General features: G+C 37.3%; 3 protein-coding genes, 1 long non-coding RNA gene, 1 other non-coding gene and 1 pseudogene across 7 annotated transcripts; 2 read left to right on the top strand and 4 right to left on the bottom strand.

Moving 5' to 3' along the window:
* Positions 1-55,311: 55,311 nt before the first annotated feature.
* Positions 55,312-55,410, bottom strand: LOC132297760 (small nucleolar RNA R71; annotated as a pseudogene).
* A 62,706-nt stretch (positions 55,411-118,116) lies between these two features.
* Positions 118,117-233,454, bottom strand: LOC132295356 (ATP-dependent DNA helicase homolog RECG, chloroplastic). Of its 3 annotated transcripts, none has more exons than XM_059793585.1 (19): positions 233,082-233,443; positions 226,463-226,556; positions 213,665-213,730; positions 213,506-213,588; positions 213,283-213,409; positions 206,071-206,634; positions 205,861-205,973; positions 201,464-201,695; positions 183,045-183,208; positions 175,500-175,581; positions 166,545-166,634; positions 162,432-162,665; positions 149,612-149,683; positions 149,199-149,351; positions 148,972-149,115; positions 139,152-139,310; positions 138,459-138,542; positions 130,851-131,423; positions 118,117-118,637 (listed from the first exon to the last, which is right to left on the bottom strand). In XM_059793585.1, the coding sequence occupies exons 2-19, from the start codon at positions 226,499-226,501 to the stop codon at positions 118,545-118,547; spliced, it is 3,072 nt and encodes a 1,023-aa protein (XP_059649568.1). In that variant the 5' UTR covers positions 226,502-226,556; positions 233,082-233,443; the 3' UTR covers positions 118,117-118,544. The 3 variants fall into 3 exon arrangements, with proteins under 3 accessions (XP_059649568.1, XP_059649569.1, XP_059649570.1); XM_059793586.1 differs by lacking the exon at positions 233,082-233,443 and adding an exon at positions 231,133-231,151; XM_059793587.1 differs by lacking the exon at positions 118,117-118,637 and adding an exon at positions 128,638-129,002 and having other exon boundaries at positions 233,082-233,454.
* Positions 233,455-240,805: 7,351 nt separating this feature from the next.
* Positions 240,806-243,843, top strand: LOC132287807 (uncharacterized). The gene is made up of 3 exons (XR_009473182.1): positions 240,806-241,098; positions 241,180-241,418; positions 243,626-243,843. It is a non-coding gene; the product is annotated as an uncharacterized LOC132287807 (long non-coding RNA).
* Positions 243,844-271,759: 27,916 nt separating this feature from the next.
* On the top strand, positions 271,760-272,230 carry LOC132296451 (uncharacterized). Its single transcript, XM_059794654.1, has one exon. It carries the CDS (start codon positions 271,760-271,762, stop codon positions 272,228-272,230), a length of 471 nt encoding a protein of 156 aa, XP_059650637.1.
* Positions 272,231-276,500: 4,270 nt separating this feature from the next.
* On the bottom strand, positions 276,501-276,573 carry TRNAK-UUU (transfer RNA lysine (anticodon UUU)). Its single transcript has one exon. It is a non-coding gene; the product is annotated as a tRNA-Lys (tRNA).
* Positions 276,574-282,514: 5,941 nt separating this feature from the next.
* On the bottom strand, positions 282,515-285,061 carry LOC132296450 (uncharacterized). The gene is made up of 2 exons (XM_059794653.1): positions 284,111-285,061; positions 282,515-283,966 (listed from the first exon to the last, which is right to left on the bottom strand). Exons 1-2 carry the CDS (start codon positions 285,059-285,061, stop codon positions 282,515-282,517), a joined length of 2,403 nt encoding a protein of 800 aa, XP_059650636.1.
* Positions 285,062-288,358: the final 3,297 nt, after the last annotated feature.

Raw genomic sequence — 288,358 nt, 5'->3', positions numbered from 1 at the left:
CTTTTTCTTCTTTTTCTTCTTTGAAGTTCTAGAGAGAGAGTGGATCTAGAGATGGGTCTTGAGATGTGCCTCCACTTCCCTCTTTTCTTCTAACCCTAATCTCTAACTTTACCAGAGAGAGAAATATAAATTACAATGAAATAAATATAATGATAAAAAGCTTCTTTACAAAATGGGTCACTTCCCTTTATAGAAGATCCTTTTCTTAGTCACTAAGTCAGGAATATAGCTCCAAAAATATTGAATCCCGTACTATGTGGTAGGTAGGAGTTTTGGGCGCGCGTGGGAATAAGACAGCTCGCTGCCAGCAAAAGCTCGATCGATCAGAGAAAAGTTTGATCGATCCAACTTCGATCGATCTCAGAAAAAGCGATCGATCTCAGAAAAAGTTGGATCGATCCAACTTGGCAGTTTTTCAGCATTAGCCTCATTTTGCTCCAAATCAGCTTCCTTTTGCTCCGGATCCTCACTAAGACTTAGTTTGATTCCAAAAAGGCCTTAAAAAACCATTTTTAGCCCATTTTAACATTATTGACCTGAAATAGACAAAAACACAAATAAGTACTAAAACGAGAAAATAAGATAGATAAAGGTCCTAGAACACTCAAGCTTAAGGGGTTTAAAAGCTCACTTTTCAGTGCTCGTCACACCCCCAAACTTAAATATTGCTTGTCCCTAACAATAAACTACAAATTAAAGAAATGAAATGAACAACTAAACAACTACAAACTAGAAAGCAATAAATGGATAACACCACTTTTGTAGGGAACACGATTGCATTTAGCACATGCAACAAGCCTCTTAAACCCCTAGGTTACCCCTAGTGGACGAGTGAAGTCTCGTGAGGGTTTCCAGAAATGATACCCACAAATATTAAGCTCATTATCACAAAAGAGGCACCAATATTGTAAACAAGCATTGGAGAAAACTGCCTTAAGTATTCAATTTTTCAAACATTTCTAAGCAATCTCCCAAAATCTCAACATCAAGCAAATAAGTATGGTCCTCCACACATCAAGAAAATGATCATGCAAATTAAAACAACTCTAGAATCCTTTTGAGTGGACCGGCATCAAATATGTTGCTATCTAAGCCAACTAAAGAATTAATCACATCATTACCCTCAAATTAGCATACAAATCTAGTACCGATCATCAAGATAAAAAGTGGACCTTTTATTAAAGCTTCATTCATCTAGGTGTGCTTATTCTTTTCACTTGATTTTTTTTTTTTTTTTTTTTTTTGATCAAAGATGGAAGCATGGTACAATGTGTTGATCATTAAGCTTTCTAGCGATTCATGAGGTCGAGCGTTAGGTCAATGACTCCCAAACCAGACGGCTTTAGGGCATTAGGCGTTCAAACACCCCTACGGATTTACAAGCTCAAATCAACTAGGCTATAAATCAAGACAACCTCCATCTAATCATTTTCCACTTCTCACCATTTGGGAGAAGTCCTCACTTTTTTTATTTGCTTTTGCAACTTTTTCTCTTTTTTTTTTTTTTGGTATTCAATTATTAACCAAGAGTTTGGGCCCTCCACCTTTCAGCGCGAGAAATTCAGTGCTTGATGAGGCTAGAATCCCGGCTACTTAGTGAAAAGGGGTTGTTATCTACCTTTATCAAGAATGAAAGTTTTCAATGCACTACTAGCCCAATTGGGATATAACCAATTCAATAATCAACAAAGCATGAACCCCACAAATGAATGCTAGTGTGCTCCTGTGCTGGTGTAGAATCCTAGAATGAATCTCAAAACAATCACAAAATCAAGACGATGTAGACCACAACTGCAAGCAAGATATCAATCTTTCGAAAAATTTACCCCTAAATGGCATCCACAAGGCATACAAGGAGTACTGGACTCTCAAGTCAAGTAATTTTTAAATTTTAAGCAATATAGTCCTTAAAAGATCAAAATCATTGCAAACATCGATCTCAAATCTCAATCATGCAATTAAAGCTCAACTTTAAGTAGAATGCAACAAGACACCTTACCTCCAAACTTAAACTGCACATTGTCCTCAATGTGCAATGAGAATAATGGAAAAGTTGGAAAGAGTATACCGTGGTGATGTAGACATGAAGCCCGATAGCGATCCAATTCGAAAGACGTCTCCCCCAAACTTGGAATCAACAATCTACTTGAATAACCACACTAGCAAACTCATATCAAATATCAAATGGGATAAGAATAATCAAATCATGCAATCTAAGGCAATATAGCACAAGATGAAAGAGAGATATGAGATCAAACCCTAACTAAAGCATGAAAGTATGCATAACTACACATAAGGGCACAATGGTGAAACAAATTTTGTATTTTTCTTTTTATGAAAACAAGTATATACAAAATGCAAGAAAAACAAAGAATAAAATGCATGAACAAAATATAAAAAGAAAAATAAAGAAGGTAAAATGTAATGAAAGAATATGTACAATGCAAGAAATGAAAAACAATATGTACAATGCAAGTATATACAAAATTTTCTTACTTCTTGTTTTTCAGTTTTTTTTATATATTTTTTTTATGACATAACAAATATGTACACACACACAAAAATAAAACAATAAACATACAAGAAATGAAAATGCAAGGAAATAAGGGATGCAAAAATTTGTTTATTCATTTATTTAAGAAAGTATGTATAATGAAACAAAATACAAGAAAAATAAAGAAATATAAATGAAAATGAACATATATGAAACAAGAGATAAATGAAACAATGTTCATTTGGGTGCTAAGTTTAATGTCTCTAGTAAGACGGAATGCTACAAAAAACCGTTTTTTTTTTTTTTTTTTTTTTTTTTTTTTTTTTTTTTTCCGAAATGAAAAATTAAAGTTAAATAAAATATTTTTGGATTTTTTTTGGAAATAAGATAAAAGGAAATAAAATAAAATAAAATAACAGAAAAATATTTTTGGGATTTTTTTTAAAAAAAGTTTGAAATAAAAATAAATCTTGAAAGTAAAAATAAAAATAAAATAAAATAAAAATATTTTTGGAGTTTTCGAAAATAAAATGAAATAAACAAAAATATTTTTGTATTTTTAATAAATTTTAAAACTTTTTTTTTTTTTTTTATAAGAGAAAAGAGAGTAAATAAAATAAAAGAATTAACAAAACTTAAAGAAGATGAAAAATAAAATAAAATAAAAATAGAAAGAAGAAAAAGTTAAAAATTTAAATGAGCAAAGCTGTGATCGATCTTGATGTAGATCAATCACACCATGATCGATCTATGCTCGTAAGATGGGATAGAGAGTATGAAATTTGCAGTGCTTTAAAAAATTTTCTAAGTATGGAATCTCGATCGATCCAATAATGAAGTTGGATCGATCGAAGAACTTTAGATCGATCTAGGAATGTTTTCGATCGATCTAACAAAGAGCTGAAATATACAGGTTGATGCTGGCTCAAAATTTTTCTAAGTGTTGAAACTATAGATTGATCGAACTTGATGTTTGGATCGATCGAAGGTCTTCTGATCGATCTAACTGAGAATTGAGATCTGAAGATTTTCTTGGATTGATGAGACAGAAAGTGATTTGGATGCAAGTTTGATGCAGGTTTGAAGTTCGTTCAATCGAAATTTCATTTGAGATCGATCGAACTTATACAAAATGCTCAATTTTTAACATGAAAGTGCAGAAAACCCTATGCTAAGCCCCAATGATGATAACAAAAATAGAGATTGAAAAATGGATAGAAGAATGTACACAAAAATTTAAAAAAGATAAAAATAAATAATAAAAAGATATAGGAGAATAATAGAGTTGATAACTCTACGAATACTAGTATTTAACGTCTCTAGCAGGACGTTGGGCTAACTCACTGATCAAAAGAATCAAAAACCGGATATGAAACATCCTTATTGATCCTCTTTTCACTTTTCTCATTTAATGTCCCACTTATGACAATGAAATCATCCTCCAAAAGAATGACTTGAAAAGAAATAAAAGAGATGATATTGTTCTTTTCATCCACGGTCTTGAAAACAAAATTAATCATGGTTAGCCTTGCCTCAATTTTGTGCTCTTAAAGTGTATTCAAAGAATCACTTCCTTTGTGAATTGGCAAGTCAATGTCTTTCAAAGACTCATTTGAAATATCAAGGAACTCCTTCTCTTCATCTTTTTTCTCTCCCTCAAAAATTACCATCTCCTCACCCTCCAAGTTAGCTAAGGAGTCCATTAAAGAGTTCACTTCATTTTTAGAGTTTTCAAGGTCAAAACCACAATTTTTATACATTTCGAAAAGACAAATCTCAAGAAGGTCATTAGAGATAATAGAAAGAAGGCCCTCTTCAACAAGTTCCTCCTCCTCCTCTCCTACCTCTATAGTGGTCAACATCTCCTCACTATCTAGAATAGCAATGTCCGAGATAAAATCATAGTTAAAATAAGGAAAGTCCTCATTAATCATGTTATGCTCTATTGGATTAGCCACTAACTCACTTGCCACTTCCTCCTCTATACAAGATAGAGTGCTAAGCATTAGCTCACTTGTTTCATCCTCTTCTTCACTGTCATCATCCTCATCTATATACATTGAAGTTCTTGCCATTTTTTCATTTGCCTCTTCCTCCTCCTCTTGACGAGAAAGAGTACCTGTAATTTGCTCAACTTGAGCTTCAAGCTTGGCTAACATTTGAAAATGACAATTAATAAGTGAAGTATGTGAAATATGCACATCAAGAAAAGCTAATACTTTTTCTTCAAATCCGGGTGAGTACCTAGAAGGTGGTGGATTTGGTTCATCATAAAATGGTGGGGGAGAGCAATAGTCATAAGAAGGATTAAATGAGTGATCAAGTCCATAATAAGATGATGCATGTTAAAATGAATTGGACTCAACCTCATAAGGATCAAAATATGGTGGAGGGACGTAAGGTGAGGGGAAGTAATTTTCCCATAAACTTGGATCAAATAATGGCTCCATCCACAATTAAAATCCGAATGTAAGAAAAAATTTTGACCTCCACAAGGGCCGATGCTTGGACAAAGATAAAACAATTTAATTAGACTTAACAAGGGCTATCACAAACATGCAAAGAAGTGCAACAATTAAACTAAAAGATTTCCAAGAATTGCTCACAACGGTCCTTAAGCAACTTCAAATTTTAATATTAGCTTTAAGCTCCAATTATTGCTTCAATTTCCAAAGTTTGCCTTCCTTGTAGTCAAGTACCTAATTGACAAATAATAATGAGAACAAAAGAAAAGAATATACAATGGAAAATAAAATAAAAATAGAAGCAATCAAATGAACACTATTGTCTAGTTTAATTCAAACAAAACCGTTAATCCTCGGCAACAGCGCCAAAATTTGATGATGGCCGCTTGTGAACGCCAAAATAATGTAGTGAATGTGTGGTTCAAGAAAAGCCTTTTACATCAAATTTAAATTTGTAAAAGCCACTACCACCACTACTACTAACGTAGCAAGAGTGAGTAGGGATCGTCCCAAGGGATTATACGTGTTGGAATTTAACTTCAACTCTAGCGTATCAAAAGATTGCAAAAGAGAGAGATTGGTTGATTAAACTAAGATTCAAGGAAATTAAAATGCAACTAAAATAAAACTAAGTTGAGATAGGGATTTAAGAGATATGAAGAAAGGTCTTAAGGTGTTGGAATCACCACTAAGCTCATGTAATTAACCACTTGCTTTCCATTAATGGGGAATACATTGTCGTGAACAAAATGCGACTACCAAGTGTAATATTAAGCATGGATCATCAAATTCATGCATGAATTGTCTACCTAACCAACAAATAAACTAAGTGTAGAACAACCCATCAAATCTAAGCATAACCCATCAAACTAGTCACAATTGTAGCACACATCTGTCTAGAGAATCATGGAATTTGCAATAATAAGTCATGGAATATCAAATCAAGTATAGATTATCTACCTACCTACAAGTATGAATTAAATTGTAGAACAACCCATCAAGCATAAGAATAATCCATCAAATTAATTGACAAACCCATCTAATAAAACCCATGTCTAGCGATCACCAAATCCTTAATTAATCACACATAGACATGCAGCCAATATAGAGAATCTAGTGTAGAGATTAATTCCCAAATAATCACATATAAGACAACATGGAATCAAATAGAGAATCAATAGAAAGAATTAATCCATATGAATCATGTAAGAAATAATTCCTAATTTAATCACACATAGACATGTTAATAAACTAGAGAATTAATAGGAAGAATTAAACCATAGAAATCATAGAAATATACCAAGATTCATTAAATTCAAAAGGCTATAACACAAATATCACAACAATATATATAAATCCCCAAAAATAGAAATACAAGTGTTTAGATTACACAAGACTTAGGGCTCATCCAAGCCCTAAGTGTAGATCTAGCCAATCATGGAAGAGGCAGATGTGGTCATGCAACCCTCAAGGGTAAGCTCCAAACATGACTCCATCTTCTTCTTCTTCTTCTTTGAAGTTTTAGAGAGAAAGAGAGAGTGGATATAGAGATGGGTCTTGGGATGTGCCTCCACTTCCCTCTTTTCTTTTAACCCTAATCTCTAACTTTACTAGAGAGAGAAATATAAATTACAATGAAAAAAATAAAATGATAAAAAGCTTCCTTACAAAATGGGTCACTTCCCTTTATATAGAAGGTCCTTTTCTTAGTCACTAAGTCAGGAATATAGCTCTTAAAATATCTAATCCTGTACTATGTGGTAGGTGGGAGTTTTGGGCGCGCGCAAGAATAAGATAGCTCACTGGCAGCAAAGCTCGATCGATCACACTTTTTCTTCGATCGATCAGAGAAAAGTTTGATCGATCCAACTTCGATCGATCTCAGAAAAAGCGATCGATCTCAGAAAAAGTTGGATCGATCCAATTTGGCAGTTTTTCAGCATTTGCCTCCTTTTGCTCCAAATCAGTTTCCTTTTGTTCTGGATCTTCCCTAAGACTTAGTTTGACTCCAAAAAGGCCTTAAGAAACCATTTTTAGCCCATTTTAACATTATTGACCTGAAATAGACAAAAACATAAATAAGTACTAAAACGGGAAAATAAGATAGATAAAGGTCCTAGAACACTCAAGCTTAAGGGGTTTAAAAGTGTACTTTTCAACGCTCATCAAGTATTGATTCACATTGTAAGGATATAATGAAGGACGGTAACCTTGAGAATTCTAATTTTGATTTTGGAGATGTAGGAGAACATACTTTTCTTGGTAATCTTGAGTTTGAGGAGGGTTTGCATCGTCTCCTTGATTTCTCCAAGCAAAGTTTGGATGATTTTTCCACCCCGAATTGTAAGTATTAGAGTAAGGGTTGTTCCCTTGATGAATGAAAGCTGCATTTGCTTGTTTTTGAGATTCACTTGGTATGATTTGTCTAATAGGACAATTTGAAGTATGGTGAGTGTAACTAGAACAACTCATGCACATTTCATTAGAAGGATGAGGATAAGATTGAATTGCTGAACCTTGATTCAAAAGGAATATATCAAACCTTTGAGTAAGATTTTTGACCTCGGTAGCAATTTCCATGGAAGTGTCTATTTGACATAGAGCTTTCTTTGCTAGGCGACCACCCTTAAAAGATGAACACCTATGCATTGAGTTTTCACTCATTTTTTCAAAGAAATGCCAAATTTCATCTTTATTTCTTTCTATGTAGCTTCCGCCACAAGAAGCATCAACAATGCCCTTATTAGCATTGGATAAACTTGAAAAGAAACATTGAACTAATTGCCACTTAGGAATGTCATGATGTGGACACTTCCGTAGCAAGTCATTCAAACGTTCCCATGCTTCATGAAAGGGTTTGACGAATGGAAGTTCTCATTGAATCAGTTTGACTCACGGGGTAATACTTCTTTAGGAACTCTTATTGCATTTATACCAAAGAGGTGATTGTATTTGGCCCCAAGTTGTTAAACCAATATTTAGTTTTATCCCGAAGAGTGAAAGGGAAAAGCTTCATTTTAAGGACTTCTTCCGGAACATCTGTTATTTTCACGGTGGAACAAACTTCTAAGAACTCATCTAAATGTTTATAAGGCTCTTCATTGCTCAATTCATAGAAAAGGGGGCACACGTTAATGGTGGAAGCTTTAATCTTATAATGATGAGTATAGAAATTTGGCAAATGAATGCAAATGGGTGCATTATATTGATTTGGAGTGTAACGATCCCTAAGGACCATTGTAGGATTGAGAGGATTGAGAGGAAGATATGGCATTTGACCTTGATGATCGTATGCTGTTTGACCTTGTTGAGGGTATGCCATTTAAACATATTGTTGTTGTTGCTCACCAATTGGGGGAACAATATTTGGCCTTGGTATCCCTAGATTAGTTTGTTGCATAACAGGATTGATTGGTCGTGGCATTCCCAAGGGTGGATGCACACCTTGAGGATCCACAATATGAACTTGTGGTGGGTGGTGCACACCATTATGATCCACATGATCAAGATCTTCAATGGGATCTACAATTGGATCTATTGGGTCTTCCATTAAAGGTGATGAAAGATCAAAAGTTGGAAGATTAGGATGACTATTCCTAGTCCTACCTCTTAAACGCCGAAGAGAAACTTTGAGATTTTGATACACAGGAGCAAGATAACGATTAAGTGATCTACGACTATGCATGCACTAGAATAAGTCAACACACCAACACTACAATTTTTCAACCTCCACATATGATGGTCCCAAACTTCTCAATAATATCAATGCACTTAAAACAAATAAATGCCTCCACACGAGCCGATGCCTTCTACAAGAAGGTATACTTGAACTTAAAAATAAAATAATTCAAATTAAGCCTCCAATTGGGCTGTCCAAAACATGTAAGATGATAAACAATTAAAGTACTAAAATTAAAGAGAACTTACAGATGGTCCTTAAGCAATTTCAAATTTTTTTTTTTTAATTGCTTCTAAGTCCAGCGTTTGCTCCACTTTGTTTTAAGTACCTAATTGACAAATCAAATGAGAAAATAAAAATTAAAATAACTTAAAAGTAAACAAACAACAAAGAACTAATGTCTAATTCAATTATTTTAAAAACCGTTTGATCCCCGGCAACGGAGCCAAAACTATGATGCGACCTCGTGTGTGTACAAAATAATGCACAATACTTTAGGTTTAGAAATAATGTTAAGTGGGCACTGTAATGACCTGGTTATTTCCTTCCTTTCCTTTTTCCTTAGAATTTTACGGATGAATTTTTTTCGTTGAAATACCTTTTCTAAGTTCGGTTTCTCGTCGCTTAGTGTCGTCTCGAGTGCTCGAAAATGATTTCTAAGACTATTTCCTTTGGATTGACAATTTCGTTTGAGGACCGAGTCATTTCCACAATTTTCGTTTTTCAACACTATTCACTTTTTTGTCCTTATTCTTATTTCGTCCTTTTCCCTATTTCGACTTTTCAGCGTTTGTCACTTTGTTGGCAAAACCTCACTTCTTGTGCTCGAAATTGGTTTTTGACTTCACGTATCTTTATTGTGAGTGGTTTCCACAAAATACGTATCTTTACTTTTGCAGGAAAGTACTCTAGTTCCTCCCGGTGTCCATAGGGGCATGGATGCATAATTCTTAGAAATTAATTTCTTTTCTTGGGATGTTTTTCGTAAATATCTTTTGAAGATATTTTATTTCAGGGGTATCTAAGAAAATATCTTTTGGAAGATATTTTCATTCTGGGGCAGTTTTGTAGTTAACCCTTTTTGTGGGGGCCATTGTGCAATTAATGAAAGTTGTTGCAAATTATCTTGTTTCAAGCCTGGATCCTCATACGGGATTCATTTTCACTTTTCATTGAGTCATAAACTCTTAGAAGTCCCTTCTGGTCGATGTTTTCCAGTTTCAGGGTTTTGGCCCCAATTTGCGCCAAACTTGTTTGGGGCAAAACATTCTGCTCGGGACTCAGTTTTTGACGCTGTTTCTTCTGTTATTCTTATTTTCTCATTCTGAATCTTTTTCGTTCACAGAGTTTTATCATTTAAGCGTGTCTGCTCAAATTTTACTTTTCAGGACCCGGCAAGGCCCGTTCAGGGCACTTTTTGAGATTTCTATAAAAGGGGGATGAGATATTTTATTTTTTCATCTTCCCCACTCTCTCACATGACCTGAAGCTTCCATGGCAGCCCAAGGGAGGCTGACACCTTCTTTCTCCTCATTTGAACTTCATTTCTTTGTCAGAACATAGTAGGGCCTTTGCGTTTTGTGTTCGTGTTGACTACGCGCTTCTTTCACCCTTATTAGAACCCGTTTTTGGTCAAATTTTGAGTTCGGGTTTGAAGTCAAGTTGTGATTTTGATGGGGCTTCTTATGGGTTCATATAGATCATGTTGTCCCCGACAAAACCCTTCGGTATTTTCGGATTCGGAGCAATTTTTTTTCGGTGGGCTTTTGAGATTTTCATCTCAAATTGAGGTAGGGGATGTCTTAGGTTTATATTACTGTTGTATTGATTGTTTTATAAGCATATACAACTTGTGAGCATGCCTTATTCAGGTTTTTAGAATTTAATTTATTTATTTTCTTTGTTTAGGATTTAATTCTAATAATGATATATAGTTTAGAACTAAGTTGTGGCATGCTAGTAAATTAGGCATTGGTGAGTTGTGTAACATATATTAAATTTGGAGTATTTGAGTAAGAATTGAAAAACTTATTTAATATTTATTTTTTGTGAAAGATAAATTCACATATTTGTATCAAGCATGAAACCAACTTGTAATGTGATATTAAAGTAGGCCTTGGTGAGTTCTTTAACATATATAAAATTGAGGACATTTGGATATGTTTGAAAATCTAGAGAAAAATTAATTAATGAGCTTAATTAATTTTATTTTAAGTGTGTTGGTCACTTAAATTGATATTGGAGGTAATAGGTTGATAATCCCTTGAAATGTAGTTTATTTAATTACCTTGTGAGCATGTTACTAATTTGATGTAGAATTAGTACTTGAGACCTCTTGAAATGGTAATTGGACTTAGCATGATATAGAATATCATTGACTTGCATAGCTTGTTTAGATATATCTTGTGTAGGTGTATAGCTACTTAGAATATTATAATTGTTTACCTTGGAAGCTAGTTATTAAATTGGGACTTATTTAGTACTTGTGGCTTAGTGTGGTAATGTGGTTCAATTGTTGTAAAATATTCTTGTTTTGGTGTATAAATTGTATATTGGAGGCTTGACATGTCATATGTTATCTAGACTTGAATTATAGGACGTGGTTTGTGTGGATTCAACCTTATTTGTGCATGGAAGATGGTTTTATGCATTAGTGGATTTGGTATAAGTTTGGTCTACCTTATTGATTTTTATATAAGTTTTGGACTTATTGATTTTGGAAAGCTTGTAAGGATATATCTCACATGATGGCTAGGGTTTGGCTCTAGTGCGGAGACAAGAGTCATCTAATTCATAAGTGCGCACTAGGTAGTACCTTGTGGGTCGAAATTGCCCAGAATAACTTATGCATGTGCGCACTAGGTAGTGCCTTGTGGGTCGTAATTACCCGAAAACACTTGCTTGGTCTAGTGATCACATGTCCTAGTCTTTCTACTGATTTCGCATTCAATTTCAAGTTGTTAATCATTGATTACTTGTAACTTAAGAATTGGTGCTTGCCTATGTATTTTGATCTCATTTAGTATACTTGAAACTGTATACTTGAACTTGTATCCTTGTTGGTGTATCTAAACTCTATCTAGTGTATTTATGCTTAGTATGCTTGTCTTGTGTGTGTGGATTTTATTTTTGTATACTTGTGCCATGTATACTTGTCTTGTGCGTATGTGTTTAGCTTAGTATACTTGTGTTTGTATACTTGATTTATGAGAACTCTATACATATATCTTATACTTGTGTATGTATGCTAGATATTGCTTATCCCGTTTAACATCATTTAGTATACTTGTGAGCATGTGTACTTGAATGTCGTGTATTATGTTTTAATACAGTTTAGTGTACTTGAGCATGTATACTTGTATGCTGTAGTTCATTTCAATTGCATGAGTAGCTTAGGATGATCCCTGAGTCTCACTTTGACATAGAAGTTAGGTGGCATGAGCCCCTCTAACATGTTTCACCTTAAGGTGAGAGAATTGTAAAATGCTACGTCGATGCATGTTCATCTCCTACGAGTAGCTTTATGTTACTCACCCACGTAGTGGGGACATTTTTCAGGTACCGGGATCAAGATTCGAGATTCACATCATGCTTGGATGATTTGTAGACTTGAAGTTCTCATTTCTTGTAAATGTTGGCTTAAAATGCCATTTATAACTTTATATGTCAAAATATGTAAATTTGATTCTATTTTTGTAATGTGTACATAAGTACACTCTTTACAATATATTTGACATGTATGAGATGAGGCCGGAAGCCAATGACATGTATCTTGCTTTCTATGCACTTTCGTTTTCAAGGGTTAATATGAAAATGTTGAAAAATGCTTAGACATTGTGTCATAACTTTTGCATCAGGTGTGGGAAATTCATTTTTAATCTTTCGTAAGGTCTCATTAATCATGTTTGAAGTGTGGCCAAGGGCCAAACGGTAATTTGAAATCATTTGTTAATTTTGGTTTCCATATTTTCAATTTCCAGTTCATTTTCGCCTTTTTGGCCGTTGGGGGGTCGGATTTTGACTCAGCCATTTCTGGGAGCCACGGACCATTCCTGCGAGCTCAAAATCACCATTTACGTCTGCGCACATGATCGTTTCCTGGAAAAACCCTTTCCTTTGTGATTTGAACTTCCTATGGAACCATTTTTTAATTTTGCTGCATAATCTGTTCTAGGGGCATTATAGACTTTTCACATCATTTTAATTTTCTTCTTTCAACATGGCCACTTAGAAAACGTGATTTTAAGGTGGCTTTTTTCTTCGTGTTTTTCCAGAAAACATCGTCTTGGTACCGGAAATCCCTCGTGAAGTTTTAGCTTCCAATTTCATTTTAGCAACTTTTTAGCTCTTTTGACCAGATTTCTTGGGAGGAAATTTTAGACATTTTGTAGTGAGTTTTTTTTTTTTTAATTCTCACATGTGTCACGTAGAAAACTCAATTTTGAGGGGGGTTTCTTCTTTGTGTTTTTGCAAAAAAAATCATTTAGGCCTCCAAATTCAACCTCTGTTCTGGAATTTTCTGAAAAAAAACCACACAGCAGCTTTATGGGCTGCTGCCAGCCATGGTGCACCCAGCGCACGTGCGTCGTGCATGGCCGCGTGCATGGGCGTGCGCATGGGGCTGTCATGGCCCCTCGTCGGGCTGCCACGACGTCAATTCTTTTTTTCGGCTTTTCTCCTTCGTCCGGACTTCGATTCAAGTGAATTTTTTTTTGAACTTCATTAATTTTTCATCGTCTATCCAATGGTGTGCTCGGTTACATCCGGATATTTCTGGATAATTACCAGTTTGCCCATAAAATTTTACATGTCCATTTTTCATCGTCATGCCATTTCTCCTTCGTCCAGACTCCGAATCATGCGATTCTTGAGTCCATCATGATTAGTTTTTCATTGTCCTTCCAATGGTGTGCTAGGTGACACCCGAATCTACAGTTTTTAAAAATAACTATTTTACCCCTGGGGACTTATTTGTCATATTTTTTATCTTTGCTTCCGCATAAGTTCTTGTTGAGTTCCACGACCTCATGGAAGGTCACTTTAAGTTCTTAGAATCTTATTTTCTGTTTTCGCTTCCGCATATCGGATCCTTTATCGGGTCAATCTTCGAGTCATCACAGGACACGCTGGCCTAAAAACCAGGGTCGTCACAAGTGGTATCAGAGCTCCTAGGTTCGAAAACCTTAGGACGACGGGTTTTGGGTGCATATCATGCATGTGTTGCCATGCTCTATATGTTTAGTTGTTTCTTGATAACTTGTTTACGTGCTTATGTGGACGTATGTTTAGAAGTTTACCTTAACTATCACAGCATGATGCATATGCTTGTTTACTTACATTGTATATACTTGTAGATCTCAGCATGTTGTATGTGCTTGTCTGCCTTAGCATACGGTATATGTTTGTCGACTTCTATACATTGTATATGCTTGTTTGTTTTAGCATATTGACTTACGCTTGTCTGCTTAGCATGTTGGTTATGCTTGTCTACTTTAGCGTATTGCATGCACTTGTTATTCTTAGTATGATAGTATGATGCATACATTGACATGCCTTATATGACCTTACTACTTATGTGAGTATGTAGTCTATTGCTATGTTACATGTCAACTGCTTACTTTTATGTCTTGTTTAGGCATTGTGGGTTGTTCCAGCTTGGTTGGTTGAGATTGATGCTAGGGTATCATCTCTTAGGGTTTCGTGGTGACCTTGATATGATGACATCATTGGGGTCTTGTTTCTAAAGCCACGGGACGACGATTCAGATTGACTCAAGTCCTTCCTTGGGGATTGGGAGATTCATTTTCGTGAGCCTCAATGGCGAGGTCCTCCTGTTTCTTCTTCTTAAAGTGATGGTTGGAGATTTGATAGGTGCGTTGACCTAGGATTCTTCTTGTCTTGCCTTGGATAGCTCTTACGAGCTAAGATTGGGGTGTGAGTGGTTACGCGTAATTAATTGCATTGGTGCAATTAATTATTCTCCCTTGTCCTTGGAGACTTGAGATTTTGTATGGATAGGATCCTGTAGAGTTCTCATCGAGCTCATTGGCATCTCGAGTTGAGTTCTCTCGTTGGTGTCTCATAATGGTTAGTATTGGGACTAGCCATTACACCGTTGTTTGTTTTGTGTGGCATTAGGATTCCACCTTGTGTTTAGGCCAGTCTTGGGAAAGACTTGTAGACTCTTTGTTTCGGGAACCTTAGTGTTCATTCTAGGAGATGATTCATTTCCTCACAGAGAGAGATCAGACTCATCCGGATTTTTGGGATTCATTTTCCGTGAGTTTGTCCTTTTGAGATGCATTTCATCCCTTCTTGCTTTTGATTTTGTGGGATTGTTATTTGCATAGTCATTCTTACATGTTTATATGCCTTGTCGTTTTGAGCATGCCTTAGAAACATGTTAGGGGATGTGACTATTTAATGGCTATGTGCTGGTATAGATGGTGTGTTTTCCATTTACTATATCTGTTTGTCATGCTAGCGTCATAGGTGATGTGTAGTATGTCTCTAATGCTTGACCCCTATGTGATATGTAGCATATTTGATTACCCTTGTACACTATGTGTTTAGTTGTATGGTGCGATATTGTTTCTGTGAAATTATTCATAGAATTTCATTTACGTTTAGTATACTTGTACCTAGCATACTTGCGCATTGTTTATTTTATTTCACTTTGATTTAGTATACTTGAGCCTGTATACTTGTTCACCATAGATTTAGTACTGTTTAGTATACTTGTGAATGTATACTTATGTATATATACGTGTATGTTGCATGACTAATTGCTTTATTAGTTCATTTCCTTTATCATTCCGCACTTTGCTTGGGTTTGTGTGACCTTGGTTGTCGAGATTGTGTGTGTGAGCTTGATCCGATGTCTTGATTCCTAGGTGTAGCCTTGTAGTAGGTCAGCATTAGGATGACGTAGAGGATTTTGGGTGCATTGTCTGGTTGGAAGTCGTTGTGGCTAGGGCGTTGATGATGTTGTTTGATTTGTAAAATCCGATCCATTGGCTTGAGGGCACAGACTTGTCAGGCTTTGGATTCGTGACTAGTGTTGTTGACAGCGGTGTTTTGAGACTTCGGGTTGTTAGTTTTTCCAGTATTGGGGATTTAAGGCCTTAAGCGTAGCGGTGCCTATGACATTGTTGTCAGGGTTTTGGATTGGCCAGAATAGTCCGGCCAGACATTTTGGACCATATCGCAACTCTCACAGAGTGCCTGGTTTCCGTGGTGCTTTTGGTAATGATTGTTTGACATTGATGTCATTTGTATCGATAGGTTTTACGGGTGAGCTTGTTGGGGGTAGGTGACGAATTAGGGCTTTATACTGTCATGCTACCGTACAAGTTGTGTGTGGGCGAGTACTAGTTGCCGTCGATGCTACCTTGCATTACCTAGCTAGTAATATGAGTGTGGGCGGGCACTTAATACTGTGGATGCTACCACACCTTGGGTATGTTGTGGGCGGGTTCTAGTCGGTATTTGTGCTGCCATGTTGCTTCTGATTGTGTTCCTTGTTTCGATGTGTAGTTTCCTTGATCTCCTTTGGGTGGTTGACATTGGGTTAGTATGTCAATTCGCTGGAGAGGTGTCTCACTATTCCCGGTTTCATATCTCTTCATTAATCTCGAGACCTTTGGAGTTGTCCTTAGGTACTTTATGATCTATTCCTTGGTGTGACCTTGTGTACGGTCCTTCTTCGGTTCTTCTGGGAATGTTCCTAATTTCGGGGACGAAATCTCTTTAAGGAAGGTAGGTTGTAATGACCCGATCATTTCCTTCCTTTCCTTTTTCCTTAGAATTTTACGGATGAATTTTTTTCTTTGAAATTCCTTTTCTAAGTTCGGTTCTCGTCGTTTAGTGTCATCTCGAGTGCTCGAAAATGGTTTCTGAGACTCTTTCCTTTGGATTGACAACTTCCTTTGAGGACCGAGTCAGTTCCACAATTTTCGTTTTTCGACACTATTCACTTTTTTGTCCTTATTCCTATTTTGTCCTTTTCCCTATTTCGTCTTTTTTCCATTTGTCACTTTGTTGGCAAAACCACATTTTTTGTGCTCGGAGTTGGTTTTTGACTTTACGTATCTTTATCGTGAGTGGTTTCCATGAAATACGTATCTTTACTTTTGTAGGAAAGTATTCTGGTTGCTCCCGGTGTCCATTGGGGCATGGATGCATAATTCTAAGAAAATATCTTTTGGAAGCTATTTTCAATCTCGGGCAGTTTTGCAGTTAACCCTTTTTGTGGGGGCCATTGTGCAATTAATGAAAGTTATTGCAAATTACCTTGTTTTGAGCCTAGATCCTCGTACAGGATTCATTTTCACTTTTCATCGAGTCGTAAACTCTTAGAAGTCCCTTCTGGTTGATGTTTTCCAGTTTCAGGGTTTTTGGCCCTAGTTTGCGCCAAACTTGTTTGAGGCATAACTTTATGCTCGGGACTCAGTTTTTGATACCGTTTCTTCTGTTATTCTTATTTTCTCATGTTGAATCTTTTTCATTCATAGAGTTTCATCATTTGAGCGCGTCTGCTCAAATTTCACTTTTTCGGACTCGGCGGGGCCCGTTTGGGGCACTTTTTGAGATTTCTATAAAAGGGGGATGAGATATTTTATTTTTTCATCTTCCCCACTCTCTTGCACGACTTGAAGCTACCATGGTAGCCCAAAGGAGGTTGCCACCTTCTCTCTCCTCATTTGAACTTCATTTCTTTGTCAGAACATACTAGGGTCTTTGCGTTTTGTGTTCGTGTTGACTATGTGCTTCTTTCACCCTTATTAGAACCCATTTTTGGCCAAATTTTGAGTTCGGGTTTGAAGTCAAGTTGTGATTTTGATGGGGCTTCTTGTGGGTTCATGTAGATCGTGTTGTCCCCGACAAAACCCTTCGGTATCGTCGGATTCGGAGCACTTTTTTTTCGGTGGGCTTTTGAGATTTTCATCTCAAATTGAGGTAAGGGATGCCTTAGGTTTATATTATTATTGTATTGATTGTTTTATAAGCATATATAACTTGTGAGCATGCCTTGTTCAAGTTTTTTGAATTTAATTTATTTATTTTCCTTGTTTAGGATTTAATTCTAATGATGATATATAGTTTAGAATTAAATTGTGGCATGCTAGTAAATTAGGCCTTGGTGAGTTGTGTAACATATATTAAATTTGGAGCATTTGAGTAAGAATTGCAAAACTTATTTAATATTTATCTTTTGTGAAAGATTAATTCACATAGTTGTATCAAGCATGAAACTAACTTGTAATGTGATATTAAAGTAGGCCTTGGTGAGTTCTTTAACATATATTAAATTGAGGACATTTGGATATGTTTGAAAATCTAGAGAAATATTAATTAATGAGCTTAATTAATTTTATTTTAGGTATGTTGGTCACTTAAATTGATATTGGAGGTAATAGGTTGATAATCCCTTGAAATGTAGTCTATTTAATCACCTTATGAGCATGTTACTAATTTGATGTAGAATTAGTACTTGAGACCTCTTGAAATGGTAATTGGACTTAGCACGATATAGAATATCATTGACTTGCATAGCTTGTTTAGATATATCTTGTGTAGGTGTATAACTTGTTAGAATATTACAATTGTTTACCTTGGAACTTGTTACTAAATTGGGACTTATTTAGTACTTGTGGCTTAGTGTGGTAATGTGGTTCAATTGTTATTCTTGTTTTGGTGTATAAATTGCATATTGGAGGCTTGACATGTCATATGCTATCTAGACTTGAATTATAGGATATGGTTTGTGTGGATTCAACCTTATTTGTGCATGGAAGATGGTTTTATGCATTAGTGGATTTGGTATAAGTTTGGTCTAACTTATTAATTTTTGTATAAGTTTTGGACTTATTGATTTTGGAAAGCTTGTAAAGACATCTCTCACGTGATGGCTAGGGTTTGGCTCTAGTGCAGAGACAAGAGTCTTCTAAGTCATAAGTGCGCACTAGGTAGTACCTTGTGGGTTGTAATTGCCCAGAATAACTTATGCATGTGCGCACTAGGTAGTGCCTTGTGGGTCGTAATTACCCGGAAACACTTGCTTGGTCTAGTGACCACATGTCCTAGTCTTTCTACTTTGATTTCGCATTCAATTTCAAGTTATTAATCATGGATTACTTGTAACTTCAGAATTGGTGCTTGCCTTTGTATTTTGATCTCATTTAGTATACTTAAAACTATATACTTGAACTTGTATCCTTGTTGTTGTATCTAAACTCTATCTAGTGTATTTACGCTTAGTATGCTTGTCTTGTGTTTGCGGATTTCATTTTTGTATATTTATGCCATGAATACTTGTCTTGTGCATATGTGTTTAGCTTAGTATACTTGTGTTTGTATACTTGATTTATGAGTACTCTATACATCTATCTTATACTTGACTTAGGATGATCCCTGAGTCTCACTTTTACATAGACGTTAGGTGGCATGAGCCCCTCTAATATGTTTCACCTTAAGGTGATAAAATTGTAAAATGCTAGGTCGATGCATGTTTATCTCCTACGAGTAGCTTTATGTTACTCACCCACGTAGTGGGGACATTTTTCAGGTACCTGGATCAAGATTCGGGATTCACATCATGCTTGGATGATTTGTAGACTTGAAGTTCTCATTTCTTGTAAATGTTGGCTTGAAATGCCATTTATAGCTTTATATGTCAAAATATGTAAATTTGATTCTATTTTTGTAATGTGTACATAAGTACACTCTTTACAATGTATTTGACATGTATAAGATGAGGCCGGAAGCCAATGACATGTATCTTGCTTTCTATGCACTTTCGTTTTCAAGGCTTAATATGAAAATGTTGAAAAATGCTTAGACATTGTGTCATAACTTTTGCATCGGGTGTGGAAATTTCATTTTTATTCTTTTGTAGGGTCTCATTAATCATGTTTGAAGAGTGGCGATGGGCCAAACGATAATTTGAAATCATTTGTCAATTTTGGTTTCCATATTTTCAATTTCAAGTTCATTTTCGCCTTTTTGGCCGTTGGGGGGTTGGATTTTGACTCGGCCATTTCTAGGAGTCACGGACCATTCTCGCGTGCTCAAAATCACCATTTACGTCTGTGCGCTTGATCGTTTCCGAGAAAATCCCTTTTCTTTGTGATTTGAGCTTCCTATGGAACCATTTTTCAATTTTGTTGCATAATCTATTCTTGGGGTATTATAGACTTTTTACATCAGTTTTATTTTTTTCTTTCATTATGGTCGCTTAGAAAACGTGATTTTAAGGGGAGTTTCTTCTTCGTGTTTTTCCAGAAAACATCGTCTTGGTACCGAAAATCCCTCGTGAAGTTTCAGCTTCCTGTTTCATTTAGCAGCTTTTTAGCTCTTTTGTCCAGATTTCTTGGGAGGGCATTTTAGCCATTTTTCAGTGAGTTTTTTTTTTTAATTCTCTCATAAGTCACGTAGAAAACTCAATTTTGAGGGGGGTTTCTTCTTTGTGTTTTTGCAAAAAAATTCATCTAGGCCTCCAAATTCAGCCTCTGTTCTGGAATTTTCTTAAAAAAATCCACACAGCAGCTTTATGGGCTGCTGCCAGCCATGGTGCACCCAGCACGCACGCGGCGTGCATGGGCGCCCGCATGGGCATGCACATGGGGTTGTCATGGCCCCTCGTCGGGCCGCCGCGACGTCAATTCTTCTTTTGGGTTTTTCTCCTTCGTTCGGACTCCGATTCAGGTGAATTTTTTTTTGAACTTGATTAATTTTTCGTCGTCTATCCAACAGTGTGCTCGGTTACACCTGGATATTTCTAGATAATTACCAGTTTGCCCTTAAAGCTTTAAGTGTCCGTTTTTCATCTTCATGCCATTTCTCCTTCGTCCGGACTCCGAATCATGCGATTCTTGCATCTTGATTAGTTTTTCGTTGTCCTTCCAGTGGTGTACTCGATGGCACCCGAATCTACAGTTTTTAGAAATGATTTTACCCCTGGGGGCTTATTTGTCATATTTTCGATCTTTTGCTTCCGCATCAGTTCTTGTTGAGTTCCACGACCTCATGGAAGGTCACTTTGATTTCTTAGAATCTTATTTTCTATTTTCGCTTCCGCATATCGGATCCGTTATCGAGTCAATCTTCGGTTCATCACAGGACACGTTGGCTTAAAAACCAGGGTCGTCACAGGCATCATACTTTATAATTTATAAACCACTAAACACTTATACTATGGAGTATGAAGCGAGCAGAGATCGTCCCAAGAGATTTAAACAATTATAGGTTTTTAGAATTGAATTCTACTTTAGTGCTTATGTGATTGCTGAAAAGGGTTTTTTTTTATGATTAGAATTAATTTAACTTAAGCGACTGCAATAAAGTAATGGAGTTTAAAAGATTGGAAAAAGACTTAGGGTGAAGGATTCACTACTAAGCACATTTCCTAACTCATTAACTTTCAACTAACTGGGAAAATAATAATATGTAATCTAAATATGTCTTACAACTGGAATGAAAAGTGTAAACCATCAATTTCAAGTATGAATCAACTACTTAATGACAATTAAACTAAGTGTAGTGCAATTCACCAATTCAAAGTACGATTTATCAATTCAACTTGCAATTTCAACACACATTCATCTAGAGGATAATGCAATTGTGACAATAAGGATAGATTTCATACACAAGCATGGATTGTCTACTTAACTAGGAATGAAAGTGCAATTAAACTAATTAAGCCTGAAATTAACTAAATTCAACAAGAATTTAACCTAATTAAATTAATTGTGTAGTACAATCCATCTAGTAGAAGCAAATTCCATCAAATCAAAACACAATTACATCTAATTAACACAATGCATAGCCATCACAAGATTCAATTCACAAATAAATCAAGTGCAGAGATAAATTATCAATCAAAAACATATAAGACACTATGAGATTGACATAGATAATCAAATGAAAGAATTAATATGTATTTCAAGGCTATACAAAAATTGCACAAATAAATCCCCTAAAAGTGAAAGAGAGAGAGAGAAAGAGATTAGGTTACATGCTTAGGGTTTATCCAACCTTAAGTAGAAGAATCAACCACTCATGATTGATGAATTTGAAAACGAAACAATCTCTATCATCTGCTTCATCATCTCTGATTTTTTTCTTCCAAACCCTAGCCCGTTCTTCTGTTTCTCCTCTTTCGCGTGTTTTCCAGAGAGAGTGTAATATATTACAAAAATAAAACTTAATAAAAAATAATAAAAAAACTAACCATTAAAATAATGAAAAACTAACTCTAAAAATAATGGACTTGTTTCCCTTAAGTAACAAACCCTATTAAAGCCCATGGGTTGCAGAAATAAGCCCAAAAACTAAAATATCATAGCCCTTAAAATAAGACAATCCCGTAACTTGGTCTGCTGTGAGAAGCTTGGTGTCTAGATGCAGCTTTTGGCATCCGGACACAAGGTGCTGGAGGCTCGCGTCCGGCATTTTTTCTAATTTTTTTTGAAATGTTCTGGAACTTTTTGCTTGTCTCCAAAAATGCGGTAATGGACCAATTTAAACCTTTTTGAACTTTATTGCCCTGAAATACACATAAACATAAATTAGGACTAATACATAAAAATAAGATTAGTGCAAAGACAAAAATACCCTAGCTTAGGTGCTGAAATGTGTAACATTTAAGCACTTATCAGTGCTGGTTGCATCCATCACCTATTTGGGCTATTTCTTCTTGAAACCACTCGATGTTTAGGCCCAATATGACTTATGTTTCAAAAACCCTTAAAACCTTATTTTTATTCCTTTTTCACAATTAGACCTGCAAAAACATAAAAACATAAAAATGAAGTCAATCTATATACACAAATCAAATAATAAGCTTAACTAATGCAATTAAGGGCACTTAAATGTGCAATATTTGACGCTTATCATCTCTCCAAAATTTAATCAATAAAAGGGAGAGGAAAATGATTATTTCGTTTCTTGGAATTTAGTTTGCGGTAGTCTATGCACACTCGCCAACCTATAGTAGTGCGTTGCGTTGAGGAAGTATGTTACCTTTAGAATTTTCCACCACTATAATCCCAGATTTCTTTGGAACTACTTAAATCAGGCTTACCCATTGACTGCCTAAAATTGGGTAAATAATGTCTGCATCAAATAGTTTGACCACTTCTTTTTTCACCGCCTCTTTCATGTTCAGATTTAACTGCCTCTATGCTTCTCGCGAAAGTTTGGAGACTTCTTCCAAGAAAATCTGATGTATACACACCGAGGGATCAATCCCTTTGAGATTAACCACACTCCAGGCAATAGCTTCTCGATGAGTGGCCAGTACCACTAACAATTTCTCCTCTTGTTTATGGGATAGCTCTGCTGAAATAATTACCAGAAGGGGGTTCACTTGACAATGGCAGGATGGGCTCAACAGGGATCTTCTATGGTGGAATGTTGTGCACACTGGCTACATCAAGCATGGCGTTCACCTCTTCAATGCTCTTCTCAACATCAAATGACTCTATATCAAAGTAAGATAGACACGCTTCTAGTGGACCTTTTTGTTAAGGCAAATGGAGCCACCTCTTCAACATATTCGTCTCTAGCATCGATAAGAAAGCAATCATTATCGTTTGAAGGGCATTGACTAGCATTGAAAATATTTAAGTGGACCTTCATATTACCAAAAGATAAATCCATGACGTCAGTCCTACAATTGATGCATGCATTTGCTGTCGCAAGGAAAAGATGACCAAGGATCACTGGAATGTTCCTCCTCGGGTTCGAAACCGGCTCAATATCTAGCACAATAAAATTCACCATGAAGTAGAATTTATTTACTTTGATGATCACATCTTTGATAATCCCACAAGGCTGCTCTATTGACCTATCTGCCAATTAGAGGACAATAGAGGTAGATTTTAGCTCTCCCATGCTAAGTTGCAAGTATCTTCCACCTTATTTTCAGCTCTCTGCCCACTTCTCATAGTAACAATTGCTTACACTTATTCATGATGAACCTCTTACCCAATAATGTCATCAATTCACCGCACTTCTCTTGGATTAGCTATTGGCTGACTAGGAAACTTGTTATCCTCTCTTCTATTTAAAGCTTGAGCTAGTTGACCAATTGGAGTTTCTAACTTGGTAAGGGATTGAGAATGAGATTGCACAAGTTGAATAGTTAGCTCTAATTGCTTTACTAGCATTGCCTCAAACATTGGTTGGAATTGTTGAGGTTAACTGTAGGTATGCATAGGGGTGAATCCTGGAGGATTTAAAGTCTGAACTTGAGATTGAAAGTTGCCTTGCATCTGAGGTACTTGAGGTAGAGGAACAGAGGTTCCCATGGCTGGACTTTTCAATGAGATGTTAGGATGTTTTCTCTAGGCTGGATTGTAAGTGTTTGAAAAAAAAAAATGCCTCCGAGCCTTACATAGGCGGCATTAACTTGCTCTTGTGGGATTTCTACAAACTAAGCTGCACTCGGACAAATAGACACATGGTGATTCGAACTGGAATAGAAAGATCATACCTCAAAGTCTTGAGCATTAGTTATAAGAAGAGTAGAATTGGACTGCAAAACCATCAATTATTTAACTTTCTTGGTCAATGCCTCCACTTGGCTCACTAGCCCTTGATTCACTCCGGCTTCATTCATGCCTGCTGTTCTTTTTAAGATGGTAGGTGGTCTTACTATAGGAGTTAAAACATGTTATGTAGAATTATCGGATATATTTCCACCATACGAAGCATCCACCATCTACCTTTGTGCCTCATTGAGCCCCTTATGAAAGAAGTTGACCAGCTGCCATTTTGGCATGTCGTGATGAGGACACTTCCAGTAGAGATCTCTGATTCTATCGTAAGCCTTATGAAAAGGTTTCTCAGGTCCTTGAGCAAAATAGGTAATGGCTGATGAGCACAAAATATTGCATATTCGAGCCCCTAAATGTGCGTGTATTAAGACCTTAAGTAGTATTTCTATCCAATTTTAGACTGATTTATGTTTACTTTGCTTTTATAGGTACTTTCCTAAAGAAATGGACAAAATTGGGATTTTATGACGAAAAGACTGATATCGAAGCATACAAAGTCGTTGCCGATCATCTGAAGTAAGCTTGGAGTCAAAATGGTGATTTTGGAGAAGTTCAAGTGCCAAAGCTTGAGCACAAGTTCCACAGCTCAAGCATAAAGTCAACTGAAGCAAGAAAAGCAACAAAAGGCTCGAGCAAAGATCTTTTTACTCAAGCAGAGACTCAAGGTGCTTGAGCCTTTGCAAAAGGGCTCGAGTATAAATTGCATCGGAATATGAAAAGACGCTTCAGAAGTTCCATGTTGCCAAACCTCGAGCAAAGACCAAAAAGCTCGAGCATAATCCAAAAAGCTCGAGCAGAAGTCCTAAGGATCGAGCACCCAAGCAAAGTGATCGAGCATTATGAAGATGTTATCCCAAAATATTCTAAGTGTTGATGAAAAAGATGCTTAGGAAAAGATTTGAAGAAAATTGGCTAAGTATAGAATTCCTGCTAGAGCACAATCCAAAAGGCTCGAGCACATGTCAAAAAGCTCAAGCAGAAGCTTCTCTGCTCAAGTCTTCGCTGTTAAGTCAGACTTTAAAGTTGCGGATTTATTCTAATTAAGTCATATTTCATCCTAGACGGGCCCAGATGACCCTAAAAGACCTAAAACCCATTTAATCCTTATTAGAAGTCAGTTACTTCTATAAAAGGATGCATAAGGCCACAGAAAAGCTCTCTCATTTTCTTACAAGTTATTCTAGATCTAGTGGCAAATTTTAGGGTTTTTGGAAGTTGTTCTGAACCATTGATGGTGAAGATCCTCAGAAGAGAAGTGTAGTCTATGATGATGAAGACTACAACAACACAGATGATATCTTGCATCGTCATGAGTAGCTAAATCCTCTCTTAGGGCATTAATGTAAATCGAATCCGATTACTATGGTTTGATTATTCTATATGTTGGGAATTTAACTCTTTATGTATTTTGATAGGATGATTATGAGCAATTTGCTTAGATTAATTGGGTTTTACTGAAGTAAATAGTTTTTGAATGATTAATACCTTGTTTTAGATTTAATTGTTCAGTAATTATATTTAACCTATTCTTAGTGTATGAGATTGGCGGCTAAGGGCTTCTCGAACAATAAGAATAAAGATCATGTAATGGTGTTCAAATGTTTTTCGTGAATGAATGTTTTTATAATCTTTGCCTAAGGAAAATGAGTTATACTACAACATTAGTTAGAAGTAAGTAGGTAGATAATTCGTGCCAACAGAAGATAGGTTATTATTAATTGAAATTCATGAAACATCTCTCTTTAAATCTGAATTAAATAATTGTTATTAAGTTTAATTCCATATGATACATAATTGTTGAAATCTCAAGGTTTTGATCATAGCATGAGGTTCGTGGTGAAGTCAATCCCTAAGATATTCTCTCTCTAATCTCATTCCTTTATCTAGTTTAGTTTTATTTATGCTAGTGACACATAACATAAACAAACAATCTTTCTTTCTAAATTAAACTAGTATTAATTGAACACTTGATATTCCATCATAGTCCCTGTAGTTCGACACCCTCTAAGTAGCCCTATCTTGTAAATGATTTTTTCTATTGTGAGTGTTATTTTTGTAAGACAACAATTTTTGGCGTCATTACCGGGGACTAGGTAACAGTTTTATTGAGTTTACAATTAGTTCTATTTTGATTTATAGTCTTCGGACTTTCTAATATCTCATCTTATTCTTTTTTTCTTTTCAAGTACAGGAATCTAACAACGAGGATGAAGACGCCTTAGGAATAGAAGCTTCGATTTTAGGACCTTCTGTGAGTTCTTATTTTTTTTTTTTTTGGATTTTTTTTTTTTTTTTTTTTTTGTTACTGTTTTTGCCATTGGACATAGTGCACGTTAGGTCGCTGTCAAAACCAACACTTGAATACGACCCTGAATTAGAGAAAACTCTTAGGCGAATTAGAAAACCTAATCAGAATTCTTACTTGTTAGGAGAATCCTCTAGGACAGACATGGCTACTGATGGTGTTAATGCACTAAGAGCACGTGTGCCACCTGCACTGGCTCCTACACCAATAAGGGATCATTACATTCCCACATCATCTATATCCCTTTCAGGCTTCCATTTTCTGGACTCTAATGCAACCCATTTTGAGATCAAGCCTGCTATGATCTAAATGCTTCCTTTATTTTATGGGTTTGTAATAGAGGATCCTTATAAGCACTTAGATGTGCTTCTAGAATTGTGTTCGACTAACAAGTTGACCACTCTTTCAGATGACAAATTAAGGATACTACTTTTCCAATTCTTTCTCAAGGATAAAGCAAGAACCTAATTGGACGCCCTACCTACTAATTCCATAAACACATAGGACCAGATGCAACAAGAGTTCTTAAAAAGTACTGTGGGTAAAACCACACAAATAAGAAGAGAGATCATGGCGTTCTCCCAAATCCCTAGTGAACAACTCCATGATTCATTGGAAATCTATAATGATCTTCTGAGAAAGTGTTCACACCATGATATTGCTAAATGGCACTTGGTGCAGATCTTTTATAAGAGATTATCTAATCCATATAGGAATATGGTTGATGCTTCTAGTAATGGAGCTTTCCTTTATAAGAGTGCAGATGACGCCTGGGAACTTTTTGAGGCCCTAAGTGAAAATTCTATGAAATATGTTTCTTCCTCTAGGTCTAGGTCTATTCCTGGTATCCACAAGGTAAAAAATCTTTATAAAGACAAGAAATCTAGTGAGTTAGCCACTCAAATAGAAGCATTAAACCGAAGGTTCGACCAAGTCTTATCATCTGGCTATGTTCCTATCGCTTCTCAATATGCTTTTTTATCAAAGGAAGTGTGTTTGATCTGTGTTAATCCATCGCATTTTACTAATACTTGCCCTATGATGAGACAATTATCTGAGATCCCTCAGGAGCAAGAAAATGCTGCATTCTCTAGACTAGCGTATAATCCATATTCTGCTACTTATAATCCTGGCTGGAAAGATCATCCCAATCTATCATGGCAGAATCAGAGCCAAGGTACCACTGTTCCACAATCTCAGGGACAATACCTGTGACGGCCCTAGTTTTTCAAGTAAATCCGTCTTGTGATGAACCGTATATTGACCTAACAACAGATCCAAATGCGGAAGTGAAAACATAAACAAGGTCTCTACGGATATATAACATCCCTAGGACGCTAAGGTGACCTTCAATGAAGCCACATAACTCAAAGAGAATTAACGCAGAAGAAAAAGATTAGAAAAAGACCAAATAAGCCCCCAAGGGCAAAATAGACTTTTTACATTGAAGCGACATCTCTAGAAATGTACATCATTCCCAAGACACATTCGTGACTTCCCATAAAGTCACGGAACTCAAAAGAATACAAAGCAGAAGCAACTTGAAAGGAAAACCGGACAAGTTTAGCCCCCAAGTGCAAAATGGTAATTTCTGAAAAGATCCAAGTGCAACCGAGCACAGCATTGGATAGACGACGAAAAATTAGTCAATTTAGACTCAAAAATTGCCTAAAATGTAGTCCGGATGAAGAAGAAACAATAAATTGAAAATCTAAGGTTGGCACGGCAAGGGGGCATCAAGGCAGCCCCCAAGCATATGAAACGTGTGCGTGCGACAAGGCAACGCCGCGTGCATGCGCGAGGGAACAACGCCACGTGCGCACTAGGCGTATACATGGCAGATAAGGCTGCTGTGTGAAATTTTCTGCAATTCCCAGAACTGAGAGCCGATTCGGAAGCTTAAATGAATTTTTTTACAAAAACACAAAGAAGAAACCTCCCTTAAAATCATGTTTTCTACCCGACTATGTCAAAAGAAAATTTTAAAATGTGTTGTGAAATGCCCAGTATGCCCCTAGATCAGTTTAGGTAAAAAACAATGAAAATCAACTTTGCACCAAGTGTTCAATTGACCCTAAATGGATTTCTGGGCTAAAATGTTTACGCACACAAACGTAATTAGTGATTTTAAGTATGCATGAATGACCCGTGAGCCCCATATAGGCTCGATGCAAAATTTGACCTATCCGAACCTCAAAATTACCTAAAATGGACTTTTAAAAGAAAATTTAAAACTTAAAATTATAAAATGGTTTCAAAAGACCATTTGGCCCATGGCCACACTTCATACAAAAATCAAGAGACCCTATGAAGGTGCTAAAGCACACTTCCCATCGCCCATGCAAATGTAGTGAAGTAGAAGCATGTCATTTTTCTATTTTTCAATAAAATAGCATGAAAGTAAAAGTACATAGAATTCAAAATAAAAGTCCTTGGCCTATGGCCTCATCACATAGATGTTAAATACATCCAAAATGGCGCACTTAAGTGCTCATTACATATTTAGAACCCAATATACAAGTTTTGACATTTTAAATAAAAAATAACATTTCATACTAACATTTGCATGAATTATAAACTTCAAGTCTACAAATATCCAAGGGATATTATGCATCCCAAAACCACGTCTTCTCGCTTGAAACAGGTTGCATTCAGCGAAGGGTGAGTAACCTGTATTACTCGTAGGGAATGAGCATGCACAGACCTAACGTTTTACATAATTATCACATTAATGTGAAACAATTCATAACGTTCATGCCAGCTAACGTCTATGTCAAAAGTGAGACTTAGGGATCATCCTAAGCTACTTTAAAGCATTTCTAGCATAAACCATATCATGCATGCAATTTAAACAACATAAGAGCATGCGGTACAATGCAACAAGATATAAAATATACAAGTATACATACAAAAGTACACAATTAATATTGAAATGCACGTAAAACAAGTATACGAGACATAGGTATACTAGGTTATCTACATTACTAAATCATCAATATACAAGTGTACACACCAAGTATGCTAACAATATTGAAAAGGAAACGCGACATACATTTAAGTATACATTCCTAAGTATACTAAGCAATATAAGCGTATATGGAGTACAAGTATACAACCTCAAGTATACTAAGCAAAAATGAAATATCACGCACTAAACCATAAGCTAAAAGTAATCAACGATTAACAACTTGGAATTGAATACAAAATCAACAAATGGCAGAAAGACAAAGGACATACGGCCTCAATGACCAAGCAAGTGATCTCTGGTTACTAGCCTGCAAGGTACTACCTCGTGCGCACTAAACCCGGAATAAAACCATGATGTTGGTGTTTTTAGGTTACTAGCCCTCAAGGTACCACCCAGTGTGCACTATATGATATAGAGGGAACTCTCATCCCTTGTGCTAGAGCCATGCCCTAGCCGTAACATATTACAATGTCCATACAAGCTTTCCTAAAAACATCAAGTTGTGCAACAAGCATATCACATATACACAATACACATCATTAATTACCATGCACAACAAAGTCATGGAATTTACACAAGAGATGCTCTAGGCATTCAAGCTACAATGGCATATTAAATGTCATATAAGTAAAATGGGTATACTAACAAGTTAAATCATAACTTCAATTCATGGAATATTATCATGTAATCATACAACAAGTTCCAAATTATAAATTAAGAAAGAATACAACATCAATGCCTAATTACCTCAATGGAAGCATATAAATGGAATTTAATTAAATTAAATAATTAAATTCTTAAGATCACAAAGCAACTCCAAATATTCTAAAAATAATATAAGTCAAAGGTCATTGCAAGGCCTAGTTTAATATCAAGTTACAAGCTAATTCTACCTTAATTACAATTAGGTAAATTAAACTTCATACAAGAAAATAATTAAATAAAGTTTTCAAAACTCATTCATATATTCTCAATTTCATATATATTAATGAACATATTAAAGACTAATTTAATATCACATTACAAGTTTATTTCAAGCTAGTTACAACCATGTGAATTTAATTATAAACAAAGAAAAAAATTAAATAAAAGTCCCAAAACTTATTCAAATATTCTAAATTTAATGTACGCAACAGAACATGTCAAACTCATCAACAATATCAAATTAAAAATCCAATTAAGTGAATAGAACACTTAACATAAAATTAATTAAACTAATTAATTAATTTTCTCTAGATTTTAAAACAACTCCAAATATTCTCAAATTCACATATGTTAAAGAACATACTAATGCCTAACTTAATATCACATTACAGGTTGTTTCCATGCTAGATAAAACCATTTTAATTAAATTTTTATACAAGAAAATAATTAAATAAAAGTTTCAATACTTATTCAAATGCTCCCAATTTAATATATGTTAATGAACATATCAAGACCTAATTTAATAGCATGCCATAATTTAATTTCAAGTTATATACAATCATGTGAATTAAATCTTATACATAGAAAATAATTAAATTAAATTCTAGAATTAATACAAAGGCATGCATACAAGTTGTATAAGCAAGAAATACATTCAATACAACAAATATATTAACCTAAGACATCCCCTACCTCAATTTGAGTTGAAAATCTCAAAAGCCACCTAAAGGAAACCGCTCCAAATCCGACGATATTTCGGGGTTATGTCGGGGACAATGAGGGAAGCAACTATCACCCTTGAGGTACCAATAAAATCCAAACCCGAACTCAAAACCTAAACTCAAAAATGGTTGGAACCGGCTTCTAATAGAGGGAAAAAGACCGCCTCGCTAAGGCTTACGATAAACCCTAAGGCATCACGGCAAAATACCTAAGGGCAGAAGGTTAATTTAGGAAAAGAAGGGTGGGACCCATGGAAGAGTTGAAGAATCAGATTTGCAGCAGTGTAGAAGAAGAGGAAAATGAAATGATTTAATTTTCCAAACCCCCTATTTATAGAAAATCACAAAAAGTGTCCGGACGGGTCCCGCCGAGTCTGGAAAAGTAAAATTTGCGCAGACGCACTCAAATGGTAAAACACCATAAACAAAAAAGAACCGAAATGAAAAAAATGAACAACAGAAGAAACGACATCGAAAACAGAGTCCTATGCAGAGAGATGCCTCGAACAAGTTTGGCAGTAACCGGGGCTGAAAACCTTAAAACTGGGGAAAACGACCGAAAGGAAATTCTAAGAGTACACGACTTGAGAAAATGTGAAAATGAATCCCGTACGAGAATCCAGTCTCAAAATGAGGCATTTTGCAATAACTTTCGTTAATTACACAATGGCCCCTCTAAGAAAGGATAACTGCAAAACTACCCAGAATGAAAATATCTTCCAAAAAATATTTTCTTAAAAACTCCTAAAATAAATTATTTTCAAAAGATATTTATGAAAAATACCCCAGGAAATATAAATGTTTCTGAAGAATCCTTTCATCCACACCCCCTACGGGAAAAAAGAATAACCGGCGAGCTTTTCTCCAAAAGTAAAGCTATGCGTTTCGCGGAAATCAACTAGAATGAAAACTAGTGAAGTCAAAAATCAACTCCGAGCACGAAAAGTGAGGTTGTGCCAAAAAGTGACAAACGGAAAAAAAGACGAAAAGTAAATAGTATCCAAAAAATAAAAATGTGGAAATGACGCGGTCCTTTAAGGAAGTTGTCAATCCAAAGGAAGGAGTCTTAGGAACCATTCCCGAGCACTTGAGATGACACCGAGTGACGAGAAACTGAGCTTGGAAATGAAAAATCAATGGAAAAAAATATCCGTAAAATTTGAGAAAAAGAAAAGGAAGGAAAATGATCTAGTCTTTACAACCTACCATCCTTAAGGAAATTTCATCCTTGAAATTAGAACATCACCGGAAGAACCGAACAAGGACCGAACACAAGGTCACACCGTGGAAAGGATCATAAAGCACTAAAAGACAACTCCAAATGGCTTAAGATCAACTGAAGGAATGCGAAACCACGAACCGAAAAATGACTCCTCAGACGGATCGGCATGTCAACTCAATGTCAACCACCGAGGGAATCCCAAGATAATGAACGTCGAATCACAAAAAAAGACATGAGCGACATGGCAGTACGAATAGCGGCCAGAACCCGCCCACTACGTACTCAAATGTGTGGTAGCAATGACAGTGCCTAGTGCTCGCCCACACTTACTCGTCAGTAAGGTAGCATCAACAACAACTAGTACTTGCCCACAACACACAACTTTATACGGTAGCATGACAATATAAGGCACTAGTTCATAACCTGCCCCTAACCAGGTCAACTCGGAAAAACCTATCGATACAAATGACATCAATGTCAAAAAAGATCATTACCAAAAACACTATGGGAACCAGGCATTTTGTGAGAGTTGGGGTAGCTAATCCCAAAACTCTGACAACAATGTCAAAGGCACCGTTACGCTTAAGGCCTTAAATCCTCAGTGCAAGTAGAGCAAGCAGTTCCTACATTGCAAAACACCCTTATCAACAACCTCCAGTCACGAATCCAAAGCCTAATAAGTCTATGCCCTTAAGCCAATGGATTGGACTCCATAAAACCGAAAGACATCGTCCCGATGCAGACTTATCCTAAGGTCACAAACGGAACAAAATGTTTGGTCAAAATCCTTATCATGGACATCTAAGTCTTCAAACAGAAGTCTACCATGTCGCTCACTCATGACAATCCTGGCAACCAAGGTCACAAAGCCTTAACATAAATGCAGGAAAGATAAAACAGCATAAGCCAAATACTCACATAGTACATACTCGTAAAAAATAAATTGCATAAATTAAATAACACGTTAGTACTAAGCACACAGTACACATAAGATAAATCAAGCAAGCCACCTATCATATAGGGGTCAAATAAACGACAACACGCAATACACTACTAATGGTACTAACATGCTAAATAGATACTGTAAATGAAAACATATCATCTATATCCTCATACAACTACCACATAGTCATATATCCTAAACTTGTTTCTGATGGATGCCCGAAAAATAATGAGGCTCATAAACATATAAAGGTGATTCTACAAATGGCAATATCGTAAAATCAAAAGAAAAGAATTGAATGCCTCTCAAAAGACACCTCATAAAAAACGTATCGAAAAACCTGGATGAGTCAAATCTCTCATTACGAGGAAATGAATTATCTCCCAAATGACCACTAAGGTCCCCGAGACATAGGGTCAGCAAGGCTTTCCCAAGACCACCTCATACCCTGATGGAATCCCAACACCAGACGAAACAAGCAATAACGAAATGGATAGCCCCAATGCTAACCGTTACGAGACATTAACAAGAAGTACACCCCTCGAGGTGCCAGAGAGTTCTATGGGAACTCCAAAGGATTTTATCGGAACCCTAACACAACGCTGCAAGTCTCCAAAGATAAGGGAGAGTAATTAATTGCTCCAATGCAATTAATTACACGAAACTGCTCACATCCCAACAGTAGCTCGTAAGAGCTGTTCGAGCAACACAAGAAGGATCCTAGGTCAACACACTTATCCAAATCCTGAAACTATCGCCCTAAGAAGGTAAGACACGAGAACCTTTCTATTGAGGCTCACAAAGACAAACATCCCAAATCCCCAAGGAAGGACTCGAGTTAACTCTAACTCATCATCCCATGACGCCAGAAACAAGACCCCAATGATGTCATCACATCAAGGACACCACGAAACCCCAAAAGATGAAACCAACACCCCGGACACTCCTTTACCACGTCAAGAAGCCACGAAGGAAAAGGAAATGAAACGGTGCCTCCTTGGCCCACGTCTCACTCCACTAGATAAGGATTGCGATTATACGCTCACATGAGCCTTACTTGCATCAACCATCAGACTAAGGTCTTGAAATGCCCAAACTGACAAAAAGGACAAGAAGGTCCCAGTCATGGGTTCCTACAGAATAAGTTTCTCCTACCCAATGAAGAACTCCATAAAACAAGAATGCATCCAAAGGATGCGACAGACCTCGAAAGACAATGCCCTGACATCAATTTTAACCAACCAAGCTGGGACAATATGCAATGTCAAAATAAGACATAAAAATAAACAGCCAGTATACGACATAACAATGGTCTACATACTTGCACAAGTAGTAAAAATCAGATAAGGCATGTCTGTGTATGTAAGAGAAGAACATAAATCATGATGATATGCCGCATATAATCATGCTAAGATGAACAAATACATATAATACGCTAAAGTAAACAAGCATAGACAACATGCTAAGCAGACAAGCATATACAATGTACTAAAGCTGATAAACATATATAGTATGCTACGGTAGACAAGCACATACAATATGCTAAGGCAATTAAAGTAAGCTTCTAAACAAGTTGCCACATAAGAAAACAGACATGTTATTAAATCAAAATATGTTATTAAGAACCATCTGTCATATCAAAATAAGTAACAAAAACATGATATGCACCCAAAAATCATCGCCCAAGGTATTCAAACCTAGGAGCTCTGATACCACCAGTGACGGCTCTGGTTTTTCAAGCCAATGCGTCCTGTAATAAACCGTAGATTGACCTAATAACATATCGAATGCAGAAGTGAAAACATAAACACGATCTCTAGGGATATGCAACATCCATAGGATGACAAAGTGACCTTTCATGAGGCCACAGAACTCAAAGAGAACTAACGCGGAAGAAAAAGATCAGAAAAAGACCAAAGAAGCCCCTAAGGGCAAAATAGTCTTTTTACATGGAAGCGACATCTCTGGAAATGTACATCATTCCTAAGACATATCTGTGACAGAACTCAAAAGAATGCATAGCGGAAGCAACTTAAAAAAAAAATTGGATAAGTTTAGCCCCCAAGGGAAAAATGGTAATTTCTAAAAAGATCCAAGTGCAACCGAGCACATAATTACATAGACGACAGAAAATTAGTCAAGTTAGACTCAAAAATTGCCTAAAACGGAGTACGGATGAAGAAGAAACAATAAATTAAAAATTTAAGGTTGGCGCGGCAAGGGGGCATCAAGGCAGCCCCCATGCGCATGCCATGCGCGCGCAAGAGGGTAGCGCAAGACGGGCAAAAAGGACATGCACACTAGGGAACAGTGCCCTATACACGCATGGAGAGCATACGCGTGTGCGGGCAATTGAGCAACTTCCCGCACGCGCGCTAGGCGCATGCATGGCTGACAAAGCTGTTGTGTGAAATTTTCTGCAATTCCCAAAACTGAGAGTTGATTCGGAGGCTTAAACGAATTTTTTTGCAAAAACACAAAGAAGAGACCCCTCTTAAAATCAAGTTTTCTACCCGATCATCTCAAAAGAAAATTTTAAAACATGCTGTGAAATGCCCAGTGTGCCCCTAGATCAATTTAGGTCAAAAACAATGAAAATATAACTTTGCACCAAGTGTTTATTTGACCCTAAATGGATTTTTGGGCTAAAACGATTATGTACACAATGTAATTAGTGTTTTTAAATGTGCGGGAATGACCCATGGGCCCCATGTAGGCCCGATGCAAAATACGACCTATTCAAACCTCAAAAGTACCTAAAATAGACTTTTAAAAGAAAATTTGAAACTTAAAATTATAAAATGGTTTGAAAAGACCATTTGGCCTTCGACCACACTTCATACATAAATCAAGAGACCCTATGAAGGTGCTAAAACACACTTCCCACCGCCCATGCAAATGTAGTGAAGTAAAAGCTTGCCATTTTTCTATTTTTCAATAAAATAGCATGAAAGTAAAAGTACATAGAATTCAAAATAAAAGTCCTTTGCCCATGGCTTCATCACATACATATCAAATATATCCCAAATGGCGCACTTAAGTGCTCATCACATATTTAGAATCAAATATACAAGTTTTGACATTTTAAATCAAAAATAACATTTCAAGCTAACATTTGCATGAATTAAATACTTCAAGTCTACAAAGCATCCAAGGGATATTGTGCATCTCAAAACCACTCTTGCCTAAAATAGGTCGCATTCTGCGAGGGGTGAGTAACCTGTATTACTCGTAGGAAATGAGCATGCATAGCCCTAACGTTTTACAATATTATCACATTAATGTGAAATAATTCATAAGGTTCATGCCACTTAACGTCTAAGTCAAAAGTGAGACTCAGGGATCATCCTAAGCTACTTTAAAGCATTTATTACATAAACCACATCATGCATGCAATTTAAACAACATAAGAGCATGCGGTACAAAAGTACACAACTAATATTGAAATGCACGTAAAACAAGTATACCAGACATAGGTATACTAGATTATCTACCTTACTAAATCATCGATATACAAGTGTACACACCAAGTATGCTAACAATATTGAAAAGGAAACGTGACATACATTCAAGTATACATTCCTAAGTATACTAAGTAATATAAACGTATATGGAGTACAAGTATACAGTCTCAAGTATACTAAGCAAAAATGAAATATCACACACTAAACCACAAGCTAAAAGTAATCAATGATTAACAACTTGGAATAGAATGCGAAATCAACAAATGGCGTAAAGATAAAGGGCATACGGTCTCAATGACAAAGCAAGTGATCTCAGGTTACTAGCCCGCAAGGTACTACCAAGTGTGCACTAAACCCAGAATAAAACTGTGATGTTGGTGTTTTTAGATTACTAGCCCTCAGGGTACCAACCAGTGCGCGCTATATGATATAGAGGGAACTCTTATCCCCCGTGCTAGAGCCATGCCCTAGCCGTAACATATTACAATGTCTATACAAGCTTTCTTAAAATTATCAAGTTGTGCAACAAGTATATCACATATACACAATGCACATCATCAATTACCATGCACAACCAAGTCATGGAATTCACATAAGAGATGCTCTAGGCATTCAAGCTACAATCACATATTAAATGTCATATAAGTAAAATGGGTATACTAAGAAGTTAAATCATAACTTTGATGGTCGATTGATGATCTCAATAATAATCAACCCTTTGCAATAACACAAATCATTATAAAATAGGGCTATTGGACAGGTAAATTAAACCACTGGAATTGCTAGTTTATGGCAACCAAGATTGTAAAATCACTTTTAGTTTGATGAAAGAGGTGTAAGGTTTTTGCTTGTTTTATCACTTGGTACTTGGAATTAAAGATTGCATAAAACAATAAATGCAAGGAATTTAAAGAGGAAAGAAACTTAAGTACAGAGGACAAGGAAAGTGAATCCACTATCAACCCTATACACATGCTAGATTATGATTAACTTGGGGAAACAACATCTATAAGTGGTCATGATATGTAGCAACTCATGGTTGCTAAATTATCTTCAAGAAATTTATTAAATTAAAAGGCAAGAATAACCTATCAAAGTTTCACATGCTTGAACTACCTAAACTAGGGTGTAGCCTTAGACATGCTCACTAAGCTAGAGATTATCAAGCCCTTAATGAAATAATAAAAGCATATGAAGTCAAGAGTCAAGATTAATCCATGAAAGGGAGGCCCTAAGCTATGGACTAACAAGTTTCTCAAAAATATGCCATTAAAACCATTTCACAATCACATTTCCATTGTCACTATGAAAATGCAAGCCATACAACCATGAGAACATATAATCTAAGACAAGATAATAGATTCAATATGATCATTTATAGAAATTAATATCCGTTACAACATGTAAAGTGCTCTAGATTATGAAATAACCACACATATACATCATTTCCTAAATTTAACCCAAAACTAAGGCATGCTTACAAGGAAGGGCTTCATCACCTCCCTAGAAAATGAGTTAGTTACCCATGGATGCAAATGATGAAGAAGAGGAGATGGCCACACCTTCCATTTTCGCACCTAGAGGCTAAGAACAACACAAACCCTTTAGCACTTAATATTTCACTCCCTGGAACCCCTTACAATGTGAGATATATTATTACCACCATACAAGCCTTACATATATCCAAGATAGCCTCCCAACCACTCTAAATTTGTGGCTCACCATCCCTAGAAGATTGCAGAACCACACATTGGGTGAAAGGGGACAACTTGAGCAAATTCATGGAGTGGTTGAGAAGCTTTCTGCAGATTAGTGGGTGCCCACGAGTTATCGTAGAGGCATTCGAGGCTTGGCTAGAAGCATTAGGCGGGGGCCGGCAAGGATTAGTGGGCACCCACAGTTCTGGAAACATTCTGCCTCATTTGGCGGGAGCCTACAAGGCTACAGCTTTGATTCTTCACTTTGCTTATTGAAATGATCTCTGCTCGGCCTAATGGCGCGATCATCGTCTTTAGCACTTTTTACAGGGATAACCATGACTTCAATGGGTCATAGGCTTGGCCAAAATGAAGATCCCCGGTAACAATATGCTTTGATTCTTCTAAAACTCATCAAAGCGTCTCTTTTAACTCTCTTTGGGGAACCAACCTGAAACAAAAGCATGCAAATGAAGCTAATATATACAACATGATCAACTAATGGACTTAACTAATGCAAATAAGGGCGCTTGAATATGCAATATTCAGCACTTATCACACCCCCAAACTTACATTTTGCTAGTCCCACGGCAAAACCAAAATGAAACTCTTGACAAATTGACAACATTTGAAATGCTATCAACATGCATCAACTATGGTGCAAGAAAATACGCACAGCTCAATTGCAACTTAGAACAGACAGAACATTGGAAATGGAATCATTCTGCAGACTACCTTGAGTATATGAAGCCTTGATATATAAAATGGCTAAACATAATTCAATTCTCATGTATCAACATCATAGTCAATATAAATACTTCAATTGTCATCTCTTTAATAGAAATAAACTCTAACTCCAATGAAAGTGAACCGGATTCCCAATATGTGGCTTTTACCTTCTTTTACCAATTTCAAAACATAAGTCTTCAAATCATTGAATTTTCCTTTTAAATGAGGTCTTTGAGGCATGAATTTATTCCAAATACAACTTCTCCTTCTTCTTTTTTTCTTTTTCTTTCTATGATACATATTATAGTCGTGCAATGCCGAAGTCCCTTAAGCTTTCTAACCGACCCATGTAGCAAGCATTTTCAGCCAGCAACTCTTAAACCGGATGGCTTTAGGGTGCTAAGTGTAAGGACACTCCAAGGGCTTAATAACTCGAGTCGGCAAGGCTACGAACTCTAATGAACCATATTTATTTATTTTTGTTTTGTAAATAACCGTGCAATGCCTAAGTCCCTTAAGCTTTCTAACTAACCCATGTAGCAAGTGTTAGGTCAGCAACTCCCAAACCGGATGGCTTTAGGGTGCTAAGTGTAAGGACACTTCAATGGCTTAATAACTCGAGTTAGCAAGGCTACAAACTTAAACTAGTCATTATCCTTATTAAATTTTTTTTTTAATTTTTTATTTTTTTATAAAGATTAACGCCAAAGATATCCATTTATTAGGATCATCAATTCAAATCAACTGAGTCATGGTCAAGGTAAATCTAGTTGCATGCCTCACAACTGAGTTTCCGATGTGCATCTATGAAGTGTGAAGCATAGAAGAGTATGAAATCTGACGAAAATCTAATTGAAGCATTTATACAAACCAGTTTGAATCAACATGATCATTTCAGATTTTTCTTTATTTTCAAAACTATCATTTGCCTTTATACACAAAGTATTAAACACATGCTTCAATCTCCAACAAGTTCCAAGATTACTCTATCCTTACTTCCAACAAAATGATTTTATTAATTTACATGAACAATTTAGTGCATGCAATCAAAAATGTAATACTAAAAATGCAATAATGTACCCCCAAACTTGAATGCCACATTGTCCTCAATGTGAGATTAAAATAATGATTAAGGAAAAATAAAGAGGGTAAAAAGAACAATATTACCAAGTGGAGGAAAAATCAGTGGCGGTGTAAAAATATGCCACATTGTGAATTCCAAAGGCACCACCTAAACTTGATTCTAAAAACCTGTCAACGACATATCTATGCACAACAAGCATCATATAAATCTAGACAGAGAGAAAAATAAACAACTATAATTTATTTAATCTAAAAACGAAGTGTTCATGCATGATAGCAAAAATAATTGCAGTTAAGAGTTCAAAATAGGAACTGAAAAGCATGCCAAAAGCGGCCAAAAATAAATCCAAGTAGTACGACTGAAAAGCAAAATAGATACTAAAAGCATAAAATCACTCCATCATCAGAGTGGAGGATGAGCCACCAGCACCGCCTGATAGGAGGTGAATCAAGGATTGCAGCATGGCCTACAACACTTTCTGTCCCTCTTGAGTCTCCTTACGGAAGTCTGTAAGGGTGCCATCCATGGTCTCAACGCGCAGCTGAATGGCATCAAGACGGGTGCTGAAAGAGTCGAACTCGGCGCTGGACACAGCATGTGGTAGTGGCACAACAGGTCCGGGAGCAGCCAGTGCATGAGCAACAGGGACAGCGGGACCTCCCCAATCAAACACACCACCTATGCTTGCTTGACGGGAAGTCTTGAGCTGGATAGTGCTCGACTTCTATGCACCATTGTCAAAAAGAAAAACCTCCTTGTTCTTCTCTTTTCCTCATGGGACCTTGAATTGTATATTCTTGAGGAGCCTGGTGCCCAAGTATGGAAAAGGAAGTGCCCAAGTAAGGGCATTATCCAATTGCGTCACAACAAGATCATGGTAGACCTTAAGAAGCTGGTCCCAAATGAGCTGTGGAATAGAAAACCAATATTCCTTCTCAGCGGCATAAAGGGTTTGCAGAAAAACCCCTTTACGCAAAGAATGCTTGGGAACGGGAAGGACTTTTTTGGCAATGACGGAGTCCATAAACTAGAGCCGGTACGGAAGGTATGATTTATTTGTGCTTGTTGTTAAGCTGCTGGTATAATGGTTGTGGCAAATTTCCTCGACAATGTCTGAAAATGTCAAATTAACTAGAGGATCAATGTATAAAGGCAGGCCCGCGCCATCTATAGGAGATTCCAATGGACATACCAAAGCCGTGGCAAGGTCCTGAATGTTGAATTCAAAAGCTGCGCTGTCAATGGTGGTCTTAATGACCTCCGACTCTGCACATGTATAAAACATGTTGGAATAGAACTGGCGGATGATGTGCAGATAGAAAGAGCTAGCGTGTGGCTTGAATAGAGATTTTAGGCCACGGTCCATCAATTCTTTAACTGCCCACACCATTTCTGGATTGTCTTCGAAGCTTTCTTTGATGACAAATTTGACCTCGGTTTCAATGGGCTAATCAACCCAATTTGGCGTGGGAGGCTAATTGGATGGTCTTTCGGATGAGTGAGCACGCTTGGAGGAGGTTTTGGGCATCATTTGGAAGAAGAAGTTGGTTCAGACAATTTATCGAACACCTGGTGTGCAAGCTAAAATGGAAGAGAGCCAAAGGTGGATTAGAAATTAAAAAAAAAAAACCCAAAAAATTGACCTAGAATTGACAATATATAACTCCCAAATAATCACCAATCCTCCAAATATATAATCCCGTCCTCCATTGATCCGAAAATTTAGAGAAAGAAAGAAAGAAGAAAACTTACCAACAATGGAGGGCACCAAAAGAAATTCTTCTTACTTGGTGCAACAATGGAGATGATGAGGATTATGGATGAGGGATGATGGAGGTGGTTGAGGGAGAGAAATGAGTGAGGAAGGATGAGAGGAGAATAAGAAGGGTTTGGGATAAAGAGGGTGAGAGTCAGCCGAATGATGAGAGGGAGGGAGTTTAAAAGAATCTGAAATGGGCCTTGGGTTCATTGGATTTTATAAAACCCGAAGGCTGGCGGGTGCCCGCAGTGTAGGGCGGGTGCCTGCGAAGTGTCAAGAGTGCTTTCGCACGGCGCGGATGAAGGCACACGGCGGGAGCTCGCGAGACACGGCAGGCTTTGCAGAATTCTAAACTCTCTGCCTGTTTTGGCAGGTGCCCGCAAGCCTCCTGGGCAGAAACCTCCCTCTTGAAGTGATTTTTAGCCAATCGGAGGCCGGGCTGGGATCGAAAAATTCCCCAATTAGAAAATTAAGCTCCTACGGACCTGAGACACCTTGTATAACCCTCCAAACGGGATTCGGAGCTCATTTGCAAAAGCGATATTTTTTATGCCCGAATTTCCCATGATTTTTGGATTTTTTGAGAATATTACCGGAATGACCTTGAAAAATTCTGAAAATGGTACCGAGACCTTAAAACGACTTAGAAAGCCGAATGTGACTTTTGAAATGCAATTCGAGACAATTGTGTAAGAGGTCACATTTTTGCTATACTTAGCTAATTTTCAAAAAATTCTTGGCCAAGGTAACTTGAAGGAGGAAAGCTTGGAAATTAGAAGAATTGATTCCCATGAGTGCTAAATTTAATGTCGATAGCTAGACGAACAATGATGCTGCATCAGTCCTCGTAAATTAGGTCCGTTAATAGGACTTTCTCTACTTTTTGGATAGGGACTATGCCATCAACATAAGGCTTAAGCTGTTGGCCATTAACCTTAAAGAGAGATCCATCGGTAGGATCATGAAGTTCGATTACACCATGAGGAAAGACGGATGAGATAACATATGGACCATCCCACCGTGAACGGATTTTATCGGGAAAGAGTCACAAGCAAGAATTAAAAAGCCAAACTGTCTATCCAGGGGCAAAAGACTTGTTGGCAATGGAGTTGTCATGAAATGCTTTAGTCTTTGCCTTATAGATTTTAGCGCTTTCATACGCTTCATTTCGAATTTCCTCAAGCTCATTGAGTTGTAATTTGGGATCAGAGTCGGCTTGTTTAAGATCGAAGTTGAACCGTTTTATAGCCCAATAAGCACGGTACTCTAACTCGACTGGGAGATGACAAGCTTTGCCAAAGACAAATCGATATGGTGGCATGCTAATGGGCGTCTTATACATTGTCCGGTAAGCCTAGAGTGTATCATTTAGTCTTAATGACTAATCTTTGTAGTCCGGACAAACTATCTTTTCTAGAATATGCCTGATCTCACGATTAGATACTTCTACTTGACCACTTGTTTAAGGGTGGTAAGGTGTGGCAACCTTATGAATAACCGAGTATTTGAGGAGGACGGATTTAAGATAGCGATTTCAAAAATGAGATCCTCCGTCACTGATGAGGGCTCTTGGCATACCAAACCGACTAAAGATGTTCGATTGAATGAACTTGACCATGACTTTATGATCATTAGTTTTGGTAGCCTTTGCCTTAACCCATTTAGATATGTAATCCACCGCTACGAGAATATACTCATAGCCATAAGAGGATGAAAATGGTCTCATGAAGTCAATGCCCCATACATCGAAAATTTATATGATTAAGATGGGGGTAAGGAGCATCATGTCTCTTCTGGACATGGATCTGAGCTTTTAGCAACGCTCACATGACTTACAGAAATTGTAAGCATCCTAAAACAAAGATGGCCAATAAAATCCGTTTTGAAGGACTTTGTCAATAGTTTTCTTGGCACTGAAGTGTCCTCCACATGCAAGAGTGTGGCAGAAATTTAGAACACTTAAGAATTCGGTTTCGGGAATACATCGCTGGATGATTTGGTCCGGGTAATACTTGAATAATTCTGGATCTTCCCAAAAGAAATGTTTGACTTGGGAGAAAAACTGGTATTTCTCTTGTTTGGATCATTTGGATGGAATTTTTCCTACCGCAAGGTAGTTAACATTATTCGCAAACCAAGGAAGATTTGAATGAGAAATCTAAAATAGTTGTTCATCCAGAAAGGAGTCACGAACTGCAGCAAATTTAGAGGATTTCTCAATGAGTAAATGAGAGAGATGGTCAGAGACAACATTGTCCGTCCCTTTTTTGTCCCGGATTTCAATGTCAAACTCTTGGAGTAAGAGTATCCATCGAATTAGGCAGGGTTTAGTCTCTTTTTTAGTGAGCAAATGCCTAAGAGCGGCATGGTCCAAAAAGATAATGACCTTGGATCCAAGAAGGTAAGAATGGAATTTATCCAAGGTATACACCATAGCTAGCAACTCTTTTTCAGTGGTGGTGTAATTCAATTGAGCATTAGATAGAGTTTTGCTAGCATAATAAATAGCATGTGGTAACTTATCCACACGCTAGCCCAAAACCACACCTAATGCATAATTGGATGCATCGCACATAATCTCAAATGGAAGAGACTAGTTAGGAGGTTTTATAATTGAGGCTGAAGAGAGAAGAGTACGGAGCTTCTTAAAAGCTTCCAAATAGGCTTCATTAAAATTGAAGGGAATATCCTTGGCAAGAAGATTACACAAGGGCCAGGATATTTTACTAAAATCTTTGATGAAGCGGTGATAAAAGCCGGCATGACCAAGAAAGGAATGGATTTGTCGGACAGATTTTGGAGGAGGAAGATTAGAGATCAATTTAACTTTGGCCTTGTCAACCTTAATTCCACTTTTAGAAATGAAATGTCCCAAAACAATGCCTTCTTAGACCATAAAATGACTCTTTTCCTAACTTAGAATCAGATTTGTCTCCTTGCATCTTTGAAGCACAAGGGATAGATTTTGGAGACATGAGTTAAAGGAAGATCCAAAGATGGAAAAATCATCCATGAATACTTCCAAAAACTTTTCAACCATATCGAAAAATATGGACATTATGCACATTTGGAAAGTTACCAGTGCATTGCATATCCCAAAAGGCATGCATCTATGGGCAAATGTTCCAAAGGGACATGTGAATGTGGTCTTCTCTTGATCTTAAGGATCAATTGCCACTTGGTTATAGCCAGAATAACCATCAAGGAAACAGTAGTAGCTTTGGCTGGCAAACCTCTCTAGGATTTGATCGATGAATGGGAGTAGGAAATGATCCTTCTTAGTGGTAGAGTTGAGTTTCCGGTAGTCAATGCACACATGCCAACCGGTGGTGGTGCATTGTGGCATGAGCTCACCCGCTGAATTTTTAATAACGGTGAGGCCGGATTTCTTAGGAACAACTTGAGTGGGGCTCACCCACTTGCTATCATAGATGGGGTAGATGATTCTCGCATCTAGTAGCTTGATCACTTTTGTTATGACCACTTCCTTCATGTTTGGATTCAACCGGCACTGCACCTCTCTAGAAGGTTTAGCTCCATCCTCCATATGAATGCGATGCATACAAATAGAAGGGTTGATTCCTTTCAAATCAGCCACTACCTAGCCAATAGCTTCTTTGTGCTCTTGTAGCACCGCTAAAAAGCTATTTTCTTAGTCCTTTAAAAGGTCCGATGCAATGATGACTGGAAGAGTTTTGTTTACACCAAGAAACACATACTTGAGGTGGACCGGGAATGGCTTTAACTTAAGTTGTGGTGGAGATTTCAAGGAAAGGACTGGAGGAGTAGTTAAAAGTTGAGGAAGTAGTTCTCTTGGCACCTTCCAAGGAGGAAAGTCCATGATAGCACCAATATCGAGCAAAGAATTCACTTCTTGGATGGATTGATTGATATCAAAGTTTGCGAAATCAAAGTGAGATATGCAAGTTTCAAGAGGATCCTTGCTTAAAATGAAGGGGAGAGATTCTTTAACCACTTCATCGACCACATTAATGAGAAAACAATCATCCTCTTCGGAAGGATGTTGAGTTGCATGGAAAATATGGAGTTTGACTTGCATATTTCCAAAGGCAATATCCATCACCCTAGTTCGGTAATTTATCGAAGCATTAGCCGTAGCTAAGAAAGGCCTACCAAGGATCACGGGAATATGTTTCTTTGGATCATGGACCGGTTCTGTGACAAAAACCACAAAGTCTACTGGGAAGTAAAATTTATCCACTGTGATGATGACATCTTCAAGAATGCCCCGTGGGTGCTTGACCGATCTATCGACAAGCTGCAAAACCACAGAGGTTGGCTTAAGATCTCCCAACCTAAGTTTTAAGTAAACTGAATACAGAATCAAGTTCAAGCTCGCTCCTAAGTCAAGGAGGGCCCTTTCTATCTTGTTGTCACCAATGACACACGAGATTGTTGGGGCACCTGGATCCTTATACTTTGGAGGAGTGCTATGCTGAATGATCATACTCATATTTTCAGTTAGTCTTACCTTCTTTGGTAAATGATTCTTGGAAGTGCATTTTTAAGTACACAAATCTTTGAGAAATTTTGCATAGGGAGGGATTTGCTTGATAGCATCCAAGAGCAGAAAGTTGATCTTTACTTGCCTAAAGACTTCCTACATGTCCTGAATTTTACAACTTTTGTTCCCAAAATGTGTCGACTCTTGGAGATATTAAGGAAACGGAGCCTTAGGCTCATAAGAAGTCTCCACATTTGGGGTGACAAGCTTGGAATTTCCAGTGCTAGACTTTGGATTTTCGGGAATTAAATTTGGATTAGATGAGCTACAATTTTGATTTTTGGAGGGAAGGATTGTTTCATCTTTTCCTCCATCAACCTTGTTGTCCACAATTCGACCATTCCGAAGGTTGGTGATTGCTTGAACTTGTTCATAAGTACGCCCACTCGGAGAAGGGCTTCGTCAATCACATACATCCCTCTAGGATTCTCAAATAGTTAAGCGGGAAGTTTTCCCTTATCTCTTTAAAGGAGTTGGTTCATTGAAGTAGCTATTTGTCCCACTTGATTCTCAAGTTTAGCTTTTGACTGAGTATGTGAATGAACCATTTGGAGAGTGGGCTGCAATGATGTCACAGTTGCTTGTTAGATTCTAACATTTGCTTGTTAAGGGATTCCATCATTTATTTATTTACAGCAAGAATTTCATCAGTTGGAAACATGGGAGATGGAGTAAAGACATTTGGATTGTAGGGTGGATGGTAACTCGAAGAGGCCTGAAATTGCCTATTTGGAAATTGAGAAGGAGGCTGATTTTGATGCCCTTGATTTTGAAATATCGAATTTTATGGGGCGGGTTGCCTCTACGAAAAATTTGGATGATCTCTCCATCCCGGGTTGTAGGTATTGGAGTAAGGGTTATTTTCGGGCCTGAAAAACATAGCATTTGCTTGCTCTTGATTACTACTAGGAAATTGCTCCGGTGTGGGGCAATCTTCCGAGAGATGGAATGGGCTTGTTTATGATGCACACACCGCACTTGCCGAATTTTGAGACAAGGAATGAGAGAGATGTGGTGCCATTAATTGATAGAATTTGTGAGCTACGGCATCCACTTAAGAAGATTCTTCCCTCAGTGTCTTTGGTTGACAGAGATTGGTGTTCTTTGCATTGGTTGAGGTTGGAGCCCTACGAGAATTATGTTGCAATGAGTTTTCACTCAAATTCTCAAGTAAGGTCCAAGCCTCATCCGCATTCTTAGACATGAACATCCCTCTATATGATGAGTTAACCATGAGTCTATATGGGTCAGTTAAACCAGCATAGAAAGCTTGCACCAATTGCCATTTTGGAATTGGATGGTGCGGACATTTCCTAAGGAGGTCTTGTAGTCTTTCCCAAGTCTTATAGAGTTGTTCCCCATTGATTTTTGCAAAGCTAAGAATAGAACGCCTCATTTGGTTGGTCTTACTCACAAGATAGTATTTTTTAAAAAAATTCTTGTTGCAATTGAGTCCATGTAGTAACAGAATTTGCAGTAAGGGAGTTCAACCAATATTTTGCCCTATCTTTTAAGGCGAATGGGAAGAGATGTAAATGGAGAGCATTTTTAGGGAAGCCCCTAAGCTTGATGGTAAAACAGATTTCAAGGAACTCATCAAGATGCTTCTAGGGGTCTTCATTTTCAAAGCCATGAAAGGATGGAAGCATTGAATTATGCTAGATTTGATCTCATATTGGGCTGCCTCGATGTTTGGCATTATTATGCAAGAAAGAAAGGTATAAGTTGTAGGGATGAAATGGTCCCTAAGAGTCATAGGTATAACATTTGGAATTTCAGCCCTATTATTATTAATTCCCTTATTCCCAACATTTTCTTCATTTTCGGCCATTGTATTAAATTCAAGTTCAATTCCTCTTATGTTTGCAGATTCCCTAAGGTTTCTTCTAAGAGTCCTTTCAAGCGAATTTATGTCAATGTGAGATTCAAGAGTTGGTAAGATAATGATCTTCGGCCAAACATCAAAAACACACTTCACAACAAGCACAACACTTCTTCACCACAACCTCCACATACGATGTTCCCTTTCTCCTTAATTATCAACAAGACAGAAAATAAATGGCCACGACAAGGACCGATGCTTTGTAAAATGATAAAACAGAAATAGCCTCGACAAGGGCTCCACAATCAAATATCTCTAATTTAACCACAAGCAAGATACTCACAATTTTGAAACTAGAACTTCGAAAAACTTACCTGAAGTCCTCTAGACTTATGATATTTTCAGTTTCACCTCGGCAATCTTTGAGTTCCTTGAATCTTACAAGAAAACTTAGAATACAATGTCACGAAAACCAGCAAGAAAATATTCATAAGACACAATATTCACAATCAAACCAAAGTTAATCTTTGAACCTTGGTTACAAAACCGTTTGCAATCCCCGACAACGGCACTAAAAATTGATGGTCGATCAACGATCTCAATAATAATCAACCCTTAGCAATAGCACAAATCATTGTAAAATAGGGCTATTGGACGAGTATGTCAAACCACTGGGATTGCTAGTTTATGGCAACCAAGATTATAAATCACTTTTAGTTTGATAAAAGAGGTGTAAGGTTTTTGTTTGGTTTGTCACTTGGTACTTGGAATTAAAGATTGCATAAAATAATAAATGCAAGGAATTTAAAGAGGAAAGAAACTTAGGTAGAGAGGACTAGGAAAGTGAATCCACTACCAACCCTATCCACATGCTAGATTATGATTAACTTGGGGAAACAACATCTATAAGTGGTCATGATATGTAGCAACTCATGGTTGCTACATTATCTTCAAGAAATTCATTAAATCAAAAGGCAAGAATAACCTATCAAAGTTTCACATGCTTGAACTACTTAAACTAAGGTGTAGCTTTAGACATGCTCACTAAGCTAGAGATTATCAAGCCCTCAATGAAATAATAAAAGCACATGAAGTCAAGAGCCAAGATTAATCCATCAAAGGGAGGCCATAAGCCATGGACTAACAAGTTTCTCAAAAAACATGCCATTAAAACCATTTCACAATCTCATTTCCATTGTCACTATGAAAATGCAAGCCATACAACCATGAGAACATATAATCTAAGACAAGATAATAGATTTAAATGATCATTTATAGAAATTAATATCCATTACAACATGTAAAGTGCTCTAGATTATGAAATAACTACATATATACATCATTTCCCAAATTTAACCCAAAACTAAGGCATGCTTACAAGGAAAGGCTTCATTACCTCCCTAAAAAGGGAGTTAGCTACCCATGGATGCAAAGGTAGAAGGAGAGGAGATGGCCACACCTTTCATTTTCGCACCTAGAGGCCAAAAACAACACAAACCCTTTAGCACTCAATATTTCTCTCCCTAGAACCCCTTACCATGTGAGATATATATTACCACCATACAAGCCTTACATATATCCAAGATAGCCTCCCAACCATTCTAATTTCGTGGCTCACCATCCCTAGAAGATTGCGAAACCACATATTGGGTCAGAGGGGACAACTTGAGCAAATTCATGGAGTGGGTGAGCAGCTTTTTGCAGATTGGCGGGTGCCCGCAGCGCAGGGAACCCGCGGGTTGTCATAGAGGCATTCGAGGCTTGGCTGAAAGCATTTGGCAGGGACTTGCAAGGATTAGAGGGCGCTCGTGGTACTGGAAACATTCTACCTCATTTGGGGGGTGCCCGCAAGGCTACAACTTTAATTCATCACTTTCCTTCTTGAAATGATCTCTGCTCGGCCTGATGGCGCGATCATCATCCTTAGCTCCTTTTGCAGGGATAACCATGTGTTCAATGGGTCATAGGCTTGGCCAAAATGAAGGTCCCTAGCAACAGCATGCTTTAATTCTTCTAGAACTCATCAAAGCGTCTCTTTTAACTCTCTTTGGGGAACCAACCTGAAAATAAACACAAGCATGCAAATAAAGCTAATATATACAATATGATCAACTAATGGACTTAACTAATGCAAATAAGGGCGCTTGAATATGCAATATTCGGCGCTTAACAAACTTCAACTCATGAAATTATATCATGTAATCATACAAAAAGTTCCAAATTATAAATTAAGCAAGAAGACAACATCAATGCCTAATTACCTCAATGGAGGCATATTAATGGAATTTAATTAAATTCTCAAGATCACAAAGCAATTCCAAATATTTTAAAAATAATATAATTCAAAGGTCATTGCAAGGCCTAATTTAATATCAAGTTACAAGCTAATTGTACCTTAATTACAATTAGGTAAATTAAACTTCATACAAGAAAATAATTAAATAAATTTTTCAAAACTCATTCAAATATTCTCAATTTCATATATGTTAATGAACTTATTAAGGACTAATTTAATATCACATTACAAGTTCATTCCATACTAGTTACAACAATGTGAATTAAATTCTATTCAAAGAAAATAATTAAATAAAAATTTCAAAACTTATTCAAATTATTCTCAATTTAATGTATGTGATAGAACATGTCAAGCTCATCAAAAATATCAAGTTAAAAATCCAATTAAGTGAATAAAACACTTAAAATAAAATTAATTAATTAATTTTATCTAGATTTTAAAACAACTCCGAATATTCTCAAATTCACATATGTTAAAGAACATACCAATGCCTAATTTAATATCACATTACAAGTTGTTTCCATGCTAAATACAAACATTTTAATTAAATTTTCATACAAGAAAATAATTAATTTAAAGTTTCAATACTAATTCAAATACTCCTAATTTAATAGCATACCATAATTTAATTTCAAGTTATATACAACCATGTGAATTAAATCTTATACATAGATAATAATTAAATTAAATTCTAGAATTAATACAAAGGCATGCATACAAGTTATATTAGCATGAAATACATTCAATATAACAAATATATAAATCTAAGACATCCCCTACCTTAATTTGAGATGGAAATCTCAAAAGCCTACTAAAGGAAACCGCTCTGAATCCAATGATACTTCGGGGTTATGTCAGGGACAACTAGTGAAGCAACTATCACCCTTGAGATACCACCAAAATCCAAACCTGAACTCAAAATCAGAACTCAAAAATGGTCGGAACCGGCTTCTAATAGAGGGGAAATGACTACCTCACCAAGGCCTACGATAAACCCTAAGGTATCACGGCAAAATACCTGAGGGAAGAAATTTAATTTGGGAAAAGAAGGGTGCCAGCCATGGAAGAGCTGAAGAATCAGATTTGCAGTAGTGTAGAAGAAGAGGAAAATGAAATGATTTAAATTTCCAAAACCCCCTATTTATAGAAAATCCCAAAAAGCGCCCCGAGCGGGTCTTGCCAGGTCCGGAAAAATGGAATTTGTGTAGACGCGCTCAAATGGTAAAACACCGTGAACAAAAAAGAACTGAAATGAAAAAAAAAAAAAAAAAAAAAAATTGAACAACGGAAGAAATGGTGTCAAAAATCGAGTTCCGTGTAAAGAGATATGCCCTGAACAAGTTCAGCGACAATCGGGGCCGAAAACCCTAAAACTAGGGAAAATGACCGGAAGGAAATTCTAAGAGTACATGACTCAATGAAATGTGAAAATGAATCCCGTACGTGGATCCAGACTCAAAATGAAGCATTTTGCAATAACTTTAGTTAATTGCACAATGGCCCCTCTAAGAAAGGATAACTACAAAACTACCCAGATTGAAAATATTTTCTAAAAGATATTTTCTTAAAAACCCCCAAAATAAAATATCTTCAAAAGATATTTGTGAAAAATACCCCATAAAATATAAATATTTCTGAAGAATCCTTTCATCTACACCCCTACGGGAAAATGGAACAACCGACGAGCTTTTCTCCAAAAGTAAAGTTACGCATTTCGAGGAAATCAACTAGACTGAAAACTCGTGAAGTCAAAAATTAACTCTGAGCACGAAAAGTGAGGTTGTGCCAAAAAGTGACAAACGAGAAAAAAGACAAAAAGTAAATAGTGTCCAAAAAATGAAAATATGGAAATGACGCAGTCCTTTGATCCAACAATTCTCAGATCGATCAAAAAGATTCCATCTTATCCTATTGTACCACCCTACCTACCACTTTTGTCTCATTCCCCAAAATATCTCAAATCTGTCATTGTCAATAAAGGCGCCGCCATGGGAGGATCGATCCAGCCAAGTTTGATAGATCTCAGCCATGTTCGATCGATCACAGCACAGGTTCGATCGATTGAACCCTCTTAAACCCAAAAAAAATATATCTTCAGTTCATTAAAAGTTGTCTCATTGGGTAATCATTGGAGGAGCCCTTGTGTACGAGCCTAGACCATTGGGTATGACATTTGAGCAACCTATATAAGGAATATGAGCCACTTTTATATATAGATAGTTTTTGATATACTTTGGAGAGTAGAGAGATACAATTCTTGAAGAGGAAGAAAAGAGAAGAGGAGGCTAGAGACATTCTTGAGAGGTTTTCTATCTTCCCCAAGAAGAAGAGCACTTCTACCACGGAGATAGCCCTTGAGGGTTAGAGGACACCATTTATGAGTGGCTAGACATCCTCTTGGGGCTAGAGTTAGCCCTAAGTAAGCTTTCTTTACCTTAATTTATGTATTTTTTAGGGGATTTATGTTGTAATACATGTTTTGACATATTTATATACATAGATCTTCTTTATTTAATGGTTTGTGTGGTTTAATTCTTCCAATTGATCATTTCATTCTATCCATATGTCTATGTATGTTAGGATAGATGTTCATGTGTTTATCTCTATCTCTTATGTTATTGATGCATGTCTATGTGTGTTAATGCTATAGATCTAGAGATTGTTAAGACATAATGCTTAATAAAATGCTCTTGTGGTTTATTTGATGGTTCATACTCATTTCTTGATGGATTGTGCCTCTCCCTTAGTCTAATTAGTTTAATTTCCATGTCATTAGCTTAGATGTAGTGTAGCTACCTTAGTTGTTAAATGGGAGGACAATCCATGTGTGTTGTTTGATCTTCCATACTTATGAATGCAAGTATTATATTTCTCTAATTATGTGATGTGTTTGGATTGTGAGCTTAAAGAATGATTAATGACTTAGTTTGATGTATTATGCTATTCATTGTGTTGTTTAGACAATATATACTTAATTGGTCATCCATGCTTGTAAAAACAACCACACACACTCAATATTGTTCCAACATATGTTTTCCTCCTCATTAATTGTGAATTGAGTGTAGAGAAAGGTGATGCTTAGTGGTGATCTCTAAGTCCCAAGATCTCTCTCTCTTGTTTTCTCTATCCTTTAATTACTTGTTTTATATTAAGCTTGTTTAATCTTAATTATAGTTTAATCAACCAAACAACCTACCTTTGATCACTCGACCTACTAACCCTAAGTATTGTTTCCATTACTAGTAGCACTCCAATCCCTTGGGACGATCCCTACTCACCCTTGCTATATTTTTAGTTAATGGTAGTAGTGGCATTTATAAATGTAAAACTTGGCTACATTGCACATTCACTATCTTTTACACATCTTTAAGCGTTGGTGCAGTGATACACCAAGTTTTTGGCGCCGTTGCCGGGGATCTAATTGGCAACACCAAGTTTTTGGCGCCGTGGCCGGGGATTTAATTGGCAACGCTGTATTTTGGAAACAATTAGGGATTAGTACTTTTTTGATCGTGTCTTTACTTTATTTTTATTTTTGGTTACTTATTATGTTTGTTCTTATTTGGCTAGGTGAAATTGAGCAAGGAGGTTAAGCAAAGGAGAATTCAAAGCAAGGAGCTAAGCTAAGCACAAAAAGGACTAAAAATCTAAAAATGCAAAGCATAGCAAAGTTTGGAAGTTGAAAATGAATTGAAGTTGCTTAAGGACCCTCTGTGAGATCTTTCTAAGTCAAGCCCTAGTTAAATCGTCATCCTGCGTAGAGGCTTGTTTTTCATTTCTTAGATAAATCGTGAGCCCGCGTGGAGGCAATTTACTTTTCTTTGCATGTTTTTTAAGTATGGGAGCATGGGATCATTGTATGTGGAGATTTGTTGATTGAATTGTTGCGGGGGCGAAGTGATTGTTACTTGCTTGTTATTTGCTTTCTTAGTATATGTATGGTCGTAGGTCATTGAATCATACTCTTATCCCTCCTAATTTACTTCTTGAATCGGTTGTTCGTAATCCTAGGAGAATGGGTAGTTCTCATCACTCCATTTCACCAACAGAGGATTTGAATGACGACTATGTGGAGGACCTTGGTCATATAGACCAACAAGGCAACCTTCACCCTAATGTGAATCATGAAAATGTTCAAGTACCATTAGGTATGCCTAGACCATTCATTCACCCACAACAACAAGGCCAAGTTCCATTGGGAATGCCTCGGCCAATATTTGCTCCACAACCCCCCATAGTTCAAGCTAATCAAGGTGTTCGTTTAGCACCACCAATTGTGAATCCTCTCATTGCATTAAGAGACCATTATGTGCCTAATGAATATAATGCACCCACTTCCATTCAATTGCCTCCATTTAGAGTACATCACTATGAAATTAAATCGCAAACTATTCAAATGCTTCCAAACTATCATGGACTTCCTAGTGAAGAACCTTATAAGCATTTGGATGAGTTTCTTGAAGTATGTTCCACCGTGAAATACACGGACATGCCGGGGGAAGTTTTAAGACTTAAAATTTTTCCTTTCACCCTTAAAGACAAGGCAAAATATTGGTTCAACAATCTTAGGCCTTTTTCGATAACTTCTTGGGCGGAAATGCAACAAGAGTTCTTAAAAAAGTACTATCTGGTTTCTAAGACCAATGCCATGAGAACTTCAATTAGAGAATTTTCTCAAGGGGATAGGGAAATGTTTCATGAGGCATGGGAAAGATTTAATGATTTGCTTAGAAAGTGCCCTCATCATGACATACCTAAGTGGCAACTAGTCCAATATTTCTTTGAAAGTTTACCGGATAATCAAAAGGGTATGGTTGATGCTTCCATGGGTGGTTCTTATCTTGATAAGCATGAAAATAATGTGTGGCAATTGTATGAAAGTATGAGTGAAAATTCCATGCATAGGTCCTTATCTTCTAAAAATGGTAGAAACCTAGGTGGAAGGAAGAATGTCGGCTTGTATCAAGTTGACAACTCCAATGACATAGCCACTGAGATGAAATCCTTGTCTTAAAGGTTTGATCAATATTTGATCAACCAAAATGTAGCAAATCAAGTATCTTCCTCCCCTACTCATATTCATCATCGCATCGTGCATCTAATGAATCTTGCATGACTTGTTCAAGTGTCTTACATTCTACTTCCAATTATCCCCATGGACATGTGCAAAGTGAGCCCCATGAGCAAGTCAATGCTACATTCATCAATCAAGAGAATAATCCCTATGGCACTCATTACAATTCAAGTTGGAGGAACCATCCAAAATTTTCTTGGAAAAGCCAAGGGGAAGGCTCAAACCCTCCCCAAGGTGGTTTTCAAGGGAAGTATGTTTTGCCACCAATGCAAGGCCAAGGTTCCTAAGGTTTTAAATCATCATCATTTCAATCACATTACAATCAATTTTCTAATTCTCATTTTCCTAATCAACCATCATATTCCCAAGGAAACTCTAGAAGTCCCGCCTTTGAAGAGAAAGTTTTGACCACTCTATGCACTCTAGAGGCGAACACTCAATTGCTTCATTCTCATTCTCAATCCATTGCTAAGCTAGAAACCCAAGTAAGGCAAATAGCTAGTACCCTAAATGCTAGAGAGAAGGGGAAGATGCCTTTGAATGCCCCACCAAAGCAATAATGTGTTGTGGAGACTCATTCCTTATCGGAAGGGCACACAATTAAGTATGTCAATGCGGTGACAACCTTAAGAAGTGGGAAGATTGTGGACAACAAAGTAGGTGTGTCCAATGAAGAGAGTGAACCGGTGAAACCAAAAGTTAATACCCATCCGTTTCTTATCATATTCCTCCTTCATTGCATATGCATGATCATTCAAATGAGAAAGTGTTAGAAAGTGATCTAAATAGTGAGTCCAAAATTGATTTGAAAGATGAATTGAACAAAGCTTTGAAAAAGGATTTTAAAAATTCTTGTGTTGATGATGTTTCAAAGAAGAGTTTTGAAAAAGTTTTTGAGCCAAGAGCTCCATTTCTGGATGCATTGAAAGGATCCATTTATCTTGATAAACAAAAGACCAAGACCAATGAAATTATTGAAATGTTTAGGCAAGTGAAGATTAATCTTCCACTTTTGGATGCAATTAAGAAAATTCCGGCTTATGCCAAGTTCTTAAAAGATCTTTGCACCCAAAAAAGGAAGAACAAGAGCCAAGCACCTAGGAAAGTAGTCTTGACCAAGCAAGTGAGCTCAATCTTGCAACATAACACCCTTCCAAAGTTTAAGGACCCCAGTTCGCCTACTACTTCTTGCATCATTGGTGACCATGTCTTTAATTGGGCTCTTATAGACTTAGAAGAAAGTGTTAATCTTCTTCCATACTCGGTATATGTTAAATTAGGCTTAGGAGACTTGAAACCGACGTCGGTGGTTTTACAACTTGCTGACCGATCCATCAAAAAGCCTAGGGGTATCATTGAGGACTTCTTGATTAAAATTGATAAATTCTTCTTCCCGGTCAATTTCGTTGTCATTGACACGGAACCGGTTACAAATCCCAATAGCCAAATTCCCATTATGCTTGGCCGTCCTTTCTTGGCAACCTCAAATGCCAACATCAATTGTAGGACGGGGGTAATGAAAATTTCATTTAGGCATATGAAAGTGAAGTTGAATATCTTCAATCCGACCCCAAATTCATTTGACAAGTATAAAGAAGTAAATGTTGTAGAAAAATGTCTAAACAATGAATGTGAAAGAATAGAGTCTTTGCTTGAAACCAAAACTTTAAAAAGTTCATCTTCAACCTTGAATTCAAAAAATGATGTTTCAAAATCTTGCTTTGAAAGGGTATGGAAGCCCAAAGATCACATTGATAAAGGACCAACAAATTCATTTGAACCTAATCCAACAAGTTATTTAGGGAACCATTTGTTAGATGGAATTCAAAGTACTTATCACCCCGACAAGGAGGGGATGCATTACAAGATGTTTGATCTGGGCTAAAAGAGCCCAACGTCTTGCTAAAGACGTTAAAGACTAGTAAATGCTTCGTAGGATTTACAACCCTATTCCTCCCTCATTTTTGTTTTATCTTTCATTTCTTGCGTCATCTAGATATATTTTGGAATTCATACATATGGCTAGGAATTTTGATTGAGTATGCATGCACTTTCGTTCTGAAAATAAGCATTTTGTCCCTGTTCGATCGATCTCAAATGAGGTTTGATCGATCGAACACCTATCCCTGCATCCAATCATTGCTCTATTCCATCGATCTAAAATTTCCTGCATAAATCAGCCCTCTATGTATCATTCGAGAATTCCTTTGGATCGATCTAAAAGTACCTAAATCAATCCAACTTTTTCCTAGATTGATCTTTACTCCACACTTACAAAATTTTTGACATCCGTAAAAAAAGGCCTCTCTGTGCATCGTTCGAACTTCTCTGCAAGTTTTCACCTGTTCGATCGATAGAACCATCTTCTCGATTGATCTCAGATTGATCAATCTCTACCCTTTGTTGACCTTGACTTTGACTTTGACTGCAAGTTTATTTTTATTTTTATTTTTATTTTTATTTTTGTTTTTAGTGTTTATTTTATTTTCAAAAACTCCAAAAATATTTTCATTCTATTTTTCACTTTATTTTCAATTATTTATTTTATTTTCCTTTTAAAATTTTCAAAAATCCCAAAAAAAAATTTCTTTTATTTTATTTCCGAAAATTCAAAAATAATAGTTTTAATTGTAATTTGAATTTTTAATTTCCAAAAATTTAAAATATTTCAAAAAAAAAAAAAATTCTCGAGGTGAGATCGATCTTGACATTTTTCAGATCGATCTATGTTCGATCGATTGAAAATTTTCCCTGATCGATCGAATTGGTCGAGAAATGTTTTTAAAAACAAAACCCTAGGGTCATTAGATCGATTCAAAGATCGATCTAAAGACCATCTCATCCCTCGACGCTGCAAACCACATCTCTCCCATCTCCAGCGAGCCCTCCTGCGACCATCCCGAGCCTCGAATCTCTCTCCTTCATCTCAGATCTCATCTATCTCCTTCGCACCACTTCTCTCTCTCGAATTTGGTAAGTTTCACATTGTATTTCTTAATTTCGATCTTCAATCTTATGTTTCAGATGCTTGCCATGTTAGATGTAGGGTTGCTATGTCTGAATCTTGCTATATTTGAAGTGTCCATGATTGTGTATATTCGTGTATAAATGTGTATATAGTTTTATATATATATATTTCATTTTTAAATCGATTTTTAAGTGTTACAGGCCAAACAAGTGACCCATATTGTGTTGTTAATGTGTGAGAGGGCCCCACAAGTTTGCTTGGGTGCCCCCGTGCCTTCCACGTCATAGATCTGTGACTTTTCGAATTGCCCTTAGCAGTTCGATCGATCAAAGTTTTCTCAGATCGATCAAACTTATCTCAGATTGATCTCACAGAGATCGATCTCATATTTTTATGATCGATCGAACTTCACAGATTTGCATCCCACACTTCACACTCTCTTTTGTGATTCCATGCTATCTCATACATGCCCAATGCCTGTGTTTTCCACATTGGATGCATTCCATACTTATATTGTTTAGCATGCTTCACTTACTGTCACTGTTTATTTAGCCCCATCATCACTTGCGTAGATTCATGATTTTGTGTTATCTATCTTATTTGACATACATATTTCTATATATTGTGCTTCAATTCTTAATGTCAATACTAACTTACATTGTAAGTGTTTTTCTTTCTGTTTTGCAGGCCATGGCTAAGGTCAAGACTGTTGCCCGTGGACATTATCATCGCCAAGTCAGACCCAGATTAGAGGGGCCAGGTGAGCCCTCTTATGTTCAGGAGCAACCCGAGCATCAGGCAAGACCATCTCAGGTCCCGGATCCTGAGCAGGCTGAGCAGCTGAAGGATTATACAGAGGCCAATCTAGCTCAGTCCTCATTAGACAGCAGACTGCAATCTTCTGCTTTTGCATCTTCATTATCTCATTATGAGGCTGAGCATAGACCATCACCTTATTTATCTCCGCCTCATGCACAGCCAGACCAGGCCTTACACAAACCTCTACCGAGATCCTCACGCCATATAGTGGCGCATAAGTCAGTTTTTGACATTTCTTTCTTCTTCCGGTATATCCTGACCCGGGCAGCCTACGAGGACATTGATCGCAGGGGCATTTTAGCCATTCTAGCCCCAGTCACTTACCCAGTTTACCCGAGGCTTGTTCGGATGTTCTTCCAGAACCTCCGACCTGCCCCGAGTAATCTGGCAGAGCTGTGCACTACAGTGGATGGTCATCCTATCCGCATTACAGTGGAGATTCTGGCTCGATCCTGCCGATGCCCGTATGCCTGCCTTCCTGAGCTTAAGCTCGATTATCCCATTTTGGAGAGGAGGCCTTCTTATACAATTATAGCCGAGGCACTTATAGGCCATTACAGTGAGGGTGACACATTTGCTACTCACACCTATCTGCCCTATGACCTGTGGTTCTTCGATTTGGTCTTGTACCGAAATGTGTTCATGGCTGGCCACAAGATCCAGAGGCGCGGCGATTATTTGACAGCCCTGTATGCCTTCTACACAGGGTGTTGGGTTTCTATTCCAGCCCTCTACTAGACTATGATGCTGAAGCTCTATGCCAACTACATCAGCAAGGCCAAGCCCAAACGGGCTAAGTATCTTCCATTTGGCTATCTTATCACTAAGATCCTCCAGGATCACCGCTATCCATTTTGTCCCGATAAGCGCTCAGAGACAGAAGCTTGCCATTTTGGCAAGAAGGAATGTAAAAAGAGCTACAATGCTCTTATTAAGAGTCTTCTAGAGGACGCAGTGATAGCAGAGGAGACAGAGGAGGAGGAGATGGCAATAGCAGTAACAGCCGCACTAGCAGCGGACGATCCAGCAGTCGATCTGGCTGCAGTCCATATGGATACAAACTTGGAGTAGTATCCTGCAGATGGTCTATAGCATCACTATCCAGCAAGGTCGCCAGTTCATTCTCCGGAGCACGCTCAGGATGTACCACAGTTTCCTGATCCAGTCATACCTGAGGCTCCAGTACAGACACCTGGCTTTGGAGAGCGTCTCTAGGCTTTGGAGGATGTCTTAGTCTCTATCTGCACAGATACTATCTCCATCCGAGCTGACATTTCTTCCCTGCGTACTGATGTCATGATTGCGCTGCGATACATATCCCGAGATATCCGCGGAGTGCGCCCTGCCCGTCCTACCTACTCAGCATGATCTTCATATCTCTCTATTACCTGCTTTACATATCTGTGATATTTGCTATTTTTGCTACTGTTATGATATTTTTACGGCCAGTCTGTTGGCCCAGACATTCTGATGTACATTATTTTTATCTTTTGCTATACATGCTATATTTTGCTATGTTCTAGATGTCATACCTTGTATTAATATATCTATATTTGATTGACTCCATCAGGTGTATCCCAGTAACTTCAGTGAGAAAGAGTACTGCCCAAATTTTCAGGACCACCCTTTTTCCTCTCTCTCTTTACTTCAATTTCTTACCCCATATACACTTGAATGTCCACTGTGCACTATTATTATTCCCCTTTGTTATCTAATGAGCTTTTATCCAGTGCCATCTTTTCAGGACCATAGTTAATCCCAAGTTTGGGGGGGTTATACCACCCACTTTGGATACTTGTGTCCCTGTCATTCTTTGTTATAGCTACACTGGTATACTCTTTCCTTTGTTATATTTGCACATTGAGGACATTGTGCTATTTAAGTTTGGGGGTAATGGTGTAAATTGCAGTATTTGCTTTCAATTTAAAATTTTAAGCATGACTTGTGTATTTGAGGGATTATCTATGATTGGTCCATAACTAGTAATGACTTTGATCTTTTGAGGACTATATTACCTAAAATTTAAAAATTGATTGACTTGAGAGTCCAATACTCCTTGTATGCCTTGTGGATGTCATTTAGGAGTAATTTTTTTCGAAAGATTGATATCATGCTTGCACTTATAGTCCACATCATCCTGATTTTGTGATTATTTTCAGATTCATTCTAGAATTCTACACTAGCACAGGCGCACACTAGCATTCATTTGTGGGGTACATGCTTTATTGATTATTGAATTGGTTATATCCCAATTGGGCTAGTAGTGCATTGAAAGCTTTCATTTTGATAAAAGTAGATAACAAATCCTTTTCATTGAGTAACCGGTATTCTAGCCTCATCAAGCACTGAATTTCTCGCGCTGAAAGGGGAGGGCCCAAACTCTAGGTTAATAATTAAACTTGAAAAAAAAAAAAAAAAAAAAAGTTACAAAAGCAATAAAAAAAAGTGAAGACTTCTCCCAAAAGGTGAGAAGTAGGAAATGAATAGATGGAGGTTGTTTTGATTTGTAGCCTAGTTGATTTAAGCTTGTAAGTCCATAGGGGTGTTCGAACGCCTAATGCCCTAAAGCCATCCGGTTTGGGAGTCATTGACCTAACGCTTGACCTCATGGATCGCTAGAAAGCTTAATTGATCAACACATTGCACCATACTTCCATCTTTGATCCTTAGGATTAGTAAAAAATAAATAAATAAAATTCGAGTGAAAAGAATAAGCGCACCTAGAATAATAAAGCTTTAATAAAAGGTCCACTCTTTGTCTTGATGATCGGTACTAGATTTGTGTGCTAGTTTGAGGGTAAGGATGTGATCATTTCTTTAGTTGGCTAAGATAGCAACATATTTGATGCCGGTCCACTCAAAAAGGATTCTAGTGTTATTTTGATTTGCATGATCATTTTCTTAATGTGTGGAGGACCATACTTGCTTGCTTGATTTTAAATTTTTGGGAAATTGCTTAGAAAGGGTTGAAAAATTACATACTTGAGGTAGTTTTCTCCCAATGCTTGTTTGCGATATTAGTGCCTCTTTAGTGAGAATGAGCTTAATGTTTGTGGGTATCATTTTTGGAAACCCTCACGAGACTTCACTCGTCCACTAGAGGTAACCTAGGAGTTTAAAAGGCTTGTTGCATACACTAAATATAATCGTATTCCCTACGAAAGTGGCATTATCCATTTATTGCTTTCTAGATTCATAGTTGTATAGTTGTTCATTTCATTCCTTTACTTTGTAGTTCATTGCAAGGGACTAGCAATATTTAAGTTTGGGGGTGTGATGAGCGCTGAAAAGTGTGCATTTAAACCCCTTAAGTTTAGGTATTCTAGGATCTTTATCTATCTTACTTTCCCGTTTTAGAATAATTTCATGTTATTGCTCTTTTTAGGTGTTTTTCCCCAAAATAAGCTAATTCAGCCAAATAAGAGCTTAAAAGAAGCTAACTCAAGCTGGATGGAAGAAAAAAGCAAAGTGGAAGCAGATTGAAGCAAAGTGTGGAAATTCAGCAGGTTCGATCGATCTCAAGAATACTTCGATCGATCGAAAGTTCATCGATCTAGACTCTCTCCAAGATGGATCCAAGCTCTTTTGTCCTTATCCAAAGATCCCACAAAGTTCGATCGATCCAACAATTCTCAGATCGATCGAAAAGATTCCATCTTATCCTGTTGTACCACCCTACCTACCACTTTTGTTTCATTCCCCAAAATATCTCAGATCTATCCTTATCCAAAAAGGCGTCGCCATGAGAGGATCGATCCAGCCAAAGTTTGATAGATCTCAGCCATGTTCGATCGATCACAGCACAGGTTCGATCGATCGAACCCTCTGAAATTCGAAAAAAATATATCTCTAGCTCATTAAAAGTTGTCTCATTGTGCAATCATTGGAGAAGCCCTTGTGTACGAGCCTAGACCATTGGGTGTGACATTTGAGCTACCTATATAAGGAATATGAGCCACTTTTACATATAGATAGTTTTTGATAGTCTTGGATAGTTTTTTATATACTTTGGAGAGTAGAGAGATACAATTATTAGCGAGGAAGAAAAGAGAAGAGGAGGCTAGAGACATTCGTGAGAGGTTTTCCATCTTCCCCAAGAAGAATAGCACTTCTACCACGGAGATAGCCCTTGAGGGTTGGAGGACACCATTCATGAGTGGCTAGACATCCTCTTGGGGCTAGAGTTAGCCCTAAGCATGCTTTCTTTACCTTGATTTATGTATTTTTGAGGGGATTTGTGTTGTAATACATGTTTTGACATATTTATATATATAGATCTTGTTTATTCAATGGTTTGTGTGGTTTAATTCTTCCAATTGATTATTTTATTCTATCCATATGTCTATGTATGCTATGATAGATGTTCATGTGTTTATCTCTATTTCTTGTGTTGTTGATGCATGTCTATATGTGTTAATGCTATAGATCTAGAGATTATCAAGACATAGTGCTTAATAAAATGCTCTTGTGGTTTATTTGGTGGTTCATACTCATTTCTTGATGGATTGTGCCTCTCCCTTAGTCTAATTAGTTTAATTTCCATGTCATTAGCTTAGATGTAGTATAGCTACCTTAGTTGTTAAATAGGAGGACAATCCATGCTTATTGTTTCATGTTCTATACTTATGAATGCAAGTAGTATATTTCTCTAATTATGTTATATGTTTGGATTGTGAGCTTAAAGAAGGATTAATGACTTAGTTTGATGTATTGTGCTACTCATTGTGTTGTTTAGACAATATATACTTAATTAGTCATCCATGCTTGTAAAAACAACCACACACACTCACTATTGTTGCAACATATGTTTTCCCCCTCATTAATTGTGAATTGACTGTAGAGAAAGGTGATGCTTAGTGGTGATCTTTGAGTCCCAAGATCTCTCTCTTGTTTTCTCTATCATTTAATTACTTGTTTTATATTGAGCTTGTTTAATCTTAATTATAGTTCCATCAACCAAACAACCTACGTTTGATCACTCGACCTACTAACCCTAAGCATTGTTTCCATTACTAGTAGCCCTCCAATCCCTTGGGATGATCCCTACTCACCCTTGCTACATTTTTAGTTAATGGTAGTAGTGGCATTTATAAATGTAAAACTTGGCTACATTGCACATTCACTATCTTTTGCACATCTTTAAGCGTTAGTACGGCAACACACCATGTCACAATTGTTGATAGGAGAGTCGATGATGAGGCTACAGAGGACGAGATGGATGTCTCTGATAGCCAGGCCCCACAGAAGAGGAGGCCAGTTCCTGCAGCCCAGCCTGAGAGTTCTTCTCAGGCTGAGATTAGAGCTTTACAGACTAGGGTGGCCGAGCTGCAAGACGACCAGACAATATTGAGACAGATGCTGACTGCGCAGTAGAGCATTCTGGAAGAGCTTTTACGCCGCACCCCGTCTGCCCCTTCTACCTCTACTGATCCGCCTCCACCACATATAGATTAACTTTTTAGGGCTTTCTGTATTTTCTGATTTCAAGTAGGCATTTTTGTTGACTAGGGCAGTTTTTTGATGTATTTCTTTCTTTATGATGTTTATCTGCCTTACGTCTGTTATTTTGAAAAGCATTGTACTCATCTTGCTGATATATATATACATGTTTTCTGCCTATTATTTCCTTGAGTTGATATTTGAGTTACTTGTAATATTTCTCTCTTATTACTATATATGCCTGATACTCTGATATGTTTGAGTTGGTTGATTTTGCCAGATGCTATAGATTAAGTTTGGGGGTGGTGTTTAGCTTCTGCATTTTAGTGTTGTCCATCTTTGCTGGTCTGCATTTCTGGTAATATCTTTCTCATCTCTCTTTTGTTCTCACATATTGCGGACAATGTGCCAAATAAGTTTGGGGGTAAGGTAATTTGAGATTGACAATTTGAATTTGAAAAAAAAAAAATATGATACCAAGGATATGATATTTGTTGTTACTAACGTAAGTTTGAGTCTGTTGATTGTTATATATTCCGGTTACAGTGTGATGTTGGTTGGATATGGGCTGTATGCTAAAATATTGTGAAAAGGGAGTCTTGAAAATTTTGAAATTGGTTGATGGTTTATGGTCCACTCTGTTAGGATGATCCTTGCTTAATGAAATTAATCTCTGGAATACTACACTTTGCACATACTGACACTTGTATGAATTCTGTGGGGTAAAAACTAGAAATCTTGTTTTGTTTTGAGTTAAACTAAGATGAGCAGATGAATTTGATGATTTTGATAACCAAGGCATAAAAAACTAAAAAAGAAAAAAGAAAATAAGTTGAAAAAAATATAAAAGATTGGTATATATGCAATAAAAGAAAAAATTCTTCACCATTGTGAAAAAAATAAAATAAAATAAAATAAAAAGAGAAAAGAAGTAGAAAAGGGTCAAGTTCAAGTTCTGTACTTAGATTGCTTGAGTGATTAAGTCATTTGGTGTGTATTCTGAAACCTAATGACCTAAGATCATCTGGTCTGGGAGTCATTGGCTGAAAGTTCATTACAATGGTGATTTAGAAAGCTTAACAGACCTGAACATTGGCACAATATCCTTTTTGAAGAAAATACATACCTTAAAGGAAAAAAAAAAAAAGAAACAACAACAACAACAATAAATGCCTTAGGAGTTGGAATTTGAAGAATTTGCCTGTAAATTGAGGAATAGCTAGGAATGAATGCAAGTATGGATAGTAAGCCACATGTTGAATTGTAGGATCACTTTCAAAAAGTGTTTTGGTGATTAAGGTTATTGAATAAATGATTAGACTGATATATGGGGACCATGGCTGTTAAATTGAAATTAGAAGTTGAAAGTCTTCCTTATTACATGATTGGTTGTACTTACTATATTTGACTGATTAATGAGTTGCAGGAATAATATAATTTGAAAACAGGTTTGAATAAGCTTACTGTGCACTTAAGGCACTGATCTGAGAAGTTTGTGGGTATCCTCACTAGAAACCCTCACGAGACTACAACTCGTCCACTAGAGGTAACCTAGGGGTTTAAAGGCTTATTGCATAAGCTAAATGCAACCGTGATTCCCACGAAAGCGACTTTTTAGTTCTGTATTGCTAAGGAACTAGCAATATATAAGTTTGAGGGCGTGATGAGTGCTGAATATTATATATTTGAGCCCCTAAATATACATATGTTAAGGCCTAAAGTAATACTTCTATCTATATTTAGACTGATTTATGTTCAATGTGTGTTTGTAGGTACTTTCCTAGAGAAATGGTTAAAACCGAGACTTTATGATGATATCAAAACTTATAGAATCTTTGCCCGTCATCCAGAGCAAGCCGAGAGCTTAAATGGTGAAGTTTGGAAGAATTCAGAGTCCAAAACTTGAGCCTAAGTCATGAGGCTCGAGCCTTACAAGTCAAAGAAGACAAAAATCAACAAGGCATTCAATGCTCGAGCCTTGTACCTTCAGGCTCGAGCCTAACAAAGGGTGCTCGGGCCTAACCATAGGGTGCTTGAGCCGTGACCTTTAAGCTTGAGCACAAGGTGTCAGAATTTGAAGAATTGATTTTCAAGCTCCCAGACCTCGTGCCACAACCCAAAGAACGAACACTATCCATTGAAGCTCGAGCCTTGAGAACCTAATGCTCGAGCCTGGTACCTAGTGCTCGAGCAATGGTAAAAGATTTAAATCTTAAGAATATTCTAAGTGTTGAAGAAAAAGACGCTTCTGAAAATAATTGAATAAATTTGGCTAAGTGTCAAAGTAAAGATTGAACACCAATTCTTAAAGCTCGAGCATCTATCTAGAAAAGCTCGAGCCTTGTTCCTTAAGCTTGAGCCTGAACCTTAAAGCTCGAGCCTTTGTTCTTAAAGCTCGAGCCGTCCATGACATGTCAAATTCAAGTTACGGGATTGCTTCCTTTCAAGCCATATCTCATTCCAGATGCGCCAGAAGACCTAAAAGCCCACCAGATCCTTATTTTCTTCAATAAAAGAAGGCTTAAGCATTGATAAAAGAGGTCCAAAATTCCAAGTCCTTTTGCAATGTTATTTAGAAGGCTAATACTGTGGTGGCTTTTAGGGTTTCCATAACCTTAGAAAGTGAAGATCCTGAGAAGAGAAGTGCCGTCCGTGACGATGGAGGCAACTCCAACACAGATGATATTCGACATCGTCTGAGTATCTAATTCTTCTCTTAGGGCACTGATGTAACCCAATCTAATATTATGGTTTGATTGTTTTAACTCTGAGATATATTTTAATATATTATGTTTCCTTGATTATATGACTATGAGCAATTGAGACAACTCAATTGGTTTTCATGCTTAAATAGATTGCAAACTCTTATTACCTTGTCTTAGATATAATTGTTTGTTTTCTATTCTCAACCTATCTTATTGGACGGTATTTGGTAGAGCCCTGCCGGACATGAGAATAGAAGTGATAAGCGCCGAATATTGCATATTCAAGCGCCCTTATTTGCATTAGTTAAGTCCATTAGTTGATCATAATGTATAGTTTAGCTTTATTTATTTATTTTCTTCTACTTTTAGGTTGGTTCCCTCGAATAGGGTTTAAGGAACGGTTTTGACAAACTCTTGAAGAATCAAAGTATTTCGTTGCTGGGGACCGTCTTTTGGGCCAACCATCTTGAGTCATCATATGTGTGAAGTTTACAGAATAGTGCTCAGATTGAAGATCGCATCAACAGACCAATCTAAAGCAGTTCAAGAAGGAGCTGAATTTATGGAAGGCAAATAGCCACGGGCGCCCGCCAAAGCCCCGCAGGCGCCCGGCAAAAGGGCCAGTAGCTTCTTGTCATCCGTAGGGCCCCGTAGTGTCTCGCGGGTGCCCGCTGCAAGCTCCGCGGGCGCCCGCCGCACACCCCAGTATGCTACCTCGGATTCTAAGGACCCGCGCAGCACCCCGCGGGCCCCCGCCGATCTGCAGAAAGCAGATCACTTGCTCCTGATTTCAAGCTGCATTTTGTCCCCTAAGAAATTTCTATGGTCCTAATGGCTTCTAGGGTAGTTGGAGCTCGAAATTGAGTGGTTAAAGGGAGGATTTTGCCTAGATAAGAGGTTGGAAGCTTGTAGTTTTGGGGGATCACACATTTGTGCTAAGTTAGAGAGAGAAATAGTGAGTTTTGAGGGTTTGGTGTGTTCTTAAAGCCTTAGGTGCGAGAATGGAGTTGGAGGCTTCTTCTTCTTCTTCATTCCTTGTATCCATGGGTAACTAACTCCCAATCTAGGGAGGTGATGAAGCTCTATTTTGTAAGCATTGCTTAGTTTTGATTTAATTTTGGGGTATAATGTATATATATGATTTTTCCATGAGCTAGAGTACCTTACATGATGTAATGAACTTCACTGTCTATAAATGATCATTTTGAGTTAAATATCTTGTCTTAGATTGTTTTCTCTCATGATTATATTGCTACATTTTCATAGTGACAATGGAGATGAGTTCATGGAAGTGTTTTTATTGGCATGATATTTAAGAAGTTTGATAATCTATTGCTCAGGGCCTTCCTTTGATAGATTATTCTTGATTTCTATTTCATGTGCTTTTATTATGAGACTAAGGGCTTGATAATCTTTGGCTTAGTGAGCATGTATAAGGTTGCATCCTAGTTTAGGTAATCAAGACATGTAATGCTTTGATAGGTTATTCTTGCCTATTGATTTCATAAATTTCTTGAAGGTAATGTATCAAGTTTGTGTTGTTGCATTCCATGGTCATATATATATGTTATTTCCCCAAGTAAATCATGTCCTAGCATGCTTATTGATAGGTAGTGGATTCACTTCCCTAGTCCCTTCTTTATTGTCTTTATCTCTTTACTTCCTAGCACATTATTATTTTATGCATTTTTCAGTTCCTAATTTTAGTGACAACCCAAACAAAACTCTATACCCCTTCATTATTCTAAAAGTGATTTTAGACACCTTGGTTGCTATAAACTAGCAATCCCAGTGGTTCGACTTACCCAACCAATAGCCCTATTTTACAATGATTTTTGCTATTGCAAAGGGTTGATTTATTATGGATCGAGTCTCAAACCGATCAATTTTTGGCGCCGTTGCCGGGGATTGCAAACGGTTTTGTAACCGAGGTTTTAGGATTAACTTTGGTTTGATTGTGAATATTGTGTTGTTGTGAATATTTTCTTGTTAGTTTTGATAATCTGAGTTTTAAGTATTCCTGTGAGATTCTAGGGACTCAAGGCTTGCTAAGGGAAAGCTAGCAAATTTGTAAGTCTAGACGACTTCAGGTAAGTTTTCGAAGCTCTCGTTTCAAAATTGTGAATATCTTGCATGTGGTTAAAATTTAGAGATAGTTAGGTTGTGTAGCCCTTGTTGAGGCTATTTATTGTTTCTGTGTATTGTAAGCATCGGTCCTTGTCGTGGCCATTTATTTTCTATATTGATAATTGTGGAGAACGGGAACATTGTATGTGGAGTTTGTGGTGATGAATTATTGTGTTGATTGTGTTATATGTTATTGATGTTTGGCCATAGATCACTTTCCTTACTGACACTTGACTCGCCAGTTGACATAAATTCACTTGAAAAGACTCTTAGAAGAAACCTTAAGGAATCTGCTAGCATAAGAGGAATTGAACTTAAATTTAAAACAATGGCCGGTAATGAAGAAAATTTGGGGAATGAGGGAATTAATAATGATAGGGTCAACATTCCGAATGTGGTTCCCATGACTCTTCGGGACCACTTCATCCCTACCATTTATGCTTCTCCCTCTTGCATAGTGATGCCAAACATTGAGGGCGCTCAATATGAAATCAAATCTAGCACAATCCAAATGCTTCCATCCTTCCACGGCTTTGATAACGAGAATCCCTATAAGCATCTTGATGAGTTCCTTGAAATTTGTTCTACCATCAAAATCAGGGGTTTCCCTGAGAATGAACTCCACCTGCGTCTTTTTCCATTTTCCTTAAAAGATAGGGCAAAGTATTGGTTGAACTCCATTGTTTCAAATTCCATCACTTCATGGGCTCAACTGCAGCAAGAATTTCTTAAGAAATATTATCCGGTAAGTAAAACCAATCAAATGAGGTGCTCCATTCTTAGCTTCTCTCAAATAGACGGGGAACAACTCCATGAGACTTGGGAAAGTTTACAAGATCTCCTCAGAGAGTGTCCGCACCATTTAATTCCAAAATAGCAATTGGTGCAAGCTTTTTATGATGGTTTAACCGAACCACATAGACTTATGGTTAACTCTTCATATAGAGGGATGCTCATGTCTAAGAATGCGGATGAGGCTTGGACCTTACTCAAGAATTTGAGTGAAAATTTGTTACAAAATAATTCTCGAAGGGTTCCAACTTCAACCAATGCAAAGAACACCAATCCTTGCCAACCAAAAACAATAAGGGAAAAATCTTCTCAAGTGGATGCCATAGCCCACAAATTCTATCAATTGATGGCACCACATCTCTCCCCCTCTTTGTCTCAAAATTCGGCAAGTGCAGTATGTGCATCATGTACTAGCCCATTTCATCTCTCGGAAGATTGCCTCACACCGGAGCAATTTCCTAGCCCCAATCAAGAACAAGCAAATGCCATGTTCTCAAGGCCCAAAAACAATCCATATTCCAATACTTACAATTCGGGGTGAAGAGATCATCCGAATTTCTCGTGGAGGCAACAAGCCCCACAAAATTCACAATTTTAAAATCAAGGGCATCAAAATCAGCCATCTTCTCAATTTCAAAATAGGCAATTTCAGGCCTCTTCAAGCTACCATCCACCTTATAATCCAAATGTCTCTACTCAACCCCCTGTGTTTCCAACTAATGAGATTCTGGCTGCAAATAAGCAAATGATGGAATCCTTAAATAAGCAGATGATAGATTCCAATAAGCAACTCTTGACATCTTTGTAGCCCACTCTCCAAATGGTTCATTCTCATACTCAGTCTATAGCTAAACTTGAAAGTCAAGTGGGGCAAATAGCTACCTCTATGAACCAACTTCTTCAAAAGGACAAAGGTAAACTTCCCACTCAACAATTTGAGAATCCTAAAGGGATACATGTGATTGATGAAGCCTCTCCTCCTAGTGAGCCTAGTCATGAACGTGTCTAAGCAATCACCACTCTTAGGAGGGGGCAAGTTGTGGACAATAAGGTTGATGGAAGCAAGGATGACAAGATTTCCCCTTCCAAAAATCCAAATCCTAGCTCATCCAATCCAAATCTCACTCTTGAAAATCCCAAGTTTGTCACCCCAAATGTGGAGACATCTTATAAGCCCAAGGCTCCGTTTCCTCAACGTCTCCAAAAGTCGACACATTTTGGGAACAAAAATTGCAAAATTTAAGACATGTGGGAATTTTCAAGCAAGTAAAGATCAACTTGCCTCTCTTGGATGCTATTAAGCAAATCCTTCCCTATGCAAAATTTCTAAAGGATTTGTGCACTCAAAAGCGCACTTCCAAAAATCATTTGCCAAAGAAGGTAAGATTAACTAAGAATGTGAGTGCAATCATTCAACATAGTGCTCCTCTAAAGTATAAGGATCCGGGTGCCCTAACTATCTCGTGTGTCATTGGCGACAACAAGATAGAGAGGGCCCTCCTTGACTTAGGAGCTAGCGTAAATTTAATTCCATCTTCAGTTTACTTACAGCTTGGGTTGGGAGATTTAAAGCCAACCACCATGGTCTTGCAGCTTGTCAACAGATCAGTCAAGCACCCACGAGGCATTCTTGAAGATGTCATAATCAAAGTGGATAAATTCTACTTCTCGGTAGACTTTGTGGTTCTTAACACAGAACCGGTCCATGACCCAAAGAAGTATATTCCAGTGATCCTCAATCGGCCTTTCTTAGCTACGGCTAATGCTTCAATTAATTGTCAAACCGAGGTGATGGATATCACCTTTAAAAATATACAAGTCAAACTTTACATTTTCCATGCAACGCAACATCCTTCTGAAGAGGATGATTGTTTCCTCATCGATGTGGTAGATGAAGTGGTCGAAGAATCTCTCCCCTTCATTCTAAGCAAAGATCCTTTGGAAACTTGCATGTCTCACTTTGACTTCTTAAACTTTGATATTGACCAATCCATCCAAGAACTAAACTCTTTGCTTGACATTGGTGCTATCATGGACTTTCCTCCTTAGAAGGTGCCAAAAGAACCACTTCCTCAGCTTTCCACTATTCCTCCGGTCCCTTCCTTGAAATCTCTGCCACAACTTGAGCTAAAGTCGCTCCCGGCCCACCTCAAGTATATGTTTATTGGTGCAAGTCAAACTCTTCTGGTCATCATTGCTTCGAACCTTTTAACAGATCAAGAAAATAGCCTTTTAGCGGTGCTACAAGAGCATAAAGAAGCTACTGGCTGGGCAGTGGCTGATTTGAAAGGAATCAACCCTTCTATTTGTATGCACCGCATTCATTTGGAGGACGACGCTAAACCTTCTAGAGAGGTGCAGTGCCAGTTGAATCCTAATATGAAGGAAGTGGTCATGAAAGAAGTGACCAAATTGCTAGATGTGGGAATCATCTACCCCATCTCTAATAACAAGTGGGTAAGCCCCACTCAAGTTGTTCCCAAGAAATTCGGCCTCACCATTGTTGAAAATTCAGCGGGAGAGCTCGTGCCACAATGCACCACCACCGGGTGGCGTGTGTGCATCGACTACCGGAAACTAAATTCTACCACTAAAAAGGATCATTTCCCACTTCCATTCATTAATCAAATCCTAGAGCGGTTAGCTGGCCAAAGCTACTATTGTTTCCTTGATGGTTATTCCGGCTATAACCAAGTGGCAATTGATCCTCAAGATCAAGAAAAGACCACATTCACATGTCCCTTTGGAACATTTGCCTATAGACGCATGCCCTTTGGGCTATGCAACGCACCGGCAACTTTCCAAAGATGCATGATGTCCATATTTTCCGATATGGTTGAAAAGTTCTTGGAAGTGTTCATGAACAATTTTTCCGTCTTTGGATCCTCCTTTGACTCGTGTCTCCACAATCTATCCTTTGTGCTTCAAAGATGCAAGGAGACAAATCCGATTCTAAAGTCATTTCATGGTCCAAGAGGGTATTGCCTTGGGACATGTCATTTCAAAAAAGGGAATCGAGGTTGACAAAGCCAAAGTGGAGTTAATCTCTAACCTTCCTCCTCCGAATTTTGTCTGTCAAATCCGCTCCTTCCTTGGACACACCGGTTTCTATCGTCACTTCATTAAAGATTTTAGCAAAATCTCTCGGCCTTTGTGTAATCTTCTTGCCAAGGATGTTTCCTTTAATTTTGATGAAGCCTGTTTGGAAGCTTTCAAGAAGCTCCATACTCTTCTCATTTGCCCTAATCATGAAACCGCCTAATTGGTCTTTTCCATTTGAGATCACGTGTGATGCATCCGATTATGCATTAGATGCGGTTTTGGGCCAGTGTGTGGACAAGCTTCTGCATGCTATCTATTATGCTAGCAAGACTCTCTCTAATGCTCAGTTAAATTACACCACCACTGAAAAAGAATTGCTAGCTGTAGTGTACGCTTTGGATAAATTCCGTTCTTATCTTCTTGGATCCAAGGTCATTGTCTTTTCAGACCATGCTGCTCTAAGGCATCTGCTCTCCAAAAAAGAGACCAAACCCCATCTCATCTGATGGATACTCTTACTCCAAGAGTTTGATATTGAGATTTGGGATAAAAAGGGAACAAACAATGTTGTCGTAGACCACCTCTCTCACTCACTCATTGAGAAATCCTCTGAATATGCCGCAGTTCGTGATTCCTTTCCGGATGAACAACTGTTTCAGATTTCTCATTCAAATCTTCCATGGTTCACGGATATTGTCAACTATCTTGCGGTAGGAAAAATTCCCTCCCATTGGTCAAAACACGAAAGAGACCGTTTCTTCTCCCAAGTCAAACATTTCTTTTAGGAAGATCTGGAGTTATTCAAGTATTGCCCGGATCAAATTATCCGGCGATCCATTACCTAAACTAAATTCATAAGTGTCCTAAATTTTTGCCACACCCTTGCTTGTGGGGGTTACTTCAGTGCCAAGAAGACCGCTGACAAGGTCCTTCAAAGTGGATTCTATTGGCCTTCCTTGTTTTGAGATGCTTACAACTTCTGCAAGTCATGTGAACATTACCTAAAGCTCGGCTCCATATCTAGAAGAGACATGATGCCCCTCACTCCCATCTTGATCATATAAATTTTTGATGTGTGGAGAAATGACTTCATGGGACCATTTCCATCTTCTTATGGCTATGAGTATATCCTTGTAGCGGTGGATTATGTGTCTAAGTGGATTGAGGTCGAGGCTACCAAAACCAATTATCATAAAGTTTTGGTCAAATTCATTCAATCAAATATTTTCAGTCATTTTGGTACACCCTGGGCACTCATCAGTGACGGCGGATCACACTTCCGAAATCGTTATCTCAAATCCGTCCTTTCTAAGTACTTCGTCATTCACAAGGTTGTCACACCTTACCACCCTCAAACGAGTGGTCAAGTGGAAGTATCTAATCAGGAGATTAAGCATATCCTGGAAAAAATGGTCCGACCGAACCGCAAAGATTGGTTATTAAACCTAAACGATGTACTTTGGGCCTACCGGACAACTTACAAGACACCCATTGGCGTGTCGCCATATCGACTTGTCTTTGGCAAAGTTTGTCATCTCCCAGTCAAATTAGAGCACCGTGCTTATTGGGCCATAAAAAGGCTCAACTTTGATCTCAAACAAGCCAGCTCTACTCGCAAATTGCAACTCAATGGGCTTGAGGAAATTCGAAATGATGCTTATGAAAGCGCCAAAATCTATAAGGCAAATACTAAAGCTTTTCATGACAAGCACATTGTCAACAAGTCTTTTGCCCCTGGACAGAAAGTTTGGCATTTCAATTCTAGATTGAGACTCTTTCCCGGTAAACTCCATTCACGGTGGGATGGTCTATATGTCATCACATCCGTCTTTCCTCAAGGTGCAATAGAACTCTAAGATCCTACAGATGGATCTCTCTCTAAGGTTAATGGCCAACAGCTTAAGCCTTATGTTGATGGCATAGTCCCTATCTACAAAGTAGAGAAAGTCCTATTGACGGACCCAATTTACAAGGACTAATGCGCTATGCAAATCTTGGTTCGTCTAGTTATCAACGTTAAATTTAGCACTCTTGGGAAGCAATTCTTCCAATTTCCAAGATTCCCTCCTTCAAGTTGCCTTGGCTAAGAATTTTTTGGGAATTCACTAAGTTTAACCAAAATGTGCACTTTTCCGGAATTGTCTCATCTTGCATTCTGTGGTCATATTCGGTTTTCTTCGTCATTTAAAGGTCGCTGTACCCCTTCTGGAATTCTTCAAAGTCCTTCAGGCACTTGTCTCGTCTAATCCAAATTTTAAATCACATTCGGATTTCTTGGCTATTGCTTATGTAATTGAGCGCCGACTCCGCTCCCAACGGTTTTGTATGATTATTCAGGTTTTCAAGAGTGTTCCCTTCATGAATGTGACGCCTTTGATCCTTGCCCGGCCGTGGAGGATGGGATTGTTATTGTGGAGAATGTAGACTTGTTTGGGCTTGTGTAGTGTTGATGATAGGTTCAATTTTTGGGATTTTTTTTACATCTCTAACATCATTTTGCATCTCTACCCCAATTCTGTGCACACCAGGTGTTTGTAAAAAGTCCTGAACCAGTACTCTTCACTCCAATGGCACCTAAAGTTGTTTCAAAACGTGCTCGCTCATCCGAGGGACCTTCCAATGTGTCTCCCACGCCAAATTGGGCTGATTGGCCAATCGAAACTGAAGCCAAATTCACCATCAAAAATGGTTTCAAAAACAATCCAGAGACAGCATGGGCAGTTCATGAATTGAGGGAGCGTGGCCTCATATCTCTTTTTAAGCCACGTGCTAGTGCCTACTATCCGCGTGTAGTCCGCCAGTTTTACTCAAACTTGTTCCATTCTTGTGCGGAGTCAGACATCATCAAGACCACTATTGATGGCGAGGCTTTCAAATTTAACCTCGATGATCTTGCTGCGGCTTTAGCTTACCCACTGGCATCGCCAGTGGATGATGCGGGCCTGCCCCTATATGTGGAAGCTCCAGCTCAGCTATCATTGTCGGACATCATGGGGGAGATTTGCCACAATCAATGCACCGGCATTCGAACCACAACCACTAATAAATCATTCTTGCCGTGCCGACTGTGGTTTCTGGACTCGGTCCTGGCCAAAAACGTCCTTCCTATGCCAGGCCATTCCGAGCGTAAGGGGATTTTTTTGCAAGCCCTCTATGCCGCTGAAAAGGAGCAGTAGTTTTTTATCCCGTAGCTTGTCTAGGACCAAATCCTCAAGATTTACAATGAATTAATTTTGGTCAGGTAGCAGTGCTATCACCTGGGCATTTCCATTTCCATATCTTGTCACTCGGCTGCTTAAAAATGCAGGGTTCAGGCCCCTACGTCATGAGGAGAAAAAGAAGGATGTGTTTGATTTCAACCTTGGGGTCCGGAAGTCGAGCACGGTGCAGCTCAAGACATCCCGTCAGGCCCTAATTGGGAATGAGTTGGATTGGGGTGCACCGACTTGTGATACCCCTCAATTCTAGAGCCACGGGTGATCAATTCCGAGCACAGATCCGAGGGATACCAAACAATTAATATGTAAACAAACAGGAATAAAAACTGAATTAAGAATAAATTAATAATACGCTGAAAGAAATCTAAAATAAAAATCCTCAAACTTTAAATAATAAATTAATATCATTTAAATCCTTCAAATCCGTACAACTCGGGAATCCATCTAGTGGACCCCTAATAATTCCAACTGATAAAACGTTTACAAAATTAAAATCCAAAACTAAAGTAAGAAAGAAAATCCTATATAGTCGGAAGAGTGAGAGTCTGTATCCGCATCAACACGATCAAGCTCTAAGCCTGGTACTGATGAACACTTGAAAAATAAGAGTGGGTCAGGCCCACATGCAAGTTCCAATCTACTATAATCCGTACATAAACCCGATACGCAGATACATCCTAGATAGCTCAACAATAGTTGAAGTAGTCCATATAGATATAAGTACACACTATAGGACGTTCACCAGCCCACATAATCCGTCTCAACCCGAGTAGAACAACCAGGGAAACATCATTAGGCCTAGTTATCCATCCTAGGCGATATACGTACCCAAACCGTGATCAGGAGACTCAAGCTCAAATCACGGCATCATAAGTATATATTTAAATCCTTCCTAATACAGAAAAGTAAAGCAACCATCCGTTATGTCGTTCAACTGTTTTAGTTGACAGGACATGCATCCATGTAGGAGTTAACTGTTTTAGTTAATACATTCCGTATGTATGAAGGGGTAGGACTTAGCTTTTTGATCTAATACATCCCTGATATGTCACCGTCTCATACCGGTACATATAATACAAATGCTCCAATAAATGATGAACACACATTTGGACATCAAATCCATCCAGAAATAAATATAATAGAAATTTGATATATGTAAGGTTATATTACACATCCAGTATAATCATAAGTCCTCCTTTTAAATTGTTAAAGTAATAACGAACAATTTAAACCATCCGTATCCATATAATTAACAAATCAGAAATTATAATCGTTTATCAATTAAAATCCAACCAATAATATAATGAAAATCAGAATATATAACTTGAACACATTATACCAAATCCCCAAACTTCTTTCATCCTCTTCCATTTAATCTGCTCAAACATATTTAGCAATTTAAGCTTTCACCATCCTTAACACCATGCAATCTATTATGTAAATTTCATGATGTCCCTCTGATCCTCCATTATAAATCCAGAGCTTTGTATAATGAATACTCAGAAGTATTAGCTACGCATAATAAACGAAATCCCAAAAGCATTTAGTTTGCTAACATAATAACTAGCAGTTACCACTTCCATACTCCTTAACGGCATTCACTTTGGTATCAATGTTTCATGATATCTATGACTGTAGCAAAAGATAACATCCCTGGGATTTCCAAATGTTATATATTTCATTTATACAACATCACAAAAATAACTTTTATTTTAGTCCGTTTAATTTACTAGTACAACACTAGAAATTAACCCTTCCACCCTCCTTGACTGCATGCTTAATTAATATTTAAAAGTCATGACACCCACTCCCATAGCCTAAACCAATAATTCTAGGTCTTTAATAAATTAAATACATCATTTTAAAACCTCTCCATTAAATTTGCTTAAACATCACGACAAGCAATTTAATTTCTTCCAAGCCATAAACCGCATGTGAATTTAATATTAAATCCCATGTTGATCAAGTTCCTAACATGAATTAATCATTCTTGGGTATAATTAATCATTCTTGGGTATAATCCTACTTAATTACAACATTTAAATCCATCCAACCAAGTTTGAACAAACACTGGAGCCCTGAAATCTCAAAAAGGCCAAAGAAATACGCTTACAGAGTATTTGCAAAAGAGGAGCCGGCTCCAATTTTAGGTTGAGCCGGCTCCACCCACATTGGAGCCACCTCAACACTTTGTGGAGCCAGCTCCACTTCAATGGAGCCGCCTCCATTGAAGGGTGGAGCCGCCTCCACTTCCCCTGCCTCCGTTTTTCCTTCTCTGCTTCCTCTGTGTTGCCTTCTTTGCGTCCGGCAAAGTCTTAGTCCACTATCCCACCTTTGTTAAAGATTTTTAAGGTTCAATTTAAGTCCTAACAAGCCTAGAAATGTCTCCAATTCTAGTATGAATTACTTATCAAAAGCTTAAACCATGATCGCAACAGTTTATGTTTTCTCTGTTTGTCTTCTTCGCTTCCGGCGAAGTTCCATATTTCTGTCCCAATTGTTTTTAAACTTCTTACGGTCCAATTGAACTCCAATTAATCCTACAAACTCTTCCCATCCCAATATGAATTAACTTACAAAAATTTTAAAAACATACTTAACACGGTGCATGCAAGAAACCAATTCCAGTTATTAATTGTAAAACAAATTACAGTCCATTAAAAACATCAATCAACCATCAATTTTAAAAGTTGAATTTAATTCCTGGAGACTATAAAGGATGCATAGAACACAAGTTTATAGGAAGGAGATAGAATGAAACTTGCCTTAAGATTTTGAGTTGAAATCTTTACCGCCGTCTATGGAGTTTCCGACAAACGGACGACTACCGGTAACCTTCCTACTGCTCCAGTTCTATTCCACCATCATCCTCTTCCTTCCTCTGTGGCACACCTTCAGTCTATAGCTGAAAGCTCTCTATTTTTCCCCTCAAATCTCTCTATCTCTCTCTTCCCTAGTTTTCCTCTGTTTTTCTTCTCAAGATACTATGTCGTGAATAGGGTTTGTAACCTAGCAGACCATACTGTCTTATATATATATAGGTTCCTTCTAAACCCTAATCCTAATCCCAGCCCATTAATATGTCGGCTACCCTATTATACATAAATTAAACCATAAACTTGCATACAACGCACATAAATTATATAAGCTACCAAAAATTACACATCAATTTAAGTCACGAATAATCAAATAATAAAGAAAACAATTACAATTAATTTAAACAAAACCATTACCAATTAAGTAAATAAAACCATTAAATACATAGCCAGATAAACATATTTAAATGCACACAAATCAAATAATCAATTAATCAATTAAAATGCATATAAAATAAATAAATAAATTCTAGTTATATCCTTTTGAGAATTAGGGGTATTACATTCTTCCCCCCTAACAAAAGGAATTCCGTCCTCGGAATTCACGAAATTCAGAATTCTTTTATTTTAAATTCCTTTCCATTCTGTTATGGACTTTGCCTCTGTTTATGGGCTCCACTGAATTCCCAATCCTTTAAGAAATTTATGGTTCCATTAGTTAAGAAAACACCGCAAACTACACATAGGTTGTTTTGCACAACAAATTATCCTTACCCAATATCTATACCAGGATACCAATCCATAATCCTCCAAGTGCCATAGAATATACGCACAAAATTTTTAGGCATACAGCGCCTAACAAATCGGTAACGCTAAACTATAGGCTACTGCCTAAACTGAGAAACAAAACCCGTGAAAAGCCAATTTAATATTTAAAACTGACCTTCCTCCAAACAGCACATTGCTTCCTACAAAGAAGACATTCCAACCAACCATTTCCTGATAAAACTCTACTGCACGAGTTCAACTATTTACAAAATCCGACTACCGCCTCCAAATCGCGCGCAGTCCTTTATAAAAGAGAGTATTTCTCTCCAATGTATCCTTTAAATAAAGTCAAGGTCTTATTACATAACCTTGTTTCCATTTCAGACCAACAAGTGAGAGAACTGCACTACGTAGTATCCAAAACCCCAAACATGGTCACACTAACCTCCTTGTGCCAATACTAGCACAGATAATAACCAAAAAGCGAAGTAACACTTTCAATTTCCCATTCACACTTAAGAGAAATATCTGAAACATATTTTGATCAAAGTTCCCGTCTAGAAATGCGAGGCATAGTCGTTGCTCCAACATCTTCAGAAAATTCCTATGACATAGCACCTGTTATCTACTATAATGAGTAACCACATGCTATGACTCCGTTATCAGTATAATGTAGAACTGATAAGAAACTTCCAAGTAAATAGTACTAGAAGTAATATCCACCAGCAAACTTGCTCTATCCACCACACTTAATCCATAGAGAATTAAAATTCCAGCCAATGTTGGTAATTTCGACCAACCATCCACTCCTTCCTAGTCCTACTCCCATTTTGACATAGGAAGTGGCTAAAACCTCCAATGACATCCAAGTATCAATCTTCCATCTTGCTAACCAGGGTCAACTCCAACACTCCAAGTTGACCTTTCCAATTTCCTTAGTAATAGCAAGTGTTATGTTCACACATGTTAAAACTCAACTAATTTTGCACTAATCACCGAAGGTTCAATTACCAAATCGGTTGATAAGATTATCATCCTCCCAATAACTTCCACCAGATGAAACTTAATGCAAAGTGTGAATCACCACATCCATCCATCTAAGCCGTCTCGTGAGCCGTGCTATTTGTATGAACTGATATCTTACCATCAGTCAACCTATATCCCAACTAGAATCCCAACCCTTGCGTAGAATCAGTAATCTCTCATCTAGGTCCGTGGAAACTACTCTGTCAGTCCCGCTCTAGCATGAGAATTTCCCCAAGGATCTAATGATTTCTGACGGTCCCTTTAGATTACCTACTAGATATCAGACAGTGAGACAAATCACTATGTCCCTCTTCCTACCTGCCGTCCCAACATCTGCTTCCTTTTGCGAAGCATCATGTTTCTGCCAAGCCCCATGAGGAACTAAGAGTTGTGAACCTTAATCCTTACACCTTCCTTCCAATTTGTCTAACTTCAAACGCATATAGACTCTTTTCATTCTCCAATTAGTCAACAGTTTCCGAGTAATAACTATTTGTTGCGAACTGTGACCTAAACAAAAAAAAAAAAATTCTACATTATTTATGCCAATGAAGAAACTTTACTTCATCCTCAATGTGTAACTCCGGTAACTCCTTCTAACAACACGCCCTCATGAACCAAATTCTTGATTAAGGATAAACCGATGAGTAGTTAATCCGTCTACTATCCTCAGTCAGTGGCATTCCAATAAATACCTGAACCATTACAAGATCCTCCTGTTGCCTTAGGAATACCTTTTAAAATTCCCGAGAAGCTATTCAGCAAAGTTAGTTCCTCCGATAAATCATCGTGGCTTTACAGTTTATCAAATGAATTTATATCATTTGACTCGAACTGCTGGTCTACTTACCCCATCCTAAAAACATACCATAACCACGCATGTCTAGGTTCATTAGATTGGCTTAAGGTAGGTATCCTTACCAAATCCTATGACCACAAGCTCAAAATCCTAGCGTAACTAACGCTATTCCTCCAAAATGGTAGTTGGCTGATCACACACTTGTGTCCCCAACTAAACCACATTCCCGATCCTGAATAATTTATGAAAAATGAAACACATAATGCACACACAATAAAACACAATAGAACCCTACGTAAAATATCATTCCTCTTGCCAAAGAAAATCTCTTTTAGAAATCAACTTTACCCGATTGGTTCACAATCTCCTTTTCTAGTTCCAGAGGTAATCATCCAACCTCAAAATCCAAGCTCAAACCATAGCTCAAAACAACATCCATTTGCCTCAGAAAATTCCAAAGGCTTAACCGTCAACCTCCTTATACACGGAATACAACCCGTCAATGTAGCTGTATAAAGTAACTTAGATCGTCACAACCTAATCCCCCTGCTCCCCAGAACGTGCTATATAATCTTTGCTGCGTTTCAATAAGAACTCCATCCGATCCTAAACTCCTGAAGAGTTCTCTTTCTCTACCTCGTTTAAAGGTAATATGGAAGGTTAACTATATGTAGGTCGATCCCTACCAACTCCACCAACATTAGTCACTTTTCTATTAGTGAACACGAGTGATCAATACGTGATCCCTGATTATCAAAATTCAATACCCTCTTTCTTGGGTATGTTGAAAACTCCTCTACTAGAATCCTCTTCGGACTCCTATTCCTCGGTTGTTTCCTTTAGGAGAACAACTGAAATCGTGTTGGTCCCTTTATATGGTGACCTAAAACACATTCCTACATTCTTCCTTGGCTTATACTTCTAAAAGTAATGCCAACCAGAACTAAACATTCGATTCCAAGTTCTGCTTCTGATAAAGAACTCGATAACGTACTCCTCTACTCCGTTAGGTCTGATTCGTTGTCGCCGCGGACCCCATCCTTCTTCTAGTGTCAACCATTCTATAATTATGGAATATAATTGACATCAGCTGCTCCTCCTAACAAACCGTAAAAGAGTACTACGAATCCTAATATGGCTCTAAATTTGTTTAAGAGACGCAACGCGGAAGACTTCTAACGAAAGACACTCCTAAGGACACTAGAACCTAGAGTGCTCTGATACTAACTGTGATACCCCTAGATTCTAGAGCCATGGGTGATCAAATCCGAGCACAGATCCAAAGGATACCAAACAATTAATATGTAAACAAACAGGAATAAAAACTGAATTAAGAATAAATTAATAATACGCTGAAAGAAATCTAAAATATAAATCCTCAAACTTTAAATAATAAATTAATATCATTTAAATCCTTCAAATCCGTACAACTCGGGAATCCATCTAGTGGACCCCTAATAATTCCAACCGATAAAACATTTACAAAATTAAAATCCAAAACTAAAGTAAGAAAGAAATTCCTATGTAGTCGGAAGAGTGAGAATCTGTATCTGCATCAATACGATCAACCTCTAAGCCTGGTACTGATGAACACCTGAAAAATAAGAGTGGGTCAGGCCCACATGCAAGTTCCAATCTACTATAATCCATACATAAACCCGATACGCAGATACATCCTAGATAGCTCAACAATAGCTAAAGTAGTCCATATAGATATAAGTACACACTATAGGACGTTCACCAGCCCACATAATCCGTCTCAACCGGAGTAGAACAACCAGGGAAACATCATTAGGCCTAGTTATCCATCCTAGGCGATATATGCACCTTAACCGTGATCAGGAGACTCAAGCTCGTATCACGGCATCATAAGTATATATTTAAATCCTTCCTAATACAGAAAAGTAAAGCAACCATCTGTTATGTCGTTCAACTGTTTTAGTTGACAAGACATGCATCCATGTAGGAGTTAACTGTTTTAGTTAATCCATTCCGTATGTATGAAGGGATAAGACTTAGCTTTTTAATCTAATCCATCCCTGATATGTCACCGTCCCATACCGGTACATATAATGCAAATGCTCCAATAACTGATGAACACACATTTGGACATCAAATCCATCCAGAAATAAATATAATAGAAATCTGATATATATAAGGTTATATTACACATCTAGTATAATCATAAGTCCTCTATTTAAATTGTTGAAGTAATAATGAACAATTTAAACCATCCGTATCCATATAATTGACAAATCAGAAATTATAATCGTTTATCAATTAAAATCCATCCAATAATATAATGAAAATTAGAATATATAACTTGAACACATTATACCAAATCCCCAAACTTCTTTCATCCTCTTCCATTTAATCTGCTCAAACATATTTAGCAATTTAAGCTTTCACCATCCTTGACAGCATGCAATCTATTATGTAAATTTCATGATGTCCCTCTGATCCTCCATTATAAATCCAAAGCTTTGTATAATGAATACTCAGAAGTATTAGCTACGCATAATAAATGAAATCCCAAAAGCATTTAGTTTGCTAACATAATAACTAGCAGTTACCACTTCCATACTCCTTAACGGCATTCACTTTGGTATCCATGTTTCATGATATCTATGACTGTAGCAGAAGATAACATCCCTGGGATTTCCAAATGTTATATATTTCATTTATACAATATCACAAAAATAACTTTTATTTTAGTCCGTTTAATTTACTAGTACAACACTAGAAATTAACCCTTCCACCCTCCTTGACTGCATGCTTAATTAATATTTAAAAGTCATGAGACTCACTCCCATAGCCTAAACCAATAATTCTAGGTCTTTAATAAATTAAATAAATCATTTTAAAACCTCTCCATTAAATTTGCTTAAACATCACGACAAGCAATTTAATTTCTTCCAAGCCGTAAACCGCATGTGAATTTAATTTTAAATCCCATGTTGATCAAGTTCCTAACATGAATTAATCATTCTTGGGTATAATTAATCATTCTTGGGTATAATCCTACTTAATTACAATATTTAAATCCATCCAACCAAGTTTAAACAAACACTGGAGCCCTGAAATCTCAAAAAGGCCAAAGAAATACGCTTACAGTGTATTTGCAAAAGAGGAGCCGGCTCCAATTTTAGGTTGAGCCGGCTCCACCCACATTGGAGCCGCCTCAACACTTTGTGGAGCCGACGCCACTTCAATGGAGCCACCTCCATTGAAGGGTGGAGCCGCCTCCACTTCCCCAGCCTCCGTTTTTCCTTCTCTGCTTCCTCTGTGTTGCCTTCTTCGCGTCCAGCAAAGTCTCAGTCCTCTGTCCCACCTTTGTTAAAGATTTTTAAGGTTCAATTTAAGTCCTAACAAGCCTAGAAATGTCTCTAATTCTAGTATGAATTACTTATCAAAAGCTTAAACCATGATCGCAACAGTTTAAGTTTTCTCCGTTTGTCTTCTTCGCTTCCGGCGAAGTTCCTTATTTCTATCCCAATTGTTTTTAAACTTCTTATGGTCCAATTGACATCCAATTAATCCTACAAACTCTTCCCATCCCAATATGAATTAACTTACAAAATTTTAAAAACATACTTAACACAGTGCATGCAAGAAACCAATTCCAATTATTAATTGTAAAACAAATTACATTCCGTTAAAAACATGCATCAACCATCAATTTTAAAAGTTGAATTTAATTTCTAGAGACTATAAAGGATGCACAGAACACAATTTTATAGGAAGGAGATAGAATGAAACTTGCCTTAAGATTTTGGTTTGAAATCTTCACCGCCGTCTATGGAGTTTTCGACGAACGGACGACTACCGGCAACCTTCCTACTACTCCAGTTCTATTCCACCATCAACCTCTTCCTTCCTCTGTGGTACACCTTCAGTCTATAGCTGAAACCTCTCTATTTTTCCCCTCAAACCTCTCTATTTTTCCCCTCAAACCTCTCTATTTCTCTCTTCCCTAGTTTTCCTCTGTTTTTCTTCTCAAGAAACTATGTCGTGAATAGGGTTTGTAACCTAGCAGACCATACTGTCTTATATATATATAGGTTCCTTCTAAACCCTAATCCTAATCCCAGCCCATTAATACATCGGCTACCCTATTATACATAAATTAAACCCTAAACTTACATACAACGCACATAAATTATACAAACTACCAAAAATTACACATCAATTTAAGTCACGAATAATCAAATAATAAAAAAAACAATTACAATTAATTTAAACAACACCATTATCAATTAAGCAAATAAAACCATTAAACACATAGCCAGATAAACATATTTAAATGCACAAAAATCAATTAATCAATTAATCAATTAAAATTCATATAAAATAAATAAATAAATTCCAGTTATATCCTTTTAAGAATTAAGGGTAATACATGACTCCCCCTGTGGCTCCTACTTCCCCTGTTCATGATGCCCCCGCTGCTCTAGCTGCCCCTGTTGCGCCGCCGCCGCTTGTCATGACTTAAGCTCATTATTATAATCTCAGTGCTCACCTTGATGCATTTCACATGCACCTCGAAAGCATAAAGAGCACCGTTAGGTGACTCAGGAGAGTCAGCAGGTTTTGAAAGGCATGCTCCAGACATTGATCGACCGTGCGCCCGGCGTGCCTGGCAGTTCCTCCTCCACTCCTATGATGGAGTGACTTTATGATTCTAGTTTTTATTTCCCTTCTCAGTAGTACTTTTTAGACTTCTTTTGGGACTACATTTGGCATTTGCTTTCCTGTTCTTCTTTTAAACTTATAACTGCACCACTTTTGTTACTTTGCATGGATATTAGTTTTTAGATACATAAATTGCAGTTATTTATATTCATTTTTGGATTCATATGATACTTGTTGTGTATAGATGTTTTTTGACAGGTTTTTGCAACCAAGTTTGGGGGCATGCTCATGGACTTCACGAGGTGGCTTATTTTTGCTACGCCATTGAATTTCCTCTTTCCCTTGGTATTATTGTTCTATGTACCCTCTCTTTCATTCATTTTCATTCTTTGTCTTCTCATATTGAGGACAATGCGACATTTAAGTTTGGGGTGCAGATTTGTTGCATTTTTTAGATAACATTTTTGCTTGCATGACTGTAACTTGACGCATGTAAGTTAATAAAATCATTTTGCTGGAAGCAATGATAGTGTAATCATGGAACCTATTGGAGATTGAAACATGTGTTTAAAACTTTGTGTATAAAGGCAAATGATAATTTTGAAAATAAAGAAAAATTTAAAACGACCATGTTGATTCATATCGGTTTGTATAAATGTTTCAATTGGATTTTCGTCAGATTTCATACTCTTCTATGTTTCACATTGCACAGATGCACACCGAGAACCTAATTGTGAGGTATGCAACCCAATTAACCTTGACCATGACTCAGCCGATTTGAGGTGATGACCCTAAATTGGATATCTTTGGCACATTTTGAGTTAAAAAATAATAATAATAATAAATAATAAATAATAAATAATAATGATTAATGACAATGACCAGTTTGAGTCTGTAGCCTTTCCAACTCGAGTTATTAAGCCCTAGGAGTGTCTCTACACTTAACACCCTAAAGCCATCCGGTTTAGGAGTTGTTGGCCTAACACTTGCTACATGGGTTGGTTAGAAAGCTTAAGGGACTTAGACATTGCACGGTCATTCACAAAAAGATAAATAAATAAATATGATTCGTTGGAGTTCGTAGCCTTGCCAATTCGATTTATTAAGTCCTAGGAGTGTTTTTACACTTAACACCCTAAAGCCATTCGGTTTGGGAGTTGTTGGCCTAACACTTGCTACATGGGTTGGTTAGAAAGTTTAAAGGACTTCGACATTGCACGACCATAATATGTATCATTCTGAGTTATATAATAAATTTTCAACAAGCAACAAAAGTAGTATTGTGAATAAAGTCATGCCTTAGAGACCCCATTTAGAAGGAAATTCAATGATTTGAAGGCTTGTGTTCCTGTGATTGGAAAAAGAGGGTAAAAGTCGCATAATGGGAATCCGGTTCACTTTCACTGAAGTTAGAGTTCATTTTTATTCAAGAAATGACAATTGAAGTGTTTATATAAACTATGATGATTAATGCATAAAAGTTTAAATGTGTTTTGCCATTTTGTTTATCAAGGCTTCATATATGCAAGGTAGTTTGCTTAATGAATCTGTCTCCAATTTTCTGTTATTCCAAGTTATATTTGAGCTTTGTAGGTATTTTCACACTTCATGATTAACGCATGTTGTCAGCATTTCATATGTTGTCATTTTTGTTAGGTTCTACATTTTGGTTTTGCTATGGGACTAGCAAAATGTAAGTTTGGGGGTGTGACAAGCGCCGAATATTGCATATTTAAGCACCCTTATTTGCATTAGTTAAGTCCATTAGTTGATCATAATGTATAGTTTAGCTTTATTTGTTTATTTTCTTCTATTTTCAGGTTGGTTCCCCCGAATAGGGTTTAAGGAACAGTTTTGCCAAACTCTTGAAGAATCAAAGTATGCCATTGCTGGGGACCATCTTTTGGGCCAAGCTTCTTAAGTCATCATATGTGTGAAGTTTGTGGCATAGTGCTCAGATCGAAGATTGCATCGACAGACCAATCTAAAGTGGTTCAAGAAGGAGCTGAATTTATGGAAGGCAAGCAGCCGCAGGCGCCCGCCAAAAGGGCCAGTAGCTTCTTGTCATCCACGGGGCCCTACAGTGTCTCGCGGGCCCCCGCCACAAGCTCCGCTTGGGCCTGCCGCAAGCCCCGCGGGTGCCCGCCAAACACCCCAGTATGCTCCCTCGGATTCTAAAGACCTGCAGGCGCCCGCCAGTGCTCCGTGGGCCCTCGCCGATCTGCAGAAAGCAAATCACCTGCTTCTGATTTCAAGCTGCATTTTGTCCCCTAAGAAATTTCTATGGTCCTGATGGCTTCTAGGGTAGTTGGAGCTCGAAATTGAGTGGTTAGAGGGAGGATTTTGCCTAGATAAGAGGTTGGAAGCTTATAGTTTTGGGGGATCACACATTTGTGCCAAGTTAGAGAAAGAAACAGTGAGTTTGGAGGGTTTGGTGTGTTCTTGAAGCCTTAGGTGCGAAAATGGAGATGGAGGCTTCTTCTTCTTCTTCATTCCTTGTATCCATGGGTAACTAACTTCCTATCTAGGGAGGTGATGAAGCCCTATTTTGTAAGCATTGCTTAGTTTTGATTTAATTTTAGGGTACAATGTATATATATGGTTTTTCCATGAGCTAGAGCACCTTACATGATGTAATGAACTTCAATGTCTATAAATGATCATTTTGAGTTAAATATCTTGTCTTAGATTGTTTTCTCTCATGATTATATTGCTACATTTTCATAGTGACAATGGAGATGAGTTCATGGAAGTGTTTTTATTGGCATGATATTTAAGAAGTTTGATAATCTATTGCTTAGGGCCTTCCTTTGATAGATTATTCTTGATTTCTATTTCATGTGCTTTTATTATGAGATTAAGGGCTTGATAATCTTTGGCGTAGTGAGCATGTCTAAGGTTGCATCCTAGTTTAGGTAATCAAGACATGTAATGCTTTGATAGGTCATTCTTGCCTATTGATTTCATAAATTTCTTGAAGGTAATGTAGCAAGTTTGTGTTGTTGCATTCTAGGGTCATATATATATGTTATTTCCCCAAGTAAATCATGTCCTAGCATGCTTATTGATAGGTAGTGGATTCACTTCCCTAGTCCCTTCTTTATTGTCTTTATCTCTTTACTTCCTAGCACATTATTGTTTTATGTATTTTTCAATTCCTAATTTTAGTGACAACCCAAACAAAACTCTATACCCCTTCATCATTCTAAAAGTGATTTTAGACACCTTGGTTGCCATAAACTAGCAATCCTAGTGGTTCGACTTACCCAACCAATCTCCCTATTTTACAATGATTTGTGCTATTATAAAGGGTTAATTTATTATGGATCGAGTCTCAAACTGATCAAGAAGTCATATAATGGTGTTCCAATGTTTTTTATAAAAGAATGTTTTCATAGTCTATGCTTAGGAAAGGTGAATTGTTTGTAAAGTAGTTAGAGTAGGTAGGTGGATAGTCCACGCTAACCACAGATAGATTATAGTTAACTGAATTTTGTAAAACATCTTTCTTTAAAACCTGAATTGAACGAATGTTATTGAGTTCAATTCATTTAAAAAACATAATTGTTAAATCCCCAGAGTTAGTATAATTAACTATAATGTGATGATTGTGGTGAAGTCAAAGCCCTAAGATTTCTCTCTCTGATTATTTAATTTATTCTAGTTTAATATTTTACTTTAATTGTAGTTCATTTTTAATCATAACAACCAACTAATTTTTCAACCAGTTACCTGTGAACCAATGAAACTAAATTGAAAACTGAGCACAAATCTCATCTCTCTGCGGGTTCGACACCTCTCTTTATAACACTATCTACACGGAATCGTACTATTGCAAGTGGTAAAATAAGACACATTAATAGTCTCGATATTTCTTTTATGGTTTTATTGAAATTTTAAATTAATTATTTGTTTATTTGGCTATTTGTTTAATTGGTTAATTGTTTAATTGATTTCTTTGTTTTACTTGAATTATATGTTTATATGGAATTTCATTAATGGTTTAAATTGATTTTTTTTTTTAACTGTCTTGATAGGTTTAAATTGATTTATTTATTTAACTGAGTCATGTACTTAAGGATTAAAATGATTTCTAAGGTGTAGATTTATAGTTTATATGCACCGGTATGGGACGGTGGCATACTATAGACGGATTAGCTCAAAACGCTAAGTCCTGCCTAATTTAATGTAAGGGAATGGATGCACTACAATGATAGGTCTTACTTATATACGTGTCAGGTCAACAAACACTTAAATGACATACTTTGGTTTTGGATGGATTTATATATATATGATTATGGTACCGTGATATGAGCTTGAGTCTCAGCATCATGGTTAGGGTGCGTATATCGCCTAGGATGGATAACTGGACATAGTATACATCTGGGGCCCTGGTAAGTCTAGGTATACATGCCTACTTTATGTGCGATTTGCATGTTACCTTTTATTCAGGTTGAGATAGACCTATGGTCTAGTGAACGTCCTATAATGTGTATTTATACATATATGGACTATTTAGCTATTGTTGAGTTATCTAGGATGTAAATATATATCGGGTCTCTGTTTGGATTATAGTAGAGTAGAACTTGCTCGTGAGCCTTACCCACTATCATTTTTCTCAGGTGTTCGACAGTTTCAATCCTAGAGCTTGATCGTACTGAGCAGAGACAGTCACACATTCCTCCGACTATGTAGGACTATTAATTATGTTTTAGTTTTGGTTTTCCTTTTTAGTTCAGTTATTTATTTTTCCAGCTGGATTATTATTAGGGGTCCACTAGATGGATTCCCGAGTTGTAATACGATTAGAGGTTTTGGAATTATGGGATTTTATTATTATATTTTGAGGATTTAATATTTAGAATTCTTTCAGCCTATTTATTCTTTATTCATTATTTCTTTTGTAATCTATGCTTGTTTATATACTTAATTGTTTGGTATCTCTTGGATCTGTGCTCGGACTTGATCACATGTGGCTCTAGAATCGAGGGGTATCACATAGAGTGTGGCTGATTTGAAAGGAATTAGTCCCACAATTTGCATAAATCAAATTCATTTGGAGGAGAATTCCCGACCATTTCGGGAGCTCCAAAGAAGATTGAATCCCAATATGAAGGAGGTAGTTATGAAGGAGGTTGTGAAATTGCTAGATGCGGGAATAATCTACCCCATCTCAGATAACAAGTGGGTGAGCCCTACACAAGTAGCACCTAAAAGTCAGGTATTACTATAGTTAAGAATTTCGAGGATGTATTAGTTCCACAGCGCACCACCACTGGATGGCGTGTATGTATTGATTACCGAAAACTCAACTCTGTTACTTAGAAGGATCATTTTCCATTACCATTCATTGATCAGATCCTAGAGCGGTTGGCTGGCTAGAGATATTATTATTTCTTAGATGGATATTCCGTCTATAATCAGGTGGCCATAGATCCTAAAGATCAAGAGGAAACTACTTTCATATGTCCATTCGGGACATTCGCATATAGAAGAATGCCTTTCGATTTATGCAATGCTCCTGCAACATTCCAGTGGTGTATGATGTCTATCTTTTCGGACATGGTTGAAAAGTTTCTTGAGGTCTTTATGGATGACTTCTCTATTTTCAGATCCACTTTCAAAAACTGTCTCCAAAATCTGTCCCTAGTTGTTCAACGTTGTTAGGAAACCAATCACATTCTTAGTTGAGAGAAGACCCATTTTATGGATCAAGAGGGTATTGTTTTGGGGTAAATTATTTCAGAGACACGTATTGAAGTTTATAAAGCCAAAGTAGATTTGATCTCTAATTTGCCTCCTCCTACCTCTGTAAGGGGAGTGCGATCATTTCTTGGGCACGCTGGGTTCTATCAATGCTTCATCAAAGATTTTAGCAAAATCTCACATCCTTTATGTAATCTACTTGCAAAGGACACTCCTTTTGTCTTTGATGATTCGTTCTTTGAAGCTTTCCATAAGCTTCACACTTTAGTTTCTTCTGCGCTTATCAAAGAATCCTCTAATCTGGGATCTTCCATTCGAGATCATGTGTGACACATCTAATTATGCTATGGGTGCTGTCCTAGGATAATGAGTAGAGAAACTTCCTCCTGTTATCTACTACGCAAACAAAACTCTTTCAGATGCACAATTGAATTACACCACTACTAAGAAAGAGTTGCTTGCAGTTGTCTTTGCCTTGGATAAATTTAGAACTTATCTATTAGGATCCAAGGTAGTGGTCTATTTTGATTATTCTGCGTTGAGACATTTTTTGTTTAGAATGAAACCAAGCCCCGTCTGATTCGATGGATCCTCTTACTTCAAGAGTTTGATTACAAAATCCTAGATAAGAAAGGGTCAGATAATGTGGTGGCTGACCATCTTTCTAAAATTCTTATTGAGAATATCTCAACTTCACTTACAGTTCGTAATTCCTTTTCGGATGAACAGCTTTTTAGGGTTTCTCAGGAGAATTTATCTTGGTTTGCGGATATTGTGAATTATCTCGCAATTAACAAAATTCCTTCATATTGGTCAAAGCAAGATAAAATTCGATTATTCTTCCAAATTCAAATGTACTTCTGGGAAGACCCCCAACTCATTCGTAGGTGTGTTCCTGAGAGTGAGTTTTATTATATTCTAACCTTCTGTTACACTCTTGCTTGTGGAGGTCACTTCAGTGCAAAGAAAACTACTGCTAAAGTTCTTCAGTGCGATTTCTTTTGTCCTTCACTCTTTAGGGTTTTGTATACATTTTATAGGTCGTATGTTCGATGTCAGCAGTTAGGGTTGATTTCTTGAAGGAACATGATGCCTTTGACTCCAATCTTAATCATTGAGATCTTTGATATCTGAGGTATTGATTTCATAGGTCCTTTCCCTCCTTCGAATGGTTATGAGTACATTCTTATAGCAGTTGATTATGTGTCTAAAAGGGTTGAGGCAGTGGCTATTAAAATCGCCAACCACGTAGTCGTGGTTGAGTTCATTCGAACGAACATCTTTAGTCGGTTTGGTATGCCACGAGCTATTATTAGTGATGGAGGTGCTCACTTATGCAACAGGTATTTTTGTACCTAGTTATTTAAATACTCCATCACCCATAAAGTTGTCACTCCCTATCATCCCCAAACAAATGGCCAAGTTGAAATATCTAATCGTGAGATTAAGAACATTATTGAGAAAACGGTTAAGCCAGATCGCAAAGATTGGTCTTATAGACTAAACGATGCTTTGTGGGCTTACCGAACAGCTTTCAAGACTCTAACTGGCATGTCACCTTACCGTCTTATGTATGGTAAAGTTTGTCATCTTTCGGTAGAGTTAGAACACAGAGCCCTTTGGGCTATTAAAAAGCTCAACTTTGATTTGAACTTAGCTAGCTCTAATCGGAAGCTTCAACTTTTTGAACTTGAAGAATTGCATAATGATGCTTATGAGAGTGCTAAGATCTATAAATCCAAGACAAAGGTATTCCATGATCGTCACATATTGCGTAAGACTTTTGAGCCAGGGCAAAGAGTTTGGTTGTTTAATACATGACTGATACTTTTTTCTGGAAAGCTTAGGTCACGTTGGAAGGGTTCATACATGGTTACTTCTGTTGCGCCCCATGGCGCGGTAGAGTTACAACATCCTAAAACTGGAGAGTTATTGAAAGTTAATGGATAGAGATTGAAACCCTACATAGAGGGTAATGTGCAAAGAGGCACAATGGAGACTGTAGAGCTTTATGATCCTATTTATTTGGACTAGAGAGGTCACTTATGCGTCGAGCTATCGACGTTAAACTTAGCACTTGTATGTATGTACTTTAGTTTAGTTTGTTTTATTTTCTTTTGTTTTCTAGGTTGTTATTTTATTTTCTAGGATTTTAGTTTATTTTAAGTATTTTTATTTTTATTTTTAGGTTAGAATAGCTTAAGTTTAGATTTAGGTTTGTTTTAGAAAAAAAAAAAAAAAAAAAAAAAAAAAAACACTTTGTCTTAAAAAGCTCGAGTAGAGAGATTTATGCTCAAGCACTGGCTTCATAAAGCTTGAGCACAATGCCATATGCTCGAGCCTTTCGGTATCGCTAGATTTCAAGGTTAAGTGGTTTATACTCAAGCAGAACATTCTCTGCTCGAGCCCTAGGTTTTTAAAATCTTATAAAACCCTCATTCTTTCTTCTCATTCCATTCTTTTCTTTCCAAATTCAAGTTTTACTCCATATTCTAAATCTCTTTTGCTATGATCTTTAACATTCTCTTTCCAGATCTATAGGTCTAATACAGGTATAGCTCTTCATCATCTTCATTTCTACATTCTCTTTTCCATGGATAGTTCACATATTAAATATTAGATTTGAAAAGATAAAAATCTTTAGGTATTTTGATGAAGTTAATCTTTATAATAGTTCGTGAATATTATGGATGTTTAAAGGATTCTTTGCTCACTATGATATAGGGATGAAGATTGGATTCATGGAGTTAATTTGGTGCAGTTGCAGGTTCTACTCGAGCCCTTAACTAAAGGTATTATGCCAAGTGCTTGGAAAACTTATTCTATTTCTTCCAAGATGACCTTTGACATAAAGGTGTTCATCAATGATCCTCACACTCGTTGAGCTATAAAATCTTTTAGTTACCGACATCTTCTTCATACTATAATCCCTGTGGCAAGGATAAGTTATCCTCACCTTGTCCGGTTGTTCTATCTTAACCTTACCTATAGTTAGAGTAAGCCTTGGGAGCTTAGGACAATAGTGGATGGGTATGAATTGGTTATTTCTCCTGATGCGATAGCTACAGCCTTAGAGTGTTATCATAAGATGCATGAGGTATTGGATAAGAGGCATCCCTGTCCAACATTTACACCATTTCCTAGGGCTAGGACTGCTGAGAGTTTGATTGAGGAATTGTGTGAGGGTCGATTTGCAAAATGAAAGTGCAGCAGCACTACCAAACCCAAACTTCTTAAGAAGCTGTGGATTGTGGACTTTATTATCTCTGCTAATGTCTATCTACTTGGACATAAGATCATTAGGCACACTGACTTTCTTCAAGCATTATATGCTATTCAGTTTGACCATTGGTATTCGATCCCGAGGATGATGTTTTATCAATTGCTTGAGTTTTGGTCTGAGATTGGTCCTGACCAGACTGTTCCACCTCACAAGCTCATTTCCCTTATATGATTACTAGGCTATTAGAGCTACATGGTTTTAAGATTGAGAAAGGTGAGGTGTCTAGTGATGAGTCACCACTGTTTTGCTTACAGGAGTGGAATAAGGTATAGTTTCTTTTTTCTTTTCTTTTTTTTTTCCTGAATGGGATTATTTTATAAAGAAAAAAGGATAAAAGTTAAATTACAAATACAATAGAGAGGTATACCCCTCCTTACAAAGAAAAAGAAATGGAGTAAATCCATTCAAAAAAAAAAACCAACTAACATACTATAAAAACTTACACCACATTAAAAATAGCAAGAATATCAGCAAGCCCAAGAAAGAAGAAGCTTAAAACTTCCCAGACAATCTCATTTGCAGCAGCAACAGCAGAAACTTTAATAGCCCTATGCAAAGCAGAATTCCTTTCCATCCATATCTTCCACACAAACACCACAAACAGCCCTTTGAAAAGCTTGGACCTAATACCATTACCCCGAGTAACTTCAATGATCCAATCCACAAACAAACTAAGCTCTTCAGATCTTCTATCAGTAATATTAAATTGAAGAACAACCTGTTGCCACACTTGCATGGCATACTCACAAGAACAAAATAAATGATTATTTGAATCTTCAGCCTTGAAGCAATTGTGACAAACTGCAGGCCCTTGAAACCCCCTTTTCTGTAAATTAACAAAGGACAAATTCTTATTATGCATTATAATTGCGAAGACCACAGCAACCCTTGGTCTACAATAAGTCCAGGACAACCCCTTCCATCTAACCAATTACCCTCTAGCTCTGCAAATTTTCCAAGCATTCTTCAAACTAAATTCACAATGAATCCAACTAATTTCGTCATTACCCTCCTTCAGATTAATATTACTAACAAACTCAGCAGCTATTTGTGGGAAGAAATAAGGGAAGGCCCACCCACCAGTAGTAATAAGTGAGGTTGCTTAAGCTTAAGGATCCAAGTTCCTAAACAAATTAATTCCAAATCTCTGAACCAAGGAGAGACTTGCATACCAAGGATCAAACAATATGTTAAAGGAACCACCATTTCCAATCTTAAACTGCACATTTTCTTGGAAAAAGTCTCTTGTGTCCAGAATATGCTTCCAAATACTTGAATCTTGAGGTTTAGGAAGGACCCTCCAGAAATTATGTTGCTGTAAGTACCCAGAATGCATCCATTGCACCCAAAGAGACTCTTTATTCCTCAGAAAATCCCAGCAAATAGAGACCCTGACAGCAAAATCAATATCAGAAATTCTTCGAATGTTGAATCCACATTCTGCATAAGGTATAGTTTCATATGCCTGAGGAGCGCCATAATGCAATGGAGATAGGTGATGTTAGCCAAGAGATTCCAATTGCTGTTGCTGATGGTAAAGAACCTATGGCTGACAGAAAGGAGGATGAGAGTGCTGGCTCTGAGGAGGATATGGACACCTCCGATGGCCAGGCACAGAGACAGAGATAGGTTGAGCTTGCAGCACAGCCTGAGAGATCTTCTCATATTGAGATCATAGAGCTACGTGTCAAGGTGGCACAGTTTAGGGCTGAGTTGGCCGAGTCCAGGGCTAAGCTGGCAGAGTCTTGTTCCGAGCATTCCCAGGCATTAGATATCATTTGCGGCCTATTGACTGATCAGTAGAGTACTCTAGATGAGCTTCTTCACCATACTTCATCTCCTGCTTCTACTTTCGCCGCCATTCCTCCATCCACCTGATTAGATGTATAAGGCCAGTTTCTGTTTTGTTTTTGATGTTGAGGAATTTTTATTGACTAGGGCAGATTTTTTTGTTGCATTTTGTTCTTTTCTGCTTTATTCCTGCCCTAAGTCATATTATGAAGCATTGTACTGATTTTGACATATATATATACATACTCATTGCCTATTTTTCCCTTATTTATGGATGAATGTTTTGTTTGATTGTGCATAATGATATATACATATTTGTTTTACTCCATATACTTGATAATCTGATATGTGCTGTGGAGTGTGATTGCTTTACCAGGTGCTATGGACCAAGTTTGGGAATGATATTCATATTTTGCCCGTCTGAGCTGTAATTGCATAATCTTTACTGGTTTTGTGTAGTATGGTAATATCTTTCTAACTCTGCATTTGTTTTCACATATTGAGGATAATGTGTATAATAAGTTTGGGGGTAAGGCGGTGTCCTTCTAAATATTGTTGTTGATATGTTATGCACAAGAGAATGAATTTTAACTATTTAAGCATGATTTTGAATCTGTTGTTGTGTTATGATGTCCATATACAGTCTGATATTAATTAAAGATGGCTTGTATGCTGAATTCATGTTAAATGGGAATTTTTTAAAAAAAATTATATCAGTTGGTGGCCTGTGGTGCACTTTGTCAGGATAATTGCAGTTTAATGATTTTGATCTCTAGAATGCTTCACTTTGCACATGTTCACACTTACATGCATTCTGTGGGATATAAACTTGAAATCTTATTCTGTTTTTGTTAAACTGAGATGAGCATGTGAATTTGATAATTTTGAGAATCAACGTATTAAAAAAACAAATGGTATGTTTGCAATAAAAATGAAAAAAGCTTTTTCACTAAGTAATTGGGACTCTTGCCTCATTAAGCATTAAGGACTCACATAGAAAAGTGAAAGAGACAAAATAAAAAAGAAATAAAGGGTCAAGTTTGGGTCTATAGCCTAGATTGCTTGAGCAATTAAGTCCTTAGGGGTGTTTTGACACCAAATGCCCTAAAACCATCTGGTTTAAGGTCATTGGATAAAAACTCGTTATACAAGTGATTTAGAAAGCTTAAAAGATCCGAGTATTACACAGTACCCTATTTGAAAAAAAAAATTAAAAAATGAGTGATGAATGAAATAAATGCATACCTGTGAAAATTAGAAATGGGGATCGGGATTTGAAATGTTTACTTATGAATTTAGGAATAGCATGGAACAGATATGAGTATGGATAGTAAACCACATGTTTAAAACTATAGGTTCACTTTTAAAAAGGATTTTGGGGATCGGGATTGTTGAATATGTGATTAGATTGAAATGTGGAAACCATGGTTACTGATAAGATATTGAGAATTTGAAATTTTTCCTAATTCATATAGTTCCTTATACTTATTGTATTTGACTGATTCATGCATTGCTGAAACATTATGATATGAAACATGTCTGAATGAACTTATTGTGCAAGTAAGACACTGATTTGAGATGTTTGTGGGTATCATCACTGAAACCCTCACAAGACTACAACTCATCTACTAGGGGTAACCTAGGGGTTTAAAGGCTTGTTGCATAGGCTAAATGCAACTATAATTCCCACAAAAGCGGCTTTTTAGTTCTGTATTCCTAAAGGATTAGCAATATGTAATTTTAGGGATGTGATGAGCGCTGAATATTGTATATTCGAGCCCCTAAAGTATGTTAAGACCTTAAGTAGTATTTCTATCCAGTTTTAGACTGATTTGTGTTTACTTTGCTTTTATAGGTACTTTCCTAAAGAAATGGATAAAACCGGGGTTTTATGATGAAAAGACTGATATTGAACCTTACAACGTCGTTGCTGATCATCTGAAGTAAGCTTGGATTCAAAATGGTGATTTTGGAGAAGTTCAAGTGCCAAAACTTGAGCACAAGTTCCACAGCTCGAACACAAAGTCAACTGAAGCAAGAAAAGTAACCAAGGCCAAAAGACTCGAGCAGAGATCTTTCTGCTCTGCTAGAGACTAAGGTGCTCGAGCCTTTGTAAAAGGGCTCGAGCATAAATTGCCTTTGAATATGAAAAGATGCTTCAGAAATTCCATATTGCCAAACCTCAAGCAGAGACCAAAAAGCACGAGCATAATCCAAAAAGGTCCCAAGGCTCGAGCACCCAAGCATGGTGATCGAGCACTATGAAGATGTTATCCCAAAATATTCTAAGTGTTGATAAAAAAGACGCTTCGGAAAAGATTTGAAGAAAATTGACTAAGTATAGAATTCCTACTCGAGCACAATTCAAAAGGCTTGAGCACATGTCAAAAAGCTCGAGCAGAAGCTTCTCTACTCAAGCCTTTGTTGTTAAGTCAGACTTTAAAGTTGCGGGATTTATTCTAATTAAGTCATATTTCATCCCAGACAGGCCCAGATGACCCCAAAAGACCTAAAGCCCATCCAATCCTTATTAGAAGTCAGTTGCTTCTATAAAAGGATGCATAAGGCCACAAAAAGCTCTCTCATCTTCTTATAAGTTATTCTAGATCTAGTGGCGGCTTTTAGGGTTTTTAGAAGTTGTTCTGAAGCATTGAAAGTAAAGATCCTCAGAAGAGAAGTGCAATCCATGATGATGAAGACCACAACAACACAGATGATATCTTGTGTTGTCATAACTAGTTAAATCCTCTCTTAGGGTATTGATGTAACCTGAATTTGAATTGTAATGACCCGGTCATTTTCTTCCTTTTCCCTTTTTCTTCAAATTTTGCGGATAAATTTTTTTCATTGTCTTTTCCTTTTCGGGTTCGATTTCCCGACTCTTAGTGTTGTCTTGAGTGCTCGGAAATGATTTCTGAGACCCTTTCCTTTGGATTGACAACTTCCTTTGAGGACCGAGTCATTTCCACATTTTTTATTTTTTTGACACTATTCATTTTTCGTCTTTTCCTTATTTCGTCCTCTTCTCGTTTTTCACTTTTACTTGCATAACCTCATTTTTTGTGCTCGGATTTGATTCTGGTTTTGCATACATTCATAATATTTAAATTCCATGACATCTACATTTTTACTTTTGTAGAAATGCATATTAAATGCTTACTTTCTTTGTAAAAGTCATGAAAACAAAACTTTTTGCAATTATCTATAACTTGAGGGGGTTTTGGGTAATTAAGTAAAGTAATTATTTTTCGTCTTAGGGACCATTTTGCAAATTAAATTGGAAGATATTTTCAAAAATGACCTTTTTGCAATTTCTGAAAAATGTGACAAGTGTCACATTCCTATGGTGCCACTTGTTGATTTTGTGGTGGAACCACTTGGAGGCTTAATCTCATGACACATGGAGGTTGGAGATTCACCCACTTGTTGTCCTAGGATTGGTGCACTTGTTGGCATGGATGGTTGACAAGTGTAGGGTTAATATTTAATCTTGGAAGCTTACTTGGATTCATGACAAGTGTAGGACTCACCTTTAGTCTTGCATTAGTGTGTGTGTGAGAGGTAGTGCAAGAGCACCTAGTGAGTGGAGAAGCCCACCAATTTAGCTTAGGGTTTATACATTTTAATTCATTCATCACTTTCCTCTCAAAAACCCTAAGGAAGCCACCATTGGAGAAAAGCTTGACTAGTAGCTTTGACTTCATTTTTGGTGCCTTTTCACTCACCTTAGAACTTTGAACTTGGAATACTTTTTGTTCCCCTCACTCTCCTCTTCAAAACACTTGAAGGATCTAGCCTAACTCCTAGTTTTACTTTGGTATCTAGAGATTCAATTCTCTAGTGAGGTATTGATCTATTATTTTGAAGTATTTTTATGTCATTATTGAGTGTTTTACATGCATAGAAGAGAAGGACTTGTATTTTGCCCTTAAAAACTGTTTTAACTTGAAATCAATCTTGTCAAATTAAATATAGAATATGAAAATATACTCAATTAGCTTTCATTTAGTTTTGGTTTCATGTAATTTGGATTTAAAATGAATTAGTTATGAATTTTTGAAGTTACAAGCTAGTTGCTGGAAATTTAAAGCTTTTCCTTTTCAGTCCGGAAATGAATTTTTTATATGAAGCTGTGTTGCTTCAATTACCTTGAAATTTTTACTGGAACTTCCACCATGGGTTTTACACTACTCAGAATTTTTTCACGATTTTAGAGCATTTCTAAATTGTTTTTAAAATCCGAAACTATCTGCTGTCCATGTTTTTATTGCAGCTGGAAAACATATTTTTAGATGATTTATTTCACTAACCTTTTGACATTGGATCATGGCTTAAATTTTCAGTTTTATACTCTCATATGTTTACTTCCAAAATAAATTAGGTTTGCCCAATTTGGATGTCAAATGAATTTTTCATGAATTTTCAAAATTGGAAGCTACAGGCTGAAAATGTGTTTTCTAGGCAGAATTTGTTTCAAAGTTGTGGGTCAAAACTGTTTCAATTGGGAAAATATTTTGTTAAACTAAATTTATATTATCAAATTACAATGTTTAAGCTTTCATTGGGCTTTGGATTCATTCAATTTGGGTTAGAATTGAATTTTTTATGAATTTTACAAGTTGAAGGTAGCAAGCTGAAAAATCTGTTTTGCGGACCGAAAATTTGGGGCGATTTCATTTCGGTGGTAATTAGGATTTTCATTCCAATTGAGGTAGGGAATGTTTTAGGATTATTTGTGTGTTGTATTGTGTGTTTGCCATGCTAATACAACATATATGTATGCCTTGTATCAAATGTAGAAAGTTAGTAATTTTTATTTCTTTGTATAAGATTTAAAATTTATGATGATGTATAACTTTGATTTGAATTGTAACATGTTAGGAAATTATGCTTAGATATATTGGTTAACATATATTAAATTTGGATCTTTTGATTAATAATTACAACTTTTATTTAATATTTATCTTTAGTGAAAGTTTAATTCACATGGTTGTATCAAACATTAAATCGAGTTGTAATGTGGTATTTAAATAGGCCTTGGCATGTTCTCTAACATAGATTAAATTGAGGACATTTGGAATTGTTTAAAAATCTAGAGGAAATTAATTAATTAGCTTGATTAATTTTGTTTCAAGTGTTTTAATCACTTAACTTGTCATTTGATGTTATATATATGATGACCATGACATGTCTTTCAATATATATTAAATTGAGATTATTTGGATTAACTTGGAATTTAGAGAATTTAACTATTTATGTTTAATTAAATTCTACTTTATTACTCCATGGATTTAATTGCATTTTGGAAGTTGTTTCTATATTTAAATCATGGATTTGGATTTGATGTATGTTCACTTGATTACTTTTGAGCATTGGATAACATAGTTGTTACTTTTATATACATGAGAATATGTTTTTCCTTATTGAATATATTGTTGCTATGTGTAAGGAATTGCACACTTTGTATTTGACATCTTACATGCCATAGTACTTGTGAATTTTGAGCATGTATTGTATAAGTTTCCAAAATTTGGATTGTGCTTGATAAATAGTTGATATCTTGTATATACATGTTGATATATATACGTTGTTGCACAATTTGTTGATTTTGAAAACTTGGGGATGTCATTGTTTGGTTACGGCTAGGACTTGGTTCTAGTACGGGAGATTGTCCCTCTATACAGTCTAGTGCACACATAGGGAGGTTACCCATGGGCTAGTAACCCTAAAGTAACTATGTTGTCGGTCTGATCCGGCGTGACGTCCGAGTATCCACTTTGTGTTGATTTTGTATTTCATTTCAAGTTGATAACTAGATGATATCGTAACTTGTTGTTCCTTATTTGATTTCCTATTTTGCGCTTAAGATGTAGCTTTGTGAAAGCACGCTTCATGCGTTGTATTGGAAGTTCCATTGTTGGTTAAATTGCATCGATATCATAATTTGTGTTTTGATGTTCAAATGTAGTTTAGGAATGACCTTATAGATTTATTTTGAACATAGACGTTAGATGGCATGACCCACCCTTGTTGTTTTCGTATTTTGGATTTCAAGTTGAAGACTTTGAGAATCTATATCTTGTTGCCTTGTATAACATGTTTCCATGGTGTTTGAATTGCATGAATAATGTGATTATGATAGAAATGATCTAGGTAGCTTAGGATACTCCCTGGGTCTCATCATGATATAGACGTTAGGTGGCATGAGCCCCTTTAACATGTTTCACTATAAGGTGATAAAATTGTAAAAAGCTAGGTCGATGCATGCTCATCTCCTACGAGTAGCTTTATGTTACTCACCCCTACGATACTAGGGCATATTTCAAGTACAGGACTCAGGATTTGAAGATTCTATTGCTCCTTGGATGGCTTACAGTTTCTATGTTTTTATTTTATGCAAGTGTTAGCATAAGATGCCTCTTTGTAGCCCTATTTGTTTAAACTTGTATTCGTTGATTCGTATATGTAAAGTGTACGTAAGTGCACTCTTTTCAATGTATTTAACATGTATGAGATGAGGCTTGAAGCCAATGACATGTATCTCGTTTTCTATGCACTTTTGTTTTCAAAGTTTATTATGAAAATATTAGAAAATGTTAAGTCATTGCTTCATAACTTTCGCATCGGGTGTTGGAATTTCATATCTTTTCTACCCGAACTCAGAATCAGAGGATTCTTGAGTCTAATTTTGTTCATTTTTTTGTTGTCCTTCCAATGGTGTGCACGGTGGCACCCTTTTCAGTGAGAAATGACCATTTTGCCCTTAATTCATCTCTTTTCGGGTTAGGCATTCTTGCTTCATTTGTTTGGCTCATTTGAGTTCCGTGACTTCATGGAGAGTCATTTTGGGGTCTTACGGATGATGTACATCTCTTGAGGTCATTTGGCTTCTTTCGCTTCCGCATTTCGGGTTCGTTATCGGGTCAACTTCCGGTTCATCACTAATGCACCGGGTTGAGAAATCTGGGTCGTTACATGAATACTATGGTTTGATTGTTCTATACTTTAGGAATTTAACTTATTATTTATTTTGATTGCATTATTATGAGTAATTGACTTAGATCAATTGGGTTTTAATGATGTAAATAGTTTTTGAATGATTAATACCTTGTCTTAGATTTAATTGTTCATTAATTATATTTAATCTATTCTTATTGTACAAGATTAGTGGCTAAGGTCTTCTCAAACAATAAGAATAGAGATCCTGCAATGGTATTCCAACGTTTTTCATGAATGAATGTTTTCATAATCTATCCCCAGGGAAGACGAATTATACTACAACATTAGTTAGAAGTAGGTAGGTAGATAATTCGTGCCAATCGAAGATAGGTTATTATTAATTGAAATTCATGAAACATCTCTCTTTAAATTTAAATTAAATGAATATTATTGAGTTTAATTCCATATGATACATAATCGTTGAAAACCCAAGGTTGAACAGTTGACAATAGTATGAGGTTCGTGGTGAAGTCAATCCCTAAGATCTTCTCTCTTAAATCTTATTCCTTTATCTAGTTTATTTTTATTAATACTAGTGACACACAACATAAACAATCAATCTTTCTTTCTGAATCAAATTTATATTAATTGAACACTTGATATTCCACCATAGTCCCTGTGGTTTAACACCCTCTAAGTAGTCCTATCTTGTAAATGATTCGTTCTATTGCGAGTGGTATTTTTGTAAGACAACAATGGCATCTCGATACTGAGTAGTTCTTACCATAGGGAAATACTTGTTCAAAATCTTCTGTCTTAGATCGGCCCATGTAGTGATGGAGTTCGCTGGCAAGGAATTAAACCAGTCCTTCAACGAAAAGGAGAAGAGGTGTACCTTGAGTACATCATCGTCAAAGTTCTGGATCTTTATGGTTCTGCACAGCTCTGCAAAGTCATCCAAGTGCCGGTATGGATCTTCTTTTGATAAGTCGTAAAAAGAAGGCAGTAACTGAAGAATATTGGCCTTAATTTTGTAGTGTTGGGCCCTCACAGTAGGATACTGAACTGTAGATGAAGAGTTATATACACCCGTTTCATAATGATCTTTTAAATGGGGAACCGCTTCTGCAACTTACACACCCCTGCTGTTCTGTCCATTATCCTCCATCTCAGGTTTTTTAAGGCTTCCAGAATCTTTCTTCAAGTTTTTGAAAGTCCATTATATTTCTGGGTCTAATGTAAGCCTAAGGAGTGACAAAGAACGTCTTCCAAGCATATACTATCACCTGTAATAGTTAAAAGAAAACAGAATTAAAATAAAATAAAAGAAAAAAAAAATCCTAAACTAAGATCCCAATTGAAATTAATTATAGAACATAATATGGTCTGTTAAGAACTAAAACAAGTCCTCGATAATGGCACCAAAACTTGTTGTAAGCTTAGATATAACCACTCACAAGCGCACAAATCTTTGAAGATAGGGCTTCTTGTTAGGGTGTCGTACCCAAGAGACTTGTATTAATTAAGTTGTTAGCAAACTTTTGAAATTCTAAATTAATTTGAAGTAGGACAAATAAATTATGATGGAATAATAATTTAATCGAATGAATAGAAAATTAAATCAAATGAAAAAATTGAATTAAATGAGGAAAATATAAGAAAAGAGACTAGGGATATAATTTCACCACTAACGTCGTACTACCAGCCAGTTGCATCAATTTATTGAAGAGATATGAAAGAAATTAACCATGGTTACAAGCACTTATTAATTCAGTTAGAAGATAATATAAAATTAAAGCTAAGCATGGACTATTATTGATTAGTATAAACCATCTACCTAACTACTCTACTCTAGGGTGTTGTATGATCTATCTTTTCTAAGCATAATCCATCAAAACCTTAATATTATATTCAATGAAAAACCATTGCATAACCATCTCATTTACAACTACAAGAAGTAAATGAGTTGTGTTCAATTACAAGAATTAAATACCTAAGACAAGATAGAAAATACTTTGCAATTGGATTAAAACATTGAAAACAATTTTATTGGAAAGTCAAATAAAATCCTCTAGGTTATACAATCATGCATGAAAAATAATGGTCTCCATTAAACAAATACAATCAAACCAGTAGTGTTAAGCTAGGGCTACATCACAGCCCTAGCAAAGCTTTTAGTCTCTCATGACTGGAATGGACTTCTTTATGGTTAGGAAGAACGTCCTCGCCACAATAGGTCGATCCCTTCTTTCTTCTCTATTCTTCTCCTCTAATTTCAGCCTTTAGCTATTGTGTATCTTGATGATCTCCCAATGGTGTAGAGAACTCTCTTTAAATAAGTAAAGAATAGCCCCAAAGTTCCTTTTTCCAAATAGGAGATATATGAAAATTCTGTAAAACTTGGACCCCAAAATTCGTGCTGACTTCCATCCCAGTTTTGACAAGGTAAACATCATTTTTCATGAAATTCTCATGAAATACAAAATTGTAAATAATCGAATTTCCTTTCAACTTTCTCAAAAATTGAGTCATTTTGACACTTGAAAAAAGAAATACAACCAAAATACTAAAATGGGTTCAAGTTCCCAATTTTGGAGAAAGTTCATAGTTAGAGAAGGATTCTTCCTTTTCTTCTTGTTTCCATTCTCATAAGCTTGTGGTTTCTATTGGGCTATTTTCTAGATCTAATTAGACTTAGATCGTCATCATTGCTCGGCCCAATGGATGTGGTCTTCCTAACCTCTTGGATATCATCTTTTTAAGCCCAAAATCATTGGTTTTGACTGATATTGTAATTAAAGCCCTAAAATAAAGAAAAATACTAAAATAATATAAAATCACAAATAAAACTATTACTAAGAAAATAAAACACACAAGTTAAGTGGCTAAAATGTATAACATTCAGCACCTAATAGTATGCTTATATATATATATATATATATATATATATATACATTAATTTAAGTATATACATGCATAAGTACATACATATTTAAGTACATATGTGTTATATATGTGTGTGTGTGTATATATATATATAAGTATTATTATTATTATTATTATTATTAGGTTAGTCAGTTTTAGGTTAGGATTAGTTACTAGTATATATATATAGTGCATATCATAAAGAGGCAAAGAGATACACGTCAGAGAGAGAGAGGGGGGGGGGGGGGCGGAGAGAGAGAGAATGAAGGAGATGAAGGTGACTAGAGAAGGAGAACGGAGGTGACACACAGTTGCCAGAGTTGGAGAAGAAGAGCAGTAGTTTACAGAGAGTTGTGTAGTTGGTTTTCAATCTAAAAACCTTAAGGCAAGTTCCTTATCTATCTTTTCCCCTTTGAATCTGTAGTCTCTCTATCGCATGCTAGAATTTAGGGATTAAATCAGAGAATTAAACGAATTTTATTTGCTGTAATATAAATTGGTACAGACTGTGTATGCATGCTTATATATATGTGTGTGTGTGTGTGTGTGTGTGTGTGTGTGTGTATGTATGAACTTGCTTAATTATTTGATTTAGATGTATTAACCTCTGTTTTTAATTGCTAAAGCATGTAAGTATATGTTATATAAATTGTGGGACTCGTTTGGAACATAGTATGCATGATTAGGTCCCAAAACGAAGGAGTTCTAGTGCTGAAACTTGCTGATGTGAAGGAGGAAGAAGCAGGTTTCGATCGACCGAAGGAAGGGCATTGGTCAACCGGTTTACCTGTTTCGATCGACGGATAGGTTTAACTGTCGACTGGTTTGGCCAATTCGATCAACCAATAGATTGTAGCAGTCAACCGATTTATCCTGTTTCTACAGAACTGTGTTTAGCTATTGGGTTCTGTTTTGCTAATTTTATCTTATAATTAATTGGGCCAATGAACTTACTTAGAGATTAGAAGGCATATTATATATTTATATGTCTTGTGAATTGATGGAAAAATGTTTTAATAAACTAATAAGTAACAATTTATTCCTTAAGAATGCTTTAATTGTGATAATTGATGCGCTATATTGTTTTATGATTTTAATTATATGTATTGTTGTTTTTGCAATCTAAATATATTATCCATGTTTGTATATACTTGTTGTACCATGGTTAAATATGGTTTGGATGAGATTGATATAAGTATGATGGAATCATTGAAATAGCTAATAAGCTTAGTCTCCTTGATATGTTACCATTGTTAGATATGGGTATGAGATGATGGAATAGGCTGACTAATAAGTTTAGACTCACTATATTATGCCATTGTTAGAATGGCTTTGTTTATTGATGATGTTATATATATTCACGTAAATGCCTTGATACGAGTTGATTCGTGGCCTTAGGATCAGTGCCTAGGACTGAGGCATATATTGCCAGAGAGGTGTAGTGTGTATAAGTGACTAGTGGGTCATGATAGTTTAGGGGACTCTTGACCACTTGGTGTGCGCTTTTTCAGGTGATACCCTCTATTAGGTTGAGGCTGCCTTATACTTAGAGGAAAATCTGTAGTGTGTGTGTGAGTAGATATATATATATATACAACTATGTAGCTATTACATGAGTTTAGTTAGGGATGTATTGATTACCGGTTCTCTGATTGGGTTGTAGTAGAAAAGGATTGCTCGTGGGTCTAACCCATAATTTATTTTTCAGTTCCACGTCAGTTTCAGACTTAGAGGTCATTCGTGCTGATCAGAGACGTTCTTATTCATTCTTCCGGATTTATCGACGTAGGACATTATCTTAGTTTATTTCATGTTTAGACTTAGATATTATTTATTTCAGTTATGGGATTTATTTAGGGGTCCGTGATACACATATTCTCGAGTTATATTTGGAGGATTACTTATTATGGTTTTGTTTGGAAAAGTTAATGGTATCAGAGGATTTATCAATTAATTAATATTTTACTTTTTCTTTTCAGCGTTATTTATTCATTCTTATTTTGTATTATATACTTGATTAAATATTAATTGTTTTGATATCCCTGATCTTCGGGTACGGACTTAATCAACCCAAGTTTGAAAACTTGGGAGTATCACATTTACCCCTTGATTTGAACAACTTATACTTTTCATGTTAGTTATTTTTTAATCCACTGCGCTCTTCCTTAATGGAAATCCTGGCTCCACCGGTAGTTTTTGTGCGAGTTCAATTAATAAAGTCAAATAAGGATTCTTTGTTAGTAAAGAATAAGAATACCCTCTCCTCTTTTAAGTGCCACATTAATCAATATGGACAGGCATTAATATCATTTTTCTAATTTGAAACCTCAACTTTCAATATATTTTGAAAGATAAAAAATTAGCACTAAATTTTTACATTCTCCAACTACAATAATATTTAAGAAGTGTCTTTTTGGTAATTTAGTATATACATACATACATATATATATAATAATTATTATTATTATTTAATTTATTTAACTTATATATATATATATATATATATATATATAATTATATAATGCCTGGCCTCTTAAATATTATAATTTCTAAAATTATCTCTTAACTTTTTCTTAATTTTCTCTTTTACTTTTCAAATTATTTTAATTTTCTTAGGAAAATTTTTTAAATATCTCTTATTCAATCGAAATAAAAAAAATTCCTTTTAAAGTTCTCCCATTTTTCTTTTTCTTTTTCTTTTTTTTCTTTTTTTTTTTTTTTCCCCCTACTTCTTAAAATTCTTCTTTTTGGTACTTACATAGTAGGATTTATGTACTATATAACTTTTTTTCTCTTCTTATCCTTTTTTATTATTTATTTTGTTTTAATTTAAAATTTACTATTGTAATTCTATGAAGTTAATGGGTGTAATTTCATGCATCGCCATCAAAATACAAAAACCTATAACTGTTGCTAGTAAAAATATTACCAAAAAATATTTTTATTTTTATTTTTATATTGTTCAGGTATTTATCTGTCTTATATTACTCAATGATTACGAATTTTTTTTTTTCTTTTTTTTTTTTTGGGGACGATTTTTTTTTCTTCTTTAACCCTTGATTTGAACAACTTATATATGTCATATATGTTAGTCATTTTTTATTTTTAATTTTCTTTAACACACTCCCTAAATTTAAATCCTAGCTCCACTCCTGATTTTTTGTGCGACTTCAATTAATAGAGTCCAATAAGGATTCTTTGTCAGTAAAGGCTATGAATACTCTCTCTCCTTTTAAGTATTTATCGCATTGCATGCCACATTAATAATACCAATTGGCATTTATATAATTTTTCTAATTTGAAACCTCAACTTTTTATATATTTTGAGAGATAAAAAATTAGCACTAAATTTTTACATTTTCTCCAAGTACAATAATATTTAAGAAGTGTCTTTTTGGTAATTTAGTACATACATACATATATAAATACATATAATAATTCTTTAATTTATTTTACATTTATATATAAAATTAATATAATGCCCTTTTTAATATTTTTATTTCTAAAATGATTTCTTTACTTTTTCTTCATTTTCTCTTTTATTTTTCAAATTCTTTTAATTTTCTTAGGAAAATAAGTTAAATATCCCGCATTCAATCAAATATAATAATAATAATAATTTATTTTAAAGTTCTCCCATTTTTCTTTTTCTTTTTTATTATTTTTTTTCCCCCCTACTTATTACTCTTCTTTTTGCATTTACATATTAGCATGTTTCATGTAGTGTATAACTTTTTTTCTCTTGTTATTAATTTTATTTCTTTGTAGTTATTTAAATTTATTACTGTAATTCAATGAAGTTAATGGGTGTAATTTCATGCATCACTGTCAGATTACAAAGACCTATGCATTACTAAACAACATTTTTATTTTTATATTTTTGAAGTATTCATCTTTCTTATAATATTCATTGATTAGCATTTTTTTTGTGTGAATTCAATTATTAGAGTCTTGTAAGAATTCTTTGTTGGTAAAGCATAAAAATACTCTCTCCTTTTAAGTTTTTATCGCGTTTTGTCGAAATGCCTTTCACATCAATCAATAGCGATTGGCACTTATATCTCTTTTAAATTTGAAACTTCTGTATACAACATTACTCTCTAGTAAACCTCTATATACAACTATTATTCGCTTTCTTTCTCTACATATGCATGTGTATGACTGGTGAATAAACCAACCCCACTGTCCACTGATGGTTTTGTAGGCGATGTCATAGCAAACATTTATGAATAGTTTTACCTTAAAAAAAAACATTTATGAATAGTATTTGGCACGTGTTATTTCATTCGTCTTTTAATTAAATTCCTTAAATATATATATATAGTTGGTGAATTTTATGTATTCGCCTTCGGCATTTAAATTCAGGTTGTTTTATCGTGTAATTCTTTCTTATTAATATTTGAATTAAAAACTAACAATCAACCAAATATATATATCTATATATATATATATATATATATAATCATTTTAGAATGATTAATGGAGAATCTCTATTTGTACTATTATATTAGTTATCTTATTTAATACAATTTTGTATATTCTTTTTAGAATGAATGAATAGTTTTTATTTGTACTATTATATTAGTTATCTTATTTAATGAATTTATTTTTAAATTTATTTTTTGTTTTTTCAAATTTAAAGTGAAGTTTCAAATGCAACGTGTTGGTAAGATATATAAAAAATAAAAATTTAAAATATATAGTCTCAAGATCATATAATATTTATGTAACCCATTGTATATTGAAAAGGGTGTAACAACTATTAAAGATGGTACCCAAAAAGAATTCTGTTATAGGAATAATTGTGTTATAGTGAATAACATTTGAATCATGTTTTTTATTTCTGTTCTCATATAATTTATTCTTATTAACATTTAATTTAAAACTAACAAGCAAAATATATATATAAGAGTTTTTCGAACGAGAGAACTCACAGAGAAGCAGTAAAGAGTAGTGAGGGAGGCCAAGTTCACACTTTAAAATTAAACGTCATGTCTTTTCTGCGATAAATGATAAGCAACATCCCACCCGCTTAAAATTTTAGCATACTTTAATTGATATTTATTATGTTAAGCGGTATCTTAAATCTTTTCAAATGCACTTATTTTTAAAAATTGCTTACTGTATATTGGACCAACTAACACGAAAACCCATGGAGTTTAGATAAACTCAAGGAAGTAATGATAGTTACCACCATCCACTCCTATTCATGATGCACAAGGAAAATGAATTGATTTCATAAGACGACACTATCACTATTAACACCCTTATAAAAAGAGGAATCGGTCAACTTATTACGGTTTGACACAAATTATCAATAAAAAAATTTTCGACTTATAATAATGGCTCAAGTATTATTGTACTAACTCAACCAACCACGTGCACCACGCCGATCGTCTCTTTTCTCATAAAAAAGTGTTTGGTTCTAGTTTGTGAAAATTTTACATCAACAAAAACAAAAGTTAACTTCAATTTTATTATACAAAATTTGCCAAACTATGTCCTATCAAACTAACAAGGCCACTTGCGGTTCGCTTCCACCATCCATGCATTGAAAGATTCATCAAATTGATGAATCTAGCTCCATTAAGGCACTTTGCTCAATCTTGAAGATGAATTGGGACTTGTTTGGTTTGTCAATTAAAAAATAGTTTTCAATAACTTAGAAAATAAAAATTATTTTTAGATTTTTTAAATTTAATTTATTTTTTTTTTAAAAAAACTAAATATTAAGAAAAGAGTTCTAATAAACTGTTAACCAAACAGATTTTTGTATAATTTTTTAATTTTCAACTCTCAAAAAATAAAAAATAAAACTATTCTCAAAAAACTGAATCTAGCATAGCCTTATTCTTTTGGTTGACCTTTTGATGCTTCCTTTGTTTATCTAATACCTTGATTCTGCCTACCCACTTCCATTAAACTAGTCAATTCACCTTCTCTTCTTGCAGGGAAAAATGGATAAGTTAATTCTTCTTATTCTTCAGTCTCCCAAAATGCAAAGAGGCACCCTAGAACTCAAATGGTACCATCCATGTCACCCTTTAATCGTCTTGCTGATTTTCATATGCCCTTTTGTTGTTTCATCACATAATTTTGGAGGAATAAATATCCAGTATACATATTACAAACGGCTCAGGTTAATCCGGTGCACCGTGTACTAAATACATTCTCATTTTAAAGAGAGGAGATTTCAAGTTCTCGGGGATAGAGAGGGAAAATAGTTCTTCAAAAATTAGGGATATGAGATTTTGATGGTTGGAGTTGTTGAAGTGTCTTGCTTTTTGAATTTTCCTCCTTCATTAATTCTTTATCCTATCACTTCTTTGTCGGTAAAAGCTACAGTCTCATTCTTTCCAAATCTCTAGGTTGCAAGCAATCATGTGGTTAAAGGAACCTAATAGGTAGGTACTCCTGCGTGAGCGCTCACTTGATAGCTTTACCCTTCTCGCATATGACATTTTTAAAAATTTTACAAAGTCACATTCACATATTTTTCCCACCATTGAAGATGACTATCCCATCACTAGAGCCAACTTCCTTCCACATATCGCTATCTACAATCATCCACCTTCCTCCTCTGTTGATTAATGGCATGTCAAGTTCCACTAAAGGTCTATTGTACTTAAAATTGCTATTTTTCACCAAAAAAAATTGTTGCAGCCAGTCACTTTATGCACTATCAGGTTACCTAATTTTTCCATTTCTTTGTTTTTCTTTGGTGATTGAAAGTAGAAAAAAAAAATGGCAGCAAGGAGTGCTCTCTGTCAATTTTTGTTTTATAATGTCTTTACTCATTGTCATGTAAATTACAATGAGCACTATAAAAGTTAGGGTTGTACTAAACATTTTTGACAGGACCCATTAACCTATCTACACCAACCCATTGTATGAAAAGGTTTTTGGACTAGTTTCATTGAACAAGTCAGCTTAGGGGGTCCTCTCTTATCCCAAGTGGAGATCATGTTAGAAAACCTTTACACCAAATTTCAATCCGAGCAATTAAAATAAATTGCTCCTCTCTTCGATCATTTTGCTTCCAAAAAAGAGTGGTGGTCACATTTCTGTATCCTCAAGCTACGAAGGACCCCATCAAAATCATATTAATGTCATCTTAATAGACAACCAACCACAAAGATTCAATGGGGTTATTATGAAGTGACTCATACAAGGAGAAATTATTATGAAGTGGCTCATACAAGGAGAATTTATTGAATGGCTCTAAACCAAGGTTGTTAGAGGGACTCATCCCACATCGGGATGGAAAATGAGTGGGATGTATGTTGACATGTATGCGACTCTAGGGGTGGGACTTGGGGTTAGCTCTCTCTAAACCCAAGATTCTGATACTTTAACTCGCACTAAGTCCAAGTCTCAAGAAACCCAATACGTCTTAGCCCCTGCAAGTTACATATGTTTTCAGGATTCTCGAATTATATCAAATTTTAATAAAATGTTTAACTGTGTGCAATATGATCTCATGCGATGAATCATATACATTAGCTAATTCTAACTATAAAATTTTTGAATTGTTATTATATTTTGGATTTCTCAAGCTACTAAAACTTGCCCAAATTTCATCCAAAATAAATTCAAATTTTAAAGTTTAAACACAGTCACATCCCACAATCTTAAGTACCTTACCCATTTGTAAAAATTTCAGTCGAGAATCGGATTGCTCTGATTGGTACAACCCAAGTCTCACCTTTATAAAACACTACATAATAACTTAAGTTTTTTAGTTAAAAAATTCTTGATTTAAAACAATTATTATCAGAATTAAACTCAGTCTTTGATTCGATGTCATGCTAAACGTTAGCGTCCCTTATAAGATGCCCCAATATCCACCTAATAAGTCTAGACCAATAAATGAGATCTATATATTGACAGAGTAATTCACCACTGATCCCATTCAACCAAAACTCATGTTCAAATTTCTTTCAAATTTATTATTTAACTCCTATGGGTCTACTTTTCTTATTTCACCATATTCTAGAGATGTTGGGTTTGTGGTCTTACAGACTATATGATGCAATGTGCAATTTTAGATCAAGTATAATTAAGTGCATCTGAATTAACAATGCTAAAAATCGTGAATTCTTAATGAGATCCTTAAATTTAAGGAGAAATAAATAAACAAATAAGTGGGTTTGATGATTAGGTTAGAGACAACAGCGAGAGAGATTATTAGCCCCCACTTTGATGATTGGGTAGGAGACAACCTGGAATCCCACTTGTCTGCTTGTCTCCCTGTGAATTGGTGATTGGTAATCCATCATACACCGTGTTTTGTACTCTCAGTGGGATAGCATGTGGGACCTTCTATACCCCATCCCATGCCTTCAACTTCAACAATTAAGTTCACCCACGCACACCATGCTATGATGTATTGGGTAATTGAAAATCAGGATTACAATGTAAAATAGACGACGGTCAATCCTTCCATCTGTGTGTGTGAGAGAGAGTATTGTTCGCGCTTGAAAAGTTAGACACATCTGACTTTATTTACATGACGAAAATTTTTTGCATATAGTCAGAATTTTCTTATTATTTTTTTCTTCAAATTCAACTTTTAAATTACTTATTATTTTTTAGTGTTACTTGGGTCTTGGAGTTGAATAGAATTTCTTGACACAATAAATTTTTTATTTTTTATTTTTTATTTTTTTTTGTGATAATCGTGGAATTACCTTAAGGTAGGACCCGTTGGATCCACCCTTAGAAGATAATTTATGAAAATACTGGCGAGATCTGAACATCAACCTTCGAGTAAGTCTCCAACAATCCAAGAAGAGTGTCGCCTTCAATGCAACGGATTTTCGAGTGTCGAATTAGGGACCTCCTCCTCCAAAACATCTATCATATGTTATCAATAAAAGGTGTCCGACCAGATAATTTATGTTTAACTCCTCACCTTTAATCAAGTAGATAATTAGAGAAGGAATTGAAATATTCTAATGTGGTTTAAATAATTTCATATGTGACATTCTTATAATTAGGACCACAATAAATCATAAGGAGTACAAAAAGCATGATGATGAATGGAGACTGGAATCTAAGGACCATTCAATTCATTTAAATTTGAAAACAATCACATTTTAATCACACTATAAAAGAAAGTAAAACATGACAAGACTCTACAGTGGTCAACTTGAAACTTTCTACAAGCAAAAAGAATATATAATATGAATGCTGTGATTTTTCTCTATTTCTTTCTCTAATTGTATTCATTGTTTTACTTCTATTAGTTTCAACTTGTTGATTGGGTTAGAATTCAAATTCTATGGTCAGATTACTAGGGTTGAAACTTTCCTACCTGTAGATAACTAGGCCAGTTTCAAAGTGAATAAATTCAGCATTTTTGTGGTCCAACTTAAATAACCTTTACGCATTTATTCAAAAAAGTACATTTAAAGCATGTATGATACGCGTTTCATATAGAGATGAACTAAAATGATTAGCGTTCTCCGAATTCGAATATAATCGTTTTGTTTTGATGTTCTGTTTTAACCTGAAACAAAACAAGTGTTTTGGTATAAAATGCTTTGTATAGTAATCGAAAACATGTTTAGTAACATCCATTTGTTTCAAAAATTTTGAAAATAAAAACATAAAAACATATTTCGTAAAAAAGTGTTGCAAGTTTGAAAAATATAATGATTAGTTTAAAAATATCATTTAAAGAGTTTTTCAAAAAAAAAAAAAAAATTATTGTTCATCGCTATTGTGCAGAAACAATAAAAACACTAAATTGGTTTCAATTTTTGGCATTGTGCAAAATAAAACAGTTTTTACCGTACACGCTTTTTCCACTATTCACTTCTGCAGTACTTGATAAAAACAAAAACACTAAAAACAAAACGCATACCAAACATGCCCTTAATAATGCAATTTCAATCATTGAAAACGATAACACCACCTAAAATAGAATAAAATTTTAAGTAATAGAAACATCATTTATAACACTGAATACTGAACGTTGAAAATTCAAAAAAAAAAAAAAAAAAAATATATATATATATATATATATATATATATTTTAATATATATATATATTTTAATTACCACTTATAAACTTCATCACTTCAAATTCATTGTTTATAATTTTCATTTTTACCAAAAACTACTAAAACAATACTTTCAATTTACCCTCAATATTTTGAACTTTGTATTATTATTTTTCTTCATAATCCTTTGTGTTGCAATAGTTTCTGTATTCCCCAATATTTCCATGTCCAAGCTATCAGGTAGACAGGTACTCCAACAGAACAACTGGAGACATGCCTAAACTTATGACAACTTTTTTTTTTTTACCAAGTTACTGTTATTAAACATGTCAATAATAGCTTTTACCCACGACACTGCCATCGACATATGTTTTATACGGTGAAATGATATAATTTTTTAATTTAATTTATTATTATTTTTTTCAAACGGTAAAGCAAACACACACTTTTGTCCACATTGGAGCTCGAACCCTTTCCTTTTATTTATTTAGTTATTTGATTTTATAACTTGCATATACAAAAGGAAATCCAAATCCGCTACTAAGCTTGAACAAAAATGGAGAGGGAAGTATGCTTTTCACATTAGCTAACAGAAATCCGAATCTGCTACTTAAATCTTAAACCCAACATTTTTCCACTGGCATACCACATGGTTGAAATGCACATCCTTTAAATGGAAGCATCATTGATGAGAACTCAAAAATGTCATACACGAGCTTCAACGAGTCGAAATATCATTGCTCTTACAGTGGGTGGTTGCCATTTACATATTTTCTGGAAGTTCTTGTCCCAGCGACATGGGCGCATCAAACAAGCGGATTACATGCAATCACCAAACATATATACAAATGGTGTTGGAAGTAGCTGTACCAGTAAGATGGAAGCACCAAGCACGTCGGTCGCATAACATAGAGCTGCCAAGAGCACCTTATAACACGTACACAGCAACAAGAACTCCCGAATGATATGTGGCGATGAGCCCCAGATTCGACCATGACCATGGTGAAAGCTTAATCACCTAGAAGAGACAGTGGCTGTCGCATGCTAAGTTCAGCTTTGAGATATGGGAATTCCTCTAAATCATGAGAAGTACCTAAAATTTTCTGCATATATAAAATAAAAATTCACAATGTCATAGACGTCAAGTAACATGAACATGTGAACTTCTGAAGTGAAACAGAACCATAATTCAAGCAAACAGAACATGTTTTCATGCGGCGTGTAAGTTAAAGGAAGACATGGCTGTAGCCCTTTCCAAGGAATGAAAAACTTTGGTAAAAATATTACACAAAAAAGTAAATCAATTTTGTATCAATTAGCCAAACAACAGTGTAAATAGTGAAGGTGTTTTCAACCTATTCATGCCAAATTGTACATTCCAAATTCTATTAGAGCAAGATTAACACGCGAAATCCATAATAGCAAAGTGGTAAAAGGAACGGCAGCAAAATAGGTGGGGCAGGGTTATGGTTTATTCTTATTGTTGATTGATAGAAAAATAAAATAAATAAAATAAAAAATAGAGCAAGTTCAAGGCAACATGAGCTTGCCGATTGCTTAAACCCTGTTCACAGCAGAAGCATGAAGCTTTGAAAGGGAGCATAACCCAATATATATGGCACTAAAGTCTGGAGTAAGAAGCCTAATATAGGAGTAGCTATGCAACTTAATTTCGATAATGAAATGTTCTCTGTAGAAACATCTACGTATCCCGAAAAGACATAATTTAATCAAGACTAGCAATTAAACAACCAACAAAATCTTCTGAACTGACCAAGAACTGTGCCTCGTTGGCTTGTGCATTTGTCAAAGCCCAGTCAAAGATTCAATGGCTTTTAGAGAGGGAGAGAGAGGAGGCAGGGAGTGAAGAAACAAAAATTTCCTTGTTATGGTTTAATCTGCTAAAACCCTAAAGGTATCTCCATTTCCCTACAAAAACCTTGTGAAGCAACAGGATCCAAAAGTTTAAGTATTACACCCCAATATTGCATTTGATTCCAGCCATCCATGAGCCATGCATCACTTAAAAGGCAACATTTGATAATCGAAATAGGACTGCAGTACCCTTTAAGGGACTGGTTTAGAAATGGGAAAGCATTTTTTGTTTATAATTGAAAAGACAAACAGATTGACACAGACATGAAACAAGGTTCATTGATTAAAGAGGCCTCAATGTCGTAAACACTATCCTCAAATATGGGTATGGGATATGTGTCCGACACTTTTAGTTGGACATGCACCTAAAAAGCATATCCATTGATTCAATTATTGCTTCAAAACGAGTTAAATGCCTATATTAAACATTATGTAACATAAAAAAATTATTTTACTTATATAAATTAACCAAGAATATTAGATAACATGAATATTTGACAGTGTTACTGAGTCCTTTGATTGGGGATTTGTTATTGTCGGACGCCTGGAAACACACCCACACCCAATACACGTGCTCTAGTCCAGGTAACATACCATGACATCCATATCAATTCCAAAATATGTAAAATATAAATCATAATATAAATATATATATATAAGTATGGAATGGGGATATTCCCGAAACTCAAAAAGAAAAAAAGAAAAACTGTCTACCTGAGACTGTCCCTTGGCCCGTAGGTCCTGACACAAGGTTAGAATTCTAGCTCTTCGAGAGTGGTATCTCACTGATGGCTCGGGCTCTCTCTAATGGTAGAAAATTTCTTTATTACATGGGTTTAAGGTTCAGGCTTGGAGATAGATTCTTCTTTTTTGTTTCCAAGGGAATGTTGTTATGTTGCTTTGAAGGGTGCACTAATACATAATCCATAAAAGATCCCCAAAAATAAGAACAATTAACACATGTTACTTGCTAGGGCTACATCAATGCCCTAAGAGGGAATTTAGCTACTCACAGAGAAGATCCTACACTTGGAAACCATTTGTATCCTAAATCATGGATCTCTCGGATCGAATCTGCTCAAGTCTTCATGTGAGGTACCAGTGTACCACCGATGGCGGTGTTGGAAGGTGGTGGTGGTGCAAGGCGGCAGCGATGGCGATGGAGTCAAGGTCTGCTATACAAGCTTAACATCCTGTAGAAAAGATATGAATGAAACATATTTGTACAAGGATTCATGCGGAGCGTTGACCTTGACGAGAGTGCCTCGATCTTGACCAACCTTCTCGAAGTTGTTTTCGATTAGGATGTCGATGAAGACAGCTTCTTGACCTTAGACCAGCAAAGATGCAGATTGTTGAAAGCTTTATATATTTAAATAATACCATCTCCGACAACTTAAGCTTTTGGAGTAGATGGTTGTTAACATGGTACCAGAGCCTCCTTTGGGTTCTGGGTTCATTTTCTTCTAAATCAGTTGGCCTTCATTGCTGGCTAACTCCCTTCAGCCACCATGTCTAAAGCAACCTTTGTTAGTGCTTCGTAAAAGACTTCTAGTGGGCAAACCTCAGGGCCTATAGAAAGTCCTACCATTCAGATTACTACCCACAAACTCAGTGGCCAAAACTTTCTCTGCTAGTCTCAGTCCGTGAAGTTTTTCATCAAAGGCGAAGATAGGATGGCTGGATGGATTAAACAAGGCACCTAAACCAGAGGAGCCTGGTTTTGAAGTGTGGGATGCCGAAAACTCTATGATTTTGTCCTAGCTCATTAACTCAATGGAGCCAGAGATGAGTCAGAGTTTCATGTTTTTTTCTACTGCACAAGAGCTATGGGAGGCTGTCAATCTCACTTATTCGGACAAGGATAACAACTCCCAGTTGTTTGGTTTGAGGAGTAAGATCCATGAATCAAAACAAGGTACGCAAAGTGTGACTGTTTATTTCAATGGAATGAGTCGCCTTTGGCAAGAAATGGACCAGGACCATGATTGGAAGAATGTGGAGGATAGCATGATATATAAGGGGATTCTTGAGAGAGACAGTGTGTTTGATTTTCTTGCTGGATTAAATGCTGAATACGATCAGGTTAGAGGAAGATTGCTTGGAAGGAAACCAGTTCCATCTGTTAGAAAGGTCTTTGCTGAAGTTAGAAGGGAAGAATTGAGGCTGGCTGTGATGATGAATGGCTAAAATAACTCGGGTAATGAGAACTCAGCCATGGCTGTGAAAACTAAGAATGCCTTTCCTTGAGCACAACGAACCAGTAAGAGAAATGAGGACAGAAACAGTGCCCTTTCCCGTAATGGAGGTGAAGGTGCCGTCAGCCACTCTAACCTTATCCTTACCAGGGCATAAACTGTATGAAGAAAAATCAGATGCCATACCAGCCATGTGATCAGTGGCTCCTGAATCCATGATCCAGGGTGACCTACTAGATAATATGGAAACCTGATGTGCCGAATGAGAGGTACCTGTCTGAGCGAAGTTAGAGGTGGAAACAGAGGAATGTTGTGCTAGTAGATCCTAGAGAGTATCAAGTTTAGCCCTAGACAAAGAACTCGGTGGCCCTGAGGAGGCATGACCAATAGAAGCAGTCCCATGCTTTGTAGTATGTGCTGTAGATAACCCCCTAAATGAACCAGGCGTTGGCTTAGCATTCGCATTAGTAGGAGCTGGAGTAGGGCGACCGTGTAGATTCCATCATGTTTGCTTAGTGTGGCGTATAAGCCCACAATGATCACACCTCAACTTGCTTTTGTCATCATGTTTCTCTCCTTTTGGAATTGGGCTTGTTCCATTGTTGTGTGGCAAGAGCAGACCTCTCAGACAATGGTACTTCTGATCAAGCTTAGTATATACGGGTGCAGACATAACCTTTATTCTACTCTCCTTAGCATGGATATACGAAAAAACATCTCTAACAGAAGTAAAGGTTGGATACCTGCCTAACACTTGTACCCTGGCATGCTCGTATCTCGGATGCAGGTCACCCAAGAACTCATAGATTCGATTCCTTTCTACCATAGCATGAAATGCTTTAATATCAACTGCACACACATGTATGTAGTCTTGGTAGTCATCTAACTATTCCCATTTACCACGTAAAGTATGGTAATATATAGCAAGAGTTTGGTCTTCCTGCTTGAATCTTGAAATCTGTTGTTGGAGTTTATACAGTTTTGTAAAATTACCAACCGAGGAATACGTCTCTTCCACAGCCGTCCATAGCTCTTTAGCTATTTTCACAAATAGAAACCCTTTGCTGATATGTGGCTGCATTGACTGCAACAACCATGTCATAATAGTGGTAATACAAAGGCCTGGATGGTGATCACTACTACCTCCCAATACTAGAGTCATACTGGGAGAAGACCCAACTTCTTTTAAAGTCACCTCTGAGCTAGACATTTTATCAAACAGTATATGGGTATACAATCCTCAGAAACAAAAGCAACAACAAAACACATGGAAAACCACCTCTCTAACCTACAACTTTAACAAGAAAGATTACCGTCTTTTGAGATGCATAAAAAAGCAACCACGCAGTCACCACACAAACCTTAGAAAGCAACAAAGTAGACCATACCAAAATCGTGAACGACGAAGAAAAAACAGATCTAGTGAACACGTAAAAAACACCAATCGAGACTGCAATAGATCAAAAACAGGTCCAAATTTTTTTTGAAATCTTGGATCCGTGGTACGTGTGGATGTGATTAACACTTCTTCCTTGCAAACAAATCCCATCATGGAATCTCTTCAAAACCCTTCACACCCACTAGGGTTTATACAAACTTAGGGTTTCAACTACAAACCTAGAGCTTTACAAACCATGCTCTGATACCATGTTGCCTTTAAGATATAATCAAATCAAGAGTAAGTGATAAAGAAGAAGAAAAAGAGAAAGAAAGCGGATGAGAGAAAAAAAGAGAGAGATGGGGAAAGAGAGAAAGAATGAAAGAATAATTTCATCCTTCCACCACATTCTATTGATAATAACAAGTTTCAAAAATTACATATAAGCCCTAACATTATAAAGGTAATAACAAATAAGCCCCTGACAACATACAGTTCGGGTTTTACTGTCCATAGCTGCAAACTGAGACTGATCGATGCACCAACTTGATGTAAAAAACGCATTTCTCCATGGAGACCTTGAGGAAGAAGTGTAAATGGGGCTACCGCCAGGATTTGAAGGTAATTTTGGAGAAAAGAAAGTATGCAGATTAAAGAAATCTCTTTATGGGCAGAAGCAATCCCCACGTGCTTTGCTTGAAAAATTCACCAAGGCTGTTCGGAGTAAGGGTGTTGAATAGGAGAGATTCAGTTTTAATAAGACCGGATTTTAGGGGATATGATAGGTGTGTAAATATAGATAGTCAATGACTAAGAATTAAGAAATTATGTTAATGTACATCCTGTAGTTTCCTTTTTTAGCTCCTTGTATTTCCTATTTAACTAAAGCACTGTAAACCATTCTTTGTACGACAATATATAGATTCTTTTCAATACCTTGAAATTGCCTATTTGGTATCAGAGCCTCTTACCGATTCTTCTGAAAAAAAAAAAAAAAAACCCCTAGCCGTCATTTTTTCTTCTAAACGACCCTAATCATCATGTCTGATGACATACCTGAGTCCAAGACGAAGACCTCTGCGTCCCAAGTCCAAAACTCTAAAACACACTCAGTCCAAATTACCATAATTAGGCTGAACGGTGAAAACTTCCTTCGCTGGTCCCAGTCCGTGCTGATGTACATCCGAGGCAGAGGCAAAATCGGCTACCTGACGGGAGAAAAGAAGGAACCGAAACCTGAAGATCCATCCTACTCGACCTGAGATGCAGAGAATTCGATGGTGATGACCTGGCTGGTGAATTCTATGGAGGAGGACATCAGTTCTAATTATATGTGTTACCATATAGCAAAAGAACTCTGGGACAATGTCAACCAGATGTATTCAGACCTGGGAAATTAGTCTCAAGTCTATGAACAAACGCTGAAACTCGGAGAGATCCGTTAAGGAGATGACAGCGTTACAAAATATTTCAACTTCTTAAAACGTTTGTGGCATGACCTTGATTTGTTCAGTGATTATGAGAGGAAAACGCCTGAAGATTGCAACCATTACAAAAAGACGGTGGAAGACAACCGTATCTTCAAGTTTCTCATTGGGCTCAATGTCGAGTTTGATGAAGTGAGAGGCAGAATAATTGGACAACAGCCCCTGCCTTCAATCGGTGAAGTCTTCTCCGAGACCTCTGCGCTGGTCGCATCTGAAGCGAATATTGGCAGGAAACATGATGAAAAGCCTCGCCTTTGGTGTGACCACTACAACAAGCCTCGCCATACTCGTGAAACTTGCTGGAAAATTCATGGTAAACCAGCGAATTGGAAGAGCAAGCACGAAGGCAGATTCTACCAGGAAGGCAGATTCAACCAAGCCCCATCAACTCATGAAGCCGAGGCACTTCCCTTCAGCAAAGAACAGATGGATCATCTTCTAAAATTGCTGATATCCAATTCCTCATCTAGTACTCCTAATGCTTCTCTTGCTCAAATAGGTAACAACTCGAAGGCCTTATCTTGTCGTTCAAATTCCATTGTTACCCCATGGATCATTGATTCAAGGGCTTCTGACCACATGACAAGTTTTTCTCATTTATTTCAAACTTATTCACCCTGTTCTGGCTTTGAAAAAATCAGAATTGCCGATGGTTCTTATTCTCCTATTGCAGGCAAAGGTTTGGTCAAACTTTCAAAAATTATTGATCTTAAGTCCGTCCTTCATGTCCCTAAGCTTGCTTGTAACCTTTTATCTGTTAGTAAATTGTCCAAAGACTCTAATTGATGTGTTCTCTTTTTTAAATCCGATTGTGAATTTCAGGACCAGAGCTCAGAAAAGACAATTGGCAGTGCTAAGGTGATAGATGGTCACTACTATTTTGAAGATGATATTTCAATTAATAAAAAGACTCAAGGCCAGAGTAGTTTTCGTTCTATCCCTAGTTTCCCTTATCTTAAAAAATTATTTCCTACTTTGTTTAAAGGATTGGATTGTTCATCAGTTTATTATGAGAATTGTTTTTTATCAAAGAGTCATTGTATTACGTATTCTCCCAAACCTTACCAAGCATCAAAACCATTTTATTTAATCCATAGTGATGTTTGGGGCCCTTCCAGGATAACAACTCTTTCTGGAAAAAAATGGTTTGTGACTTTTATTGATGATTATACTCGTTTGTGCTGGGTGTATTTAATGAATGAAAAATCTGAGGTTGAAAAATTATTCAAGGATTTTTATATGATGATTGAAAATCAATTTCAAACAAAAATTGGCATTCTTTATACTAATAATGACACCGAATACTTTAATGAAGTTTTAGGCAGTTTTTAACCGAAAAAGGAAATTTTCACTAATCCACTTGTGTTGACACGCCCAACAAAACGGAATTGCTGAAAGAAAGAATAAACATTTACTTGAAATTTCTCGTGCCATCATGTTTTCAATGAATGTTCCTAAGTATTTGTGGGGTGAAGCCGTTTTAACAACATCATATTTGATTAACAGGATGTCTATTCGTGTTCTTAACTATATTACACCCCTCGAAAGCCTTACATTTTTTTTTTTTCTTGAAACTCGGATCTATTCCAACCTGCCTTTGAAAGTATTCGTATTCGGGTGCACTGTCTTTGTCCATTTACCTAGTAGACTTCGGTCTAAATTGGATCCTTGGGCTGAAAAATGTGTATTTATTGGGTATGCCCCGAATAAAAAGGGGTACAAATGCTTCAATCCGAAAACAAAATTTTTTTTTATCAGTATGGATGTCTTGTTTCTAGAAAATCATCTTTATTTTCAGAAAACTTTTCTTCAGGGGGAGAAAGAGAGTGAAGAAAACTTTTGGGAGATTTCTACTAATATTCCCTTACCTAAAACTATTGTCTCACACTTTATTACTCCGAACACTGATCTTTTTAAACAGGGAAATGATGTTCTAGAATCTGGCAACCCGAGGCCTCCTAGTCCTAATTTGCTGAGCCTTACTGTATCTCTAACAGGGGGAGAAATTCTACCAACGGCCCCAAAAAAACCGAAAAAGACTCGTCAAAAGAGTAGAGAGCCTATTATTGAACCTGAGCAAGGCCAATCAGAGGTCTCGAACAACGACTCCCTGAACACTCAAGGTACACTAAATCCTAACTTGTCTGCAGTTGTCCCTACTATTTCTGATCGTACAGAGTCACCTAGCCAAGTTCCTGTAGACCTTGATATCCCTATAGCTGTTAGAAAAGGAACCCAACCTATACCCAGCATCCCATTGCCAAATACTTGTCTTATGATAACTTTCCTATAAACATAGGGCCTTTACTTCAAATATTTCTCACTTGTTTGTTCTAAGAAACATTCAGGAAGCACTAAGGAGTTGGTAAATGAAATCTAAGGTATTTCTTGGGAATAGAAGTTGCAAGGTCAAAAAAAGGAATCTTTCTGTCCCAAAGGAATTATATCCTTGATTTGCTCAAGAAAACCGATCTATTGGTGTTAGCAGATATGATAGGCATGTTTTATGGAATGACTTAACGTATTAGTAGAGATTTAATTATGCTATAAAATATGCCATAAGTTATAAAATATGATATAGAATATGCTGTGATTTGATTTAGATTTTATTTTATTTTCTTTCTTGTAATATGAGTATGTGCTCTTTTATATCTATAAATACTATAGTTGTGAATGGGTGACTAATCTCATTCAAGCCCATTACACAATTCTCTCATTTTCTTCTTTTTATACTTCTTCTTGGTATCAAAGCCAACACCTGTCCACACCTTCAGCAGCCTTGACACTTGTGCGACAGCCATCTTAGGTTGTTTGTGACATCTTGTGACGTTGCCCACACATGTTTTTCTGTGTTGCAGTTTTGCGATCGAAAACAGGTATTTTTAAGTTTTACAATTCCTTTTTTACTCTTCTAGGGTTGGGTAACTTGGGATAGTTGGTCTCCAACACCTAGAAGGGCTTGGGTAAAAAATTTTGAGTCTACAGAGAGGTTTCGGATATTAAAGAGGTTGTCTGGCTATATTCAAGCGGGCAACGCTCCCTGAAAAAAGTTTGTATTTGGACTTTTCGGGAATGGTCTAAGGAGACATTGTTATTATTTATGGTCTGATGAGACCCTTTGAATTATTAATAGAATTTATGGTGTTTTTTGGAGTTGTTTATTGTCGTGTGACAGATTATGGTAGATTTAGGATCCTCGACTGTTAATTCTCTTAGCTCAATTTCTGTGGGTGAGACGTGTCACCTGACTAAACATGTTCGTTCTAATTATCCAGCTAGTAGTAATAAATCTGCTTTAACACCTTTTGATCTTGTTCAATCAGATGTGTGGGGTCCTTGCCCAATTACTTTTAGCCTTGGATTTCAATATTTTGTGTTGTTCATTGATGATCATAGTCGTGTTACATGGATTTATCTTATGAAAACCAAAAATGAAGTGTACACCATTTTAAAAATTTTATGACAATGGTTTAGACTCAATATAGTCGTACCATTAAAAAATTTAGATTTGACTAGGCTACGGAGTACACTTATGGGGAGGTACAATGGTTATGTACAAAATTTGGGATTGAGCATCAAATGTCTAATGTTAAAACCCCTCAACGAAATGGCCGTTCTGAGAGAAAGAATTGCCACATCCTTGACTTAGCCAGAGCAATCTGCATTGGCATGAATGTTCTCGGGAAATGCAGTTCTTACAGCTGTCTATATCATTAATAGAACTCCTTTTAGGGTTCTTAACTTTGCAGCCCCACTCTCAATCTTACATCCCAATTCATCTCTGTTTTTTTATTCCTCCGCAAGTCTTCGGGTGTGTGTGCTTTGTTCAGCAGTTGGGGTAGACTTGTACAAAGCTTGACCCTAAGCCCAATGGTGGAAAAGGAGAGGTACAAACGATTAGTTGGAAAGCTCATTTACTTATCCCATACTAGGGCTGATATTGCATATACTGTGGGAATTGTCAGCAAGTTCATGCACACTCCCACAGTATATGCACACACACTCCCCCTTATACTCCAGCAGCTAATCCCCCCCAACTCAAGAAACTTTTGAAAAACATTAAGAACAAGTAATTTTGCATCAAACTGATTTTGAATTTCAGCATAAAAGGATTGAAAAACAGAGAATACTTGAGATCTATCTTTAAGAATATAAACCCAAGTCAAACGTGAATAATCATCAATAAATGACACAAAATCACGAGCACCAAATAAACCAGTAGTACGAGCTGGTCCCCAAACATCCGAATGTACTAACTCAAAAGGTTTTAAACTTTTATCAAAACGAGACTTAAAAGTAGCCCGACGATGTTTACTAAGTTCACAAGTAGTACAATTAAACTTAGAAAAATCAACTAAAGAAGGGACGAAGGCTCGAAGACTATTTGAAGAGGGATGTCCAAGGCGGTAATGCCACTGGTAAGCTGAAGAAGAGGTGGAATGTAGAGCTGTCGGAACAGTAGTTGGCTGAAAGTAGTAAAGACCATCCTTCTCAAACCCCCCACCAATCGTCTTCTTCGTCTTGAGAATCCTGAAGAACACAACGGGAAGGACAAAAAGTAACTGAGCAATTTAAATCTGATATGATTTTGCGAACTGACAATAAATTGAATGAAAATTGAGGGATATATAAAACTGATGAAAAAGTGAGACCCGAAGTGCGGAAGGTACCAATTCGATGAACAGGTGATTTGGCACCATTCGCTATAGTAACAACAGATGGTGAGAACATGAAAGATATCAGAAAGAAGAGATGGGTTACCTGTCATGTGATCGGATGCCCCTGAATCAATGATCCAAGGTGTAGAAGATGAACCATGGAGACACGTATTACCTGAAGTAACAATAGTAGTGGTGGAGGGTTGATTTGCACGCTCACGCTTTACCAGTTTGGTGTTGGTGATTGACCCAAGAAGATGGGATTCCTTAGTATCCATCACAAGAGCTGCCAAACAAATGAGATATAATAGCAAGAGGGAGCCAAGAAAAGAGAACCAAGATCTAGCCGAGATGAACCCGAGAGAAATTATCGAGGAGAGAGCCGAGGAGGGATCCGAGCGAGATTGCTGAGAGAACTGAGATAACTGAGGAGAGATCGTCGAGAAGAGATAGAGAGAAAGTTAAGATGGAATCAAGATCGGAGTCTTAATAAGACTAAAAAAAAATTTAAAGAGGGATTGATTTCCGCTTTGATACCATGTCAAAGTTGAAGAGAAATAGAAAATGAGGAACATGAGAATATACATGGTTCAGCTACTAGGGCTTACATCCATAGCACACAAAACTCAAAGGGTTGCATATCTTTATTATACTCTCTCTTAAGATTGTTTACAATGAGCACCTCTATTTATAGGTGAAAGAATAAAGCGATAAATATGAAAAATACATTCATGAAGGATTCAAAAAATCAATCCCATAAATCACTCCAATCATATTTTATCATAGACTAAAATCACTCCCACAATATTTTTGGAGTAATATTATGTGGAGTAATTTAAAGTTCCTATAATAATATTCTCCAACACCCTCCCTTAAGTTGGTACACGAAGATTTTAACTTAAGTGTCCAACTTGAAACTAAGTACGAAGTTGTTGAGAGTCCGAAGCGAGCAAAGATCCGAGCGAGTGATCCAAAGATCGGAGACGAGTTGATCCGTAGATCGGAGACGAGTATAGAGTATGGTATGATAAACCTGCTCTGATACCATGTTGAAAGAGAGAGAGAGAGAATATATGAAAACTTATATGTTATTGAGTAAGTAATACAATAATACAATGGTGTTTACATAGGAAAAGCTACGGTGGAGAACAAGAAAACCCTATACATGGTAATTCTATATATGGTAATGAGGGGTAGGTGACATCTCATACAATACTAATTGTACACGTGTGACAACTCATACAATACTGTACAACAAAGAAAATTAACAAGAACTTCAGATGTGGGTATGACTGAATGCATAAGTTTAATTATCAGCACATGTAATTTAATTCACTTTCCATATCATACACAACACACAAATCATGCACTTTGGCATAGAAATCAAAATCGCAGCCAAGAATATTAGATATGTTTGCATACTTTGTTTTACGTGAGAGTAGATGATTTTCTATATGTATATATCTTTGTTTTGTATATATTTCTCTATTCAAATATGTATGAACAATAGTCTGACCATCAAATGGAAGAAAGCAGAGGGATAAACCTCATAAACATAGTCAATATTGACAAACAAACAACACAAGAAAAAGATCATCCAGCGAATAACAGTTTAAATTATCCTTATTTGAAGTTAGAAATAATTTATAAAGAGACTTAACAAATTCATCATTACTGCCTAGCATCTGAGAATAAGGCAGTTTAGTGGAACAGTAATTACCAGTGCAGCAAGATGTGCTTCTTGCAGAATATTTCCATCTATCTCTAATCTAGCAACAGGAAACTCAGGAAGGTGTCCGGACTGTTTCTTCCCAAGAAGGTCACCTGGCCCACGTAAAATAAGGTCCATGTTTGCCAGGTAGAAACCATCCGATGATTTTTCCAGCACCTTTAACCGGCTTAGGCTACTGGCTGTAGATGTAATTAGTATACACTTGGATTTCCTTACTCCACGTCCAACACGCCCTCTGAGTTGGTGGAGTTGAGCTATTCCGAATCTCTCAGCATTCATAACAATCATCATAGATGCATCAGGAACATCAACACCAATCTCAATTACTTGAGTAGAAAGCAGTATATTAACATCTCCGGATCTAAACTGTCTCAACGCTTCATCTTTCTCATCGCTCTTCATTCTTCCATGTAACAACCCACATTTGTAACCAGAGAACCTACTAGATATTATTTCAAGATCAGCTGAAGCAGCACGAAGCTGAGGCAGTTGCTCAGACTGCTCAATAACTGGATACACTAGATAAACTTTTCCACCTCCTTTTAATTCATCCAGCACCATCTGTTATATTAAAATCCTTGATATCAGTAAGATAAAATGATTCGTTACAATTACACTGCCAAAGTTAAAATTTGATACAGTTAATATTATGAATTACTGAAAGGTTCATCCTTCCTGAAGATATCAAGAGATGCAAGTAGTTTATTTTCAGATAAACCATAATTTTAAAATGCAACAAGGACCAATGAGTAATTGTCACATGTTGGCTTACCACGTACCTAAAAAGCCAACAACTTCGGACACCTAAATCTGAGCCGATGTTGGCATCCTTCTGAACTGAGTCGAAGAATATTCGCATTTTTTTTTGTGACATATGCAATGAATTTATCATTATGTTCAATATTTGGTGAATTAAGATTCACTGACAACCAAAGACAGTTATAATCTTCATATAACAGCCTTTTACCTTTTTTAATTGGCCACTGAAAACATTTGTCTATTATTCCCCAGAAAGGCCCACATATAAAGATACACCTAAAATCCATGCTGTAGAAAACAGAGAGACTTGGACAACATTTTGTAATCTGTCTTAGTCTGCTCTTCTTGCTTTTTTAAAGGTCTTTTCAAGACTGTTGGATTTGTTTTGAGGTTTTAATTATCCTCTCATTTTGTATTCTTGTACCATTTTACTGTATCAATAAAATAACCACATTCAGGAAAAAAAAATACGGAGAGAGAACACGAACCCAGGTCCTTGTGTTCAGATTCCCTTAAGTAGTCACAATCACCAACCCCATTCACATTTCAGTACATTTCACATGCATGCCCATGACCAAATTCATATCTAAAGAGAATTTTGATTTACTTTTAATTGGCAGTAGGATTTACAGAATCACATTCTCTTCTTTCATAACTTTACATATAGATGTAAACTTTATAAATGCTCTAGGTTAAAGCAGGTGGTGGAATCAGGTGGTGGTCAATCATTGTTATATGTGCTTGTGCAATGAGGAGTCAGTTGATCACCTCCTTTTACATTGCAGCATGGCCAGAGATTGTTGGGATTTGATGCTTGGTTTATTTGGGGTCCATTGGCCTATGCCTTGTTCCTCTAGAGGGTTGATTGAGGCTTGGAGAGGCGTCTCTGTTGGGGCTTCCATTCAGGATGCTTGGAGGGCTACACCGCTTTGTATTTGGTGGTGTATTTGGCTCAAGAGAAATAGGAGATATTTTGATGGAAAAAAGAAGTCTGTTTCTATGCTTTAGTTCTTTGTTATTTCTACTCTTTTTTGTTGGGTTTCAGAGAGAGATTATAGATCTACAGAGGAGATTATTGTTTATATGGCTTCTCTGAAGGTCTAAGGCGCCCTTTGGCCCTTTTGTTTCTTTGGGTTCCGCCACCCTTTTGAGCGTTTTTAATAAAATCTTACTTATCAAAAAAAAAAAAAAAAGCAGTCTCCAACAGAATTTCAAAAAATTAAGTACTATCAGCATCATTTGTGAACCATTAACTAATTCAACTGTGCGGCTCCACTATTCTGGTAATAAAATGGTGAAGATGTTAGTAATGGGAGGAATAAGTTCAGAAGTAATAACCTAAAAACTCATTAAAGCTGGCTTTTTGAGCAACTGACTGAACCGAGGTAACTTTTATGCTAAAAGGCCTAGTAGATTGGTCAAGCAATACAATATCTTATCCAGAGAAATATAGTAAAAATGTTTTAAAGCAGAACAGTGTGTTAGGCACCCAACAAATTGGGAACCTTGAGAAATCAAATAGAAAAGGCAACAAAAACTAAGGTGAATCATCTAGTGATCTATGCAGATACTGCAAACTTCTATGCTCGTTACTGAACCCGCAAGCTATATACTTTGCTGTTGACATTGTTCTCCAGTTCATGCATTCTTTACATAAACTGCTCCAAAAAGCAGCATGACAGCATGTAAATTATCTGAAGTATGCAATCTTCATGTCAAGGTAAATTTAGTGTCTATAGAGATCCAGAAGGTAAGTGGCTTTTAATATGATTGACAGAAAAGCGGCTGAGTATCACTGGATATCAAAATGTTCTGTGTGTGTATATACTAAGACCATGCATTGTCTTCATCAATCATGCTGGAATGTAGTAGATAACTTTTAAGAAATTAAAGGTGCAAAGATTATACATTACAATCAGTAGGTGAATTTGGGGTGGTACTGAAAAATTTTTGGAGAAAACTTTGGTACTGAAGAAAATAAGGTGCTGCAAAATATGGGGAATAAATTGTCAATTCAAATTTAATTTAAACAGAACAGCTTCTGCTAAGTTTGTTCAGTGATATGGTACTTAATAAAATGTCAAGTGTCTAACACTGAATATTCGGACCATTTGTAAGTTGAAAATGATGTTTAAATGGTAAGTAATTGTGCATTATCAAACACATTTAATGTATAAACCATTAAAACCTTTTCGACTTTCAGCACTTAATAGGTTATCACATAAGCACTTAGATATCAATAATTTATGTTTCTGACTGCTCTGCTGTCAATGGTCCACATCTGACTTCCGTAGTTTTGCAGGTTGTGATTAGATGACAAGAAAGAGTCACCGATACATGTTAGTAGTGAGGTATGGTGCGAAAGCACAGGCAAAAGCAGAGGATGGAGAAAAATAGCTCTTATACAGCTTACAAGGTCAGTTGGGGGACTTGGGTTCTCAGTTGTTACTCCCATATCGCAATACATCGTTTATCTTCATCTTATAAAATATCTGCAAACTAGTTATCATCTGTGTCTGTCCCTAATAAGTTACAGGAAGCTCTTGACAACCCCAAGTGGAAAGCTGCCATGATTGAAGAAATGGAAGCTTTACAGAAAAATTCTACATGGGAACTTGTTGAGCTACCAAAGGGAAAGCAGACAGTTGAATGAAAATGGGTATTCACAGTGAAGTATAAGGTAGATGGTTCAGTGAAGAGGTTCAAAGCAAGATTGGTAGCTAAAGGTTATACCCAAACCTATGGGATAGACTATCAGGAAACATTTGCACCGGTAGCGAAGTCCACTTATCCTTGGCTACAAATTTAGAGTGGCCTCTTCAGCAGTTTGATGTGAAGAATGCATTTCTTCACGGCGATTTAGAGGAAGAAGTATACATGGACTTTCCTCCAGACTTTGTTAATTCCTCTAAAAGAGGAAAGGTATGCAGATTGAGGAAATCCTTGTATGGACTCAAGCAGTCACCTAGAGCTTCGTTTGGCAAGTTTACTCAGGCCATAAAGAAATATGGATACCACCAGAGCCAGTCGGATCACAATCCCTTTCTCAAACATTCACTTGGAGGTAAGATTACTGCCTTAATCATGTACGTGGATGATATTGTTGTGACTAGTAGTGATGGTAAGGAAATGGGTAAGCTGAAAGCATATCTAGCAAAAGAATTTGAGATCAAAGACCTTGGGACTTTACAATATTTTTTGGGCTAGGTCAAAGAAGGAGATCTTTATTTCCCAAGGAAAATATGTCTTAGACTTATTGGCTGAGACTGGAATGTTGGCTTGCAAACCTGTTGATACTCCAATTGAACAAAATCACAGGTTAGGTGAATGCACAAATGATACACCTATAGACGGAGAGAGATACCAAAGGTTGGTTGGGAAGCTAATATATTTGGCACATACTCGCCCTGACATAGCCTATGCGGTGAGTGTAGAAAGTCAGTTCATGCATGCTCCTTACGAAGCACACAAGTTGGATGTAAATAGGATTATCAAGTATTTAAAATCAGCTCCTGGAAAGGTCTGGCTATTCTCCAACCATGGTAATCTCGAACTGGAAGGATATACAGATGCTAATTGGGCAGGATGTGTAATAGATAGAAGATCAACTTCAGGATACTGCATCTTTGTGGGAGGGAATCTAGTCACGTGGCGTAGTAAGAAACAATCTGTTGTGACCAGATCCAGTGCTGAAGCAGAATTTAGAGCCATGGCTCATGGTATATGCGAGATGTTGTGGCTGAAGGCTTTGTTAAAGGAGCTGGGCTTTAATTCTAGGGATCCGATGAAGCTTTTCTGTGATAACAAAGCTGCCATTAGCATTGCTCACAATCCAGTTCAGCATGATCGTACTAAACATGTTGAAGTGGATAGACACTTTATCGAGGAGAAGTTGATAGGTGGATTAATTTGCACTCTGTTTGTGAAGACAGAACATCAGCTTGCATATTTTTTACAAAGGAAGTGTCAAGTACGACTTTCAATTTGGCACTTGACAAGCTGGGCATTCAAGACATCTATGCTCTAGCTTTAGGGGGAGTTTTTGAAGATATATATATAATTTCCCTTGATTTTAGGGATTTGATTGATTTCTGACTTTTGTAAATTAGAACAAGATTGTATGACAGATTGATTGCAGTAAAATAGGATAGATTGATTGCTTTAAATTAGGAACAAATTTGTAGGAATATTCTTTATTCTTTTCCTAGTATAGCTTTCCCTCTTTCCTATATACTTGTACAAGATGTTAATGTTAATATATGAGGCAGAATATGTTAATATATGAGGCAGAATTTCTACATCTCTCCTCATCCGTGGATGTAAGCCGATTTTGGCTGAACCACATTATATCTTGTGCTTTGTGTGATTCCTTTGTTGGATTTCTTTTGATCTCGTTATTCGCGCGCTTCCGCCGCCCAACATAAATGGATGCTCTTCAGAAAAACCAACTTGGAAACTTATCTCTTTACTTGTTAGGGCTAAAATAATGGGGTGTAAGTGGGTCTTTACACTTAAATACTTGGCTGATGGATCTATTAATCGGTACAAGGCTCACTTGGTTGCTAAGTGATTTACTCAGATTCCAGGGAAGGACTTTAATGCTATCTTTGCTCCAATTCCTAAGTTAACAACTGTTCGCCATCAAGTGTCACTGGCATCTTCTCATTCCTGGCCAGGATGTCAAAAATGTGTTTCTTAATGGAAATTTACAAGAGATCATCTATATGGATCTGCCACCAGGTGTTCAGGCTGAGGGGGATTATTTGGGTAAGGTTTGTTGGTTGCAGAAGTCTCTTTATGTCCTAAATCAGTCTCTAAGAGCTTGGTTTTGTCGGTTTAGTGTTGTTATTATGGGAATGAACTTTATACAGTGTCACACTGATTATACGTGCTTTGTTTGGAGACACATGAATGATAGATGTATTATTATCTCAGTCTACATAGATGATCTAGGAAGCACGGACACACCAAAATGGGCGAAGAATCCGTGTCCGACACCGACACTTGGAGGACACGCCCCGACACGTGTTGGACACGCCAAAAAATGTGTCTGGAATTAGTATTTTTTTCAAATTTTCGGACACGGCTCAGACATGGCACGGACACTCCACGGACACGCGTCCGACACGCCAGGGGTGTCTATCCGACACGCGTGTCTTATTTTCGGGGGTCTAAAAGATAATTTTTGAAAGAAAATTGGGTTAAAGTATAAATATGTGAAGTTATTTAACAACTTTTACTCACTTATGTGGTCAGTACATAATAATTTTAAACTTGTAATTAAATGATACTAGTTATTATTCTAATGTCCTGTTTTTTATTTGGTTTTATAACTCTGCAACATTGTTCTTTTATAGTTTATTAGTTATGAGTTATGAGTTGTGTATTTTATTCATTGTGCGACTGATGAAAAATAGTAACACTCAGTAATTTTTCAAATACTACATCATATATATATATATATATATATATATATAGATATATATACTATTCGCCGTGTCCCCACCGTGTCCGTGTCCTAATTTTTTTGGATTTGCCGTGTCGCCATGTCCGTGTCGTGTCATATCCGTGTCCCATATCCATGTCCGTGCTTCTTATTAGATGATATTTTTATCACGGGAAATGATGCCTCTGGAATTGCTCAGGTTAAGAAGGATTTGGGTTAGTTCTTTGATATAAAAGATTTGGGTCCCTTGCGGTATTTTCTTGATATAGAGGTTGCTCAGTCGAGTTATGGCATATCTTTGTCTCAGCATAAGTACACTATGGATCTTCTTCGGGAAACAGGAATGATAGGGTGTAGACCTGCCTCTACTCCTATGAATCTGAATCTTAAACTTTCTGCTGAATCTTGTTACTTGCTTCTGTGTATCAACATTTCATTGGTTGTCTCATTTACCTAACGAATACCAGGCCAGATTCTACTTTTGCAGTTAGTGTTGTAAGTTAGTTTATGCATGCTCCGCGTTCATCACATTTGGATACAATCTACCATATGTTGAGATATCTCAAGACGTGTCTTGGCTTTGACTTATTTTATCCATCTGGAGTGTCGTGTTTTCCAGAAGCAGATTATTGAGGATCCAAATTAGACACGCGTTCTACTTCTAGATTCTGTACTTTCTATGGCATTCCACTTATATCATGGAAAAATAAGAAGCAAGCAAGTAGTGTCTAGGTCATCCACTGAGGTTGAATATCGTGCTATGGCACTGAAGATTCTTCTAAATTGTTTTGTAATAATAAGTCTACTATCATGCTTGCTTCTGATTCTGTTCTCCATGAGAGGTCCAAACACATTGAAGTTGAAATTCACTTCATTCGAGCGAAAGTTTGGTCTGGTGCTATTGTTCCGGTTTTGTTCGTTCATCTGATCAAACAGCCGATGTGTTTACTAAGTCAGTGGGGCCATCTTTACTTCAGTCCTCAATTGGCCAGCTGGGTTTAATTGACATCTTTGCGCTAGCTTGAGGGGAAGTGTTGGAATCCACATTTTATTTTGTCCCCGTAATTTCAGGTCCCGTGATTAGTGGATCACTGTTAATTAGGGATTTTAATTCATTTGATTTGATTTTATTACTTTATTGTAACCCTAGTTGGTAAATATAAATACAAGTGTCTGCACTCAATTAGAGGCAACCAATTACACAATTTATTTTTTCTCTTTTGGAGATAAATTTCGGATACCATAAGGAAAAAACCAATTTGTAATATTCATAATAGTCATTTATGAAGTGTATATATATATGTGTGTGTGTGTGTACAAAAATAGAGAGAGTTCTAGATGCATTTTAAGTAATAGGAAATAATGACGGTAATTATATTCAATAAACTCACCTGATAAACTTTCTCAAAACCATTCTCATTTCCTTCAATAGTATACGTTTGAACTGGCGTTCTTCCAGGAGGCAAATCAGTTATCTGTCATATTAAGATACCAAAGAGAATCCATCAGTGGTCAATAAGAACTTAAAGTATGAAATAAGAACTTAAGGTAACCAAAAGTTATATGAATCACCAACTTAATTCAACTAGAATAGCACTGGACTTTCAGTCTTCAAACCCTAGCTTGAAAGTAGTTCTGTTTGAAAGTAGTTCAACCACTCAATTTTCTAAATCGATTAGCTCTAGCCTACTTCATTAACACACCATGCACCAGACCTCAATTTTTTCCATGGACTCTATCTCAGGGTATCAAAAAACAAACTGGCAGATATAAGACAGACAAACTCACTCCCCTAATATCTCTTTTCAACCACACCCAAACTTTAGGCTTCAGAACATAAAACAGAAATTACCATTCAAAAAATAAATAAATAAATAATAGAAAATGATTAAAAAAAGTAGTAAAAACACAAAAAATAAGCCATTCCATAATGTCAAAGGGTAGAGGTCCCCTTTCATTTTATCAGCACATTTCTTTTATAATAACCAAAAATTTGAAATGATTTTTTACGAAAACCATTCAACTATAGGAACATTTGTACAAACATGACATCAAACTATAACCAAAATATTAAACTCAAATACCTGTGTCAATGACATGTCTCCATATAAAGCAAGAGCAAGTGTCCTTGGTATTGGAGTGGCTGTCATAGCCAGAACATGAGGAGCCATAAATGCATCACCGTTCGAGGAGCCATCTGAATTAGTCCTGGCCATTCTTGAACTTACAGAGTTATAATATAACTGCACATATTAAGAGCATCAATCAATTCCTACTATAAAATGGAATAAATGCTTGTTGTAAAGTATAAATCATATGTGAAGATAAATTAAACGAGAAAAACATAGGTATTACGTGGTTTAGCCGCTAGGGCCTACATCCACGGCCCAAAGAGCCCAAAGGGCTACATCACTTTTATAGTACTTTCCTCTTTTACATGGACTCTTCAAAAGCAGTGAAGTACCCATGTCGGACACATATCCCTCAGACATGGGTATGGGATATGTGTCCGACACTTCTGGTTGGACATGTACTTAAAAACTAAAAAGCATATCCAATCATTCAATTACATTATATTATTTCTTTAAAATGAGTTAAAAGCCTATATTGAACATTATATTAGATAAAAACATTACTTTACATTAGAAAATAAAATAAAATAATTAATAAAATGAATATTTAGCCGTGTCCGTGTGTCCTTCTATTTGGAGATTTGACACGTCCGACGCATGAATACAGACCCATTTCTAACACCCGTACCCGAATCCATGTAGCATAGGTACTCTCTCAATTTCATACACAATACAATGGTAGAGGCTCCTTTATATAGGAGAAGAAATTATGAAAATGGAATGAATTAGAACATAGGAAACAACGAGGATTTTTCTCCACTGATTCCTCCATTAAATCTTCAATAATGCTTAAAGAAAATCAAAAGTCACAAGGATCTAACTGTTATAGCAGAATGACAGTAATAGATCATGTTACAAAAAGGTCATATAGGAAATCAGAAGTGACCAGGATCACAATGCTATAGCGCAATAAATTAATGAACAATGCTTGGAAAAGTGCATTAAACATTCCTTCATAAATGAACAGTTGTTGATTATAGAAGTATGAAAAAGAGAGTTTTGGAGTCAACCATAAAGGAAGGAGCAAGTCAACGGGACGACAGCTTCAGTTTTGGACAGATCCACAATTACCCATGGTCAATATTATAAAATTGGATCAACAATGGATAAATAAATCAGATATGGACAGGCCTCAAGTAAATATATTTACAGGGTTTAAAAGAGATGACTAAAATATAAAGATAGCAGCTAGAATGCCAAGACATCAATCAACATGTCTAAAATTCAATAATAATCATACAAAACAAAACTATATCGAGAAGATTATTGGCATTTCAATGGAAATGTCAAAAATGACAATGAAATGTTGAAGAACCGCAAACTCGAAGGGATACAACAATATAACAAAGACCAACAGCAAAGTGATATTTTATGGTCTAGAGTGTGCTTTAGTAATTTCAAGGGTGATGAATCCATGTTTAATTTTATTCTCAATATTCCATTGAAATGAATAAACTTCGTTATGATAAACGCAGCGAACCAAACAACAATTACGAAACACGACAAAAAAAATAAACACCACACGAAGAACACAGAGATTTATACATGGTTCGGCAAAGCCTATGTCCACGGTGGAGATCCGGCGAAAGTCTTCACTATGTGTAAAATCGGAGATTACAAGTTTCAGCCCCTCACTCTCAATTCTATACGAATTTCAGTGTGTCTCTCACAACCCACTCCAAACCCTAAACACCCTTATATATTCGGCCCACACAAAGCTCAACAAACGGGTCGTCAGGTCGCAACACGACTCGGCACCAAATTCCGGCCAAAACATCACAAAATTAAAACAGATGATTGACATGGAGTTATGCCACTCAAATAATTTAGGTGTTTAATTAAACATGGAGCCAGCATCCTCTCAATATTAAGCACATGAAGAACTTAAAAAATGTTATGGTCACACCACTAGAAAATAGCTGCAATATAGTCTCCTTCTAACTCAACCCAGTATTGATGATCAATTTAATTTACTTCTCAAATATTGAACATTTACACTTAAAATATTATAACAGAAATGAGAAAGATATTCTTATTTGGAGTTGGAAATGTATTATTCATTACACAAATCCATATACATTGCATGCTTAGTACACAAGATATTTTATTCATAATGTTCAAACTTTATTTGTTTATCCTAGGGCTGCAACTCAGGCAGGCTCGGGTGGGCTTGAGCTGAAAAGGAAGAGATATTGATAACCCAACATTGATAAGCCCAACCCGAACCTGATTTCATTTCGGGCCGGGCTCAGGTTAATGTGTTGGGGTTTGGGGGGCTAAAACTTGTAATCTCCTAATTTTCGCATAGAGAAACCTTTTGCCGGATCTTCAATGTGAATGTAGACGCAACATGTGTTGAACCATGCTAAATATTTGTATTTTTTGTGTGCGACATGTTTACTTTTCTATCTTGACTCGTGATTCGTTATTGGTTCGCTGCGTTTGTCAAACAACAAATCCATCAAAAAGAAATCTTTTAACATGAGTATAACGAGTGCAGAACTTATGCGACTCTTTCCTGGTTTTTTTATTTGTATCGTTTTTTTATGCACCACGTCGCCCAGCTTTGATATGAGGAGTAGTCTGGTAATAAAGTTCTTGTTGTACAATATTGTATGAGTTGTCCCACGTTTATAGTTACATTACATTGTAGACTAGGGTTAGTATTTTCAGTATTCTGTAGCCTCCTTCACCTACCCCTCATTACCATATAAAGTATTTCCAAGTGTAGGGTTTACTTGTTCTCCACTCACCTACTCCTGTAGCTTCTCCTATATAAACACCATTGTATTATTGTATTATTCACACTAATATTTACTTCTTAAAAATATTCTCTCTTTCAACACGGTATCAGAGCGGAAATCGATCCCTCTTTAATTTAATTTTTTTTACAGTCTTATTCAAACTTCTCTCTCGGGTTCATCCCGGCTTGATCTTGGCTATCTCATCTCAGCTCCCTCTCACTCCTATCTCTCTCTTGTTCGGTAGCCCCCTTATGGATACAAAGGACACTCATCTTCTTGGGTCAATCACCAGCACCAAACAGAGAAACTTGAACTACTTTCAATGGTTTCATGTTGTAGAGGTATTCTTACGGGCTCGAGGAAAAATTTCCTATCTTCAATCAACCAAACCCATCACTGATGAAAAGATTATTGAGGCTTGGGAGAAAGAAGCTGCTTAGATTATGACTTATGTGATGTTGTGGCCCAAATTTGGTGCCCAGTCGCGTTGTGACCCGCTTACGACCTGACGACCCGTTTTTGCCATGGGTCGTGGACCCTAATTAGTCTCTTGTAGCCCGATATATAAAGGCACTTAGGGTTTGAAGTGGTGTAACAGAGAGACTCCGAAATTCGTACAGCAACAAAATGAGTGGTTAAAAACTTGTAATCTCTGATTTTACTCATAGTGAAGGCTTTCGCCGGATCTCAACCATGGACGTACGTTGTTGCCAAACCGTGTATAAATTTTATGTTCTTTGTGTGGTGTGTTTACTTTTCTGTCGTGATTCTTGATTCCATCTTAGGTTCGCTACGTTTGTCGTAACAACTTGGTTATGGAATAGCTTAGAGCCTGAGATCTTAAACGTGTCATTCCTAGAATCTGCCAAAGATATCTGGAAAATCTCAACATGTATTCTTCAGAGAAGAATATTTCTCATATTTATCAGTTGTACCACGATATTTTTCCAGCATGGAGATCGTTCTGTTGAAGATTATTACTCAGAATTGAAGTAATGTAGGACAGAATTGAAGGGTATGTGGGAAGAATTGAATGTCTACCAACCATTGACTACATAATTTAGAACAACAGAAATGGCACATGGGGAGTTTCGAATGGCAAAATTTTTATCTGGACTTAAACCCGAACTCCCTCCGATCAGTTCGCAGATTTTTTATGGCAAGGAGATACCCACGGCTAATGAAACTTTTGCTCGAGTTCGAAGAGCATATATTCAAGCCCCTGTGATTGAGAAGGTAAACCTCTCTGCTCTTGTTGTTCCCATTGAGCGACATGATACTTTCCACGGAGGACGAAGGGGGAGAGGTCCTTCCAACCCAGGCAGTGGTACTCATGGCGGTAGAGTGGGTCGCAACAACAAGAAGTGTACTCATTGTGGAAAACAATCACTTTGGGCTTCTTATGGCAAGCCAACTAGGGATAATCAAGCTTCGGTTCAGGAGAAGACTACTCCCACTCCTACGAATGAACAAGTTGTTTTGCCCAAGCCAAGTATGATCCTCTGGTAAAGCGTGAGTGTTTAAATCAGCTCTCCTCCTCCACCGCTACTATTGTTACTTCAGGTAATACATGTCTCCATGCTTCATCTTCTCACCTTGGTTCTGATTCAGGGGCATCCGATCACATGACAGGTAACCCATCTCTCATGTTTTCTCACCATTGGTTGTTACTGTAACGAATGGTGCCAAATCACTTGTTCATGGAATTGGTACCTTCCACAGTTTGAGTCTCACTTTTTCATCAGTTTTATATATCCCTCAATTTTCATTCAATTTATTCTCAGTTTGCAAAATCATATTAGATTTTGTCAGAAGATGTTATATTTGGAAAATATTATTGTAGGAACCCATAAATTACTCCTTGACAGAATATTTGATATGAGAATATCATAGGAGAGATTTTAGCCTATGATAGAATATTGATTGGAGTGATTTATAGTATTGATTTTAGGAATCTTCCATTAATGTATTTTCCATATTTGTCACCTATATTCTTCCACCTATAAATAGAGGTGATCATTATATACAAAGATTGAGAGAGAATATATTATTAAAGTGATGTAGCCCTTTGGGCTCTTTGGGTCGTAGATGTAGGCCCTAGTGGCTGAACCACGTAATATCCTTGTATTCTTCGTGTTTCATTTCTCTCTTCACTTCTGTTTATGCTTTACAACATGGTATCAAAGCCTAATTTCTCTTCCTAAGTTCGGACCCCTATTTTGGGGCATTCCTTTAGTATCTGAAATGTTGCTAAGGGTTTCTCGGTTCTATTTATGACTTATTTGGGCTATCGGTGTGTTCGGTAGCATTGTCTTCTTCTTTGCCGTGTCTCCGACATTTTTTTATTGACTTGTTTAGGCTGCCGATGTGTTCGGTAGCATTGTCCGTAACCTTCGCCATGTGTTCGGTGCTATGTGGACTTGTTTGGGCTACCAGTGTGTTCGGTAGCATTGTTCTTTGCATTCACTATGTCTCTAGCAGTTTTATTGTCTTTTTCCAAATCATTGGAAAATAATCTGTTTCATGATTTAATATGCAAGTTGAGCGTTATTTCCATACACCCTTAAGCTTGAGGGGGAGTGTCAGAAGATGTTATATTTGGAAAATATTATTATAGGAACCCATAAATTACTCCTTGACAGAATATTTGATATGAGAATATCATAGGAGAGATTTTAGCCTATGATAGAATATTGATTGGAGTGATTTATAGTATTGATTTTAGGAATCTTCCATTAATGTATTTTCCATATTTGTCACCTATATTCTTTCACCTATAAATAGAGGTGATCATTATATACAAAGATTGAGAGAGAATATATTATTAAAGTGATGTAGCCCTTTGGGCTCTTTGTGCCGTAGATGTAGGCCCTAGTGGCTGAACCACGTAATATCCTTGTATTCTTCGTGTTTCATTTCTCTCTTCACTTCTGTTTTATGCTTTACAACAGATTTAAATTGCTTAGTTATTTTTTCTCCCTCCTGTTGTGTCTTTCGGGATCTCAAGACAAAGAAGACGATTGGTGGGGGGTTTGAGAAGGATGGTCTATACTACTTCCAGCCAACTCTTGCTCCGACAGCTTTACATTCCACCTCCTCTTCAGCTTATCAGTGGCATTGCCGCCTTGCACATCTCTCCTCAAATAGTCTTCGAGTCTTGGTCCCTTCTTTAGTTGATTTTTCTAAGTTTAAATGCACTACTTGCGAACTCAATAAAAATCGTCGGGCTACTTTTAAGTCTTGTTTTGATAATAAGAGTATGAAATCTTTTGAATTAGTACATTGGGATGTTTGGGACCAGCTCGTACTACTGGTTTATTTGGTGCTCGTTATTTTGTGTCATTTATAAATGATTATTCGTGTTTAACTTGGGTTTATATTCTTAAAGATAGATCTCAAGTGTTCTCTGTTTTTCAATCCTTTTATGCTGAAATTTAAAATCAATTTGATGCAAAATTACTTCTTGTTAAAACTGACAATGCCCTTGAATATAAAGTTAATATTTTTCAAAAGTTTCTTGAATCAAGGGGCATTATCCATCAAACATCTTGTGTTATACCCCTCAACAAAATGGAATTGTTGAACGAAAGAATGGACCACTCCTAGCTATTGCTCGTGTCTTAAGAATTCAAATGCATGTTCTAAAACATTTTCAGGTAGATGCGGTTTTTGTCGCTGCTTATCTTCTAAACCGCATGCCTTCTAGGGTCCTTCAAGAAAATCACCCTTCCAAATGATGTTTTTTAATAACGACCCTTTTTTCATTCCTCCAAAGGTGTTTGGGTGTGTATGCTTTGTTCATAATCTAAGCCCGCGACGAGACAAACTTGATCCTCGTGCCCACAAATGTATTTTCTTAGGTTATTCTTGCACTCAAAAGAGATATAAATGTTATAGTCCAACTCTTCGAAAACAATGTGTGTGCAGATGTAACTTTCTTTGAGGATGTTCCTTATTATTCCCAGGATGGCAATCGTTTGGAGGACTCTGTTCTTCAAGAGTCTATTCTTCCAACTCTAGTTTTGATTCTGACATCCCACCAACCCTTCGTGTCTATGCTCATCGCCGGAAAAGAGTAGTTAATTATGTTCCAACGACTAAAGTAGTACACCCAGCCTTGCCACTTCCACCGGTCGCTTCAACACCTGGAGATTCTTCCATCTCTCCGGACTATGATCTTGATTAATCTATTGTTGTTCGAAAAGGTAAAAGGTCTTGCACCAATCACCCTATCTCTAATTTTGTATCATATGATAAATTGTCCTTCTCCCTTCAAGTTTTTCTTTGTCATCATCCTTTATTGCTCTTCCTAAGTCATACAGGGAGGCACTTTCTCATCGAGGGTGGAGGAAAGCTATGGAAGAAGAAATTAACACTTTAAAATTGAATCATACTTGGGACCTTGTTCCTAACCCTGACACTCAAGTTGTTGGTAGTTTTCACTGTTAAACAGAAGGCCTGATGGTATTGTTGACCGTTTTAAAGCTCGACTTGCTGCTAAAGGCTACACTCAAACTTATGGCCTTGATTATATTGAGACGTTCTCTCCTGTGGCCAAACTGAATTTTGTTCATGTGATAATATCTCTTGCAAATAATCTAGACCGGCCACTTCATCAACTTGATGTTAAAAATGCCTTTCTGCACGGTGACCTTACTGAGAAAGTTTATATGGCTCAACCATCTGGGTTTTAGTTTAAGGGGGAGTGTGTGTGTCACCTCAAGAAGTATATGCATGGCCTCAAACAGTCACCTCGTGCATAGTTTGATAAGTTTAGTGAAGCAGTGGTATCTCATGGTATGACCAGAAGCAAGGCTGATCACTCTCTCTTTTTTAAGAAAACAAAGCGTGGTATTAAGATTTTTGTGGTGTATGTAGATGATATCATTATCACTGGCAGTGACAGAGATATAACACAAGTTTTAATCCATCACTAGAGTTCTAACATCCTTACTAAGGATTTAGGCAAACTTTGGTATTTTCTAGGAATTGAGGTGGCTCGATCGAAGCAAGGCTAATGTCTCTCTCAGCGAAAGTATACCCTTGATCTCTTATAGGATACTAGATATCTTGGTTCAAAACATTTAGCTACACCCATGGAGACTAATGTAAAACTCAAGGTGGATGATGGTGACCCACTCACTCGATGATCCAGAGATGTATCGGAGACTTGTAGGTAAACTTATTTACGTCACAATCACTCGCCCAGACATCTCCTATGCAGTCAATTCATGACCAATCCTTGGGTACCCCACGTGAAGGCAGTTGTACGCATCTTGAAGTATCTCAAAAGTGCTTCAGGATGTGGTCTGCTTAATAGATCTTCTGGGCATCTTCAGATTGAGGGATACACAAATGTAGATTGAGCTGGTTCTCCTTCTGATCGACGGTCCACCATGGGTTACTGCACCTTCATAGGAGGAAATCTAGTAACTTAGGAGTAAGAAACAGTTAGTTGTGGCTCGTTCCAGTGCTGAAGCAGAGAATCGTGCCATAGCGCACACTGCATGTGAATTGCTTGGTTGAAGACTCTTTTACAAGAACTTGGGATTTCAGTCCAGTACCCAATTCCTCGTCATTGTGACAATCAAGCAGCTATTCATATTGCTAGCAATCCAGTCTACCATGAGAGGACTCAACACATTGAAGTATATTGACATTTCATTCGCTCTAAAGTTGACGAGATTGTTACACCTTTTGTTCCTTTTGGCTGACAGCTAGCTCACATCTTCACTAAAGCGTTTTACAAGAACTCTATTGATTCCATATGTAGCAAGCTGGGAGTCACTGACATTTACTCTCCAACTTGAGGGGGAATGTTGTACAGTATTGTATTCTGTAGCCACCTTCACCTACCCCTCATTACCATATATAGTATTACCATGTATAAGGTTTACTTGTTCTCCACTCACATACTCCTGTAGCTTGTCCTATATAAACACCATTGTATTATTGTATTACTCACTTAATAATATATACTTTTTCATATATTCTCACTCTCTCTTTCAACAGTTCTTATTACAATCAACCAACTAATTCAAAGCAGCAGTATTTTGGGGAATGGTCCTGTTCACTTACAGTCCTCAAAACCATTAAAGGGATCTCTCTTCTTTCATGTTCTCCGTATGAAACTGCCAAGTGGCAAAATAAAACAGAACATGGGAACACAAAATTATAATTACAGTACAAGATTCAATCAAAGACAAAGTAGACATAGTGCTGAGAAACATCAGAAAACAAATTTAAGAATTCTGATGTATTGTCACTGCAAAAACGTCTATCAATTTCAAGAGTTGCAGAGAATTCAAAATAATTGAGCATTAGTTCCTGAATTTTGCCTGATACAACTTATTCTCAAATGTTTAAAATACCATTTTTCGATATGTAAATGTTTAAAATAGCATTACTGAGAAAGAAGAGTAAGTGACAGACAGTAAACATACAAATGAGAAATACAAAGATAAAGGATGGGAGTTTTAGGGCCCCCAAGAAATCTCTGGGGTACCGACTAGTTGTAGTAGCTCAGTAGACTAACTCACGTATTTGTGCTACTTGCCAATATTAAATTAGAACGCTAAAATTACTTATACAACGGTATCATAGTTGTAATTGTTTTCTATATGCTTTTTTTTTTTGATAAGTGTAATTGTTTTCTATATGCTTATCAGCATAACAGGGAACATCATACTCATATATGAATTCTGTTTAACTATAATCTGATTCTAAATTGTCCATCAGTATCCGAGTAGGATTTCCTACAGTTCTATAGCAACTTTCCCTAGAAGGTCAACTAAAAAAAAAATTAAAATTTCTTTATAGAGATCGATATCGAGTTCCGTTATGTCTCCACATTCTCTAAACATAAAACATCATTCTAATTTGTTTCTTAGATTAATCAAGGATAGAATACCAACCCATAATTAGACAATGATGATTTCTAATTTTTAGCGATTATGCTTGCTCCACATTTAATTGTAAAACTATCTACAGCAGGTATTTATTCTTAGGCAAGTCCAAAGAAAAACCACCTTGCTGTTAAATCTTCCTCTCTGGATCACACCAAAGCGGTGTTGCTCATCTACCACAGCAATGCGTAAAGTGGAAAATTCCACTTTTTCAGCTATTAAACTGTGGGTTCCAATGACCAGTGAAATGTCTCCAGTTTGGAGACCCTGTTAATCAATGATAGCATCGATAAGAATCTTTAAAAAAATCACAATCAACTCTTGCAGAAGAGTATCTTTACAATTCATACCTGACGAATTAACCGTGATTGTTTGGTTGGAGTTGAGCCTGTCAGCAAAGCAACAGAAGGTTTGCACTGTACATCCTCCACATTCTCTAGCAAATTAAGAAGGTGCTCATAGTGCTGGATGGCAAGTAACTCAGTTGGAACCATGAGAGCTGCCTACAAGCGAAACAAAGTAAAATAACCATAATTACTCATTTTGTATCCATTTTCAATAAATGCAATAAAGCTCAAAATTGAGTGACTACATTTTAAAAGATCTATAACGAAACAAATACAAACACACTGCTCCTAAATGGTAACATACCTTTTGTTTATCCAAAAAAATAAATAAATAAATAAAACTAATCACAGTATCGAATAAGCAATGATAATCACTAATATAGAATATGAAGAATAGAAGTTTTACAGTGGCCTACCTGATAACCTGAGCCAACAACCTCCATACATGCCAAAAAAGCTACCACAGTTTTCCCACATCCAACATCACCCTGAAAAGAAATAAACCACATTGGTCAATCACAAAATATTAGCAAAAAAGTTGTTTATTTATTCAATAACACCAGTTTCACCAAACAGGAGATGACTGGAAAACTCAATTTTGAAGTGTAACAAGTTTACTCTATGCTTATAGATTCAAGTTTACTCCATCCTTATAGATTCTTCGCCTTTTAAAATCATTTCTCTAAAATATTGAAACAATTTTTTGGTCAAAAATAAGATATTGTCCAAGACAAGAAATACAACTCATAACAGAGAGGTTATTAGGCCAATAGGACTTTAGTTCGGAAATTCCGTACAAAACAGAGCTTGTAAGAATTAGTTAAGTTAGGCAGTTGAGTTACCTATGTACAAGGGAAAAATGGAGAGTTTAAAGCTTCAACAAGGACAAAAAGGTAAATTCAACCCAAACTAGCATGCACTCACCAAATTAAGGATTCATATGCATTCATACATGTTAGGTTTTTCAATTTACATCTTTTATGCACTCACTAAGGACAGGACTTTTCCCTCCCAACTCCAAAGCCATTTGTCAAAGAGTGCCTTGCTGACTAAATCCAGTCTCCAAAAGCCCGAGCCCCCCTTCTGGATAGGGGAACATACCTTCTCCCACTTCACCAAGTGGTATTTGAACTCATCCTCAATGCCACCCCATACAAAATTCCTCTAAATCTCTTCTAACCTTCGAATAGCAGACTTCAGCGTAGGGAAAAGGAACATCAAGTACCAATAGGCCGTAGCCTAGTGGTACCAAGCTCCTACTTCCCAAAGGGAGGTCAGGGGGTTCGAGACTTGGTGGAGGCATGTGTGTGTGAGCACCAATTAAGAAAAAAATAAAAATAAATAAATAAAAATAAAAGGGGTCATCAAGTAAATTGGAAGGTTTCAAAGAGTACTTGTCATCAGAGTAATATTCCCCCTTTTGAGAGATACTGCTTCTTCCACCCTAGGAGTCGCCTCTCAAACCGCCCAATCACAAGATCCCAAACTGAAGTCTTCCTCTACACGGTTCCCAAAGGGAGCCCCAAATAAGCAATCGGGAAGGCGCCGATACCAAACTAAAGGATATTAGCAAAATCCTAAATACCCTCTCAAAACCTTTTGATCTTGTTAATTCATATGTCTGGGGGCCTTCCCCAGCTACTTCTAGTCTTGGATTTTGATATTTTGTATTGTTCATTTATGATCACAGCCGTGTTAAATGGTCTCTCTCATGAAGACCAAATATGAGGGTACACCATTTTTAAAAACTTTGTGACAATGGTTCAAGTGTATGGTAGTATCACCAAAAAATTCAGATCTGACCACAGTACGGAGTACACAAATGGGAAGGTACCATAGTTGTTAAAGGCTCAAGGCGCACAAAAGCGCAAATGCCTCCTGGAGCCTAAGGCGCAAGGCGAGGCGCGCGCCTGACTGAAGCAAGGCGCGCGTTAAAAAAAAAAAAAAAAAAAAAACCCACCTAATAAAGTATTAAAGATTCAAAAGTATTAAAGATGCAATAGTATATATAAAGATGCAATAGTAAATGAATGAGTCACTCAGACTTCAACGGTGGGGAGAGAGAGAGACATAGTGATGTTATGTATATAACTATATAAGCATTTTGTTTCATGCATCAATTAATACCTAACATGCAACAATTCTCTTTTATATACATAGACACAGCCCTTACTCCATTTAACAGCACTGCACAATTTCCTTCACAAGGGTCACAGCCCACAATTTAAATTCCCAACAGTCAATATACAACTTCCAATTGTATCTCACATGCATCAATTAATTCTTTTATATATTACAGAGGACCAAACAAATAGAGGACCAAAAACAGAGGACCAAACAAATAAAGGTCAAAAAACAGAGGACCAGCCTAAAAAAATAAATAAAAAAATTAAAAAAAGAGCAGAGAGAGCCGAGAGAAGAAGAAAAAATAAAAGAAGAGCAAGAGAGCCAAGAGAAGAAGAATAGAGAAAAATAAAAATAAAAAAAATAAAAGAAGAGCCGAGACTTGGCTCAAACAAGAATAAAATAAAAAAATAAATAAAATAAAATAAAAGAATAAAAAAAAAAAAAAAAAGAGCAGAGAGAGTCGAGAGAAGAAGAATAGAGAAAAAAAAATAAATAAAAGAAGAGCAAGAGAGACGAGAAGAAGAATAGAGGGAAAAAATAAATAAATAAATAAAAGAAGAGGTATCGGCTCAAAGAAGAAAAAAATAAAAGAGACTAGGGAGTAAAGACTCGAGAGAGCTGAGAGAAGAAGAAGAACTGAAGAAAAGAAGAAGAGAAGAAGAAGAAAAGAGAAAAAAAAAAGTACCGAGAAGAGACTCAAGAGAAGAAGAAGCAAGAAGGAGAGAAGAAGAAGAGAGGGGAGGAGAACTTACCAGGCTTCGGCACAAACGCAGATCCGGCAGATCCGAGAGTCGGAGTCCAGGCTTCGGCGCTTTGTACAGTCATACTTCTCTGTCTCTACTCTCTTCTCTGTCTCTGGAGTCTCTTCGTTCCTTTTGCCTTTTGATTTCTTTTTCTTTTTTTTTTTTTTTTGCTTTGTAACTTGCAAGTTGTATATAGGTTTTGTAATAGAAATAAACAAATAATAAAATATACAAGTAAGACAAGTTACACAACCAAAATAATAACAAAATATTAAAAAAAAAAAATTATTTTTCAAACAGGCGCGCCTGCATCTCGCTTGTAGCCCAGCGCCTTATCCCAAAAGGCGCTCGCCTATATCAAGTCCCTCGCCTTAAGTCAATCAAGGCACCAAGGTGGCGCCTTGCGCCTCCGGCGCCTTTAACAACTATGGAAGGTACAAAATTTGGGATTGAGCATTAGATGGTTAATTCAAACCCCTCAACCGAATGGTCGTTGTGAGAGAAAAAAAGGCCACATCCTCGACTTAGGGAGAGCCATTTGTATTGGCATGATGTTTCCCAGTAGTTTTGGGGAGATGCAGTTCTTACACTTGTTTACATCATTAATACAACACCTTCTATCGTAACTTTTCAGCCCCACTCTCAATCTTACATCCAAATCAATCTCTTTTTCTGATTCCTCTGTGAGTGTTCGAGTGTGTGCGCTTTGTTCAACAGTTGGGACAAACTCATACAAAGCTTGACCCCAAGGCATTGAAGTGTGTGTATTTTTGGGCTATTCTCAATCTCAAAAAGGTTATAGGTGTTATCATCCTCCTAGTCGTCGATAGTTTAACATCCATAGATGTTTCTTTCTTTAAGCATACACCATACTATAGTGGTTCAATTGGTTCTCAAAGTGAGTGGTTCTTATTGAACACGGTTTATGATCACCTCTTTTCGTCCTCAACTTCTCTACCTTTTCTGTTTCATATTCCAGTATTCCTCCTTGTGATACCCCTCCAACAAGGGGAATAGTTCCTTAGCCACAGTCGCAAACAAAAGGCACAAGCTTATACTCCCACAACTGACTGCCTTGTCCCTTCGGCACCAGCTCCGCCTTCTCAAGCTATTGTTTCGCTTGATTGTCCCATTACTCTTCAAAAGGGTAAACATTCTTGTACTTGCCTTATTTCAAATTTTGCTTCTGATTGTGCTCTCTCACCTTCCTATTGGAGTTTTCTTGTGTATATTGCCTCGGTTCCTCTTCTTTTTAGTGTTGCAGATGCATTAGCACAACCTCAGTGGCGTGACACTATATCCAAGGAACTGCAAGCACTAGAGAAAAATCAAACATGGGACATGGTTCCACTTCTTGTTGGATGAAATGTTGTGGGTTGTCGTTAGGTGTTTACAGATAAGCATAATCTAGATGGGTCAGTTGCTCATTATAAGGCCTAGTTGGTTGCCAAAAGTTATTATCAGACCCATGCCATAGATTATCTGGAGACTTTTGCCACCGTTGTTAAGATGAACACTATCCACGTATTATTTTCCACTACTGCGATTCGATCTTGGACTTAAATGTCAAGAATGCATTTCTCAATGCCCCACCCCCCCCCCCCCCCCCGGCGGGCCTTTCATTATCCAGCTCATTCCAGTATGGTCATGTTATCTTCGTCGCTCCCTATATAGCCTCAAGCAGTCTCCTCGAGCTTAGTTTGATCACTTTAGCCCTACCGTGCTCCAACTTGGTTTCCATCACAGTGGAACCGATCATCATAACTCGTTATTACATCATTCAGGCGGCAAGACAGTTGATGTTGTTGACGATGCTATTCTAACCAGAGATGACACTATCAGAATTCCTAAGGTTAAGAGCCATCTTGGCCGTCAGTTTGAGATTAAGGATCTTAGTCCCCTTGGGTATTTCTTGGGCATTAAGGTGGCTCGTTCCAAGGCTGGCATTTTCATCTCTTAACGCAAGTATGTTCTTGACTTGCTTTTTGCTTCTGGCCACCTAAGCGCTCGTCATGCTAATACTGCAATTGAGTAGAATCATCGGTTGGTTGATTTTGAGGGGAAGTTATTATCGTTTGTTGGTCAATATCAACGACTTGTTCAGAAGCTCATCTATTTATCCATCACTCCACTTGACATTACTTATCTTGTGAGTCAATTCATGCACACACCACGTACTGCTCACCTTAATGCAGCTATTCAGATCCTTCGCTACCTAAAGGGGTGTCTGGGTCGTGGTATTTTGTTCGCCAATCATAGTCATTTATGTGTTGAGGCTTGGACAGATGCTGGTTATGCAAGATCAGTCTTAGATAGGAGGTCAACTTCAGGCCAACTATACAGCTGTTGGTGGCAACTTGGTTACTTAATAAGAAGTAAGATTTTATTTCTCCATCTAATACAGAGGCAAAGAGTAGGGCTATGACTCTTGGGGTATGTGAGTTGTTATTGCTAATAACCTTGATGACAAACTTATGCCTTCCAGTGTAGCTTTCATTCTCACTTCTGATAACAAGTCTGCCATTAGCACTACAATAAATCTCATTCAGCATGATAGGAATAAGCATATAGAATTAGAGCGTCACTTCATTCGAGAGAAGATCATCGTTGGTCAAATTTGTGCTACGTTTGTCATTCAATAAATGGTTATTGTTAGCATATATGATAGCCACGATTTATGGAATGACTTACCATATTAGCAAAGATTTGATTATGCTATAGAATATGCTGTGATTTGGTTTAGATTTGATTTAGTTTCCATTCTTGTAATATGAGCATGTGCTTTTTTTATCTATAAATACTAGAGTTGTGAATGAGTGATTCATCTCATTCAACAAGCCTTTACACAATTCTCCCATTTTTCTTCTATATTGTATTTCTACTTGGTACCAGAGCCAACACCTTTCCACACCTTTCAGTAGCCTTACTACTTGTGCGACAACCACCTTAAGCTATTTGTGACATCGCTTAACGTTGCCTACACATGTTTTTCTGTGTTGTTGTTTTGTGATCGAAAACAAGTATTTATAAGTTTTACAATTTCTTTTTTACTCTTCTAGGATTGGATAAATTGGGATGGTCTCCAACACCTAGAAGGCTTGGGTAAAAAAATTTAACCTACAGAGAGGTTCCGGATATTAAAAAAGAGGTTGATTGGCTATATGTAAGCGGGCAGCGCTCCTTAAAAAAAGGATGTATTTGGATTTTTTGGGGAATGGTCTGTGGAGACATTGTTTTTGTTTATGGTCTGAGGAGACACTTTGATTTATTAAAAGAAATTGTGGTGTTTTTGGAGTTTTTAAATGTTGTGTGACAAATTATGACAGATTAAGGGTCCTCGACTATTAATTCTCTTGGCTCAAGTTCTATAAAAAAATCTAGGACTTCAAATCATAACAGTGAAGTTGGATAGCTCCAACTATTTGATTTAGGCATAATCTGCCAAGTTGTTCATTGGTGGCAAAGGCAAGATTGGCGATATTACTGGTTCGAGAAAAAGTCAGCTGAGTCAAAGAAGGCATATCCATAGTGGTTTGCAGATAACGCTATGGTTATGTCTTGGCTAGTCAATTCAATGCAACCAAACATAGTTGTTGGCTATATGTTTATGAAGACTGCTGAGCAAATTTGGGATTCAGTTCAATGCACTTATTCTCAGAGGCAGCATAATGCACGGATTTCCAAGTTGGGGCGAGATATCACCAGGATTTCTCAGGGTGACTTGACATTTTCAGTTTACATCGCCAAGCATTGTGTTATTTGGGAGGAGATGTCATATTATGATTTCTTTCACTCTTGGAAGGATCCAAATGATGCAGTTTTAAATGCAAGGATTGTGGAGAAGAATCGAGTGTTTCAATTTCTTGCTGGGTTGAACGACGAGTTTTAGTATACTCGTGTTCAATTATTGAGTTTATCTCCATTCCCTACTCTTGAGGATGCATACTCCTATGTGTTGTCAGATGAGAGTCGTTGGACTCATCCATTAGGTGTTGCTTTTGTTGATCGTTCTGCTATAGCAGTTCGGGTTCCCAACCTTTCAAGAACTGCACCATCCCAATCAATTCAAAGCACTACCACCGGTCCTCCTCTGGACGACAACGTGGACGGTGTGACCATTGCAGAAAAATTGGTCACATCAAATCTCGTTGTTATGCTCTACAAGGACACCACCGCAAAAGAAACAACAGCCTCGATCCTCTACACATTGTGTTACAAAACCAGTCTCATTGTCAACTCCTGACAATTCAGCCTCTACATCTTTTGCCACAGTTACTTAACTCAAGCTAATTTAGACAAGTTCAAACAATTCTTCAACCAAATGGAGGCATCATCTTAGCCAACCTCCACATATGCCCACTCAGGTACTATTGTGTCTACACATAGCGTATCTACATCTTCGACACCATGGACCATTGATTCTGGTGCTTCAGCCAATATGACGGGTATGTCCTCATTCTTTGAATCTTATAGTATCTGCTCTGGGCATCGTAAGGTACGCCTTGCGGATGGCTGTCCATCTTCCATTGCTGGGAAGGGTCACATATTAGTTACTCCTTCATTAACTTTATCGAATACACTTCATGTTCCATAGTTAAATCTTATTTTTGTTAGTAGCATTACCAAACAATTAAATTATAGTGTAACTTTCTTTCCCTCTTATTGTAATTTTCAGGATCTGGTGTCGAAACAGACGATGGGCGTGAAGTGGACGGTCTATACCTATTAGATTCTCCTTTGTCACCTCAAGCACATTCAGTTTCATTTTCTAACATTGTTTCATCCAATAAAGCCCAGCTTATGCGTTGGCACATGCATTTAGGACATATTTCTTTCGGTTATTTAAAACATTTATTACCTTCCTTATTTTGTAACATGGCAGTGTCAGATTTATCCTATGAGACATGTCACATGGTTAAACATGTTCGTTCCAATTATCCTGCTAGTAGTAATAAATTTGCTTTAACCCCCTTTGATTTTGTTCATTCAGATGTGTGGGGTCCTTGCCCAGTTACTTCTAGTCTTGGATTTCAATATTTCGTGTTGTTCATTGATGATCATAGTCGTGTTACATTGGTTTATCGTATGAAAACCAAAAATGAGGTGTACACCATTTTTAAAAATTTTATGGCAATGGTTTAGACTCAATATCGTCGTACCATTAAAATATTCAAATCTGACCAAGGTACGAAGTACACTTATGAGGATGTACAACGGTTATGTACAGAATTTGGGATTGAGCATCAGATAGCTAATGTTAAAACCCCTCAACAGAATGGCCGTTCAGAGAGAGAATCTTCACATCCTTAACTTAGCCAGAGCAATCTACATTGGCATGAATGTTCCCTAGTCATTGTGGAGAGATGTAGTTCTTACAGCTGTTTACATCATTAATAGGACTCTTAGGGTTCTTAACTTTGCATCCCCACTCTCAATCTTACATCCCAATTCATCTCTTTTTTTTTATTCTTCCGTGAGTCTTTGGGTGTGTGTGCTTTGTTTAGCAATTGGGACAGACTCGTACAAAGCTTGAACCCAAGGCTTTGAAGTGTCTGTTTTTGGGCTATTCTCACTCTCAAAAAGGTTATAGGTGTTACCATCCTCCTAGTCGTCGGCGGTTTATATTCATCGATGTTTCCTTCTTTTAGCATACACCATACTATAGTGGTTCAGTTTGTTCTCAAAGTGAATGGTTCCCATTGAATATAATTGATGATCATTTCTTCTGTCTTCAACTCCTCTACCGTTACCTGTTTCATCTTCTATGATTCCTCCTCGTGATACCCACTTCAATAGTGGGAATTGTTCCTTTTCCACAGGTTTATAGTCCGAGACAACAGGTACAAGCTTCTACTCCCACGATCGACTGCCTTGTTCTTTCGGCACCAGCTCCACCTTCTCAAGCTATTGTTTCGCTTAATGATCGTCCCTTTGCTCTTTGAAAGGGTAAATGTTCTTATACATACCCTATTTCTAATTTTGTTTTTTATTGTGCTTTCTCACCCTCCAATCGGAGTTTTCTAGTTTTTGTTGCCTCGGTTCCTCTTCCTTTTAGTGTTGCAAATGCATTAGCACAACCTCAATGGTGTGATGCTATGACAGAAGAACTACAAGCACTTAAAAAAAATCAGACTTGGGACATGGTTCCGCTTCCTATTGGACGAAAGGTTGTGGGTAGTCGTTGGATGTTTACAGTTAAGCATAATCTAGATGGGTCAGTTGCTCGTTACAAGGCCCGGCATGTTGCCAAGGGTTATGCTCAGACTTATGGCATAGATTATCAGGAGAGTTACAAGCCATTGTCCTCACGTCCACTTCCAATCGTCTTCCCCGTGTCCAAGTCCTGAAACACACAGTGAGATGGAAAAAAGGTTACACTACAATTCAAGTTTTTTGTAATGTGACTGACAGAAAGGAGGTTATTGGTGAACTTTGGGACATGAAGAACAGAGGCAAAAACAGTGTCTTTCCCCGTAATGGAGGTAAAGGTGCCATCAGCCACTTTAACCTTATCCTTACCAGAACATAAACTGTATGAAGAACCAGTCATGTGATCAATGGCTCCAGAATCAATGATTCAAGGTGGCCCACCAGTTAATGTGGAAACCTGATGTGCCGAATGAGAGGTACCTGTCTAAGCGAAATTAGAGATGGAAATGGAGGAATGTTATGCTAGTAGATGTCGAAGAACATCAAGTTCAAACCCGGACAAAGAACTCGGTGGCCCTGAGGAGGCATGACCAGTAGAAGCAGTCTCACACTCTGCAGTATGTGCCGTAGATAAACTCCTAAATGGACCAGGCCTTAGCCTAGCATTCGCATGAGCAGGAGCTAGAGAAGGTCGACTGTGTAGATTCCAGCATGTTTCCCTAGTGTAGCGCGTACGCCCACAATGATCACACCTCAACTTGCTCTTGTCATCCTGTTTCCCTCCTTTTGAAGGATTGGGCTTGTTCCACTGTTGTGTGGCAAGAGCAAACTTGTCAAACAATGGTACTTCTGGCTCAGGCTTAGTGTGTACAAGTACAGACATAGCCTTCATTCTACTGTCCTCAGCCTGGATAAACGAAAACACATCTCTAACAGAAGTAGGGGCTGGATACCTGCCTAACACTTATACCCTAGCATGCTCGTATCTTGGATGCAAACCACCCAAGAACTCATACATTCGATTCCTTTCTGTCATAGCATGAAATGCTTTAACATCAGCTGCACACACAAGTATGTAGTCTTGGTAGTGATCTAACTCTTCCCTTTACCACGTAGACTGTGGTAATATATAGCAAGAGTTTGGTCTTCCTGCTTGAATCTGGAAATCTGTTGTTGGAGTTCATACAGTTTTGCAAAATTACCAACCAAGGAATATGTCTCTTCCACAGTCGTCCATAGCTCTTTAGCTGCTTTCACAAACGGAAACCCTTTGCTAATCTGTGGCTGCATTGACTACAACCACCACATCATAATTAGTGCATTATTTGAACTCCACTATTTGAATTCCAGATCGCTCTTGGAAGGATACATGACAGTCCCTTCGATATGGTCGATCATCCTACGACCAGTGATATGCATACGAGTAGATTAAGCGCACTCCATATAGTTCGTCTCATCCAGCCTAACAGTCGTAATACAAAGGCCTGGATGGTGATCACTACTACCTCCAAATACTGGAGTCGGGCTAAGAGAAGACCAGCTTCTTTTGAAGTCACAACTGAGACAGACATTGTATCAAACAATTTCTGGGTATACAATCCTCAGAAACAAAAGCAGCAACAAAATACGTAGAGAACCAACTCTCTAACACACAAACTTCAACTAGAAAGATCACCGTCTTCTAAGATGCAAAAAAAAGCGACCACTCAGTCACCGCACAAACCCTAGAAAGCAACAAAGTAGACCATACCAGAATCGCGAATGACGAAGAAGAAGTCGTCATTGCAAAACCTCGCAAACATGAAAAGAAAAAAAATAATCATAAATAAAAATAAAAATAAAACCAGTCGAGACTGTAATAAATCAAAAACAAGTCCAAAACCCTACTTCCTAGCAAACAAATCCCATCTTGGAATCTCTTCAAAACCCTTCATACCCACTAGGTTTATATAAAACTTGCCCTAAGGTTTCAACTACACACCTAGAGCTTTACAAACCATGCCCTGATACCATGTTGACTTTAAGAGCTAATCAAATCAAAAGTAAAGTATAATAAGAAGAAGAAAAGGAGAACAAAAAGGATGAGAGAAAAAGAGAGAGAGGTGGGTAAAGAGAGAAAGAATGAAAGAATACTTTCATCCTTCCACCACATTCTATTTATAATAACAAGTTTCAGAAATTAAACATAAACCACAACATTATATAAGTAATAACAAATAAGCCCCTGACAACACTTAGTACCTGAGGAAGTGCAAGATGCATCGACCGAGCAAAGTTAGAATTAGTTTACTACAAAAAGTAAGGTACCAGACGTACATAACGTGTGTTGACCATCAAAAAAGGGCAAAGGATTATATTCAGATATCTGATGAGGGTGCTACATATTTGTCATGTATGTCCTTCATATGTTTATGTAAGTGATAAGCGCTACATGGTGCACATTGAAGCTCTTTTATTTGCATATGTTAGTTCTCTAGTTGTAGTTATTTATGCTTTTATGTCGTTTTTATATTTTTGCTACTTTCAGGCTTTTATCCTCAAAATCAATTAGAACTGGGAATTTCGGGCTTTCAAATGGAGATTTGAATTGGGCTAATTTCCAACCAAAGTCTCAAGCTTCTTGGGCCAAGATCATGGCCATTCTAGACTTAAATGAAGACAGACAAATTGGGCCAAAGCATAATTCAAGCCCAAGAGAAAATTGGGCCATTCATAAACCTACGACCGGTGGTCCATTCACAGCACACTGTGACAACCAGTCACCTTCATTAGTCTCAGGATCTAAGCTCCAAAACAAAAAGTTTTGAGTGGAGCGACTGAACGTCCCCAAGGGCGACCGGTCCCCCGTGCAGTAGAGGCAACCACAAGCCAAGCGCACAGCACAGGCCTCGGCACTCGACGACCTTTCATCGCCCGTGGGCTTCCGGTTATGCCGTTTTAAAATGCCTAGTTGGCAAAGTTGTTGAAAAGCAACTTTGACCCCTAAAATTGTGGATCTGATGGCAAGCCTTTGGGGCACGAATTTGGAGCTTCTTGACCACATGTTGGTATATATATCCTTGTATGTCATCCTTCTCTAAGAACACACATTTGGGAGGATATTTCTAGAGAGAGAAATATTGAGTTCTAGGGTTTGAAGATCAACAATGGTGGCTAGCTTGGAGATGGTGCTTCCTTCAACCATGGAAGCATCTACCTTGTCCATGAACCAACTTCTTCACTAGGGAGTTGATGTAGCCCTCTCTAAGTAACTATGATTTAATTGTGTTTATATTTGGGGAATTTATGGATATGTATAGCAAGTTGTATAACCTAGATGTTTACATTTGTAATACTCTTGTAATTGGTTTTAATGTTTATAATCATTCTTGATGAAACCCTTTTTCTTGTCTTAGAAAACTTTTTATCTTGATGGAGCTTGAATCATTCTTATAGTGACAACGAGAATGAAGTTTATACAATGGTTTTCATGGCCTACTATGCAAGAGTTTCGATGAGCCATACCTAGGGAAGACGACTCGTACTACACCTTAGAGTAACGTAGTTAGATAGACGATTTGTGCCTACCGAAGATAGGCTATTCATTGTATGTGCATTCATCTTCTTCGCGATTTTGTTGTGAGCTTGACGCCACATGAGTCATCGTTATGCATAAAGTGAATTCTCCCATGTTAATTGCAATTAGCCATAGTTATGAGGGTGTGGTGAAGTCAATTCTCTAGCCGTTTCTCTATATCATCTTTATCAATTTCATTCAATTTCCGCTATAAGTAGTTAATTTCATCTTCTTTAAGTTGAAAAAAAAACAACCAAATCTCCATTTTTCGAATTAAACAGGAAGTAATCTTAAGAACTTAACGGCCATAAACTTCGCAGTCTTCGTGGTTCGACACCCTCTACATAGCCTTATCCGTGCTATTGTGAGTGGTTTTATTATTGAGAAAAATAGTAAAATGATTTAACACATCAGTAAGCAAGCTCCAATAGATACAGAGAAAGGATACATATGATTTCAATGAATTAACCCATATCCAAAATCTGAAATCAACAACATCAGGCAATAAGAATACAGCATCCACGTGATAGTAAAAATTTTGAATTTTAAGAACAAAGAATATTTGATCAGTAGCTAGTAACAACCCATCAAGAGAAATAACATTGATCAGTAATGAAGTACAAATTAAGGAATGTTAAGTACAGGAACAAAACGCAATACCTGCAAAAGTCGATTCATAGGAACTGGTTGCTTAAGATCCCATATAATTTCTGAAACAGCACTTAGCTGACTAGAAGTAAGGGAATATGGAAGAGCCTTCAAAAATTTCTTGGTTAGAATAGACCATTCCTCAACAAATACCGCATTTAATTCAGGCTTCCTGTACCTATCCAGCAATCTATCCTTCTCTATCTGTGTACCAGGACCTTCAAGCAACTGGAACAAACGCCCCAACTGACAACAAAATAATCGGGACAGTCAGGGTTTATGCCATTGCCAATGCGCAGAAAGATAGCATAAAACGGTACCAGAATCAACCACAGCAACAGAGAATTAAACTAAGAACTTGCTTACTCTAGATATATTAAATGTAAAATAACTCAACATATGGCCCTGAATATTAGAGAGAGAGAGAGAGAAAAAAAAAAACTAACTTAGATGACTTGCAATTCAGAGCTTGCATTAAAAAACATATACTGACCCTATTCGGAAAGACTTTTCCATTACTGCAGCAGAAAAAGTGCGGAAGTCATAATAGTAATAAATAAGAATAAGAATCTTTCTAACTGAATATGGGATATAGTAGAAATTCAATAAAGAAGAAAGAGGAGAAATATGTAAAAGGTTTGAAAGATTTTTATAATATGTAAAGGCTTGAATGATATATATCACTCATTCACAGCTCTAGTATTTATAGATAAAATAAGAGCACATGCTCATATTACAAGAAAAGAAACTAAATCAAATCTCTGCTAATATGGTAAGTCATTCCATAAATCATGGCTATCATATATGCTAACATATGCATAAGCAAACCTATGCTAATATGGTAAGTCATTCCATAAATCTTAGATATCATCTGTGTTACCTGGACTCGTCGTTTCCAGCGAGGGTGTCCGTGTCAACACGACACAACACAGACACGGACTCGGGATATGCGTCTGACCTTGTACAGTCAAGATCGGACACGGCCGTTGAAGAAAACTCTTGTTTCAGTGGTCGGAAATTAGGGATACGTCCTGGTTTCACCGCGAATTTAGAAAGGAGGTTTTGGAGAAGACAAGGGTTATTCACTCGTTTTTTTGCATAGAAACCCACCCTCTTTGGAGCGTCTTATTCACGCTCTTACTTTTCCACTCACGCATAAACAAATTTCGGCAGCTGCCAAGCCTGTCATTAAGAAACGTAATAGAGTATATGTATGGTAGTGTATATATATATATGGTTCTAGTATCTAAATATCTATATATATAATCATAAATATTGTGGTTAGTGAGTTACCAGCTGTAACCCACTAACCAATCATGTTGACCGTTTGACTAGAATGGATAGGTGGGTTATAGCTGTAACGCACATCCATTATGCACACATTAATACATTGGGCTTGGGCTATTATTTGGGCTGGGCTATTGTAAGAGTGTTTTAATAATATAATCCATTGGATTGGGCTATCATTTGGACATTAAATTGTAAGAGTGTTTTAATAATATAATCCATTGGGCTGGTATATTATTTGGACATTAAATTGTAAGGGTGTTTCAATTATATAATACATTGAACTGGGTTATTATTTGGGCTTTCTCTTGTAAGTTATTTTCTTATTTTATTTTTGGTTTGAGGTAAAATAGTAAAAGATAATGTGGTTACTAAAAGAGAAAAAAACAGACTTAATAAAAAATATAAATTCAACTGGTGCAAACTCAAAGGTATACAACTGACAAGAGTACTCTCTCCTTTACAACATAAATGAAGCGTTCAAGTACCCGTGTCCGAGTTTTGAACACTTTTATTTCATGTCCCCGTGTCCTATAATTTGATACATAGATGGATCCGACCTCTAGACACATACCCGTATCCGACACTCGTACCCGAGTCCGGGTAACATAGGATATCATATATGCTAATACTCCCCCTCAAGTTGCAAAGTAAAAATATGACTAGCAATGATTTTCTCTCAAATGAAGTGCTGATCAACAAATCAAAAATGTCTCCTCAGACCATAAACAATTAACAATGTCTCCTAAGACCATAAACAACCTCTCCTCAGACCGTAAACAACCAGCAATGTCTCCTCGTACCATTTTCCTTCATACACATGTTTAAAACATGCAGATGGAAGAATCAATAATGTCTCCGCAGACCATTCCCCTTCATATATATGTTTAAACATGTAGATGAAAAAATCAACAATGTCTCTTCAAACCATAAAAAGAAACAACTATGTCTCCTCAAACCATTTCTGAATAGGTGGTGTCAAACTCGCAACACCCTCAATGAGGTCGGATCACCCTACCTACCCGACACCTCCCGAATGGGCGATCTCACCTTAGACCATTCCCTAATGGGTGGTGCCGAACTTGCAATGCCCTCATTACAGTCGGACCAACCTGGCTCTGATACCAAGTAGAAATACAATATAGAAGAAAGAGGAGAAATATGTAAAAGGTTTGAATAATATTCATAATATGTAAAGGCTTGAATGATATATATCACTCATTCACAGCTTTAGTATTTATAGATAAAATAAGAGCACATGCTCGTATTACAAGAAAAGAAACTAAATCAAATCTCTGCTAATATGGTAAGTCATTCCATAAATCGTGGCTATCATATGTGCTAACATATGCATATGCAAATCTATGCTAATATGGTAAGTTATTCCATAAATCGTGGCTATCATATATGCTAACAGATATCAATAACAATTATGTGGTTAAGGAACTAAACTGCTCATCATGCCTAAATACATATATGTAATGTAAACAAAGGGCTCAATCTAGAAGAGAAAGAAAGCATGAAGACATGAAGAAATCAGAATTGCAGTATAGAATACCCTTTTTTCATACCGACTTCCATGAAAGCACAGAACGAAACTACCATTACAAATATACGAAATGCATGCATCTAAGTCAACTAAGAATATCAAATACATCATACAATAGAAAATGAAGAAAGTTTCTCCAAAGGACATAAGATCAATGAAATAAGAAGAAAAGATATCCTCATGCAGCACCTTATATCGTGTGTCACCGGATAGCAAGATATTAGATTCAAGAGACAGTCTCAATTATATATCTTTTTTCTTTGATAAGAAATATAGCAAACCCTATATTTAGAAGCCCACAGCAATAAAGTTAGGAACAGGTCACCCCAAAAACTGTTTAGATACAACACTTTGGAAAAGATATAGTGTTGTTAAGGGCTGAATGAGAATAGTCAATCATTCATAGCTCTTGTATTTATATACTAAAAGAGCACATGTTAATATTACAAGAAAAGAAACCAAATAAAATCACCGTAGATTCTATGCCTAAATATATGCGTAAATAAAGTCAAATTCCAAAATTCTAGGCTATCATATCTCGGCTATCAAAAACAATTATGGTGACTCAAATTCCATGATTCTAGGCTATCATATCTCGTCTACCAAAAACTAATTCATACTCACAATTTTATCAGTTAACTATTTTCACAATTATCTGACCTGGGTCCTATTTAAACTCAAGCTTGTAAGACTAATTTGACTCATTTAGGCAAAATTGGTTTATTTATATTTATTAGAATTTTCTATAATTTTTATGTATTTTATCAACCATTTAATATTTATTCTTGATTCTAAATTAAGATTAAATATATTTTTAATTTGAATGTAACCAAAAATGGGCCCAACTTGCTGGGCTTGGCGAGTTGAGCCCACCAGACCCAACCTACCGCAGAGATGAGGCCACAAGGTCCCACGTGATATAATCATAGTTTCAATTCTAAATGAGTTTTTTATAAACGTAGTTGATTTCTTTTCATTGAAATTTAATAAAATGCTGAGGGTAATGAAGACAAGCAGTCGTTAATGCCATCAAGGTGACAAACACTAAGAGGAGGTGTCAATTTAGTTTTGGCTATTGCTAACACATGTAACTATCCTAAAACCTAAGGGGAGAGCAATGTAATTTACCTAAAAGAAAAACAATCTGTTCATGAGAAAAAAAATAGGGATATATTCATGAACCAAAAAAAATAGGGATATATATAAGTAAAACATATAGAGCATTATACCTTTAACATTTAATGAGGAAAACAAGAATATGACAACATTAAATTACTAACTGTAATCACCTGAAGATAAAAGAACTCGTCAAATATAAGCCTTTTGCGAGCTAAATCAGCCTCATTTAAATTCTTGGGCTGGTGAATCCCAATATATGCCTGCATCAGTAACAAATAACATTTACCTCTAAAATGAAAAATAGACATTAAGAAGTAATAAAGTTCAAAAGTACACCACATATATACACAAATTTCTTTTACTATCTAAGCCAGCAAAACTGGATTCATTTAATGATAAACTTTATATTAGTTGGAAGCCACTTCAGCACTTCTATTAAGTCTACGGAATATTTGAAATTGTGAATTAGTACGTGTTGAATTAGTATGTGTTAAATTAGTCACTCATTGATGACCTGGTCCTTCTTCTCCAAATTCTTAAGGATCAAGGTGGCTTCTATATATGTTTTCCTCACAAAAAAGCTACTTCAGGGGCTTTTAACTGCTATATGGCTTTCCAAGGGAAGAGAAAATTGCTATCACCACAGTGATCCTTAAAATACAATTTCACAATAAAGTTCAAATTTGAGCTCTCTTCCACCTAATTAAGTCCCCCCCACAACCTTTAAGTCTCAGTCCCGAAAAGCTCTCCTAAACATACATTCCAGGTCAATTCACTCTCTGAACAGGTCACGTACCCAAGAATAGCCACTTCTTATCATCCAACAACTTAAAATAGCGACACATGTTTAGGGTTGCTGACCACAACACAACCATCAGAAAGGCCAAGTTAGCTTCTTCTTTGGTAGGAAGATTTGAGAAGGAAGTGGGAAGCTTGCAAAGGATCGAGGAGTGGGCTTCGAAGAAATGGAAGGTGTTGAGTGGGGTGAGGGTTTCCACCTTGCCCAATGGGCTCCTTCTGTTCAGATTGCCATCGGAAAAGGAAGCACAGATTGTAAGAGGAGTTGGGGAGAAGCAAACTTGTTCCTGGGTGTCTAGTGTTTCCAAGTTGGTTGCTCGGGCTTGATGAAGAAGAGGAAGGTAAGGAGGATTCTGCTTTATCGCCTACCTCTGCATCCTTGGTGTCAGAAGCTCTTCGAAGCCATCAGAGATTTGTGTGGAGGGTTTCGAGATGTAGAGGCATATGATATGATCGACACTGAGAAGGTCGTCCTCATAGTCGCTGACAGAAGAGAGATACCAGTGTTCGTCATCGTTGAAGACAAATGGGTAGCTTTCAAGAACATGTTGATGGAAGAAATCGCACCTTCTTCTGTGCCGAAGCCTAACTCCTTAATCGTTTGGGACGAAAGCAAATTGATTTCGAAGGAGGAGTGGTTGCATCGTCACGATGAGAGTGCTAGAAATGGTCGAGGACGAGTTTCGCACAGGCCGATCTTGCAGAGGAACGAGATCTCTAGAGGACAGGGATGACCTAAGCCTCATGCGCTGGAGGAGTGAAATCGAAGGAGGTTTGGGGGTACACGTGTCCAGCATAGGGATTCTTCCCGTTTCGGATGGGTGACAACTGGCAAGGCTCATGGCAAGTCACACGAGAGAGTTTTAAATTTCAAACCTAATGAGTGTGGGCCTGTTTTGAACGGGCCAACTGTGGTTAATCATTTTGCAAATGGGCCTTCTGCTGGAATCTTTATTAATGGCCCATTGCTGTTCTCAGTCCATAGCAGTGAGCTGGGGCTAAAATAACTCATTAAAAGTCTCTTTTAATGGGACTTGCAATGGCCCAAATCAGCAGACTGCTAAGTATGGTCCAAAAGTTCATGGACCAATTGAGTTTCAGGCCCAAAAGCATTCCAATACGCATAAGAAGAGAGGATCCATTTCGGAAAAAAACAGAGGCAAGTATGGAATCCATCTCTGAAGAGACAGAAGCAACGAGGCTGGGTCCTTTCTGGAAGGCTCACAAGATTCGCCAAGGCAGACGTTGGTCACAGAAAGAAAAGCAAAACTGGGTTAAACTTAGTAACTTCTCAAGAGACTGGTAAGTCTTCTTTTTTAACCAAACAGCGATCTTCTCACTCTACCCCTTCTTCTTCTACTACTCCTTGTGGCGTGTTGAAGTGCTCAGTAGGGGAGAAAGAAGCAGGTTGGCTGTCGGAATTGCAGCGGTTATCAACTGTGAATGAGGTGGGTGATGGAAGGCTGTTCGGATGAGGAAAGTGGGAAGGTTTCTGATTTTTCCAGATGTACAGGGGCGTTTGATTGTGTTACAGTTGTCTGTGAGCCTGAACAGGTCTCTGTGTGTGTGGGAAGAGAATGTCAGTTTAATCTTAGTGATGATGTGGCTGCTATTCTGATTGGAGAACTGAGGGCTTATAACGCAAGGAGAGAGGGTTCAATGGAGAACTGACGGCAAGATCAGTAGGAGATACTGCTGCATTCCCATGCAATCTGCCATTTCTTTCCCTTCTTAGGTGATAGAGAGTAGCTGACAAAAGCATCCTCAAAACCTTCTCAAATTTTTAGAACTGAACTGAGCAGAGAAAACATCAGCAAGATTTTGAACTGAAGACTAAGGCTGCAAGTTCCATCCCAAGACAGATGCCAAACAAATCCAGACCTCCCAAGCAACATGACACCTCACAAATAGGTGATCAACAGTCTCATCCTCTGTAAAATAGGAGTAACTAATGCAAGCCATACAAATACCTTTCCTCTGCAGATTAGAGCAGTGGCAATAAACTAACCATCTGACTCTACCTCCATTCCAGCACAAGTTATACACTTTAGTCCTAACCAACCTGCAACCTTCCCAAGCCCCTTCAAAACATAAATCACCTTTATTCCACAAAATTTGATCCCGGCCCCCATAAATTCTCATGTTTCTACACTCCGACACCCCTGCAGTGATGTTATGGAACCTTGATATATCCCATTGCTGTCTCACCATAGAGTTACTCAGCATAACATGTTTGTCTACACTTAGACATCTCATGGCCCTCACCCTTTCCAATCATATTTGTAGACAGGTTGATTGGAATTACAATGAAGGCAAAGGCGCGAAAGAGAAGGAGGATGTGGATAAATGGAAGGAACGGGCTTTCTCTCTAGGTCTGGGCTTGGTTGTCATCAGTATCGGTAGTCGCTTGTCTCGCGAGGCTTGGTTGACTATGTAATGAATGGAAACTTCAAGAGCTTATGGCTGAAATGTTCTCTAATAAATTGACCATCACACCAAGGGTCCAACATAAAACTAATATTACTGCCATCACCGACTCTAAATTAACAATGCTTCAATACATCCCGTACAGCCACAATGCTTCTCCATATGGAAGACTGAGAATGTAGGAACTATGCACCAGTAAGTAGTACCCCTGACATTGCAATTTTTGAACCAGGCCACCCATAATCTATCTTTAGACTTCAGAAACTCCGAGACTAACACACATTGGGCAGCCTTATCTGCGTCTCCAAGTCCCCTCAAAACCAAAACCACCCTCTCTCTTAGGGGCTGCTAGTCTATTCCAACTAATACAATGAATTTTCTTGCTATTGTCATCATGAACCCACACAAAATTTCTAAGCTTCCATTCAATAATATTAATCACAACTGCAGGAATGGTGTAAACCGACGCCCAATAATGGACTAAGGATGTGATCACAGCCCTAATCAACTCTACTCATTGAGAGCTTTCCATCTAGCGGCGGCGGCGGCCACCTTATCCACTAGCCTTCTACAATCAGATCTTCTTAAGCCCTTATCTGACATGGGAAGGCCAAGATATGCGAAAGGCAACTTCCCAATCTTACAGCCAATAGTCCTCTGAATAGTGTGTTTCCTCTTGACTGATCTGGTAAAACACACTTTTGATTTATCCATACTCAACACGGCCAGATACGTCTTCAAAATGCTTCATAATCCTCCTCAGAGTAAATACAGAACCAAGGTTAGCTCTCACAACAATAAGAAAATATATCAGCAAAGAACTAGTGAGTGACAGGAATAACAGCTTTTTTAGCATAATCAGAAGCCACCAAAGTACCCACATTACTCTCAGCATTAAAAATACCAGACAAATATTCAGTAACTGAAGTAAATAATAACGGTGACAAAGGACAACCTTGTCTAAGACCTTTTTCTGGTTGAAAGAATCCACAAGGGTTGCCATTGACTTTAACTGAGAACCGCATAAGTAAGGCATTACTTCACCCAAGAGATCCACCAATCACCAAAACCAAATAACTGCATCAACCTGAATAAAAATTGGCCACTTACCAGAGTCATATTCCTTCTTCAAGTCAACTTTCCAATCTAAGGTGGAATTGGTACTCCTCGCACCAAAGCTTCTCAACAACTCATGAGCTAAAGATAAGATTGTCTTGAATTCTCCTACCTTTCACAAAAGCATTCTGCCCATTCCCAACAATGTTACCGAAAACCATAGCAAACCTAGAAGCCATCAGTTTAGTAATAACCTTATACACTACATTACAAAGGGAAATAGGTCTGAATTCATTCACCTTCACAGCATCTTTCTTCATTGGAATAAGAATAATAAAAGTACAATTAAAGCCCTTACCCAAAACTGGATGTTGAAAAAATTGTTGAACTGCAGCTACTAAGTCAATTCCCACAATATTCCAGTACTGCTGGAAGAACCTAGATGGAAAACCATCAGGTCCAGGAGCCCTGTCTGCACCCATGCTAAAGAGAGTAGTCTTGACTTCCTCAATGGACACAGGTGCTTCTAATAGAGCAACATTCTTCTAACTGGTCTGAGAGCAGAAGCTTCAAATTGAGAATGAGGCTAAAAATAATATATTGGATAGCAGACTGATCAGAAACCATATCACCATTACTATACTGCAAAATAGAAATATTATTAGTGTTCCTATGCTGCTTCACTCTCCGAAAAAAGTACTTGAGAGTTTCTGTCCTGCTCTCGCATCCATTTAAGCGTAGCTTTTTGAACAAGAAGAATCTCTTCATTGGTCAATGCTTCTTCCAGATTAGTTCTGGCTTGATTTTCCCTCTCTATAAGCATCTCATTAGAGACATTCCCCAAGGTTCCTTCTAGCAGTTGAGACACCTTCAAAACTGAGCCAAACTTATGAACATTCCACTGCTTCACCTTAGTTTTCACCCATCTAAGCTTATGAATCAATTTAGTCATTGCGTCACCAACCACATTGGACTGCCAAGCCTGTAATAACCTGCAGAACAGGTTCTTGCTCAGACCATACTTTCAGAAACTTAAAGGCTTAGGGCCAGAGGCAATATCTTTAGGAAACTACACACTTAAACCCCAATGATCAGAGAGACCACATTAGCCCAAGCTATATTCATCAAACCCCTATCTAACTGGCCATAAATTCTCTTTCTGATCAATTGTCTGTTGCACCAAGTCCAATGGTCATTGATAATGGGCACCTCCTCAAGACAAAGCTGATTAATTAAGGAATTAAAATCACAAAGAACACCTTGAGGCAAGATCAATCCACCTTTCTTCCCATGATTGTACCTAATAACATTCCAGTCACCAATGAGAAACCAAGCACCCCCAACGGTAGAGGAAAAATTTAATACATCAGCCCACAACAGTCTTCTGCCCACTATGGAGTTAGCTGCATACACCAGAGAGAAGTAGAAAGAAACATTAGAACCCTTAACTGCGACTCTCAACAACATAACCTGAGGCCTGCAATCCAAGATCTGCACATCAAGCTTAGAGGGGTCCCAGCCAATCCATATTCTCCCAGAATCAATTGCATCATAGTTTTTATTCCAACACCAATCATTTTTAATTCTAGCAGTAATAGAAGAAAATTTATTCACCTTTACTCTAGTCTCAAGAAGGCAAACTAAAGATAATGCATGAAGACACAGCCAAGATTTGATTTCTTTCTATATCCTGACTCTATTGAGCCATCTCACATTCCACACACCAATCATCAAAAGAAGTTTGGCATGTTTGCCCCACCTGCTATCATAGCCCTAGTCATCCTGACAGAGATTGTGTTTCATTATGAGCTACGCCAATCTCCTCACTACCCACTGTCGTATCAAGTTTCTCCTTTCCCTTTGGAGAGAAAGTTGTCACCATTGGTTAACAAATGAGTACTATCATCAGGGTTAGGCTGATTACCCTTCTTCCTTACAAATTACCCTTCTCCCTTAGAAATGCTTCTCTTTCCATCAAACCAGATTCCACAGGAACTGCAGCTTCCTAATCTTCAACACATTGATTCTCAGTTGTACTAACCCCACTTTCATGCTCCTACTCCATAGGAATCAACTTCCCCTTCTGTTTCACCACCCACTCAGTGGCAACACTCTTTTTCTGCTGCTTCATAGGACATTTAGTCTCTGAATGATCAACGGCATTACATCTCTTGCAGATTTGGGGCTTCCAGTCACATTCAGCCTTAATCTCACAAACCTTGCCATGCACCTCAATTAAAACAACCCCTGGCAGTTTTTCATGAACAACCACCTCCACCATAGCCTTCACATAACTCCCTCGATGCCTAAGCAACCGTAGCATCATCAAGGTACAATGGGTTAGAGAATTTCGAGCAAATCTTCAGTATCGCCACTGCACTTATACAATGCGTGGGAAGATCCACAAGCCGAATCCATATAGGAACCGAAACCCAAAACTTATTTAACCAGGTTAACATTTTTGTTACATTTCTTGAATATCATTGGACGACCTTGATACGTATGGACTCTTCTCAAAACAGTGTCTACATCCTTTTGATATTCAAACCGAATCATAAAGAAACCAGTTTAAACTCACCCAAATTCTAACAAACCTTCTACAAGAAATCCCTGAAGTAGGGAAAGTATGACCTCACCCCGAGCAGATACCCCACAATCGGAAGCTTCAAGTACTCAACCACTTCAGCGATGTCTTCATCCGAATGATGAATGGTCTACTCATCACGACTCCCCTGAACGAAGGATAAATGTTCCATGTGTTGTTGCTGATCACCATCGAACAAACTCCTCCAACTGCTCCGTGGTGGGGAGGTTGCATGGGAAACCCTAGCCCCCACAGGCCCCCACCCCCCCCCCCCCCCCCCCCCCCCCCCCCCCCCCCACATGAGCAAAGATCACCAACCTCCTCATCGGAACCCCATCACCGTGCTGGAAAATAACTAGTAGAATGAAACCCAAAGGAAGCCCTAATATCGCCGAAGCATAATCAGGATGGAGATGGTTTAACTAGAAAGCAAATGTTTACTATTCAGTCATGTGGAAGCAAAGCAATATTTATATGCCCTGAGATATTGCTTGAAGCGCAGGTGTCTTCTTTGTATTAAGAGATTTTAATTCACTCTTGTTCTTTTACAAGAAAGCCTCATCATTTGCAAATTCATTCTCCTTTTTAATGGAAAATTTTGTAGCATACCAAAAATAAGAGAGAGAGAGAACTGGATAATCAAAAAGGATTAATGGACTGTTGGGCTTGCAATTGCACATTATTGGGTTTTTTATGTTTATTTTATTCCACATTGGTTTCTTTTCTCTCTAATAATTAAATGATTTATCATCCTTCTAACTCTTTTCCTCTTCACCTTCTCTAATAGAATATCTTCTTTCTTATCTCCCAAAAAAGGCCCAAGACTATAGTTAAACAAGGCTTTGAAATGTGAAGTCAAAGCCTTGTTTCCATCATTGCACACACCCCTCCTCCAAAGAAATAAAAAATAATAATAATAATAATAATAAAAGAATACATACAATCAATGATTCACCCAATCCAGAAATTTCCTGACCAGTAGATTCATCTATAAAGGGGAAAAGCAAAAGAAATCCTCCAATTATTTCCAGAAAAGCCATGATCAAGTAAATGATTCTTGATGTGAACCAACACAAAAATGCACTTCACTGTGCCTTCTATTTCTTGCAGAACATGTTGTATCTGTATCAGGAAAAAGTCATCATCACCAGTACTGTATTATATTTCATTTTGATTTTATTTCTGAAGGGTTCTATGTCAGATATTCATGCCCATATCTACATCCTTGTCACATGAACATGTTAATAAAGTTTGATCAAGTGTCACACAAAGTCCAAACTCCAAACCCGAATCATTCACCATTTCAACAACACAATAACTAGTGTCACAAAGAACGTACTTAAACTTCACTCTGATTCCAACTCTCCATACCACAAAGAAGATTCACAGATACCTAATAATTTTGGTTAATATCCAATGTTCTTGGTAAGAAATTCATGGACCATCCGCAAGTGTAAATTTTTTTGCTTTGCACAACACATTAAACAGCTAAATGAGTTTCCATGTGTGTCCCATGACACTCAAAATATTACTCTTACCGAGTTCTTAAACATGATTGGAACCCAATGGAACCTTAGATGCCAACATGTAAAAGATCAGGACACCAGATAAAGCAACATAGATAAGTGTTATGTCCCCTCCAATGCTAGAAACACAATAGCTTGCGGACTGTAGACAGACATAAATTGAAAAGCCAAGAAATACAATATTGAAGAAGCCAACAACCATCCAAACCTTTAACATAGATGTTCAAACGTGTTTGATAAAACACATTATAGAACCATCCTTCTTCACTAGATTTTTCAACTACGGAAAGAGATGCTCCAGCTTGTTTTTTCCAATTTTGAATCAAGGTCACCTCTTAAAACTACAAATTATGACAGTTCACTCGCAATGATCTAAATTCAACCATTACTGCATTTCAGCCTTCAAGGATCTATCACATTTCATTATATGTATAACACATTTACAGCAAATTCAAGACACCGTAATTATTGAACATATTCAAATATAGGCATTTGAGGAAAATCATTAATAATCTTGACTTTTGAAGACAAATAATGATTTGCAAATTGAGGAAAGGCTATCCGTGAAAGAGTTCATTCTATTTTCCACAAACGGGAAAAACTTCATGACCTCACATGAGATTGGCATGCTCATACTATTTCTAGAATGGAAAATCAAACTGCAGTGATTAATAAAATGAGTTATAAAATATACATCAACAGAGCCTTCAGAATCAAGTAGAAAGCTTTCTTACATCGCGAAGACAAACAAGTCCAAAATCCTGAGTAACATCTTCAGGGATAGGATCAACATTGCCAGGCAAGGCTTGTAAAGCTCTGAAAGATGTAAAGAATACATACTTGAAGAAGTTAACTACTGCACACTAATGAACAATCTATCAGGTGATCAAATAATTCATATATATATATATATATATATATATATTGTGCAGAAAACTAAATCATTTCCTAGCAGATCATTCAAGAAAAATAAAAGAGATTCAATCACTGAAACTTCTGTAACTGATTAGAGATAGCATGTAAGTACTTCATTGACCATTTTGCATGCCACAGATAAACGACACAGTGAGTACAGGGAAAGCAAATAAATGAACTAGTGAGTTTGTGTGCATATAGTATTTTATCATCATCCCCCTTTTGCTCTCAACGACTCCTGGTGTAACTGAAACCATCACTTTATTTCACTTCCACTTCAAAGAAATACAAAATTTTCAATTAAAAAAAATATATATTTTATTAGATCTACACACTTTTACATGAGATAATGAGATGGGAAATGATGGTCTTCCATAAAGCTTAATGCAATCTCAAGTAGTGGATTCACCAATTTTTTGAGATGGACATTGTCTTTCAACATGTCCATTTCATCTTTAATCCTTGTCGTTAACGATCCCTCCAAAACTTTTATATATATATATATATATATATATATATTGTTACGACAAATGCAGCGAACGAAGCAACAATTACGAAACACTGCACCAAGCAAAGAACACAAAGATTTATACGTGGTTTGGCAAAGTCTACGTCTACGGCGGAGATCTAGCGAAAGTATTCACTATGTGTAAAATAGGAGATTACAAGTTTGTCTAAAGTCATGAAGATAAGAAAAGGAGGACGGAGGAGAAGGGACATGAGTATTTTGAAAGAAATACTGTTTTCCAACAAAGACAACATTACGAGAGGCACGAATACGACGGACAGAAGGATCATAACACAAAAAACCTTTTTGATGAGATGCATACCCAAGAAATGCACGAGGAGCAGATTGCGCAGATAATTTGTTTCGATCTTGTGCAGGTAGATGGACATAACAAACACAACCAAAAACACGCAGTTGGTTAAAGTTGGGACGAGCTAGATGCAAGCGAAAATATGGAGATTGATGCTGAAGCTTTGGAGAAGGCAATCTATTGATAAGATACGCAGCTGTGGAAAGTGCTTCCACCCAAGAATGAGAGGGTACTGATGCATCAAGATGTAGGGTCCGAGTAACATCCAAAAGACGCCTATTTTTCCTCTCAGCTATTCATTTTGTTGAGGAGTATACGGACAAGTTCGCTGGGAAATGATTCCTTCATTTTGAAGATAATTTTGAAATTCATTTTTCATATATTCGCCTCCAGAATCGGAACGAATAATTTTGATGGATGTGGAAAATTGATTTTTTAGGTAAGCCAAAAAACGCTTAAAGGCATCAAAAACTCCAGATTTAGACTGCACAAAACAAATCCATGTGTCGACTATAATCATCGATGAAGGAAACAAAATATTTTTTACGAGAATGAGAGGGAAATGGAGCATCCCCCCAAATATCAGTATGAATCAAATCGAAGCATTTTGTAGTAATGTCATCATGAATTGGAAAAGGAAGAGTCTTACTTTTACCCAATTTACAACTACTACAATCAAATGAGACATGAATTAAAGAAATAGAGTTTTTATTAGAAACAAACCAGATTTCAACAAGAACAACACCTATATGATCATTCAGCCACTCCTTGCCAACATCAACACAATCCTGCCTAGCACCATCGGTCTCCAAACCTTCCGGTCTCACAACAGCCAAGGGATCGACCACCCCTAAATTTGGATGTCTCTCCTTAGCCCACACAATCAGGTCAAAAGCCCCATTCTACTTATCCCTCAACACCTCTCCTACCCCGTCCTCCATCTCCTCCTCCTCCCCAACACACAACATCCAATCAACAACACTGTCTGTTAACTACCCATCTACTCTAAAAGCTTAAGCTATTAGAGAGAGTGTAACTTTAATATTTAAATCCTTCAACACGCCCCCTCATGTGTGGCCTTCTTTTTTATCCAACACGTGTTTTTCAATTTTTAATTAGGGTGACAGTGAGGTTTGAACTCGAGACCTTTGGCTCTGATACCATGTTAACTACCCATCTACTCTAAAAGCTTAAGCTGTTAGAGAAGGTGTAACTTAAATATTTAAATCCTTCAACACTATCCTCCCCACCATCCATTCCATCAACCTGAATGACCTGAATAATAGTATAATCAACAGACAGAGTCCTTTGTTTCAACAATTCCTTTACTAACAGAGCAGTTGCCTCATCGCTAAGGGTAAAACGAAGGTCCTTCCCAACACAAACTACCATCCTTTCGGAAGCACCAGTCAAAGGGTCCATTTGTGATCTCAGCAACATGTCTCTATCCAACTTAGAACCACCCAAACCTTCAACCCTGCCCATAAGGTGCTCGGAAATCCAGCCCGGCTCCTCCCCATCCGAAGAAGGTTGAACCGATGAAGAAAAATCAGAAAAGGACCCATCATTCCCCAAGCATTCCAAATCAGTGCAATGATCTACACCGGCCATCCCATCCCTTTCTAACAGCCCAAAATGGTAAACACCGGCCGTCCCATCCTGGATGCAGTGCAAATAGCAGAGTGCTTTCTTCGAACAGTTGAAGATCCTTAGAAGACTAGACTGAGTTTCCATTAATAGATGCAGCTGATGGTGTGATCAGATTGTGTGTTTATTTATGGGTCTTGAGTCATTTATTTAAGGTTTAAATCTATTTTTATTTCATGTTTAGGGTACTATTGTCATTTTGGTTTTTATTTTATAAGTCATGTGCCTTTTTAAGTGAGTCATGTGACCACTTAAGGACTGTTTTGTCATTTTAGCGTCTTTATTTTGCTGGATAGAATTCTAGCTGTTAGATTATATTTATATGAAGGGCTATGATTAATTCCTTGCTAGGGCATCCCTTGTGTCTTATAAAAGGGTTGTTCCAAGTTGTATTCAGCAACTTTTGACGTATCATCAATATTTTCATTCTGTTGTAGCAGTCTTTTACCTCTCCCTTTCTTTGGGATTGAGTTGTGGGTGTTGAAGCTGTTTTTCTGGCTTGAATTCGCTCTCTGGTTTCGCTTCTTCAGATTTATTTCTTTTCTTTTTGAGCTGATTGCATTAGTTGGTATCAGAGCAAGTTCTAATCCAGTCGTTTTGTGTTGGGATATTAGATATCTCTCTTAGGTTTTGCAGCATGCCACCAAGGAGAAGAAATCCAATTCGCAGACCAGCAGTTTGGCCTCATCAGGACGCAGTTGTTCATCAACAACAAGTGCTTGCCATGGTAGAAGATCTAAGAAGGCATATTGAAGCTTTAGCCCTGCACGTTGCGCAAATCCCAGCCCTTCTCAAGATGGAATCGAATCTGAGGAGGAGGACAATCTGGAAGAGGATTTTGTTAATCCTTTTTCCGGAAACGCAGCACCCAGACAAGCACCTGTTTCATTTGAAGAAAGGCGTTGGGATGGCGGCTTTAAGATGAAAAATCCAGAATTTGTAGGATATCTTGGTGGAGAAGAAGAAGAACCACAAGAAGAGGAACCTATTTATGATAAGGACGACGAATTTAACGAGAACACTTTCGTCAATCATGAGGAGCCACGGTTGAAAAAGTTTCTATCATGATTCTGAGAATGATTCAACCAATGATGAGTCATGGTTGTTCGTAAAATCGACTACCATAGAACCATTTGTTGATTGAAGTAAGCCTCCAAGTTTTTATAAAGAACCACACATTGAATCTATGGATTGGGATCAACAAGCAATTTTTGGTAAGGAAGCAAAAAACTTTAAAAAGAAGAATCTCAAAATGAAGGAAGCTATGAGAATGTGGTGGTAATAAGAGAAATGGAAAACAACTAAGTGTTTAACTTTTCACCGACGGAAGTTTTGCAAGAATGCAAGTCTGATCATTGGTCGGTGTTTGAAGATTTGAGTACTAAAAATAGTTTCTACTTTTATGATATGATTTGGAGTGAATTCTTGGAGCACACTACAACTGCAAGGCGTTTGTTGGAACAAAAGTTAAAGTTGATTAAACTTCTACTTCAGGATACGTGTTCCACCGAGTTTTGCAAAACTACCCAATTTCAAAGAAAATCCAGCAAAATTCATGTTTATAATGCAAATGTATTATTTGTTAGTAAAGGAAGATTATTGTATTTGATTCGAGTTCGGAAAAGAAGAAAGAAGGGATGGAACATCATGCTCAGATTTTTTGATTGATCGTGGAAATTTGCTTCTAACTCGAGGACGAGTTTTCTCTCACCTAGAGGGGATTGATGCAGTGCAAATGGAAGAGTGCTTTCTTCAAACAATTGAAGATCCTTAGAAGACTAGACTGAGTTTCCATTAATAGATGCAGCTGATGGTGTGATTAGATTGTGCGTTTATTTATGGGTCTTAAGTCATTTATTTAAGTTTTAAATCAATTTTTATTTCATGTTTAGGATACTATTGTCATTTTGATTTTTATTTTATAAGTCATGTGCCTTTTTAAGTGAGTCATATGACCAAATACGGACTATTTTGTCATTTTAGCGTCTTCATTTTGCTGGATAGAATTCTAGTTGTTAGATTATATTTATATGAAGGGCTAGGATTAAATCCTTGCTAAGGCATCCCTTGTGTCTTATAAAAGGGTTGTTCCAAGTTGTATTTAGCAGCTTTTGACATATTATCAATATTTTCAGTCTGCTGTAGCAGCCTTTTACCTTTCCCTTTCTTTGAGATTGAGTTGTGGGTGTTTAAGCTATTTTTCTAGCTTGAGTTAGCTCTCTGTTTTCCCTTCTACAGATTTATTTCTTTTTTTCAGAGCTAATTGCATTACATCCCTTTCTGGCAGCCCAAAAGCCCAATTCCATTCAAATCCGAGTCAAACACCTCATCCTCGGACCCCACCTCAACCACAAGTGAAAGCTTCCAAGACTTCACTGAAAACCCATCACAGTCCTCCCCCATCACTCCTCATCACCCCAGAAGGAGTAGAAGAAGAAGAAGGAGCAGAAAGAGAGCTCCAAGAGTGGGAAGTAGGATGCATACCATGTTCAAGTTCTCTGTCCTTGCGAGCAACCCATTTCTGTTTTTGCTTCCTAGTCCATCATTTGCCAGGGTGTTGTATCGTAATTGATTTTCTTTGACAAACCCCCTTATCCGACGAAACACAATCATCTGAAACATCACAGCAAATTCCGGTATGCAACGGACCAAATCTGTTCCCAGAAATCAAATTTTTGCAGCACTCACCGTGACGGAACCTCTTAGTCGTCAACCCATCTCCATGTAAAAAATCAGCTATCTTTCTCCACTCTAGACCATTACTTAGCCACTGACTTTGTCGTCGAATGAACTTTGATCTGCGTAGAAGATGAAGCAGTGGATTGGGCCTGCTGAAAACATCTGGATGCCTTAGCAACCAGTGGGCTGGACTGCTTCCCCTTAAAAGAAACAACAAGCCCCTTGTTCGGGCCCCAAACCACCACCCTATCCCTTCTTGACTTACCCAATCTGGACGTGGGCTTAGTATGAAGAAGCCCAATAGACGAACTCAACCCAATGGAGTTGGGCTTAGTCTGGTGCGGTCCAACTGAACAGGATGACCCAACAGACTTGGGCTTAGACTTAATCTGATGAGGCCCGGCTGTATCATTTAGTCCATGTCGCCCATAATGTGGCCCAGTTCCAGGCCCAATCTTCGCAAGCCCATCTTTAGCAGAATTTAAATACCCCACACGCTCACATGCTAAGTCATGTGCGAAAACAGTTGTCTTGCACCTACAATGGGAGGCGCATGTACACCAACCAAGTGTACCGCTCCTATCTCTGCTCACCCCACTCTCCTTTGGCGCATGCAACCACGTACGTCCCTGTCCTTGGGTTAGACCACTGTGACAATCTGCATTCTGATCCTCCGGTGAAACACCAAAACCACCTCCAGGTCATCGATACGCTCGAGTCTTCCTATCCGAAAACACTTGAGGTCTCAACCTATCACTCCCAGCGTAAGAATTGGAAAGAGGCACAAGGGAAGGGCAAATTTCTTCAGTCACCGAAACTCTGAAAGCCCACCACTTGTCTTCCACTGTGATAAACTCCAGGATCTCACCGCCTTCAAGCACAGTAATGACGGTTCTCTCCGTATCGCTCATTTCATAAGCCTCAACATCCCAATACCCTCCACAAAGGTCACCAATGGCAAAGAAAAGCTTCTGACACCAAAGATGGAAAGGAAGGCCATACAAAATGACTCGCCGGTGCAAGGACTTCTTCCTCAACCCAGAGCACCCGACCCGATAGCACCACAAATCAATAAACAACTGTGCATCACCCCAGACTTTCTTACCCCCTGTTAAAAACCTTCTGAGCTTCCAAAAGCAACGGGAATCTGAACAAAAGCAACCCATCAGCCAAAGTAGAATCCCTAACCCCATGTCTTCGAAGCCGACCGCTGAATAGCATCCATAGTTCCCACTTCTCTGTCAAAATGCCCAACAAGACAAGACTTGATCATGGACTTACGACTGTCGGTGCTGCGGTTGTCCACCCTAAGAACAGGCCCTCTAATTGTGGTTTCACATTCCACATCCCCTTTTAGATCCAAACGAGGAAGCCTTGCAACCTCAAGAAACGACAATCCCCTGAACATCCAGAGCCCTCATTGACAGATCTGAAATCAACCCCCAAAGAAACACAAAAGAACACAACTGGAGAGAGAGAGAAGCAAAGAAACAGTAACAGAGGATTTCACCAGAATGGATAATTCCGGTGACTGGTCGGAGTAGTAGACTCAGACCACATCTCTATTACGAAGCTCTTTCGCTGGAGTATATATAAAGTAAACTACAAGCAAGCACAATGGACATGAGATTTTTAAGCGGAAAAACCAAAATTATTAGTGTTTTTATATTTCATTCTTCACATCCCATAAATACTGTTTGGACAAGAAAATAAGCAAAGTAGAAAGAAATCAAAATATAATACTATTTGGACAGAAAGAAACACTAGGTTACACAGAGGCTGTTCTAGAGGAGCTCTGGAGTTAGCTAGAGCTGCCATCTTTGAAGTGCTACTTGCTGCTATTCCATCTTTTTAGGATTTATACTGACGATGTTAGGCATCTTTTCTGCCTTTTGTTGTGAGGGCAGCACCCATACTGGAAATGGTGCTACTCAATTTTTCTTCTTTTTCTATTGTAATGTGGTCATATCTGCTTTCTTTCCTATGTACTAAATGCTTATCTTTGAATAATATCAACACATTTAAGAAGGAAAAAAATTCAAAATATAATAAGGAGTAACAAGTAGAAAGAAAGCATAAAAGGGCTAGCTCTTTAGACAATTAACAAAAAGGTTCTTACCCGAAGGAAAGAAGGAGTATAATCCAAAGCAGTGTCTTAAAATAAATAGCGTGCATGCTACAATATTAATAAACATAATCCTAATGAATGGAGGCACGAACCTCAAAATAATCTCCCTAAGGAAGTTTGGATTTAGGCGGCCTTTCGAAGGGTATATAGGATACGGCCTCCCTTTCGCATGAACAGATAAATCTTGTCCATCTTCAAGCACATCCAAATCGTATTCCCTTATCTCATAATGATCTTTTTTGTTCATGGTCTTGACCTAGAACAAAAGGCAAGAATTATTCTTAGGGACAAGTTCCAAATGAAGAACACTCAAAAATATAGGAAAAAGAAGATGCAACATTTATAAACAAATGAATAGTACATCATCTACAAGCATAAATTGAATTTATTTTAAAAAGCAAGAGTTTAATTATATAATGTTTTTGCCTGTCACCAATAAACACTGTTGGAGAATAATTGAATGCTAACTTGCTATACTAGGGAAACAACTTGTTGCCATTAAGGGCTTAAATCACTCTTATAATTATTCTCCAACAGGTTGTTTTGACTAGAGATCGATATCCAGCTGGCAAGTACACGAAACTGAGTGCAAGAAAGATTGGACCATGTGAAGTACTGGGAAAGGATTTACAACAATGCATACGGGTTGAAGCTTCCCAGCCACATCAAGACATCCAATGTTATCAATGTTCTTCATTTGGTTCCTTATCATGGTCGAGTTTTTTTCACACTGGAGGATTGATGCAGTGCAAGTGAAAGAGGACTTTCTTCAAACAGTTGAGCAACCTAAGAAGATTAGACCGAGATTGCATTACAAAAGCTAAAAATAGGTATAGTTGTTTGTCTATGGTGTATATGATCTTATGTATTCCAAGAAGGCAAGCAGTTTTCGGAGTCTTTAATGATTATAATGTGTGTTGTTACAAAATTCTCTCACACTATGTTCTAATCCTAACAATCTCCCCTTTGGCAATTTTGTGACAAAACCAAAATCAATTTAACAATAAACAACAGAATCATTAAAGACTCCCAAAACTGCTTGCCTTCTTGGAATAGCTAAGATCATGTACACCATAGACAAACAACTATACCTGTTAGAATAGTTGTATTAAGGCACAAATGAAATTAGTTTACCCTACACGGGTATTTCAGTCCTTCGTTATCCCTGTACACACGTGTGTGTGTGTGTGTGTGTGTGTGTGTGTGTGTACAAAATATTAGAGTGAGGAGCGTGAGTTTTTTCTCTCACAAAAAAAAACCCATAACAGCTTCTCTTTTACCCTAATTCTAACAGGGTATCAAAGCAAGATTCTAGTTAATGTGGTCATCATCATTACTGTTGATTGCCATCTTCACAGTTCATCATCATTGTACATAGAATCTCATCGTCATTGCATGGTTGCCATCGAAGGTCGTTGTGGTGTTGTTGATTGTCGTAGGTAGTAGAGTTGTTAATTGTCTCAGCAGTCGCGTGGTTTATCGTAATCGGCATTCGTGTGTGACAGTCGTCATTGACAGTCTCGGGGTTGTGTAGTTCCCACTGTTAGCAAAAAAACCTCTGTGTCTAGGGTTATCGAACAAACGGGGGAGATAAAAGGCAGTCTGACCCGATACAAAGCCCAACCTGATAAGTATCCATTTAGTTTGAACCAGCTTGACCCATTAAATCCGATATGACTTGACCCATTCGGACCGTTGTTTCAACCCGTCTAAATCATGTAGTTTCACTACTTGAGTATTCACAGGACTATTCCTTTGTAGTTTTAAGTGTTAAAGCGTTTGTCCTTTTTGGGAGGAGGGTAACTTAACTTGTACGTTTGTAGTGAGCCAACCAATCAACTACCTTAATTTATCTACATCTTTAGTTTCCTCAGTGGCAATACCTTAAAAACGTTGAGAAAGTGACATGAAGATTTATTTTAACCACTTTACTGTTAGATTGCCTTCTCCTAAAACAAAGTAACTGTTGACAATATCATTTATCTTAGTATAGAATTCATCAAAAGTTTCATGAACGTCCATTCTAAGATTTTCAAATTTAGTGGTCAACAGTCGTAATTTAGAGACTTTGACAGCATTAATACCTTCATGTACCGCGAACCAGACCTTTTCAACTATATATTGAGAAAAGCTTTTAGTCAAGCTTCCTGATAACTATAATCACATCCTTCAACTAGGACGGTCTAGATATGCAACCACCTTCCCTAAGGTCTTCCGTGACCTACTCAGTAATTTATAGCAAGCCACTGTGATACCAATTGCTAGTAAGGACTGGAACCCGAGGCTCTTAACGGAGAGTCGTACAAGGCCAATGATATATATAGACCTCGGGGGTGAATAGGACTTGTAGGTTAGAGACCCAGTTTTAAAGTTTTTCTGAATTTAAATTAAACTCAACAGAAATTCAAATTCAATTCACCAGCAAAAAAAATCTTTTTTTTTTTTTTTTTTTTGTTTGGAGAAGTAAGAAACGGGAACGCATCCCGAGAGCTGCACAAAGCCCGAGGCCAAAAAAAAGGCTAAGGGCGTAGGAACCCAAAAAATTAACAAACTCCTCTAGATATAATAAGATATTTCAAAGCCCCAGTGGAAGATTACTCCCTATTGAAAGATCTTCGATTCTGCTCCTTCTAAACACACCACCAAACACAAAAGGGTGACGCCCTTTAAAAATCACGAGTGTGGACTCACACAAAGAAGCCTCTCCCGGCGTCAATCAAGCCCCTCGAGGACCAAGGCATAACCCACTCGATGCCGAACAAATCAAAGATAAGGCTCCAACCGTTGTGAGCCACAGGGCAATGCAAGAGTAGGTGGTCCACTCACTGTCCATCCCTCTTACACAAGCAACACCGTTTCTCCTTATCAAGTTATCCATCATCAAAATCTTGCCCCAAACTGCAGTCCAACCAAAAAAAGCCACTATGAGAGGAGCCTTGGGGCGCCAAACCGTCTTCTAAGGGAAATCAGGACCATCGAAGTCTGAAAGACACTAGAACAGGGAACGAACCTCAAACCTCCCCTAAGAAGAAGAAACCCAAAACATGGAGTCAGGACCCTACCCTTCAAACTTGTCTATACAAAAGATCTAGAAGTCCAGAATCATCGTCCAATCTCCCAATCCTAGAAATGTTGCAAAAACCGCACATCCCATGTGATCCTACCACTATCATGCCGATAAGAGTCGGAAACCAAGGCATGTCTATCAATGCCAATTCCGAAAAGCCTGGGAAAAGAACACAACAATAGACGATTGCCACAACATTACTCATCCCAGAACCGAATACCCCTACCATCCCGAACTTTGAACCTAATGTGTATAGAAAATTCATACCAATCCTTACGAATGAATCCAAACACCCACACCTTCAGCTAATCTGACCATACGAGAAGACCAACCACCTCTCTCCTACCCAAAACGGCTCAATATAACCCTCCTCCATAGCCAATGTCGCCCGGCTTCGAACCTCCACAACCACTTACCTAGAAGGGCTCTATTGGAAGGGATCAACCTCCTAATACCCAAACAACCCAACTAAATAGGTATGCACACCTGCTCCAAATGCACAACAAGATACTTGAACACCTCCCCTGGCTACCCCAAAGAAGTTCTGTTGTCAATCCTTCAAGCAACACAAGACGGAATCTAAAAGAGAGAAAGAAAACATATATGCAGACTCAATAGCGTGCTTTTCGTAAGAGTGACAATTCCACTCTTCGAGAGATATTGCTTCTTCCACCTAGCCAGTCTTCTCTCAAAACGCTCGATCACAGGGTCCCACCCTCCTTGACGGAGCACCAAAGGTAGTCCCAGATAAGTGATAGGAAAAGAGCTAACTCCACACCCAAGAATCGCAGCTAGAGAAGCAATATCCTGGACCTCCCCCACAAGGAAAAGCACACTCTTCACCACATTAAATTTCAGACTAGAGATTACCTGAATATACCAAAACACACCTCAAATATCTCAGCTAGGACACATCAACATTGCAAAAAAAATCAGCCGCAAATAGCAAATGAGAAATCTCCATCTGATGAGCTGCATCCCTACCCACCATGAAACCCCTAATAAAGCACTTGCCCTCATCAGCCTGCTAAAAGCCTCCATAACAATCATGAACAAAAACGAGGAAAGAGGATACCCTTGTCTCAAGCCTCGAGAACTGCCCAAAAGGCTGGTTTAGACCCATTCACCAAGGCCAAAAATCTGGTGTACGAAATACAGGCCTTAATCCACCTCCTCCATCTCTCCACTAAATCCAACCTCCAACAGATACAACAGGAAGCTCCAACTAACATGATCATAAGCTTTCTCGATGTCAAGCTTACTAAGAACTCTGGGGAAACCACAATTCATCCTAGAATCCACACATTGGCAATGAAAACGAAATCCAAAATCTGCCACTCACCAATAAAAGCGTCATGGGGCATAGGGAGGACTTGAGCTACTATTATAGATACACCACACTAAACTTAGAGGTTTAAAGTCCTTTACATCGGACGCTCCACCCTTCTTAGGGATGAGAGCAATAAAAGATGAATTCAACGACTTCTCGAACCGCCCAAGAGAATGGAAAACATAAAAGGTGCCCATCACCTCTCAACTCTCCAACAAGAACCTCATAGTGAAACCATCCAGACCAGATGCTTTATCACTGTTGAGCGTCTTAAGGTGCGCTTAATTGCCAAAGGGTACACACAAATCTATGGTGTTGATTACTCAAAGACCTTTTCTCTTGTAGCCAATCTTAACTCTGTACAAGTTCTTCTTTCTGTGGCAATTTGTTATTCCTGGCCTTTATATCAACTTAATACAAAGAATGCATTTCTTCATAGTTACCTACATGAGGAAGTTTACATGGATCAGCCACCTGGTTATGTTGTTGATGGTAGTCAGCACTTTTTTTGTCGACTGTAAAAGGCTCCCTATGGCATAAAACAGTCTGCTCGTGCTTGGTTTGATAGGTTTAGTGATGTGGTGATGGAGTTTAGTTTTCAGCGCTCTATTTCTGACCATTCCGTCTTTATTCGTTGCTCTTTTGCTAATACGATTGTTTTAATTGTCTATTTTGATGATATTATTATATCTGGAAGTGATTTGGCAGGCATTGTAGAGTTAAAACGACATCTGGGTCAACATTTCCATACTATTTTCTTGGGATCGAAGTTGCTTGTTCTCAAAAAGGCATCTCCTTGTCTCAACAGAAATATGTTCTTGATCTTTTGGCTGAGACCGGTCTTTTAGGTGCTTGACCGGCTAATACTCGGACTCCACAATCAAACTTGATGGTGAACATGGGAAGTTGTTTGCCTATGTTGGCCGATATCGGCGCTTAGTTGGGAAATTGATCTATATTACTGCTACTCACTCGCATATTACTTTTGTTGTTGGTGTAGTCAACATATGCATGCTCCTCGTCAACCTCACTTTGAGGTTGTTTGTCGTATTGTGTATTCTACGTTATTTGTAGGGTGCACCTGGTATTTGAAGGGTGCACCTGAAAAAGCCCATGTAAAGCCATCCTCCTCCATCAAGAAGGTATAAGAAATAGAGAACCTCCATAACCAAATATCCACCCTCGACACCCATCTCCTATCCCACATGACGAGGATACCCCCGAAAGTTCTATATCAAGAAGAAGGGTTTTTCTTTCACCTACCCCACCTTTCCTTTCTCTTGATTCTTCTGTAACGACCCGAACCCAAAGGTCCGAATCGCTAACCGGGTTCTTCCCGACTCCGAGGTCATCTCGGCAATACCATCATATCCAAGGTCAGTACATCATTGCTAATCAAATTATACAATTTTCAATGAATTTAAATACATAAATGACGCTACCATGGCCATGGCCGTAAATACAACGTTATACACTATAAAGAATCCTAACGTCGTCTAAGTCTGTAAATGCGAGTCGTACGCCCTTTCTCCTCCTATTCCCTAAAAATGTAAAGATAAGGGGTGAACTCAACAGCTCAATAGGTAATGCCTAAAACACCGGTTTTGGCCAACAACCAAAGAACGGGAATAGAAAAGAAGCCGGAGTCATGCAATTGGAGTCCGTACAACATTTATAACATAACAATCAATACATGCAGTCACATATCACCATTCTTCAAAACTATGCATATGATATGAAGTGTGATGCATCCCATCCCAAACTTGGTCCATACTGACCCAACACTCACTTTTCAAAAACCTGCTAACTGACTTTACCGAGGCGAGATTGATAGATATCCCCGGTTCCAATTCTGGCAAAGCCTGGCAACCGTTAAAGGGCCTAATATCAACTTTTTCACGCCCTAAACCTGGCAGCACTCCTTCTAGGTCAAGTTAGCCCCGGACTCGCGAAATCTGGTTCATTTCTAAATCCTTTCCTGGCAATCCTTTCCAAACACATTTCTTTAAAAACAAAATCATTTCAACCTCACTTTTCCCAAACCATGCCCATGCCATGAATGGAATCATGCATGAAAGAAATTGACATACACATGCTTGCATTTATTAAATTTAGCCATACATACTCATCATCGTCATCATGTATATACATATAACCTCAAGAAAACATTTCAACGTAAAGCTTGCTCTTTAAACACCTTTGCAACCAAGCACGTATATATATATATATATACATACACAATCAACATCATCTAGAGCAATCTTTGCCACATAAACACATAATTAACATTTAAAATTCCAAATTTATCATTTAATCATGCTTAACACGAAATCAAGTAAACGAACTCAACTCAAGTCAACTTAATGGTTTAGACATCCCTACCTCAAAAGTAGCCAAAATACATCCCCGGCCGGAAAAGTCAACGCCGATCAACGCGGTCAACGCCGGTCAACGGAAGTCAACGCCGGTCAACAGCGGCGGAACGGAAAACTGTTCAGTGGGAACGTAGCCGACGACGAGGAGATTCTACTGTTCCAAAGGCATGTCTCCGAAATCCGACTCCAAGTGGCCAAAACCCCCTCCGAAATCCTAGATTCAAAAACTTCAAAAATTCGTAAAATAATCACCGCTCCTCCGAAAATTAAAATCCTTTTGACTATGTGATAGAGAACTGATACCGGAAACCCGACCAATTGGCCGAAAAATGAAAGGAAAATTTGAGGCATAAAAGAAAAGAAAAATGAAAATGAAATAAAGGAAGGAGAGAGATATCAGCGTGAGAGAGAGAAAATGAGGCTGAAATGATCAGCCAAATGGCCTTAAGGCCATTAAAATGAATGATTTGTGGGTCCCACCACATAAAAAAAATCTCACCCTTTTTCTTTTATAATATATATGTGTATATATTCCAATTACAACCATACAAATTAACATATAACCATGTGAATGAACATAAAATACTGATGCATGAAATGCAATGGACCCCTGTGCTCAACAACCTTGATAGCGGGTCCCACCTGGGACCTCCCGGCCCGAAAAACAAACAAAAAAAAAACCGAAATAGCAACCAATGCATTTCCAAGAGTCCTAAACTCAAGGAAATGTCCCAATCAACACTCTAACACACTCGGCGGTGCCCGGCACACAAAACAAGAAAAGTCGAAAATACCCTCAAAAAATCAAAAAATTCCAAAAAATGGAAAATGATAAAAATCGGAAACATTACATCTTCTTCAACTCCCCATCTCTTTGCTCTGTCGTCGCAAAGAGAATTGAGAAAGCCTGCTCTTTATTACCCTCAAACGAAATACCCAACAATTCGCTTGTCAGCCTAATGTTCTCCTTCACCAACCCCTTCCCTAAGTCAACACATCCCTACTCCATAATACCCATCCCTATTCCTTCCGGTCTTACAATGGTCAAAGGATCAACCGACACCCAAAATTGTATGGCCCACCCCTTCCTACACCATTAAATCAAGAGACCCATCCCTCTGGTCCCTCAAAACACTTCCCTCGCCACAATCCAGCCCCTTCTCAACCTTATCACATGACAACCAGTCAATAGAGCTATCCCACCCACCGTCCGACCTAGCACACTAAGTATTCAGAGCATTGCTTAGCATATCCTCAGTCAAAAATCTATGCTTTTTCAGTTCTGTACCGACATAGTTGCAGACTCATTGCTAAAGGTGATATGAATGTCTCTGCCAACACAAACTGTCATCTTCTCAGAACATCCAATCATACCATCGCTCCGAGAACCCACAACAGACTTCCCAGTAGACCTGCACAAAACAGAACCCTCATCCCTTTGGTTATGTGGCTCAAACAGCCTCCCCAATAGCCTAGTAGAAGAAGACGAAGCAGAACAAGAAAAATCTAAGAGAAACCCAAAATCCCCATTGCTATTCAGATCATCCCCTCGACCAATCAAAAGACTTCTCAACCTCCTCTGGCGAACCATCCCCTGAAACCACCTCAAACACATATGACAATTTCCAAGGAACCACCGACAAACCAGCATTTTCCACCCCCACAACACTCCTCGACACCCCAGGAAGAGTGGAAGAACCGAAGCAGAAATAGAGCTCCGAGTTTACAAAGAAAATGACATACCAGGGTTAAACTCAATGATGTTGTGGGGAGCCCATTTCTGTATTTCCTTTCTCATCCATCGCCTACCAGGGCGACTATGGTATCTCTGCATTCTCTGAGAAACAACCTTCGAAGGTGGATATCATCTAATTCATAGCATGCAATAAACAAATAAAGCAATGAACCTATATATTTTTATGTGAAAACCCCCAAAGGGGAAAAATCATGAGACCTAGTTCAAGCAAAGCAAATCTACTATGAGAAAAAAGATTTACAATCTAAGTTACAATTCCTGAAACCCTAGAAACCCCTAGTTGCTCCTTGACATAAACTGATGCCACACTTTCCACAAAGTCTCCAGGTCGTTCGTCCATCCACTCGTCACAAACTTCGCTCCTCACAAATCTGCTTCTCAACCAGTAATTTGGTCTCAGCCACTACACGTTCGGTTCAATCTCCAATAAGGGATTGAAAGTTATGTTCGAACTCTTCAATTGTAATCCGCAACAATAGATGTCAACACACAGAATCACACTTACTAATTCTAAGAATGCTATTAAAGCACTCTAGAACATATAATTAAGCTCTCTCAATATGAATCCTAGATATTTTGTACTCAGCCTTAGCAAAGTGTATATATAGCCAAAATAGAAGTATATAGAGAAAATACGATTGGCAGATTTTTAATTCTTGAAAACTTCTCTCCTCCATAATTTGATCGATCCACAAACATATTGATTGATTGACACGACACCATCAATCAAAGTCCACAGAGTGTTTATACTTGGGGAAAGTTTAGAAACAAAAGTTTCCAAATCTGTTTAATAATGCATATTTTGAAAAGATTTAGGCAACCAAAAAAAAATCATGAAAACTTAGAAACCCTAACCCTACCCAGACACAATATTGTCCGCTTTTGGCTCACCCAGACCAAAGACTTCCCATAGGGTCACCCATCCTGGTACAACTCCAGGTTAAGCACGCTTAACTCCAGAGTTCTAACAGGTTCACGGCTATCACGGCTTTAAAACGCGTTGTGTTATATAAGGGTTTTGAATCTACACATAGCACATGCCCCATCCACACCTAGGCAATGTGGGATTGTGCACATGTAGCTTGCCCAGTGTGGTAGCCTACTAGTGCCACCTGCACACGCTCACACACACCAGCCCACAAAGTCGCCACAATCACCCCTTATTTGGGGCCCAACGCTCTTGTTGGACACACTTCCAGTTGGGTTAGGCTCTGATACCATTTGTGATTGCCCTCACCCAAGCCAGACACAATATCGTCCGCTTGTAACTCCCCCGAACCAGAGACTTCCTAGGGGGTCACCCATTCTCGTACAACTCCAGGTTAAGCACGCTTAACTCCAAAGTTCTGGTATGTTCACGGCCATCACAACTTTAAAAAGCGTTGTGTTTGAATCTACATATAGCACATGCCCCATCCACACCCAAGCGATGTGGGATTGTACACATGTAGCTTGCCCAGTGTGGTAGCGTACTGGTGCCACCTGCCCACGCTCACACACGCCTGCCCACAAGGTCACCACAAATTTTTGAAATGTCTAATCTAAACAAGAAATTAAAAAGTTCCAGACTCTAATTTTGTTCTTCAAAATTTGCCAATTTAAGTCCTATTGACCTGACAAAAACATCAAGTGTTCATGCATTTTTTCAAATACATGATTATGAACCCTAATTGGTTCAAGAGGTGATTTTACCATTTTGAACTTTAATGCATCTTCAAATTATGATTCTGCTCTTGGACATAGGTATCATCACAAACTAACTAAACTTATCATCACAAACTAACTAAACTAACTTTTGAATTCAGAACTCAGACTTTTGTTACAAGATTTGCCAACATAAGTTCTAATCCTAACAACTTCCAACATAAAACCAATGCATTACCATGTGTCAACAATGGTTTTCTTCATCTTCTTTTTTTCTTTTCTTTTTTTTTTCTGGGTAAATAAAAGAAGGAAAGGTTATTAAGCAGCCTACATAAGTTCGTCAACTTAAATATATATTATTAACAACTAGGCAACAATTTCTCAAACAAAGCATCTATTGGAAAGTAGAAGATTTATTCCCTCCATAGGTGGATTCGTTAGGAATGTATTTTATGTGTATCATTGACTTTCCTAGAATCATGGGATAATAAGTTAGAGAATCCCACTAATATAGAAATTCATTCTAATTCATTTTTAGGAAAGTTAGGAAGGTTAGTTTCCTATTTTATCTCCCTGTCATTAGCTCTGTACAGGCTGTAATTTGTGTATATAAGCTATGTATTGGCTTTCTCAATTAGTATACAATTTTAATCTTTTCTCCTAAATTTGTCATGGTATCAGAGCAATAGGCTCTTTTCTAGGAATCACATAGTCTCTTCAGCCTTAATTGCCAAACAGATATTGCTTTTTTCTTCTTATCTTTTTCTGGAAACATCCTGGCCTTCATTGCCATTTTCTCTAAGTTTATTCTTTTCTTAAACCCAATCCAATATGTCTAGAGACCAAATCATCTTCTGAGGAAGTCATCTTGCATCAAGCAGCATACAAACTGAATGGGAAGAATTTTTTGAAGTGGTCCCAATTTGTTCAAACATATTTGAAGGGAAAAGGGAAGCTCAACCATCTCCTAGGGACGTGTCCAAAGAAAGGAGATCCAAAGTTCGATGCGTGGGATAAAGCAGATTCCATTATCATGTCATGGTTGTGGAATTCAATGAATCCAAAAATCAGCGACACCTGCATATTCTTGTCCACTGCCAAAGAGGTTTGGGATGCTGTTCGACGGACTTATTCGAAGGCTCGTGATGCAGCGCAAGTGTAAGAGATTAAGGTCAAGACTGGTGCGATGAAACAAGGTGGAAAGTCAGTCACGGAGTATGCGAATTCACTGCAAAATCTGTGGCAGGAACTTGATCATTACCGGTGCATTAAGACTAAATGTCCAGAAGATGCTACAATCTTGAAGGGCTTTATCGAAAAAGATTGAGTCTACGATTTTCTCACAGGACTCAGTGCTGAGTTTGATCAAGTCAGGGTTCAGATTCTTGGCAAGGAGGAGGTACCATCTTTAAATGAGACCATCTCTTTGATCCGGGCGAAGGAGAGTCACAGGGGGGTTATGCTTGAACCCCAAGCCCTAGAAGGATCAGCTGTGGTGACGAAGACAGAACGGCCATCAATTCAAGAAAATGGTAAGGCAGATTTGTCACGGTTTCAAGGAAAGGGCAGCAAGGATACTCTTTGGTGTACCTATTGCAAGAAACCAAGACACACTAGAGAGAGCTGTTGGAAGTTGAATGGTAAACCACCAAACAAAGAGTGGGAATACCGAGGAGGGCAGCAGAGAAGCCAAGCCAAAGCCAACTTTGTCACAAATCAGCCGAGCCACGAAAAGTCTCAAGAAAAGAGCGGGTTCAATGATGAGGAGATCGAGAAGATAAGGGGGCTTTTGGGATCATTAGAGAAACCAAGTGGTGCATGTTCTCTCGCACTCTCAAGTAAGTTTTCTGTTTCTCACGGATTACATGTCTCAGATGAACCTATTAAGAATCTATGGGTTATTGACTCAGGAGCTACAAATCACATGACTCACTCTTCACTAAATTTTAGCACTTATAACCCCTGTCCAAGCTATTGAAAAATAGCTGTTGCAGATGGTTCTCTCACTACCGTAGCAGGTCTAGGGGATATCCATATCAGTCCATCTCTCACACTAAAAAATGTCCTTCATGTCCCTAAATTGTCCACCAACCTGATATCCATACAAAAACTCACTCATGACATGAACTGTAATGTTTTGTTTTATCCTTCTTACTGTACATTTCAGGACCAGGATTTAGGGAGGAAGATTGGACTTGCTAAGGAGAAGAATGGGCTCTACTATCTTGAAGAAACAGGAAAATCTTATATTGTCAGGAATAAATTATCTCTGTCATTTCTTTCATCATCTAATAAAGACACTATTTGGCTTCATCATTTTAGACTAGGGCATCCATCTTTTGGAATTTTGAAAACTATGTTTCCTTCCTTGTTTAAGGGGCTGAAAGTTGAAGATTTTCATTGTGATGTGTGAGAATTTGCAAAACACAAGCGTGTACGCTTTCCGGTTAGTGATAAAAGAAGTTCAATTCCATTTTATTTAATTCACAGTGATATATGGGGGCCTTCCATAGTTAAAAATGTGTCTGGTTCACGATGGTTTGTTTCCTTTATCGATGAATGCACTAGAGTCTCCTGGATCTTTCTTCTTAAATCTAAATCGGATGTAAGCAGTGTGCTTCCAAATTTCCATAACATGATTCAAAACTAGTTTGGGGTTAAAATAAAGAGATTTAGATCGGATAACAAAAGGGATTATTTCAATCAAACCTTACCTCCATACTTTCAAAAAGAGGGAATTATACATGAATCCTCTTGCGTTAACACTCCACAACAAAATGGAGTGACAAAGAGGAAGAATGGTCATTATTAGCTACAACCCAAGCCTTTCTCTTCCATTAAAATGTCCCAAAAACTTTCTGAGGGGAAGCTGTGCTTACAGCTGTATACATTATCAATAGATTACCTTCGAGGGTGTTGGGGTTTCAAACACCAATGGAGACACTTGCCCGTTTTTATCCAGATCTAAGAACAACAAGCAACCTCATTCTAAGAATCTTTAGATGCACTACTTTTGTTCATGTCCATAGCCATAATAGAGGGAAGCTAGATCCAAGAGCCACCAAGTGTATTTTTGTGGGTTATTCATCTACTCAAAAGGGTTACAAGTGTTACTGTAATACCCCGTAATTAATTAAAGAGTTTAGTTTATTTAAATTCAATTATGTGTGGATTCCTTTACCTATTATTGTGCATGCTACATTGTTATATTAAGTTCATTTAATGGTGCATGTAAATTAATTGTGTATGTTAAAATAGTAAATTTATTCATTTAATTGTGCATGTATTATTATAATTAATTTATTTGTTGATTATGTTTAATTAAGCAATAATAGTTAATTAAAGTATTATATTTGTGTTATAAAGTATTATGATGATATAATGTATTATTTTGTAATAACAATAATAATAATTATATTAGTTTAATAATAATAATAATAATAATAATAATATAATAATAATAATAATAAAAGTTTTATAAAAAATAATATTAGTAATAATAATATTAGTATTAAATCAATTTAATGATGAAAAATTAAATCTTAGGATAGGATTTACCTTAGGACATCTTGCTTGACTTGGCTTGCTTGGCTTAAATGTTATAGGTAGGGATATGAGAAATGGGTGAGAAGTTAATATAAATTAGATATTTGTATTATATATATTATATAAGTTTGTATATATATATTAGTAGCCAACTTACTCTAAAGGCAACTTACTTAAGTTAGAAAGCTTAAAAATTACAGAGAGCTATTTTATAGGAGTGAAAGGAAAAGAGAGAGAGAAAGACGCTTGGACCGGTGTAGACAATTTTACCCGACTACGCGCAATCGGCGGATTTATTTTAAATCCATAAGGCAAGTTATTATCTATTTTTCCCCTTTGAATCCATAAATTATTCATTTAATTTATTTCGGGTTTTTTAGAGACTAGAAACCGTGCTAGGAGTTTCAATAAATTATTTTTAGTTTATTAAAATAATGTGTTTTAATTATTAAAGAAGTTAGTTATTTATTTATTAGCCTATGTAATTAAAATATAGCTGAAAATAATTAAATAAGGCTTTAGGGATTTTTCTAGAATTTTCTAGATTTTTCCGGGGCTTTTCTGCAATTTCCGGCGAGCCTCCGGCGAGGATTCCGGCCACCGGCAGTGAAGAAGATGACCGGAGTGATCCGGTGTGATGCGGCGCATGGTAGGTTAGTGCGCGCGTGCATCCTGGCCATTGGTAGAGTCTAATTGATCCGGTGCATCGCGGTCCATGCTACCGCGGTACACCCGGATCCATGAGCACAGGATTGAGTGATGAGAGGGTGAGATGATTCAGTGTAGTGCACCCATAGTAGGATGATGCAACCACCGAATCAGGAGCCGCCGTGTCAGCAAGTTACCATTAGTGCGCGCGTGGCAGCGCGTGCGCGCGCGTGGAACGCTCCAGACGCGCGTGGGAGCGCGTGCGCGCGCGTGGCTGATGCCAGACGCGCGTGGAGGCGCGTGGGAGAGTGGGAAAGCTTGGCGGCGCGTGTGGGGAGCTCTGGGAGGCGCGTGGGGGCGCGTGAAGGACCCCTACAGCTACTGGAAAAGTCCATAATACCCCTAGGGACTGTTTTGTAAATTCCAGAACCTTAAACTTGGATTTTTAGGTACTGTGTTGGTATTTACGGGTTTAACGGGCCACGAAATTATTATTTTAACACCCGTTACTTATTCTTATGGCCGATTAATCTTTTCTAAGCATTTATTGGCTCGTTTACAGTACGGATACTAATGTGATTTATTTAACGACATTGTTAAATATAAATAGTGTTTCAGATAAATTATCCATGATATTTTATGGGATGTTTATACTGTTAAATGATATATAAACCATGATTATTATGCTGTGTGCATTTCAGGAAATAAATGGACTGTTTAATTATGTCGCATTTATATTATATGGATATGTTGCCATATAGAACCATATGAGCTGGCTAATAAGTTTAGACTCATTTATACCTTATGCATTCGTTGCGATAGACAGATGTGTGGCTGTCGAGGTATGTGGTTTAATATTATTGGCATGTATTGCCTAATTGACATACTCGGTATATTTATTAATATTACTGGCATGTGTTGCCTAATTTGTATGCTCAGTATATTCATCAGTACTTTGAGAGGTGTTAACACTGTGTAGTTCGTTATAGTCTGTGTTGTCAGTACCGTGCACCATGTATAATAGCTGATTTCCCGGGTAGGGAAAGGCGACACTTAACCACCTAGTGTGAGTCTAAGTGATCACCGTCTATTCCGGTTGAGATCATGTTATACATTGGATAGTTCCCTTAGGATGTATACAGATATAGTACTCAACCGATTCATAATGATTAATTTATTTGATTCTCTGATTTGGGTCATAGTAGAGAGGACTTGCTCGTGGGGTTGACCCACCATTGTTGTTATTTCAGGATACGGTCAGTATCCGTTTCAAGGTTGAGGTTAGCAGTGTGGGACCACCATCCGAACTCATCTACTCTTACGATCCAGTTCAGGGTAAAAGTTTTACGTATTACTTCAGTTTCAGTTTTTATTTACTTTTGACGTCGAACTCTCAGGTTTATATTTAGGGATCCTTGACATAGGATTTCCAAGTTGTAATGGAGGACTGTATTTAAATAAAGGATGGATGGATGTTGTATTATTTAATGTTTCTTTCCTGTCTAAATTCTTTTATTATCATCATTTTGTATTCCATGCTTGTATATTGCCAATTGTTTTTGATGTCCCTCGTTTTTCGTGTATAAGCCTGATCAACTTATGCGTGGAAAATGTGGGGGTGTTACAGTTACCATCCACCTACCAGGAAGTTCTGTCTCTATTGATGTCACTTTTGAAGAAAAAAATACCATATTTCACTCAGCCTTATCTTCAGGGGGAGGAGTCTCTAGCATTCATTGAAGATAAGGACAGAGACTTTCCACCTGTTCCGTTGGACTCCAACCCAGTTTTTGTGCCAATTCAACCTATACCTCCTGAACCATCATCACAGCTACCTCCTGAACCATCATCACAGCCCGTTTCTATGTCAAATACTACTCCTATTCAAAGTCCAATGACAGGGAATAATGAACTTCGTGACTCTATGAGGTTTTCGCAGGTGTATTCAAGACAAAGAGACCGAGGTCCTAATCCTGCGCAAGTCCAAGATTCAACGCCTAATCTTGAGAATGAGGTAAATACAGCTCAGAAACTCCACATGATCATGATATTCCCATTGCCATTAGGAAAGGCACAAGAGAATGCACTAAACACCCATTGTACCCTTTAGCGAAGTTTGTGTCATTTAAAAAATTCTCACAAGCACATAGGAGCTTCCTAGTCAGCCTAAACACTATTCATATTCCTGATACATTATCTGAGGCATTATCTGATGAGAAATGGAAAGCTGTTATGAGAGAAGAGATGCAGGCACTAGAGAAGAATCAAACGTGGGAAATTGTCGACCTACCACCAGGAAAGAAGACTGTAGGATGCAAGTGGGTGTTTACAGTGAAGTACAGGTCAGATGGATCTTTGGAGAGATACAAAGCCAGGCTCGTGGCAAAGGGATACACGCAAACCTATAGTGTTGACTATCAGGAGACATTTGCTCCGGTGGCTAAAATGAGTACGGTAAGAGTCTTGTTGTCACTAGCAGCCAACTTCAATTGGTACTTGGAACAATTTGATGTAAAAAATGCTTTTCTTCACGGTAATTTGGAGGAGGAAATATACATGGATATCCCTTCAAGCTTCAAGGGAAATCTGAGCAGCAATAGGGTTTGCAAACTGAAGAAAGCGTTGTATGGCCTGAAGCAATCACCAAGGGCCTGGTTTGGAAGATTTGCCAAAGTAATGCTTGCCACAGAGTCAAGGGGATCAAACTCTCTTTATTAAACACTCAGATGCAGGGGGAGTCACGGCTCTTTTGGTATATGTCGATGACATAGTTGTGACAAGAAATGATGAGAAGGAGAAGGAAGCCTTGAGAAAATGCTTAATTAGAGAATTCGAGATAAAAGAACTAAGAACATTGAAGTACTTCCTAGGAATTGAAGTAGCCCATTCCAGAGAAGGCATTTTCATTTCACAACAGAAATATGTAACTGATCTTCTGAGGGAGACAGGGAAGCTAGCATGTAAACCAAGCTCCACACCGATCGATCCAAATCACAAACTCGGGGAAGCAAGTGAAGATCCAGCCGTTGACAAGGAAAGGTACCAGAGATTAGTAGGGAAGCGTATATACCTTGCTCACACAAGGGCAGACATTGCATATACCGTGACCGTGGTTAGCCAATTTATGCACAACCCAAGAGAAGTTCACCTACAAGCAGTCTACAGAGTACTACATTATCTAAAAACTAGTCCTAGCAAGGGAATTTTATTTAAAAGGAACACTGGATTAGTCTTGGAGGCATACACTGATGCAGATTATGCAGGCTCACTCATTGATAGACGTTCCACCACGGGTTATTGTACTTTCCTTGGAGGCAACCTTGTAACATGGAGAAGTAAGAAGCAGAATGTGGTAGCTAGATTGAGTGCGGAGGCAGAGTTTAGAGCAATGGCTCAAGGAGTATGCAAGTTACTATGGCTCAAGATAATTCTGGAAGATTTAAAAATCAAATGGGAAGGACCAATGAGGTTATTTTGCAACAAGAAGTCTGCCATTAGCATTGCTCACAATCCTGTTCAAAATGAAAGAAGAAAGCATGTGGAAGTAGATAGACATTTTATAAAGGTGAAGTTGGATAGTGGCTTAATTTGTCCTCCGTACGTCTCAACCAATGGTCAACTTGCTGATGTGCTTACAAAAGAACTAGGAAGTGCAGTGTTTCAAGAATCTATTTCCAAGCTGGGAATGAAAGATGCATATTCCCCAACTTGAGGGGGAGTGTTGGAAAGTAGAAGATTTATTCCCTCCATAGGTGGATTCGTTAGGAATGTATTTTATGTGTATCATTGACTTTCCTAGAATCATGGGATAACAAGTTAGAGAATCCCACTAATATAGAAATTCATTCTAATTCATTTTTAGGAAAGTTAGGAAGGTTAGTTTCCTATTTTATCTCCCTGTGATTAGCTCTGTACAGGCTGTAATTTGTGTATATAAGCCGTGTATTGGCTTTCTCAATTAATATACAATTTTAATCTTTTCTCCTAAATTTGTCAGCATCAACCTGAAACAAACCAATAGTATGTTTCCACTAATAATAATATCACTCTTAGAATAAGAACATACAAGAACAACTCATGCAATGTTAGAACTATATTGAAGTGCTTAGAAACCAAACCAACAACACATGAATTCGCAAACTTACCTTACCGCTAACGCACACAACATCTCCTTCTTTATATTTCTCCTGAATACTTTTGAGAAAAGGCAGAAATGCAAAACGAGTACCACGAAAAAATTTCTTCAAATGTAAATATACAATTCTTGTGTCTTGACTTTTAACATCAACCATAAGTTCAGAAGTTGATTCACAGTCTGCAACTTCACAACCCACGACCACCTCAAGAAATGAGAAAGAAGGACTGGTCCTAATTGCCCTGCATGAAAAATATGTTGTCTTACCAATATCAAATTAAAAGCTGTTAATGTACTATTAAGTAATCTTTTAATTGCTCAAAATTTTAACACAATGAAGTAAATGAATACTATTTTATACAAGCTCAGACAAATACTCACAAGCACAAAAACGCATATATGACATGAAAAAACACACTGGTACAACTTTCAACATATTGTACTGACATAACACTTTCTATCTTGTTTTAAATATGAAACTTAAATTACTTGACCCAACATGACCATGAATGCATAGAAAATTCAAAAACAAAAGGAGTAGCCAAAACAAAAAAAAAAAACACGAATGCTTTAGTCCTTCCCATTAAAACGAATTAAACTATGTTAAAATTTATCAAAAAGGAAAAAATATATATGTTAAAATTTATCAACCTTCAGCCAAACCGGGCATCTCAGAGTAGTAGTAGCCCCGTGCGAAAGAAGATTTTCAATCTCGTTCGAGAACTACGATCATCATAGACTAGTAAGCAGGAAATTGAAGTAAAATATGTGAGAAATGCTTTAAAAGTTCTGAAAAGATTTATCTAAGCCACTTCGTTTCTTTTTGTCCAAGTCACTTCTGTTTTTTGTCCAAGTTGCTTTTCTTTTTGTCTAACTCACTTCCTTTTCTAGGTCTGTGTATTCTGTATAAATACCCTTGAGATATATGAAAGTAAAGGTACTTTTTCAACCATTTGTCAATTTGGTATCAAAGCAAAAAGAAAGGAATTTCCACTACTTTCTTTTTCTTTTTGTAACCCTAATTCTAAAGACCTGCAACAGCTGTCATCTATCTTCTTTGTGATGCTGCTGCTTGTCTTCAATACCTCTTAGCCATGATCCATGGTAGCCAAAACAACCACTGATTCTAACTCTCTAACCGAGATTTCATCTGACAACAAGAAGTCCTCCACTATGACTATTCACGAAACTTCTTCTCCCATTCCTATTAAATTGGACGGTACTAATTATCGTGTTTGGTCTAAGATTTTGGAGATGCATATTGCTGGTAGACAGAAAAAGGGGTATATCACAGGGAGAAAGGTTGCACCTGCAAAGGATGATCCAAGCTATGATGAATGGGAGGCTGAAGATGCCCTAGTCAAGTCTTGGCTTATCAATTCCATGACGCTTAATCTGATGTCCCACTTGGTTCAATGTGGAACGGCCAAGGAGGTTTGGGATGCGGTAAAGAGAAGCTATCTTGATGTCTCTGATTCTTCTCAGGTTTATAAACTGATGAAGAAGTCCTTTCAATTGCATCAGGATGGTCGGCCTCTTGTAGAGTACTACAATGAGCTAAACTCAATCTTCAAGGAACTTGATTATCGAAGACCAAATGATATGACGTGTGCAACTGATATTGAGAAACAGAGGAAGCGCATTTATGAGGATCGGGTCTATATGTTGCTTGCAGGTTTGGATCACAGTTTGGATCAAGTCAGTAGTCGTGTTCTAGCTACCTCTCCTTTACCAAGCCTGGAAGAAGCATATTCTCTAGTTCGTCGTGAAGCACAGAGACGAGTCACCATGGCAATAAAGGATCACTCAAAGGCCTCGGCTCTTGCTGTCCAAAAGATTTCCCAACCAGCTCCTCCTTCTACCGACTCTACTTCTCGTCTCTGCACTCACTGCAATAGTACAAGACATACGGTTGATGTTTGCTGGAAGAAGCATGGTTATCTGGACTGGTTCAAGCTTAAGCAAGCTGAGAAGAAGAAGAAGAAATTTGCTCAGGTTGCTATCACCGACACTTCTCCATCTTCTGCTTCTCATGTATCTCGAGTGTCTTCTCAAGGAGGTAATTCTGGTTTGGCCTTTATTTCTACTACGTCTAACACTTGGGTTATTGATCCCACTTTTTTTTTTTTTTTTTTTTTGATAAGAAAAATTGTATTAGAAAGCGTTCAAAAAGGGAACGCATCCCAAGAGATATAAAAGGATCGAAATCAAATAGGAAGAACTATGGACCCAAAGAACCCATAAAATCCACGATTTCATCTAAAGATATACAATTTCTCCCCATCACCCAACTAAAAAGAGAGCTAATAATAGAAAATTTCAATGCTCCAATAAGGATTCCTACCCATCAAAAGATCTTTTATTCCACTCTTTCTAAATACTCCACCAAACACAAAGGGGGGTAGACTTCCAACAGTCACAAGCGTGGACCCCCACACTGTGGCCCCTCCAAACGTCAATCAAATCCCTTGAAGTTCAAGGCATAACCTAATGAACTCCAAAAAGACCAAAAATAAGACTCCAGCAGTCATGAGCCACAGGGCAATGCAAAAGAAGGTGAACCACAGACTCTCCATCAATTTTACACAGACAACACCAGTTCACAGTGATATATCTTCTCTTTCTCAGATTATCTAGAGTCATAATCTTGCCCCAAATTACAGTCTATACAAAAAAGGCCACCCTGAGAAGAGCCTATGAACGCCATACCGTCTTCCATGAGAAATTTGAACTATGAAACTCGTCGAGGCAAAGGAACAGAGAACGGACTTCAAACATCCCCTAAGGACAGGGCACCCAAACCAAGGAATCAGACCCTCTACCTCCACCTCCTATCTATACAAAAGATTCAACAGGCCAAAGACATTGTCTAGTTCGCAATCTTGAAAAAAAAGGCCAAAAATGCACAATCCCATGTAAGCCTTCCGCTCTCAAGCCGATACAGTTTACTACCATAGCATGTCTGTCTATCCACAGCTATCCTATAAATTCTTGGGAACAAACAAGACAACAGGCAATAACCACACCAAGAATCCTCCCAGAACCTGACATCCCTAATCCCAAGACGGCCTATCTGAAGAGGCCGACAAGATGATACTTGAACTCCTCCCCTCGACCACCCTAGAGAAAGTTCTGTTAGGCTCTCAAGTCTTCCAACAATAGTGGACGGAATCCGAAAGAGAGAGGAAATATTTTGGGAGGCTAGACAAAGTTCTCTTCAAAAGAGAAACCTGAAAGATATTGCTTCTTCCATCAAGCCAATCTTCTCTCAAAACGCTGAATCACTGGATCCCAAATATCCACCCTATGTTGTTCACATTGTCAACCAGTTTGTATCCTTTCCTACTACTATTCACCGGGCAGCGGTTCTTTGTATCTTGTGCTATCTTTGGGATACTTTGCACCAGAGTTTATTGTTTTCTTCTACATCAACTTTCCTAGCTCTACCGTATCTTTTGTTTCATTTCTCCAGGAAAAATCACAAAAACTTTTTTGATTATGGATCTACTACCAGAAATTCAATGCGTAATCTTAGCATTCAATGTGTATTCAACCATTTCGAGCTTCAAGCTTTTTCTGATGCTGATTGGGCTAGGGATTCCATAGACTATAAGTCTAGGTTCTTTGTTCTTTTAGGAAATTCTCTAATTTCTTGGAAAAGTAAGAAACAAACAGTTAGTGTGGTTGCGGTTGTTGCTTGATTATTTGGGTGTTCCTTTATCTGCTCCAACGCCTATGTACTATGATAACAAGAGTTCTATTCAGATTGTACATAACTCTATTTTTCATTAGCGTATGAGGCACGTCAAGATTGATTGTCATTTTGTGCGCCATCATCTTCAGCTTGGCACCATTTCTCTCCCTTTTGTTTCTTCTACTATGCAGTTGGCTGACTTCTTCACGAAGTCTCAAACTATTATGCATTTTTGTTTTCTTCTTAGCAAACTCTCAATGCTTCTCACTGTCACATCGTGAGTTTAAGAAGGGGGAGGGGGGGTGTCAGAGAGTTATTATATTTTTTGTACTTGTTTTATTTATGTATTTTTCTCATTTGTTAAGGGTAGCTTAGAATTTTCCTTTATTTTAGTTAGGGCTTATATCTTTATTATGTTAGTCACTTCTTTGTATTTTATTATTCCGTAATACAAGATACAGAGTTCCTCCAAGTCTATTCTGATTGTAAAAAGCTTAAAACTCATAAAATTCAAGACGCCTTTACGGTGCATAGTAAAGTGTCCATGGTTTTATTTGGATCATCTTTCTGTTCTTATTTTTTTGGCACCAACACAAGAACATGTTTGATCGGTACTTTCATGGAAACAAAACCATGAACATGTCTATTTACTTGTACATCCAGCATTCTCATCAAGAAGATCAATAAATTTTTTAAAGAAAATTCTAATTCACCTGGATGATAAGACTCTGCCAATAAAAATCAAGTATTTCCCATCTTCAATTCCAATCTGTGCATTCTGTAGATCAGCATAGGTCCGAGGAAAATGATGCAGCAATTTCCGCAACTAAAGGGAAACAAAAAATAATAATTGTCATCCAAGCCTTCACAGGTATGTCGAAACCTAATAAAAGAATGATTTTCACATAATTTCTATAGCCCACCGTGTGGAAGCCACAATTTTCCAGCTGATTATACTGCCTCTTACTCAATCCAGATATGCAACTGATAGTTTTGTCGAGAATCAACTCAATGGATGCAACATTTTGACGGGTTCTGAGCCCATCTCGAGTAGAAGGTTCCTCTGTGGTGAATTGCAGATCTGATTTTGGTTTAGTCTCCCAAGTAGAGGACTGAACAGATTTAAGCGAAGGATATGAATTTTCTTCTCTTAATACCGATGAATTCTCATTTGGAAAGCTTGGATACTGAGAAGGCCATGTTTCAGACAGACTACTGGTGCCAACCCACTTTGCACCCGGAGAACTGGGGAGAAATTCTTCACAAACTTGGGCTGCTAAAAGACTACCATTTTCAGAGTAACACGTGGTCCCATCAAATAGTTCCAGCATAGGAGATCGCCCCAAAATGATGGAAGGAAATTGTTTACATGCCAAGGAGACATCAAAGTCATCTACTGCATCTTTAAGTGTTAAACCAGATTCCTCTTGAGCTCTTTCATTCTCGATGAAATCAGGGAGACCATCGTAACCCAACAAGACAGACACCTATAAGCAAATTAAATTGAAACCATAATGAAAAGTTACAGTGAGAAAGCAAATCAAAAATCATGTACACCATTTACTTAAGACAGATACCTATAAGCAAAGCAAAATGCAAACATGTTAAAGGATTCCGTGAAAAGCAAAATATACATATAAAAAAGAAAAAATTAAACATCTATAAAATGCAAAAAAACCGAACATCATGTAAGCACCGAAAGGAATAGAAGCATTAAACTCTTTTACTGGCTTTCTTTTTTTTTTTTACAAGTGAAAAAAATTTTAAAAGAAAAAAAAAGGGTGCTGCAATGCAAGTACATATGAAGTAATCAAAATCAAACCTCTATGACATAATTAAGGCTAAAAAGACAAAAAATAAAAATAAAAATATAATAAATAATAAATAATAATAATGTTAGCATATATGATACCACGATTTAAGGTATGACTTACCATAATAGCAAAGATTTGACTATGCATATGTTAGCATATATGATAGCCATTATTTATGGAATGACTTACCATAATAGCAGAGATTTGACTATACTATCGAATATGCCATAGAATATGCTTTAGAATAAGTTGTGATTTGATTTAGATTTGATTTAGTTTCCTTTCTTGTAATATGAGCATGTGCTCATTCTATCTATAAATACTAGAGCTGTGAATGAGTAATTCATCTCATTCAAGCCTTTACGCAATTCTCTCCTTTCTCTTCTTTTTATATTTCTACTTGGTATCAAAGCCAACACCTTTCCACACCTTTCAGCAACCTTGCTACTTGTGCGACAGCTACCTTAGGTTGTTTATGACATCGTGTGACGTTACCCACACAGGTTTTTCTATGTTGCTGTTTTGTGATCAAAAACAGGTATTTTTAAGTTTTACAATTTCTTTTTTACTCTTCTAGGGTTGGGTAAATTGGGATAGTTTGTTTCCAACACCTAGAAGGGCTTGGGTCAAAATAAAATAAAATAAAATTCGTCTACAAAGAGGTTCCGGATATTAAGAAGGAGGCTGTCTGGCTATATGTAAGCGGGCAGCGCTCTTTAAAAAAGGTATGTATTTGGATTTTTCGGGAACGGTCTGAGGATGCATTGTTATTGTTTATGGTCTGAGGAGACCCTTTGATATATTAACAGAATTTCTAGTGTTTTTGGAGTTTATTATTGTCGTGTGACGGATTATGGCATATTCAGGGTCCTCGATTGTTAATTCTCTTGGCTCAAGTTCTGTGGGTGGTGGTGCCATTTTTTCCACCAACTCATCAAAAAGTTCAGGACTTTAAATCACCATAGAGAAGTTGGATGGTTCCAACTACTTGATTTGGGCACAGTCTGCCAAGATGTTCATTGGTGGTAAAGGCGAGATTGGCTATATTACTGGTTCTAAGAAAGAACCAGCTGATTGAAAGAAGGCATATCCACAGTGGTTTGCAGATAACGCTATGGTTATGTCTTGGCTAGTCAATTCGATGCAACTAAACATAGTTATTGGCTATATGTTTATAAAGACTGCTAAGCAGATTTGGGATTCAGTTCAACGCACTTATTCTTAAAGGCAGAATAATGCACGAATTTTCCAGCTAAGGCGAGATATCACCAGGATTTCTCAAGGTGACTAGACAGTTTCAGGTTAAGTCGCCAAGCTTCGTGCTATTTGGGAGATGTCATATTATGATTCCTTCCACTCTTGGAAGGATCCAGATTATGCAGTTTTATATGCAGGGATTGTGGAGAAGAATCGACTCTTTCAGTTTCTTGTTGGGTTGAACGACGAGTTTGAGTGTGCTCGTGTTCATTTATTGGGCTTATCTTCATTCCCTACTCTTGAGGATGCATACTACTATGTGTTGTCAGATGAGAGCCGCCGGACTCATCCATTAGGTGTTGCTTCTGTTGATCGTTCTGCTATAGCAGTTCAGGTTCCCAACCTTTCAGGAACTTCACCATCCCAGTCAGTTCAAAGCACTACCATCGGTCCTTCTCTAGGACGACAACGCGGACAGTGTAACCATTGCGGAAAAATTGGTCACATCAAATCTCGTTGTTATGCTCCACATGGACGCCCACCGCAACAGAAAAAACAGCCTCGATCCTCTACACATAATGTTACACAACCAATCTCGTTGTCAACTCCTGACAACCCTGCCTCTACATCTTCTGCCACAGTTACCTTGACTCCAAGTTGATTTGGACAAGTTCAAGCAATTCTTCAACCAAATGGAGGCATCATCTCAGCCAACCTCCACTTATGCCCACTCAGGTACTATTGCGTCTGCACATAGCGTATCTACATCTTTGACACCATGGATCATTGATTCTGGTGCTTCAGACAATATGACGGGTATGTCCTCACTCTTCCAATCTTATAATATCTGCTCTGGCCAACGCAAGGTCCGCCTTGCGGATGGCTCTCCATCTTCCATTACTGGGAAGGGTCACATATCAGTTACTCCTTCATTAACTTTGTCAGATACACTTCATGTTCCAAAGTTGACTACAAATCTTATTTCAGTTAGTAGCGTTACCAAACAATTAAATTGTAGTTTAACGTTCTTTCCCTCTCATTGTATTTTTCAGGATCTGGTGTCGAAACGGACGATTGGCAGTGGGCGTGAAGTGGACGATTTATACCTGTTGGATGCTCCTTTGTCACCTCAAGCACATTCAGCTTCATTTTCTAATATTGTTTCATCTAATAAAGCCCAGCTTATGCGTTAGCACATGCATTTAGGACATATTTCTTTCGGTTATTTGAAACATTTATTTCCTTCCTTATTTTGTAACGTGGCAGTGTCAGATTTATCTTGTGAGACATGTCATATGGCTAAACATGTTCGTTCCAATTATCCTGCTAGTAGTAATAAATCTACTTTAACACCTTTTGATCTTGTTCATTCATATGTGTGGCGTCCTTGCCCAGTTACTTCTAGTCTTGGATTTCAATATTTCGTGTTGTTCATTGATGATCATAGTCGTGTCACATAAGTTTATCTTATGGAAACCAAAAATGAGGTATACACCATTTTTAAAAATTTTATGATAATGATTCAGACTCAATATGGTCGTACCATTAAAAAATTCAGATCTAACCAGGGTACAGAGTACACTTATGGGGAGATCAGATGTCTAATGTTAAAACTCCTCAACAGAATGGTCGTTCTGAGAGAAAGAATCGCCACATCCTTAACTTAGCCAGAGCAATCTGCATTGGCATGAATGTTCCCCAGTCATTTTGGGGAGATGCAGTTCTTACCGCTGTTTACATCATCATCCTTAATAGGACTCCTTCTAGGATTCTTAACTTTACAGCCCTACTCTCAATCTTACATCCCAATTCATCTCTTTTTTTAATTCCTCCGCGAGTCTTCGGGTGTGTGCTTTGTTTAGCAGTTAGGGCAGACTCGTACAAAGCTTGACCCCAAGGCTTTGAAGTGTGTTTTCGGGCTATTCTCACTCTCAAAAAGGTTATAGGTGTTACCATCCTCCCAGTCGTCGGCGGTTTATATCCATGGATGTTTCTTTCTTTGAGCATACACCATACTATAATGGTTCAGTTGGTTCTCAGAGTGAATGGTTCCCATTGAATATAATGGATGATCACCTTCTTCCGTCTTCGACTCCTCTATCGTTACCTATTTCGTCTTCTATGATTCCTCCTCGTGATACCCCTCCAACAGGGCAAATTGTTCCTTTTTCATAGGTTTATAGTCGGAGACAACAGGTACAAACTTTTACTCCCACGATCGACTGCCATGTTCCTTCAGCACTAGCTCCGCCTTCTCAAGCTATTGTTTCGCTTGATGATCGCCCCATTGCTCTTCGAAAGGGTAAACATTCTTGCACATACCCTATTTCTAATTTTGTTTCTGATTATGCTCTCTTACCCTCCTATCGGAGTTTTCTTGTTTCTGTTGCCTCGGTTCCTATTCCTTCTAGCGTTGCAGATGCACTAGCACAACCTCAATGGCGTGATGCTATGATAGAAGAACTACAAGCACTTGAGAAAAATCAAACTTGGGACATGATTCCGCTTCCTATTAGACGAAAGGCTGTGGGTTTTCGTTGGGTGTTTACAGTTAAGCATAATCTAGATGGGTCAGTTGCTCGTTACAAGGCCCGATTGGTTGCCAAAGGTTATGCTCAAACTTATGGCATAGATTATCAGGAGACTTTTGCCCCTGTTGCCAAGATGAATACCATCCATGTATTATTTTTCGTTGCTGCAATTCGATCTTGGCCTCTATTTCAGTTAGATGTCAAGAATGCCGAATGCCTTTCTCAATGGTGATTTGCAGGAGGAGGTGTACATGGTTCCTCCTCCGGGCTTTCGTTCTCCTGCTTATTCTGGTATGGTATGTCGTCTTCATCGTTCTCTGTATGGCCTCAAGCAGTCTCCTCGAGCTTGGTCTGATCGCTTTGGCACTACTATGCTCAAGTTTGGAATCCATCAAAGTGCAGCTGATCATACCTTGTTTTTACGTCATTCAGACGGTAAGACAGTTGCTCTCATTGTGTATATCGATGATATTGTTCTTACCGGGATTGATACTACCGGAATTGATGAGGTTAAGAGCTATCTTGGCCGTCAGTTTGAGATTAAAGATCTTGGTCCCTACGGTACTTCTTGGGCATTGAGATGGCTCGCTCCAAGACTAGCATTTTGATCTCTCAACGCAAGTATGTTCTTGACTTGCTTTCTGCTTCTGGTCAGCTTGGTGCTCGTCCTGCTGATACTCCGATTGAGCAGAATATCAGTTGGCTGATTCTGAGGGGGAGTTGTTGTCAGATGTTAGTCAGTATCAACGACTTGTGGGGAAGCTCATCTATTTATCCATGACTCGACCTGACACTGCTTATGCCATGAGTGTCGTGAGTCAATTCACGCACTCTCCTCGTGCCCCTCACCTTAATGCAGCTATTCGAATCCTTCGCTACTTAAAAGGGTCTCCAGGTCATGGTAATTTGTAGGGCTATGGCTCTTAGGGTAGGTGAGTTGCTTTGGCTGAAAACCTTGATGACAGACTTGTGCCTTCCAGTGTCGCTTCCATTCTCACTCTACTGCGACAACAAGTCTGCCATTAGCATAGCAGCAAATCCCATTCAGCATGACAGGACTAAGCATATAAAGGTGGACCGTCACTTCATTCGAGAGAAGATCATCTCTGGTTAAATTTGTACTCCATTTGTCACAAGCTCTCAGCAGCTTGCAGACATTCTTACAAAGGGCGTCAGCAAGATTGTGTTTGAGAATGCATTGTCCAAGTTGGGCGTTTCGGATATCCACATGCCAACTTAAGGGGGAGTGTTATTTATGGAATGACTTACCATAATAGCAAAGATTTGACTATGCTATAAAATATATCATAGAATATGTTTTAGAATAAGTTGTGATTTGATTTAGATTTGATATAGTTTCCTATCTTGCAATATGAGCATGTGCTCATTTTATCCATAAATACTAGAGCTGTGAATGAGTAATTCATCTCATTCTCTCCTTTACGCAATTCTCTCCTTTCTCTTCTTTTTATATTTCTCAATTCTTTACCAAATAATAATAATTACGACTCAAGTACCATGTTATTTATGAACTTCAAAAAGTTTCCAATTAAGGATTCATCCTTTCCAGCTTGCGACAAACAATTTATCCAAAAAAACTGCTTTTCAACCTATAAACCGCATCCTTCTCTTCATCAAAAGGATGGTAGCTATGTTCCCTCCAAACACACCACCTAAGGTAATGGTGCTGTTTAGTCAACCACATACCATGATGGGATGTTAATAGCTTAGATATAACACAAGATGAAAAATGAATAATCACATTGCAGTAGCAAGTCTCAGCAAATATCATACTAATTGACAAATGCCAGTCATTTTGAGACTTGGGTGCCTCAGAACCAAAATTTCATTATTTTGTTCCTTGTTCTCTATTTTCTGTTATCAATGTGCATCTGTTCACGGTGAAGTTTGCATTATTGCAGCAACCAGACAGCAAATGTGAGCCCCTTTCCACATCAATATTCTTTATAGAGTGCCATCTTTAGTACATAATTAATTATTAGATCGCAGACACAGTGTTTCGACATATAAAGCAAACTCCAATTACATGATTCATTCCCAGATAGATGATTCATTCCTAAACTATACATGGTTACAATTACCTCATACAGACTATTGCAAAGACTTTTTATTTCACTTTGACGTAACTTCATGCATCATGACATCTCATAAGATCCATACGTTATACCATCTGAAAAAGTATTTGTTTCAAAAAATAATTAAAACTCATTTATAACATTTCTATTGCTAGGGAAAAGGCATCATCATAGCATTTGATAAAAAAGAATAAGACCAATGATAGAGATTTCTGATTAGTTTCAAGCATGTTCAAAGGGAGTCGTGAGTCTCGTGACTAAATGAATTATTATTTTCAGGATTGAATAATTAACAGCTAATGATTCATGAATTTATCTGACTTCTTAGAAGACAATAAAAAAACAACTTCCAAAAACAGCAAGGCAAAAGGTTCAAAAATGAAAGGAAGACAGCTCCTTGTTCTTCCTACCCCAAGATGCAACAGAATGCATTACAGAAGCTGATAAGCAAAATAATCAAATAAAATTTCCTTCATCTACTGAAAGTGCTCACGCACCTTATGAAGCAGCTTCGACCGATCTGAAATGCTTGCTGTATTATGACTATCAACTAACTTCCCTGCAAACTTATGTTTTGATCGAGAGCATATTTTTGAAATTTTAGAGAAAATGAAATTATTAAACCTGTAAAAAGTAAACACACCCAAACAAATGCTTATATTATCACTGCATTCTTTGTCATAAAATAAGGAAAAGTCAACAAAGAATCGCCAACAATACCTCATTTTTCTACCCAAAGCATTCCTATAACCTCTTTCAGCTTCAAATGTTATCCCATTTCTCAAGCATTCGTCACTGAAGCACTGAAAAAGCATTTATTCTTTATGTCAGATTCTTTTGTAGAGTTTGGTGAGAGGAGAATATAGCTTTTACATGTACCTTGTGTATACTTCTGTGTACATGAATGCGCCCTTTTTGGTGCCTTCTAATAATGCTTTTACTTAACTGAAACCCACAAAAAAATAAAAATCAAATAAAATAAAAAAAATTAAAGAACAGAATCAAGTGCTTCAAAGGATATACCCAAGTGAGATTTCAACCCTAACTTCTCAATTCATACAATGCTAGAAACTGGACCGTTCAACCAAACCCATATCAGGTCAACCAGGTCATTGGTTGAATTGGCTGGTTCAAGTGATCCTAGAAGAACACGAGAGAGAGAGAGAGAGAGAGAGAGAGAGAGAGAGAGATAGAGAGAGAGATCTTTTCAAAAATAAACATTGTGGGGTTCTAAAAATCCATAATAACAACCAGATGACACAATCTATAGTCTTCTTGGTTCACTTACAGCCCTAATCATGTAGAAGTAAGTCCTCAAAGCCTCCATCAAAGAAACAATGCTACGCAAAAAATCATTTGCAATCCTCACCTTCTTAGAGCTCTAACCCCCACAATAAGACCATTCTCTTGATGAAATCTACCAATTTTGTTTCTGAATGCTATCCAGCCCAACTCAATAGGCACTATGCCCAAGTCACAGTTCTCCACAAACTCTATTTTCGTAACAAATGTGCAAAGATGTGTGCCCAAAGGGCTTGATTTGTTTTCATTGGAGGCATAATGCAAGCATGCCCACCTCTAATGACTTCAAAGTTCAAAGAGAGCTAGGCCTGCAAATGAACCAAGTTATTCAGGCTCAGCTTGTGTTCATTCCTTATACAAATGAGCCCAGCTTGAGCTCATTTTTAAAGCTTGTTTAACAAATGAGCCAAGCTTGAACAATGATGAGCATGCGTTGCTAGGTTCATGAACAAGCTCTTTATCAAAGGCCCATTATAATTCTAATTCTTATATTTCAAGCTATGTGCGGTGGGTGTTGGCTATGTGGCAGTGTATGCTAAAAAACAATCTTTGTCAACATTATTTTTTTATCACTCTCTAATTTTAGAACAGTTCAATGACTAATTCAAAGGAATTAGGAATGGGTTCGATTATAAAGTTTTAGAGAGGAAATAGAATTTTTAGGGAGAGAAAAAACTAGGCATAAAAGGGATCTCTATTAGTCTATTTTAAATTTATTTATGTGAGTGTATCTTAGTAAAATTATACTAACCGTTAGCCTAGTTAGCGGTCAGTCACTGACAAGGGAGGTCAATGTTACAAGGTTTGTTTTTTAGGGGAGGTCGGAGTAATTTTTGAAATCGGGAGGTATGTGAAATTATGGGAGAGGAGATAAGTGTAATTTTTCCTAAAATAATAATATAATATATTATTCCATACGCAAATAAATTGATTTTTGCTCAATTTATCCACATTATCATAAATGTAATCCCTACTTTCGAGCTAAGAGCTGGATGGGTGATTTTTTGTTTTGCTGAACCTTCATACTCCCTCCGTCCCAATTTAAGTGTCGCTTTTGGGGAGCAGTAATTTTTAAGGGGACATGTGGGACATGCAGTGTCTCCCTGAAAAGTTACTAAATTGCCATTTTAAGTTTTGAATATTCAAGTTTGAAATTTAAAACTCAAAGGACATATATGGAAAGATGTGAAATATATTGTTTGAAAAATGAAAGTGGACACTTATTTTGGGACAGACGAAAAAGGAAAGCATGACACTTATTTTGGGACAGAGAGAGTATTATTTTTCTATTAATCCATATGTTTTAAAATTGCATTGGAGCCCTATTTTTTTAAATAATTGCAAAACTCTCTCGCCCTGTCCAACAGTGTCCCAAAAGTGTCCTTAACGTGTCCAGACCTTGTCCATGTCATATCCCAAAAGTGTCCATGTCGTGTCCTAACCGTATTCAAACAAAAAGAAAAAGTTCAAACTCCAATACTATGTTTGGTTGGAGAGAAAGATTAAGGAGGGATGGATGAGAGGGGGGAAACAAAGACTTTTTTGTGTTTGGTTGGAGGGAAGCAGGGATTACTTCGTATTTTTCTATCCGCCCAAAATGGGGGGAAGAGGAGAGAGAGAGAACGGATAATTACCACAAATATGTAATTTCCATTTTAACCTTTCCAAAAATTTGAAATTGATATCTAATTTTTATAATTTTATATAATGAGGGTATATTGGTAAAAATAATATAAAAACTCTCTTTCCCTTCCTTCTAACCCAAAAAAAAAAAGTGTCACCCCATCCATCTTTTCTACTATCCATTCCATCCAACCAAACAAAAAGTGAGATGAGATTCAGAGGAATTTATCGTGGGGGTCGGGGGTAAGGATTGAGAATTCAAACACCACTTGGTTAATTGGGATAGAGTGCGCTCCCCAATCAAAAAGGGAGGTTTGGGGATTCAAAGGTTTGATCTTTTTAACAAGGATGGCTTTGGAGGTTTGGGAGCGAGAGAGCCGGATTATGGAGCAGGGTGACTGCTTGTCGATGCGGCAAGGGAGACAGAGGTTGGTTGTCTAGGGAAGTGCAGTCTCCAGTGGGTTGGAAGCAAATTCGAAAGGGCTGGGACGAGTTCTCCAAACGAATTCAGTTCAGAGTTAGGAGTGGGAGGATTCTGTTTGGGGATTTAGTTTTGGCTCAAAGGTTCCCTTAGCTTTTCAGGATCTCAATGAACAAGCATGCTTTGGTGGCTGACTGTTATCAGTTCTGTTACATGGACTCTTCAAAAGTAGCAAAGTACCTGTGTCGGACACATATCCCTCTGACATGGGTATGGGATGTGTCCAACACTTTTGGTTGGACATGTACTTAAAAAGCATATTCAATCATTCAGTTACATTATATTATTTCTTTAAAATGAGTTAAATGTCTATATTGAACATTATATTAGATAAAAACATTATTGTACTCTAAAAAATAAAATAAAATGAATATTTAACCGTGTCCGTGTGTCCTTCTATTTGGAGATTTGACATGTCCAACGCATGGATACTATTAGCATATATGATATCCACGATTTATGGAATGACTTACCATAATAGCATAGATTTGACTATACTATAGAATATGCCATAGAATATGCTTTAGAATATGTTGTGATTTGATTTAGTTTCCTTTCTTGTAAAATGAGCAAGTGCTCTTTTTATCTATAAATACTAGAGTTGTGAATGAGTGATTCATCTCATTCAAGCCTTTACACAATTCTCTCCTTTTTTCTCTTTTTATATTTCTACTTGGTATCAGAGCCAACACCTTCCACACCTTTCAGCAGCCTTGCTACTTGTGCGACAGCCACCTTAGGCTGTTTGTGACATCGTGTGACGTTACCTACACAAGTTTTTCTGTGTTATGTTTTGTGATCAAAAACAGGTATTTCTAAGTTTTACAATTTCTTTTTTACTCTTCTAGGGTTGGGTAAATTAGGATAGTTGGTCTCCAACACCTAGAAAGGCTTGGGTAAAAAAAAAAAATTAGTCTACAAAGAGGTTCCGGATAATAAGAAGGAGGCTGTCCGGCTATATGTAACTGGGCAGCGCTCTTTAAAAAAGGTATGTATTTGGATTTTTCGGAAATAGTCTGCGGAGACAATGTTATTGTTTATGGTCTGAGGAGACCCTTTGATTTATTAACAGAATTTGTGGTATTTTTGGAGTTTTTTGTTGTCGTGTGACAGATTATGGCAGATTCAAAGTCCTCGACTGTTAATTCTCTTGGCTCAAGTTCTGTGGGTGGTGGTGCCATTTTTCCCACCAACTCATTAGAAAATCCAGGACCTCAAATCGCCACGGTGAACTTGGATGGTTCCAACTATTTGATTTGGGCACAGTCTGCCAAGATGTTCATTGGTGGCAAAGGCAAGATTGGCTATATAACTGATTCTGAGAAGAACAAGCTAAGTCAAAGAAGGCATTTCCACAGTTCTTTGCAGATAACGCTATGGTTATGTCTTGGCTAATCAATTCGATGCAACCAAACATAGCTGTTGGCAATATGTTTATGAAGATTGATAAGCAAATTTGGGATTCAGTCCAACACACTTATTCTTAGAGGCAAAATAATGCACGAATTTTCCACCTAGGGCGAGATATCACCAGGATTTCTCAGGGTTATTTAACAGATTCAGGTTACATCGCCAAGCTTCGTGCTATTTGGGAGGAGATGTCATATTATGATTCCTTCCACTCTTTGAAGGATCCAGATAATGCAGTTTTATATGCAGGGATTGTGGAGAAGAATCGAGTGTTTCAGTTTCTTGCCGAGTTAAATGAGGAGTTTGAGTATGCTCGTGTTCATTTATTGGGCTTATCTTCATTCCCTACTCTAGAGGATACATATTCCTATGTGTTGTCAGATGAGAGCCGTCGGACTCATCCATTAGGTGTTGCTTTTGTTGATCATTCTGCTATCGCAGTTCGGGTTCCCAACCTTTCAGGAACTGCACCATCCTAGTCAGTTTAAAGCTTTACCACCGGTCCTCCTCTGGGATGACAACGCGGACAGTGTGACCATTGCGGAAAAACTGGTCACATCAAATCTTGTTATCATGCTCTCCATGGACGCCCACCGCAACAGAAACAACAGCCACAATCCTTTACACATTCTGTTACACAACCAGTCTCATTGTCAATTCCTGACAACCCTGCCTCTACATCTTTTGCCACAGTTACCTAGACTCAAGTTGATTTGGACAAGTTCAAGCAATTCTTCAACCAAATGGAGGCATTATCTCAGCCAACCTCCACTTATGCCTACTCAGGTACTATTGCATTTACACATAGCGTATCTACACCTTCAACATAATGAATCATTGATTCTGGTGCTTCAGACAATATGACGGGTATGTACTCACTCTTCCAATCTTATAGTATCTACTCTGGCCATCGCTAGGTACGTCTTGCGCATGGCTCTCCATCTTCCATCGCTGGGAAGGCACATATCAGTTACTCCTTCATTAACTTTGTCAAATACACTTCATGCTCCACAGTTGACTACAAATCTTATTTATGTTAGTAGCATTACCAAACAATTAAATTGTAGTGTATCGTTCTTTCCCTCTCACTGCATTTTTCAGGATCTAGTGTCGAAACGGACGATCGGCAGTGGGCATGAAGTCGTTTATACCTGTTGGATGCTCTTTTGTCACCTCAAACACATTCAGCTTCATTTTCTAATATTGTTTCATCTAATAAAGCCTAGCTTATGCGTTGGCACATGCGTTTAGGACATATTTCTTTCAATTATTTAAAACATTTATTTCCTTCCTTATTTTGTAACGTGGTAGTGTCAGATTTATCCTGTGAGACATGTCATATAGCTAAACATGTTCGTTCTAATTATCCTGCTAGTAGTAATAAATCTGCTTTAACACCTTTTGATCTTGTTCATTCAGATGTGTAGGGTCCTTGCCCAGTTACTTTTACTCTTGGATTTTGATATTTCGTATTGTTCATTGATGATCATAGTCGTGTTACATAAGTTTATCTTATAAAAACCAAAAAATGAGGTATACACCATTTTTAAAAATTTTATGACAATGGTTCAGACTCAATATGGTCATACCATTAAAAAATTCAGATCTGACCAGCGTACAAAGTACACTTACGGGGAGGTACAACGGTTATGTACAAAATTTGGGATTGAGCATCAGATGGCTAATGTAAAACTCCTCAACAGAATGGCCGTTCTAAGAAAAAGAATCACCACATCCTTGACTTAGCCAGAGCAATTTGCATTGGCATGAATGTTCCCTAGTCATTTTGGGAAGATGCAGTCTTACAGCTGTTTACATCATTAATATGACTCCTTCTAGGGTTCTTAACTTTGTGCTTTGTTCAACAGTTGGGGCAGACTCGTACAATGCTTGACCGCAAGGCTTTGAAGTGTGTTTTTGGGCTATTCTCACTCTCAAAAAGGTTATAGTTGTTACCATCCTCCCAGTCGTCGGCGGTTTATATCCATGGATGTTTCTTTCTTTGAGCATACACTATACTATAGTGGTTCAGTTGGTTCTCAAAAGTGAATGGTTCCATTGAATATAATGGATAATCAACTTCTTCCGTCTTTAACTCATCTACCATTACCTGTTTCGCCTTCTATAATTCCTCCTCGTAATACCCCCTCCACCAGGGGGAATTGTGAAAAGGAATTGTTCCTTTTTCACAGGTTTATAGTCGAAGGCAACAAGTACAAGTTTCTATTACCACGATCGACTGCCCTGTTCCTTCGGCACTAGCTCCGCCTTCTCAATCTATTGTTTCACTTAATGATCGCCCCATTGTTCTTCGAAATGGTAAACGTTCTTATACATACCCTATTTCTAATTTTGTTTCTGATTATGCTCTCTCACCCTCTTATCGGAGTTTTAGTGTTTCTGTTGCCTCAGTTCCTCTTCCTTCTAGTGTTGCAGATGCACTAACACAACTTAATGGCGTGATGCTATGACAGAAGAACTACAAGCACTTAAGAAAAATCAGACTTGGGACATGGTTCCGCTTCCTATTAAACGAAAGGTTGTGGGTTGTCGTTGGGTGTTTACAGTTAAGCATAATCCAGATGGGTCAGTTGCTCGTCACAAGGCCCGATTGGTTGCCAAGGGTTATGCCCAGACTTATGGCATAGATTATCAAGGAAGACTTTTTCCCCTGTTGCTAAGATGAATACCATCCATGTATTATTTTCCGTTGCTGCAATTCGATCTTGGCCTCTATTTTAGTTATATGTCAAGAATGCATTTCTCAATGGTGATTTGCAGGAGGAGGTGTACATGGTTCCTCCTCCGAGCTTTCGTTCTCCTACTCATTCTAGTATAATATGTCATCTTCGTCGCTCTCTGTATGGCCACAAGCAGTCTTCTCGAGCTTGGTCTAATCGCTTTGGCACTGCCATACTCAAGTTTGGTTTCCATCAAAGTGGAGCTGATTATACCATGTTTTTACGTCATTTGGGCGGTAAGACAGTTGCTCTCATTGTGTATGTCGATGATAATGTTCTTGCCGGCGATGATACTATCGGAATTGCTGAGGTTAAGAGCTATTTTGGCCATCAGTTTGAGATTAAGGATCTTGGTCCCCTATAGTACTTCTTGGGCATTGAGGTGGCTCGCTCCAAGGCTGGCATTTTCATCTCTCAACGCAAGTATGTTCTTGACGTACTTTCTGCTTCTGGTCAGCTTGGCGCTCGTCCTGCTGATACTCCTATTGAGCAGAATCCTCAGTTGGCTGATTCTGAGGGAGAGTTGTTGCCAGATGTTGGTCAGTATCAACAACTTGTGGAGAAGCTCATCTATTTATCCATGACTCGACTGAACATTGCTTATGCCGTGAGTATCATGAGTCAATTCATGCACTCTCCTCGTGCCCCTCACCTTAGAAGGCCATTTGGAGGACAAAAGCCCCCCTGAAGGTGGCTTTTTTCACTTGGACAACTGCGCTTGAAGCGTTCTTACTCTTAACAACCTTAGAAGAAGAAGGCAGATAGTTGTAAATTGGTGTTGCATGTGCAAACAGACAGAGGAGTTAGTGAACCACCTCCTTATTCATTGTCCAATAGCGAGGGATATGTAGTCTATGTTCTTGGTCACGTTTGACATGGTTTGGGTGTTTCCAACGTCCACAATTGACTTGTTAGAGGCTTGTAGAGGGTGTATAGTGGAGGGCCAAGCCAGTGATGCGTTGAGGGCCACTCCCCTTTGTTTATGGTAGGGCTTGGGGCATGAGAGAAATAGGAGATCATTCGAAGGAGAGGAGTCCCCTATTTGGTCTCTCAAATACAACAGTCTTTCTACTTTAGTCTATTGGGTTAATAAGCTTTCTACTTTATTCTTTTGGATTTTGTGGATAGCTTGAAATTATAGTGACGCCTTAGGCGTATTTTATATTCCATTGGGAGAGCTCCCTTTTTGAACGCCTTTTATGAAATCTTTACTTATCAAAAAAATAACAAATAAAAAAAACAAAAAGAGAGAAAGACACCTTACCTTCCCTTCCCTAGGGATGCCTCATCCATCCCTTCCCCTCTCCCTTCCATCCATTTTTCCATCCCTCCAACCAAACAGAGCACAAGAGACTCGTAACCATGTCACACATTTCCGTATCGGACATACGGAAATGTGTCCTACACATGTTCATATCGGACACATGTTTGACACACCATATCTCCTCCTAGAGGAGTGCCTGTGCTTGCTAGCTTATGTTTTGCATGTCTAGCTTATAAATAACACCAACACACCCATTACTTTAGTTATGCTACGACTAAACAAGAATCCTAGCCATATGCTAGAAGAAATACATTTATATTCTCTCCCACTATCAGTGTGCTTATATGGCAAGAAAGCATGTTCACTAGCACTACTTTAAGCACATCCACCAAAACTTTAGCAATAACCATGTGACATTCCAACAGATATTGTGAGCTGATATATATGTGTTCCCTCAATCATGCCTTGAATCATGGACCTTGATTCATGGCTGCTCCCTTGACTTTGTGTCCCATTTATCATGCCTTGATTCATGGCTTTTGTATTAAGTTAATCATTTTTCTGTTTCCTTTATTGTAAAGTTCACATGTTCTCTTCTAGTATAAATACTAGAGCTATGGATGAGTTCAATAACACGGCAATTACATATTTCTCTAGAATCTCTCTTATCTTATATTTCTCTCATTCTATCATATAATTCTATGTGGTATCAGAGCCATTATAGGCTGTTAGCAACAGACTCTGAAAAAAGCCATTCTAGGCTGTTTGTCAGCAAATTATGAAGCTGCCTGTATATGGTTCCATAGTTGCTTCTTTTTTTTTAACAAAGGCAAGTACTTCTAAGTTTTTGTAAGTTTTTTTTTTTACTAGGATTGGGTAATTTGATATTGTTGGTCTCCAACACCTAGGAAGACTTGGTTAAATTCATATAACCTAAAGAGAGGTTCAAAATAGAGAGAAGGAGGCTGTCCGGCTTTATGTAAATGGGCAGTGCTCCTAACAAAATTCTGGTTTTTTGAATGGTTTGAGGAGACAATTTTTTGACTAATTGACAATTATTTGTGGTGATTTTTTAAAAGTTGTTTCTTAGCTTGTGATAGAGAATGGCAGATTCTGGATCATCTAATGTTATTTCAGACGACTCAACCTTTGTGGGTGGTGGTGCCATTTCTCACACCAACTCGTCAGATAATCCAGGACTTCAAATCACCACAGTGAAGTTGGATGGCTCCAACTATTTAATTTGGGCACAATCTGCGAGGATGTTCATTGGTGGCAAAGGTAAGATTGGATATATTACTGGTTCAGAGAGGGAGCCAGCAATGACAGATAAAGCATATCCACAATGGTTTGCCAATAATGCCATGACTATGTCTTGGCTAGTATGTTCTTGATTTACTTTCTACTTCTGGCCAATTAGGTGCTCATCCTGCTGATACTCCTATTGAGCAGAAACATCGCTTGGCTGATTCTGAGGGGGAGATTGGCAGATATTGATCAGTATCAGCGACTTGTTGGGAAGCTCGTCTACCCATCCATGACTCGACCTGACACTGCTTATGTTGTGGGTGTTGTGAATCAATTTATGCACTCTCCCCACTCCCCTCACCTTGATACAGCTATTCGGATCCTTTGCTACTTAAATGGGTGTCCAAGTCATGGTATTTTGTATGCTAATCATGGCCACTTACGTATTGAAGCCTAGACAGATGTTGATTATGCGGGATCAATTTCAGATAGGAGGTATACTTCTGGATACTTCACTGCTATTGGTGACAACTTAGTTACTTGGCGTAGTAAGAAACAGGATGTTGTCTCGCGATCGAGCGCGGAGGCAAAGTATAGAGCTATAGCTCGTGGAGCGTGTGAATTAATATGGCTACAAACGTTGATGACAGACTTGTGTATACTATTGTCACTTCCTTTTTCACTTTACTGTGACAACAAGTCTGCCATTAGCATTGCAGCAAATCCTATCCAGCACGACATGACTAAGCATATAGAGGTTGATCGACACTTTATTCGAGAGAAAATCAACTCTGGTCAAATTTGCACTCCATTTGTCACTAATGCTCAACAACTTGCCAACATTCTTACTGAGGGTGTCAACAAGACTGTGTTTGAGGATGCATTGTCCAAGTTGGGCGACTCAGATATCCACGAACCAACTTGAGGGGGAGTGTGAGCTGATATATATGTGTCCCCTTAATCATGCCTTCAATTATGGACCTTGATTCATGGCTGCTCCCTTGACTTTGTGTCCCATGTATCATGCCTTGATTCATGGATGCTCCCTTGACTTTGTGTCCCATTTATCATGCCTTGATTCATGGCTTTTGTATTAAGTTAATCATTTTTCTGTTTCCTTTATTGTAAGATTCACATGTGCTCTTCTAGTATAAATACTAGAGCTATGGATGAGTTCAATAACACAGCAATTATATATTTCTCTAGAATCTCTCTTATCTTATATTTCTCTCATTCTATCTTATAATTCTATTGATATAATAAGTGTAAACTATAAAGTCTCTAAAAAAACACGGCCTTGTCACATATAAACTCCACTTCAAGATTAAATCTTTGAGGACTGCACAACAATCCTGGTCAAATCCTTCACAACCTCATTCCAGAACCTCTAAATAAAAGGCATTATTATAGGATTCAGAAGTCTCATCTCCATATAAAATCTTGACGCCGCAACCACTCCCTCTCTCTCAAACAATCTTTCCAGCCACTTAACAATACTAGAGTAAATGTCCAGACCATCAAGAAAACCTCCACCAGACCTGTTCTCTCAAACAACCTTCAGAGAAACAGCACAACCCTCTTTATATCCATTTTCCCTCGTCCTAATGCTCAATTCTACCTTGCTAATAATATTGCTAATTTTATGAAATCAGACATTTAGACAAAAACTTGTGGTGTTCTTGTCCCTTTAGAGCTCTTATTTTTGCTCCCAACAAATCTCCCACAAGTCTGTCAACCTCCTGAATTTCACTTCACCTCCATTCCTAAAAATGTCCTAATAGTTAACCTCTCTCCCCTTCCTGTCCCCTCACAAACTCCCAATGCCCTCCAAAACTCTAGTCCTCTGCTCAAAATTTCTCCCAAAAGTACCCTTATTCCATTTCTTCAATTAATAGAATCCCACCGGATTCCTATTAGGATAGGTAGGATCACTACCATTGGAAGTTGGGACAGTTCTACTTTCCTGTTTTTTTTCCCTACTAATCAGGTTAATAAACAAGCAATTTTTCAGATCAGCAAGCCAATTCTTCTTCAGCTTTATATTTATCCTCAGATGATATTACTCAATATTCTCAACCCTTTGGAGGATAATGTAATAGAAGTTGAATCCAAAACAATGGCAATCATTTTCACTATTTTTTTTCGCAAAATCTCAACATTACTCAGATACACAAAAATCCGTACTGAATCTTTCAAGATCAGTAGTAATACAAATATCTATTTTGGTGAAACCTCATAGAACAAAGAGAACTTCCATTAGTGTAATTAGTAGCAACAGCAAATTCTTAGGCATGATTTACACTCAGCTCCTTCTCCAAACCCAAACCCCCCCCCACCCCCCCCCCCCCCCCCCCCAAACAACACCCCCCTCTCTCCCCCCCTCTTTTCATTAAATCTTTCTAGTTTCTCTAGATTGTTCGAATTCCAGTGTTCTTGCAATTTCATTAGTTTCACTAAAAAAATTTATTTTTCAAATGTTTATATGTTGATATTTTAATAATATTAATTCAACTCATACATTTGGTCTCAGCTACATGACTCCAATTTTTCCTTTAAAGCAATCATCAAAGTCCAACTGTTATCTTATCTTTTCTTACTATATCATCCATCATTCTTCCTTGCATATGACCAAACAGTCTTAACTGATGTTCTTTCATTTTATCTTCAATAGGAGCTACTTCAACCATCTGAAGAGTGTTTCATTTACCACCAAGGGGTTAGCCCAGTGATATCTCCCTAATTTCAAAGAAAAAGGTTGAGGATTCATGATCCCGATCCCGTAGGACATTATGGGTGTGTAAGTTATTTGCCATGATAAATTTCAAAAAAATAAAACTGCTTTAATTTCTAATTTTATCCTTTCATGTCTTACGACACATCATGTCAACATTCACATTTCAAGCAAACAAATTTCACTAAATTGTGTTCATTTCTGATATTCAAAACAGTTTTGAATAAACATATTATTATTTTGGTATTTTTTTTTTTTTTTTAAATTCTTACAATTATGATTTTAATCCATCACAACAATTCTAAGGTCTATGATCAATTCCATCCTCCTTTTTATTATTAGTAAGAGTTAGTTATAATAATAATAATAATAATAATAATAATAATAAATAAATAAATAAAAATTAAAACCACCAAAGGAGATATCTATACACACAAGCACTATACAAGAATCACCTTCTCCAAGACATCACCCAAAAAACCTACAAAAGATCGTAAAGAATCTGGAGACGAGTCAATAATCAATTTCTTGATCCTACAAACGAGCAACTCCACTGAAACGAGAAACTTTAATGGTTTGGATAATAGGAGCTCAAGCAAATCACCATAGTTTAACACGCATATTCAAGGGTAGAAATATCCATTCTTGAACAGCATAGTAGGTAATAAAAACATATATAAAACTAATTAAATTAAAGAAAAATACGCATCCGTAATCCATTACAACATAGGGTTGGAATTTACACCGTCTGAAAACAAAATTTTATCTCTTCACTAAGGCTCCAGTGGCTATAAAAGGAAACAACCAAGGGTAATTCATAGAGTGAAACAATTAGGGACTGAAAAGACTAAACAGTAGGTATGAATCTGATTTGTACCATGATACATGATTGCACAACTGAGATTGTCAATGCCATATGATACAAGCGTAATTGATGAAAGAGAGATGACAAAATGACATGGGCATCAAACCTGCATATCCACAACTTTATAATCATTACCAACATCACATAAACATATACCTTACAGAATATAAACAATATCAAGGAACAAGAAAAACTAATGTGCTCAATATGGCAAAATGATTGAGGAATCATAAGTTCATAACGAATTACGGCACAAAGAGATCAAACAAACAAATTATGCTCATGATTTTTAAGGTATAATGGAAAGTAACTCAGAAAAAATTAAATGGGTTAACATGTTCAGCTCCCATCAACGTTTCCAAAAAATAAAAGTTTGTTTTATGATAAATCCCCACTATTTGGAACATTAGGATAAAAATACTCGTCACATTACTTCATGTAATCCATAACAAATGCATACAAATAAAACCACACTATTTGGAACATTATGTATAAAGAATCTCAAATTATTTCACCTAACTGGCCTCTTCATCAGCTTGATGTGAAGAATGCTTTCCTTAACGGTGATCTTATTGAGACTATTTATATGGATCCTCCACCCGGTTTTCGGGCTGAGGGGGAGAATGCTGGAAAGGTCTGTCGATTGCAAAAGTCTTTGTATGGGTTAAAATAATCTCCCAGAGCTTGGTTCAGCCGCTTCAGTGATGTAATTCTATCCATGGAGTTTGTTAGATGCCCATCATGTTTTATCCACCGTTCTTCTATTGGTCGATGTATCATTCTTCTTGTCTATGTTGATGATATCATCATTACTGGTAATGACATCCCTGGGATTGCTCAAGTAACGCTTCAATTAGCTAAAGCTTTTAATGTGAAAGACCTTGGGCAGCTCATATATTTCTTGGGAATTGAGGTTGCTAGATCTAAACAGTGAATCTCTTTATCGCAAAGGAAGTATGTCTTGGATCTTCTTCGAGACATGAGTATTCTTGGGTGTAAACCTGCTTCCACTCCTATGGATCCTAATATAAAGATCTCGGCTGAGTCTGGAGATCTCTTTTCTGATCCCTCACAGTATCAGTGCTTGGTAGGAAGATTGATTTATCTTACCAACACCCGTCCTGATTTGGCTTTTGTTGTTAGTGTTGTGAGTCAGTTTATGCATGCTCCTCGTACAGCTGATATAGATGCGGTATATCATATTCTTCGATATCTTCTAGCAGGCAGGTTGGGCTATCATGTTTCAGTGTTGCAGACTATGCTGGATCCAAGACTGACCGACATTCCACATCTGGCTTCTGTACTTTCTATGGAGATCATCTTATATCTTAGAAAAGTAAGAAGCAACCTATAGTTTCGAGATCTTCAACAGAGGCTGAATATCGTGCCATGGCCCACGGTACTTATGAGATTCTCTGGCTTCGATCTTTCTTAGAGGAACAAGGGTCAAGTGAAAAACAGTCCTCAGACTTGTTTTGTGATAATAAGTCAGTCTTCTTGGTAAATGGTTGTGGAGATTTAGGGTGGAGAGGCATTGGCTTTGGCGAAGGGTCGTTGCTTGTCGTTTTGGGGAGTCTAGAGGAGGGTGGTGTTCTCTGGAGGTGCATGGCCCTTAGGGTGTGGGGGTTTGGAAAGTTATTCGAAAGGGATGGGATGAGTTTTCCAAACACGTTCGTTTTCGCATTAGGGATGGTAGGAGGATCAGTTTTGGGGAGGATGTGTGGTGTGGGGATTCTCCTCTCGCCATCTCTTTTCCTCATCTTTTTAGGATTGCTACGGAAGGCAGGCCATGGTGGTTAACTGTTATCATCTTCATAGTGGGACTCTTGTTTGGGATGTTCGATTCAGGCGGTTGTTTTAGGATAGGGAGATTGAGGAGGCCATTCGTTTTTTGGAGTTGTTGTATCGCCAAAGGATTGTGGATGGGGTTTCTGATTGTTGGTCCTGGGTTGCAACCTCTCATGGGCGCTTTGAGGTTAGATCCTTTTTCAGATGCCTCACGGATGTTACTAGAGCTCGCTTCCCTTGGAAGGCTGTTTGGCGCTCTAAGGCTCCTCTCAAGGTGGGTTTTTTTGCTTGGTCTGCTGTTTTGGGAAGGATCTTAACCCAGGATAATTTGAGAAGGCAAAATCAGGTAGTGGTCAATCGTTGCTATTTGTGTCTTCAGGATGAGGAAACTATGGATCACCTTCTCCTCCATTGCACCATGGTTAGAGACTGCTGGAATTTGATGTTTGGCTTGTTTGGGATTCTTTGGGTTATGCCTGGATCCGTTAGAGGATTGATTGAGGCTTGGAGAGGTTGCCATGTGGGGCCTCACATTCTGAATGCTTAGAGGGCTACGCCTCTTTGTGTGTGGTGGTGTGTTTGGCTCGAGAGGAATAGAAGATATTTTGATGGGAAAGAGTTGTTGATTTCTACTCTTAAATTCTCTATTATTTCTACCCTTTTTTGTTGGGTTCCTGGGAGAGATCATAGATCTTTAGAGGAAATTATCGATTTTTTGGCCTCTTTGAAGGCTTAAAGGTCATTGGTGGCCTTGTGTATATCTTCAAGGCTTCGCTCCCCTTTTGAGCGCTTTTATAAAATTTTCTTACTTATCAAAAAAAAAAGTCAGCCATCGTGCTTGCTTCAGATTCTGTTCTTCAAGAGAGGTCTAAACGTATAGAGGTGGACATTCATTTTATCAGAGAGAAGGTTCATTCGAGAATTATCAAGCCGTGCTTTGTTCGGTTCTCTAATCAGTCGGCAGATGTGTTCACCAAATTCGTTGGTCCATCTTTGCTTCATTCCTCGATTACCAAGATGGGTTTGATTGATATCTTCACTCCAGCTTGAGAGGGAGTGTTGAAATATCTGTATTATTATTATTTTTATTTTTATTAGTTGTTTTCAACACTTTATTAGGTGTTTTATGTAAGATACCTATTATCATGGGATCACGTAGATAAGATCCCCGTAATTATGGGATCACGTAAATAAGATCCCCATAATCATGGGATCACATAGATGTTGGCATATTTCCTGTTTTCTTTGATTTGGTTTCCTTTCTTTGTACCCTACTCTTGTATATAAATATAGCTCTTGGCTCTCGGTTTGAGTAAGCCAAAACCCAAAACTTCTTCTTTTCAATCAAATATTGGCTTTAAAAAGCATAGAATCCCAACAATCAATTGGTGTTGTATATTTAAATGAATGAAGAGTCAGTGAATCATCTTCGTTTTGCCCAATGTAAGAGATGCCTAGGCCATGTTCTTTTCGATATTTGGAGTACACTGGATTGAATTGGAGTCCACGATCAGAGTTCTCAAGGGATGGAAGAGGTGTACAGTGGGAGGGCAAGCCAAGAAGCTTGGAGGATCAGACCCCTGTGTATTTGGCGGGAACTATAGCATGAAAGAAATAACATGTCTTTTGAGGGTGTTGAAAAGTCGATATGGGCAATAAGGAATCATATTTGAGCTTGCTCTATTTTTGGGTTACAGAGAGATCTTGTATATCTTTGGAGGATTTTCTTGATTTTTTGGGTAGTTTAAGATTGTCGAATATAGAAAAGAAAATATATATACATATATATATATATATACAGTTTTTCTAAGGTTCACTCCCTTTTGGGCGCCTTTTTAATGGAATATTACTTACCAAAAAAAAAAAAATCACTATAAAAAGAGATTTTATAACTAGGTTACAGTTTCTCAGGCCCTAGAAAATCCCTAGCTACCTCCAAAAATAGATAGAAGTCCAACTCCACTCGAGTCTTCAGGCAATCCACTCCGTCAATCGCTCCTCGTGCGGTCCACTCCTTCTCAAGCAAGCAAACTGATCTCCATGACTAGTCGTCCAAGTCTTTGTTCAATGCATATAAGTTTTAGTTGATCAATCTTTTTATATTGTGTGATTGATGAAGCTTGATGTAAGATGTCGATGTGATCTTTCTACTTTGACTTCAGTCAATCACAGCTTCAATGTCAATGCAACCTTCCACTGAAGTGACACCACATATAAACTAAGACACAAATTTTGCTCACAGAATATGCAAACATATCACTTTCCTAACAATCTTCCACTTTGGCAATTTCAAGACAAAACCAAGAACATACATATAAGAATGTTTCGACACAACCACAAAAACCAAATCGCCCTTGCATGTCCCCAAAATAAATAAAGAAAAATGCATCAACTTATGCCTAATAGACACAAGGACCAAATCTTGATTTTATCTTTGACTTTAACCTCTCAAATTACATATACCTGCACACAATGACACAAAAATACCTTTATGAATGTTAATAAAGCTGAAGTATAAAACTAGTAAAATAAAGACCATGAACATTTTTGCATTCTTTTCTTCCCTATTAGTAATAAGGAATGGAACCCATGGCTCTCATAGAGTCGTGCAAGGTCCACTAATCTAAACCTAGAGGGAGTGCATAGGTCTTGTAGAACTGTGTAACTATTTTAACTAATTTTTAATTAACCAGATAAAACTGAAATTTCAATCACAATAAACTCGCAAATAGCAAATATCATGCAATCCACAACAATTAAAGCAGTAAAAGTAGACACCAATTTTTTAAAAAACGAAAACCTACAGGACCTAGTCTAGGCGAACCAATCCATTATCAAGAAAGAAGGATTACAACCTAGGTTAACATTTCAATGACCCTTAAACCCCTAGTTACCTCCTCAACAAAGAAGACTCCAAACTTCTCCCTCGAAAAGTCTCTAGGTAGTCCTTTCGCTCGTCAACAACGTCCACTCCTTATGAACCTACTTCTCCAGTGAATCAGTCACAGCCAGCGGTAACTAAAAAATGAAACTATAAAGAGATTCATCTTCTAGAAATATCCAATATTAGTCGTTCAGGCATCAATTTATGGATTGAACTAGTGTGTTTAAAGAATCTCTTTTGTACACAGCAACAGATATCAACTCATATGCATACGCTCACCAACCAATGCATATGATGAACATAAAAGAAAACTATGCACTCTTACAAACTCACAAAAATCTACACTCAATGATGTATGCTCTGGCAACACACATGTCAACACATATTCATTTTCTTCATGTTCTCGACAGTTTTTCTTTTCTTTCTTTCTCTTGCCTCTATCTCTTGTGTGTGTTTGTGTATTTATATGATGAAGATAGAATTTCCTATTTAGAAACCAATGTCTTGTAATATATCTCTCTTGTACTAATAGATACATAGTGAAGGAAGCTCAATTTGATACAGGGAGTTCAATTCCACACCAATATGGTTTCCTTAGTACAAGAAGAATAGTCCAACCAGCTCATTTATTATGTTTTTCTAAGTAAACCATTTTATATAATAATTTTTATAAATAATGCAGAGACCGGTCCTTACAACATATGTGTGTGTGTGTACATATATATACACACACATACATGGCATATGAATTTTTTTTTCATAAGCATGTGTTTTATATTGATAAAAGATGGGACATGGTATATGAAATTTTATGAAGCCTAGGTTTGAATGCATGTTGAATATTTATATATTTGATGAGAATTTTTAAATTGATTGTTATGCTAGATAAATAAGATGTTAGATAAATAAGATGTCATGTAACAAATTCATTACATTTAATTGTTTTAAATTGACAGATATTGTTGGAAATTTGAGAAAAAAATTGTGTTGGAATGAATGTAGAGTGTAGACCCTAATAATTTTCATGATTTGGATTGACCAAATTAGGTCATGGTTTTTCACCATTCTGATCACTATAGGAACCTTGAGTAATGGAGAATCAATCCATACATATTTTTGTGGTGATTTAGTGCCCCTAGACCATTGAAATTCAGGTACAAACAAGGCTGGTCATAAAGGGCTGAAACAGAATAGAGTCTAGAGAAATTTGGGTAATAAGATGACTAACCCAGCCAGCCACACAAGCCCACGTGCAGTGGAGGCGCGTGCAGGCTGCTGGGTGGTGGTTCTGGAGGCGGGTTGGGCCCACCGGACCTCACTCCATACAGAAACAAAAAAAATGTATTTTATTTGAATTTAGGATTTAGAGAAAAAGATCAATATCCAGATTGTGAGAAAAAGAGGGATGTTGGCTTAATAGAACAAGTATATCAACATTTACATCTGCTATTGAACTGCCATAGACCAACTTAACAAATCATATATTAATCTCTTATCAAATTATATGATGCAAATGGCACATGCTTCCTGTTTATCATTTCAATATGTAATTCGTTTAATATATTTATTTATCAATTCATCAAATCTAAAAATATAATATCACTACACAGTGACCTGTACCAGTAAATAGCGCAATACGCAGGCATCTCTCAGAGGACATGGAAATTGAGAAGAGAAGTAGATACACGTACTGATAAAACAATGAATTAGGGTTCAAATTTATCAAGAAATATATTTACGAATCTTGAATAATCTTTTTTTTTTTTTTTTGGGTAATTAAATCTAGAATAATTTTTCATCTTAATAAAAGTGAAATTTATATAATCAAGTACAAATAATATACAAATCAAAAGAACTCTTCACAGTTAAATATCGAGTATTGATTCAATAGGGTATAAGCCCGAGAAAAAACTTGATATACGAATGCGAAAAAAAAAGTGTAGAGAAAGAGAGACTCACGAGAAATCGCCAAAGCCCCAAGGCTGGGTCAAGTGAAGTGAGTACTGAAGCTCCAAAAGTGCTCGAATGTCGAAGATAGCACGAAAGGGCGGGAGACAACGAAAAAATTAGAAAACCCAATTGCTCTCTCTCTCTCTCTGCATATATACAAGCATACCATATCTTATATAATTTGTGCGCGCGCGCTTGGAGCCTTGGAGGGGTTTGGCTGGGTGTTATGTTAATGAAACCCTCTGTGACACTTCTGGTTAGATTTTATAATTTATTTCCATCAAAATTCAAATTTATTTTTTTTCCCAACATTACCCTTATTATTAAAATACTAATCATCATCAAATACCCCAAGCCCCCAGTTAAAAGATCGATTGAGAAAGGACTGCACAGGCTAAAGTCATTTCTTTCTCTCTTCAATGTTTTTGACTCGCGCTTAAGGAAGCCAGCTACTCAAGCGAGTAAACCGACTTTTGAGAATGACTAAATACGTCTCTATGCATTGTCTTTAAAAAAAAAAAAATTTTAAAATTCCACACAAACTAAACAACACTACACAATAGTGCAATTACAAAGAACATCTGTTGCGAAAACGGATGTGATCATACATACACAAGCAACAAACAAAGCCACCATATGAAAGGAACACAGCGATTCAACAACCACATAGTGATTCAGATCCCCTCAATAGCATCCATAAACAAAGCCAAACAGTTGTAGCACAACACAAAGTCCACTACCGGGGGACTTGGCTTGGTCCTACCGTCGGAGTCAAATTTGGTAGACAGGGAACCAAAACCCATGTCCAGCAACCTAACAGCCAGTGGGCCTGCCTTGGTTTAGACCCAGCAGCAAAGATGTGATACTTGTCATGTTTAGTGGAAGGAAGCAAAATTGGGCTTAAAGCACCGCCCAACTGAACAACAAACCCATATGATAACCCCTGTAATTCACTCATGTACTTGTCGGCAACTATAAAAGAGGCCGAAAGCAAAGAGCCCAACTTTCTAGAATATTCAGTCATTGCGTCTTCCCCACGCACTAACAGCGAGGATTTGACCGATGAACCAACAGCGGACCCCACACATCACGACACGAGAAAGGAGGACTACTATGGAACGCATGGAGACATTACAGAAGGAAAACAATCTTCACCAGCGAGCCATCAGCGCTGAAAACTCCATCCATAACATGGAACCACCACCAAACACGGCGAGTAGGAGACAACCCACGCACCAGAAATTGTCCAGCCTGCCCACTCATTCTAACAACATCCAGCCACGACCAATAGTCGATGGTGGCCATAGGAGATTCAGAACTGACCAGAGCAAGATTAAAGAGCACCAAACCTGATGTAAAAACCTCTTTCAAAAGCTTATAAAGAGTAGTGATACGCACACCGGACACTTATAATGAATTGTCTAATTAAATAATTTTAAATCACGGGGCTTCACTTTCTTATTTGTTGCATAATTGATTAATTAAAAGAGTAGGTCTAAGTAATTCACTGCAATTATTCTATGTAAGAATCATTTTTCATTAAATATTAAATAATAATTAATTAAAAATCATCCTTCTTACTTTTGGAGATACAAAATTACCAATTAAATTCTTATATTCAATTGTGGTTAAAATATATTTTTCAATAGATAATATAGCCAATCCATTTAATTTTTCTTGTAACATAGTTGATCGTAGATATAATTTTACCAACTTTTTGTTAGGTTTTGATTCTTAATTGTAACAAATTTATCAATAGCTCCCTTTTAATATTGAATTAGTTTATTTATTTTTTTCCTTCTTTTTTTTAAGTTTTTCAAATACATATAGGTAAAAATAGTCACAACTCATAAACAAATATACAAATACATAAAAAAATATAGATATATATAAATTTATAATAAAACTAAAATTTAATTTAAGAAAAGAACAATATAATCTGATTTAAAAAGCCTTAATTCAATGCCGTTGCAAATTCTTCAATACAAGAAAAGTGCGTTAAAATTGAGACTAATGAATATTGGGTCGATAACAAAAAAAATTGTAAAGTTGTAATGAGAGAGAATTGTGTTAAAATTGAAACTAATGAATATTGAGTCGAGAAGAAAGAAAATTATAAAGTTGTAATGAGAGAGAATTGAGAAGGGAGATAACTTGTAACTTTTGAGTTTGCTTAGTGAGGAGAGAATGAACGAGAGGAATAGGAAAAAATAAATAAATAAAATAAAATAAAAACATAAAAAAGATAATATGGAAAGTTTCCTTCACTTTCCCATACAACGGTTAACATTTTTAATATATATTTACTGCGGTGCAACTTACCGAAAATATATATCTTTCTCTATCTTGTATACTTTTTTTTTACACCAGCACCATATATATATATATATATATATATATATATTCCTATTTAAGAATATAAATATTTGTATTGATTATAGTTTACTAAACAATCGTGAATAGGGATGGCAACGAGGGCGAGTTTGGGCGGGTGTACACGCCCCCGCCCCCGTAACCATTTAAAAACTCCGCCCCCATTCCCGCCCAAAACCGCAAAAACGGGGGGACTTTCCACCCCATCCCCGCCCCCCGTTTAACATTTTTACCCCCGCGGGTACCCTCCCCACCCCGTTTAAAACCAAAATTTCGACTTCATTTAATTTTTTTATCAACTAAAATTTATATAATTATTGAAAAGATTCATTAAAAAATGGGCAATAAATAGTTACTTTAACATTAAAAACATTCTATAATAGCAATTTCATAAAAAATAACATACCAAAACCAGACAAGCCAAATTACATTGTTCCAAATTGGCTTCCAAAAGAGTTTTAATAATAATAATAATAATAATAATAATAAAAGATAGTTCATTACATAGTGGCAAAAAGTTATCAAGAAATTCAGATTTCAAAACAATCTTCTCATAAATTTCTTCATGAGTCTCCATAGTTGCAAAATTTCTTCAACATGGGTAGGCGCCATTAAGAGTAATGATGTGAATGAGAGAGTTAAGAAAACCTAGGGTTTCTAATAGGAAATAATAAATATATATAATAATCAAATAAGGGTAGTTAAGTAATTTCTATATCTAAACGGAGCGGGGCGACCTCCTCCCGCCCTCGCACCAAACCCGCGCGGGTTTTTGATATATCAAACCATCCCCACCCAAGTTAGCTAAATGGTCCCCCAAAACCGCCAAAAACGGGGTGAGGTGGGGCGAATAACCGCGGGGGCGGGTCAAATTGCCATCCCTAATCGTGAATGAGGAGGACAAAAATTGAGAGAAAAAAAGAGTTATTTTAGGAGATAAACTTGGTTAAAGTTTAATTAAAAAGCGTGAATGATGATGAGGAGAGATAAAATGAAAGAAGAAAAAGTTATTTTAGGATATAAATTCTTTGGAATTAGTGTTTAATAATGTTAAGAAACAATTACAATAACTTGTATAAGAAACTATAATATTTTGAGGCCTTCTTATTGGTTGGAGCCTTAGGCGGCCGCCTAAGGCTCGAGGCGCCCCTTGCATAATACGTAGGTCTTAAGATTTTGTGTTCGTAAAGTGTTTTGAATTCTTGGGAAATTTCTTGGACCTTATATTTGACTTTGAAAGATTGATTAATGCATTTTCATGGTTATATTTGTTTTTATTTTTTCATAAAAAAATTTAAAAAATTAAAAAATCTGAAAAATTCCAAAAAGATTTGTTTTATCTTTGATAGGAATTTTATGTGTGTTTCAAGTTTTTATTTTATTTTATTTATTATTATTATTATTATTTTTAATGTTCTTTATGTGCTAATGTGCTTTCATGTGGTTTGAAGGGCAAAAAGATCAAGTTTTGTGGTTTTTCCACTTTTCTGATTTGATATGGTTTAAATCAAGTCACTTATGTATGTCATGTTTAAACATATTGTGTCCACACCATTGCACACCTAAGATACCTCCATGTGCTATCACTTGTTCTAATTTGTCTTTTATGGATTGTTAAGGCATTTTGATAAGTTTGGATCTTTTATTGCATTTTGATGCTAGAAATCTAGGTTATGATTAATTGAAGGGGTTTGAAAAATATTTGAGGTTTTTATTGCTTTTAGGTGATTCTTTACATTTGGGTGATTGGATAACAATTATGTTTGAAGTATTTGATTTTCTTCATTTATATTTGATGATTTGTGTTCATATTTGTGATTTGAACCCATTCGAGAATACTTTCAATTTTGAGGTTAGAATTGATGCACTCTAAGTGTTTGATATATTATCTTAACCATGTTTGTATATCTTTTGAGTCAATGATTGTGGTGGACATTGATGTGTTAGCTCAAGTCATTAAGTCAATATTGATCATGAGGATTAATTCTTAGATCTTTAAGTTTTTTTTTATCTTGGATGCTTAGGACTTATGACTTTGACTCATGTTGATACCTAAAGATGCTTAGGTGTTTATGACTTGATTTTATAGACATTGATTATATTGATTATTGAATATATTTTTTGAGATATTTTGATGACAATGTCTATATTTGGATGTCTTTTGGGATACATCTTTTGATGATGATGATGATGATGAATATATCTTAAATATTTTTGTAGATGATACATGATTTTATTTTCGTTACTATCTTTTATAATGTTCATATATGTCCATCTTGTATAAACTTTTAGCTCAATGTTTAATTGGATATTAATATTCTTTCCTAATTTGTTTTTTTTCTTCTTCCTTTTATGCTTGGCTTGTCAATTTCTTACAAAAAGAGGGAGAAAATGTACTTTATGTTTAAAGGAGGGATATTATGTGTGATTTTGAGCATGATTGGTTCTATTTATTTTGTGAATGGAACATGTGTTATCGTTGAAATTTCTCTTGTGTTTCATTGCTACCATATATCATCATGTTGTTGTGCTTATTGCTATATTTCTTGCATGACTGATATTTTGTCTCTCTTCATTTTTAATCTTTTTTTTAATTTCTTTTCCTTCCTTGATTAAGTTTTTTTTTTTGTCAATTTGTAACAAAAAGGGGGATAAGTGTGCATATTTGAGGGGGAGAATTTTTTGAATTGAGGGGGTAACGTATACATTGATATTCTCATATTGATATATGTTTTTATCTTTCTTGATTAAGCTTCACGGGTAGTTTTGTTGAGTTGATGTGCGGGTTACAGGGGGAGAAAACTAAATGTGATGAAGCTTCATATATGATTCAAGGAGAGTTCGCTTTTTTTTTTTTTTTTTTTTGGGCAATCATTGTAATTTACTTTTACTGCTTGGATAAATTATTTGTTGTCTTAGGAGTTTTGCCACGAAATTGGTAAATGAGGAGATTGTGAAATATAAATTTGTAAATTGGCAAATTTTGTTGTCAAAACGATTCCAATCGAGTTGTAAAATATTGGTTCAATTCGTCAAGGCTCAAGATCGGAAGTGGAATTGAAGAAGTTCAAGTGTTCATACTTTAATACACTCCGTGATGATGAAAATAACACTTTAGGAAGGTAAAAGAGTGTGTGAGGACACGCTGGTGGTTCAAAATTAGGTTTTTGGAAGTTTTTACATTTTGCCTAACTTGAACTGGTTCAAGTTTTCTTGGAACAGGTTTAAGTGTAAAGCAGAATTTTATTTTTAGCTTTAAGAATTCCTGAATGGGTTCAAGTCTTTAGCAAATTTTGGTAACTTAGTTTCCTACTATGTTTTGATTTCTTACTTTGCATAGACTTTTACTATAATAATTATGCACGAAATTGACTTATTTTCCAAGTACAAATATGTTTTCAAAAGTGTGTAAATATATGCTCCCTCTCTTAAATTTTTAGGGCTTGAAAAAAAATATTTTTCTAATTCAGAGAATTGTTTGAGAAAGACTTTTATTAAAAAATAAAAAAAAAAAAAAAAAACAACAACAATCTGATTTTTCTGATTTTATTTTTTAGAGCACACACAGAATCACAAGAGTGATTTAAGAGTATTGTTCTTTATCTCATCAGAATTGGAGCATAATTGAAGATTCAGAGATTCTGAAAAGCATAATTCATTCATTCTTGATCAAATTCATAATAGAAGAAAATGGGTAAAGCGATCACACTTTGAAGGGGTCAAAAACATTTATGGAGTGTTGTTTGATCTACCTGCAACCCTTCTACAAAGATCAAGAGTAAGCCTGAGGTCAATAGTTGTTGGACAGGGAAGCCAGGGATTGTCAGCAATTGGTATTTGGTAGAACGATAGGGTGTGAGCCTGAGTCAAAGTTTAGTGTACTTTACTTCAAACATAGTTGATCGTTTTGCTCTAAACGACATAGTTCACGAGTTTTTTTCCATAACGATTGGTTAATTTCCACCAGTCGGGGTTTTCTCACTAAAAATTCCGGTATTATCTCTCAAACTTTATTTACTTTACTTGCACTTTTTTTTTTTGCTTTGTGGGTTTGATTTTAGTTTTATTTCAGTAAAATTAAAATAAGGAAAAATTAGCTAAAAGAGCAAGTAAAACCTATTCACCACCCTTTCTAGGTTCCACATCCTATTCCGCTGCACAACTCACACATGTTCCTTGTTTATTTAAAATTATATTTATGTTTTATACAATTGATGAATGTAATGTATTAATGTTCAATTCATTATGGAATTGATGTTGTTCACTTGATTGAAAATTTATATGTATGTGATGACGTTCAATAGAAGAATATAAATAGCAATCATAAATAGTTCATAGTAGGTAATTAAGGATGAACTATTATATTAACTAAGAATGAATCGGATCCGCGATAGGTTGGGATATATTCTGAGAGTTGTTGTATACAATTGCTCTCTATCACTGTCATGACATTTGACTCTCAAGTATGAGAGAAGTATACTCTTTTATTAATTAATAAGTACTTTGATTTGTCCAGTGGAGCCTTTTGGATTCTATAATCGGCTCTTTGGGTAATCAGTTAAGGGTTATATTCTCAATATTTGCATTGGTGCTACTTGTATTTATTTTGTATTGATTAAGGTTGATCACAAGGTAAATTCAGAGGCCTCCGTGTAAGTTTATTGTGATTGAACCTGAAGTAATCAACGAACCAAAATAAATATATTAATTAGTGGTCGGATTGATGGCTTTAATTATCCGATAACTAATTATGCATAAAGTCAAGTTGCAACATTGACTTAGTGGTTTTTACTCCGATTGGAGTGCAATTAATTTCTTTTAGTGGAATAGAAATTAATTTACAAATTAATTAAATTGGATCCATGGTAGTTGGACTGGGTCAATTATTAATTCATTAGAGCCAAAAGATTAGTAGGTACAAATGATTCTCTCTCATAGCCCATAATTGATATGGAGGCCCATGAGATTGGAGATAATACTTTTATTGTAGTGATTGAGAATTGATATTTCCACTCTATGTGCCTATATATACGATGAGGCCATGTGATGAGGATAAGCCTTGGTGCAGAATTTGTGTGATACACTTTCTCTTTCTACATTTTGGGTTTGATGTTCTCATCTCTTGAAGCTCATAAGCTTAGGCCTTGTTTGGTATGTGTAATGTGCTTAGGCCTTGTTTAGTATGTGTAATGTTCTATGGTGTAATGTTCCAGGCCCGCTACAGTACCACTATTGAGGCCAAAACATGTTTGGCACGGCCTGTGTTGGTTTCAACAGTGTTAGAACAATTTCAAAAAATGAGCCAAAAGTTAGAATAAGAATATGGTGTCCTGGCTTGTTCCAAAACTTTAACCGGCCAGTTATCACTGTAGCAGGGGCAACATATGCTAAAACTTGGAACAATTTGAGAACAGGTATAAATAGAAATTGCAACAATGTTCTAGGGCTAGGGTTATATCGCGCAGCTGAAGGCGATTTGGTGACTCCAGTACAAAACATCGGGTTTCAAATCGACGACTCTATTAGGCTTGAAATTGACGATAGTCTTTGAAGCTTTCCTACACAATCGTCTTCTTGTCACTGTTGTGGGCTTGAAATCGACGATGCTCAAATAGATCTGAAGCTTGCCTACACAGTCGTCTTCTTCTCACTGGTGAGCTCCTCTTGTTCTTCTTATTTCATGTTTAACATACTTATCCTTGTTTTCTCTTTAAAATTTCGACGGTGTCTGAAGATTGGGTTTGAAATCGACGACTGTGTCTGAAGATCTAAAGAGCTCTCTCTTCATCGCGTCTTTCTTCACTCTCGGATTCTCTTATCTCTTTCTCTGGCCGATTTACGCCAACGAGAAACGCCGGCAGCCCTCTGCAACTTCCAACGAGTTCCAGTCTTCTTCACCAGCTACAGTTTACCAAGAAAATTTCCAGAATCTCCCCAAGCTCTCTCTCTATTTCCTCGTTATTTTCATCTCGGGTATGTTAAGTTTTCTTATAATTTTGTTTTTAATTTTATGTTGTTTTATATTTCGTCTTTGTATATATACGCACCTTAAATTGAAAACTGAAAAATTAACACAAATTGAAAAAACACTATAATTGTGAGCACGTGAACTAAAAAACACTATAATTGTGAGCACAAAAACTGAAAAATAGAAAATTACATATATTGATTTGAGTTCTTTGTAAGCACAAGAATAGGTACACTGTACACTAATAATTCTAATTTATTGAGTTCAATGTAAAAGAATTAGATTTTATAGCTTTGGTCATTAATATAGTTACGGATTATAAATTGGTTTAATTATTTTGCTCACTTCAAATGGCTTTGGATCATGTGATGATAGTACATAAGTTTTTTTCTTTTCTTTTTTTCCACTAATGTGTTGCATACATATATATATATATATATATATGTATGGAATAGAAGTTGGTTCAGTACTATATGCTATAATTTAAAAATAGATTGATTTTTAAATTATGCAACACCTAAAGAACACATAATTAATTTCTCTCTTCATGAAATGAGTCATTTTAAGAATCTCACTCAACATGCATAATTTATCTCTAACAATGAGGTGCTTTAATTAAGTGTTTTTGTAATGTTTCTGAATTTTTGCCATTTTCCATTTCCTGGAAATTTCTTTTTTTAAGGGTATTTTTGTCTTTTCTCGTTTTGCGTGCCGGATACATAGGGTGTGCCGGGTGTGTCAAAGAGTTAGGTGTGACATTTCCTTGAATTCAAGACTCTTGAAAATGCAGCGGTTGCCATTTCGGCATCTTTCAGTTTTTCGGGCAAGAAAGTTCCGGGTAGGACCCGTTACCAGGACTGTTGAATATAGGGACTATGTTTTGGGTCCATTACATTTCGTGCATTATTCATTGTGTATAAATTAATTTTTTTAATGCTTATTGTGGTTGCATGTTAGTTAGTGTAAGTATATTTAAATTTGTGGTGAAAAATAAAAGTTAAAAAGATTTTTATTAAAGGGTGGGACCCACCATTGATCTTTTATGGCCATAAAGTCATTTTGGGCCTTCAATCTCTCTCTCTTTCTCTCGTAAGAACACACTCTCTCTCCCTCTTATTTCTTTTTTTTTTTCACAAAAATTTCAAATCGTGTTTTCTCTCCAACCATTTGGAGTTTGCGTGTGCCATTTGCGGCAAGTCGAAGAGCTCGTCAAGATTTACGATTTGATCGGAGTAATGGTGTTTTTGGTGCAACTTGGGATTTCGAAATTAGGGCTAGAATTGGGCAATTTTTTAGGCGTTCCTCTCATTTGAGATAGGGATATCATAATCCACAAAAAAAACTCTTTGATTATTGTGAATTTTCTCTATAATTGAATGTATAACATGGTTAATTGTAATTAATTCTTGAAAAACCATTATATCGTAGTCAATAATTTGTATATCTATGTGAAATTCTATGTGTAGATCATGTATGTGTATGTGGTTTGTAGACTTGATGTGAGAAGCATGCTTATGTGAATTTGTTTCATAGGTTATATGCTTAACATGCTAGATTATTGTTACATGGAAGTATGATATGTTCTTTGTATTATTTGTAAAGCATGTTAGGTGGTTAAGTTTGAATTAGAAGCATGATAAATATTGGCATGGCATAAAAAGCATGTAGCACCTATGCACTTCATTGGGAAAGAAATTGGAAATGGGTTTTTTTTTGATAAAAATGAAATGGGTTTTTGAGGAAAAAGTTTTGGAAGGGTTTACGAAAACCCGGCTGCCTAGGAGTTGCCTATGGACCGTGGCGTTAGTGTGGTCTAGAGGGGACTAGGGAGATTGCCTTAGCGTGGTTGAGTCATCTGGGCCCCAAATGACGTTATGGAGTTGCCATGGGTTATGGACAGTTAGCCAATCCTCCTCTTGTGCCACCATGGAGTTGCCATGGGATGGGTTTCACTAACGGTTTGAAAAAGATGATGGAAAAGGTTTTGGAAAATGAGGAGTGACATTGCATAACATTGCACTCCATTTTATGGCATGGTTTATCATAACTTTGACTTATTGTTGTTGATTTTATTATTGAGTTTTCCCCGTCATGGCATGAACCCTTCTCTTTATTTCTATTCACTATTTGGATTTACGGGGTCACAAGAGGTGTGTCTTAGGCACCTCCTACTGAGCCATTGTGCTCACCCCTTTATATTAATATTTTTCAGGTCACGGAAAGGAGGTGGCGGATGACAATTCACCACAAGCTTGAAAGGGGACGGAATTTCATATTTTTGCCGTCTTTTGTATATTTGGGCCCATTCTTTTGTAAAGTCTTAATCTTGGAAAAATGTATCCGTTTGTACAACTTACTGCAACTGTAACTAAGGCTTCTCTATAGTAGTTTTGATGTAAATTTGAAACTATGTAGATATTTGATGTTGAATGGGAAATGAAGTTATATTTTGAGAAATTATAAATGCCTTTCAACTATATATTTTGCCGTGAATTTGGAATTTGGTTGCGTATCAGGTCTTGTGCAGGTTGGCTCACAACGAGCCTAGTCTTCTTGGTGTTATCTGCTACAGATAGTAGCTTCCCAGGGCCTGTCGATCGGCTAACAAGGACTATTAGCCTGCTGATAGCGCATATTTTAGAATTCCAGTGAGCTGAGGTTTGAGGGCCACTGTTTCGGCAGGTCGAACCTTATCATCAACCGGCCGAACCTCCTTCATCAGCTGGTTGAAACTCATTTTCAGTCAGCTAATAAACCCTTTTTAGCAAGTCCTGAGAGCATGTAACTGTGGTCATCATTTCGGTCGGTCGACCATGTAGGTCAACCGATCGAACCTGCCCTTTTCAGCCGGCCGGTGTGTGGCCATCTGCCGGCCGACCCTTCCCTTTTGACCTACACTTTGACCTTTGTTGTAAAGGTGTGTATTTGGAATACCTAGGACATTAAGTTGACTTGTGTACTTCATATTGACCTTGGAAATAACGGTATTACCATTAGTTGACCTCGAATTCGGGTAAGGACCCGGTTAACGGTTAGGACCCACGGATTCGGGTCGTTACAGTTTTCAATTTTTAATATGCCAAATATTTTCTCTAAGAGGAAAATTGTACAGTTCATTATGGCTATGGATCATTTATCAATTGAACTTTAGATACACTTCAGCATAAACTAATATAATATTGGAATGTTATTGTGCTATTGGATGCCATATAAATATATATATTGACGAGGCCGCTCGTGAACGTCAAAATAATGTAGTAAATGTGTGATTCAAGAAAAGCCTTTTAGGTCAAGTTTAAATTTATAAAAACCACCACCGCCACTACTAGTAACGTAGCAAGAGTGAGTAAGGATCGTCCCAAGGGATTATACGTGTTGGAATTTAATTTCGACTCTAGTGGATCACAAGATTGCAAAGGGGGGTTGATTGGTTGGTTATTCTAGAAAACAATTAAATTAAAATGCAATTAAAGTAAATTAGTGAGAGATAGGGATTTAAGAGATATGAAGAGAAAACTTAGGATGTTGGAATCACCACTAAGCTCATGTAATTAACCACTTGCTTTCCATTAATGGGAAATACATTGTTGTGAACAAAATGCGACTACCAATTGCAATATTAAGCATGGACCATCAAATTCATGTATGAATTGTCTACCTAACCAACAAATAAACTAAGTGTAGAACAATCCATCAAATCTAAGCATGACCCATCAAACTAATCACAATTGTAGCACACATCAATCTAGAAAATCATGGAATTTGCAATAATAAACCATGAAATATCAAATCAAGTATAGATTGTCTACCTACTTACAAGCATGAATTAAATTGTAGAACAACCCATCAAGCATAAGAATAATCCATCAAATTAATTTATAAACCCATTTAATGAAAATTCTTGCTTAGCCATAACTAAATCCTTAATTAATCACATATAGACATGCAACCAATATAGAGAATCTAGTGTAGAGATCAATTCCCCAAATAATCACACATAAGATAACATGTAATTAAAATAGAGAATCATAAGGAAGAATTAATCAACAGTCACATGGCTAAGCAATAATCACAACAATATATTTATAAATACCAAAAAATAGAAATACAAGGGTTTAGATTACACAAGACTTAGGACTCATGTAAGCCCTAAGTGTAGATCTAGCCAATTATGGAGGAAGTGGATGTGGTAAAGAAACCCTCAAGGGCAAGCTCTAAACATGGCTCCATCTTCTTCTTCTTTGAAGCTCTAGAGAGAGAGTGTGTGTGGATCTAGAGATGGGTTCTTGAGACGTGCCTCCACTTTCCTCTTTTCTTCTAACCCTTATCTCTAACTTTCTAGAGAGAGAAAGTAATGAAAATATAGGAATTACAATGTGCAAATATATATCTCTCTACAAAAATGGTTGAAAATGAGAACTCGGCCCTAGGATCTTCCCTTTAAAGCTCTACCCGAGTTGGTTCAAAATGAGATTCAAATCTGCTTTTAAATAACTTTCGCGAACAGTTTGATCGATCAGAGAAATCAGAGTTCGATCGATCTTACTTTTCTTTGATCGATCTCTGATCGATCTCTATTGGCAGCTTTTCAGCATCAGCCTCTTTTTGCTCCAAATCAGGTTCCTTTTGCTCTAAATTCTCTTCGATCTATCTCACTTTTCTTTGATCGATCTAAGTTAACAGCTTTTCAGCATCAGCCTCTTTTTGCTCCAAATCAGCTTCCTTTTGCTCTAAATTCTCACTAACGCTTAGTTTGACTCCAAAAAGGCCTTAAGAAACCATTTCTAGCTCGTTTTAATATTATTGACCTGAAATAGACAAAAACACAAATAAGTACTAAAACGGGTAAATAAAGATAGATAAATGGACTAAAATGCCCTCGCTTAAGGGGTTTAAATGCGCACTTTTCAGCGCTCATCACACCCCCAAACTTAAATATTACTAGTCCCTAGCAATGAACTACGAAGTAAAGAAATGAAATGAACAACTATATAACTATGAACTAGAAAGTAATAAATGGATAACGCCACTTTCGTAGGGAACACGATTACATTTAGCACATACAACAAGCTTTTTAAACCCCAAGGTTACCCCTAGTGGACGAGTGAAGTCTCGTGAGGGTTTCCCAAAATGATACCCACAAACATTAAGCCCATTCTCACAAAAGAGACTCCAATATTGCAAATAAGCATTGGGAGAAAACTACCTCAAGTATGCAATTTTGCAACCATTTCTAAGAAATCTCCCAAAATTTCAACATTAAGCAAACAAGTATGGTCCTCCACACATCAAGAAAATGGTCATGCAAATCAAAACAATTCTAGAATCCTTTTTGAGTGGACTGGCATCAAATATGTTGCTATCTTAATCAACTCGGGCAGAGCTTGAAAGGGAAGATCCTAGGGCCGAGTTCTCATATATTTGGGCCCTCCACCTTTCGGCGCGAGAAATTCAGTGTTTGATGAGGCTAGAATCCTGGGTACTCAATGAAAAGGGTTTGTTATCCACCTTTATCAAGAATGAAAGTTTTCAATGCACTACTAGCCCAATTAGGATATAACCAATTCAATAATTAACAAAGCATGTACCCCACAAATGAATGCTAGTGTGCGCCTGTACTAGTGTAGAATCCTAGAGTGAATCTCAAAACAATCACAAAATCAGGATGATGTGGACCACAAGTGCAAGCAAGATATCAATATTTTCGAACAATTTACTCCTAAATGGCATCCATAAGGCATACAAGGAGTATTGGACTCTCAAATCAATCAATTTTTAAATTCTAAGCAATATAGTTCTCAAAAAATCAAAATCATCGCTAACATCAATATCAAATCTCAATCATATATTTAAAACTTAACTTTAAGTAGAATGCAACAAAGCCACCTCACCGCCAAACTTAAACCGCACATTGTCCTCAATGTGCAATGAGAACAATAGAAAAGATGGAAAGAGTATACCATGGTGGCGAAAACATGAAACTCGACAATGATCCAATATGAAAAGGGTTTCCCCTAAACTTGGAATCAACAACCTATTTAAATAACCACACTAGCAAGCTCACATCAAATATCAAATGGGATAAGAATAATCAAATCATGCATTCTAAGGCAATATAACACAAGATAAAAGAGAGATATGAGATCAAGCCCTGACTAAAGCATAAAGTATGCATGACTACACATAAGGGCACAATGGTGACTTTTTTATATATTTCTTTTTATGAAAGCAAGTATATACAAAATGCAAGAATAACAAAGAATAAAATGCATGAACAAAATGTAAAAAGAAAAATAAAGAAGGAAAAATGCAATGAAAGAATATGTACAATGCAAGAAATGAAAAACAAAAAGTAAGAAAGGATGCAAGAACAAAATAATAAAAAATAAAAATAAAAACTCTTTTTTTTTCATTTTTTTTTTTTTTTGACATAACAAGTATGTACACACACACAATAAAATGCAAAGAAATAAAAATATAATAAATGAAAATGTAATGAAATAAAAAATACAAATTTATTATTATTTTTTTTTATTATATTTTTTTAAAAACGTATGTACAATGAAACAAAATGTAAGAAAAATGTACAATGATTGCTAAGTTTAACGTCTCTAGCAAGACGGAATGCCACTTTGAAAGATTGTTTTTTTAATTATTTTTTTAGACAAAATAAGTATGTACACAAATAAAAATGCAAGAAGTAAACATGCAATGAAATAAATAATGCAAATAGAGGATTTTTTTTTTTTTTTTTCACAAGAGAAAAGTAAGTAAATAAAATAAAAGAAAATAACAAAATTAAAAGCAAATGAAAATGAAAATAAAATAAAAATAAAAAGAAGAAAAAGTCAAAAAGTCAAAGGGGCAAAGCTGTGATCGATCTAAGGATGATCGATCGAAACTCGATCGATCCAAGATTTGAAAACCTGCAGACAACTTCAAACGATACACAGAGATCTGAAATATGCAGAGATTCAAAAATTTTCTAAGTATAGAACTGAGATCGATCGAAGGGATAACTGGATCGATCGAGAAATAATTGGATCGATCTGGAATAAAGTTCGCATAATACACAGAGAGCTAATTTTTGTAAAGAATTGACTGCAGAGAGGTTCGATCGATCGAATGGACACTTGTGATCGATCGAACTGGCACTAAATGCCTAATTTTGAGATGAAAGTGCAGAAAGTCCTATGCTAAGCCCCAATGATAGTAACTAAAATGGAGATTGAAAAATAGATGGAAGAATGTACACAAGAGCGAAAAATAAAAAGAAATGAGGGAAGAATAGAGTTATGAAACTCTACGAATACTAGTGTTTAACGTCTCTAGCAAGACATTGGGTCAACTCACTAATCAAAAGAATCAAAAACTGGATATGAAACATCCTTATTGATCATCTTTTCACTTTTCTCATTTAATATCCCACTTACAACAGTGAAATCATCCTCCAAAAGAATGACTTGAAAAGAAATGAAAGAGATGATATTGTTCTTTTCATCCACGGTCTTGAAAATAAAATCAATGATGGATAGGCTTGCCTCTTTGTTGTGTTCTTGAAACATATTCAAATGATCATTCACTTTGATAATTGGTGAGGCATTATCTTTCAAAGACTTATTTGGATTAATAGGAATTGCACTCTTTTCATCCCCTTTATCTTCCTCAAAAATAACCATCTCTTCACCCTCTAAAATAGCCACGGAGTCCATTAGAGAGTTGACTTTATTTATGGAGCTTTCTATGCCAAAACCACATCTTTAATACATTTGCAAAAGGCACTCCTCAAAAGGGTCCTTGGAGAGAATAGAAGGAAGGCCCTCTTCAACAAGTTCCTCCTCCTTCTCTCCTACCTTTATAGTGGTCAATACTTCCTCACTCTCTAAAGTATCAACGGCCAAGATAAAATTATGATCAAAACAAGAAAAGTCCTCATTAATCATGTTGTGCTCTATTGGATTAGCCATTGTTGGACTCATTAATTCCTCAAATTGCTCACTTGCTATTTCTTTCTCTTCACTCTCATCATCCTCATCTATATAAATTGAAGTTCTTGCCATTTTTTCATTGACCTATTCTTCCTCCTCTTGACGAGAAAGAGTACTTGCAATTTGCTCAACTTGAGCTTCTAACTTGGCTAACATTTGAGAATGAGAATTAATAAGTGGAGTTTGTGAAATATGCACATCAAGTAAAGCTAACACTTTATCTTCAAATCCGGGTGAATAAGGTGATGGAGGTGGTTCTTCATAAAATGGTGGGGGAGGGTAATAGCCACAAGGAGGATAATGAGAATAGTCAAGTCCATAACAAGATGATGCATGTTGAAATAAATTGATCAAACAATGGCTCCATCCATATTCAAAATCCAAATGCAACAAATAATGGCCTCTACACAGGCCGATGCGTGGACAAAAATTTAAACAATATAATTAGCCTCAACAAGGGCTATCACAAGCATACAAAGAAATGCACAATTAAAATACAAGAGTTCCAAGAATTGCTCACAAAGGTCCTTAAGCAACTTTAAATTCTAATGCTAGCTTCAAGCTCAAATGATTGCTCTAAGATCCAATGTTTGTTTTCCTTGTAGTCAAGTACCTAATTGATAAATAATAATAAGAACAAGAGAAAAGAATATAAAATAGAAAATAAAATAAAAATAGAAGCAATCAAATGAACACTATTGTCTAGTATAATTCCAACGAAACCGTTAATCCCCGGCAATGGTGCCAAAATTTGACGAGGCCGCTCATGAACGTCAAAATAATGTAGTGAATGTGCGGTTCAAGAAAAGCCTTTTAGGTCAAGTTTAAATTTATAAAAACCACTACCACCACTACTACTAACGTAGCAGGAGTGAGTAGGGATCGTCCCAAGGGATTATACGTGTTGGAATTTAACTTCAACTCTAGTGGATCATAAGGGGGTTGATTGGTTGGTTACTCTAGAAAACAATTAAATTAAAATGCAATTAAAGTAAACTAGTGAGAGATAGGGATTTAAGAGATATGAAGAGGATCTTAGGGTGTTGGAATCACCATTAAGCTCATGTAATTAACCACTTACTTTCCATTAATGGGGACTACATTGTTGTGAACAAAATGCGATTATCAATTGCAATATTAAGCATGGACCATCAAATTCATGTATGAATTGTCTACCTAACCAACAAATAAACTAAATGTAGAACAACCCATCAAATCTAAGTATGACCCATCAAACTAGTCACAATTGTAGCACACATCAATCTAGAGAATTATGGAATTTGCAATAATAAGCCATGAAATATCAAATCAAGTATAGATTGTCTACCTACTTACAAGCATGAATTAAATTGTAGAACAACCCATCAAGCATAAGAATAATCCATCAAATTAATTTACAAACCCATTTAATGAAAACTCATACTTAGCCATCGCTAAATCCTTAATTAATCACACATAGACATGCAACCAACATAGAGAATCTAGTGTAGAGATCAATTCCCCAAATAATCACACATAAGACAACATGTAATTAAAATAGAGAATCATAAGGAAGAATTAAATCAACAATCACAAGGTTAAGCACTAATCACAACAATATATATATAAATACCCAAAAATAGAAATAAAATGGTTTATATTACACAAGACTTAGGACTTATCCAAGCCCTAAGTGTAGATCTAGCTAATCATGGAGGAGGTGGATGTGGTCATGAAACCCTTAAGGGTAAGCTCCAAACATGACTCCATCTTCTTCTTCTTTGAAGCTCTAGAGAGAGTGTGTGTGTGGATCTAGAGATGGGTTCTTGAGATGTGCCTCCACTTCCCTCTTTTCTTCTAACCTTAATCTCTAACTTTCTAGAGAGAGAAAGTAATGAAAATATAGAAATTACAATGTGCAAATATATATCTCTCTACAAAAATGGTTGAATCCCTCTTATATATAAGGCTTTGAGAGCTTAAATATGTGAGAACTCGGCCCTAGGATCTTCCCTTTCAAGCTCTGCCCGAGTTGGTTCGAAATGAGATTCAGATATGCTTTTTAATAATTTTCGCGAACAGTTCGATCGATCAGAGAAAATTTTGATCGATCAAAGTTCGATCGATCTCACTTTTCTTTGATTGATCTCTGATCAATCTCTGTTGGCAGCTTTTCAGCTTCAGCCTCTTTTTGCTCCAAATCAGCCTCATTTTGCTCCAAATTCTCACTAACACTTAGTTTGACTCCAAAAAGGCCTTAAGAAACCATTTTTAGCTCGTTTTAACATTATTGATTTGAAATAGACAAAAACACAAATAAGTACTAAAATCGGGTAAATAAAGATAGATAAATGGACTAAAATACCCTCGCTTAAGGGGTTTAAATGTGCACTTTTCACTGCTCATCATATATATATATATGTTGTTTGTGTGTATTCTTTTATGAATGGATGGCTGTTATATATACATGTTTAGATGAAAATTAAAAACATGAACTGTGATGTGAATTGTGCTTCAAAATTAAGATATGATGTTGAAATTTTACCAAACTCTTTTCATTACATATATGTTTTTGAAAGTTTCAAATTTTGAGATGAGTTTGTGAATTTGATTGATGAGACCACACTTGTGTATTGCTAAAATGATGAAACATGAGTTTATGAATTTGATTAATGAGACCACAGTTGTTAATGACACTTTTAACCTATTCATATTAAAACTATGTAATTAGGTGGATATCAACGGTGACAATATGGTTGGAGAAGAAATAAAGGACCTTACAGACAATACCGATGATGCAAAACTAGTATGGGATGATTCTCAGCTCGAAGTTTTCATCATCCGTATGGAGGAAGAAGTGAGGGTTGGTAATCGGACTATTGAAACTTTTAGCACAATTGGTTGGAAGAGTATAGTAGAAGGCATGAGGGACCATACAAGGAAGAATTATGCACCGAAACAATTTAGGAGCAAATTCAACCACTTGAGGGTAGAGTACAAAGACTTTGTGAGTTTGTTAGCAGAAATAGGCATGGGATACAGTGCTGAGACGGGCATGGTTATAGTTGAAAATGAAAGATGGCCTAAGTTGATAAAGGTTAGTTATTCAAATAAATGTATGTTGATTTTACAAATGTAGACTTAACTTAATATTAATAGTACTTTAATAATTTGTACGTCAATAAAAATGTAAGTAAGTTTCGAAAGAAAGGATGCAAGCATTTTGACAAGCACAACAACATATTTTGAGGCACACATGCTACAGATGCACATGTCCATACTTCGACTAATCCTCCCATTATCAACCAAGCCCCTTTCACACCATGCACCCATACATAGCTAATTTGAAATTGATGATTTAACTGAGTTAAACAGTCATGAGATCAGTTCATTTTCTGAACCTTATGGTAAGAAGCCAAAGAAAGAGAATTTTACCTCCATAATGAGTGATGTCATAGATAAAATGAAAGAGAAACCTGTAACGACCTGTACTCGGGGATCCTAATAGCTAACCGGGTCCTTAATCGAACCCGAAGACACTCTAGGGGTAAAATGGTCATTTTACAAAATGAGAGGACAATATGTCCTTAAACTAGTCAAATGAAGTTTAAAACAATCATTCTAGTCATTCCATGACATTCGAAGAGGTTCTACAGTCAATGGTTATGATTTCCAAAAAATGCCCTTACTCGGTTCAAGGGAAATCCCGACACTATCTCATTAAAACAACCATATCTCTCAACATGAATGGAATTTGAAGATGAATTTGGGCTCATTGGAAAGCTAACTGAAAATCCTTGAAATGGACTTAATAATGGCCCTATTTGGATTCAAAACGAAAAAGTTATGACTGCCTGAAGTCAAGTGATCAAAACTGATGAGCTACCAAGGCAAAAATGGACACCGGAGGTCTTGAACCGGTTCCCAATTCCTTGAACCGGTTCCACATGGGTATAATGCCCAAACGTGAACCTTTTACACCCTTATACCGGTTCCATGAAAGTTGAACTGGTTCCAGAAGACCAGAACCCCGAAAAATGTCCAAAAAAGGCCTAAAACTAAGTACTTGTGTACAGAGGCACCCCCTTTGGACCTTGGTGACCTTATTTAGCATCAAAACCTATCCTAAATCATATATATGACAATGAAAACAACACAACTAGATACCAATACATTCAAATGAAACCATACACAAGTCCATTATATTATCTAAACTTAAATCAGTCCGTAATACATCAAAATATGGCCTTAAGGCCTTACATGGATATTTAAATCACAATGAGACCATGAGATACATGAGGATGGTCTCAAAACCATTTCCAATCATGAATTAGATACAAAATATCACTTAACATGATTTACAACAAAAGAAAAAATACACATTGATCCCAAACAAAATGCCCAAGTCCCTTGCAACTCTACTATGCTTGTGGTGGATTGTCGTCCTCCACTTCCTTTCTGTGTCCTAAAAAAAATATAATAATATGAGTTGAGCCAACCACTCAGTAGGAAGTGTCTAAGACACACCTCTTATGACCCCGTGAATCCACGTAAGAAATAGAATACAGGTGAATGGGATCATGCCTCGGGAATCAATTACAACAATATAACATCAACAATTAAACATAAACAAGTCATCCGACTACCAAGTACAAAATATACCAATGGAATGCCATGCCATGCAATATCACTCCCCCTTTTTTTTTTTGAAACAGTACCATTTCCCCTTTCAAACCGTTAGTGCGGTTTGACCCATGGCGTCAAGAAACGAGAGTTGGCTAGCTATCCCCGACCACATGACAACTCTAAGGCGTCACGGGTCTAGGTAGCTCAACTTTGCTAGGGTCTCTCCCTAAACTCTCTAAACCACACTTAATGCCACGGACCACTAGGCGACTCCTAGGCATCCGAATTTTCGCAAACACCTTTCGAAAATACAACCCCAAAACAATTTCATTTGTTTTACAAAGTAGTTTTCCCTTTTTTTCTTTCCCAATGAATGTATAAATGCATCATGCTACACAATTCGCTAACCAACAATAAATTCCCGCATAAATCACAAGTTTTTAACCACATACTTATAAATCATGCTTTATGAAAGAACATCTTGAATACATAGTACATACCATAACACAACTTGACAAATTTCATCATGGCAACTAAAGGCACATGTAATTAACCAAATTCTCATACAATAAACATCATCACATAGAACCTTAGATACCACATGATAATCAATCAAATTAAGCATTTCTTGGTACCAAATTAAAGGGGAAATTCACAAGAAATCAAAGAGTTTTGTGGATTAGAACACCCCTATCTCAAATTAAAGAAAAGGCCTAAAAATGCCTAAAATTTTGAAATCCTTAGGTTGGCCAAATTGGGCTTTGCTTCGTTCACAATGTAGATTTTGACGAGCTCTCCAACTTTGCCTTAAGTGGCAAAACCAAATTCTCAAAGGCTTGGTCACAATCTTGATTTGAAGAAGTGAAGAGATAAAGAAAAAAAAAATAGAAATTTGAGGGAGAAAGAGAGTGTGGTCATGAGGGAGAGAGAATAAGGCCATGTAATGGCCTCTTGGCCATAAAAAAGTAAGTGGTGGTAGGTCCCACCACTAAAATATCTTTCCTTTTCTTTAAAAATTAATATATATGTATACACTTTAATATACAACCACACAATTTAACTTACCACCAAAACATTATGCACAAAATAATAGTGCATGAAATGCAATGAACCCACTCTCGTGCTCAATACCCCGATAGCGGGTCCCACTTGGGACCTTCCGGTCCAAAAAATAGAAAAATGTCGAAACGACAACCAAGGCATTTCCTGGAGTCCTGAACTCAGGGAAATGTTCCAACCAACGCTCTGACACATCTGGCATATAAAATAAGAAAAGACGAAAATACCCTCGAAAAATTAAAAAATTCCAAAAAATGGCAAAAAATCGAAAACATTACAATCTCCCCAAGATTTCGTCCCTGAAATCAAACCATACCTGGGGAAGAGAACAACACCAAATACTTGGAGTGAACCTCCTGTTCGAGCTCCCAAGTAACCTCCTTAACTTCATGGTGTCTCCAAAGAATTTTCACCAACTGAATCATTTTGTCCCTCAACACTTTTTGCCCCGCGTCAAGGATTTGAACTAGTCCCTCCTTATAGGAAATAACCACATCAATCCAATCCAAAACGTGAGACGGATCTGGCTCATATTTCTGTAGTATCGACATATGAAAAATGTTATGGACTCTATCCATCTGTGGTGGCAACGCAAACCTGTAAGCAACCTCTCGTACATGGTCCAGAATCTCAAAAGGCCCAATGAATCGTGGTAACAACTTGTCATTCTTTCCGACCCTTATCAACCTTTTCCGTGGAGAAACCCGTAGAAAAACGTGGTCTCCTACCTCAAAGGATAGCGGTCGTCTCCGCCTATCTGCATAACTCATAAGCAACTTATGTCTTATTAGTTTGATTTTCTCAGTCAGCTCAAATACAATATCGGGTCCTAAGGCGGTTGTTTCGCCAACCTTAATCCAACAAACAGGAGACCAACAAGGTCTACCATACAACGCTTCAAATGGAGCTATCTTAATGCTCTCCTGATAACTGTTGTTGGAAAACTCAATAGGTGGAAAGTGATCCTCCTAACTACCACCCAAGTCAAGTACACAGTGTAACGACCCAGGTTTTTTAACCTGGTGCGTCAGTGATGACCCGTAAGTTAACCCGATAACGGATTCAAAATGCAGAAGCAAAAGATGAAACAAAAGTCCCTTGAGATATAAATCATCTCTAAGACACCAACGTGACATTCCATGAAGCCACGGAAGTTAAAGAGAGCAAAAAGGGAACTAGGAGTCAAAACGGGCAAAATTCGTCAATCAAGAGTAAAATGGTCAATTTCCAATTGAGGAGGGAAATTTGACTCTAAACAAGTCAAACAACGCTACTACAACCTAATCTAATCATTTCATAACATTCCAAGAGGTTCCAAGAACTTTGGATAAAAATCCCACAAAACGCCCTTTCCCGATTTAAGCGAAAACTGACACTATCCCACTAAAACATTAATAACTCCAATTGTGATTTGAATCTGAGAATGGGATTGGTATCATTGGAAATCTAACTCAAAATCCTTGAGTTTAGGCTCAAGAATCACCTCATTTGGGTTAGAAATGAAGAAGCTATGGCAATTTAAAGTCGGAACTTTAGTGCTGAAGCAAAATCTGGAAGACAGGCGGAGTTTTGGTCGACCGAAATAAAGGTTCGGACGACTGAACTGGACAAAATACTTCCTAAAGACATGTTTTTACTGTTTATTTGGTTCGGTAGACCGATTTGAGGCCATTAGTCGACCGAAACTCCTTGAAAAGCTGTTTGAAAGGTCTGTTGCAAGCCCAAGGTATTAAGGTTCAACCTATACTTTGATTCCCGTGATGTTTTAGTTCAAAATTGAATGTTTAAAACTGATTTATAATGAGATATAGATGTGTAAACATGCCAATAACCTTAATATGAATTGTTTATACGTAAAACAACGGCTTATGGCCTCATACACATCATTTACAAAAAATCTCACATACTAAACCTCCAAAGTTTGTTTAAATACATTCTTAAAACAAAGATGGTACCAAATGACTACAAGTGCTAAATTAAACATGCTTGGCCCTTGGCCTCAATACATACATGTTATTTAAGCATCAAAAAGTGTACTTAAGTACACATTACATATTTCATAACAAAAATAGCATTTTACACCAAAATGATACTACATGCTAGCACTTGCATGTTTTCAAAAATACAACAAATTACATTAAGACTTCAAAGCAACTTAAGGATGTGATGCATCAAAAAACAAAGTTTCTTTACATGTGAAATAACCCAAACAACTAGGGTGAGTAATCAGGTTACTCGTAGGATGTGGTGCATGCACATACCCTATAGTTTCAAGTATAATGTGAACCAAACATAGACCATCACAAGGGTTCCACCTAATGTCTATGTTTCCATGGTACTCTAAAGGATCATCTCAAGCTATACAAATGTTTGAAACGATAAGCACGTAGCATCCAAGTATACAAGACAAGTACACTAACCACATTATAACTAAGATTACCAAATCACAAGCTACAAGAAATCCATGATTTACAACTTGGAAAGTAATACGAAATCAAATAATGGAAAGATTAGGATATGTGGCCATGAGACCATACAAGTTATTTTGGGTAATTATGACCCACAAGGTACGACCTAGTGCACACTATGACTTAGGAGAATTCCTATCCTCCGTACTAGAGCCAAACCCTATCCATCAACATCTCATATCCTTACAAGCTTCCAAAAATCAACAAGTTCATGACATTTATGCAATCTCAATGCATTAAACTACCTACCAAACATAAGTAGGGTAAAACCACACAACCCATGTCTTAAGGTTACATGTCTAAAGTGGCAAGTTAATGATATTACACGTTATGTTATATCAATTTACTATCAATATAGGCCATAATTGCAAATCATGAAATATAGTAATCTACTTACAAGTAATTATAAGTGCCACACACAAGATTTTCATACTAAGCTTTCAATGTAATCTATATTACTTAACATCATAAATGTAATCTCAAGATATCCATAATAAAACCTCAATGGAATCATAAGTATTAGGCAATTTATTAGACAATAACATACCTATACAATTTAATAGTCACATACATGCTTTAATCCACAAATCCTAAGTCAAGCATATAAAATCTTTATTTACATGCTAGTACAAGAATTTAAAAGGGCATGTAATCAATATATATCAAGCTCCAATTTATATAAAACCCAAAGAAGATAAACATACAACCACCCCTACCTCAATAGAGAATTGAATCTCAATAATCCAAAGTAACTAAGCTTAAAATGAAAAACCAAACTAGGGTTTTGTAGATGAGAGTGAGAGGAAGATAATGTATTCCAAGCTGAATGGTCTAAAGTGAGTGGAAGAAGGCCAAAATGAAGAAAAAAGCTTTTAACCAAGCTTTTCTCCAATGGTGGCTTAAGTTAGGGTTCCTGAGAGGAAAGAGATAAAAATGAGACAAAGGTGTAAACCCTAAGCTAAATGGTGGGATTCTCCACTCACTAGGTGCTCTTGCACTACCTCTCTCACACACACAATTGTAAGACCAATTGTAAAGCCTACACTTGTCACCATCCTATGTAAACTTCCAAGACTTAACATTGAGCTTACACTTGTCAACCATCTATGCTAACAAGTGCTCTAATCCTAGGCCAACAAGTGGGTAAATCTCCACATTTCACGTGTCATGAGATTAAGCCCCCAAGTGGTTCTACCACAAAACCAACAAGTGGCATCATAAGAATGTGACACTTGTCATATTTTTCAGAAATTGTAAAAAGGTCCATTTTGAAAATATCTTTCAAATTAAATTGCAAAATAATCCCTAAAAAGAAAAATAATTACTTTATTTAATTACACAAAACCTCTCAAGTTTAGAGTAATTACCAAAAGTTTTACATTCATGCCCTTTACAAAAAAAGTAACCATTTAACATGCTTTTCTACAAGAGTGAAAATGTAGATATCATGAAAATGAAAAATCATGGATGTATGCAAAGCTGGAATCAAATCCAAACACAAAACGTGAGGTTATGCAAGGAAAAATCAAAAACGACAAAAGGACGAATAAGGAAAAGACAAAAAAAGAAATTTACCAAAAAAAGAAAGGAAGGGAAATGACCGGGTCATTACAACTTACCCTCCTTAAAAGGATTTCGTCCTCGAAATCGAATCGTACCTAAAAGATTGAACAAATGGGGGTACCGGGAGTGAACTTCTTGCTCGAGCTCCCAGGTAGCCTCCTCGATGCCGTGGTGTCTCCACAAGACCTTAACCAATGGAATGGTCTTAGTTCGTAAGACCTGCTCTTGTGAATCAAGAATCTGGACTGGACCTTCTTCGTAGGTCACATCCTCATCAACAACGACATCTGTCCATCGTAAAACATGTGATGGATCTGGCTCGTACTTCCTCAGCATAGAAACATGAAAGATGTCGTGAACCCTATCCAGGTCTGGCGGTAAAGCCAAACAATAAGCAACTTCACTGACGCGCTCCAATATCTCAAATGGTCTAATAAATCTAGGAGACAACTTGCCAGTCTGGCGAAATCACAGAAGTTCCTTGCGAGGAGAAATCTTAAGAAAGACATGGTCCCCTTCCTCAAAAGACAACGATCGCCTCCTCCTGTCAGCATAACTCTTCTGTCTGCTCTGTGCGATAGCCAACCGCTGCCGAATCAACTTAATTTTCTCTGTAGTTTCAATGACAATGTCGGGACCCAAGGCAATGGTATCACTGACCTTGGTCCAATAAATTGGAGATCTGCAAGGTCTGCCATACAACGCCTCAAAAGGTGCCATGCCAATACTGGCCTGGTAACTATTGTTGTAGGCAAACTCAACCAAAGGCAAGTAGTCCTCCCAACTACCCCTGAAATCCAAGATACAAGCCCGTAACATATCCTCCAATACTTGAATGGTGCGCTCCGACTGACCATCGGTCTGAGGATGGAATGCTAAAATGAAGCCTCGTATTAAGAGCCTCTTGAAAACTCTGCCAAAAATGAGACGTGAACCGCGGATCCCTATCCGAAACAATGGTTACAGGAACCCCGTGAAGCCTGACAATCTGCCTCATATACAGTCCACTCAGTCTCTCTGCACTATCTGTCACTACCATGGGCAAGAAATGAGCCGTCTTAGTCAACCTGTCAACTATAACCCAAATGGCATCATTCCCTGCCTGAGACCTCGGAAGTCCCGTTACCAAATCCATAGTGATATGCTCCCATTTCCACTCAGCTACTGGTAATGGTTGCAATAATCCTGCCGGTCTCTGATGCTCTGCCTTCACTTGCTGACAAGTAAGGCATTGAGCCACAAATTGTGAAACGTCCCGTTTCTTGCCCTGCCACCAAAACTGTCGTCGCAAATTGTGATACATCTTCGTACCACCTGGATGAACTGCGAGACGAGAGTGGTGAAAATCCTGGAGAATGTCTTCACGACAAGACAAAGGAATGAACATCATCCCCTTTTACCTGAGACCACTGTCTGAATGTAAGGTCCAACCCTCTACATTCTCACCACTTGAAATCCGAACATGGATGGACTTCATTTCCCCATCCTCCAACTGTGCCTCAATAACTCTGTTAACAAAAGCCGGTTGAGCTACAAGACTAAACAAAATAGCGGGTGAGACATCCTCATAACACTGTAAACCAAGATCTGCAAGTTCTTCTAGCATCTTCCATCTGTGAATGGAAATGCTAACAAGAGTCCCCCGTGACTTCCTACTCAATGCATCGGCCACTACATTGGCCTTACCCGGATGATACTGTAACTCAAAGTCATAATCCTCTATGAACTCAACCCATCTATGCTATCTCAAGTTCAAATCCTTCTGAGAGAAGAGATATTTGAGACTCTTGTGATTGAAGAAAACTTCAAACTTCTCTCCCTACAAATAGTGTCTCCAACCTTTCAGGGCAAAGATAACTGCTACCAGCTCCAAATCATGTGTCGGATAGTTTAACTCGTGAGTCTTCAACTGTCGAGACCCATAAGCAACCACCCATTCTGTTTGCATCAAGATGCAACCCAAACCTTCCCGCGAAGCATCACAAAAGATCACATAACACAAACCACGTTCAGGAATGATCAACACTGGAGCTGATGTCAACCTGACCTTCAACTCTTGAAAAGCAAACTCACAAGTCTCGTTCCATACGAACTTGACCCCGTTACGGGTAAGTCGAATCATAGGTGCCGCTAGATGAGAGAAATCCCGAACAAACTTCCGGTAATAGCCGGCTAGGCCAAGAAAACTCCAAATCTCAAACACTATCTTCGGATGTTCCCAATCCATCACCGATTCAATCTTTGATGGATCTACTGCAACTCTGCCCCCTAACACAACTTCTCCAAGGAACTTCACCTCCAGTAGCCAAAATTCACATATCTCGAACTTGGTATACAACCGGTTATCCCTAAGGATCTGTAACACTGTCCTTAATTGATACTCATGCTCCTCCACCGAAGCTGAGTATATGAGAATGTCGTAAATGAACACCACTACAAATTTGTCAAGATAGTCATTGAATACACGGTTCATCAAGTCCATAAAAGCTGCTGGAGCATTGGTCAAACCAAATGGCATCACCAGAAACTCATAATGGCCATACCGTGTACGAAAAGCGATCTTGGATATATCCTCATACTTAACCCTCAACTGATAATAACCTGATCTTAAATTAATCTTTCAAAAATAAGTGGCTCCCTTCAACTGATCAAACAAGTCATTAATCCTAGGCAAAGGATACCTGTTCTTGATTGTGACGTGGTTCAGCTTGCGATAATCGATGTAAAGTCTTAAAGACCCATCCTTCTTCTTCGTAAAAAGAACCGGTGCTCCCCAGGGTGAAGCACTAGGATGAATAAAGCCTTTAGCTTTTAAATCATCCAATTGAGCTTTCAGCTCGTCAAGCTCTGCTAGTGCCATGTGGTACGGTGCCATAGAGATAGGTGCAGTACCGGGAATGACATCAATGGCAAAGATAACTTCCCAAAGAGGAGGAAGCTCCGTCAACTCCTTCGGAAAAACATCCAAGAACTCCACAACAATTGCTGGGTAAACGCGGCCTAAATTGCTATCCTCATCAGCTAACAGGCTAGCCAAGTAGGACCTATGGCGACTCCAGTCACCGATACTGAAAATCATCGTCGAGTGGAAATCACTCTGATCTCCCACGAAGTGAAAACAATCTCCTTTGGGAGTGCAAACAGTCACCCTCTCGCGGAAGCAATCGATCGTAGCACGAAAGAAGGATAGCCAATCCATCCTGAGAATGACGTCAAAGCTTGTCGTGTTGAAAACAACAAAATCGAACTCTAAAGTCTGCCCAGCTATCTCAATAGCACAACCCTGACAGACACGGTCCAAAAACACTGGACCCTAACTGGTGTGTCAACACAAAGGAAACCATCCCGCTGCGTGACCTCTAAACCCAATGAATGTGCAAATGAAGCAGATATGAATGAATGCGATGCACTTGTGTCAATAAGAACTCTAGCCTAAGAATTGAAAACTGGAAAGATACCTCGAACTGTAGAAGTCCCAGCAGAGGTATCGGCCTGTGGCAGTGCGTAAGCTCATCCCTGAGCCCCCGACTACTGTGAACTGCCCTGGTGGCCCGATTGATGTCCGGAAGCAGTAGGCATAGAGCCTCTGATCGGATAAGAACCAACTGGCGGCACTGCTGACTGCAGTGCCTGAGGCACCCTGAAACCTGACTACACAACTGCTAACTGTGCCGGTGCGACCTGTGAACCTATGCCACTTTGTGTCCCGCCTTGCAATTTTGGACACTCCCTCCTGAAGTGACCTAGTTACTTGCAATAATGACAAGCTCCACGAACCCCCTTCGTCAAAGCTGTAGGCTTACTAGCCTGTGACTGATTGGCCTGTAGCTGAAGCTGTGGGCAGCGAGGCTTGATATGCCCCGGCTGCTGACAGTGGTGACAAATCACTCCCCGGGTTGACCTCGAAGATACTGGAACTGCAGGTATAGACCGAGCCTGCTGTGACTATCCCTGAGTACGTGAACTGTCCCCAGTCTTAGCCTTCTTCCACCGACCCCCAACAGATACTGATGAAGCCTCTCCACAAGACTGCTTATACGAACCCTTGATCCTGAGCTGATCTCGGTCCTCTGCTTCAACCAACATAGCTTTCTGTACTACCTCCCTGTAGGTCCTCAATTCCAATACTGAAATCCGTGGTCTAATATCAAGATGTAACCCATCCTAAAACTTTCTCGCCCCCATCTCCGGTGCATAGCGGGAAAGAGAAGTGAAGCGTGTCTCATACTCAATGACACTCATCCTGCCTTGGTAGAGACTTGTGAACTGTACTCTCATGTCCTGCCTCATAGCCCTTGGAAAGAAACGGTCGAAGAACAATGTCCTGAACTCCTCCCATGTCATCACCTCTACATCGTGGACATTGGTTATGGACCTCCACCAGATATCGACATCTCCCATGAACATAGAGGCAGTCAAAGCGATCCTCAATTAGTTTGTAGGTACTGCCATATTATTGAGCTTGCGTACCATGAGATCAAGCCATGCCTCTGAAGCAAGCGGATCCATACCCACTGCAAACTGGTCGATCTTAACCCGCTGTAACTTCATGAAGTAGTCCAATGCCTCATTTGCAACTAGTGTCGGTACCAGAATCTGCATCCCTGCCATATGCTGACGAAACATCGCCTGAATGGACTCTGACATCCCCATAGCCACTCCCTGTGCAATTTGCTCCTCATAAGTCGGCACTCGTGGTGGATTAGGATCCACGTTGCGAGGTCGAGCCCTGGGCCTCCCTGGACCCCGTGCGAGCCCAGTGCCTTCAACCTGTTCCTTAACTTGCTCATCCACTCCAATGTGACGAGAAGACTATCCACGAGTCAAGACCATGATGCTACACACATAAGGGGCAAGGTCAATAACAATGCTAGTCATTAAGACCTAATGCAGCTCACGCTATGAATGCACGAAGCAAGTAGCACATAATACATGCGAGAGATGTATACAACATACAGTCATGGTAAATATATAAGTATATACAACATACTAACACCCTATAAGCATATACAAAATGCTAAGGCATACAAGCATATACAACATACTAAAACATTTAAGGTAGACTCCAAAACTTACTACCATATAAGCATGTAAACATGTTATTAAATCAAAATATGTTATCAAGGAACACATAAACATATCAAAGCATGTCAACAAAAAAATGATATGCACCCAAAACCCGTCATCCTAAGGTTTTCGAACCTAGGAGTTTTGATACCACTTGAAACGACCCAGGTTTTTCAACCCGATGCGTCAGTGATGACCCGTAAATTAACCCGATAATGGATTCAAAATGCGGAAGCAAAAGATGAAACAAAAGTCCCTTGAGATATAAATCATCTCTAAAACACTAACGTGACATTCCATGAAGCCACGGAAGTTAAAGAGAGAAAAAAGGGAACTAGGAGTCAAAACGGGCAAAATTCGTCAATCAAGGGCAAAATGGTCAATTTCTAATTGGGGAGGGAAATTTAACTCTAAACAAGTCAAACAAGGTTACTATAACCTAATCTAATCATTTCACAACATTCCAAGAGGTTCCAAGAACTTTGGATAAAAATCCCACAAAACGCCCTTTCCCGGGTTAAGCGAAAACTGACACTATCCCACTAAAATATTAATAACTCCCACTGTGATTTGAAGATGAGAATGGGATTGATATCATTGGAAATTTAACTCAAAATCCTTGAGTTTAGGCTTAAGAATCACCCCATTTGGGTTAGATACGAAGAAGTTATGGCCATTTGAAGTCGGAACTTTAGTGCTGAAGCAAAATCTGGAAGACAGGCGGAGTTTTGGTCGACCGAAATAAAGGTTTGGACGACCGAACTGGACAGAATACTTTCTAAAGACATGTTTTTACTGTTTATTTGGTTCGGTAGACCGATTTGAGGCCATCGGTCGACCGAAATAGAGTTTCGGTTGACCGAAACTCCTCGAAAAGTTGTTGTAAGGTCTGTTACAAGCCCAAGGTGTTAAGGTTCAACCTATACTTTGATTCCCATGATGTTTGGGTTCAAAATTGAATGTTTAAAACTGATTTATAATGAGATATAGATGTGTAGACATGCCAATAACCTTAATATGAATTGTTTATACGTAAAACAACGGCTCATGGCCTCATACACATCATTTACAAAAAATCTCACATGCTAAACCTCCAAAGTTTGTTTAAATACATTCTTAAAACAAAGATGTTACCAAATGACTACAAGTGCTAAATTAAACATGCTTGGCCCTTGGCCTCAATACATACATGTTATTTAAGCATCAAAAAGTGTACTTAAGTACACATTACATATTTCATAACAAAAATAACATTTTACACCAAAATGATACTACATGCTAACACTTGCATGTTTTCAAAAATACAACAAACTACATTAAGACTTCAAAGCAACTTAAGGATGTGATGCATCACAAAACAAAGTTTCTTTACCTGCAAAATAACCCAAACAACTAGGATGAGTAATCAAGTTACTCGTAGGATGTGGTGCATGTGCATGTGCATGCGCATACCCTAAAGGATCATCTCAAGCTATACAAATGTTTGAAATGATAAGCACGTAGCATCTAAGTATACAAGACAAGTACACTAACCACATTATAACTAAGATTACCAAATCACAAGCTACAAGAAATCCATGATTTACAACTTGGAAAGTAATACGAAATCAAGTAATGGAAAGATTAGGATATGTGGCCATGAGACCATACAAGTTATTTTGGGTAATTATGACCCACAAGGTACTACCTAGTGCACATTATGATTTAGGAGAATTCCTATCCTCCGTACTAGAGCCAAACCCTATCCATCAACATCTCATATCCTTACAAGCTTCCAAAAATCAACAAGTTCATGACATTTATGCAATCTTAATGCATTAAACTACCTACCAAACATAAGTAGGGTAAAACCACACAACCCATGTCTTAAGGTTACATGTCTAAAGTGGCAAGTTAATGATATTACACGTTATGTTATATCAATTTACTATCAATATAGGCCATAATTGTAAATCATGAAATATAATAATCTACCTACAAGTAATTATAAGTGCCACACACAAGATTTTCATACTAAGCTTTCAATGAAATCTATATTACTTAACATCATAAATGTAATCTCAAGATATCTATAATAAAACCTCAATGGAATTGTAAGTATTATGCAATTTATTAGACAATAACATACCTATACAATTTAATAGTCACATACATGCTTTAATCCACAAATCCTAAGTCAAGCATATAAAATCTTTATTTACATGCTAGTACAAGAATTTAAAAGGGCATGTAATCAATATATATCAAGCTCCAATATATATATAACCCAAAGAGGATAAACATACAATCACCCCTACCTCAATAGAGAATTGAACTCTATAATCCAAAGCAACCAAGCTTAAAATGAAAAACCAAACTAGGGTTTTGTAGAGGAGAGTGAGAGGAAGATAATGTATTCCAAGCTGAATGGTCTAAAGTGAGTGGAAGGAGGCCAAAATGAAGAAGAAAGCTATTAACCAAGCTTTTCTCCAATGGTGGCTTAAGTTAGGGTTCTTGAGATGAAAGAGATAAAAATGAGACAAAGGTGTAAACCCTAAGCTAAATGGTGGGATTCTCCACTCACTAGGTGCTCTTGCACTACTCTCTCACACACACAATTGTAAGACCAATTGTAAAGCCTACACTTGTCACCATCCTATGTAAACTTCCAAGACTTAACATTGAGCCTACACTTGTCAACCATCTATGCCAACAAGTGCTCCAATCTTAGGCAAACAAGTGGGTGAATCTCCACCCTTCACGTGTCATGAGATTAAGCCCCCAAGTGGTTCCACCACAAAACCAACAAATGGTACCATAAGAATGTGACACTTGTCACATTTTTCAAAAATTGTAAAAAGGTCCATTTTGAAAATATCTTCCAAATTAAATTACGAAATAGTCTCTAAGACGAAAAATAATTACTTTATTTAATTACGCAAAACTCCTCAAGTTTAGAGTAATTACCAAAAGTTTTACATTCGTGCCCTTTACAAGAAAAGTAACCATTTAACATGCTTTTCTGTAAGAGTGAAAATGTAGATATCATGAAAATGAAAAATCATGGATGTATGCAAAGCCGGAATCAAATCCGATCACAAAACGTGAGGTTATGCAAGGAAAAATCAAAAACGACGAAAGGACGAAATAAGGAAAAGACAAAAAAAGAAATTTACCGAAAAAAGAAAGGAAGGGAAATGACCGGGTCATTACACACAGGCCCGAAGCATATCCTCCAAGATCTGGATGGTACGCTTCGACTGGCCGTCTGTCTGTGAATGGAATGCCGTACTGAAATGCAACGATGAGCCAAATGCTGCGTTAAGTCCTTCTTAGAACTTCGAAGTGAACTTGGCATCCCTATCCGAAAGAATAGACACTGGAACTCCATGCAACCTCACAATCTCTTTCACATACAGTATACCAAGTATCTCTACGTCATCTGTTACCTTAATAGGCAAGAAGTAAGCCGTCTTGGTCAATCTATCAATAATGACCCATACGACCTCATTTCCTCTCCGTGACCTTGGAAGACCTATCACAAAATCCATAGCAATGTGCTCCTATTTCCATTGCGCTACTGGCAATGGCTGCAACAAACCTGCTGGTCTTTGGTGTCGGCCTTCACCTGCTGACAGATAAGGCATCTAGCCATAAATTGTGCAACATCCTTCTTCATCCCACTCCACCAATACTGACGTCTCAAATTGTGACACATCTTGGTAATACCTGGATGAATTGCAAAGTGGGAAGTATGAAACTCCCGTAAAACGTCCTCCCGATAAACTGTGGGAACAACCAACAAACTTCTGAACCGTAGACCGCTATCTGCATGCAAGGTCCAATCCTTCAATGTTTCACTGCTAGAGATCAAAGTGTGAATGACATCCAAATCTGGATCATGTCTCTACGACTCAATCACTCATCTGACAAGAGTATGCTGAGCTACGAGACTAAACAAGAATGCTGACTCACTGCCATCATCATCGTCGAAACAATACAATCCCATCTTTGCCAATTCCTCAGGCATCTTCCATTTTTGAATGACCAAATTAGCCAGAGTTCTATGAGATTTCCGACTTAAGGCATCCACTATGACATTTGCTTAGCCCGGATGATACTGCAAATCAGAATTATAGTCTTCCAAGAACTCAACCCATCACCTTTGTCTGTTATTCAAGTCCTTTTGGGAGAAAAAGGTACTTGAGACTCTTGTGATCCGAGAACACCTCGAATCTCTCACCATATAAGTAGTGCCTCCAGCACTTCAAAGCAAACACGACTGCCACCAATTCCAGACCATGAGTAAGGTAGTTAAGCTCGTGAGTCTTCAACTGCCAAGACCCATAAGCCACTACTCTACCATCCTACATTAATATACAACCCAAACCATCACGTGAAGCATTACAATAGATCACATAACCCAAGCCACGCTCAGGTATCATCAACATTGGAGCCGTGGTCAACTTTGTCTTCAACTCCTGAAAGGAAGACTTACAGGTTTCATTTTATGTAAACTTGATCCCTTTCTGGGTCAATCTAGTCATAGGAGCTGCCAAACAGGAAAAATCCTTCACGAATCTACGATAATAACCCGCTAGGCCAAGGAAGCTCCGAATCTCAAAAACACTCTTGGGCTACTCCCAATTCAAAACTGCCTCTATCTTTGAAGGATCAACTAAAACTCCACCTTCCGAGACAACATGCCCCAACAATTTCACCTCCTGTAGCCAAAACTCACATTTCTCATATTTGGCGTACAAACAGTGCTCCCGTAAAATCTGTAACACTGTGTTCAAATGGATCTCGTGCTCCTCCTGAGTCCTCAAATACATCAGGATGTCATCCACTAAAACTACCACGAACTAATCCAAATAATCATGGAAGACACGTTTCATTAGATCATGAATACCGCTTGTGCATTAGTTAGAATATAACAACAATACAACATCAACAATTAAACATAAACAAGTCGTCTGACTACCAAGTGCAGAATATACCAATGGAATGCCATGCCATGCAATGTTACTCCCCCTTTTTACGAAACGATACAGTTTCCTCTTTCAAATAGTTAGTGCGGTCCGACCCATGGCGACTCCATGGCGTCACAAGACGAGAGTTGGCTAGCTATCCCAGACCACATGGCAACTCCAAGGCGTTACGGGTCTAGGTAGCTCAACCTCGCTAGGGTCTCTCCCTAAACTCTCTAAACCACACTAACGGCACGGACCACTAGGCGACTCTTAGGCGTCCGGGTTTTTGCAAACACCTTTCAAAACTACATCCCTAAAATAATTTCATTTGTTTTACAAAATAGTTTTCCCTTTTTTTCTTTCCTAGTGAATGTATAAATGCATTATGCTACACAATTCACTAACTAACAATAAATTCCCACATAAATCATAAGTTTTCAACCACATACTTATACATCGTGCTTTATAAAAGGACATCTTAAATACATGATACACACCATAACACAACTTAACAAATTTCATCATGGCAACTCAAGGAACATGTAATTAACCAAATTCTCATACAATACACATCATCACATAGAACCCTAGATGCCACATGATAATCAATCAAATTAAGCATTTCTTGGTACCAAATTAAAGGAGAAATTCACAAGAAATCAAAGAGTTTTGTGGATTAGAACACCCCTACCTCAAATTGAAGAAAAGCCCTATACATACCCAAAATTTTGAAATCCTTAGGTTGGTCAAATTGAGCTTTGCTCCGATCAAAATGTAGATCTTGACAAGCTTTCCAACTTTTCCTTATGCAGCAAAACCAAATTCTCAATGGCTTGGTCACAATCTTAATTTGAAGATGTGAAGAGATAAAGAAAAAAAAAAAAGAAATTTGAGGGAGAAAAAGAGTGTGGTAGTGAGGGAGAGAAAATAAGGCCATGTAATGGCCTCTTGGCCGTAAAAAAAGGAAGTGATGGTGGGTCCCACCACTAAAATATATTTCCTTTTCTTTAAAATTAATATATATGTATCCACTTTAATCTACAACCACATAATTCAACTTACCACCAAGAAATTATGGACAAAATAATAGTGCATGAAATGCAATGAACCCGTGACCCAATACCTATGCTCAACAACCCCGATAGCGGGTCCCACCTTGGACCTTCCGGTTCGAAAAACAGAAAAATACCAAAATAGTAACCAAGGCATTTCCAGGAGTCATGAACTCAGGGAAATGCTCCAACCAACACTCTGACACATCCGACACGCCCCATGGTGTTCGGCACACAAAACGAGAAAAGACGAAAATATCCTCGAAAAATAAAAAAATTCTAGAAAATGGAAAAATAGCGAAAAATTGGAAACCTTACAAATGCTAACATGAAAGCTGATTGAATTGAAAAGACCATAAAAGAAGTTTCATCATCTAATATGAAAACATTCCATGACGAATGTCAGGTTGAAGTACATTCGCCGGACAAGACAAAAGGTGATTTTAAGTTATACTGTAGTATTTTGAATCAGTTGGAGGGCGTTGATATGAAATAATATGCTAAGGTCACCTAGATGTTATGTACTGATGAAATTTGGAGGGATTTCTTTCTGAATGACCTTCTTGATAATAAGAGGGTTGGTTGGATCATGAATATTTGATTTGGTGTGTTACTTTTATTATGACTTTGGATGACTGTACTGTTAAATATACTTTATTTGGTGTGTTGCTTTTATTTTTTATTTGGTTTTGTTATGACTTTGGTGTGTTGCTTGGAATGATTGTAATGACAATATTAGTATTTGGCTTGGGATGATTGTAATTTATGTCGTTTCTTACATTTTGTATTATATAGATGGTTATTTGGAAAATCATTGAGTTGTATGATGATATCGACGGCGAGAATGAATCTGTCATCATAATGGCATGTATGTTGGATTACTATATGAAACATTACCATAAACAGTCTTGTAGGGATTTAATTTTAAGAGGGGAAACATATATATTGGAGATCTTGAACGGGCATGGAAGGAGATGTTTTGAAAACTTTAGGATGTCCACCCTTTTTTTTTTAAAGTTGTGTGGGGAGCTCAGGTCATTAGGATTGAAAGACTCTAAAGCTGTAAGTGTTTTTTAACAAGTTGACATATTTTTGCTTACTTTAGCTCACAATGAAAGGAATCTTGTGGTCGTAGAAAGATTTCAACACTCTACCTATACAATTTCAAAACATTTCCATTCGGTTTTACAAAAAGTAGGTGATTTAGGGAAAAAGATTATTGTCCCCTAGATTTAACCTGAATTACTAACCATATAAGAAAGTCAAAAAAGTTCTACCATTTTTTAGGAATTACGTAAGGGCAATTGATGGAAGTTATATCCATGCAAACGTGCTTGTGGACCAGCAAATACCATTTCGTGGTAAGAAGGGAGATACTATAGAAAATGTAATGGCTGTTTGTTCATTTGATATGATGTTCACGTACGTTGTAACAGAATAAGAGGAGTCTGCTAATGATTCTAAGATATTGAACGAGAGCATTAATAATGAGGATATGCAATTCCCATAGCCTCTAGACGGTAAATGTCCTACTACCTACAATTTTTTAATTTATTTTAAATATAATGGTATAATTGTTTATAGTTTGTAAAATGGCAGGAAAATATTATTTGGTGGACTCCGGGTATGCCAATCAACCGGGTTTCTTGGCTCCTTGTAGGGGTCAACGATACTACTTCCAAGAGTACCATAGGGCTTTTAGGCAACCCCGAGGTAGAGAGAAAATATATAATCACAGGCACTCGTCTTTGCGAAATATCATTGAGCGTTGGTTTGGAATGCTTAAGATGAGATTCCCCATTTTGAAGCAAATGCCCCTATATAAGTTTGAAACTCAGATTGCAATTGTTTTAGCTTGTTGCACACTTCACAACTTTATAAGAATGGAGGCGCAAGTAGATGCAATATTTGATGATGAAACTGTGGAGGCGCTGATAGATGAAATATTTGAAGATGAGAATGATGATGTTCAGGTTAATGTGCCACAGTCTCGGTCGCGATCAACGGATATTTTACGCGATCATATTGTGAATACTATATGGAATATAATTCAGCACCCTTGAAATTGCATTTAGATGTTTATCATGTTTGGATAACTGTAATAACTACTTGATTTTAACTCTTTTTTAGGATTTGGATAACTATAATAACTATTTTATTTTAACTTTTTTACTATTCGGATAAATGTAATAACTTGTGCCAAATATATTTTAACTCTTTTTTAGGATTTGAATAATTGTAATAACTAATTTATTTTAACTCTCTTTTACGATTTGGATAAATGTAATAACTTGTGTGAAGTATACATTACACATTTTACCACTTTTATATGCAGTCATTTATGAGATACAGGGTGATGGGCCACCTTGTGCATGTGGAAGGGGTCGAATGAATCTTTATACGGCTGGAACTTCAAAGAATTATGGATGTTCATTCTATAGATGTCCAGCTTGGGGGGTATACAATCCTTTGCATTAATAATTTTTTTTATACGTATATGTTATTGTCACATGGGCATTATAATAATATACAAGTCTTTGATGTTTTAGTCATATGCTCGTTCATTTATATGGTTAGATGACATGCACCAACGTCTGCAAGTGGGTGGTCATGTGGAGCAATAGTTGGAGGATATAGTTGTTGTTATGCAAGCTCAATAAAATAGGCAAAACTATATTATCTATGGTGGCTGTTATTGTCTTACTATAACTATATTATTTATGTTATTGCTCATTTTGTTGTTGTTGGTTATTGTGGCTGTTGATAAATGATGTAATATATTACTTCAATTTTAGTTCGATACTTTTATTGTGCTTGTTGACAAGTATTGACAAGTGATGTAATATTTATAAAACTCATGTCTATAATATTTTCAAACTCATGTAATGTGTAATATGTTGAAAGTTTATTTTAGTTTAATATTGAAACAATGTCTTCTACAATTGTCAAAACAATATCCAGCATTCATAGGTTTTACAATTTATAATATATTTTACTAGTTTTTATAGATTAATTAAAAAATATTGTAAACTAAAACTTAATAAACTAAAATAAACTAAAAAAAAAAAAAATTAAAAGTTATATCAATTGTACAATAAAATTTTACTTTATATTTAATAATGTTATAAATAATGTATTGATGAAAACATTATTTAAAAACACTCTTTACCAAACATATTTCATGTTTTTATTTCAGTGATTTTGGTTACACTTTTACTCTGCCAAACATGTTTTGTTCTCATATTTCTTTAAACGAAATACCTTGCCAAACATGTTATACCATGTTTCTGTTCCAAAATTCTCACTGCAAATTTTCGTCGCCAAATATGTTTTGTTCTCATCTCAGAACACTCAATTACAAAACACTTATTTTGTTCTATACTAAAACAAAATGCCCGGGAACACCAATAGGTTTGTGGCTTAGTAGTACAAGGCTCTTACTTCCCAAAGGGAGGTCAAGGGTTCGAATCTCAGTGGAGGCAGTGTGTGTAAGTCCTAACTAGGAAAAAAATGCCCGGGAACACAACACATACTAAACGGGCCCTTAGTCTCCAAGATCATCAATGGAGGTCATACAGGGGGTTCCTAAAGGCAAGACTACCATGGACAAGGTGGTGACCTAAGTAAGAAAAAGGAGCTAAAGTGGTCTTCATAAGGGAGAACAATTCCTTTGTGGATGAATCTAAGACTTTCTCAAGTCTTGATGTGAGTATTCTAACTCTATGTATGTTGAACATCATCGTCTTCTTGCTTGAAAATGGCCTATACACCTGAATCAAGGTCCATGAATGTAAAGCCCTCTTTTTGATTTTGAAAAATCTCCATTTCCCTAACTATCAGTTGTCAAAATTGTGCAACTCACATCAAGGGAAGTTGCTGACATCAAGCAAGGTCGGGGTTCTTTCCAATGGTAGTTCCAGAGCATAGCTAAAGACCTGCAATATGTTTTGCATTATTAAATCGAGTCTTCATAGGCTACAAATTTAAGAGAAACATTGTTTTTCACATGTCAACACTATGAAAAGGCTAGAGAATGCATGTGACATTTGGCATAAATCCATAATTGTCTTCATGATTCCTTGTATCTTACTCGCTATAAATTGTGCAAGTGGTCAATAACTACCAAATCATGCAACTCTTATTAAGGGAAGTTGTTGAAATCAAGCAAGGTCGTGGTTCTTTCCAATGGTAGTTCCAGAACGTGGCTAAAGACCTATAATATATTTTGCACTATTAAATCCACTATTTAGAGGCTGCAAATTTAAGGGAAACATTGTTTTTCACATGTCAATACTATGAAAAGGCCAGAGAATGCATGGGACATTTGGCATAAATCCGGACGATTCATTTGGAAGCATCTCAGCTGCTGCATGTTGGAATTGCCTACAGTAATTTCCATCAGAGAACTCTATAAATAGAGCATTTTGTTGTAACTTAAAAACCCTGTTCAACACACGACTCAAACAACATTTGATTGTCCTTTAATTCAAGTCATATACTTTAATTATCCTTTTCCATTACAACAATGTACTTTCATATGTTAATTTAAGTCCTGCACATGCAATACCTTACTTCAGCAATTGTCCTTTGGTTCCCTTACTTTTAGTTTTGCACTTCAATTCTATCCACTTTCGAGGCACAAGAAAACTCTAAGGCCTTTATCAAAGGCAAAAAACAACCTCGAGGGTGGTCTTTCTAATTCGGAACTTCTTAAGTTCCTGGCATGCTTGATAGTTCCATTGGAATTGAGATGCCACACACTTTCGAATAGAGAGAGACATACTCTTTTTCAGGACCTAAATTTCTAGCGGCAAGTATACATGGTAAGGTTTTATCAAAAATTAAGTGAGAGCAGTCTTGGGATTTTACTACAGATATGTAATGGAAAAAATAAAATTCAGTACCCCCTCTGGGCCTAAAGTAAATCCGGTGCCCTGGGTTGGACGGGCTGAGTGGCTGACTCGAGCTCAAGCCAAAGTATAAAACATTCAATCCAAGGATTTAGCATAAACCCTACCTAACTTTTAAACCAAGCTCCCCAATTCAAGTCCAAACCCAACGTGACTTTCAACCCCAGTTTCCCAATCTGAAATTAACTTACATTCAAATTTTGAAATCAGATAAGAACAATTAGACTAAAAATTGAATGTAAATATACAAAAATTGTAAATATATAAATGAAAATGTAAAGGAAATGGAAATTGAAAAGAAAAGTGAAGTGAATGAAAAGAAAATTGATTTTATAGTATTATTTGGTTATGATAAAAAATTATTCAGGAAAATTGTAAGAAAATATCATGTTATAGTTTAGATACCTAAATTGTCCTTAATTTATAAAAATGGTAAAATAATAAAAAATTAATTAGTAGTATATATATATATAAAATGATGGAGCTTTCAATTAATTTAGACCTTGTAAACAACTATTTATTTCATTCATTTATGTTAGAAAGCAACTAAAAATGAAAGTCAAGTTAAAGTTGTTGTTGGACTGCAATTCTTTAAAACCGAGTAAAAAAACAAATAAAAAGATGTTGATTTCACTTGAAAATAAAACTTTCCCGTATTTTATGTAGGAAACATTTTGAGGAAAATAGAGAGATACGAGAATCTTAATTTTTCAGAACTTTTGCTTTTCTATCTAACCAAACTCCTAAAAAGTTTCAAAATTTTCTATTTCTTTTTTTTTCTCGTTGATTCTATCAAACCAAAGGAAGCCCAAAAGAATAATATATCGTAAATTAAGAATTAATTGGAAAAAAAAAAAAAAAAAAAAAAAAAAAGCTGATCACAATTATAAATATACAAATAGTGAGGATAAAAATGAACATAACCCAAATAAGTCATCATTGTGAACAATTACGGAAAACTAGCGCCGTCTGTGGGAATCGATCCCACGTTAAATATATAAAAAGTGAGGATAAAAATAAACAAAACCCAAATAAGTATCCCACGTTAAATATACAAAAAGTGAGGGTAAAAATGAACATAACCCAAATAAGTCATCATTATGAACAATTACGATAAAGTAGTTTCAAAATTTTCTATTTCTTTTCTTTTCTCGTTAATTCTATCAAACCAAACGAAGCCCAAAAGAGTAATATACCCTAAATTAAGAATTAATTGGAAAAAAAAGAAAGTTGATCACAATTATAAATATACAAAAAGTGAGGATAAAAATGAACATAACCCAAATAAGTAATCATTATGAACAATTACAAAAAAAAAAAAAAAAAAAAAAAAGTTGATCACAATTATAAATATACAAAAAGTGAGGATAAAAATGAGCATAACCCAAATAAGTAATCATTATGAATGATTACAAAAAACTGGCGCCGTCTGTGGGAATCGAACCCACGACCACGTGGTTAAAAGCCACGCGCTCTACCAGCTGAGCTAAGACGGCACATTGAGATTGCATTACTCCTAAGTGAAAATTACGCATACAAAACGAACTATTTCACATAATATGAATTTTAAACAGAGATCAGATGGCATTTTGAAGTGCCTTTTAACTGCAGTTGAGACTTTGTATTCTATATCTTTTCGTGCATTTCAAATTTTCTATTTTGAAGGGGCTTTGTGCCCGTGGTGCATTTGATCCAGTATTTGCTTAGTAAATATTTTTTATGCTCGTAATATTGCCTTTAACAAGTTTGAACATTCAACCTTTCACATGAAGAGGACCATGAAGATTAGAGTTCATGCCATCTAGAGTAATGCTGATATGAAAAGAAATTGGAGGACTAATTCCCATTGATTAGTACATCTTTCCGTGTAGGAAGACATTGGTTTACATTTCCTTCATTTTTCTTTTATTCTGTCCCTCGCTTCGACCATGCTCCAAGTTATGGAGGGATGAAATTTTAGATAACAGTCTTATTCCCACACAAAAAAATAATAATAATAAAATAAAATAAAATAAAAATGATTTGTTTATTTTTAATTTTTTAAAAAATACACGCACCCATTTGTCCTAATGGATCGATTTGTGTTAGGTGCAAATAATTTCTTAGAGAAATATGTGAATACCAATTAAAAAAGAAAAGAAAAGAAAAGAGATAACCATAGCTTACAACCCGTGACAGTTGTGCCAAATTGACCCCTGGTTTCATAATTTCACCTGGGCAACTGATTCAGTGGTGGATTAGTTAGATATGCATACTGTTCGCGCGGTTTTTTGTTCCCTACGCCGGTCGATGGACTCTTCGCGGGCGTGCCAGAGTATTTGTACAAAATACCCAAAATATATAATTGAACACCAGCCTATCCCTTTTTCCGATGGCTGACTCTCAGGCGATTGTGTGGGAGAGAGACTAGTAAGAACTCCCAGCAAGGTTCTTTTATGCCTTGTTTGTAGCAAGGACTTTTTAGAGTGTCTAAAGAAATGCAACGGCTGATGAATGTTTGAATGGATGGAATGGCCGAGTGAAGACAGGCGGCAAGAACTTAATCAATCGCCATCAGCCAAACACAATGGCAAGAATTTAATCGATCGCCACCAGCCAAACACAATGGTAAGAATTTAATCGATCGCCACTAAAACGTGATAGCAAGAATTTAATCAATTGCCATCAGCCAAGTAATGACAAGAATTTAATCAATTGTCACTACGATTCAATGGCAAGAATTTAATCAATTGCCATTAAATTGAAAGCCTAACTAAAATTGCGTAATTAAAATTGGCATAATTGAAATTGAAAGAAAGTAAATGGCTGAATCGAAATAGTTGACGAGGATCTAATCAATTGCCATTAAATTGAAATAAAGAAATTGATAGGAAAATGACGTAGAGTCAATTGAAAACATTTTTAGTTGAAATGCATGTTTTGTGGTGGTGCTGGACGAATTGGAAATGGAATACAATACTTCTATTTATAGAAGTTCTATCTCAACTTATTTTCCTAATTAATTGCTAGAAAATCTCTTTGCTCCTTGATTTTCTTCACTTTATTACTCAAACTAAACCACGTTCCAGTAGTCTTTTGCGTCTCTTCTCTTCTTGCTTCAATAGGAAAGTCCTTGCTGAAATCTCTCCTTGATCCAGTCAAATGCAAGTTGTCGAGAAATATGCTGAAAAGTTGCTGGAAAGTTGCTAACTTTTAGCAACTCCTTTCCTTAAGTTAGGCTGAAACCTTCCCTTAAATGCCTGGAAGACCATTCATAACTTTTGCCCAAATTATCCCTCACGTGACGGCCTCTCCTTTGAATTCCTTATTCCTTTGCAACGAAATTCCTATTTCATAGGAATCTCATTCCAACTAAATCTCTTCTATCCAAACTGAAATAATATATTTGAATTAACTTAAATATTAATTACCAAATTTCAGCAACAACCTTATTGGATAAGGTGGCTAAATTCCTAGATTTTCTCCTCTTGTTTCTCAATTGGCCGACTTTTCTTGAAACCATACTAAACAAGTGTTGGCCCATCGCTGGTCCACGTCACCACTGAGGTGGCTGCCAAGTTTTGGTGCCAACAAATGCTCCCTGAATTTCAAATGCTTTTATCACTTCTGATACGAAGCGTTTGGAATTTGAATCGGCCTAAAATTGTAATTCAAATTTTGGTAATAAATTCTTTTTCCAACCACCTGCTTTAATGGTTATCTTTCCCAATTAAAGCGGTGACTACACTAATCCGCTATTACATCCAGCAAGTATTTAGCTTGATGCCCTCTAATCCCTAAAATCATTATTCTTCTCTTAAACTTTCTATCTCTGAAATTCTTTCTCGGCAAAATCGTTCCTGACGTCTTCTATGGCTCCTAAGAAAACTAAATCAACTGATTCCACCTCTATCCCTCAACCTTCCGATCCTTCAACTCATGGCAACATCATAGAAAAATCCTTAAAAACTCTATCTCCTTACAAATACTGTCTCAATACCCTTATCGATCTTCGTACTGACTTCAAAGGCTTAGGTCCTGCTTTCCTTGACGAAGCTCCTTCATCAATCTCACCTTTCTATCCTTCGGCCGACGTTCTTCCATTCCTTCAAACCTTCCCTCCTAATGAAAATGGCAGTTTGCCACGCTTTCATTTTAGAACATGGCATATTCCAAATGATGCTTGGATCAATTGGGTCGACCGGGTTGGAGCTGTGAAGGGAGAAGTATGGAAGGATTGTGGCATATATGATGCCATTCAGCTAAGTAAAACTAACATCGCCCAAGACAGAGCCTTGATGATAGCAGCCATGTTTAATTGGTCAACCACCACCAACTCCTTACACTTGAAGTGTGGCATGATGGCTCCAACCATTCAAGACGTGTGCTATCTAACCGGCCTCAAACCCTTTGGGATTGATGTAAGTACCTTATTGGTAGAAGAGGATTCTCCTTTCATCTTCCCTTCAAAGCAAACTGGAACCAAGTCATCTGAATCCTCTTATGGCAAGTACTTAACTTCCACCATGGATCCTCGCGTCCCTGTGAATGATGCTGAACATATTGCCTTCTTGTTGGCCTGGCTGAACAAGTTTCTTTTATGTGTACCGGCCTTTCAAGTCATAAAGGATTTCATTCATGTGGCCATTGCCCTTTCAAGAGGTAAACACCTTGCTCTTGCTCCCTTGGTGCTTTCTCATTTATATAGAGGGATTTATGACTTGCTTACCTCCAACTTCGGACGCTATGGTGGTCCCCTTTGGTTATTTCAAATTTGGCTTCAAGTGTACTTTCCTGAGCTCGGACCTGTGGTGAGGCCTTCGGCCAATGACCCATTACTTTCTGTAAGTTACGCATCGGCCGTAGCTAAATCCCATTCGTTTGGAGATTGCTTCAATTTCTTTTACTCCGGTTGTGAACAGAGGACTATCAGCCAATTCCTTCCATTTTCTCATTGCTCACAAGCACCTCGATGGCTGACTCCTCCTCAAGGAGTGTCTACCAAAAAATCAGCTGATAAGCATTCGGCCATGTGGGCTAGTTTCTTACTTTCAAGAGACCTTCACTTCAACACTAGCCCTCTAGGCACAGTAAACTCAAAAGTTGGAGTTGAGTTCTACAATCCAAACCAACTTGCTAGGCAATTTGGTCTAACTCAAATGATCCCCATGCCCCCTTATTTCTCTTTCAACAAAAACTTCCATAGGCGTGTGGTATTTCCAGATGACTCCTATGTAAAGAACGTGTCCTCCCGGTTCTCAAATCTGCAAGCCGGATTCCAATTCCAACCCTTCATCAAGAACCCAGCCTCAGATTCTAGTTTTGATCAATGGTGGTCTTCTTACATTACTTCTACAAGGACGGCTGATAGCCAGTCACTTGTTGTTAAAATATTGGAATCTTTCAAGTTCATATCTGTGGCCTTTGAAGGGGCATTCGTAATTTCCCGGGCCGTTACCCCAAAGAAGATGCCTCAAAAAGATCCTCCCAAAGGTAAAAAACAAACGGTCAAGAAACTCCCTTTCTCTCAGCCAGCAGATGCTCCAACAAGGACCAATAAAGAGAGAAAAGCTAAGGCCAAAGCCACTGCCAGCCTTCTCAAAGGTACGATCTTCCTTTACTTGCATATATATATTTTAAAAAAAAAAACTTTTAATTGAATTTCTCTTACCCCCCTCTTTTTCTTTTTTTTTTTCACAGATTCAGACAGTGGAACTTTATCAGCCTCGCCTAATCCAGAAAACGTTGAGCCCCAAGATGATGAAATTTCCTCCAGCCAACCTCCTCAGCCTTCAACAACTGAATCAGCCATCATCCCTGATGTTCCTCCAATTCCTCCAAAGGTAAAAGTTTTTATCTATTAACATACGAAGATAATCATATCGGCCCAATTGTTAAAATACTTGGCCAATATTGATTTCTAATTCTCTGCCACAACTATTATTGGCCGAGACAAACTTTAATAAAGCTTCCATCTCCAGGGAAAAAGAAAGAAATCAACTGCTCATGGCACTTTAAAAAAGACAAGATTGAGCAAACGTAAGAAACATGAAGTAGAAGAAAATCTAGAAAGCTCTCATCCTACAGAAGACGTGGCCGATGATCCCGTAATTAATGTTGCTGACAATCCTTCTGATCATTCCTCAGATGAAAAAGAGGTAAAGATAACTGTACTTGAAATTTCCAAACTTTTTAATTAATATGGTCCTTAATTTCTTCTCTTTTGCAGCAATCTCCTCTTCTTGACTTGGTCTATAGCCCAGTTAGAAATTTCAGCCCTCTGAAGGATTTTCATGATCCCATTGAGGTGCCCTTCAATGTTCAAGTCACTCCTGCTAAAACTTCATCCCAGGGAGATAGCACAGCGGTTCAGCCAGAATTTCCTCCTCCAGAAACTAGTCATCAGCCACTCTTAGTGACAGACATGGCCGAATCATCCAAGGTATTGACTATCTCATATCCCAAAAAAAAAAAAAAAAAAAAAAAAATAAGATCTAATCTTTCCTAATTTTGTCAGGTTGTGTATGAGAAAACTCAAATTATTCCTTTATTTCCTCCACAAAAAGCTCCTGCTTCATCTCTACTGGCCTTGAGCAATTTCTTTAAGGATGTGGTGGCTTCAGTGACCGAAGAGAAAGAAAGTGAATCTTCTGGAGCCACTCCAGTCACTTCAGCCAATATCCCTATACAATCCTTAGAAGAGACCAAAAAATCTTTACTTGAGATCTTGAAAAGAGATGCTGCTGATCTTCCTAATTTTGAAAGTGAGCTCACAGCAGTGCTTTCTACACTCAGCCAGTACCCAGACTTTCCGGTTGATCTTCAAGCCACTATTGCTACCTTTAAAGGCCAACTACCAACTCTGACCGATGATATTTTCCAGGCCAATGAAGCAATCAACCAATTCAACAAGAGTAAAAACAGGAAGGATACCATTACTAACCAATTGTTAATTCAAGCTTCCTCCTTTGAAAGAGTGAATACAGAGTTCATCGGCCTTGAGGAAATAGAACATGTCCTTTAGAAAGAGATCGACCAGATCCATGCTCGTAAGGCCATCTTGTCTGCTGAAGCTGCCACATTGTAGTTTGAAGCTCAAGACCTTGCTCACGAGCATGCAAATTTTCGTGGAGAATTACCTCAATTGGAAGAGTCAAAGAGGCAGGCCATGGTGGCCTTCAATCGGTCCTTAGTTATTTGGGCCGATTTCAAGGAAAAATTTGCAAGCATATGAATTTTTTTTTATATTAGCTTCCTTTTGTGGCCATCTTAGTGTATGATCTTTAAATGATGTAATCTTTTACACTTAAATGAATAAATGGCCTCTTTTGTTTCTCCAAACAAGTATCAACATTTTAGCAAGAAAAAATTTATTAAAATAGCCAAATCAGCCTAGAAAAATAGGCCGAATTTTATTACATAAAGGTACACATGGTCAGCCATAAGTACTGGCTAACACTAATTTTCCCTTTCAAAGATTGCCGGTACGTACCTCTTGAGGTACTTGCCATTAATGGGATAGTCATGTAATCGGCCACTGAAATACTTCAGCCTATATGCTCCTCCACTTAAGACTTGATGGACTAAGTATGGCCCTTCCCATTTTTGGGACCACTTCCCATATTTCCTATCGACTTTACTCACTGGCAAAACAACTTTCCAAACCAAATCTTCTTCAGCAAAAGACTTAGGTTTTACCCTCTTGTTGTAGATCCTCATCACCTTCTTCTTGTGAGCTATGATATGATCCAAGGCATCCCTTCTAACTTCATCCAAATCTTCCAATTCTACCAACATTGCTTGAGTATAATCAGCTGGAGTTAGATTATTTTGAAAAGCAACTCTGGCTGATTTAACCTTCATCTCCATAGGCAGAACAGTATCATGACCATAAGTTAACATGTATGGTGTAACTCCTGTGCCTGTTCTTTTTGAGTTCCTATAGGCCCATAAAGCTTCAGACAAAGTCTCATGCCACCTTCTTGGCTTATCTTTGATCATTTTTTCAATGATCTCTATTAAAATTTTGTTTGAAGATTCGGCCTGGCCATTTGCTTGAGCATAGTATGGCGTAGAGGCTGACATATGAATATTCATGTTGTGGCCGAATTGTAGTACATCAGTTGCCCTAAATACTGTTGCATTGTCTGAAACAAATGTTTCTGGAATCCCAAATCTGTGGATGATGTTTTGTTCCATGAAATTAATCACTGTTTGCTGATCAACCGCTTTGCAAGCCTTGGCCTCAACCCATTTAGTAAAATAATCTGTGGCAATAATCACCCAGTGATGGCCTTCGCTTGATGGTGGATTAATTTTACCAATAAGGTCAAGGCCCCAACCTCTGAATGGCCAAAGTTTGATTATTGGCTGTAATTCTTTTGCTGGTACATTTTGAATCGGCCCGTGTCTTTGACAAGCTTGACAACCTTTTGAGTAATCTATGCAATCTTTTCTCATTCTCGGCCAATAATATCCATACCTGCGAATCAGCCATCTCATTTTAATCCCAGCTTGGTGAGCCCCACAGCTGCCCTCATGTACCTCGGCCATAACCTGAAGTGATTCCTCCTTGCTTATACATTGTAGTAAGAGCCCATCTTCTAACCCTTTTCTATATAGATCCCCATCTAGAAGCACAAAGTTGATCGCTTTTCTTTTAATACTTCTATCAGCCTTGATGTTTGGATTTCGAAGAAACATTATAAACGGTATCCTCCAGTCATCGTCGGCCAAATCTTCTACATCAATTGTCCAAGTATCAAACAACATAGTATTTCTCAATTCAGCCGATGGCAAAGATCTTCGTGTTATCTTTATCAACTGATCTTCTATTCCGGCTGGTACTCTTATTCCAGAGGCTGCTTGGGCCATGCTGTTGGCCTCCTTATTCTGCCCTCTTGGCCAGAACTTAAGTTGAACATTATCAAATTGATTAATTAATGAAGTGGCCAGAGAATGAAACGGCCTTAATTGCCAACTTAGGCACTTAAAATCTTCAGAAATTTGGCTAAGGACTAAGTTTGAATCTCCCAAAATCTTTACATCTCTAACAGCCATTTCAATTAAAATCTCCAGGCCGATTATAAGCGCTTCATATTCGGCCTGATTATTTGAACATTTAAAATCTAAAAAGAAAGAGAATGAAGCCTTTCTGCCAGCTGGCGAAATAATAACAATACCTGCTCCTGCTCCATCAGCCGTGCTTGATCCATCAAACATCAAGATCCAAGGAGTTAAGAATATAGTTGATGACTCCAATGCATCATAAACCCATGGATCAATATCAGTTGAAGGATGATCGGCCAAAAAATCAGCCAGAACCCTTCCTTTTACTGATTTTTGTGGGACGTAGATAAAATTGAATTCCATCAAAGCCAAAGCCCACTTACCTATTCGGCCAGTGATCAATGGCCTTGATAGCATATACTTGATCACGTTAGTCTGACAAAGAATGTAAACATCAACAGGCCGCATGTATACTCTCAACTTCATGGCCGAATAGTACAAAGATAAACAAAGCTTCTCAATTGAGGAATATCTGCATTCTACATCAGTTAGTACTCTACTCAGGTAGTAGACAGCCTGCTCCTTTCCATGTTCATTGTCTTGTGCGAGCATACTACCAATTGATTCTTCTGCGACCGATAAATAAAGCTTTAACGGCCACTTCTTTCTTGGAGGCATTACAACCGGAGGGTTTGCCAAATACTCTTTTATTTTGTCAAAGGCCTTCTGATGGGATTCGTCCCAATGAAATTTCTCATGTGACTTTAATTTCACTAAAGTCGAAAAGACATGCACTCGGCCAGCATGGTTAGAAATAAATCTTCTAAGAAAACCTACCTGGCCGAGGAACCTTTGCACTTGTTTTTTGTTGGCTAGAGCCCTAGCATTTATAATAGCTTTGACCTTGTTCTGATCAACTTCAATACCTCGTTTATGTACCAAGAACCCCAAGAAATTCCCGGCTGAAACTCCAAATGCACACTTCAATGGGTTCATTTTCAATTTGTGAACCCTCATCCTTTCAAAGGCCCTTTTCAAGTGTTCCAAATGCTATCTCTTGGCCGATGATTTCACAACTACATCATCTATATAAATTTCCATGAATCGGCCAATCATATCATGAAAGATAGAATTCATTGCCCTTTGATAAGTAGCCCCAGCATTTTTTAGGCCAAATGGCATCACAATCCACTCAAAAGTACCAATTGACCCAGGATATGTAAAAGCCGTTTTATGAACATCTTCCTCGGCTAAATAGATTTGATTATAACCTGAATGGCCGTCCATAAAAGATAATATTTCATGCTTAGCGGCCGAATCAATAAGTTGATCGGCCACAGGCATTGGATATTCATCTTTTGGAGTGGCATTATTTAAATTGCGAAAATCCATACAAACTCTAAGTTTGCCATTCTTCTTCATTACCGGAACAACATTAGACAGCCATTCAACATACTTAACTGTTCGAATAAATCCTGCCTTAAGAAGTCTCTCAATTTCTTCTTTAATTTTGAGCATTACTTCCGAAGACATCCTTCTTGGTGGTTGTTTATATGGCTGAAAATCTTTCTTGATCGGTAATCTATGTTCTACCAATTTTCTAGACAGGCCAGGCATCTCTTCATAACTCCAAGCAAAGCAATCCTTATATTCATTTAATAATTTAATCAAATCGGCCTGGAATTTAGGCTCAAGCAAAGCACTAACAAATAATGGCCGATTATCTTTTTTAGTACCAATATTTATTTCCAATAAAGGATCTTGCACCTCTGCTTTATTATCTTCCATCCTGGAAGGGGCTGACTCCAAATCTTCAAGTTGGATTGCATCCAGCTTTTCGAAACCTTCTTCAATTATATCGACCGTGCTGGCCGATACCTCTTCATATAGCTGTTCTTCTCTAGCCAGTCTCTTCTCAGCCAGATATGCTTTCAGTCTTATGCAAGCGGTCCTGAAAGCTTGCCGCTTCTTTTTTTCATTGGTTTTTTGATCCATCAGTAACATCTTCAATGTCCTTGATGGTCGACCTGAAAATATCAATTTTCGGCCGAGCTGCTTCTGACAATAATTCTTTAATATCAGCATTAATTAATTTCTTCTTCATTGTTGCCGCTGCTGGTCGTCCCATCCTGTTAATGCTAACAAATTTGATAGGTACAACAGTTTCATTATAAAGTGCAGCCTCAGCCGAATACACCCTAGCTATAAAGGGTTTGTTATCGGCCTCAACAATTTTTACCTCATTTCCATCCCAAAAAATCAACATTTGATGCAAGGTTGATGGGATGCACATGTTAGGATGAATCCAATCTCGGCCTAAAAGGAGATTATAGGCCGCGGTTGAATCAATGATAAAGAAAGCCGTAAAGGATGTCTTACCGCCAATAGTAATTTCCAAAGGTAGAATACCTTTGGTGTTACTAGATCTTCCATTAAAACCACTGATGGCCACGTCGGTTGGAACTACATCATCCATGGTTTTACCCAATTTCTTTAAAGTAGTTGCTGGAATGACATTCACCACCGAACCATTGTCAACCAAAACCCTATTGATTGGCTGACCCTCAACCCATACTTTAACATACAACGGCCTCAACTGCTGTGTCATGGACAAAGGTGGTTTTTCGAAAATGATTTTATCGGCCTTAGATGGCTGATCCTGAGAGATCAATCCTATCCCGGCCGATGAACTTGTCGAATCGTTCTTAATTTCTGAAGATTCAACCTTTTCTTCCTGCTTGGCTGACTCAACATCCCTGTTCATCGTTGGTTCTATCCTTGCTTCAAACACAGAAGGCAAAACAAATACCATGTTACAATTTACCTTATCCGGGAGAGAACCAAAACGAATTCTGTACTTGGCCGCATGATTTGGATCCTGGTCGGGCTGATCATCTTTTTCTTCATAAAAGCATGCCTTATTCTCAAAGGATGTAGCGACCTCCATGTCTTCAGCCACCACTGGTTCATTTTTTCTTTCTAGTTGATCATGGTCGATCTTGTCTTCTTTCCTTTTGAGTTCTGCATTTTTCCTTTGCATCCTCTTTTTTTGGGTACGTGTAGGAGGCTGTTTAGGAAACTTTGGGTGACTTACTCGAGTCCATCTGCCATGGTCAACCAAAGAAGGTCTAACCGTTCTTACACGGCTAGATTCTTCTCCTTTTTGAACCCATATTTCTGACTGAATTGTTGGTTTCCTTTTGAAACTAGGATAAAAATGTTGTTCTGGCAGGACTCTATCGGCCACCGATGACCGAATGATTCTTACTGCCCTCGGCCCATTTTCTCTAAATATTGATCGATTGATTTCTTCGTGATTCTGTCTAGGCTGATGGCCTAACCTTTCATGGACACTGCGCTTTCTGGTTGATTGGAAATAGCCCCTCTTGTCTGAGTCATTCCTTCGGCCTTTGCAATTTGGACAACAACCATGGTTGATGAGGGCAATTTGAGCTTCTCTTAACTGAATTTCCAAGTCCTTAACTTTCTGCTCATCATTACTGGCCGATGAACTACCAAGAACTTTTGGTAATCTTTCCTGTCTACCATTATCAGCGGCTTTTTCAGTTGCCAGGCTGATTACATTGGTACTGACAATATTAGGAAATGGATCGCCATCGACCCCCATTACATCTGGCTTCTTTTCAGGGAATTTCAATACACCTTCATCGATAGATTTCTGCAATACATTTCTAAATACATAACAATTGTTAGTAGTATGATTCCATGAATTATGAAATTTGCAGAACTCTCTTCCTTTTAAATCATTGGTCGATGGTATATTGTGTCCTTTTGGCAAAACGATTTGTTTGTCGGCCAACAAATGATCAAAAATTTGTTCTGTTTTGGCCAGATCAAACGTATAAACCTTACCAGTATCAGCCGTACCCTTCCTGGCCGATGAAGTCGATGGCTGAGTACCATGGTGGATACATTTGGTTTTGTTAAAGCGTCACATACATAAGGCTTCTTTAGAATGACTTCAGCTAAATTAGCTTCAAAATCTTCCTCTTCAACCACATCAGTTGAATAAACTTCATAGTTGGGGTCCCTATAGTACGTACCTTTAGTGGAATTTTTTCGTTCTTTCTCCTCTTTGAGAACCAACTCATACCTGGTAGCTTTCTCGGCCAGGTCATACATGTCACGAAATGGAACTCCTTCAAACCTCTTCCGAAGTTCAAAATCAAGGCCGTTCAAAGCCAAACGAATGTACTCCTGTTCTGGAAGAGGTACACGACATCTTAATCTTGCTCTCCTGAATCTTGCAATGAATGTCTCGACCGATTCACT

Source organism: Cornus florida, unplaced genomic scaffold, assembly GCF_030987335.1.
Source record: "Cornus florida cultivar Cherokee Brave unplaced genomic scaffold, ASM3098733v1 CherokeeBrave_3.0.0_Hap2_Chr02, whole genome shotgun sequence".
Taxonomy (NCBI): domain Eukaryota; kingdom Viridiplantae; phylum Streptophyta; class Magnoliopsida; order Cornales; family Cornaceae; genus Cornus; species Cornus florida.
This window is presented reverse-complemented; position numbering and strand designations above follow the sequence as displayed.

Bases quoted from the DNA above. Each gene is read 5' to 3' on its own strand.
- LOC132295356 (XM_059793585.1), bottom strand. From the start codon at position 226,501: ATGGCATTGACAATCTCAGTTGTGCAATCATGTATCATG. The intron at 139,311-148,971 runs GTGGTTTTTCTT...TAATATGTGCAG, and splicing joins GAGGAAGATTTAACAGCAAG to TTATATTATAACTCTGTAAG. The intron at 138,543-139,151 runs GTATTTGAGTTT...TTAATATGACAG, and splicing joins GAGACATGTCATTGACACAG to ATAACTGATTTGCCTCCTGG.
- LOC132296451 (XM_059794654.1), top strand. From the start codon at position 271,760: ATGGCAGGAAAATATTATTTGGTGGACTCCGGGTATGCCAATCAACCG.
- LOC132296450 (XM_059794653.1), bottom strand. From the start codon at position 285,061: ATGAACCCATTGAAGTGTGCATTTGGAGTTTCAGCCGGGAATTTCTTG. The intron at 283,967-284,110 runs GTTAGAGATGTA...GTTCAACTTAAG, and splicing joins AGATTTTAATTGAAATGGCT to TTCTGGCCAAGAGGGCAGAA.